At 40.5% G+C, this 243,632-nt stretch overlaps 3 protein-coding genes and 2 non-coding genes across 15 annotated transcripts; 2 read left to right on the forward strand and 3 right to left on the reverse strand.

The window, feature by feature from the left end:
• Positions 1-14,065: 14,065 nt before the first annotated feature.
• Positions 14,066-24,634, reverse strand: LOC132398014 (cytochrome c oxidase subunit 7B, mitochondrial). Its single transcript, XM_059976910.1, has 3 exons — positions 24,497-24,634; positions 17,910-18,034; positions 14,066-14,270 (listed from the first exon to the last, which is right to left on the reverse strand). Exons 1-3 carry the CDS (start codon positions 24,531-24,533, stop codon positions 14,193-14,195), a joined length of 240 nt encoding a protein of 79 aa, XP_059832893.1. The 5' UTR covers positions 24,534-24,634; the 3' UTR covers positions 14,066-14,192.
• A 486-nt stretch (positions 24,635-25,120) lies between these two features.
• Positions 25,121-25,234, forward strand: trnal-caa (transfer RNA leucine (anticodon CAA)). Its single transcript has 2 exons — positions 25,121-25,158; positions 25,189-25,234. It is a non-coding gene; the product is annotated as a tRNA-Leu (tRNA).
• A 718-nt stretch (positions 25,235-25,952) lies between these two features.
• On the reverse strand, positions 25,953-26,067 carry trnal-caa (transfer RNA leucine (anticodon CAA)). The gene is made up of 2 exons: positions 26,030-26,067; positions 25,953-25,998 (listed from the first exon to the last, which is right to left on the reverse strand). It is a non-coding gene; the product is annotated as a tRNA-Leu (tRNA).
• A 27,151-nt stretch (positions 26,068-53,218) lies between these two features.
• LOC132398011 (zinc finger MYM-type protein 3-like) lies at positions 53,219-166,307 on the forward strand. Of its 10 annotated transcripts, none has more exons than XM_059976896.1 (26): positions 53,299-53,927; positions 77,929-78,810; positions 99,620-99,693; positions 99,798-99,864; positions 102,785-103,097; positions 104,866-105,028; positions 111,328-111,540; positions 114,733-114,883; positions 115,788-115,903; positions 117,302-117,388; positions 117,949-118,099; positions 121,047-121,219; positions 123,622-123,787; positions 130,660-130,730; positions 132,437-132,550; positions 132,811-132,985; positions 134,997-135,112; positions 139,130-139,304; positions 140,707-140,853; positions 142,106-142,209; positions 142,578-142,746; positions 148,089-148,240; positions 156,778-156,892; positions 157,744-158,004; positions 161,447-161,564; positions 164,548-166,307. In XM_059976896.1, exons 1-26 carry the CDS (start codon positions 53,495-53,497, stop codon positions 164,747-164,749), a joined length of 4,908 nt encoding a protein of 1,635 aa, XP_059832879.1. In that variant the 5' UTR covers positions 53,299-53,494; the 3' UTR covers positions 164,750-166,307. The 10 variants fall into 10 exon arrangements, with proteins under 10 accessions (XP_059832887.1, XP_059832886.1, XP_059832881.1 ...); XM_059976897.1 differs by having other exon boundaries at positions 132,440-132,550; XM_059976898.1 differs by lacking the exons at positions 161,447-161,564; positions 164,548-166,307 and adding an exon at positions 160,853-161,431 and having other exon boundaries at positions 53,225-53,927.
• A 3,237-nt stretch (positions 166,308-169,544) lies between these two features.
• On the reverse strand, positions 169,545-210,277 carry LOC132398017 (gap junction alpha-3 protein-like). 2 transcript variants are annotated; one of them, XR_009513506.1, is made up of 3 exons: positions 210,013-210,277; positions 184,277-187,942; positions 169,545-170,255 (listed from the first exon to the last, which is right to left on the reverse strand). XR_009513506.1 is itself a non-coding variant. In XM_059976911.1 (2 exons), the coding sequence occupies exon 2, from the start codon at positions 187,923-187,925 to the stop codon at positions 186,867-186,869; it is 1,059 nt and encodes a 352-aa protein (XP_059832894.1). In that variant the 5' UTR covers positions 187,926-187,942; positions 210,013-210,277; the 3' UTR covers positions 180,787-186,866. The 2 variants fall into 2 exon arrangements, 1 of the variants encoding a protein (XP_059832894.1); XM_059976911.1 differs by lacking the exon at positions 169,545-170,255 and having other exon boundaries at positions 180,787-187,942.
• Between the last annotated feature and the right edge of the window lie 33,355 nt (positions 210,278-243,632).

Below are 243,632 nucleotides of genomic sequence, written 5' to 3' on the forward strand. Positions count from 1 at the left end.
TTTGTGATGTATTTTTGCAAGCAGTAATCAAGGAAAATCGGAAAATCCTCCTATAGTATGCGGCTAGTTGTAGCAATTAACAAACTTGGAGAACATTCAGTGGCAGAGTCAGCTGATTCAGTGTCAATAAAATTCAAACATTCATTCACATGATAAAGGTACAAAATTTATGAAAAGGGGATCATAATTACGATCAATACGAGCAAAATTCTAGTGCAGCAAGTCAGTAGGATGAATGAAGTTGGAGAGGAAAGAGAAACCCGAACATGAATAAAAATGAAAGAGCTTTAAATGACTTTTTCAAAATATCATAGAATGGTAACAGCTCGGAAAGATCACACCAGACTCATTTGAGGGAATATATCTATTTGATGATTGATACTTATAATGATAATCCATTGTGCGACTTGATTTTATTTTATTATTGATTTGATCCAACATGACTTGATTCTGTTCTTCTAGAAAAAGCAAGAAAAGTAAGAGAACATTTAAACTATATTCAGATGTTGTAACTGAAGATTTAGCTGCAGTTATCCACGATGCTTTGTATCAACCTATTGATAATTTCCTCTGATCTCAGAAACAAATAAACACCATAGGATTGTACTATTAACTTCAAGAGAGCAGTAAAAAACAAATATATTCATAAATATGTTTCTGTATACTGACTCAAGACACAGTATTTGCAAACATCAGAGTTGCTCCCTTAAATATTGTGCCAAAGGTTATATTGATGAGAATGTAGTTCTCTCTTTCTGTTAGTTTGCTGTTTATCCACCTGTATACGATGTCTGTAGCAGAGCAATGCAGTTTTGGGACTTTACACAAATCTGTTAGCCAGCGGCTTGTTGCTGTCTGAGAAACGGAATTAAATTTTTTATCACAAATGTATGACATGAAATTTGCTGTTTATTGGCAGAAGTACATTGCAAAGACATAAAAATCCAAAAAACTACAAAAATAATTGAAGTGCAAAGATGAGGACTGATGAGGTTGTGTTTATGGGTTCATAGACTATTCAGAAACGTAATGATAGCGGGGGAAGATGTTGTTCCTAAATAGTGAGCATGGGTATTCAAGTGGCTGCATCTCCTTACTGATGGTAGCAATGAGAAGAGGACATGTTCAAAGTTCAAAAGTTCAAAGTAAATTTATTATCAAGGTACATATATGTCACCATATACAACCCTGGGATTCATTTTCTTGTTACGTACTCAGTAAATCCATAATAGAATAATAACCATAATAGAATCATTTAAAGACCTCACCAACTTGGGCATTCAACCAGTGTGCAAAAGACAGCAAACTGTAAATACATAAATGGATAGATCGATAGATAGATAAAAAGTAAGCAATAAATATTGAGAATATTAGATGAAGAGTCTTTGAAAGTAAGTTCAGTGATAGGGCAAGTAAAGTTATGCCCTTTGGTTCAAGAGCCTGATGGCTGAGTGGTAATTACTCTTTGTGAACCTGGTGGTGTGAGTCTTGAAGCTCCAGTACCTTCTTCTCAGTGGCAGCAGCGAGAAGGGACCATGACCTGGGTGGTGGGGATCCCTAACAATGGATGTTGCTTTCCTGCGGTAACACTTTGTGTAGATGTGTTCAGTGGTGTGAAGGACTTTACCCATGATGGATTGAGCCATTCCGTTCAGGGGCATTGCAGTTTCTATACCAGGCTGCTGTGCAGCCAGTCAATATACTCTGTGCCGCACACCTATAGAAGTTTGTCAAAGTTTTAGATGTCTGCTGAATCTTCACCAACTCCTAAGGAAGTAGAGGCAGTGCCATGCTTTCTTCGTAATTACACTTATGTGCTGGGCCCAGGACAGTTCCTCTGAAAAGATAAACTGAGGAATTTAAAGTTGCTAATTTTCTCCAACACTGATCTTCTGATGTGGACTGGTTAATGGATCTCTGGCTTCCTCCTCGTGAAGTCAATAATCATTGAGTAAAAGGTTGTTGTTATGGCACCACTTAGCCAGATTTTTAGTCTCCCTCCTATATGTTGATTTATCACCACCTTTGATTCAGCCTACAGCTGTGGTGTGGTTAGAAACTTGTATATGGCATTGGAGCTCTGCTTAACCACACAACCACAGGTGTAAAGCAAGTAGAGCAGGGGCTAAATCCACAGCCTTGTGATGCACCTGTGCTGATGATTATTGTGGAGGAGACGTAGTTGCCAATCTGAGCTGACTGAGGTCTGCAAGGATATATTTATTGAGGCCAAGGTCTTGAAGCTCATTGATTAGTTTAAAGGAGATGATGGTATTGAATGACAAGCTGTAGAAAATGAAGAGCTTCCTAATGTTTGCATCTTTGCTATCCAGATGTTCCAGGGTTGAGTGAAGAGCCAATGAGACAGCATCTGCTGTGGTCCTGTTGCTCTGGTAGGCAAATTTGAGTATGTCAATTTAAAATATTACTGGGAGAGGCAGGAGTTGATATGTTTCATCACCAGCCTCTCAAAACACTTCATCACTGTGGATGTAAGTGCTACTGGATAATAGTCAATGAGGCAGGTTACCATGTTCTTCTTAGTCACCAGTGTAAGTGAAGTCTGCTTGAAGCAGGTGGGTACCTCAGACTGCCAAAGCGAGAGGTTAAAGATCTCAGTGACCACTCCAGTCAGCACAGGTCATAGTACTTGGCCAGGTAAGCTGTCTGGGCTGTATGCTTGCATGTCAGCCTCAGAGACTTAAATAATAGGATTATCATGGGTGGTGGGAGTTCATGATGGTTCCTCCATGTTTTGCCAGTCAAAGTGAGCATAGAAGGTATTGAGTTCATCTGGAAGTGAAGTCCTGTTGTCACCAATGTTGCTTGATTTAATATTATAAGAGGTGATGGAGTTCAAGCCCTGCCACAACTATCGGCCATCCTTCATTGATTCAAGTTTAGGCTGGAATTGCCACTTCACACATGAGATGGCCTTCCAGTGATCGTACCTAAATCTCTTGTAACTTTCTAGGTCACCAGACTTGAATGCTTCTGATAAGGCCCTCAGCAGTTTGTGAATCTCATGGTTCATCTAGAGCTTCTGGTTGGGGAAGACTGAATGATTTTGTGGGGAACACTGTGACAATCACAGCACCAACTCGAAACAATCCCATAGCCACTCCTCTGCCTCCCACAACCCACCTCTTTGTTGTCCTTATCTCTGGAGCTTTGCTCTTTAGCCTCTACCTGGATGCAGGTAGGAGAAGGACAGGCAAGTGAACAGATTTACTGAAATGCGGTCTGGGCATTCCTCATCTTAGTAGAACAGTGGTCTCATGTGTTGGGGCACCTGGTGCTACAGTTTATACCCTAATGGTAATTGGGTAGGTTTTCTTCAAACAAGCTTGGTTGAAGTCCCCAACTATGATTTGAAATGTGTCGGGATGGACTGTTTCTTGTTCAGAGATGGAATCTTGAGGTATCTCAAGTGCTTGATTGTAGTCTTCTGTTGGTGATACGTAAACTAGGATCAGGATTATGAAGTCCACAGTAATTTCCTTAGCCCAGCTAATGTTAAATTGAAATTGACTGTCAGATTATTTTCAGCAGTGAAGACAATTTTTCTCCATGCCAGTATCAACACTGTATATGACCCGCTGCATAATGCAGAAACTTTTGGATTCATCAATACAAATGTATCACACAAACACACACCAGATCATAACCACGACATTATGAGGGGGAGGGGAAATTGAAATAAACTGGGGAGAAACACTTGGCTGGTTAATAACTCTCCCAACACTTGGTCACTAATCTTGATGAGAAATATGAGTGTCTGTCTTTTCAAATGTCTCATCAAATGAGAGTTGGAATGCACCCAGTCAGTGAACAGGAGCACAAGAAGAAGCAGCAACTTCACTTAGGTCCATGGTTGAAGATTAAAAAGGCAGCACTTCACAGCAGTTTTCGGAGTTGGGACTGCACCCAATCAGTTAATGGATTCATTAGAAAGGGCAAATAAAAATAAGGCAGGGGCAAGTGGAGCAGCCATTGAAGTGGGCCAGTGTTGGAGTGGCTTTGGCTTATCAGGATTGGGTGAGGTAAGTATCTAGTAAGTTTCTTCTTTGCCACCTTTATTCTTCATTTCTCAGTTGTTGGAGCAGAATTAGTGCAGTGGAAATGGCTCCGGGGCTGTGCTTTGATCTCTGTGTGTGATGTAGGAATTCTGGGAGACCTCCAGCCTTCCTGATAGCTACTCTACACCAGATGCACTGAGCTGCAGCTACTCTGAGAACATGTTAACGAACTGGAGCTACAGCTCGATAACCTTTGGCTCATACAGGAGACTGAGGAAGTTATAGATAGGAGTTACAGGGAGATAGTCACTCCTAGATTGCAGGAGAAGGAAGAGAAGTGGGCAGCCAGTACAAAGTACCCTTGTGGCCATTGCCCTCAGAATTAAGTACTGTATACCACTTTGGACATGTTGAACGGGATGACCCAGCAGGGAGATCCACAGTGACTGGATCTCCAGCACTGAGTCTGATGCTGTGGCTCAGAAGAGAAGAGAGGTGCAAAGGACTGAATTAGTGATAGGAGATTCCATAGTTAAAGAAATAGAGACAAGATTCTGTGTATATGATAGAGACTCCCAGATGGCCTCCCATCTGCCAGAATCAGGGATATTCAGATCGGGTCCATGGTATTCTAAAGGTGGGGGTGGTGAGCAGCCAGAAGTCTTGGTACATATTGGCACCAGTGACATAGATATGAAAGGTGAGGAGATCCTGACTTTAGGGAGCAAGGTAGAAAGCTGAAAAGCAGGACCTCCAGGGTAGTCTGGAAACATTGCCAGTGAGGGTAAGGATCAGAGCATTTGGCAGATATATAGTATATGTGGGCTACACTGGAACCTGAGGGGGCCAGTACCCTTGTGGGTTAGCTAGGGCTGTTCAAGAGGTTTAAATTGATTTGGCAGAGTGATGGGAAGCAGGATGATAGGGGCTGAGGTTGGGGTAGTTGGTTGACAAACACAGGCAGTGTGTAATGTGACTACTAACAAGGATAGACTGATGATAGGATGAAATTACAATCAATGAGATGAGTTGCAATATAAAAGGGGGACAAAATCAAAAAAAGTGATAGATACAGGACTGAAGGTGTTATACAGTATTTGAATGCACACAGTATATGGAATAAGAGGGATGAACTTATGGCACAGTTGCAGATTGGCATGTATGTATGGGGTAGTAATGGGGGAACAGGAAATGATGAACAAACTGAAAATGTATTTTGCATCAGTGTTCACTGTGAAAGACATTAGCAGTATGCTGGACATTTGAGTGTCAGGGGACAGAAGTGAGTGAAATAGCCAATACTAGGAAGAAGGTTCCTGGGAAAATGAAAGGTCTGAAGGTAGGTAAGTCAACTGGACCAAATAGTACTGTATACACCACAGGTTTCTGAAAGAGGTGGTTGAAGAGATTGTAGAGGCATTCATTGTGATCTTTAACAAATCAATTGGTTCTGGCATGGTTCCACAGGAATGGAAAATTGAAAATGTCTCTCCACTCTTCAAGAATGGAGAGAGGCAGAAGAAAGGCCAGTTAGTCTGACCTCAGTGGCTGGGAAGATGTTGGAGTCAATTGTTAAGAATGTGGTTTTAGGGTACTTGGAAGCACGTGATAAAATAGGCAGAAGTCGGCATGGTTTCAGTAAGGGAAAATCTTGCCGGACAGATTTGTTGGAATTATTCAAAGAAATAACCAGCAGGATAGACAAAGGAGAATTGGTGGATGTTGTGTACTTGGATTTTCATGTCTCTGACAAGGTACTGAACATGAGGCTGCTGATGCACCATCAATAACTCTCGGAGACGTGAGGTGAGAGATAGGCTTTTATTAGCTGGAAGAAGGCACTGTCAGCAGCAAGAGACCATCACACAACATCCTGGAGACTGAGGGAGGAGCAGTGCCTCCAATTGCCTTTATACAGGGGTCTGTGGGAGGAGCCACAGGAGCAGTCAGCAGGGGGATGTGTCCAGACAGGTATATGTAGTTCACCACAGTCAGTGACAAGTTAAGAGTCCATATTATTACAGGAAATATAATAACATGGAAAGAGCATTGGCTGATTGGCAGGAGGCAAAGAGTAGGAATAAAGAGAACCTGTTCTGGTTGGCTGCAGTGACTAGTGGTGTTCCACAGGGATCTGTGTTGAGACTGATTCTTTTTACTTTATATTACAATGATTTGGATGATGGACTTGAAGGATTTGTGGCCAGATTTGCAGATGATATGAAGATAGGTGTAGGGGTAGGTAGTGTTGAGGAAGCAGAAGCTATAGAAGGACTTAGACAGGAGAATGGGCAAAGTAGTGGAGATGGAAGTGTTGGGAAATGCATGGTCATGCACTTTGGTAATAGAAATAAAACTGCAGGCTATCTTCTAAATGGAGATAAAATTCAAAAATCTGAGATGCAAAGGGACTTTAAAGTCCTTGTACAGGATTCCCAAAAGGCTAATTTTAGGCTAATTTACAGGATGAGTCAGTGATGAGGAAGGCAATGGATTCTTAGCATTCATTTTGAGAGGACTAGAATGTAAAAGTAAAACTGTAATATTGAGGCTTCATAAGGTACTGATGAGGCCTCACTTGGAGTATTGTGAGCAGTTTTCAGCCCCTTATCTTAGAAAGGATGTGCTGACATTGGAGAATTTTCAAAGATGGTTCACAAAAATGATTCTGGGATTGAAAGGTTTTTCATATGAGGACCGTTTCACTGGAATCCAGAAGAATGAGGGGTGACCTAATTGAAACCTATTGAATGTTGAAAGGCCTTACTAGAGTGGATGTGAAGAGGATGTTTTCTATGGTAGGGAAGCCCCAGCCTCAGAATAGAGGGATAACCATTTAGAACAGAAATTACGTAGAATCTGTGAAATTTGTTGCCACAGACAACTATGGAGGCGAAGTCTTTGTGCATATTTAACACAGAGGTTGATCGATTCTTAATTTGTCAGGGCATGAAGGGATACGGGGAGAAGGCAGGTGATTGGGGCTGAAAGGAAATAGATAAGCCATGGTGAAATGACCAGTACAATCAATGGGTCAAATGGCCTACATGCAGCTTATGGCAAGGTCTGCATTCCATTGCAGACTTCAGAGCTAAGCACAGTGGTGCTGCCAACATCACTGCCTCTCTCCCAGATGAGCTAAATCTTTTTTACACTCAGTTCGATGTCACCAACACTGAGGCCCCGAAGAGAGCCACCAAAGCGACCTGCACCTTGGTGATCTCTGAGGTTGAAGTACGCAGGTGTTTCCAATGAGCGGACGGCCACAAGGCTGGGGGACTGGATGGCATCCCAGGGTGGGTACTCAGGATGTGTACGGCACAACCGGCAGGTGTGTTTGCAGACATTTTTCATCTCTCCCTCTCCCAGTGTAGAGTGCCCTTCTGCTTCAAAACATCCACCATTGTCCCTGTACCTGAAAAGACCAAGGTAACATGTCTGAATGATTGGTGTCCTGTCGCACTCACTTCAATAATAAGCAAATGCTTTGAGAAGCTGGTCAAGGACTACATCTGCAGCTTGCTACCACCCAAACTGGACCCCCTACTATTTGTCTATTGACACAACCGATCGACAGATGACGCAATAACCACTGCTCCACACATTGGCCTCACACATCTGGAGAAGAAAGATGCTTATGTGAGAATGCTGTTCTTGGACTGCAGTTCAACATTTAACAGCATAATTCCCTCCAGGCTTGACAAGAAGCTCAGAAACCTCCGCCTTCATCCTGCTTTGTGCAGCTGGATACTGGACGTCCTGTCAGATCACCAGCAGGTGGTAAGAGTGGGCTCCCTCACCCTCAACACAGGAGCCGCTCAGGGCTGTGTCCTAAATATCCTCCTTTACTCTCTGTATACCCATGACTGTGTCACTACCCACAGTTCCAAACTGCAAATTAAAGTTGCTGACGATACTACATTGATTGGCCTAATCTCAAATAATAATGCAGCCTACAGAGAGGAAGTCATCACCCTGACACAGTGTCAAGAAAACAACCTCTCCCTCAATGTTGCAAAAACAAAAGAGCTGGTTGTGGAGTACAGGAGAAATGGAGACAGCTTGACATCAGTGGATCTGGGATTGAGAGGGTGAACAGCTTTAAATTCCTTGGCATACACATCACCAAGGATCTCACATGATCTGTACATACTGGCTGTGTGGTGAGAAAGCACAACAGCACCTCTTTCACCTCAGATGGTTGAAGAATTTTGGCATGAGTCCCCAAATCCTAATTACTTTTTACAGGGGCACAATTGAGAGCATCCTGATTGGCTGTATCATTGCCTGGTATGGGAACCCTATTTCCCTCAATTGTAGGACTCTGCAGAGAGTGGTGCGGACAGCCCAGTGCATCTGTAGATGTGAATTTACCACTATTCAGGACATTTACAGAGAAAGTTGCGTAAAAAGGGCCCAAATAGTCATTGGGGACCTGAGTCAGCCCAATCATAAATTGTTCCAGCTACTACCACCTGGGAACAGTAAGGTAGGTCGCATCCAGAATTATTTCCAGGGAGTGGACGATTTTCTTCTATGCCACTCTGGCGTATTGGGAAATTGCGTACTTTGCCATTGCCTTCCTCCGGGTGAGGTTTTTTTTAAAGAGAACACCAGCTCTTAATGGGAGCCGGCTGGATATGTCCAGTGCTGATGCCACTACTTCACCAGCTGGCAAACATTATCACAGCATAAAAACCAAGACCAACAGGCTCTGGGACAGCTTCTTCCACCAGGCCATCAGACTGATACAATTGTATTTCAATGCTATATTGACTGTCCCGTTATACATACTTATTACGAATTACTATAAATTGCACATTTAGACAGTCATAATGTAAAGATTTTTACTCCTCATGTATACGAAGGATGTAAGAAATAAAGTCAATTCAATTCATATATTATGGTCCTTTTTTTTAATGATTATTTAGAGATACAGCCTGGAATAGGTCCTGCCATGCCACCCAGCAACCCCCGATTTAACACTAGCCTAATCACTAGACAATTAACCTACCAACTGCTACGTCTTTGGAATGTGGGAGGAAACCAGAGGTCCCAGAGAAAACCCACCCATTCCATGGGCAGGACATACAGACGATGTCAGATCTGAAACTCAACACCCCAAGCTGTAATAGTGTAGCACTAATTGCTATGCTCTGATGGCGCCCATGAAATCCTTCCATTGTAGTACTTTTAATTCACAGAAAGTGATTAGAACCACTTTCGACAAACTTCAGTTAAACACACTAAATGCTGGAGGAACTTAGCAGGTCAGGCAACATCAATAGAAGTGAATAGACAGTCGACGTTTTGGGTTGAGACCCTTCATCAGGACTGGAAAGGAAGGGGGAATTTAAAATGTATCAGACCAATATTTTAAGTGATTCAAAGTGACTGAGGGATGAAAGCTTTTACAGGTTGACATGAAAATCGTAACAAAAACATCAATTCAACTACATCAATAATCATTTTGAAAATAGTTATTTGCTGATATAGATAGGAACAAAGGTTGTAAACTCTTAAGTTGAAGCATCCCATCAGCCCTAATAATCATGTGACTTATCCACAAAGATAACTAGCTGTACTATAGCCCCACCTCTCGAGTAAATGTCTAACTGCAAGATGAACTTCGCATTTAATGGTTGATGTGAAGAATAAAAGCCTCTTACATTCTTCCAAATATTTCAGACAACTGGGTTTGGAATGTAGTTACCCGCTGTACCCTAGGAAATGGAGTGGCCTATTTAAGCTTAGCATGTTACCCTAAAGTAATAAAGAACAAATAATCTCTCTGATATTGAACAAAATTTTTAGATAAGTATTACTCAGGAAACCAGGACTTAGTTCCATGTTTTCTTGTTTGGAATAATGGCTTATGATATTGTATATCCATCTGGGAATGCAAATAGACCTTCAATTCAAATGTACCAGCAATTATGTAGAGCTTCCTCATTATTGCTCTGAAGCATTAGTCATTTTTCTGGCCATTTCACTACTGTCAGATTTGAACCCATAATTCAGAGGGTGGTAAATAAGGCAAATAACCCAATAAGGCAAATGAAAGGTTTGATTTTCTGCACAAGGAATAATATTGTTTCCAATCAACTCACATTAGCTAAAACTTACATAATGACTTGTACTTAACAGCAGTTTTAGCATGACAAATAGCCTAGCCACAAAATAATTGCCAAACAAAACTGGACAGACACATAAGCCTCAGTCTAATTAAATATTTGAGTGCTTCTGAGAGGGTGAAGGGGTATAAAGGGATGTTGAAATACAGTAAGATTTAAGGTACAATTTTGAAGCTCTGAGACTTGACATTCAAAGCACACCTACCAAAAATGAAGGGATTAAAATCTGGGAATACTGAAATATTGAAGGTCAGAATTGCAGAAGTCCAAATGGTAATGGATGAGAACATATTGAGATTTAAATGCAGGAAGCAATTTCAAGCAATCTTAACCAGAAAAAACAGATCAACATGCACAAGAGCAATGGGACTTAACGTGGAGTGCAGAATTAAATCACACATCACAATGATGAAGTTCCAGAGAGGTAGAATAAGATCAGTTGATCATAAGTGGATTCAAACTATCATGTCCAGAGGCATAACAAAGAGTTTTGGCAGGTGAACTGAAGCAGAGCTCAAGTTTAGCATTGCTTCAAGCTTTAAAGGGCTTGATTACACAGCCCAAATTTGACATCAAAACATCTGGTTCAGTCAAAAGAATGCAAATACTGAAATCTCAAGCAACGCACAAAAAGCTGTTGAAACTCAGGTTAGGCAGTATTTATGAAGGGAACTGGACAGTCAGTATTTCAGGCTGAGATAAGGTCTCGGTCCAAAATATCAATTGTCCATTTATGCTATAACCATTTGGAATATAGCAATGGAATGATTAACTGGAGAACAAAAGGGTTTGAGGCAGGTGTTAAAATGATTAGCTTTGGTCTTTCCAAAGTAGAAAATTTATCCTCATCAGTTTCACGTACCAAACACAGTATAACAATTTAGAATTCAGAAATACAGCAAGGCTAAGATTATTAGCATCAGTGTATGTGCACAAACCATTTTTGTACAGATTTGCCAAGTATGTGGTTGAAAATGAGATTCCTGGATAGTATGCTTCCTCCCAGGTATCAGGGTCCAGGACATCTTAAATTGAGTCCTCAGCATTCCTAAGCAGGCAGATGAACAGCCAGAGGTCATGGTCCATACAGGTACCAATGACATGGATAGGATGAATGATGAGGTTCTGCTCAGGGAGTTAGGTGCTAAGTTAAAGGGCAGTACCTGCAGAGCTGTGATTTCAGGATTGCTACCCATGCCACATGCTAGTGAGGCCAGAACTAGGAAGATTATACAGTTTAACATATGGCTAAGGAGTTGGTGTGGGAGGGAGGACGTAAGATTTTTAGATCAGTGGACTCTCTTCCAGGGAAGGTGGGACCTGTACAGAGGGACGGCTTGCACCTAAACTGGTGGGGGACCAATATCCTAGTGGAAAATTTTGCTAATGCTGCATGGTGGGGTTCAAACTTGAGTTACATGGGAATAGGCACCAGAATGCTAGAACAGTTAGTGAAGAGGTCATAGAGGTAGATGTTGGTGAAACTCAGGAATCAAAAGGTTGAGCATGGTGTAACTAGTGTCCTGAGCGACGTATATTTCAATGCAAGAGTTCAGGGAATGGATCAACACCTGAAATTATGATATTTTAGCCACAGTGAGACTTGGTTGCATGAGGGGAAGGACTGGGAACTCAATATCCAGGAATCTGTTGTTTTAGACATGACCGAGAGGGATGGATTAAGGGAGGAGTATTGGCGTTACTAGTCAGGGAAAATGTCACGGCAGTGCTCCGTCAAGACAGACTGGAGAACTCGACTAGTGAGAAGTTATGGGTAGAACTGAGAGATAAGATTGAGAGAACATTTGATAGTACTGTATACAAAATTATGAGGGGTATAGATAAGGTAAATGCAAGCAGGCCTTTTCCACTGATGTTGGGTGGAACTACAACCAGAGGTCACGGCTTAAGAGTATAAGATGAGAAGTTTAAGGGGAACATGAGGGGAAACCTCTTCATTCAGAGGGTCATGAGAGAATGGAATGAACTGCCAGCACAAATGGTGCATATGAGCTCGATTTCAACTTTTAAGAGAAGTTTGGATATGTACATGGATAGTAGGGATATGGAGGGCTATGGTCCCCACGCAAGTCAATGGAAGTAGACAGTTCTGCATGGACTAGATGAGCTGAGGAGCTTGTTTCTGTGCTGTACTTCTCTATGTAGGTAACATCAGCAACAATGAGAATCCTTTTGAGCACTAAACATGAAGTGAATAGACAATTCTTACAGAAACAACTGAAACTAAGAGTCACACAAGCATATTGGGGGATGGTACAAAGGTTTAGTTTATCTGTCATATTATTTCTTACATCAAGGAACCATTTCTTTAATGGCATGATGGAAACCTGATTAAAAGATTCAAGATTGGAGCTTTGGAATGAATGGCAGAGATTTGAAATCAAATAGGATTTAAAATAAATGAGTGTGAACCAACCAGAAGTTAATTATACAATTTAAGATGATTACAGAATAATAATGATAATAGGAGCCAAAGTGGTGCAATCAATTTTTAAATGTACAGCAAAATTGGTAATTCACTATTCAGTAATCTTATGAAAAACCATCAATATGAAGTTTCAAATCTAATCACTTTTTGCAGATGTTGTTTGACTTGCTGGGTCCTGGATTGTTTCTTTTCAAATTGACAGCACCTGCAGGTTTGTATTTTTTTTAAATTTCCTTTATCCACTGTATTAGTTCAAATCTGTAGCCCTTGAACATAGGGAATAAAAATAAATGCTTTAGTAGTGATCTGGGCATCAGAAAGCAAAGACTCTCCAGATTACAAATCTTAGCACTAAATTTAATTGACATCTGGCAATAAGGATATATTTGGAGAGAAGCATAAAGATTGAAAGATGAGATGGGGTACAGATTACAATTAGCTCCCAAAATGAGGAAAAAATGTTTAAAATTCATGTTCTGAATGCTTTCGCTGAAGAGCAAGTGGAAGCAAATTATACATTATCTTCAAAGGCTTTGATTAAATGCACAACTTGCTAAAATCACAAGGCAATGAGGAAAAAGCAGAGGAGCAGGACCTATTGGATAACTCAACCAGGGTCAATAGTCTAACTGACCTCCTGTTCTAGGAACACCATGTTCCTGTGACCTAGTTTTTGAAATATTACAGCTGACATTAGTAGTGACAAATTAGCTTTGAGAATTATCATATAGGTCAATTAGGTTTAGGATTCTTATCAAAATCTGCTGTGTAGCATTTCTCCAGTTCCAAATACCTTCGAGTTAAAATTCTTCGTTCTGTACTCCTCCAAGAAGAGCATGTTGCTTTTCTCCTGCAATATACCCTTGTTCCTTTACTCCTGTACAACAAATGTTTGCTTTGTCTAAATTGGGTTTTAGGACAGAATAGCCTTTTCTGTCTCTGCAATTCCCCCAGTTTTCATTTGTATAGCATTTTTAGATATCTAATGTGAAGAGTAAAACTTAGCTGTACAGTATTAACTTAAGGAGATATGAAAATGCAGATGCTGGAAGGCGGAGGAAAACTGTCAATATTTCGGGCAAGTCCCTACATCAGGACTGTATTAATTTAATCTCTACTGATAACAAACCCAACTCCGGCATAGTGCCAAGCCCAGCTGCAAAAGGAGGAGGGATGGACATGGAGCAAGCAACCCCATCCCATAATAACCCAGTGGAAAAGAATTGCCAAAAGAAGCTCCCAGACATCCCTGGGAGAGGAAGGACCTTCACCTAGAAGACACATATAGAAGGGCTACACTTGGATTTGAAAGACTGATCCAGGACAGAGGACTCTGGCAAGCTGCTGTTGGCAACCTATGTCCCAGTAAGGGTGATGGGCTTAAGAGGAAGACTAAAACCACACAATCTTTTGCTTCATGCATAACATACCCAAAAGTAAATAAAAATTCCAAAAAAATACAATCTGTTTTATTAAATTTATTGATTTACTATTGATATTAAAGAGGGAAATTAGTACAGCACAAGCCACGAGGCCATAGGCAAGTTCAGCCTATCTGTATTCTTCATTGCAAACACTTGGTCCTTTTGTCTAATCTGATCTCCATTCTTTAGGAGTGATCTTGCCAATGGGTGACAAGTTCCACGTGATTCCAGCCTGTGTAGAAACCTACATGTAAACAAAGAATGAGAAAGCGTCTATTATTTTCACATTCTTGGAAAACAGAACTTTATATAGGGACTTCGTTTTCTCCAAAACAACTTCATTTCAGTATTCCAGCACAAAAGTTTGACTTCCTGACATGTTTGCTTGATTTTCTTAAATAACTTTTGCACACTGACAAAACCACAGCAAGGTACCCTTGAATTTATTTCAAAATAACCAACTTTAAAACATTAGATAATGCATGCAGGGTCCATAAAGATCACCATTCTTCCAACTGCATCACTTATGGAATTATAAAAATGATTGACCCAACACCAAGAACCATCTTTCTCAACCCAGACTGTTCTTAAGACATTCTTTATCAAAAAAAATTAAAAACCAAGTTCTTAACATTAAAAACTTCTGAAAAACAAAAAAAAACTCAGTTTTCACTGATACTTGCTAATAACACAATAAATGTTTAATGGGAGAATACAGGTTCCATACATAATCCTTTTGTACTTCATGGTAAATGATTTAGTGGCTCCCGATCCCACTTTCTTTAGAGAGAGGGGTGACTGGAAAAACTGTCAGTGAACACACATCTAGCCATCCTAAATTGAGTGACCTCTGCCGCAAAAAGTATGAAGATATTTTCTTTTAGAAAAAAAGTCCTCAGCAAAGAGAATCATAGCCTTAAACATAAAACTTGAAGCCCCAGAAATTTCTTCATCCAAAGGAACTGGAATGAAGTATATAAAGTATAGCCAGTTTTAGTTAATTCTCATATGGAGACCACGTTCAGTTCTGCATAATAAGTCATAATAATAGATGAAGCAAAGTCACTAGAATAATGCTCAAGCCTAAAACCTAGGATGGTTTGCCATGGCAACCATTTCACTTCCTTAAGTATCAAAGTAAGAACTGATATAATTAAGCCTCTTAAAGATCATATTAGAAGAATTTTATAGAAACCTTTTCTTCCTGAGGAGCCTAACAAGACCATATCTTTTAAGGTAAAACTCAAACACTCTGGGATGGTAAATCACTGTACACAAGTAGAAATCTGGAACTCTCACTCCAAACCCAATGAGGATTGACACAAAATCCCAATACCAGATCAACTGAAAAACTTTAAAATTTAAAGTAAATTTATTATCAAAGTTCATATATGGTCACCATGTACAACTATGACATTCAATTTCTTGTGGGCATACTCAGTAAATATAAGGAAACAATGAAAGACCACTCCCAACAGGATGGACAAACAATGTGCAAAAGACAACAAACTATGCAAATACAAAAAGGGAAATAAATAAATAAACAATAAATATCAAGAACATGAGATGAAAAGCCTTTGAAAGTGAGTCCACAGGTTGTGGGAACAGTTCAGTGATGGAACGAGTGAAGTTATACACACTGGTTCAGAAGCCTGATGGTTGAGGGGTAATAAGTGTTCCTAAACCTAGTGGTGCAAGTCCTGAGGCTCCTGTACCTTCCTCATAACGGCAACAGTGAGAAGAGAGTATGGCCTAGATGGCAGAGGTTCTTAATGACGGGTGCTTCTTCCTGTGACAGCACTCCATGTAGATGTGCTCAATGATGGGGAGTGATTTACCCATGATGGACTGGGCTTTATCCACTACTTTAGACTCTCCACCACACACCTATAGAAGTTGTCGAAGTTTTAGATGACATGCCAAATCTTCACAAATTTCTAAGCAAGTAGAGAAGTTGGTTTGCTTTCTTCATGACACTTGTGTACTGCACAGAGGACAGATCCTCTTAAGTAGCACTGAGAAATTAAAAGTTGCTGATTCCCCCCCCCCCATGAAAATAAGCTCATGGACCTCCAGTTTCCTCCTCCTGAAGTCAATAATCATTTCCTTGGTCTTACTGCTGTGGAGTCAGAGATTGTTGTTGTGGCTCCACTCAGCCAGATTTCCAATCTCCCTCCTATATGCAGATTTGTCACCTCTTTTGATTCGGCCAGTGACAGTGGCATTATCAGCAAATTTATATAAGGCACTGCAGCTGTGCTTAGCCTCACAATCATAAGTACTTAGAACAAATGTTGATGAAAATCTTATATTAAAATATCAGGTGCAAAACAAAGATGGGTAAAATAGATATTAACCAAAATCTAATCTGAATGACAGATTTTAATGACTGAACAGTTTCCTCCAGTTCCTATACTATTAACAAATCCCATAATAGCTTATTCTGAAAGGTTAAACTTCAAAACGTGTGTCTGCTTTATGGCAAATATCATATGAAAAGAATGTCTATTAAATTTAATGAAACAGAAAATACTGGAAATATTCTGCAGGTCAGGCAGCCAGCATTTGGGAATAGAGATAATACAATAGCAGCTCCTTTTGACCATTCATCAGAACAAGCTGCCAAGTATTTCCAACATTGTTCCCTCAGGTTTCTAGGATTTGCATGCATTTCATATCTCTATAAAAGTACTGTGAGGTTTATAGTCAGAATCACGGAAATGTAATCATAGAAAGAGCCCACCATATTCATGCCAATATTTTTAATCATCTACTCTAATCCAAATTGTCCACATCATGACTTTATCCTTCTATACCTTGCCTATCAAAGATGTCCAATTGTCTCCTAAATGTAGTAATCATATCCGATTCCTTCACCATTTCTGGCAGCAAGTTACAATCATCAATCACTGTGTAAAATGAAGCAACCCTCAGATCATATCACTTTAATTTCATGCCCTTGTCTTTGAAACCCCAACCGGAGAAGTAATGTTTTGACCATCAATGCCTCTCATTTCACATTCTTCTATTAAATCACCATTAACGTCCTTTTTTCTAGGGGGATAAATCAGCCTATTTAATCTCCAATGCAAGCAATATTATGGTGACTCTCTTTTGAGCCCCAGTACAATGTTCATCCTACATATATATTGGACTTATAATTTAACTCTAAAACTGAAATTCTCAGTTTTGGCAAAAAGTACAAAGATTCAAAGATCCATTTTAAGTATGAGTCACAAACATGCAGTTCTCTATTTTTGAAAATAATTGGCTTCATCAAAATTGAGAAAACTTGTAATATTGAAACTCCAATAAGGTAATATTTTGATGTTCAAGCTCTTCATTAATGGTTAAATAAAAATTATACAGGTTGCTTCAACACAATTTCAGAGCCTGCAGGCCTGCACTCCCGTCCATGCTGCTCTTCAGTGTTGACTCTCTGGAAGACAAAATTTTTGTCTGCAGCTGACCCAGTGCAAGATGAGGAACTGCTGTGTAATTATTCTTGTAGAATCAAAGCTCCAGGACAACATCCCGTATACCATCAATCTTTAGGTCGTGCCACTCAGGGACTTGTGCCAATATTACTTTGTAAGTATGTGTGCTGTGTGTGACTATACGTATTGTGTTTTGCACCTTCGCCCTGGAAGAAAGCCGTTTCATTTAGCTGTACACATGTGCATAGCTGAATTACAATTCAACTTGAACTTAAGCATAAAAAGTGTACACAGATTCCATTCATTGTCAACCAATGACTTAAAATAAGTTAAAGCAAATCAGTAGTTTACTGTAGTTATAAAGGCTAAGGAACCATTCTCAAAGAATGTGAGTTTCTGGAACTGGTTAACTTTCAAAATGCAGAATATTCATTCAAAATACTTACATAACTCCAAACTGCAACACAGAATACTATTCCTCCTGCCAGGATAGCGTTTCCATATTTATCATGGAAGTCAGGACCTGCTTTCTGATGAGCTCGTCTTGCTGCAATGTGGCGAATGCTCTGACCTGAATATTTTTTAAAGATATCCATAGTTAACATTTTTAAATTCAGTTCACTTCATGTTCCGACGCACAAAAAATTCTCAGAATTAAAAAAAGGCTCTAGTATTTCTCCAACCCTTCCTGTAACCATATCAGCCATTTTTCAATCCATTCTGATACAACCTCTTATATGCTTGAATGATATGAAAATCCATTCTGCATCCAAGAGTACTTTTTGGAAGTTCATTTACAATATTTACATCAATCCTCTGCCATTTAACCAGTAACATACAACTGTTTTTCTAAACAAATCCACGCAGGTCGCCAGTTATTGCTCACTGAACAGTTAATCAGAAATAAAGATTGAAAATAGTAATAGGAGTTGGAGAGTTCTGAAGAAGGACCTTGGCTTGAAACGTCAACTATTTCCCTCTATATTTGCTATTCGACATGCTGAGTTCCTCCAGCATTTTGTGTTGCTCAAGATTTCCAGCATCTGCAGAAGCTCGAGTTTATGGTAGGCCCTTAAGCCTGCCCATTCATTTAATATCATCATGGCTGATCATATGAATATCACATTCCAATTCTTCCCATGTTCTTCAATGCCTTAGTTTAGAAATGCATCTACAGGTGGCCCTGCTTTTCGAATGTTCGATTTACAACAACTCGCTGTTACAAAAGAATTACATTAGTACCTGTTTTCGCTAACCAAAGAGGATTTTCACTTTTACGAAGAAAAAATGCCCGCTTTATATGTGTGTTTACCCCGAGAAAGACTACAATGACCATGAAGCCTTGTGTGGGCAGTTGTTTGAGCATGCGTATACGTGCATATGCATGTACGTGCCGATTTTTTTTCTCCAAATTGATTTTGGTTCGCTGCTTTCCCGAGTTTGATAAATGAAACTACACTGTACCTACAATATTTCAACTTTATATAGGGTGTAAATTTATTATATCATTCCTGCTTTTACTAACTGTTAGTGTTATTTTAGGTTTTATGTGTTATATACTTTGATTTGGTAGGTTATTTTTTTGGGTCTGTGAACGCTCAAATAATTTTCCCATATAAATTAATGGTAATTGCTTCTTCACTTTACGACATTTCGGATTACAAACAGTTTCATAGGAACGCTCTACCTTCAGATTGCAGGTAGATCTGAATCTACATTCAGATTTACCTCCATTTCCATAAATTCAAAGTAAATTTATTATCGAAGTACATAAATGTCACCATATACAACCTTGAGATTCATTTTCTTGTGTGCATACTTAGCAAATCAAAGAACTATACTAGAATCAATGAAAGACTGAACTAAACAGGTTGGACAAACAACCAATGTACAAAAGACAACTATGCAAATACAAAAGAAAAAAGAAACAATAATAATAATAAATAATAAGTGTCCTGAGGTTGTGGGAATAGTTCAGTGATGGGACAAGTGAAGTTATCCCCATTGGTTCAAGAGCCCAATGGCTGAGGGGCAGTAACTGTTCCTGAACCTGGTGGTGCAAGTCATGAGGCTCCTGTACCTTCTAACTGATTGCAGCAGAAAGAAGAAAGCATGACCTGGGTGCTGGGGTCCCTGATGATGGATGCTGCTTTCCTGCAACAGTAATTCATGTACATGTGCTCAAAGGTGGGGAGAGCTTTATCCGTGTTGGACTGGACTATATCCACTACTTTTTCTAGGATTTTCTGTTCAAGGGCATTGAAGTTTCCATATGAGGATGTGATACAGCCAGTCAATATACTCTCCACCATACATCCAAAGGAGTTTGCCAAAGTTTTAGATGTCATGCCAAATCTTTGCAAACTTCCAAGGAAGTAGAGGCACTGCCGTGCTTTCATTATAATTGCACTTGTGTGCTGGGCCCAGGACAGATCCTCTGAAATGGTAACTCTTGAGGAATTTAAAGTTGCTGCCCCTCTCCACCTCTGATTCTCCGATGAGGACTGGCTCATTGACCTCTGGTTTCCTCCTCATGAAATCAATAATCATCCTCTTAGTCTTGCTCATATTGAGTAAGAGGTTGTCGTCGTGGCAGCACTCATCCGGATTTTCAATCTCCCTTCTATCTGCTGATTCATCATCCCCTTCGATTTGTCCGACAACAGTGGTATCATTGGCAAACTTAAATATGGCATTAGAGCTGTGCTTAACCACAGTCATAAGTGTAAAGCTACTAGTGTAGGGGACTAAGCATACAGCCTTCTGGTGCACCTCTGCTGATGGTGATTTTGGAGATGTTTGTTGCCAATCCAAACTGATTGGGGTCTGCAAGTGAGGAAATTGAGGATCCAAGTGCACAAGGAGGTACTGAGGCCTAGGTCTTAAAGCTTATTGAGCTGTGGTCAATAAAGAGCCTCCTGATGTATGCACCTTTGCTGTCCAAATGTTCAGGCTTGAGTGAAGAGCCAATAAAATGATACCTGCTGTGGACCTGTTATGCCAATAGGCAAACTGGAGCGGATCCAAATTGTTTCTGAGGTAGGAGTTGGTATGTTTCAGCATCATCCTCTCAAATCACTTCATCACAGTGAATGTAAGTGCTACTGGACTACAGTCTTTGAGGCAAGTTACCACGTTCTTCTTGGGCACTGGTATAATTGAAGCCTGCTTGAAGTAGGTGGATACCTCAGACTACCAAAGCGACAGGTTAATGATATCTGTGAACACTCCAGTCCATAAGATAGAGGACCAGTAGGCCATTCAGCCCATTGAGTCTGCTCCACCATTCAATCATGGGCCGATCCAATTCTTCAAGTCATCCCCACACCCCTGCTTTCACCCCATACCCTTTGATGCTCTGGCTAATCAAGAACCTATGTATGTCTGCCTTAAATACACCCAATGACTTGGCCTCCACAGCAGCTCATGGCAACAAATTCCACAGATTTACCACCCTCTGACTAAAGTAATTTCTCCGCATTTCTGTTATAAATGAACATTCTACAATCCTGAAGTCATGCCCCCTTATCCTAGACTCCCCTACCATGGGAAATAACTTTGCCACATCTAATCTGTTCAGTCCTTTTAACATTAGGAATGTTTCAATGAGATCCCCCTGCATTCTCCTGAAGTCCAGAGAATACAGCCCAAGAGCTGCCAGCTGTTCCTCACACAGTAACTCTTTCATTCCTGGAAACATTCTTGTGAATCTTCTCTGAACCCTCTCCAATGTCAGTATATCCTTTCTAAAATAAGGAGCCCAAAACTGCACACAAAACTCATAAGTGTGGTCTCACGAGTGCCTTATAGAGCCTCAACATCACATCCCTGCTCTTATATTCTATACCTCTAGAAATGAATGCCAACATTGCATTCACCTTCTTCACAACCGACTCAACCTACAGGTTAACCTTCAGGGTATCTTGTACATGGACCCCCAAGTTTCTTTGCATCTCTGCATTTTGAATTCTCTCCCCATCTAAACAATAGTCTGCCCATTTATTTCTTCCACCAAAGTGCATGACCACATACTTTCCAACATTGTATTTCATTTGCCACTTCTTTGCCCATTTCCCCTAAGCTCTCTGCAGGCTCTCCATTTCCTAAACACTACCCGCTCCTCCACCTATCTTTGCGTCATCGGCAAATTTAGCCACAAATTGCTTAATACCATAGTCCAAATCATTGACATACATTGTAAAAAGTTGTGGTCCCAACAGCGACCCCTGTGGAACTCCACTGGTAATCGGCAGCCAGCCAGTATAGGATCCCTTTATTCCCACTCTCTGTTTTCTGCCAATCAGCCAATGCTCCACCCATGCTAGTAACTTCCTTGTAATTCCATGGGCTCTTATCTTGCTAAGCCGCCTCATGTGCGGCACCTTGTCAAAGGCTTTCTGAAAATCCAAGTACACCAAGTCCACTGCATCTCCTTTGTCTACTCTACTTGTAATTTCCTCAAAGAATTGCAATAGGTTTGTCAGGCAGGGTTTTCCTTTCAGGAAACAACACTGGCTTTGGCCTAACTTGTCATATGCCTCCAGGTATGTCGTAATCTCATCCCTAATGATCAATTCCAACAACTTCCCAACCACTTATGTCAGGCTAATAGATCTATAGTTTCCTTTCTGCTGCCCCCCACCCTTCTTAAATAGCAGAGTAACATTTGCAATTTTCCAGTCAAGTGGTACAATGCCAAAATCTATCGATTCTTGAAAGATCATTGGTAACACCTCCGCAATCTCTCCAGCTACTTCCTTCAGAACCCAAGGGTGCATTCCATCAGGTTCAGGAGATTTGTCCACCCGCAAACCATTAAGCTTCCAGAGCACCTTCTCAGTCATAATTTTCACTGCACAAACCTCACTTCCCTGACACTCTTTGAATGTCCGGTAGACTGCAGCCCATTCCATGGGTTATCATCTTGCTAAGCAGCCTTGTGTGGCACCTTGTCAAAGGCCTTCTGAAAATCCAAGTACACCACATCTACTACAGTCAATTGTTCAGTTCAGGTCTTTAGTACCTGCCCACAGAAAGCATCAACCTCACCTAGGTGGAATGCTTTTTGTGCATTCAACCTCCTGAAGGGTGCTCTCGTGTCAGCCTCAGAAACTGGGATTATTTTAAAAAACTAAGATACAGCACAAAAAAGGCCCTTCGAACAATGCAGCCCAGCAACTCCCAATTTAATCCAAGCCTCATCATGAGGCAATTTACAATGACTAATTGACCTTCCAATCGGTAGGTCTTTGAAATACATAGCCCTCCATTTTTCTTTCATTCATTTTCCCATCTTAGATTTCCTTACATAAGCCTTTGCTGACTGGTTTGGTGCGGAGTATACAACTGTCAGGTCAGCAGAAAAGGTCACTGGCTGCAGTCTGCCATCACTGCAAGACTTTACGTGTCAAGGACAAGGAAGCAGGCAGAAGAAAGCAATGCTGACATGACCCACCCAGCAAACTGCTTTTTCCAAAATTTCCCTTCTGGAAAGCACTATAGTGCTTTAAATACAAACACAGCAAGCTATCTTAAAAAGTTTCTTCCCTCAGGCTGTTGATCTGATAAACCATTTCAGTTAGACCTGACCACCCCCATCTATACCCCATCACTGCATTGTAAACACTTTAAATCATGTTTTATTATGCTATAAATCATAAATACATGCTGGCATTTTAATCCTTAGCTGTACTTTAACCTCTAGCTTTATTTTTATATAATCATGTATAAATGTTGAATGTTGTTTCCCGTTGCTGACCAACACATCACAGCAAATTCCTAATACATGTAAATGTATACGCTGAATAAGGTTGATCCCTGATCGTTAAATGTATCTCCCTTCACCAGAACCCCTGGTGGGAGTTCTATGCACCCACCGTGTAAAAAAAGACTTATCCCTAACATCACCCTATACTAAAAATTATGCCACCTCAGAATTTAACCTCCTGTAAACATTTAGTGAAACAAACCAAATTGAACTAGTCTATCATCAAATAGCAGTCCAACCATCCCAAAGTCAAGAGGAGCATGGGTTTCAAATTCATTTCTCCCTTATACCAGCATTACCGTCTGCATCACCATCTAGTATGGAGGGTGGGGGGGGGGGGTCCTTCACAAGACTGAAGTAAGTTGCAGAAACCTGTAAAATCAGTCATCCCCATCATGGGTACTAGCCTCTCTGGTATCCAAGACATCTTCAAGAAGTGGCGCCTTAGGAAAGCGGCGTCCATTAAGGATCCGCAGCACCCAGGACATGCCCTCTTCATACTGTTACGGTCGAGGAGGAGGTACAGAAGCCTGAAGACACACACTCAGCAATTCAGGAATAGCTTCTTCCTCCCCAGCATCCAATTTCTAAATGAACATTGAACTCATGAACACTACCTTTTTATTTGATTTTTGCACTACATATTTAACTTAACTATTTTATATATACATACACAGTTTTTTTCTCTATATTCATTTATCATGTATTTCATTGTACTACTGCCATAAAGCTAACAAATTAAACCCGATTCTGATTATTACTCTGCTCCTATATCTTACGGACTTTAGGCCTCGCGGGTGATGCTTAAAATCACACAGCCATCTTGACAATCATGAAACTGTCCCTGATTTTATTTTCGCCTGGTGTACAAAGGTTAAGCCAACTGATCAGCAGTAACCGAGTTGATATCCACATACTGTCTTGAACAAAAATATAACATTTGCAATTTTCCGATTTCTATTGGGAGGTGCTTGAGGCCTCTGCAATTACCACCTTTGCTTCTGTAACATTCCCCCACTCAAAAAGGAACGTAAAAACAATATTTAGTCGTAAGATGGGAATAAAGAAAAAGTTATGTTTGTTAAAAATGAGTGTCTTAGCAATTCCGTTTCCTTCTTTTTAAACCTTCACAACGCAAGGTCAACTTGATGCCCTCAGCCGCCTTCTGCTGTCGCCAACGGGCTTGATACAGCACTTTAACAATTTTCACAAAGCCAGGAAGACACGTTTAGATAAAGCTGAGCCACCCCTGACAATTATATTTACCGGACAGAGACAGAAGTTTCCTGGTCAAAGGGATCATATCTACGCCGCTCGGTCACCGGCAAACACGCAAAATGGCCCCAGTTCCTTCTCCGCAACGTGCATGCGCCAACCGCTGGACGTCTTCAGGGAACCGAAGGGGAAGTAACATTATTTACGTCAGCAATCGCTGTATTTTTATTTTATATAGTTATTTGTAATCTGTAATAAAAAATGAAAACGGGATCTAAAACTTCGGCTTGAGAGGCGCATGCGCAGTTGGTATAAAAGCAAGATGAGGCCTTAAAACACCAGTTCCCAGAATGCTAGGCGGCTACCCGCTCCGTCAGTCTGTTCATAAATCTTAATAAATCAACCCCCTCTCGCTTGTATTATTCAGTTTATATTATATTGAAAATGGGATTAATTATTTGTTTAATCGAGATTGAGGAAGAGTTCAATTTCGAAATACTTAATGCTCTTCGACTCCGAAGAGAAGCCTGGAACCCGGTACTTTTCAACGGGGAGATTGTCGGCTTCCGAAATAAATGTTGTAGGAAAAATTAAATTAAATCATTGCTGAAAATAATGACCACACGACATTTCCTTTTTGGTTATGAAAGTTGGTGTCAAGTATTTAGTATAGATGTCAGGATGGCCGAGTGGTCTAAGGCGCCAGACTCAAGGAATAAACTCCTTCCGTAGTAGAACGGGTGTTCTGGTCTCCAAGTGGAGGCGTGGGTTCGAATCCCACTTCTGACATGTGTATTTTTTCCTACATTCCAATATTTTAACGATTTAAATAATAAATTAAGATCCGGTATAATCTAATATTATTTTCAAATCATTTAATGGGGTAGATTGGCAGTAGCGTTATACACCTGTTCCTATTTTTCTATCTAGTGAGTTTTGTAAGTGATTTTATGTTAGGTTACATATAATACTCTTCAACGCTCCATTTCATACTCCGGAGAAAAATAGTTCAAAGATTAATTATGAGGCTTCTTCGTTTCCTCGATCACGCAGGAGTTTAATTGCAGTTAGCACTATTATTGGCAATAGGGCCGAGAGAATGATATTGATTGCATTCTTAATGTATCCTAATTTCAGTCTTGTGGTTTAGTACTAACTATATGGAATATATTTGAATTTAGTCATGTTTCTGAAATTAATTGCACCCAAACAGATGAAGCCATTGACAAAAGAGATTTCTTCTTAAATCACTTTAAGTGCAAGATAACTACAGCATATAGTGCTGTATATGTCTTGTTAAGAAACTTTCACAAACTTGCTTGAATTAAGATCAATTCCCAAATATATTCATCTTGTTGACAGGATCCTACAACATAATCATAGATACAACATGGAAATGGACATTCTGTTTCAAATTCCATTACATTATAATCCCATTTTTATATTCTTCTCACATTACAATTTCTACCATCGCATCCGTTGTATCACTGCGCTGCCCAAAATTTCATGTCAGGAGTGGGATTTGAACCCACGCCTCCACTTGGAGACCAGAACACCCCTGTATATTACGGAAGGAGTTTATTCCTTGAGTCTGGCGCCTTAGACCACTCGGCCATCCTGACGTACTGAACAATAATGAATAAATTAAAACTGAGGAATGTTATCTTAGAATTTTAGGGTTCTAATTCATAGTGAAATTATTTCGGTATTAAAAAATGAAATACTTTTTCAATATCTGAAAAACACGTCTCAGCGAAGTAAAAGTGACAGTACAATTTATCAAATCTCTAATCAGACCACATTTGTAGTAGTTTCCCGCATCTCACCTTGGAAAGAACATCTACTTCTTTTAATGTAGATCTACAGAATTATACCTGAACTCCAAATTAAATTACAATGGGAGACCACTCAAAGTGGGGTTGTATCTCGTTGAATTTAATGATAAAGAATTGATGATTATTTGCTATAGAGGGAAAGCAAAATGCTAGAAAGAAACTAGTTCTGCTGGTGAGCAGATGAAAAACTTGGGGGTATGGGTGGGGGCACGCAAATGGATCATGAACAAAAAAATCAGAGCCAGGACTTCAGGGGTGGAGAGAGGTGTGCATGATATCAGAAACACTTTCACTAAGAGTAGAAATCTGCAAGCCTCACAGGCAAATGGGGATAGAGCTCTTATAGATAGTGGTGTCAAGGGATATGGGGAGAGGGCAGCAACGGGGTACTGATTGTGTATGATCAGCCATGATCACAGTGAATGGTGGTTCTGGCTAAAAGGGCTGAATGGCCTACTCCTGCACCTATTGTCTATTATTAATTTTAAATTAGAAATCAATAGACTTTTCTTATCCAAAGATTTTAAAGGGGTATATGGAGATATGCCATAGATTATGTATCTCATTAAATGAACAGAACATGTCCCAGAGACAAGTAATTTATTTCTGTTTTACTTTCGTGAGCCAGTAACAAACAATTTTGACATGCACAAATCAGAGTAGAGTGGATTCCGGTTAATTGGTTCATTGATTAATTGCGGCAGCCATTTATTTGGGACAACTTTTAAAGAACAAGGAATTCCATTCATTTATTTGGGACACTATGCATTTAATTGAGACAGGAGACCATTACCGAACAGTTTCTAACTAGCTTCAGACGCGTCCACTTGAGTGGCCTTGAGAGACAAAACCGTGCTTAGAGCAAACAGTTTTTAAATAGCGTCAGTGTGCTTGTGTTCAAAAATGAATGATTTTTTTCTCACTGATAGTTGGTGAGAAATAAACAGTAAGACAATTCAGAACTCTTTTGCTCACTTCAGTTTCAAGAATTCAGGCTTAGAAATGCAAGAATCTGCCAGGAGTGAAAACTAAACTATTTCACCTCTTCAACAAGTTAGAAACTACAAAGAATTTGAAGGTATCAACATTCATCTTGAATGTTACAATGAAAGTGAAGATTTGGAGGACAGGATCATCAATAGCATTGTATGAAGGCAGTCCTTTATCTACATGAGGTATCTGCGCTGATTTTGTTCATTTACTGTCAATCAAAAGAACGTGCCACCATACATCGGATGATTTCCTCCATCAACAAATATTAGGAATTAATACACAATTTTATAGTACTGTAGTATTATTGATAGTGTTCTAATTTGTTCTGAATTTCTTTTAAATATATAATTTGTTACTCAGTTAAATGGTAGTTTGTCTTGTTTCTACCATTTTAAATACTTCCATGAAACTTCAGCTAACTGGAGGAGCTGCTTAATTGGGCCAAAATGTTCTGGTCTCAATGTGTCCCATTTAACCAGAATCTACTGTATAACCAATATGGGGAATGAGTTTCTGCATAACAATTCAATCAGTTCTGTACAAATTGGTAAGGTCTTCCAGATTGGATTGCAAGCTTGCATTAAGAGAGGGCACTAAAATTGGGGAAGTGATGTAGAACTAGAAGAAAAGGGAATCAGTCATCTGTGATAGAATGTTGACTTTGTGAAAGCAGTGTATGAATGTGATCAATCCTGGTGCATCATCCTCTAAGGCTGAATATGTTCCATGACAATACATTCTCAAGAATAATTACTACAAGCATATCATTACAACTCAGACATAGACTTGGAAATAATTCTGCACTCCAAAAATTGATTATTCTGGATTTTTAATTACATCTGAAAATTGCAGAATATTTTACTTTGGAAAGGTAATAAAATTGTATACATAAGTTGTCAGATTTTTCAGAACAAGACAATAAACGTTAAACATATGCTATTTATTTTACACTAAATAATTACATAAAATGATTAACATAGAAATAGCAGTGGAAATAGTTTTATAATATGACAGATAATTGAGAGTTTTTGATAAAAGCCTCACAACTGTAAAATAACATAAAATATAAATAATAAAATGTTTCTCACTGACTGGGAAAATAAAAATGACAAAACAAAAAGATGAGAAGGACAAGCTGAAAAAGTTTTTTACTCTAAGACATATAGAGCATGGATTATTTTAACACAAATGGCAAATAAGATAAAAGGTAAAATACATAAGATATACTGTAAGAAGACTGGAATATTGAATCCAAGGATATAACTTCAATTAAAGTGTGCACTTGTACAAGTGAGTTAAGTGAGATGAATCTTCATTTTCTAGAATATGAAAGAATGATTTGTATAAAACGTAACTGAAATTACTGAATTAAAGATTATTACATAAGAATACTATATACAGAGAGAGAAAACAAACTGTCTAAAATAAACTGTTTTAGTGTAGTTGGATAGCTTGGGTGTTTCATTTACAAGACAATCTAAACAATATTTTCTAGTGCAGAGTGGAAATGAGCAACAGGTGTCAGCAAACTTCTGGGAAAGCCCACAATTCCTCTTGCAATATCATCCTATGAACTGCAAAAGGAATTTGCTTTAGATCATTGGTAATTAAGAATATTATCTATTTGGGAAAAGGTACGCAAATTATTCAAAATTGTGGACCAACACAATGGAGAATATAGGCTACCCAGTTTTTCCTCAAAAAGCAAATCCTTACGAGGAGAGGTTGAGTAGATGAAGACTGCATTACCTGGATAACGCACAAGTCATGTTGAAGGATATCCAATGAATGCTTGTTAGGCTAATTCTTGGAAGAGAGGTTTGTCTTATCTAGAGAAACTAAACAGTCTTGATCTGCACCTGGCTTTCGATCACCTGGAAAACAGCAACAGATTCATCAGGCTGCTGATCGTCGACTACGGCTCAGCATTCAACACCATCACTGTTTTGTTTTGTTTCTCCAAAACATAAAAATTAATTGAAAAGAAACCAAGGGAGCCAGGAATGTGAGTCTAACTTTAGTTTTTTTTTACTTTAAACATGGCAGCATAATGGAGTATGCCATTTACGTAGTTTTACATAAAACCCACAATGCCTCATGTAAATAACAAAGAGTGCTTAATCAAGCAATATATTTACAATATTACTCAAATAGTACCTAAAATATTAAATACACAACAATCATCCCCTCTCTGCTAATCAATAAGCTTCAAAACCTGGGCCTCTGTGATCCCTCTGCAATTAAATTCTTGACTTTCTCATCAGGGGGCCAGAGTCAGTCCTGATTGGTAATAATGTCTCCTCCTTGCTGACAATCAACATAGTCACACCTCAAGGATGCATGCTTAGCCCACTGCTCAACACCCTTTACACTCATAACTGTTTGGCAAGGCACAGTGCAAACACCATCAATAAATTTGCTGATGACATAACGGTTGTCAACAGTACCTCAGATGGTGATGAGGAAGCTTGTAGGAGCAAGACAGTTTGCCACAACAACAACTTTGCATTCAACATCAGCAAGATGAAGGACTTTGAAAGGGTAAGTTGGGAGAATGCACTCATTGAATGGTCAGCAGTGGAAAGGGGGAGCAACTTCAAGCTGCTGGGCACCAACTTCTTGAAAGATCTATCCTGAGTCCAAAGTTTTGATCCAATAGTGATGAAGGCATGCCAGCAGCTATACTTCATTAAGAGTTTGAGGATATTTTGTATGTCACCAATTTTGGACAAATATATTGTGGAGAACATTCTGACCGGTTGCATCACTACCTGGTATGGAAGCTCCAGTGCACAGGAACAAAAGAAGCTGCTGAGTATTTTAAAAATGGCCAGCTCCATCATGGGCACAAGTCTCTCCACCATCAAGTACTTCCTCAAGAAGATGGCGTCAATCATTTTGAATCCTCACCACCATGCCATAAGACATGAGACATAGTACTCTTCTCATTACTACATCAGCGGGGAAGTACAGGAGTTGAAAGACTCACATGCAACATTAAAGAAGAGATTCTTCCTCTCTGCCATCAGATTTCTGAACGGCCCATGAACAGTATCTCAGTATTTCTCTTTTGCACTACTTAATTATTTACATTTTTATTGTAATTTATATTAATTTTTATGTCTGAATTGTATTGCTGCCACAAAACAACAGATTCCACAATCCATGTCAGTGATTTCATTTTTAGAAACTTTTTATTGATATGTAATCTTCTACAGCTATAAAATGATATAAAACTTCAACAAGTTGATATTTATACAATTAATAAAGTTGAAGAAAAAAACATCAAAAAAGGATAATATATGATAATGAAAAAATATTTTTTATAAAGAAAAGAAGGAAAAAAGCAAATCCCAACTTACTTAAAAAAAAACCCCACTAACTACAAGAGAAGGAAAAAGAAAAAAGAAAAAAAAGAAAAGAAGAAGAAGAAAAAAAAAACAATTAGGAATCAACTCCTGGAGCAATACGTCTTGCCGTTATCTATATATATAAAGAAGAATCATTAACTGTCAATTCATGTTTATATAAAATAAAATTGGAAGGAAACCACATATGGCTGGCGCCATTCAATGTTTGTAGTGAGATGCTGAAGATATTCTATCGGTCAGTTGTGGAGAGCGCCCTCTTCTTTGTGGTGGTGTGCTGGGGAGGCAGCATTAAGAAGAGGGACGCCTCACATCTTAATAAGCTGGTAAGGAAGGCGGGCTCTGTTGTGGGCACAGAACTGGAGAGTATGACATCGGTGGCAGAGCGGAGGGCGCTGAGTAGGCTACGGTCAATCATGGAAAACCCTGAACATCCTCTGCACAGCACCATCCAGAGACAGGGAAGCAGCTTCAGTGGCAGGCTGCTGTCAATGCAATACTCCTCAGACAGGATGAAGAGATCATTACTCCCCAACGCCATTCAGCTCTACAATTCAACCACCAGGGGCAAGACATGTTAAAGTGCCAGGGTTAGGACTGAACTTAAGTTACCACTCAATGCACTTTAGTAAACTATTTAAGAACTTTTTAAAAGCTATTTATTAATGCTTTTTTGGAGGGTGATTTTAGATGCATATCATATATATACTGAGTTAAATACTGTATGTAATTAGTTTTGCTACAATAAGTGTATGGGACACTGGAAAAATGTTGAATTTCACCTTGGGGATGAATAAAGTATCTATCTATCTAAAATAATTCAAATTAAATGATAATATTTGGCAAAAGAGCCCCATCTTCTCTCAAAATCAAACTGAGGATCAAAAGTTCTACTTCTAATTTTTTCCAAACTAAGACATAATATTACTTGAGAAATCCGTTGAATTAATTTAGGGACAGAGGTATCTTTCCACTTTAATAAAATAGCCCTTCTTGCCAACAATGTAACAAATGCAATTACATGTTGGTCTGAAGATGAAATACCCTGAATATGATGCTGAACTATTCTAAATAGAACACTCGATGCATTAGTGTCAGAGATAATAAACACAATTCTGAATTGATTCTGATTTTGATAGTGGGAATTTATAGTGGCAATTGAGTGGAAACATTGGATTGAAGTAGGAAGTGGTTAAAGATGTCTGCAAATACCCCACCAATTGATCTGCATGAGATTAAAGGATACAGTCAGACACCATCCAAGCCAAATGCCTTTCATGGTTTCATTCTCTGGATCTGCAACTGTGACTCTAGGTTCAGGTGCATTGCAGGCTGTTGGGGCAGATGGTAAAATTACATTCCCTTTCTGTTCAAAATGTGCATAGAATACATTATCAGGAAGGGTGCACTGTTTTCAGTGATGCTGCCTGACTTTGTTTTGTAACCTGAAATGGCATATGAGCCCTGATACGAATGGCATCCAGTCTGGGACTTAATTGTCGACTGACATTGTCTTCTGCCTTGCTGAAAGCTTTGCTAAAGTTGTATCTTGATACCTGGCCAGTGTTACCAGATTTAAAAACTGCAGTCCTGGACTTCAATAAGGAGTGGATCTCCTGGTTCATCCATAGTTTCAGGTTTGAGAACACTTGGAGCGAACTTTATCATACTCTTTACACACTTGCTGATGACAATCCATGACGTTGGTGACATATTCATCTAGGTTGGCTGCTGAGTCTTTGAATTCTGAGTCTTTGTTGAGTCTATCAAATGAAAGCAGTCACATAGAAGCTCATCCATTTCCTCAGACCAACATTGTTTGACTTTCTGACTTGATCTTCACATTTCAGTTTCAGTGTACGTAGGGAGAAGGGACACTGCCTAGTGGTATGATTTACTAAAGTGTGAGTGGATTGGTAGGCATCTTTCATGGTCAAGGCTACTTGGCCCCTGGTGGAACAGGAGATACGCTGGTAATATTTTGCTAATGCACTTGCCAAGAGGTTGGAGCAACCTATTTAAATTTAAATGATTTAATGACACAGGCCCTTGTAATTATTATTTTCACCCATGAGGCAGAACATATTGGGGAGCATCAAGCTTGGCATCCGCACAAAGTTCCTTAGCAAATTGGAAAAAGTGCTTGGACATTCAGCTTATTTCCATCTTTGATATCTCTTTTTTCCCTTTTCAAGGTTCTTTTGAAGACCCTGACCTGGAGTTCCACTCTGAGTGTGGGAATGGGGAATGGGACCCACTCTCAGGGCCTCACAACCGGCCGCTTTTTGATATCCCGAAGATGCGGCCTGGAAGACGAGCACGCCTTCAGGGTGCCAGATTTTTGTGGCTCTAGAGACGTGCTGATTCTGGGCCGGTGCCCCTGACTGAGGTGTCACGGGAGAACATGGAACATAGGGAGCAGCGGGCTAGCTGCCGGAGGTTGTATTTCCGAGGAGCTGCGCCTTTTTGGGGCCGACTCTCTGGGCGCAGAGCTCGGAAAAAGTGGCGCAGCAGACTTTTAACATCATAACTCAGCTAGTTGTTTGTTATGTCTCTCCTCTCGCTGTGAAACAGGGACACCTCTTTTTCCCTTTTTAGGGAGAGAGAGAGCCTGTGGTTTGTCGAATTACTGGGTGAACGAGTAGTCTTTGGAGTACTGCAAGTCTATGCCTGTTGATAATTTGCTGCATGCTTGAGTGCTCTGTGGAGGGAGCTGACGCTTTTTGCTGGTGGGGGTGGTAGTGGCTCGTTGCCGCGCTGCTGCTTGTGTGTGGGAGGGGGAGCTGGGGGGGGGGCTTTGGGGTTCTAATGTTTAATTGTTACTTATTATTTAGGGAACCTCTCTGTTTTTGTGGAAGTTGGTGAAGAAAAAGAATTTCAGAATGTATATTCTATACATTTCTCTGACATTGAATGTATCCATTGAACTTATTGAACTCTTTATCCCTGCAGTACAGGGCTCAACGGTTCTTTGCTGGCAGAAAAAATATAGGGTGGGCAATAAAGGGGTTGTTGTATTGAAGTAGAGAGTCTGACTGAAGTCCTTCCTCTTCTCACCTGTGGTGCTCATTGGTCAGATTTTCAAACGAGGTCTCATGCCCTGTTGTTAAAATCAGTTTTTCCAGTCACTGGAGAAGCCCTCACTGGCTCCAAATTTCAGCCAGCAGCGAACGGCGGCTCAGATTGAAAACAGGAATCGGAGCGGTCTGCCTTGAACTCTGTTGAAGTGATAGTTAGAGGAAGAGGGATCCTGGTTGCACAATGGCATGCATACAGATATTTTATACTGTGTAAGAGAGGTGAGTTTTCACATTTGGCGTGAAATAAAAATAATTATCTGACTCAACTTTTTTGTGAGGAATAATACAGACTGTTTAATGGCAGAAGACTTACAATAGATAAATTTGGAGTCCATGGACCCACACTGAGTACAGTGCTCTGGAAAAGGAAGATATGGTTGTTTGCAGGTCCAACATGTGCTGGTAGAAGGGAAGAAGTGAAGGGGTATATCGATCTGGATGATCGACCGAGGCAATCTTGGAGACTAATTGACCTTTACTGTTCTGATGGAACCCTGAGTAAGTATAAAGTAATGAGTACTGCTCTAGGTCATTGCCAGCATCTTCCTGCTCCTGTTCCTTGTCTGAAGAGCTTGTGTTAACTCTGGTCTGTATGTACAACCCTTGCTGTTGTGCTCAACAGTAGACATAAAAAGAAGATCAGAGGCAGGAGAAGACCTTTGATCCCCAGGTGCCTTCTCTTCCTTTCAATAAGATCAGACTTGACCTCTCATTTCAGCCCCCTTTCTCTGAACTAACCCTCAAGCTCCATTATCTGAAAATCTGTCATTCACTATCTTGACATAAAAAATAGACATATTTTGAGACTGTCAACTCTGTTCTGAACCCCAGAACCAGGGAAAAGACCATTCTTGCATGTACCCTCTCGAAGCCCATAAGAATTCTGTAGTTCAGTAAGGTTTCCTTTTTAACTCTTTTAAACTCCAGACAGTTTAGAAGAGTTAAAGGAGCAGTCTGCTTAATTTTTCCTCATAACACAGTCACAGTCCACATCACCCCACCCCTTCACACATCATCCCAGGTATCAAACATGAACCTTCATTATACTCCCTCCATCACTCCCTAACATGCAGGAAATTTGTAGGTACAGTTTTACAGTTGGAGTATGATGATGTTAGTGTGAAAATTGAGCCCTCTTTCAAAAAAAAATTAATGTATCATTTGCTTTCCTATTTGCATGCTGCATCCACACATTAATTTTTAAAAACTGTATGCAAAGACATCCTGGTCCCTTTGAACCTTTTAATCCTTCATTTTTAAAAATACTATTCTGATCTATTTTTTTCTGTTAGAGCGGATGATACACATGATATTCCACCTGCCATGTTCCTACTCCATTTAATTGTGTTGTATATATCGCCCTGAAGTCCCTTTGCATTCTCCATGCAACTCACAGTTCCATCCAGCTTTGCATCAGCAGAAACCTGAATAAATTAAATGCAGTCCCTTTGTTCATATCATTTGTATAGATTATGAACTGTGAGCCTAGCAACAATCTCATGCAAATTTCAATAGCCTCCCAACAAGAAAGTTATACATTTAGTCCTCTCTTTGGTTTTTGTTCATCAATTAATCTTCAGTGCATGTCAATACATTATATTACCCCAATGTACAGTATGTGCTCAAATTCTGTTTAATAACCTCTTGCTGAAAATCAAAATATGCCATATACACTGGCTCCCTCTTATCTATTCTAACAGCTTTGTTGAACATGATCTTCTCTCAAAATTCTTCTGTTAAATTTATCAATATTATTAAGTAACAACCTCCTTCATCATATTTTAAGCAATTTTCCTATAAGTCAGGCTAGCTCACCTGAAGTTTGCTATTTTTTCTTTCTCTTCTCTTCTGAGTCTGATTACACTTGCCATCTTTCAATCTGTGGAAACTATTCAAAAATCTCTGAACAACCAATGGAATCACTACATCCATTGCCACTCCTTTGAGAAAAAACCTTAGGATGCCTGACTTCAAGTCACTGTTCAGTCCTATTTATTTTTCTGATACCAGTCTTTGCACAAATGCCAGTTTCTTTCAATTCCTCAATCAATCTCAAGTCTAGATTGATTCTAGACCCATACATAGGTCTCCACTGTTTCTGTGCTTTACTCTTACTCTGCAAAGACATGGGAAATATTTGTGCAATATTTCTGCAATTTCTTGATTGCCCTAAAATCAGTTCTTTTGTATCAGGTGGCAAGAGACCCATATTGACTTGCTTATCCTGTTTACATTTTGAAATATGTCTTTATACTGCGTTTACAGATCACCACCATTTCACTGTCCTGATTAGTGCATGTTGAAGAGCTTCTGCAGTGTGTTCAAGAAGTACAGAATCACTTTGATTATAATGCTCCTGTGCCTCATTGTTGCTTCAATGGATATCCTTTACCCTAAGTATCCCACCCTTAATCTATGAAGTTGAAAATACATCAGGAAGGTTTGAACGTCACAAGGACAGTGAATTATGGAAATGACTCAGCTATCTCATGATCACAACATGAAAGATCTGCCTGTGTCTGCAGACTATCTATGGAATGGAACCCCTTCTACTTAATTAACTTTCTGCACTGAATGGGCATGTTTGCATGCTGTCTATTCAACCTGGCAAATGTACAAGCTAGAAAAGCCGCAAACTTAAGAAGTTTTCTTTATTTTTAGTCCTGCCCAAAATGCCGACTGTATTCTTTTCCCGGATGCTGCCTGGCCTGCTGAGTTCCTCCAGCATTTTGTGTGTGTTGCTCGGATTTCCAGCATCTGCAGATTTTTTTCTCATTTCAGCTTTTTATTTTTCTTGTCTCTCTCTCTCTCTCTCTCTCTCTGGTGGTGAAATTGCACTAAATCCTGCCCTTCAACACTAGGGATCCATCATCTGTGCATTGTTTTTACGAGCAGCTTACTGTAGAATCACATATACGTGATTGGTAGAGCCCCTGGAAGTTCCTGAAGTATAACGTTTAAAGACAGTGCTCACTTTTAACCACCAGAGCAGTATTTCTGTCAGACCCTGCAGACAGCAGCTTCTGTCAAGTGGATGTATTGTCTGCCATCACACTGATCCTCTCTAAAAAGTGAACACTGTGCAACTGAAGCTTTGCTCTCCATGCAAGATTCACTCACCAGTCCGCCCTCCCCAGACTTCCAACTCTCTAATGGTCACATGTTGCTCTTCATCCTTCTTTTTGCCTGGGTCTTACACAATGACAGCATGAGCACTGAGAGGGCTTCACGTAGCCCGGCTAGGCACAAGAAGTAAGTGATCAGATCCGACAAGGCTCGAAACTGAGAAGCAGAGTTCACACATTCATCACATCCGCTTAAAAATCTGTCCAGAGCCTCTCAACTGACACACCTCCTGTGGAGGAGTTGATCACCTTGTCACTTGGTACAAGAGCTGTGAAGCTGCTTCATTATTGTTGGATGGGATCATCACATTGCCATGGTGTTTGTTGTCATGGTTTAATTAGTGACATTCGGGCCATTTGGGAAACTTGTGGAGTCTGTGTTAAATTTACCAGATGCCGTTAAACTTGCTTTTGATGAAGGGTTAATATATTTTAATTGCCTCTTGGGTTTTTTGAATTTCATCCAGGCCTGCTCAGGTAAAATCTGCAGGCAGTAGATTCCTTTTGGGTTTCTGGCCCACTGACTTACTCTTTTGCGGAGTTGACAAGAAACCAATTCATTCATTCAATGGGAATAAAATTCTCACCAAATTGTATATCAGGTTTTTATATAACTGAGAAAAAAACAGTCAGAAGAATAAATATGTCAATTGTTCTGAAAATTGTATTTGGAATGTGCATTTGATGTATGTACACTTGAATACACTTTGTTGTATTTTTCATTTGTAAGCATGAGGTAAAATAGTGGCTTAAATATGATTCATATAGGATGCTGAGAAGTTAGATTTCTGACTGCATTTCTTCCCTTTAAAATCAAATATGACAGGAGGAAAGGGTGGGGAACAATTAAATTCTGCAAAGGTTATCTGATTGCAGTTGGGTATCAAGAGATGTTGTGAAGTTTGAACAAATGGAAGTGCTGAAAAGTTGATTCAGGAGATTGGGGCTGAGGAGAGTTTGCAGCTGGTGAGTGGGAGGACAAAGATAGCAATGCAGTTAGCGAGCCAGAGTGCTCACAATAAAGAGAAATTTGAGAGAAATAAAAGTGAAAATGAAGAACAGCATGTACTTTAAAGAGCAAAATCAGAATGAGACTTAGGTTTAATATCACCGGCATATGTCATGAAATTTGTTAACGGCAGCAGAGCATTGAAATACATGATAAATAAATATAGAGAAAAAATTACAGTAAATGTATATATTTGTAAAATAGGTAAGTTAAAATAAGTAGTGCAAAAAAACAGAAATAAAAACGTAGTGAGGTAGTGTTCATGGGTTCAATGTCCATTCAGAAATCAAATGGCAGAGGGGAAGAAGCTGCTCCTGAATCGCTGAGTGTGTGCCTTCAGGCTTCTGTATGTCCTTCCCAATGGTAACAACGAGAAGAGGGCATGTCCTGGCTGGTGGGGTTCTTTAATGATGAACACCGTCTTCCTGAAGCACTGCTGCTTGAAGATGCCTTGGATACCACAGAGGCTAGGACCCACGGTGAAGCTGGCTAATTTTACGAGTTTCTGCAACTTTCTTCAATCCTGTGTAGTAGCCCTCCTTACCAGACAGTCATGCAGCCAGTCAGAATGCTCTCCACGGTACACTTATAGAGTGAGGTGCATATCACTTCTATCGAAGAACAGAGTATCTCAGAAAGCTGAACTGTTCATGTGAGCAAAACATAAATCCATGCTGGAAAGTTAATTAAGTATGATGGAAGATGTACAAAAATCTATAGAATTGGATCAAAAATAGAAAAAAATCAAAAAATACCACAAATAGAATTAGAAATGCAATGATAAATTCATTTACTTGTATTAGTTTGGAACATGGAACAAAAAAGTGAGAACAAAAACATTTGTTTAACATGGCGAAATAGCAGAAGTTAGATAGAACAATGCACCGACACTGAAAAACAAAAAAAGTGGAAGTAACACTAAACTGCACGTTCTTACTGGATGGTGCAATAGAAAAAGTGACAGATTCAGAGCAGAACTTAAAATCAGAAACATCAGCAGGCAAGGTTGAATAGCAACTGCTCAAAATAAGACAAAATTAATACAAGCATCGGTATTGGGTTTGAAGAAGAGATGACTAAAAGGAAAAGAGAACTAGAAGGCAAGGAACTTGAATAGAAGTGCAACAAAAGAATCAAAAACCAAAGAACAGCAGATATCTTTAAATCAGCTCCCAGTCTGAGTGGGCTCAGAGCTGTGAAATTCATGATGCAAGTCAAAAGTGACCTCAAAGCCCAAATACTCGGAAGAAAAGAAGTTGTAAATGTGGGCAGTCACGGAAGCCCAGATGGTGGTTTTACATGCATGGTGTGCTGAACTGCAGTTACAGGGTAGACTGCATACTTGCTTGCTGCACAGGAGCTTCAGAGAGCATCAAATGGACCAGAGTTTTACTTTCCAATTCTGACCATTGTAGATAGTTGCTCTTCTCAAACTCTTACACTTACAAACAGATTAATCATGTGATACTGTCAGCCATACTCAGATGTTCCCTCTGGATCAGTGTGTTGTGGGTACAAATCCCAATCCTGAAAATATAACACAAAATCTAGGATAATATTCCAGTGTTGTTCCAAGGGAAAAGTGCACTCCTGAAGATTTTCCATCTGATGAGCTGTTAAAACCAAAATGAGGTAGTGAAAAAAAAAACTCATAACCAAAAATGAAGTGCTAACCTACTAAACTACAACACGTGCACACAAAATATTATAAGTAACAAAACTAAAAGATCCCAGAATAAACAGATCTGTTCAAGATTTCAAATGCATCCGTTTGTGAATGATGGCAGTCATGGTATACAGCCACCAGGAGGAGAAGGTATAAAAACATTGCCTTTCTCACTGATGGTGGGATCCAGCACATGAATGCCAAAGGCAAGGCAGACTTATATTTTAAAAGTATTTAGCTGGAATTGCCAAGCATTTACTAGGATTTACTAGGATGTTACCTGGGTTTCAGCACTTAAGTTACAAAGAAAGGTTGAACAAGTTAGGTCTCTATTCATTGGAGCGTAGAAGGTTGAGGGGGGATTTGATCGAGGTATTTAAAATTTTGAGAGGGATAGATAGAGTTGACGTGAATAGGCTGTTTCCATTGAGAGTAGGGGAGATTCAAACGAGTGGACATGATTTGAGAGTTAGGGGGCAGAAGTTTAAGGGAAACATGAGGGGGTATTTCTTTACTCAGAGAGTGATAGCTGTGTGGAATGAGCTTCCTGTAGAAGTAGTAGAGGCCAGTTCAGTTGTGTCATTTAAGGTAAAATTGGATAGATATATGGACAGGAAAGGAGTGGAGGGTTATGGGCTGAGTGCGGGTAGGTGGGACTAGGTGAGATTAAGAGTTCGGCACGGACTAGGAGGGCCGAGATGGCCTGTTTCCGTGCTGTGATTGTTATATGGTTATATGGTTATTCAATCCAAAGAAGTCAGTCCTCAGCCAATTTGATCCAAGTGTTCTTAAGAAACGTCTGAACATATTTGATGCATCAAAGGTTATGGGATCCAATAACATTGCAGATACGGTCCTGAAAACTTGCATTTCTGAATTAGTTGTGACTTCAGCCAAGCTGTTCCGGTACAGGTTTCACACTGGGATCTACACAACATTGTGGAAAATTGTCCGGGTATCTCCACAAAAGCTAGGAGAAATCTAATCCAGCAGCCCCATCATCAACAAGTTGGAAAGTGTCACCAAGTGAGCTATGAAGCAGTGCCTTGTCGTCAATAAATTGTTCTCTGAGGTTTGGCTTAGATTTTGCTTGGTGCACAGCTTTGAACCAAAAATGGACAAAACAGCTGAATTGCAGTGGCTAGGTGTGAATGACTGCCCTTGATATTAATGAACTCTGGAAAAATTAATATCAGGAGAAATACTCCAGTGATCAGTCATAACCTGCACAGAAGAATATGGCAATGTTTGTTGAAGGTCACTCACCTGAGCCATAAAATACGCGTTTCCAACAGGCTGGAGGTGAACTGGGTGCCTCTGTCAGAGGTAATGTGGGCCGGTACCCCGAAGCGTGTTACCCAGGTTGCAATCAGTGCTCGGGCGCAGGAATCGGCAGATGTGTCGGTGAGCAGGACCGCCTCTGGCCACCTCGTGAACCGGTCTACCATAGTTAGGAGGTACCGCGCTCCTCAGGACACTGGTAGGGGGCCCACGATATCCACATGAATGTGGTCAAACCTCTGGTGGGTGGGTTCGAACTGCTGCGGCAAGGCTTTAGTGTGCCGCTGCACCTTGGCTGATTGGCACTGCGTGCACATTCTGGCCCATTCACTGACCTGTTTGCGAAGTCCGTGCCACACGAACTTGCTGGAGACCAGCCGGATGGTTGTCCTGATAGATGGGTGCGCCAAACAGTGTATGGAGTCGAAAACTCGCTGCCTCCAGGCTGCCGGGATGATGGGGCGAGTTTGGCCGGGAGCTACGTCGCACAGGAGGGTCCTATCACCTGGGCCTAAGAGAAAGTCCTGCAGCTGCAAATCCGAGACTGCGGTCCTGTAGCTGGGCATCTCATTGTCTGCCTGCTGTGCCTCCGCCAGTGCTGCATAGTCCACCCCCAGGGACAGGGCCTGGACAGCTGGTCTGGAGAGTGCATCCGCCACGACATTGTCCTTTCCCTTGGAGATGTAGGATAGATGTCACTGCTGGCAAGCCAACCAAGGATCAGACACCTTCGTGAACACGAAGGTCAACGGTTTGTGGTCCATGAACGGCCTGCCGTCTAAGAAGTACCTGAAATGCCAGATTGCCAGACACAGAGCTAACAGCTCCCGGTCGAAAGCACTGTACTTGAGTTCGGGTGGTCGTAGGTGCTTGCTGAAGAATGCCAGGGGTTGCCAAAGCCTCTCAATGAGCTGCTCCAGCACCCCACCGACTGCTGTGTCAGATGTGTCCACTGTGAGGACGGTCAGAACGTCCGTTCTGGGGTGCACCAGTATCGCAGCATCTGCTAAGGCTTCCTTGGCTTTAACGAAAGCGGCCGCGATTTCCTTGTCCCAAGTAATGTTCTTGCCTTTACCCGACATCAGGGTGTACAAAGGGCACATGATACGGGCTGCTGAGGGGAGGAAACGGTAGTAGAAGTTCACCATACCAACGAACTCCTGCTGGCCTTTGACCGTGTTGGGCCGGGCAAAGTGGCGGATCGCGTCTACCTTGGCGGGCAGAGGTGTTGCCCCGTCTTTGGTAATTCTGTGGCCCAGGAAGTCGATGGTATCGAGACCGAACTGGCATTTGGCCGGGTTGATTGTGAGGCTGAAATCACTCAGGTGGGAGTAGAGCTGGCGGAGGTGGGACAGATGCTCCTGACGACTACTGCTGGCTATAAGGATGTCGTCCAAATAGATGAACACAAAGTCCAGGTTGAGTCCCACTGCGTCCATTAGCCGCTGTTACGTCTGTGTGGCATTCTTCAGGCCGAACGGCATTCGGAGGAACTCGAACAGGCCGAACGGGGTGATGAGTGCTGTTTTGGGGATGTCTTCAGGGTGCACCAGGATTTGATGGTATCCCCGGACGAGGTCTAGTTTGGAAAAGATTCTTGCTCCATGCAGGTTTGCTGCAAAGTCCTGTATGTGCGGCACAGGGTAGTGGTCTGGAGTTGTAGCCTCGTTCAGTCTGCGGTAGTCTCCGCATGGTCACCAACCCCCGGCTGCTTTGGGCACCATGTGCAGGGGGGAGGCCCATGGGCTGTCAGACCTCAGTACGATCCCCAATTCCTCCATCTTCTTGAACTCCTCCTTCGCCAGACAGAGCTTTTCCGGGGGGAGCCTTCATGTGCGGGTGTGGAGGGGTGGTCCCTGGGTCGGGATGTGGTGCTGTACCCCGTGTCTGGGCATGGCTGCCGTGAACTGCGGTGCCAGAATCAATGGAAAGTCTGCCAGGATTCTGGTGAATTTGTTGTCCAACAGCATGATGGAGTCCAGGTGTGGGGCCGGCAACTTGGCTTCACCCAGGGAGAACGTCTGGAAAGTCTCGGCATGTACCAGTCTTTTCCCTTGCAAGTCGACGAGCAGGCTGTGAGCCCGCAAGAAGTCCGCCCCCAGGAGTGGTTGGGCCACCGCGGCCAGTGTGAAGTCCCACATGAACCGGCTGGCACCAAACTGCAGCTGCACTGTGCGGGTGCCGTAGGTCCGTATTGTGCTGCTGTTTGCGGCCCTCAGGGTGGGTCCTGGCTCCCTGTTGCGGGTGTTGTACCCCGTCGGGAGCAAGACGCTGATCTCTGCTTCGGTGTCGACCAAGAAGCGGCGTCCCGACTGTTTGTCCCAGAAGTACAAGAGGCTTTACTGGTGGCCAGCCGCCATAGTCATTAGCGGCAACTGGCCCTGGCCCTAGCCCTTGCAGGGCGGGCGACAACGGCGGGCTTTTGTGCCCCACCGCTGGTGGTAGAAACACCACTGTTCATTGGCTTCCTCAGTCCTGCCTCTGTGTTGTGTGCACTCCCCTGCTGGGCCTCGTCTGGTCCGTTGTTGGGCGCGTGGTCTGGTAAATTGACCAACAGATGCCACGCTCTCCCTCTTGGCTTTCCACAGCACGTCTGCCTGAGCCGCCACCTTCCGGGGGTCACTGAAATCTGCGTCGGCCAGCAGCAGATGTATGTCCTTGGGCAGTCGCTTTAGGATCGCTTGCTCGAACATGAGGCAGGGCTTGTGTCCGTCAGCCAGGGACAGCATGTTGTTCATCAATGCTGACGGCAGTCTATCTCCCAAACCGTCCAGGTGAAGCAGGCGGGCACCCCACTCACGCCGTGAGAGGCCAAAGGTCCCAATGAGCAGCGCTTTGAATGCTTCATATTTGCCTTCTTCCGGGGGCGACTGTATGAAATCCGCAGCCTGGGCAGCCGTCTCCTGGTCAAGGGCGCTCACCACTTGGTAGTAACGCGTGTAATCAGAGGATATCTGCCGAATCTGGAACTGGGCTTCTGCTTGGCTAAACCACACACGTGGTCGCAGTGTCCAGAAAGTCGGCAGTTTTAGCGAAACTGCGTGAACAGATGAAGAGTCGGTCATTTTTAGTCCAAATCCCGTTTGGACAGTCAGGGTCACCAGTGTAGCGATGTGCTACACACAGTGCTGAAATAATGACACGCTTGGAGACTAGTTTATTCAAACTTCGCGGCGCTGGCATTTAATACCTAGCGCCCGCCCTCTCTGGATGGAAAATGACATCAGACGTGCATTACCAAAGTCTCCCCCCCACGCGCTGGCTATTTGTGAGCTGGTTCGCCTACGCAGAAAGTGGGTTGCCACAGTTATATTATTTTTAATTTCATTCGTATTGCCTCAGAAACTTAGACACTCCGCACCTGTATGCAGCAAAGCTTTGGCAATGGTCAGACATACTGTGGATACAGAATTGACTCACCCACAGAAGGCTGAAGGTGGCAGTAGGTGGAATGTATTTGGCTTGGAGTTCAGTGACCGGAGTGTTCCACAGGGATCCATTCTGGGACACCTGCTCTTTGTGGATTTTGTAACTAACTTAGATGAGTAAGTGGAAAGGTGAGTTAAATAAATTTGCAAAAGACATGAAGGTTGGTAGTATTGTGTAGAAGGTTGTCGTAGGTTGCAATGGGACATTGACGGGATTCAGAGCTAAGCTGAAAAGTGGTAGATGGAGTTCAATCTGGGGAAGTATGAAGTGATTCACTTTGGAAGGTCAAACTTGAAGGCAGTGTACAAGGTTAACGGAAGGATTTTTAGCATTGTGGAGGAACAGAGGGGTTCACATCCATAGATCCTTTAAAGTTGCCAGACAAGCTGATAGGGTGGTGAAGAGGGAGTATGGTGTGTTGGACTTCTTTAGTTGGGGAATTGATTTCAAGAGCCATGAGGTAATGTTGCAGCTGTATAAAACTCTGGTTAGACCAGTGGTTCTCAAACTTTTTTTGCTCATGGCCCACTTGAGACTTTCATTTACCTCTGTGGCCCCCCCGCCCCCCCCACCCTCTACAGCTTCCATTAGTTGCTAAAGTCTTTTTGGTTAACTGCATTAATTCTGATAAACAGTCAATATTTAAGACTTAACAGGAAATAGGTATTATTAAATGTACAATTTACTATTACAGTTGGATATGAAAACTAAAACTATTTTAAAGCTTTGAATAGGACTCTTTATTTATAGTATAAACTTTTGGGCAAAAAGCATTTCCTCACTTGTCTGATCATCATTCAAAAACCAAACATCTGCCATCAGAAGGGCTTCATCATGATGGAGTGTGCTTTCATCTGTTTGCTGGGCAAACTTCTTAGCTTGCAACTGTGCAACTAGTTGCTTTTCCACATCATCAGACACCAATATGCCTTGATGCCGATGAGTTGTTCACAGAGATGTCTTGGATAGGTTCATACATGCTCTGATTCATAACAGTAGAACTTGCAACAGAAAGCAAAGGCAGAATCAATGATTCACCCTATATTATGTGGCTTGCCAGCTTTTGTAACTAAGTTTGAAATCTTATAGGATGCAAGTAAACCTTTATCTGTCTTAGCTGCATTTTCACTAGCTATTTGCTTTACTGTTGACCTTCATTGAAAATTATCATACAGGTTTTGAAGTAATCCGGCATCTTGTCTTTCTTGTCCTTATGCACTGTCTCCAAGTGCTTCTTCAGCTTACGTGGTGGCATGTTTTCACTGGAAAGTGTAGTTATACAAATTAGACAGAGTGACATAATTTTGTCCCATAAAGGTTTACATGCACCCTATAAGATTTCAAACTTAGTTACCATGAGCAAAATGCTCAATGGAATATTACCGACATATTTTCTTTGCTGCGGTGGCCATGAGTAATCTGAAATATAAAAAAAATAAAGAAAATTTATGTATGTATGTGAGAGGGCTCCATAGAAAATTAGTAAGTGTCAAATAATTTTAATAAGTATAATCTCATATGAAAAAGTATCAGTACTGAATATACATGTAAAAATAAAGCTGGCTTTTTAGGCAGTATTTTTAAAAAATAATTTTCAGGCAATTTTTTAAAAATGCTATTATATTTGTAAATTCGATGTGGCATTAAAGAGCTGGTACTCACCAAGAAAAGTGAATTGAACTTCCTTTCAAAATATGATAGGTATCAGGGAATTAACGGAAGTTATAGTGGTAGACAGTGATGCAGTGGTAGACCACGCATTCTCACCTCTTGCAGTTTAGCCATTTCTGGCAGATGACCCCTTTGCAGTAACTGCTGCTTTCGTGTCATGTTTTATAAGTATTATAACACGCATGAGTCAGTGGAAGGCAAATAGAACCAGCCTCCTGCTGCATACTCACCGATTAGCCTTGCACAGGCAGCCCAGCCCAATCTGCAGTTTTGATTTGGGGGTGGATATGGAGTAAGCGGGTTAGGCACACAGGCTAAACTGTTTTTGCAGCCTCATCAACTCCATTTAGCATATTTTCCTTTTCTCCCCAATCCTGATGGCCCAATCCTTGGCCCAAAACATTGACTGTTTTTTCTTTTCCATAGACGCTGCCTGGCCTGTTGAGTTCCTCCAGCATTATGTGTGTGTTGCTTGGATTTCCAGATCTGCAGATTTTCTCATTTTTGAGCATATTTTCCCACTCATTTCATTCAGAGTTCCAATTAGATAACATGTATTAGTTTCTCTTTTATTATATATTTTAGTAATATTTCATTAAAAGAGTAAACTTACCATGGACCTTTCAGAAACACCTGCGGCCCCCCAATTTCTTGATGTTTACTTGTGGCCCCTATGAAATCTGGCATGGTCAAACGTTGAGAACCATTGGATTAGACCACACATGAAGTGCCACATCATTTCTGGTTACCTCAAAACAGGAAGAATGTGAAAGCTTAGAGAGGATGCAGAGGAGATTTACCTGGGTGCTGCCTGGATTAGAGAGCATGTCTTATGGGGATAGGTTATGGTTGTTGGACTTATTGAGTATACTGGCAAGAAAATGAATCTCAGTGTTGTACTTAGAGACATATACATACTTTGATAATAAACTTACTTTGAACTTTGGAGGATGAGAAGTGACTTGATAAAGATGTATAAGATGACAAGTATTGTCACATGAACGTAATCAGCAAAGAGAAGTACTGGTAGACATGAAGTAATCTCTTCATTGGACAAAATGGGAGTCTGGAGGTATCATACTGAGACTCTTTCAGAGCAAGATGTCTGCCTGACCCAATGCTACATAACATTTTACGTGTTAAAGATCAAAGGGCAATTCCATATTTACAATGCATTCACAATGTTTTCTTTGAACTACACACAAACTCCACACCTCCCACTTCATACCAACACCACGGACATGTAAATGTATTTTAATCAGCTTCGTCTGGTCTGTGACTTACGGCTTTTAGGAACCCATTGTTCAGAGCTGCATTTTAAATTTAATCTACAATTTCTATTCAGATTAGAAGAATGGTGGCTGGAGCTATTTGTTATAGGTCCCATCCCAAAAAATGCCCCAACAATAAGAGGCATAGATGGAGTGGACAGTCAATGCTTTCTTCCCAAGGCAGCAATGGCTAGAATAGGAAGATATATTTTTAAAGTGATTGGAGGAAAGCATAAGAATGTTTCAGAGATAGTGTTTTTTACAGAGAGTGGTAAATGCATGGAACACATGGCCCAGGGCGGGTGATAGAGGCAGATACATAAGGGACATTTAAGAGACTCTTAGATGGGCACATGGATGAAAGAAATATTGAGGGCTATGTGGGAGGGAAGGGTCAGATTGATCTTGGAGCACAACTACATTGGCTGGCGGACCAGTACTGTGCTATACAGTACTGCTCTATGTTCTATTGGCTTACTCATGACAAGTAGCATTTGCATCATAAAAGTGCGAGGCAATGAATATCTCAGACAACAGAGACGCTAAGTACCCACATTTCGTGCTAAATGCTATTATTAACATCCTGGAGACCACTGAATATAACTTCAACTGAATCCATCACTTAAATGCTGTAGTTACAGGATCGCAACAGAGACTAGTTAACTTGTGGCGAGTACTCACTCTTTGATCCTTCAAAGCCTTTCCACCACCTCCAAGGCATAAATGAGGAGAGTGATCAAATACCCTCCACTTGCCTGGATGCATGCAACTTTGACCATTCAGAATACAGCAACCCATGATAATGGCAGCTAATTCACAATCCTAACATATACGCCTTCCACTAATAGCACACTGTGACAACACCTTGCGTTGTTTACAAAATGCACTACAGCTACTGTCATGGCTACTTTAGTGCAAAGCCTGTAATCTGTACACTAAAGGATAAAGGTAACAGCTACACAAGAACACCAACTCTACATAAGAAATAGGAGCAGGAGTAGGCCATCTGGTCCATCGAGCCTGCCCCACAATTCAATAAGATCATGGCTGATCTGTCCGTAAACTCAGCTCAATCTACCTGCCTTTACCCCATAACCCTTAATTCCCTTACTATGTAAAAACCTATGTAACGCCCAGGGCTATCGGCTTGTGTTTGTCTAGGGGAAAATTCGTCCACCCGCCAAACTGTGTCTCATTGGTACAAACTCGCACACACAATGTATGCTTACAGAGTGCACTTTATAAATATTACTGGAACTAGGTAATTAATAGTGATACAATATAAAAAAAGAAAAGAAAAAGGCGCCAAAACTTATCAGAGTTCAATTAATTCATGCACAATCGTTGGAGCTCAATTATTGAAGCCTTCAGTCCACCATTTGACCTTCTCTGACCTGCTGCCTGGGATCAACCTCGGTGGTTGACCAGAGTGCATCCATCATGTCCTTTCTCTTCGGTTCACCTCTGAAAAATCCCATGCACTCACTCCAAGTTCCCACACATACACATAGAACAACACTGCTTCCATTGGTTAGTTCCTCCGTTATCAATAATTTTAACCCAAACATTTCAACTGAACAGAGCATTACCTCATCAGTTACCCACAAAGAAGCCATTTCATTATAACGCTACAGAGAAGTCATTTTAGATATGCAGTTAACAGTTAACATTACAGTTAATAATCTGGGAATCCTGCACCTATCTAAATCAGTGAAGAAGCCTCAACTGCTTCCCTGGGCAGAGAATTCCACAGATTCACACTCTCTGGGAAAAACAGTTCCTCCTCATCTTCATCCTAAATCTTCTGCCCTGAATCTTGAGACAATGTCCCCTAGTTCTAATCTCACCTACCAATGGAAATTACTTTCCTATTTTTATCTTATCTATCCCTTTCAAAATTTTGTATGTTTCTATAAGATCCCCTCTCATTCTTCTGAACTCCAGAGAGTATAGTCCCAGGCGACTCAATCTCTCCTCACAGGTTAACCCCTTCATCCCTGGAATCAACCTGGTGAACCTCCTCTGCACTGCCTCCAAAGCCAGTATATCCTTCCTCAAGTTTGGAGAGCAGAACTGCACACAGTACTCCAGGTGCAGCCTCAGCAGTACCCTGTATAGTTGCAGCATGACCTCCCTGCTCTTGAATTCAATCCCTCTAGCAATGAAGACCAACATTCCATTTGCCTTCTTAATAACCTGTTGTACCTGCAAGCCAACTTTTTGCGATTTATGCACAAGCACTCCCAAGTCCCTCTGCACAACAGCATGCTGCAGTCTTTCACTATTTAAATAATAATCTGCTCTTCTATTATTCCTTCCAAAGTGGATGATCTTGCATTTACCAACATGGTATACCATCTGCCAGACCTTGGCCCACTCACTTAGCCTATCTATATGCCTCTGCAGACTCTCCACATCCTCTGTACAATTTGTTTTTCCACTCAGTTATTATTGCAAATCACACTCTAAGCCACACAGAACAAATTGATCTGGATGTACTTCCTGTTGCTAGAAGAATGTGGGGGGGGGGGGACGGGGGGAATCTCATTGAAACTTACCAAATGTTGATAGGACTAGATAAGGTGGATGTGGAAAGGATGCTTCCTATGGTAGAGGTGTTGAGAACTAGAGGGCACAGTGTCAAAATTGAGGGGTGACCCTTTAGAATGGAAGTAAAAAGTAATTTTTTTAGCCAGAGAGTAGTAAATCTGTGGAATGCACTGCCACAGACTGTGATGGAGGCCAAGTCCTTGTGTATATTTAGGGTGGAAGTTGATTGTTTCCTGATCGGTCAGAGCATCAAGGATTATGATGAGAAGCCAGGTACATGCGGTTGAAGGGGTCTGGGATCAGCCATGATGGAATGGTGGAGCAGACTCAATGGGCTGAATGGCCTAATTCTGCTCCTATGTCCAGGTACCACTTTGCCTCATCCTAGATGATCCTGTGTAATTCCCCTTCTCCAATGCACCTTCCTTTCAGCAACCCCTAGTCCAAGAACCCAGAGAAAGAACAAGTTCAAATAAATCAATGGTGGGAACTGACTGTTAAACCATAGCAGCAAACTCTGGGATAGAAACTTGTCTGTTAATTATACTGCAAGTCGAAGACTGTACTGTCTGACCACCTTTAGTCTGCCAAATTGTCAGTGGGCTTTACTGAGTAAGCATATAAGGTCTGTGCTAATCTCGGAGGCTTTATGTCAGTAGCCACGGCAAAACATATTGTTCATGACTGTCAGCTACATTCAGACCTGAAGAACTTCATGTGGCTGCTAAAGACTCTAGAATGTCGTTGAGTCATTGCACACACTATTTACACCATTTGAGTATGCAATTGATTATCCAATCATACGCTGACTCTTTAATAATATTTGTTTTCCCAGCTAGATAAATCTATCAAATAAAATACCTAGTATTTTAAGATCTTATATAACAATCCCAAAACTGGTGATAACATACTGAGCAGTCTCAGATAATCCTGTACATAGTTGGTGAAGATGATTCCACTGTTTATATCAAGCAGAGTTCAAGTTCAAGCTCAAGCTTATTGCCATCAGACTGTACATATACAGAACTGAGTGAAACAACGTTTCTCCGGAGCATGGTGTACCCACAAAACATATATCACACACAGCACATAGAGCAAAATATTACCATAAATAAGTTAATGCAATATAATTAAAAATGCTTGAAGTCTACAGCACAGGTAAACAGTAAACCGCTCACTGTCCTCGTGACAAAACGTCAGTGTGGCATGATATTCATTAGTCTCACCGCCTGAGGGAAGAAGCTGTTACACAGTCTGCCAGTCCAAGTCATGATAGTTTTGTAGCTTCTTTCTAATGGTAGTGGATGGATGGGTGGTATGGATTCCTAACTATGCTTTGGGCCCAGCTGCAGAGGTAGATGTTATTAAACTGGATTCAGTGAGTTGAAGGGAAGAAATAGAAACAGGAGAGATGTACAAATGTATTGAGCACAGCAATTCACGTGGATGGGTAAAAATCTTTATAGAAAATCAGTTTAAAATAATGTGCTCTTTCCTACTGAATGATTTATGTTACCCAAGTATTTTAAATGAAACAATTCCTTGTCTGATTACTGCCTTTCATTCCATTGTGGCTTTCTAAGAAGGTATATTGCACCTCAGCTTATGAAAATTTTGCTGTTAGATCTTTAATATGCATTTTCAATTTCTGAGGTAGACCGAAGTGTACTTGCATTCTTTGAGGCCCTCTGTTGGCCGGGGTCGACCGTGGATGTTGGATCCCGGCTCTCTACGTGATAAACAAGCCAATACGCAAGCTGTTGCCCATGCAGGAGCTTCCCCTTCTCCATGCAGCTGATGAACCCAAAGGAACGGCAGAGACCGATTCAGTTTGGCACCAGTGGTGTCGCAGGAGTTGCCAGTTATTTTTCCTTGGGGTTTACTCCCGAAGCCTTCCCCATGAGTGGGTATGGCTGCAAGGCAGCAGAAGTTTGAGATCAGTTTCCTTTCTCCCCGGTAAGCTGACAACCATGGCTAATGAGCTCTGTCTGCCCAAAGCAACTGGTTTTAAAGTGGCAGTATCCCGCCTTTGCCCCTTCTCCTGTCAGTAGAAAGGGTTCTGCCAGGCATAGCCACATGTGAAAGCCATTGAGGCGCACACCATTGAGAGCATTCAACAGGAAGTGGGAACTTATCCCCAATATCACCCCTGGCTATAACAACCTTAACAAACCTGTACATGCACAAATACTATCATATTCCACACTTGGTTGGAATTTAATGTATAATCAACTTTGTATGTTGGACTAATCTATTATAATGATAATGAATGTTTCAAATGGTTTGTTTTTAATTTTTACTTTATTGTCAGCAATATTTGTAAACTAAATTCCACACATTTGCCTGATGTTCTATTGTTTTGCATTTAATACAAATAAGATCAACATGTAATGGTAACAACTTGTAATTATTTTTAATAATAGGTTGTGAATTTCCATTACAAGATACTAATAAGAATTTTAAGATGAGAAACAGTAATGTTAGAAAGTGTTGACAGTTGTAATGAGGATAAAGCATTGCATGTTGTCATAGTGAAAACAGTATGATTGTGGATAAAACATAGATTATTAGTTAATAAATGATAGATTGGATTGCTCAAGAATATTATCAGTTTTGATAGAGTAGGAATAAGACACAGCAGAGTTTTTTTCTCACCTTTGTTCTGCTTGGCAGAGAGTTTTCCTGTCACTTTAAAGGACAGGAAATCACAAAATAGCAGTAACAGAAATAGGAAAGTCCCAAACCTGACAATTTAAAATTTATAAGTCCGAAGAAAATTAAGGTGCTCTTGTTTGACAGGATGCTGCAGTGGAAATCTGCAATGTACAGGCACATAAAATTGACACAGAAATTATTCCATGGCACCCCATACATACATTCCTGAGCAACATTCAATCTACCCTCTGTATTCCAATGTAAATTTTACTCAAACAAAACCTATTCTACAATATCCAAAATTCCCCTAGCTCTCTGCAACATTCACATTTATAGATTAGTCCACAATGCTTCCAACTCCTAATATATACATATAGACCATTAAAATTCGGGTACAGAGGACTTCAAACCACGCAATGTATGCAATGCCACACAAAATCAAATTAGATTAAAACCATTACAAAGGAATAGATTTTTGATACAAATTAATGACAAATTTGGTATTACTTTATTTCCGACAAATAATCTTCCAGAGGAAGTCAGTAAGTTGTGCAGCATCTGTGGGAAGAAAGGAGTCCTGTTGCAGGGTATCAGCCCGAAACATCGACACAGATCCTGCTCGACCTGTTCCTCGAACAGATTGTTTGTTGCTCTGGTTTCCAGCATCTGCTGTCTCTTGTGTCTATATTAGTATATTTACCTCTTTCCCAAATGATTTAGTGATTGATTTGAGTTTGGCACGACTCTAATATTATTTAAGGATTTGCTTTGTTCGAGGTTGGGCTGAACAATGGTCGTTCTGAGGTCTGAATTTGCTGGCTGCATATACTCAGTGGCGAGTCTCGGCGCTGCACTTGTTTTGGGGACAGTATTTGAGGGCTGGTTAGCATTGAAAAAGTGAGACCCAGGAATTAACTATACATTTGATTAAATCTTACCGTTCAACTGTGTTATTTTAAATTGACAACGTCTGCGAGCAGTTTCCACGGTGATGCACTGATGAATACACAGCTTTACGCGGACACATATATGCTTAAAAACTCTTTTAATGACGACCCACCAAAATGAACAAAAAAATTCTGCTGATAATGAAGGTATACGCTTTCCACACAATAAATGTTTGCTTTGCCCCCGAAAAGTTTGCTACAGTATAATATTTTACATTTTTTCCCCGTTGTGACCGACCGTCCGATATTTTTGTATCAAACATTCCCAGGTTATTTACCCCCCCCCCTCCCAAATCGGAGGGGCAAGGAAGGCCCCAACGAACGCGCGCGGAACCACTTCAATGGTTCCGGTGGGGGTCAAGGTACCGCCCCCTGGTTGTCAATCAGCCGCACCGACCCGCCTCCACCGCCTGGCCATGGGGGCGTAGCACCGCCCTCCCGTGCCCGGGCCATCAATCAAAGGCTGCGCCACGCCCCTTCCTCTGTCAATCAGGCGGGGCACCCGGCTTCGCAGCGGTTGTTGGAAAGCGAGGGTATCGGATCCGAGTGGAACCGCCGATATCTGGAGCTGGGTGGTGGTGTTCTTTGCAGCCGTGGCGCAGGTATCTTTGCACTTTTTCGCTTCAATTTATGTCATAAACGGCCTCCAGGAATTTAAAATTGACTTTTCTGTTTACGTCATTAATTCTAGTGGCAATTGAAATGTGGGGGATTGAAGATGATTTTCTGGCATTCTTTCTTCAGGGCTGTGACTGTGCGCCTCACGCTGGGGTGGCTGAATGTAATAATGGCGGACTCGGGCAAATCTGAGTGAACAAAAAAAATCCGCGAGGTGTGCTCCGGTCGAATCGAAGGGGGTTGGGGAGGGGGGAAGGAGTCAGTTTACTGTATTATTTTTAAGTAATTGTGGGACGCATTTCTGTAAAGATTTCCGTGCAACAAATGGCTCGTCTCCGGGAGTAATTGCACAAACTACTAACGATGTGTGATATTTTTTGCATGGTTTGGGATAGTGTTTTGTTTGATGGTAGGTCTGTTTTTATACCTGGTAGCTGTATTAAAATTAAAAAAAAACCCAACCTGCTGGATGGTCAAGGACATTCAGTCTGTTTGTCTATCATTTTGATACTTCTGTTCATGGCCATTGAAATTATTTTTCTTTCTCGTTTCATGCATCAAAGAACTGGGGAGGCTTTATTTTGGTGGGGGGATGGATGGGAGGCGGTGGTGGCAGCTTGGGGCCGTCTCGCCCAGTCAGACGGTGGTTTGTATGGGAGGGGGTGGAATCGGTGAGAGAGGGTGAACTCGTGCTCTGAGGGGTGTGTGTGTGTGTGTGGGGGGGGGGTAGGTTGGTTAGTGGTGGTGGTGGTGGTAGTGGTGGTGGAGGGAATGTTAGGAAGATCCGTTCCAGGTTGGGAGTCTGGCCCGGGATCGCGGACCGGCCCGCCGCGCGTTTTTTTCCCGGAGTGTCTGCTGAGCCCTGGTGGCTGCTGCATTCCAGCTCCCGCCGCCAATCACCGAGGGTCTGCCCTGCCTCTGCTCGGAGCGTGGGGGCTCCGCTCCGCTCCGCTCCCTGCAGCAAAAACAAGGCAGGGAGGCCGGCCGGACGGATGGACGGCCGCGCACGGGAGCAGGGATTGTTGCATTGACAGAGCAGAGGGGGAAATGCCTGCTTTCATCCCGTACTTGGACGCCCTGCTGCAGGCACGAATGTTTGGTTGCTCCGTGCTTTTCAGGCGCTGTCTTACCGCTGGTGTTGAATTGGGTTGGGGGGAGAGTGGTGGGATAGTTGAAGAAAGAAAGCTTTGCAGCCAAGCCCAGAAAGCGAGGGTTAGTCTATTCTATTCAGAAGCTTCAGGATTTGCTTCAAGGGAAAATAATGGGCAGCAGCGTTAAACGTTTATACAGTGGGTTGAGAGTAGTATAAATCGGGGTACTCCGATTATTCTTTACTGTATAGCACAATCTACACATTGCCATCATTTATTAACTAAAGCAAAGCGGGTAACTCTTCGTGATAAAAAAATAAAGGAAATCAACACCAGAGCCTTAAATGTGAAACAGTAAAGGTTGTAAGTGCTCTGGAGGATAAGCAGCATTCGAGAGAGAAACGAGTAACATTTTTCGTCAATTACTCCGTGTTTTTACTCCTGTCATGTTTTGTGTTTTCTCTCCCCTTCTCCCGCCATTATTTCTTTCATTCCCGAAGGCTGGCATGTACTCCTTATTTGGAATCCTTCCTACTTTACATATACAAATACTCCCATCTATCCTGGTTGGATTACTAGAACTGTGCAATGGAGTAAACATACTCTAGCTCAGTCAGACGGTTAACAATGAATTAAAATGTTTATACTTTTAAATTTTCAGCTTCTGTAGCATTTTGCTCCTGTTATGGTGCACTGTAGCTGCAGAAGGAAGGCAGGTGTACAAGATAGCTAATTTTTAAATTTTGGAATCTGATATACCATATTTGCCAGTTGTTTACATCATTGGTGGTGAGTCTTGGGGCACCTTGATGTGGTTTGCGAAGCATTCATCTGTGCAGACTGCAGATATTCCCTCATGTCTGAGTGAGAAGAAACCTTGCTCAAATGCCATATTACTTGATTGCATCTTGAGCATTTTAGTGACTGTTTTTACACTGTCTTTTCCAATATTATTGCTGAGTTTTTTGGGATGATAAAATAGTAATCATGAAGAATTTTATTTATTTGAAGTATGCAAAGTCTCAAGTGCTGCTTGATTTAGCTGCAGCCGAGAAAAGAATCTGAATCAGGTTTATTATCACTGAGATAGGTTGGGAAATTTGCTTTGCAGTAGCAGGACAGTGAAAGACAAAAATTACCATATATGAAACAAATGGTGCAAAAGACAAAATGAGGCTGTATTCATGGACAATTTAAATCTTGATGGTGGAGGGGAAGAATCTATACTTAAAACATTGAGTGGGTCTTCGGGCTCTTGTGTCTCAGTGGTATTAACATGAAGAAGGCATGTCTTAGATAATGGCCTTTTAATGATTTTCTGATTGAACACATAATCATTTTTATTAGCCATCCCATTGTCAATAACAGGTTTCATATATTGTCTCATTCATGGAATGTAACTGGTTTGAGCATTCATTGCTACATTTTGGACGACCAAACTTCTTTATGGACATGCTCTTGTCTTCAGATTATCCTGGAATCTTTATTTTCTCTGCTATTAGATCTCCATTATCTTCACTCTTGCATTCAATGATGGGTTCATTGACCAAATGGATTTTAATTTTGGTGTGGTGTTGCTGCCCCTGACCCCAGCCCTTGCACAGCTTGCAGTCTTTTCTAGTTTCTGTCCTCAATTTGTGAGACCTTACTCCTGCTCTGCTCCCACATTGCCAGTAAATTGTTGTCAATCCACTCTCTCCCCCCGATTCTCCTATTAGCTGGCAATGTTAAATGTTTCCCTAGTGACTATTTGTGCGTCTTCAAATATTAATCATTATTACTCAGAACCAGCCTGCTTCCCAAACTTCTACCTCTCATTTCAATGTCCTGAATCCATTATCCCCTCACAAATCCATGTTCATTTTTCCTGGAATTCCTTGAGTGAATCCACACATAAGATGTCATTTTCTTCCAAGTTGCTAAATGTGGGAAGAAGTAATCTCAAACTATGTTCTTTCCAATCTTTTTCTTTATATCCTTTCAACATAGTCTTTGTTGAAACCTTCATTGTCAGGCAACTGGATGAGATCGGACTCGGTTGTGTTCTCCTCTAGCCAATCAAGAAATTGGCTGTAATGGTTACTTTTTTGCCAATAAACTTAACCTTGGTGACTTGCCTGTGTAAAGATCTGTCCTTATTTTATTTCTCATCCATCCATTGAACCAGAGTAGATCATTAAATCTTCATGTGTTCACTACACTTTATACTACCTTGCCCTCTGCTAAATATTGGTAGGTCTGTAGACAGTTTTGTTAGGTCTTTGGTCTTCTCTTTTCTCTCTCTCCCTCCCCCCCCCAATCAGTTCCCAACTCCATCTTCTTCTCCAGATGCATCACATTTGACTTGGGATATGTAACTTTGCCTAGCTGGTTCCCCTTCTGTGGCTCTTGAGCCTAGCCATGCCTCAGAATGTGAAACTAAAGCCCCGAGTCGTGTCTGTGTTTCCTCTAGAGCAGGGATTCCCAGCTGAGGGTCCACGGTCCAGATGCGTAACGGTATTGGTCCATAGCATAAAAATTGGTTTGGAGTCTCTGCTCTAGACTTTTGCGAAACATGGATGTCTCTTGTTCTGCAATCTGTAAACATGAGGCCATGCAATGTATCATGCTAACTTCAAATGGCTCCCCATTAAGGGATGCCTCAATTTCATTTCAAGCCCCATATCCATCCTAGAAAATCAGTTTCAATTTTTGGCACTTCAAACTCCTTGAACCTAAATATTCCATCAGGGATGGCTCTACTTCCAGCTGTCAAATTACCTGCCTTGACTAGAGCATTTACTTCACTCATGGAGTGATTTTGAGGCAACTAGATAGTATTGGTGTGTCATGGGTGACTCTAGGATGTTACTTAATTTATTGTAAAGTTGTGTATATTCATATGGCTGGCAGTGTCTATAATGTATTCATTGTTTAGAATTGATTTGGATCAAAACACATTATCCTTTTAGTTTGATGTGAGGTTGTCACTGAGCACAACATTGTTTATGCAGTTAAAAGAGCCACGCAGTCTTAATTACAGATTGCAATAGATTGAAAGCATTTGATTTTAACATCTGTTAAAGAACAGAAACATTAGAATATCATTTTATCTGTGGTGGGGGCCAGGTTACTTGGAGCCAAAATAGTTGGGAGATGGGATCTAGAAACCCAGAGACAGAATTCATTGTAAAATGTTTAGAGTCGTAGAGAAGTACAGCACAGAAACAGGTCCTTTGGCCCATCTAGTTCATGCCAAAACAATTTAAACTGCCTACTCCCATTGACCTGCACCAGGATTGTTACCCTCAATATTCTTACTATATATGTATCTATCTGAACTTCTGTTAAATGTTGAAATCGAGCTCACGTGCACCACTTGTGCTGACAGCTCATTCCACACTCTCACGACAGAATGAAGAAGTTTCCCCTCATTTTAAACTTTTCACCCTTAACCCATGACCTCTGGTTGTAGTCCCACCCAACCTCAGTAGAAAAAGCCTGCTTGAATTTACCCACTCTACACCCCTCATTTTGCATATCTGTACCTCTCTCTATTTTGCATTCTAAGGAATGCAGTCCTAACACATTCAATCTTGTAACTCAGGTCCTCCAGACCCTACAACATTCTTGTAAATTTTCTCTGGACTCTTTCAACCTTGTTTACAACTTTCTTGTAGGTAGGTGACCAAAAACTGAACACAATACTCCAATTTAGACCTCACCGATATCTCCTACAACTTCAACATAATGTCCTATTTCCTGTACTCAGTGCATTGGTTTATAAAGGCCAGTGTGCCAAACACTTTCTTTATAACCTTATGTACCTGTGAGGCCACTTTAAATGAATTGTGTACTTGAATTCCCAGATCCTTTTGTTCTGCCACACTCCTCAAAGACCTACTATTCACTGTAAACCTACCGTGGTTGGTCATATCAAAGTGCAAAACCTCATACTTGTCTGCAGTAAATTATATCTGCCATTTTTTAGCTAATTTTTTCAGCTGATGCAGATCCTGCTGCAAGCCATGATGGCCATCCTCACCCCCGCCCCCAAAGTCTTGGTGGTATCGCAAATTTGCTGATCCAGTTAGCCACATTATCTTCCAGATCATTGATAAAAATGATAAACAGTTAAGGACCCAGCACTGATCCCTGTTGTACTCTGCTAGTCACAGGCCTCCAGACAGAGGCATCCATCTGCTACCACTCTCTGGCTTCTCCCACAAAGCCAATGTCTCATCCACTTTACCACTACATCCTGAATGCCGAGCGACTGAACCTTCCTGACCAACTTCCCATGAGGGAAGTGCATTACTGAAGTCCATGTAGACAGCATCCACTGCCTTGCCTTCATCCACTTTGCTGGTAACTTCCTTGAAAAGCTCTAAGATTGGTTAGCCATGATCTACCACACATGAAGCCATGCTGACTATCGTTAATCGGTCCATGTCTAACCAAATACTTATATCTGGTTTCTCAGAATTCCTTTCAATAACTTTACCACAACTGATATCAGGCACACTGGCTATATTTTCCTGTTCTCTGTGTAGAGCCTTTTTTAAGCAGCAGAACAACATTGGCTATCCTCTAATCCTCTAGTAATTCAGTCACTAACGATGTTTTAAGTATCTCTACTAGGGTCCTGGCAATTTCTGCACTTGCCTCTTGTAGGGTCTGAGGGTACACCTTATCCACCCTGATTTGCCTCAAGGTGGTAGTAAACATCTCTGTAATCTGTACAGGGTCTATGAAGCTGATGCTGCTTTGCCTCGCTTCTATAGATTCTGTATCCATCTTCCAGGTAAATACAGATGCAAAGAATGCATTTAAGATCTCCCCCATCTGTTTTGGCTCCACACATGGATTACCATTCTAGTTTTCCTGAGGTTCAGTTTTGTCCATTGTATTCCTTTTACTCTTAACATATCTGTAGAATCTCTGAGGATTCTCCTTTACCTCGTCTGCTTGAGCAGCTTCATGCCTTCTTGTAGCCATCCTGATTTCTTTCTTAAGTAGTCTCTAGGAAAACTGGAATGGTAATCTATGTGTGGAGCCAAAACAAATGGGGGAGATCTTAAATGAGTACAGGGCTACGGTGGGAAACTTTGTCACATGGTGTGAGCAGAATCATCTGCAGCTTAATGTGAAAAGGACTAAGGAGCTGGTGGTGGACCTGAGGAGGGCCAAGGCACCGGTGACCCCTGTTTCCATCCAAAGGGTCAGTGTGGACATGGTGGAGGATTACAAGTATCTGGGGTTACGAATTGACAATAAACTGGACTGGTCAAAGAACACTCAGGCTGTCTGCAAGAAGGGTCAGAGCCGTCTCTATTTCCTGAGGAAACTGAGGTCCTTTAACATCTGCCGGGCAATGCTGTTGTACGAGTCTGTGGTGGCCAGTGCTATCATGTTTGCTGTTGTGTGCTGGGGCAGCAGGCTGAAGGTAGCAGACACCAACAGAATCAACAAATTCATTCGTAAGGCCAGTGATGTTGTGGAGGTGGAACTGGACTCTCTGACGGTGGTGTCTGAAAAGAGGATGCTGTCCAAGTTGCATGCCATCTTGGACAATGTCTCCCATCCACTCCATAATGTACTGGTTAGGCACAGGAGTTCATTCAGCCAGAGACTCATTCCACTGAGATGCAACACTGAGCGTCATAAGAAGTCATTCCTGCCTGTGGCCATTAAACTTTACGACTCCTCCCTTGGAGTGTCAGACACTCTGAGCCAATAGTCTGGTCCTGGACTTATTTCCACTTGGCATAATTTGCTTATTATCATTTAATTATTTCTGGTTTTATTTTGCTATATTTCTACTCAATTCTTGGTGCAACTGTAACGAAACCCAATTTCCCTCAGGATCAATAAAGTATGTCTGTCTGTCTGTCTGTCTGTCATGCATCTCTTGTACTCAGTAAGCACCTTATTTGTTCCTACTTGCCTATACCTGCTATGCACTTCCTTTTTTTCTTTTAACCAGGGCCTCAAAGGTTCCCTACGCTTGTTATCTTTACCTTTTGTTCTGACAGGCACATACAAGCTTTGTAGTCTCAGAATTTTGGTTTTGAAGGCCTCCCACTTTCCAAGTATACTTTTGCCAGAAAAGTGTTTATCCCAATACACACTTGCTAGATCACTTCTGATTCAAAATTAGCCTTTCTCCAATTTAGAATCTCAACTGGTGGACCAGAGTCATCTTTTGCATATTTGCTTTAAATCTAATGGCCTTGTGGTTACTAGTTGCAAAGTGCTTTCCTACATAAACTTCTGTCACCTATCCTGTCCCGATTCCAAGTGTTGGTCCATGGCCTGAGCTTAGCAGCCTTTCCTAGGATACTTCTTGCATTGAAATATATGCAGCTCAGGACACTAGTTGCACTATGCCTAACCTTTTGATTCCTGACTTTGAGGTCTTGCAAACATCTGCCTTCACAACCTCTCTAGCTGTTCCGGCTGTCTGGTTCCTACCCCCCTGTAACTCTGGTTTAAGTTTACCATGCAGTATTAATAAACCTTCCTGCTGGGACATTCGTTTCCCACCAGTTCAGGTGCTAACTGTCCCTTCTGTACAGGTCCCATCTTCCCTGGAAGAGAGCCCAATGAACCAAAAATATGCCCACTCCCCTACACCAGCTTCTTAGCTATCGGTTAATCTGTATAACCTTCCTAGTTCTGGCCTCACTAGCATGTGGCAGGGGTAGCAATCCTACAATCATAACCCTGGAGATCCTGCTCTTTTAACTTGGCACCTAACTCCCTGAACTCCCTATGCAGAACCTCGTCATTCGTCCTTTCAATGTTTCTGGTACCTATATGGACCATGGCCTCCGGCTGTTTACCCTCCCACTTAAGAATGCTGAGGATTTGGTCCAAGCTGTCTCGAACCCTGGCATTGAGAGGAACATACCATCCGAGAATCTCTTTCTTACCCACAGAGCTTCTGTCTATTTGCCTAACAAATAAATACTCTATCAGCATGCCTCTTTGTGATAATTGTGAATTAATTTTGACATAATTTGTCAGAAACATGCACAGTGACCACTTTGGTATACATGTTCACCTCATTAATGCAAATATCTAATCAGTCAGGCATGTGGCTGCATGTCAGTCCACAAAAGAATGCAGACATGGTCAATAGGTTCAGTCAGGGTGGTTTGAATATCTCCAGAAACTGCTGATCACTTGGGATTTTCATGCACAACAGTCACTAGAGTTTACAGAGGATGGTGCAAAAAAAATCTATGAGCAGCAATTCTTTGGGCAAAAACACCTCGTTGAAGTGAGATATCCAAGGAGAATGGCCAGACTGGTTCAAGCTGGCAGGAAGGTAGTAACTCAACCACATGTTAAAACAGCAGTGTGTAGAAGAGCATTTCTGAACCCACAGCACATCAAACCTGAAGTGGATGGACTACAGCAGCAGCAGACCACAAATATATATTCAGTTACCACAAAGGTTGTTCCAGTGGATTGACTGGGAAGGATGCTGACTTGATTTTTTTTAAATTGATTGAGCCTTAGTTTTTGTCTCGAGCTGGCAAGTGCACCTGAAACATTTCAGAGTATTTAATAGGAATGGTATAGGAAGTAATTTGTGTGTGTGCAGTGGGATGCATTTGAGATGTTTATTGGTTTGATTAAAGTGTAATTTCCAGAGTTATATTGCGGCTGCTGCTGATTGCATTCATATGAGATGTTGTTCTGCCAAAGATTACTTGCAGGCCAAAATGTTGATTTTTTTTAAATTCCAAGATCGGCAGCAGACCAATGCTTTAATTCATAATGTATTTATTTGGGTGTCAGGCCAGCTTGTGCTTGTTGATATTAGACTGGTTGTCCATGAGCGATGCACTTAAGATTCATAGAGTTATGCAGCAAGAAAATAGACTTTTTGGCCCAGCTCGTCCATGCTGACCAAGATGTCTATGCTAATTCCATTTACATGCATTTGGCCAATCTCCCTCAATCTTCCTATCTATGTACCTATCCAAATGTCTTTTAAAGTTTCTAATAGTCCTGGCCTCTATTACTTCTTTTAAAGCTTGGTCCATAATACCCACCACCCTCTGTGTGTGGGGGGAGCAATTGTCCATGATTCATCCTGAGCAGCTGCATAATAGATGATCACAGCTGATTTATAGGCTGTCCATGATTCATCCTGAGCAGCTGCATAATAGATGATCACAGCTGATTTATAGGCTGTCCCAAGTATGTATGTACATGTGTACACATATGCACACTCACTACCACCACCATCTTGGACGATCAACCCAGTGGATGACTTGTGTTGGTCTGTTGGTCATGTTGGAGCATACTACAGCTTGATGCAGCCAATCCAACTGCTTTGTGGGGGAGATTCACAATCTAGGGTCTTTTCGCCATTGAAAAGCTGAGTTTACCAAGCAGTAGAGACAATGATGTTAAGTTTAAAAAGCTGTGCCAATACTACCATGTATAGACTTGAGCAATACTAAATGTATTGACCAGATAACACAATATAATGGGTTTTACATTGTATTCTTGAGTGCATTTTTTATTATGAATAAAGTTTACATTTGAATTTCATAAGTTCAATTTTCTTACATTTGGCCCATTTTCCTGTGAATCTTTCCCATACATCTTTTGCAGATGTTGTGATTGTAAGAGAATCTTGAATGGACATTTTGAACTCACAATCTATCACATTATGATTTTGCACTTTATCATTAACCTGCACTTCACTCATTTGGCTCTTTATTTGCATTGTTGTTACTTTACCTAATTCTAGTTCAATGCACTGTATAATCTGTGTAAAGGGTTTGCAAGACAAATTTTTCATTGTATCTTGGTACATGTGACAGCAATAAACAAATGCTAATAAATATACCTGCCACCGCTGCCTCTTTTATCAGCTATTTCCATATACCCACCCATTTCTCCTCTGATCTTAAACCTATGCTTTCTAGTCTTATAACATAAGACAGGTTTAGAATTTTACCATTTTTTGCTCCATTATGACAATTATCCCTCTCAACCCCATTCTCCTGCCTTCTCCCCATAACCTTCAACACCCTTACTAATCAAGAATGTATCAGTTTCCGCTTAAATATACTCAGTGAATTAGCCTCCGCAGCCCTTTATGGCAATATATTGCACAGATTCACTACCGTCTGTCTAAAGAAACACCTCCTAATCTCTGTTTTAAAGGGACATCCTTGTATTCTGAGGTGATGCCCTCTGGTCCAAGACTCCCCTGTGTTGGAAACATTCTCTTCACATCTGATTTAGGCTTTTAAATATATGATAAGTTTCATTAAGATCCCCTTTATTCTTCTGAACTCCAGTAAGTATAGACTCCACAGCCCTGGGAAATCAAGACCTATTGACCCTAATAGAATGTATGGCTTTTAGAGTGTATTGGAGCTTTTGGTTATATTATGATGTATGTTTTGGTTCTGGCAAAGTTGTTAGCCATATTAAGTTCTTATATTTTTGTCCTGTTATCTACAGACTTATTCAGTTATTCTGTGAGGTGCAAGTAAGCTGATTACTCATAGCTATAAGTTAGAAATGCCAAGATTGATTTTTTTTGCTGCTAAATTAAACAGCTAACTTAAATTTAAATGTCAACTTGCTGATAGCCTTCATTTATGAGAGCGGTTCTACAGCTAAATCCTGATCTGCCGTTTTCTCTACCTTCTCCTTTGAAATGTTAACCACTTCTCGGCAAATTCAGCCTTGCAGTGCTTTGCACTTTTGCTTAGAAATATAGGATTTTGTGTATTCACCTAGGTTATAAAGTTGCGAGTGCAAGCTTGTTTTACATCCGTATATCTCACTGAAGCACGTTTATATTTCTGTGCCACAAGCTCTGTTTCAGGAAATGGTTTAACTAGATCTCATTATATTGAATATAATCACAAGTTGCCTGCCCAAGCAACTCACCATACAGTGCTGAAAAATCATCTTTCTCTTGTCCATAATAATCCTTAAATCATTTGCATTCTGTCTCTCCTCCTGGATGTGCATGAATGTCAGGAATGTGTTGATTACTATGTCTTGGATCACCATTTTGACCTGTAACGGCTTTCATTTAGTTCTCTCTCTCTCTCCCCCCCCCCCCCCCAGTTAAGTTTCTTTTGCCATACTCTTAAAATGATTTTCTCCTTTATCACTGATTATACTTTAAGAAGGTTTCTTCCTCTTCCCTCAGTCTCATTCCCACTGAATGAACTAAGCCTTCTGGTAACATGCTAACTGATTGTTCTCTATATTTCCAAGTGGGTACCAGAACGGGCAAGGACAGGACCTTTTTGAGCCTGTTGTAACATTATCTGCCATTTCAATGCCAGATGCTAGCTCTCCTCGTGGTCACCTGATGATGTTTGTTTCTAGAAATCTATCTGTTATCTTAAATATAATCATTGACTTTGCCTCCACTCCTATGATATAAAACTCCAAGTTCACACTCTGAAGAAATTTCTTATCTCAGTTCTTATCCTTGTCCTGAAACTGACCCCCTTGTTCTTGCCCTCTGACCCAGACAGGAGCTTGTTATTTTATATTTCACTAATGAAGTTGCATCTCATTCTTCCATAGCACAATTGCATAGAGGCATGTTTGACCCTCCAAGTATCATATTGATTGATTTCTGCTCCTTGTGCTTTTCCACTTTTAGGATCTACCTTCCACTAATAAGGTGTTACCTCTTTGCTACTTTTGCCTTTCTATTCAGTATCTCAAACATAAGATCCTAAGACATACTGTAGGAGCAGAATTAAGCCATTTGGTTCATTGAGTCTGCTCTTCTATTCCATCATGCTTGATTTATTACCCTTCTCAACCCCATTCTCTTGCCTTCTCTCCGTAACCTTTGATGCCCTGATTGATCAAGATCTTGTCCATTTCTGCTGTAAGTATACTTGGATGACTTGGCCTCCATGGCTGTCTGTGACGATGAAGTACACAGACTCACCACCATTTGGCTAAATAAATTCCTCCTTATCTCAGTTCTAAATGGGCATCCCTCTATTCTGAGGCTGTGCACTCTGGTTGGAGACTCTCCCAGTATAGGAAATATCATCTCCACGTCCACTATATCTAGGCCTTTGAATATTCAGTGGTTTCAATCAGATCTCCCCTTGTTCTTCCAACTTCAGCATGTACAAGCCCTGAGCTATCAAATGCTCCTTATATTTTAACCCTTCCATTCATCGAACAGTACAGCACTGTACAGGCCATTCAGCATACAATGTTGTGCTGGCCTACACAGCCCATTACTCTTCATTTCTCTTCCACCCATCTGTCGATCTGAGAGTTTCTCAAATGCCCCAGTTGTATCGTCCTCTCCCACCACCCCAGCACCGAACGGTCTCTCTGTAAAGTAACCAGACTGAAATCTCACCGAAACTCTCCTTCACTCACCATCAACTGATGTCCTCAAATATTGGCCATGGCCACCCTGGGGAAAAGGCTCTAACTGTCCACTCTATCCATGACAGTCATAATTTATACCATACCTTCTTCTGACTGCTCTCTGTCCCTTTTCAGGATATTATTGGCGCATTCAGAAACATCTTGGACCCTGGCACCTGGGAGGCAATGTCCCATCCGTGTTTCTTTTTTGCGACCACAGAATTGTCTCTCTGTCCCCTTAAATACAGAGTCCCCGATCACTGCTACCACCTCCAGACCCTCTCCATTGCTAGCTAGCACGTCTTTTCTTGGATAAGGGGCCAAAAGTTGCTTACGATACTCCAAGCGTGGTCTGACAAATGCCTTATAAAACCCTCAGCATTATATCCTTGCTGTTATATTCTAGTCCTCTAGAAAAGTTTGCTAACATTGCATTTGCCTTCCTTGTCAATGACTTAACCTGCAAATTAACCTTTAGGGATTTCTGCACGAGGACTCCCAAGTCCCTTTGCACCTTTGATTTTTGAATTTTCTCCCTATTTATAAAATGGAGTACAGCTTTATCCAGTCTACCAAAGTGCATGACCATATACTTTGTTGCACTATATTCCATCTGCCACTTCTTTGCCGTTTTCCCAATCTAAGTCCTGTAGACACCCTGCTTTCTACCTGTCCCTCCACTGATCTTTGCATCGTCTGCAAACTTGGCCACAAAGCCATTGATTTCTTCATCCAAGTCAGTGACATAATGTGAAAATGATCCCTGCAGAACAACACCTTTAGCCACCAGCCGACAACCAGGATAGGCCCCGACTCTTCGCCTCCTGCCAATCTTCTATCCATGCTTGTACCTTCTGCAATATCAGCCTGATGTGCCGCACCTTATCAAAGCCTCCTGAAAATCTAAATAAACAACATCCATTGACTCCCCTTTGTCTGTCCTGCTTGTTATTTCCTCAAATAATTCCAACAGATTTGTCAGGCAAGATTTCCACCTTAAGGAAACCGTGATGACTGGCCCATTTTGTCATGAGCCTCTAAGTACCCAGAAATCTCATCCTTAATAATAGACTCCAGAATCTTTCCAACCATTGAACTCAGGCTATCTGGCCTATAATTTCTTTTTTTCTGCCTCCCTTCTGAAAGAGTGGAGTGATAATTGCAATTTTCCATTCCTCTTGAACCATTCCAGAATCTACTGATTCTTGAAAGATCATTATTAATTTGTCCAGTCTCTTCAGCTACTTATTTCAGATCCCTTGAGCACAGTCCATCTGGTCCAGGTGACTTATCTACCTCAAGACCTTTCAACTTCCCACAACCACCTTAGTAATAGCAACTAAACTCACTTCTCATCCTGACACTCTTGAATTTCTGGCATTCTGCTGGTGTCTTCCATAGTGAACACTGACACAAAATATTTATTAAGTTTCTCTGCCATTTCTTTGTCCCCATTACTACCTCTCCAATATCATTTTCCAGTGGTCCAATGTCCACTCTCAGCTCTTTTTATTTATCTGAAAGAAATTTGCTGTGTTGTCTTGGCTAGCTCACCTTCGTATTTCATCTTTTCTCTCTTTATAGCCTTTTTAAAAATTACTTTCTGTTGGTTTTTAAAAGCTTCCCAATCCTCTACCTTCTTGTTAATATTTTCTATATTATATGCCATCTCTTTTGCATTTATGCTTTCTCTGAGTTTCCTTGTTAGCCACTGTTGCCTCATTCTCTTTAGAATACTTCATCTTTGGGATATACGTTTCCTGCACCTTCCAAGATTGCTCCCATTCCTGGTTTGCAATCATCCCCGCTAGTGTCCCCTTCCAGTCAACATAGGCTAGCTTCTTCCTCATGCCTTTATAATTCCCTTTACTCCACTGTAATGCTGATATATCTGCTTTCATCTTTTCAAAAAGCAGGGTGAATTGCATCATGATTACGCCTCATAATGAATTTCTAATCAAGTCTATGTCTTTACGTAACACCCAATTCAGAATTGCTGTTCCCATAATGGGCTCAACCATGAAGCCATTTTACAGGCATTTTACAAATTCAATCTCTGGGATCTAGCCCCAACCTGATTTTCCCAATCTACCTGCATATTGAAATCCCTCATGACTATCACAGTATTGCCCTTTTCGCTTGCTTTTTCTATCTCCCTTTATAGTTGTAGCCCACATCCTGGCTACTGTTTGGAGGCCTGTATATAACTCCTATCTGTGTTTTAATATCCTTTAAATTACTTAACTTTACCCACAAGGATTCAAAATCTTTGGATCCTATGTCACCTCTTTTTGAGGATTTGATTTCAAGTTTTTTTTTTAACCAACAGAGTCACCCCAACCCTCTGACTATCTGCCTGTCCTTTTATGCTAGGCTCCTAACTATAATCTTCTTTCAGCCATGACTCAGTGATGCCCACAAGATCATACTTGCCAATCTCTAACTGTTCTATAAGATCAGCTACCTTATTCAGTAAATTTCAAACATTGAAATATAACTCATTCAGTCCTGAATTCATTGCCGTTTTTGATTTTTGGCCCCTGTTACATGTTGACTTCGTCTTATCATCTGCCTGTTGTTCCTCGACAAGCTGCATTTCGTTTTACACCAACTGCCCCATCCTTAACCCTATCACTCTGTTTCCCATGACCCTGCCAAATTAGCTTAAACCCTCCAGAACAGCTCTAGCAAACATGCCCACAATGGTTTGGTCTCCCTTGGGTTCAGATGTCTGCAGAACTCTGAAATCCTGGCCCCCCCCCCCCCCCCCGCGGCAACGTGTTGGCTCTGAATTCTTTTTTAAATATATCCTTATTTAGTTCAAATAATTTTAAACTGTGGCACCTATGATAATCAACAGTTTCAGTCTCATTCTGTTTTATCACTCTTAAAATAAGAACATACAAGGAATTTTTTTGTATGTGTACTTGATTTTGAACATTTAATATGTAAACAGTGTGTAGAGTTCAAATAGCTTTTTGTGTCCCTTCAGAAGTCTTCGATTTGTTGCATAGATGTTATGAGAAAGTAAGCTGTGTGGATTTAACTGATGGTTCCCATTATTTTGTTCTTCACTACTTTGTATTGGTTTTTGGAGAGTGACAGAGAATTGACCTCTCAGTGCTACTTTCTCCTGTTGAGCTTCTGCCAACTGGAGCAGCTCTCTGGAGGATGTAGTTGAGTATATGAAGCTGTTTCCTGCATAATAACAGTTTTCCACTTAATTTAGAAGCAGTTATATTGTTTGATGTCAAAAACACTGAAACAGCTCTTCATTTAGATTGAACTGGGAATTGGAGCTCAAATCCATAAAATGATGGGTGATTGGTGATGGACTAAGACAGGCATTATTTATATATTGCCAAAGGAAACAAGCAGTTAGATTATTGGCTATTTGCCATCTTCACCTCAGCATCATGTCTTTCACTAGTCTGGCAAGTGATAAACCTTGCAATGTTATATATTTTAGAATTCTAATGGAAATGTATTGGCATCTTTAATATAACGAGCTATTGCATGTAGTTAAGGGAACAGTGCTTCAGTGATTACCAAGGAAGTGAGGAATGATGCATAAAGAAATTAAAAGGAAGTTTTCAATTTTAGTTACAAATGTGTAGAAAAAGTAAGGGCTTTTATAAATCTGTGTCATGTGCATGATATGAACAAGTATTTGATGCAGAGTAATTAAGCCAACAGTTTTATCACAAGTCATGCTGTTCCCATTATTTTAGCACACAATCAATTATCATTTATATACAACCTCAAGCAAATAACTTGTAGTTATAAAATGAATTCCAGCTATTGTGAGCAGTGACTGAGAGAGCTCTGAACTGTAGGCCTTAGCTCAAGCAATCATAGAGTGACTATACCCAGTTTCAATGTGCATTTTGTTACAGATGTCCCAGTTTGAGAATGTGAGTAGTGAAAAGGGTCTCATGGGGATATAGACAACTTAAGTGAGTGAGAATGTGTCAAGTTTCCACCATGTTATGTTATGTTTGCCATTATCCACTTTGAAAGACACAAAAGCAGAATTTTTAAACTGGTTGAGAGTTCAGATCTACCGAGCTATGCTTGTCGATAAATCATTGAAAGCGAGTATGTAGGTGTACCAGATGATTTAGGAAGGGAAATGATACACGATTGAAGGTTGCATAGCTGGTAGGAATGCTCCATCACAACTCCATTGACTGCGTTCAATCCTGACGTGTGTTGCTGTCTGTGCAGTGTCCCTATCATCAGTTCATCAGGTCCTACGGTATAGTGCCTATAAAGAGTATTCAGCCTCCCCCCCCCCCCCCCCCCCAAGATGCTTTCATGTTGTATTGTTTTATAACATTGAATCACAGTGGTTTTAATTTGGATTTTTTTGACACTGGTCAACAGATAAGACTCATGTTAAAGTGAAATCAAATTTCTACAAATTGGTTTATTACAATTATTAAACACAAAATTTACTGCTTAATTACTCACCCCTTTCAAGTCAGTATTTAGTAGATGAACCTTTTGACAGCAATTACAGCTTTGAGTTTGTGTGGCTAGGTGCTTATCAGCTTTGCACATCTGGAAACTGCAGTTTTCCTCCATTCTTCTTGACAGAACTGCTCAAGCTCTTGTCAGGTTGCATGGGGATCGCCATTGAACTGCCTGCCCTTTTCAAGTCCAGCCACAAATTCTCAATTGGATTAAGGTCTGGACTCCGCAAAGACATTAACTTTGTTCTTAAGCCATTCCTGTGTAACTTTGGCTTTATGCTTGGGGTCTTTGTCTTACTGGAAAACAGATCTGCATTAGGTTTTCCCTGTGGATCTGCATGAGGATTTCCCTGTGGTTTGCTGCATTCATTTTACCCTCTACCTTCACAAGCCTTCCAGGGCCTGCTGCCGTGAAGCATCCCCACAGCGTGATGCAGTCACCACCAGGCTTCATGGATGGTGTTTTTTTTTGATGTGCGGTGTTCTGCTTGACACCAGACATAGCGTTTAGCTTGATGGCCAAAAAGCTCAACTTTAGTTTCATCAGATCATAAAATCCTCCTACTGACTTCAGAGTCTCCCACATGCCTTCTGACGAACTCTAGCCAAGATTTCATGGGAGTTTTTATCAATAGTGGCTTTCTCTTTGCTAGTCTCCCATAAAGCTGTGACTGGTGAAGCACCCGGACAACAGTTGTCGTATGCACAGTCTCTCCCATTTCAGCCACTGAAGCTTGTAACTCCTTCAAAGTTGTCGTAGGTCTCTTGGTGGCCTCCCTCACTAGTCCCCTTGCACAGTCACTCAATTTTTGAGGACTGCTTGTTGTAGGCAGATTTAGAGCTATGTCATATTCTTTCCATTTCTTGATGATTGACTTAACTGTACTCTAAGGGATAGTCAGTGATTTGAATATTTTTTTTTTGCATTCATCTCCTGACTTGTGCTTTTCAATAACCTTTTTGTGGAGTTGCTTTAAGTGTTCTTTTGTCATCTTGGTGTAGTTTTTGTCAGGATAGTGACTCACTAGTAGTTGGACCTTCCAGATACAGGCATGTTTTCAGTAGAATCAATTGAAACACCTTGACTGCACACAGGTCTCCAAAACAGATCTCCCTTTAACTAATTATGTGACTTCTAAAACAAATTGGCTGTACCAGTGATGATTTGGTGTGTTATATTAAAGGGTGGTGCATACTTGTGCAATCAATTATTTTGTTTTATATATGTAATTTATATCACTTTGTAGAGATCTGTTTTTACTTTGACACAAAATAATCTTTTTCTGTTGATCAGTGTCAAAAAAAGCTAAACTTTGATTCAGTGTTGTAAAGCAATAAAACATGAAAACTTCCGGGGGAGGGGGTGGGGGGGTGAATACTTTTTATAGGCATTAGTGTAAATGGAGGCTTGATGGTCAGCAGAGACTCAGTGGCTGAAAGATGTGTTTCCATGGTTTATCAGTCTACAAATCTGAAATGTGTCTTGTGGCTGTAAGTGTATTTTGACTGTCTCCTGGATATTTGATTATAACAAGCACGTCGTAATTAAACTTTTCACTTTGAAGCATTGGACTAATCTTCTGGAAATGGTATGGTCTGTTGAGGTATGTGCTTTCATAAGAGATTGAGTAGATTAATTCTCATTAGCCATGCAGTTCATTGCTGTGATTTTTTGTTTTCAAAATTGCTGTTACTGATTATGGGGATTTTGATTTTTGTTTTCTATTTGATGCAAACTTAAACCAAGTGCATGCACTTGTGCTTCCTCAGCAATCCTGTATTTACTACAAACTAAAGACCGATGATTCAGCCAAATTTAATTATTTCTCCCATACTATACATTAATTTCTTCCTACCCTTCCATTATTTTTTAAGTTCATGAAAGAAATTCTGTTAATTAGTTTGCATTTATTACCTATTGATGTTACTCCTGCATACATTGAATATTCTTCCTGCTAAAATTTACACCATTATTATAGTTGCATGTATCGTTTATTTGTTAATTACATGTCCATTCTAATGGCGATTTCTTGTAACTTGCTGCATCACCCCTAAAAAGTTTTATCTTCTTGGACTTAATTTCATTTTGAAACCCAAATTTGAAATTCCAAGATGTGAACCACAGTTTTTATTCAAAGTTCAATTTCCCAACTTTTATCTGAATGACCAGTAGCTTTTTTTGATCTGTTTTGTAGCTGACTTCCTTTACATTCTGCTGTTTGTGTGCTACTCCCAAGTGCTATGATCACTGTCGTACATCTGCTCTTGCAGTGCCATGTTGAAGTGCTTGAGAAAATCCAGGTTGTTCCTTTTTTTCTGAATGTTCCCCTGTTGAAGAGCTTGGGGAAGTTATGAAAGCTAATATATTTTTTTTAAAAACCTTTAATTTCTTGAAGGCTGCCTCAGTGCTAAATTTGACCAGCCATTTAGCCCAAGAAATCTTAAAGCAGATTGTGGTACATTACTCATAGAATTCCATCTTCCTTTTTCCTTCATAGCTTTATCCACCAGAATTACCAGAAATTAAGCAGTAACCTTTACATTTTAAGAAGGATTTTTGTTTCCTAAACCCAGTTGAAACCATCATTTTTGATCAGGTCATCCCATCTTTACTTCCTTCAAACAGTTTAATTTTGAGGAGGGTAAGTTATACTTTTATGCAAATCTGCCCTTGATTTGATCCTATAAGTAGTGGTAATCTGCTGTCTCCAAGACCTTTTTCTTTGGCTCGAAAACATATTTCATATTGAAAGCCTGAAATCTTAATAGTGAATATTTTCAGTTTTCTGAAACAATAATTGTTTTTTACATGGATACTTTAATCCTCTTGATCCTTCAGAGGTCATAGTCTTCCAGATTTGAGTGAACATTCTGATTTGTTTTTCTCAGATCTCCTTTTGCTTGCCCACATTGAATCTCATCTGCAATGGTCATGCCTTGCAACTTCCTCTCCTGCTTCAGAACTTTACTTTCCGTAATTGATATGATATTCCCTTTTATTCAAATAATTCTAGTAATACTGAAAACCTGAGGTCTCAAGAGTGTTTTTCTATCCTCAGTCTTACACTGTCACAGAATACATTCAAATCCTTGTGATTTAAATTTTCAGTGTGCACTTTTATCAATGGAGCAATTTATTACAGTAGAGAAGGAGGCTCTTCATCCATTCGATTCATGTTGGCTCCTGGTCAAGTAATTCCATCGCTTCAATTCCCATTCTTTTTCCCCTGTATTCTTGTACTTTAGTTTCTATTCCATATGCCCATCAATTCCTTTTTAATTTTTCTTACATTAACCTAGAAATTGGTAGAACTGCTGCCTCATGGCTCTGGTCATCTGACTTTAGGTGCAATCTATGTGAAGATATCTGAGATGAGCAATTATCCCTGCAACTGTATCCCAAAGACAGACAGTTAAATTGGTCTTTGTAAGGGGAAGTAGATTCCTGTGTTTATGGAGATACGCAAGAGGATAATTTTACAATTTCTCTGTGGGATGTGGGAGGAGACCAGAAAAATCATTGGAAAGCCAGTGTCATGGAGAGAACATTGATACCAAGGTCAGGATTGAACCCAGAGTACTATTTGCTGCACCATTAGTTACGATGTTCAGATAGGTGATGTGTATAAAATGAATGGGAAACAATCTGGGTTTTCTCACGTTTTCAGAATGTCTAAAGTGGGTTGGGACTTCATTAACTCATATATTGGATATAATGTACAAATTAAGGAATAAGGAGGCGGTCACCCAGTCACCAAACCTGCTCCTGCATTTTTAATAAGATCATAGCCGATTTGATTATAACTCCAGTTTCACATTTGTGTAACTCTGAAGTAACCATTCATCCCTTTGCTTATCAAATCATTTCTACCCGTTTCAAAAAAATTGAATGGCTGAACAGATTTGATGGGCAAGTACTGTAGCTTAATTCTGCTCTTATGTCTTAGGATCTTGTCTAAACATTTTTCCCATGCTCTGCTTCCATAACCCTTTGTAGTGTTCCATAAAACCTGTGACCTTCTGAAGGGGGCGGGAATCACTTTGTCTGTTGAGCTATTAGACATCTCTGGCATACATCGTTTTAAGTTGCTTTTTGCTCTCCCAAAGAAGTTTGTGCCTGTTACGCCACTGACTCCAGCCAGCATAGCTCTTCAAGTCATTGAGGCACATGAGCCTCCAAAATCAACAAGGTAGTGGTCTTCTTGGAGGTGATCTCCTAAGCTGTGGATAGAAGCTTAGTTTTTCTGTTGTTAAGATTGCCTGACCTTTCCAGCTGTCTTTTGAGGTAGCCTTTGAACTTTTGATGTCCATTCTTCCAGTATCCCAGATGTGCTCTCAACACTGTCCTAGATAACAAGTATAACCTTCCTACCTTGGAGTTCAGTTTCCCCAATTGAAAAAAAAGTTAGCGTTCTTAATTACAGGTAGTCCCCAAGTTACAAATGTCTGATTTACGAACAGCTTGTACTTACGAACTGAGGAAGGAGAACGCCGTCTGTTATTTTAAGTCGGATCGCGATGCTGTCCGATATTTTAAGTTGTTGCAATTAACACCGTGTTGAGTGTGTAACTTTGTGTTTGGCTTAAATTTTTCTTAGCAAGGTTCACCCTGACCTCCCCCCACGTTCTTCGGCTGGTGGCACAGTGAGATCAGCGCCGGGCTCGAGAACAGAGGTTCCTGAGTTGATCCAGTGACAGCTTGCTTCCAAGCGCGCTCTCCATCCGTGCTGGTTTGATGTCGAGCTCGCAATTCGACCTTGTAAAAAAAACACTACCACCTCCAGTTTAAGTTCACTTGTGGAGGATGACATACCCAAACCCAGCACAGCCCCTACTTGTCCCATTTAACCTGTCTCAGTGCGCTGGACTTTAGGACCTGGGGAATTTAGTGTGGTGGTCCTTAGGACCTTGTAGAGCTTGGGAGCCAGCAAAACTTTGGACCCACCACCCGCAGTGTTCCTGTTCCGTTGATGGGAAGCGATCACAATTCAAAATAAAGTGGAAATAACAAAGCGTTTGGAAAGAGGTGAAACGTCATCGGTCATTGGAAAAGTGTTAGGCTACAGTCAGTCAACGATTGGAACAATTTTAAAAGATAAAGTGAGAATAATGGAGCATGTGAAAGGCCCTGCACTGATGAAAGCTACAATTATTACTAAACAACGCAATGGCTTAATTATTGGAATACGTATGATTCTTAAGTGTTTTATATGCATAGAAAGGTAAAATATATATATATACTAAGACAAACATTTGACTAAGTGATGCTAAATAATACTGGATGTACTTGTTCCAACTTACGTACAAATCCGACTTAAAGATGGATTCAGGAACGGAACTCATTCGTAACTCGGGGACTACCTATAGTTCTAATATATACATTGAAGGCTTTTGTGAAACATTCAGGAGAAACCCTGTGCACCTTGGAGATGTGTTGTCTCGCACCATTTAAATACTGTATTTAAATTGTATTGAAGTTCAGTTGTCATTCAACCATGCATATGTATACAGCTAAAAAAAACATTGTTCCTCCGAGGGCATGGTGTGAAACACAGTTCTTAAGGTCACATACAGCATTTATAGTTGTTAGGATAGCACATACAGTCACAATTCCCTAAGTGGCATGACCAAGACATATTCTGGTCAAGATGGCCAATTTCCTTTCTCTCTCATAGTTTTCCCCTCCTTAAATCTTTGTCCACTCCACTTGTGTTTCTTTGAGATTGAAAATCAATTAAAAACTCACTGATTTAGGGAGTCTGATGTAAAAAAGAATAAAATAATGCAAATGCCCAGCAAATCAGATTTGGATTGTGATTCGGATTTATTTATCACATGCATATCGAAGCATAGAGTAAAATACATTGTTTATTATGAGAATCAACAAAACCTAAGGAAGTGGCTGGGGAGGGCCACAAGTGTCGTCAGACATTTCAGTGCCAATATAGCATGCCCATGACGCTCGGCAGAACAACACAGAACACAACAGCAAAACAAACTCCTTTCCTCCATCTCTCCCTTTGAAGAGAGGAAACCCAAAGTTAATAGCAGTGGATAATTTTGCAGCAGAGCCCGCTAGTTTTGAGCCAGAGGAAAGAGTGAATTAGCTGAAGCTGATGAATTTTGTTTCAATTCTTGAAGCTGCAATGAACCCAGACTAAAGATGCTGTTTTTTAAGCTAGTGTTGGGCCTCTTTATTCCTCTTTCTGCAGTATTTATTTCGTAATGTATTGTAGTTTTTGCTGTATTGTACTGCTGTTGCAAAGCAACACATTTCACATAATACAAGGCAGTGATAAGAAACTTGATGGTGAAATGTTTCAGGAAGCCACAGGTCTGCTTGGCATGGAGAATTAAAGTGCCAGACATTTGGAACTTCCATAGATAAGTATTTACCCATAAATGAGTAAGCCTTTCTCAGTATTTCTTCACTTCTTGCACAGAAAGAAACAGTCTTAAAATTTTTTAAAATCAGAAACTGCAAGTTCAAGTCATTGCTGTTGTGCGTTGTACTAAGAATTTGCAATCTTAATCTGATGTAAGTATTCGGAAGTGATTTGCAGTTATAGTAACTTGTAGTTGTGTTCTTGCTCATTTGGTAAAAGATGTGTGTGTTGTGTAAACCCTGGACTATTGAATGGCCTGATCTGATTAATTTCAGTCTGAATCATAAAACTGAAATTACTGGTCTGAGCCCAGAGATCCTTGCAAGAAATTAGACAAACACACAGTGTCAAGTTTGGCAATGATGTCTTCTTACTGTTGAACAGTGATGATCAGAAATCATCAATTGGCTGGAATATTGAGATGATGTTGAAGTAGTTCCATGCTCGTTAGTCATTATTGTTATTTTCAGCGAGAATGGGAGAAGGGATAACTTAATTTAGCTGTATCACTTGACTTAAATTTGCTATCACTTTTCAAGACTCTAATGAAGAATTGTCATCTATTTCTTGGTTGTACAGTGACTATTTAACTGTCTGTAGCAGTCTTTGCAAAGGACTTGTTTAACCAGTATTTCTCTCTGTATTTCCCTATAGTTTGTGTGCACTATCATAAAAAAATGGATGCTGGCAGTGTTACAGAATCTACCAAATGTCTTCCTAAAGAAAGTGCCCAAAATAACAGTAGTAGTCGGTCAACTGTGGTCATGGATATTTCATTCGATTCTGCAGAGCCTTGTTCAGAAAAGGCTCAAAATTCCACTACTGATGAAGGAAGTTCTCTTAAGCCACCCCCTGTTAATGAACAAGTCACAGTAAAACTGAATACAGATGGAGGCAATGAGGTGTGGATTAAACCAAAAAACTTCAGTGAAGGAAATGGTGAAAGAAGAGAACTCGGGGCATTTTATAATGACTCTCCTTTAGGGAAAGGACTCACTGGTCCTTCGTTATACAGACTGAATGATCCTTGCAGACCAGATGAAGAAGGAAGTGCTATGGATTATATGTTAGAATCAGTGGAAACTACATCCAACAAAGGGTCAACTGATATGAAAGAGATCTCTGAGAATGACCATGCTCTGCTTTCTTCTGAAAACCAACCTGAGCACATGGACACATTAGTGAAGGTAGATGGCCCAGAAGCACCTGAAACAGAAAGGCCTATGGACAATGCAGTCGTTAAAGGCAATGCAGAAATGGAGTCTAATTTGGAAGGGAATGATGACATGGTTGATGATGGTCAACATCCTCCCTCTGATGATAAAGAGGGCAGATCACTATTGCCTCAGGGTGAAGATGTGACTGAACCTACTCGTGTCAAGTCTGAGGAACCCAAGACCACAGAAGTAATTCCTGAAGTGGCTGATGCACAAGATAATACTTTGGAAGGGAAACAAAAATCTGGAAAAGAAACTAACACTTGTAAGTCTAGATCTAAACGATCTTCCAGTGCAGGATCTTCGACAATGATTGAAGGTGAGCATCTGTTATTTTCTGGAACTGGTTCTCTCAGCTTCCTGTTATAGATCAGTTGGTAAAAATATCATAGAACATAAAACAGTACAGCACATTACAGGACCTTGACCATGATGATGTGCTGACTTATATAAATGTGTTCCATGATTAACCTAACCCTCAACCATCAATTTTTCTTGTATCCATTGTCTGTCTAAATCACTTAAATGTCCCAATTGTATCAGCCTCTAACACCCACCCTCCAGTTCTGCATTCCAGGCACCCACCATTCTGTGTAGTTAAAAAAGCACTACCTCTGACATCTCTCCAAGCTTAACTTCCCTCAGTCGAAATGAGTGTTCTTTGGTATTGGCTGTTGCCCCCTGAGAAAAACATCTGACCACTCTATCTATTTGTCTCATAATTTTATACACCTGTCAAGTTGATAAAGGGGGTATTGAGGGTAGACACACCTATCCCCCTCTTCTGTAAAGAGAGAAGCTCTAGCTTGCTCAACCTATCCTCATACGATTGTGCATTTTTCTTCATTGCACCAACAACTTCTCCTCCTCCCAACTCCCCAAATGATAGTTCAACGAATCCCTAGTTGCATAAAAGTTGTACCTTGCATGAATTTATTCTAGTAGTTGCTGGTTCTTTACTTAAGTACATAAATAGAGGAAAAATATATTGGAACCACTTATATGGTCTGAGTTCTGAAGGCAGATAACCCCTCTATATTCTCCAGCTTTTCTATCAGATTTCTGTTCTATTTCCTCATAAAATCTCTTTAAAACCACAGCTGCAAATATCTCCCTGGAGAGTACAAGCTAACCTTCAGTCTCATTTTCAGTTTTTTCTGGCCTATACATTCATCTTCTAAACTTTATTCTGTAATTTAGTGGTTTTCATACAGAGAGTTCTCACCTCTAAAGTAAGTCAAAGTAAAAGCAGAAGAGAGGGCATACAAGGAAGCCAAAGCTAGTGGGAAGATGGAGGATTGGAAAGCTTTTAAAAACTTAGAAAGAAACTAAGAAGGTCATTAGGAAGGAAAAAATGAACTATGAAAGGAAGCTGGTGACCAATATTAAATAAGATACAAAAAGCTGTTTTTAAGTATATAAAGGGTAAAAGAGAGTTGAGGGTAGATATGACTAATAGAAACTGACGCTTGAGTTATTGTAATGAGGGATGCAGAGATGGTAGAGGAACTGAATGTATATTTTGCATGGCCTTAGAGTGGAAGACATCTGCAGTATACTGGACATTCAGGAGTGTCAGGGAAGTGAAGTATGTGCAGTGAAAATTATGACTGACAAGGTGCTCAGGAAGCTTAATGGTCTGAGGGTGGATAAATCTCCTGGACCTGATGGAATGCACCCTCGGGTTCTGAAGGAAGTAGCTGGAGAGATTGTGGAGGCATTACCGATGATCTTCCAAGAATCAATAGATTCTGGCATTGTACCGGATGATTGGAAAATTGCAAATGTTACCCTGCTATTTAAGAAGGGTGGGAGGCAGCAGAAAGGAAACTATAGATCTGTTAGCCTGACATTAGTGGTTGGGAAGTTGTTGGAATTGATCGTTAGGGATGAGATTATGGAGTACCTGGAGGCACATGACACAGATAGGCCAAAGCCAGCATGGTTTCCTGAAAGGAAAAATCCTGCCTGACTAATCTGCTGCTATTTTTTTTGAGGAAATTACAAGCAGGGTAGACAAAGGAGATGTAGTGTACTTGGATTTTCAGAAGGCCTTTGACAAGGTGCCACACGTGAGGATGCTTAGCAAGATGAGAGCCCATGGAATTACCGGGGAATTACTAGCCTGAGTGGAGCATTGGTTGATTGGCAGAAAACGGAGTGGGAGTAAAGGGATCCTATTCTGGCTGGCTGCCGGTTACCAGTGGAGATCCACAGGGGTCAGTGTTGGGACCATTGCTTATTACAATGTATGTCAATGATTTGAACTGTGGGATAAATGGACTTGTTGCTAAATTTGCTGATGATACAAAAATAGGTAGAGGAGCAGAGAGGCCGCAGAGAGACTTAAATAGTTTGGGGGAATGGACAAAGAGGTGGCAAATGAAATACAATGTTGGAAAGTGTATGGTCATGCACTTTGGTAGAAGAAATAAATGGGCAGACAATTATTCAGATGAGTAGAGAACTCAAAATGCAGAGGTGCAGAGGAACTTGGGAATCCTTGTGCATGATACCCTAAAGGTTAACCTCCAGGTTGAGTCGGCGGTGAAGAAGACGAATGCAATGTTGGCAGTCGTTTCTAGAGTAATAGAATATAAGAGCAGGGATGTGATGTTGATGCTCTATAAAGCACTCATAAGACCACACTTGGAGTACTGTGTGCAGTTTTGGACTCCTTATTGTAGAAATGATGTACTGACGTTGGAGAGTGTTCAGAGGAGATTCATGAGAATGATTCCAGGAATGAAAGGGTTACCGTATGAGGAATGTCTGGCAGCTCTTGGGCTGTATTCCTGGAATTCAGGAGAATGAATGGCGATCTCATAGAAACATTATGAATGTCAAAAGCCTGAACAGATTGGACATGGCACAGCTATTTTGAATGATAGGTGAGTCTAGGTCAAGGGGACATGGCTTCAGGATTGAAAGATTTCTGTTTAGAACAGAAATGCTGAGAAATTACTTTAGTCAGAGGGTGGTAAATCTGTGGAATTTGTTGCCATGAGTGGCTGTGGAGGCCAAGTCATTGGTGCATGTAAGGCATCTGTAGATAGGTTCTTGATCAACCAGGGCGTCAAAGGGTAGGGGGAGTGGGGATGACTGGAATAATTGGATCAGCAGATTGAATGGTGAAGACCTGATGGGCTGAATGGCCTACTTTGCTCCTTTATCTTATGGTCTTAAATAGTCCTTTTTGATTTAACTTGCTGACTTTTGTATATAAAGAAAAACCCTTGAGTTTTAAATTTAAGTAAAGCTTCCCCTCATAAAGTTGTCTGATAAGAGCTTGGTAATGCTCTGTACTTTCTCATCCATTTTCTGTAATATGGAGGTATTGCATTAAAGCAGAAGCCAATGAGCTGAGCCCCTATTGGGTTTGTAGCAGACATGATATTTAATCTGATTTATTTGATTGTTAATGGGACCCTCAAAAAAAAATTAATTCAACCTTTCCATATCAGTTCAGGTGCTGCCAGTCCTGATTCTCATTGGAAACGTGACATAGGATGGTGGAATATGGAGCAACAAACTGGAGGAACTCAGTGGGTCAAGAAGAATTAAAATGTTGGGAGAAGGATTTGTTGATGTTTAGACTTGAAACTTTGAATCATAACTAGAGCGGAAAGGGAAGATAGCCAGTATAAATTGGAGTGGGGATCGTGAGACAGTGGCTAGTAGATGATAGATGGATTTCAATAGGAGAAGGGTCGAGTTTGGAGAGAGGTGAGTAGATAAAGCAGGTGAAAAGGCTAGGAGAGAAACAAACAGTAACTTAAAGGCTACCTTAGTTGGAATCTGATAAGGAAGGAAGGATTCCCACAGATACCTCTGTAAGCCTCTGACCTTTTCCACAGCCAGGTTGAGGCCCAATGCAGATTATTCTATCTGGGTGGTCCACAACCTAATTGTATGAAGATTTTATATTTACTAATTCAGTTAACTCTCATCTCCTGTGATTTATTTCCCCTCCCCCCCCCACTTCTCTTTTGTAGGCTTCTCATTTTAATCTATTTTTCATCACCCTTCATTCCCCCTCCCCCCCCCCCGTTTCCATTCACCTACTACACATATATTTTACCCTACACATCCCCTCTTTCCCCCATAAAATTCCTGACCTTTCCCCTAAAGCAGGGGGGGCCAACGTTTTACATTCCATGCGTCAATTTTTTCATGCACAAGTTCAGATGCACCATACAACTCTTGTACCCCTATTCAATTCTTGTAAAAATGTGTTAATATAGACCTATTTAGCATTTTTACATGATAAATTGATTTAATACAAAAACACGATAAACATTACTTAATGAAACTATTAACGAATATATTTTGTCTTCTTTTGATTTCTTCCTTTTTCCTTTTTCTTATTCGCATATTCTTTCTGTAACTCAGACCCAAGCACTAGCTTCAGTTTTCCTTCTATTTCAGTCTGATGTTGTGTTTTATAGTGTCTATTAAGATCAAACCGTATTATGTGAGATATACAAACAATGCACAACAGTTTTCCTGACTGACCCGCTGTAAATACAAACTCATTTTCCCATTGTTCATTGAATTCACGCTTGCTATCACTTTCTGCATTTCTTTTGCACTGTGATGGGTAACTGAATGTAAAAGCAAGGCTTAATTTTTGAAAAAGTGCAAAACTGCAAATGTTCATAAAGGACGAACAAAGCTCAACTCCGTAGCACACGAGTGTCAGTTGTAAACTGACTGGCAAAAACCTGTGACGCACTGCTTCTGTAGACGCCTGGCGCCTCAGGGTCAAACAAGTATTAACCGTGTATTGAACAGTTGTGGAATGCTGCAGAACAAAAGTCCTTTCCTAGTTTGACTCATTGAACATTTATTTTAATCGAAAACAGATCTGAAAGAAGATAATGCGCCAAAAGTTGTGCATGAAATAATAAAATCGCTAAAAATAATTGCTAAGTTTTAGACTTATTTTCATTAAAACCTATTTTCTAGCTTTAAGCTCCTTGAATGCCTGTTACAGATTTTTTTTCTACAAATTGGTTTTTGGTTAATACTTATTGCATGGGTGGCTTACTTTATTATTATCACTGGGGTGCAATGTACCACTTCTAATCAACCAATGCACCACTTTTGTTATATGTGCCATAGGTTGGCCATCTCTGCCCTAAAGGTTCCCAATACCACCAGCTCACCAGATTCTAGTGTTCCTACTTTACTATCTTCCCAGTTGTCTCCTCCCTTCCATCCACCCTCTCCATCTGTTTTTTTCTTTGCTTCCACTTTTCATTCACTTGGCTCTGTCTTCCAATTTAACTCTTCCCCAATTCGCTCCATCTGTCTATCATCCTTTAAATCTCCTTCAATGCACCAGTCAGCTTCTGGCCTCAGTCTCACCAATCCCCGTTGTGGACTGGCCATTTTCCTTCTCAACTCTTAGTTCATCTGCAGTGTCGATAGTCTCTTCACCCTCACCTTTACCGTAAAAATGCAGCTCTGCCCCTGATACTGATTTCATTACTGCTCCTGTCTTAAATCTGTCCTGTCCTGATTTCTACTGACTTTACTGGAAAACTGCTGTTTGTTTTTATACAAATAATAGTTTGTATAAAAGCTGCTGATGTTTGTTTTGAAAGTTTGATCTTGCATGTTAGCAATAATTATTCTAGCCTAGCTTAACTTTCTGAAGAATAATATAGGAATTTTGATCATTTTCCGATTTACCTTTTTGGAATAGAAAAACCATAATTTAAGAATAAAGCAAGATATTGGAATTGACCTTTTGCTTGATAAGAAGGAGTTGAAACCAATTTAATCTGTATTTCCCACAAAAGCTGGAAATTAGTCCTCTTCAATTAGGGTTTTTAGTTTGGATATCAGTTCCTGTGCTTTCCATGTGGTATTTTCTAGATTTCAGTAGTCCCATGTGGTGGTGGGGAGTTGTGTATAATCTGGGATTAAAATAATTCTCACTTTCCCTTTTGTTTTTTTAATTTCATACTGAAATTTTTGGCTGCTGACTCACTGGGGAAATTTATCCTAACTAGTGTATTTTATCAAAATTAGATGACACTTTTTAATTCTTGAAATGGTGCTATCTGATTATACTCTCTCTCCATGTTGGTACTTACAGAATATATACATGTAAATAAAATTGATATTTTGATAAAGATAAAATATGCTCTATATTTACTGCTTTGCTAAGCTCTATGTCATCCACAGACTTTGGAATTATATTTGCAATAACTACGTCAAAGAACAAAAGATCCAGGTTTTTATGCTTCCTGGAGGCACTAAATGTATATCTTTCACAAGGTTTTTTGTTCATTAGAACAAAACTTACTTTCTGACATAATTGAAAATATCAGGTGGCATTTGTCTTTTGAAGTCTACATTCAGATTTTCAACAGGTACTTCATCAAAGTACTTGAAAATACATGTCAAGTGCAATTTTATTTGCTTTTTATTTTTCCTTTATTAGCGCAGACTTAATCATCCTCCCAGAACTAGCAGGCTGGTTAGCAGTTTTACACCTGTGCATTTTTTATGAATGGGTTTTTATGAACAGACAATCCCCCTGTTCTTTGGTACCTTGTTCATATCCATGAAGTATTGAAAGATTTGAGTTACATCATCCTTTATCAATTTGTCCTAATAATTATTTCTGCAACATTATCTGCCCTCATGAGGAAAAGATGCCAAGGTCTCATTGGGAACCTCAGTCACGTACTCTATACAAGAAGTTTTTTTTGTCTGTAATTGTCATGCTGTTTTTAAACTGTACTGTTCCTATTTGTAATTTTTTGGGTTCTCTTATGCTTTCTATTTTTTTTCCCTTGGCTCTTTGTGTTTTCTTTATTTAAAATTCTCCTCTAACTGAGTGCATTCTTGGTTCTCAGCTTGTATACTAAACTTGATATTTGTCAGGTACCGTAAATAACTTTATCTGCCAGGGATATTTAGTTTTGAATGTTCTGCCTTTACATTTCGTGGGAATGTTTCTCTTTTTGCTCAACTACAGCTTTCTTGGGAAATCTCACCTGTGTCGTCCCCCCCCCCCCCCAATTTAGATGGCTAAATCCCTTCATAAATCATTCAAATAGACTCCCAACCGGGTCTATTCACTGATGTTTTTTTGATAGCTTCCATAACTTGGTGAAACGTCATAAGCTTATGGTCATGTTTACATGTAGCATCAATATGTGTAATTCATGTATCACACGTCATTCCTTTAATATATAATTAAGCCTGGTTCTCTTATCGAAAACCCAATGTGAAAATGGTACTGCAGGATAACACAATTTGTGTGCTGACAGGGATTTGTTTTTTTAGTAACTGCTGAATTCCATGGAATCCAGTGGATGATAATTTGGATGTGTTTCAATAGCCTCCAATCTGCAAAGAAAGATCTAGGTGATTCTTTGCCTATTTCTCCACCTTCCCAATTTCTCTCATCCTAATTTTGTTTCTCTTTTAGTATCTCTTTGGGTTAGGAGCATTCTTGTCTCCTGTTGGGAGTACCTCCTAAATTGCAGCACTGTTGTTTGGTGAACTTAATGAGAATTGATCAGTCTGTTATTTTACCGTGCCAGTGAATGAATAAGAATGACAGCTGCTTGGGTGCTGATATTTAAAAAATCTGATGTGTTCTTTCTAAGTTACTAAAGGTTGGAATGCTTTCCCTGTCATTCAAGGGTGAAGTCAGTGATCAAACAGTGGATATTTTAGTATGGCTTGATATAGTAATTGCTTAAGATTATGGCAACAAAAAGAGCAGCTGACTTGCTGCTTTTAAACAAAATGAGACCTGTTAGTTTTATCCACACTAATAAGCTACAGCAAATTTTTGGGCATTCTTTGTCCTCTAGAAGCCCTTCTAAGGCTTATCAGGAGACTATAGCATTATTCTTTGAAAGTTTTGTGTTTCTTGGTTTTGGGAAGCAAACTAAACCTCATCTTTCCTATATTGGTGACCCATGAAGTACATTAATCCTCATTGTTAACAGTTTGCTAACTTAAAATGGCAGCCATTTTGGCACCCTTTGGCACAAATGTGTACACTAATATTCTGATACAATGCTGAAAAAAGGAAAAGCAAAAGTAAAATTATTTTACAAGGCTTGGTCAGTTGTTTGCTCAAATGGATGTAAATGTCTATTTGTATATATGCATTTGTGCAATTAGGAGTGAACACCTGTAAAACAGGAAAGATACAAGTATGAATAGAAGATCGGCTGACTGGTAGTGTGGGAATGAAAGGCTGCCGAAGAATAGTGCTGTTCTGCAGGGGTCGGTTTTGGGACCCCCTTCTCTAAATGTTGTACATCACTGATTTGGATAATGAAATTGGCCTTGTGACCAAGTTTGCTGATGGTACAAAGATAGGTTGAGGGTCAGGTGGTGTTGAGGAAGCAGGGAGTTTGCTGAAAGACAGATTAGGAGAATGGGCAAAGGAGTGGCAGATGGAATACAGTGCAGGGAATGTACGGTCATTCACTTTGGTGGAAGGAATAGAGGCATAGACTATTTTGTAAATGGTGCAAAGGGACTTGGGACTCCTGCAGAATTCCCTAAGGATTAACTTCCAAGTTAAGTCAGTGGTAAGGAAGGCAAATGCAATGTTGGCATTTGTTTGAGAAGGCTGGAACATAAAAGCAAGTTTGTAATGTTCAGGCTTAATAAGGCATTGGTCAGACTGCCCTTGGAGTATTGTGAGCAGTTTTGGACCCCTTATCTAAGAAAGGGTGTGCTGGGCATTGGTGAGGGTTCAGAGAAGGTTCAAGAGAATGATTCCAGGAATGGAAAAGTTAATGTGCGAGGAGTATTTGATGGCACTGGGCCTGTACTTGCTGGAGTTCAGAGAAGAATGGGGAGGGGCAAGATCTCATTGAAATCAATTGAATAGTCAAATGCTTAGATGGGGGTGAGGGACATGGAGAGGATGTTTTCTGTAGTGGATGAGTCTAGGAATATACAGCATGGTCTCTGAATATAAGGATGTTCCCATTAGCATAGAAATGAGGAAGAATTTCTTTAGCCAAGGGGTGGTAAGTCTGTGGGATTCTTTGCTGCAAATGGCTGGGGAGACCAAGTCATTGGGTGTATTGAAAATGGAGGTTGAAAGTTTCTTGATTAGTAAGGGCATCACAGGTTACAGGGAGAAGGCAAGAGATTGGTGTTGAAAGGAAAAATAAATCAGCCATGATGGAATGGCAAAGCAGACCTGATGGGCTGAATGGCCTAATAATTCTGCTTCTATGTCTTATGGTCTTAAGCCACGTCTGCACTTTTAATCAATAAATGCAGAAAGGGGTTCTGATTGTTTACGGATAATGGTGACTGACTGTGGTGAACAATGAATGGAATGGCACATTAGAGTAGCAGTACCTTCAAACTGATGTGCTGTAGCGGTGTGCTACACGCAGCGCTAAAATTACAACACGGAGTCGGTAACTGCAGTCGAAGGAAAAAACTTTATTCGAAAACTTCAGCCTCACTTTTAAGCCTCCCTCAACCGGCCCCCCATGGCGCAGAGGCTCCAAAGCTCTGTGCTCGCAAACCCCCATAGGCTATCTAATTGTGAGTCGGTTCGGATGCGCCAGGAAATGGGTCGCCACATAACCCCCCCCCAGAACCGGCGATACACCCCCTAATGTCCACAGTCTGGGCCAGAACCTGCTTGGGAGGTCGGCCTCTGCGTCGAGGCGCCGGAAACTCAGCCGGTTGCGCCAGGTCCACATGGGCCGGTTTGAGGCGGTCCACCGTGAAAACCTCCTCTTTCCCCCCAACGTCCAGCACGAACGTGGACCCGTTGTTCCGGAGCACCATAAACGGCCGCTCGTATGGCCGATGCAGCGGCGGCCGATGCCCGCCCCTTCGTACAAACACAAACTTACAGTTCTGTAGGTCTTTGGGTACGCAGGTCGGGTGCCGCCAGTGCTGTGAAGTGGGTATGGGGGCCAGGTTACCGAGCTTCTCGCGTAGTCTGCCCAGGACTGCTGCGGGTTCTTCCTCTTGCCCCTTTGGGGCTGGTAGGAACTCCCCAGGGACGACCAGGGGCGTGCCGTATACCAACTCGGCCGATGAGGCGTGCAGGTCGTCCTTGGGCGCTGTGCGGATGCCGAGTAGGACCCAGGGAAGCTCGTCCGCCCAGTTGGCTCCTCGCAGGCGGGCCATGAGGGCCGACTTCAGGTGACGGTGGAAACGCTCCACTAGCCCGTTCGACTGTGGGTGGTAGGCAGTTGTGTGGTGCAGCTGAGTCCCCAAAAGGCTGGCCATAGCTGACCACAGGCTGGAGGTGAACTTGGCGCCTCTGTCGGAGGTAATGTGGGCTGGTACACCAAAGCGAGATATCCAGGTGGTGATCAGGGCTCGGGCGCAAGATTCGGAGGTGGTGTCGGTGAGCGGGACCGCCTCTGGCCATCTTGTGAACCGGTCCACGATAGTCAGGAGTTGCCGTGCTCTGCGCGACACTGGCAGGGGGCCCACGATATCCACATGAATGTGGTCGAAACGCCGGTGGGCGGGATGGAACTGCTGTGGTGGGGCTTTGGTGTGCCGCTGCACCTTGGCCGTCTGGCAGTGCATGCACGTTTTGGCCCATTCACTGACCTGTTTGCGGAGTCCGTGCCAAACGAACCTGCTGGAAACCATCCGGACAGTTGTCCGGATGGAGGGATGCGCCAAGTTATGAATGGAGTCGAAAACGCGGCGCCGCCATGCTGTCGGGACGACTGGACGGGGCTGGCCGGTGGCGACGTCGCAGAGTAGGGTCCTCTCACCTGGGCCCACGGGGAGGTCCTGGAGCTGCAAACCGGAGACTGCGGTTCTGTAACTCGGAATCTCCTCATCCGTCTGCTGCGCCTCTGCCAGTGCCTCAAAGTCTACCCCTTGGGGAAGGGCATGAACGGTAGGGCGAGAGAGCGCATCCGCCACGACATTGTCCTTACCTGAGACGTGCCGGACATCCGTCGTGTATTCAGAGATGTAGGACAGGTGGCGTTGCTGGCGGGACGACCAGGGGTCGGACGCTTTCGTAAACGCAAAGGTAAGCGGTTTGTGGTCCGTGAACGCGGTGAAGGGCCGACCTTCTAGGAAGTACCTGAAATGCCAGATTGCCAGGTAGAGCGCCAACAGTTCCCGGTCGAAAGCACTGTACTTAAGCTCGGGTGGTCGCAGGTGTTTGCTGAAAAACGCCAGGGGTTGCCAGCGACCTGCGATGAGTTGCTCCAGCACCCCACCGACTGCCGTGTTTGATGCGTCCACTGTGAGGGCGGTAGGGGCGTCCATTCTGGGATGTACTAGCATTGCGGCGTCCGCCAAAGCTTCCTTCGTTTGAACGAAAGCGGCGGCGGACTCCTCATCCCAGGTAATGTCCTTGCTTGGACCCGACATCAGGGCGAACAGGGGGCGCATGATCCAGGCAGCTGAAGGGAGGAGGCGGCGGTAGAAATTGACCATACCTACGAATTCCTGAAGGCCTTTGATCGTGGTGGGTCGGGGAAAGAGGCGGACCGCATCTACCTTAGCGGGCAGAGGGGTTGCCCCGTCTTTAGTAATCCTGTGGCCCAGGAAGTCAATGGTATCGAGTCCGAACTGGCATTTGGCGGGGTTGATTGTAAGACCGTACTCACTCAGTTGGGCGCAGAGTTGACGGAGGTGGGACAGATGCTCCTGACGACTGCTGCTGGCTATGAGGATGTCATCCAAATAGATGAACGCGAAGTCCAGGCCCCATCCCACCGCGTCCATTAACCGCTGGAACGTCTGTGCGGCATTCTTCAGGCCGAACGGCATGCGGAGGAACTCGAAAAGGCCGAAAGGGGTGATGAGAGCCGTTTTGGGGACGTCGTCAGGATGCATCGGGATTTGATGGTACCCTCGGACGAGATCTACCTTGGAGAAGATCCGTGCGCCGTGCAGGTTTGCTGCAAAGTCCTGAATGTGCGGCACAGGGTAGCGGTCCGGTGTGGTAGCCTCGTTCAGCCTGCGGTAGTCGCTGCACGGTCTCCAGCCCCCCGTCGCTTTGGGCACCATGTGCAGGGGGGAGGCCCATGGGCTGTCGGACCGCCGGACGATCCCCAATTCCTCCATCCTCTGGAACTCCTCCTTCGCCAGTCGGAGCTTGTCCGGGGGAAGCCGCCGAGCGTGGGCGTGGAGGGGTGGTCCCTGGGTCGGGATGTGGTGCTGTACGCCGTGCCTGGGCATGGCCGCTGTGAACTGCGGTGCCAGAACCGATGGGAACTCCGCCAGGACCCTGGTGAAGTCGTTGTCGGACAGCGTGATGGAGCCGAGGTGAGGGGCTGGCAACTGGGCTGCACCCAGGGAGAACGTCTGAAAGGTCTCAGCGTGTACCAGTCTCTTCCTGGGCAGGTCGACCAGTAGGCTGTGAGCCCGCAAAAAATCCGCACCCAGAAGCGGTTGGGCTATGGCGGCCAGTGTGAAGTCCCACGTGAACTGGCTGGAGCCGAACTGTAGCTGCACCTGATGGGTGCCATAGGTCCTTACTGTGCTGCCATTCACGGCCCTCAGGGGGGGACCCGGTGCCCTGCTGCGGGTGTCGTAACTCGTCGGAGGTAAAACGCTGTTCTCAGCCCCAGTATCGACCAAAAACCGGCGTCCCGACCTTCTATCCCACACATACAGGAGGCTATCCCGATGGCCAGCCACCGTAGCCATCAGCGGCGGCTGGCCCTGGCGTTTCCCGGGAACTTGCAGGGCGGGCGACAACGGCGGGCTTCTGCGCCCCACCGCTGGTGGTAGAAGCACCAGTGTTCATTGGGCCGGGGGTTGGCGGGCTCTGCGGCCGGGCCTGGACTGGTTTGCTGCTGGGAGCGTGGCTGGGAGATCTGTGCGATGGACGCCGCGCTCACCTTTTTGGCGTTCCACAGCAAGTCCACCCGGGCTGCCACCTTCCGGGGGTCACTGAAATCCGCGTCGGATAGCAGCAGGCGTATGTCCTCGGGCAGCTGCTCCAGGAATGCCTGCTCAAACATGAGGCATGTGTGTCCATCGGCCAGAGACAACATCTCATTCATTAAAGCCGATGGAGGTCTGTCTCCCAAGCCATCCAGGTGCAGTAAACGGGCAGCCCGCTCGCGCCGTGAGAGTCCGAAAGTCCTGAGGAGCAGGGCTTTGAATTCTGTGTACTTGCCGTCTGCCGGGGGCGACTGTATGAACTCTGCAACCTGGGCCGCTGTGTCCTGGTCGAGGGAGCTCACCACGTAGTAGTAGCGGGTGTCTTCTGAGGTGATCTGGCGAATGTGGAATTGGGCTTCGGCTTGCTGGAACCATAGGTCCGGGCGCAGTGTCCAGAAACCCGGCAGTTTCAACGAAACCGCATGAACAGAGGCGGCGTCGGTCATTTCTGGTCCAAAAATCGTCTGGACCGTCGGGGTCACCAATTGTAGCGGAGTGCTACACGCAGCGCTAAAATTACGACACGGAGTCGGTAACTGCAGTCGAAGGAAAAAACTTTATTGGAAAACTTCAGCCTCACTTTTAAGCCTCCCTCAACCGGCCCCCCATGGCGCAGAGGCTCCAAAGCTCTGTGCTCGCAAACCCCCGTAGGCTATCTAATTGTGAGTCGGTTCGGATGCGCCAGGAAATGGGTCGCCACAGTGCCTTTATTTTCTGTTTCTGTTCAAACTGTCATGCATCATTGATAATTCCAGTTGATATAGTTGTAAGGTGACTTGTGTTGAAAACCAGCAGCTCTAACTTCACACCAGCTGTTGTTGTCTTGTGAGGAAAGTGCCGTTAGAAGGCAACCAAGGTCAAACCAACTTTGGCAAGGGGTTACAAGAAAACCTCACACAGGGTTGAAATTTGCATCTGGCTGTTTGTTAGCACTCCATTTTTAGCTAACTCTCCATCACCCCCACGTGTACTTTCCAACCCTCAACTCAAAATGGGCTTCTAGAGTTTTATCATCAGGCTGCTTGAAATCTGATGAAAAGTAAAATGCCATCTGCGTTGTTTCAAGGATCTTTAGCGTTGAATACTAATAAATATTTATTGCACAACATTTGTTACTCTTCCTTTGTCTCAAAGTGGCTGCCCCAATTAGCCGAAGTTTTGTGGAAATAGTTAAAAAGGTAACTTTTTTTTAAAAAGACAAGCTGAGTAACTAATTACTTATCTAAATGAAATACAGAACAAATTAGAACACTATCAATAGTACTACAGTATAAAATTATATTTGTTCCTAATACTTACAGAGGAACTCATGCAGTGTACGCAATGGAAAAAATTAGTGTGGATACCTAGTGCCTTCATACAAAGGTGTCTCCAAATCTTCCATTTTCATTGTAACATTCATGATGATTGTCGATAGAAAGCTTCAAATTCTTTGTAGTTCCTCACTTGTAGTAGTTAAACTTTTGGTCGTTTCTGGCACCTCCAAGCCCAAATGCTTGAAACAACAGTGAGCAAAATAGTTGTGAGCTGTTTTATTGTTCATTTCTTACCAACTATCAGTGACAAAAATCACTGGTTTTTGAACACACAAACAAGCGCGTGCAACTGACAATAGTTAGAACCTGTTCAGCAAGTCTCCTGCTCCAATTAAGTGGCTTAGTGTCCTAAATAAATAAAAAGAATCCCAGCAATTTTCTCGATTTGACTTTGTTCCTTGAGAATTTTTCCAGCTAAGCTGCTGTCGCAATTAACTGGAATCTGCTGTATCCACAAAGATCTTAGAGTTTGGGTGCAGCTAAGTAAACAAAAACAGAAAATATTGTTTCTTAGGGTGTCTTGATTGTTATTATGAAATGGTGCTTCTAAATTTAGTGAGCTAAGGGAACATAAATAGAAGGCCATTTGGCTCCTTGTGTCTTGTGAAATCATTGAGATCATATCTGATTTTGTTACTTTTGTGCATTTATTGGATATCCCTTGTATATAAGAATCTATTGTCTGTCGAATTAAGTCGTTTAAATTATGATTTGATTCTCAACAATTGTTGGATTGCTGAGGATGTCTGTTTTCACAACTCTTATGATTCAATGGCCAGTATAATATTTAAATAAGTTATTGACAGTATTTAAAATTCACAGCTGCCACGGTAGGATTTGAGTTTTGGGTTTTGTCCAGGCCTTAATTTAATCGTTACACCACTGTTACACTCTGGGACACCCACCACAGGGGATAAGCGATGCATCAGTGTAATTTTTGGGAACAGTGCGAGGTTATACCAGTTGCAGATCTCAGATGTTAAAGATAAATTGTGTTTCTACCCTCTGTGCCCTATTTGACATGTATCCTACATGTAGCGGCCTCAGATTTGTTATACTTGCATGTTGGGCCCTCAGCTCAAACATATGGTTGTTTATGCGTCAAGGGTATGTATTTGATCCTTCATTAGCAACTGACAAACAAATTGGCAATTTTGAAGTAATGGAACTTTAGTTTTATTCTTTGGAGTGAATAGTGACTATCTGGCTGAGATCAAAAAGATGTTTGCGGATATGTATTGGAGGATATGGGGATTGTGCAGATAAGCAAACAACAAATTTAATGACAGTTGACAGTGATATTAAACCCAATTCTGAAAGTGTATTTGACGGACAGAATTGGCCATTGTATTGATGCTGCTGGCTTTTGGATCCAAATGGTCGACTCCTGTTTCTTCTTTTTACCTTGTGTTATTACTGTATTAAGGAAAAATGTGTGACGTGATTACAGTTCCCGTTTGCACCTTTTTGGTTCCTCTTATTAACTGTACATGTGGTAAGCTACTTAATTCAGTACTTGACTGACAATGCCATTCTAGTTGGGTGTGAACTTTGTTGCATCAAAGCCAGTACAGTAATCGTTGCAATCATATTGTCTTCTGCAGATGGTTACAATTTCATCATTATCTAGTTGCAAGAAGAAGTTTGTGAACACTTTGCAATTACCTGAGTTTCTGCATTAGTTACTCAAAGTGTGGTCTGATCTTTTAGGTCACAATAATAGACAAATACAATCTGCCTAAACTAGTAACACACACATACTTTTCGCATCTTTATTGAACACATTGCTTAATCATTCACAGTCCAGGTTGGAAAAAAGTATGTGAACCCTTGTATTTATTAACATAGTCTGACCAGCAACTACATTTCCTGTAGCTCAATTGGGTTAAGGTCTGGACTATGATTTGGCAATTCCAAAACATGTATTTTCTTCTTTTTAAACCATTCTATTGTTGACTTGCTCTTGTTTTTCGGATCACTGTCTTATTGCATCATCCAACTTCTATTAAGCTTCAGGTGGTAGACTGCTACCCTGACATTCTCTTGTAAAATTTCTTGATACAATTTTGAATTCATTCTTCCCTCAATGACTGCAAGCTGTTTAGGCCCTGAGAGTGCAAAACAGCCACAAACCATGATGTTCCTTCCACCATGCTTCACAGTTGCATGAGGTTTTGGTGTTGGTGTGTAATGCCTTTTTCCTCCAAACATAGTGGTGTGCAGTTCTCCCAAAAAATGTTCAACTTTTGTCTCAACTGGTTCAACAATATTGTCCCAGAAGCATTGTGAAACATCCGGGTGGTCTTTTGCAAACTTGAGACGTGCAGCAAAGTTTTTTTTGAGAGCAGTGGTCTCCTCCGTGGATCCGTTCCATGAACACCAGTGTTTTCCTGATAGTGGACATGTGAACAGAGACTTGAGCAAGTCCTAGAGATTTCTTCAGGTCTTTTGCTGTTAACCATGGGTTCTTTTACACCTCTTTTTATACATAGGACAGGGCACCTCTACAACCCACACCTCCAATCTCATCTCATTGATTGGAACACCTGTCTCCAAATAGCTTTTGTAGGAAGCATTACCCCAGTGGTTCACATTCTTTTTTGAAGTTACACTGTGATTGTTTAAATGGTGTACTTAGTATTGATGGGAAGACATACAATAGTATTAGTTTTGGCAGATTGTGTTTGTCTCTTACTATGATTTAATTGAAGATCAGACCACAATTTATGAGTAATTAATACAGAAAACCCAGTAACTGCGAAGAGTTCACAAACTTTTCTTACCACTCTATACCAACAGGACCATCTTGACATTTCAGCATTCTGTTGTCAACATTGAACCTTTACCTTTGCATTTACACCCAAACTGTTTCAGAGGTTAAAAAGGTTGTTGATTTTTATCTTGCCTTGGAGATTAAAATGCTTCAGTTAGGCAATAGTTAGTGTTAATTTCACGTTTATTGCCCTTGCCCTCTATTGTGGACATGTCTCACAGTAAATGGACAAGGCAGATATGTTAGTTCAATCTACATTCTCTTGAAGGAATTAGCCTATTGTATCAGTAGGGTTGGCTCAAGAAATCAACCATGGCTGTCCCTGACCTTTTAAATTCAGGTGATTTGGATAATGGGGTTTATTGAGATGATTGATGAATGTCATGAGGAATTAACATTTTACTTGACACTGGTACCTAATTCTGGTCTAAGTTAATAAAATACCTGAAGGAAAACTATTGAAGGAATATATAGATAGAGAGACAGATATATATATAGGCAGAGGAATAGGAATAATGGTATAGCTCTTTCAAAGACACTCTACAAGCACAGTGAAACAACTATCTTCTTGTGCTGTTCAGTGAGCAGTGATTCTGCATTTGATTTCACTGTAGTTTCTGTGGTGTGGAGAAATCCATGCAAACTGAAGCAATAATTTACAAAAAAGAAACCAATCTATAAAGTTAGGCAGCATTAGCACCATTCAAAGTCTGATGGTGCAAAATTTCTGTTGTGAACAAAAGAGAGTGCCAGTCTTTTTCACAACAAGTACACCAAAAAAAAAGAGCCACATTCACAATTTCTTTGAAAAGGCAGCAGATGAATCTTATCTTATGCCAAGATATCAAGAACATAGTGTCAGTAAGCGTGTGGTTTTGGTATGATGAAAGATATGGATTTATGTATTAAAAGAGTATGTAGCGTGGAAGATGAATTTCCACTGCAGTGATGGGAAATTCATCGTCTGTTTACACTTATGGAGTTTGAGGTTGTTGGGGGGAAAAGCACTTAATAGTTCCTATCTGTTGGCTTCAATGCCCCCTCACTGGGGAGATGGGTACTGTGGTAATATTACTTTTCAAACCTATGACCACCGACAGCTAGATGGTTAACAGCAATAAAAGTTGGGGATGCCTTTATCCTCCAAGTCCTTGTCAGTCAAATCATCTCAACCTAGTTGTAACTGTTTAAAATCGTTTTACTCATGGTGTAGTATTTTTGAGAAAGTTCAAGAAGTAGCTTATTGCCATATTTGTTGAGGCAATCTGTGAATGGATATTAAAACTGCAAGAAGAAATTCATTGGAGCATTTTCCGTCCTGTATCTGTTAAGGGGTGCATTTCTTTTATTCATGCAGTTTAGTAGGCAACAATAGGGAGCAATAAAGCAGTGTGTGGGCATTTTTGAGACACCTAGGAAGAAAGTAGGAGGCATTGAATAAAATTCACCGTGCTGATGGAATTTTACAGGTCATTACTGTTAAATCCAGCACAAAGGGTCAGATCTTACTGACTTTGTGCATCTGTCCATGAAAGCATGGGCAGGATCAGCTTTGCCAGGTCCTTATGGACAGAAAATCCTATCTTCACACCATAAGTTGAAGTATTATGTCCTTACCATCCTGCTAAATGGGCATAATTCTGCAAAGACAAGCAGCATGACACTGGCTCTCCGAGAGCTGCTGTAGATTATTAGCGTAAGCTGAATTGTGTAGCAGGACAATATGTACATTTAAAGTACCTAGTAATTTATCACTTTATTACTGATGAGGAGTCGCATGTGGTTTATGAGGAGTGTAAAAGAGTGTTCCAGGAATAGCGTCAAGAGTTACCTAATGATAAGATGCTAACAATAGTGGAGTGAACATCTGGAAAAAAACACAACAGAGCTTGAATCATTTACAGCTGTCTTTGTAATGAAAAGGTCAAACGGTGATTCATTTTCTGAGTCTTGGCAACGCTGAAGGCTTCTTCGCCCAATTTGGTTTGCTTCATAATATTAAGGAATAGTTGAATGAATTAAATACAGCAAGTCTTCTGTGCCAGTATTTAGTAGCACTCCATGCCAACATTTTTAGATAATGCTACAATAGAATTATTTACCTGGTGTGTAGTAAATTATCCTGGTATGTCACATATATAAAAAGCCAGAAAAATTCAATTTGGCCAGTTATCACTCCATGAGCCTGCCTTCACAAGCATCAGCAAGGTGACAGTTTTTTTTGGGGCACCATGTCATCAAGTGTAACTGATTTATCAGCTTGGGTTTTGTCAGGGCCACTTGGTTCCAGATTTCACGAACCTGGGTCTGAGCTTGGAAATCAAAGCTGAATTCCAGAAGTTCTTTGCTAACCGGAAATGGAGGGGCACCTAGTCACCAGTGACCAGAAACTTAACAGGATGAGGCATATGAAAGGGAAAAGAAGTTCCCAAGGCATTTGATTTCTCATTATGTCCCATTACCTAATAAGACATAAGATAGGAATATGTTGGAAAAGTTTTCCTTTTACCAACGTAGCAATGCCCATAGCCACGTACTTTTAGATAAGTAGTAAAGACGTACTCAATAGAAGAGGTGGTTCAACTCCGACAGTATCTGACTACTTATCCTTCTTTCTAGACGTATATAACTTGGTATCCTTTAAAAGGGAGCACAGGGTGCTGGAAATCACCATTTAGAGACTAGAGTTCATCTTGAGCAGGAAAGGAGATTTTTCAAATTTAAAACAGCAGTTGATTTAACTATCTTGAAACTTTACAAGCAAATTGCACAAAATGTGAGAGCTCAGTGAAAGCTAAAGAGTAAGAAAATGGGAATGCAGTAATTCAAGAAGGAGCAAAATGCTGGAAGAACTCAGCAGGCCAGGCAGCATATGGAAAAGAGTGAACATTTGGCGTTTTGGGCCAAGACCCATCTTCAGGACCGGAAAGGAAGGGGGGTGCGAGGGTATTAGTGGAGGAGAGGGGAGGAAAAAGTACATGGTGATAGGTGAAACTGGGAGAGAGGGAGGAGGTGAAGTAAAGAGCTGGGAAGCTGATTGGTGAGAGATAAAGAGCTGGAGGAGTGGGGGGGATCTGATGGGAGAGGATAAAAGACCATGGAAGATGGGGGAGAAGATCAGCAGAGGGAGGTGAGAAAGGATAACAGCAATGGGGAGTGTGAAAGTGAGGGGGGGGGGGTGTTGGTGGTGGCAGTTACCAGAAGGTTGAGAAATCAATGTTCATGCCATCAGGTTGGAGGCTACCAATATATGGATAGTCCAAGCCTATGTTGGTTATCGCACCCCAACTCTTCCTATGCGGCACCAGTGACTGCATTGGTGCTGATTCCTGCACCCATGCTGAACTCATTGATTTAATCAATTTTGCTTCCAACTTCCATCCTGCTTCTTTCTCGATCTCTCTGTATTAATTTCTGGAGACAGTCCATCTACTGATATCTTTTAATATATCTATTGTTTATTACAGCTACCTGGGCTATACCTCTTCCCACCCTGTCATTTGTAAAAATGCCTCAGTTCTTCCATCTCTGTTGCATCTGCTCTTGGGGTGAGCCTTTTCATTCCAGAACTAATGAGATGTCGTCTTTCTTCAAAGAAAGGGGCTTTTTTTCCAGTCCTGATGATGGATCTCAGCCCAAAATATCAACTCTTTATTTATTTCCATAGATGCTCCCTGACCTGCTTGAATTCTTCTAGCATTTTGTGTGTGTTGCTCTTGACTTCCAGCATGTGCAGAATTTCTTGAGTTTATGGGTAGGGAGATAGTTTGTTGGAAAGCTGAATGTCACCCCTGTTCATTTCTCTTGACCCTACATTCTGAACCATAAATATATACTCTTTAAGGCATTAATTTTAATAAAAAATTAAGCAAAGTTAATAAAAAAAACTTGTTGAAAGCTAAAAATAAAACAGTTCATTACTTGTTATCTTTTTTGTGCAATATATTCTGGCCTCCCAGTTTTTGAAATTTTAATTGTTTTTCATGACATAGAAATTAAGGCTGAGTTCTGGTTGTTTTGGTTGGCAGTTTTGCCATATCTAGTGGCATTGAATTAAATGCCTTTTGATTCTGTACCATGTCGAACTGTCAGAAGCTTGTTTTATGTTCTAAGATAATTGCCTGATAACTTTTTTTTTACTTTATTAGTTAAAGTGGGAAAAACATCTTCATGCGAAACTGAATCTGCAAGTGAAGATGTTGCGAAAGCTGAAAAGGATACGGTATTTATATTCTGTACTAATTCTTACTGTGAAGTTAAAGCAATTCCTATTGATTACCATTGTGAGTAATGATAATTCAGAAGACACTGTGGTGTATTTTTCAGGAAAGTAAGGAAAAAGTCCAAAAGCCCTTGAAAACGGAAAATTGTTCATCCTCTAGGAAAACAAGTGGTAAGAGAAGTCGTTGATCATACTTCGGTGCATATGTAAAGAATACCAGCCATATTTTATAAAGAGAAGTGTTTTTTGGGTCTATCAAGCTGAAACAGTGACACAGTCAAGGAACAATTTAAAGATGTGAGCAGGGCAATAATGAGGGCTTAAAGTAAATTTCAGAAGTTTGTCAAAAAGATTGATAGAAAAGTGTACTTGATGACACGAAGGAAAGCAACTTGTGAGTTTGCAGAATGGTTTATATATGGTGTTCAGAAAGCTTATTCTCAAGTTGATGATTGACCTAAGAGCTTAAACAAAAATGAAAGAAATTATAAATGGAGCTCTTGGAATTGATGGGATGTGTGGAGGCCCTCCATTGGTCGGTATCATCCATGCATATTGTGTTCTAGCTGTCCTTGTGATATGCAAGCCAGGGCATTACAATATGAAGAGCACGCTGTTGCCCACGCAGCAGGCTCCCCCTCTCCATGCAACTGATGAATTCGTAGGAATGGCAGTAACTGGTACAGTTTGGCACCAGTGGTGTTGCAGAAGTTGCCGGTCAGCGTTGAACTCAACGTAGGACTGCTTTAGGGACTTAAGCTCTGGATTTTTCCTTGGGATTTACTCCTGAAGCTTCCCTCGTGAGTGGGTATAGCTGCTATGCAAAAGGGGTTTGAGACCAGAGTTTTCCTTCTAGATGAGGTGCCAGTAAGAAAAGGTGCCTTTGTCCCCTTTTCTATTAGTAGAAATTGTTTTCCTGTCATAGTAGCTAAACCACACATAGAGGCCAGGAGGTGAACCTGGTTTTCAGAGGCTATTTGAGATGCACACCATTGGGAGCACTTAATAAGTAATTTGAGCTTATCCCCACTGCCTCCCCCGGCTACGTCAACCTTAGGAATTCAAGATGTGTAGATTAGTTATATGATACAAAAGCGGCTTGTGGCGAGAACATTAAATAACTTGACTCTTGAAAATATTGAACTGGAATTGATAATGAAATAAAAGACTGAAGTGCAGATATTGATTCAGTGACTCTTTTGTCAGTAATCCAAGTGAGACAGTAAATTCTACTGTGGCCCAACAGGTTGATGTATAATTAGCATGAATATGATTGCAAAGAGTTGATCGAGTTGGGGCTTAAATTCAGACACTTCAAATGCATAATGTCAGATGGAAAATGTTCTTGCAGTTCTTGAAGATAATCAGTGGATAAGAAAACAAAACTAGATGCAGGGTCATACAACTGATAATGATGGGAGCAATGTCTTTTGGTTCAGAATAGAAACTGGTTATTTGTAAGTTTGAGTCCAAATTTCTGTGTTCCGCTAAATTACTTGGATATTACTCCCTCCAGTATTGATGCTACTCTCACCCACATCTTATTTCCCAAGCATCCATGCTCGCCACCAGATGTACTCGCCACTTGTGCCTTAACTGTGATAGAGTTCCTCTTGTCCTTACTTGCCACCCCATCAGCCTCCACTGTCTCCAAAGGGACCCTACCACTAAACATCCCTGCAAGCATCCTATGTGCTACATCTGCCCATCCACCACCTCCTCCTCCTCCATTCAGCACCCCAAGCTGTCTTTCCAGGTGAGGCAGCACTTCACCTGCGAGTCTGCTGGGGTCCTCTATTGGATCCGATGCTCTCGATGTGGCCGTCTCTACATTGGTGAGACCCGTCATAAATTGGGGGGGGGGGGGCTGCTTTTTGAGCACCTCTGCTCCATCTGCCACAAATGGAACTTTACGGTGGCCAAACATTTTAATTCCCATTCCCATTCCCATTCCAATGTGTCTTTCTATGGCTTCCTCTTGTGCTAAGATGAGACCACCCTCAGGGTAGAGGAACACACTTTATATCCTATCTGGGTAGCCTCCAAACCGATGGCATGAAACGTGATTTCTTCTTGCAGTAAAAAATAATCTATTCCCCTGCCCTCTTCCTCCATTCCCTACTCTGACATTTTACCTCTTCTCACCTGCCTATTACTTACTCTTGGGTCCCCTCCTTTCTTTTCTCCAATGGTCCACATTCCTCTCCTGTTAAAGTCCTTCCTCTTTAACTTGACCTTTGCCACACACCTGGCTTCACCTATCACCTTCCAGCTAGCCTCCTTCCCTTCCTTCCACCTTTATATTCTGGCATCTCTCCCCTTCTGTCTCAGTCCTGAAGAAGGGTCTCTGGGCAAAATGTCGACTGTTTATTCATTTACATAGGTGCTGCCTGACCTGCTGAGGTCCTCCAGCAGTTTGTGTGTGTCGCTTTGGATTTCCAGCAGCTATGGACTTACTCGTGTTTACGACGAACAGTGCTGTTGTGCAGATTCTTTCTAATTGTCAGTACTTTAGTTAACTTCCCAGATTTGCACTTTGGATCTTTCCATAAAACCTGTGAACTTAACCATGTGCCATACCTTCTGTAAATTCAGTGGCTTTAGATAAATTGAAATTGCTATAAATTTGAAACTCTCTATTCAGTACTCGAGCAACTCGTCCTGAAAGTACAGCCCAAAATTCCAAAAAGAAGCAGCAAAATAAAGCTTTAATAATGGTCAAGAGTGTGATGTATTGATGGGATGAAGTCTGCAGCCGCCTAACCTGATATCAGGTTAGAATTACAGAGAATGGCTCCTGCCGTTTCCCCTGTTCTTGTCATGTCCACATTTTGCATATGTGAAGTATAGATTTTTACATTGAATTTGTACACTGGCTGATTGAAAATTAATTAGCTCAGACACTAATTTGGGAACTGAAGAAACATTCTGTCAGAAGGATCTTAATCTGTAGAAATGGCATATTTGAAAAAATGCTGTCAACCAGACTCCTGAATGGGGTTTTGTTGTACTTGCATTGCTTGAAGATGCATTAAAAGGAAATACTTTGTGCTGTAGTATTTTAGCTTTCTTTGTCTTCCTGTCTTTCCAGCAAAGGATAACTCCACCATGACAAATAATATAAAGCAGGAAGACGACTATGTTTCACGACGGCCAAGACGCACCACGAGGTTATCACTACAAGTAGCTCAGGCTCAAGCTGAAGCCCAGGCTCCATCTACTCGGCCTCAAAGGTCTTCACGATCCCTGGTTAAAGTAACGTGTGCTAATTGCAAAAAGCCCCTGCAAAAGGGGCAAACTGCATACCAGAGAAAAGGAGCACCTCAGCTCTTCTGCTCTTCTTCATGCCTCACAGCCTTTTCTCAGAAACCATCATCTCCCAAGATCTGCACATTCTGTAACAAGTGAGTATTTTTCTTGTCTCTGGTTTTGATCAAAGCTAGACGTGATTACATTAGACCACAATACTTTAAAAAAAACTTGGTACCACCTTTAGACTCGCACGGGTCTTTGATTTGTACTAGTCTGTTTATCCCTTCAGACGTTACAGTATTAAGAGAGATTGGTTTTGTTTCCCATGGTCCAAAGATTCTAACACAAAAGGGAATTTATTATTATATCTATTTCTTCTGGTTATTGAGGCTAAGCATGTCAGATGGGAGCTAAAATTCCAATGGAGAGGCACACCTGGAGGTTAAAATGCTTTGTCTGAACTGCATTGTAACTGTCTGGCAATATATGTCGCTTGTTCCTTCCTGTTATTTTTTTCAGCTTGGTTTGGCAGAACAAATGAAACTATTTTTACAGTCCAACTATCATTTGTGCAGAACAGAATACCATTTAATTGGTTTCTTTACAAATTTAGAAATACTTCTGAAGTTTTGTTAAATCTGGCAGCCATGTTGGGACCTTTGTGACTTAAGACAAACTATTGTGATTAATTTTGTTTTAGCAATGTAATACATTCATTAGCTGTTTGGAATATTTTAATAATTACACTAAGATGTTTAACGTAATAAAACGTATATGTTTAAATTTAAAGCAGTGAATAAAGAATCAGCTGAATGAGTGGCAATAATGTTTTGTGGAATAATGATAAGGTGGATATTAATGTGGTGAAATGATGTGTAGTGCCTTAGAAATTACCTAGATTCATAAACTCAGTGTAGACTACATAAATGATAAACTGGGAGTGAGTACTTGATGCTGCCAGTTAACTGCAACATAGTGGATTCTATATGTTGACTCAAATCAATTTAATAACTGAACAGTTCAAGCTATTATCTAGTGATAGTCTGAAGAGGTTGGTGTGACTTTTGAAAAAAAAGTTGTATCCTGATGTCCAGTCATGGAAAAGTGATTGCTGTGGCCACACGAACAGGATTCAGTTTGGAGGCCACCATGATGGATTCTTTCAGTTCTTTAATGAGGAAGCAGATTTTAGTCTGGTTCGTAGAGTGGAAACTGCTCAAGTTTTCCAGCCAGTGTAGAAATGGACTTGGCAACTTCGTATTTCTCGTGTTGTCTCTGTGTTCTCGCTACACTGTTTTATATCTGAGCTGTTTTCTTGTACATTTGTTGTCTTTATTTAGCATTGTCAACTTCCTATGTGATGTTTTTGTAGAGCTGATGTGCAAATTTTTTCTGTTGATTTAACTGGGCAATGTTCCTTCATATCCTTCTCATTGTGTTTTTTTTTTCCTCATTGTGTGGAATTTCAACATATAACTCATCGTTTTTCTCTGTTAGGGAAATATTGTTCCCAATCACATTAATGTCTCTTTCTGACCAAAAAAATGATACTTTTCTGGTTGTTGATGGGGTTCTGAGTCTGCAATGTTATTCTGTATATACATAATACTGAAGCATGATTTCAGTATCTTTAGTGTTCATTGTTTTTATTTTTTCCGTCTCATCTGTTTTTATATTTTGATTCGTTGGCTTCTCTTGTTCTTTGGTATATTTTCTTATTGTGATTTGGATAAGCTTTCTACTTGGTGATAATGCTGGCCCTCTTCTGTCTGAAAACTAGACTTTCTCAGTCTATTGAAAATGCTGTGGGAATAATTCATTCTCATCCTCCTGCAATTTAAGATTAACGTTTTTCAGGATTTAGGGGAAGGCATTAAAATTTCAAAAACTCTTTGAATGTACTGTTTTGCTTAATTGCAGAGATATTGTGAATACAAAGGAATTGGTTGTGTCACAAGCCGGGTCAAGTCAGGCTTTCCAGGAATTCTGCAATGCTACATGTCTGTCACTTTATGAGGCCAAACTGCTTAAGCCAGCTTCATCAGATGAGTCAAGATGCAGTATCTGCAATAAAAAAGGAAAGGTGGGTATTGACATTTATTTAAAATGTGTGCTTTACTTGTTTCTGGTGCATATGGCTATGACAGGTGAGCAAATTCTATCTTGCTTAAATGAACAACGTTCTGTTTGTGATCTGCTGAAGTTCCATATTATTTCAAATGGAAGGAGAAAATTGTTTAGAATCTTCAGAAGGAAATAAACTATTCATGTCTGCATTGGAATTCTGTAGGCAGTGTACTGTGCAAGAGATTTTTTTTAAATATGGTTTTAGAGCTCTGATCTCAAATACATTGAGACTGTCTGAGATTATCTGGAGAAAGAGAAGCAAGTGAGACGGCCAAAGACCGCAGGAGAACTGTAGCAAGTTCTCCAAGATGCTTGGAACGACCTACCAACTGACTTATAAAACTGCACAACTGCATCTCTTAGATACAGTTTTAAAAGCAAAGTGTGGTCACTCAAAGTATTTGATTTAGTTTTTTTTTTACTATTTATTGCTCTTTATAGGATTTTTTTAATATTTAAAAACTTGTTTTTCTTTCATTATTTTGAAACTATCTTCAGTTTATGTATTTTTTACCTGTGCCTAAGGTTCACAGTCCTTTCAAGTAAATCACTTTTACAGGTTAGATGCAAGTGGACCTCATTGCATTGACCTCTCTGCACCAAAGTTCTTTTTTTCAATTCTTATGTCTTGAAATTCCTATGGGTGAAATGAGGCTAGAGGAATTTTCAGAAATTATTTGTCCTTCATTGGCTACTCGTGAGCTTCAACATAAATGTTATTCATAACTTCATAGTTAAGTTGCATTGTAGCCTATATGACTGTGGTATAAAGACTGCTGTTTAATAATATCCCAGCAAAAATGATGATAGTGTTTCTCCTCCAAATCATTCCTCAGTGAGGTGCTAAGTATAATACTTAACACATACGACATTAAATCGCTACCTTGTAGCGGTGTGCTATACGCAGCGCTAAAATACGACATGGAGTCGGTAAACTGCAGTTAAAGAAAGATTTTATTCGAACTTCACAGCCTTGCTTTAAAGCCTCCCTGATCCCGCCCTCCCAGGGTGCGGATGCTGTAGGGGCACGTACTCACAATCCCCCGCAGGCTTTCCCTTTGTTGGTGAAGCAGACCTGGCGCCCTTTTGGGACTGGCCTTTGTGCCGGCGCACTGGCTATTTGTGAGCCGGTTCGAGTGCGCTAGGAAGTGGGTTGCCACATAACCCCCCCCCCCCCCCCCCCCCCCCCCGAACCGGCAATACACCCCCCCAATGTCCACAGTCTGGGTCGGACCCTGTTTGGGAGGTCGGCCTCTGTGCCGCAGTGCCGGAAACTCGACCGGTTCCACCAAGTCCACATGGGCCGGTTTGAGTCGGTCCACCGTGAAAACCTCCTTTCTCCCCCCCCCCCCCCCCAACGTCCAGCACGAACGTGGACCTGTTGTTCCTGAGCTCCGTAAACGGCCCCTCGTAGGGCTGTTGCAGTGGTGGCCGATGCCCGCCTCTTCGTACAAACACAAACTTACAGTCCTGCAGGTCTTGGGGTATGCAGGTCAGGTTCTGCCCATGCTGCGAAGTGGGTATGGGGGCTAGGTCACCAAGCCTCTCGCGTAGTCTGCCCAGGACTGCTGCGGATTCTTCCTCTTGCCCCCTTGGGGCTGGTATGAACTCCCCGGGGACGACCAGGGGTGCGCTGTACACCAACTCGGCCGACGAGGTGTGCAGATTGTCTTTGGGCGCCGTGCGGATGCTGAGTAGGACCCAGGGAAGCTCGTCCACCCAGTTAGCTCCTCTCAGGCGGGCCATGAGAGCCGACTTTAGGTGACGGTGGAAATGCTCCACCAGGCCGTTCGACTGTGGATGGTAGGCAGTGGTGTGGTGCAGTTGTGTCCCCAAGAGGCTGGCCATAGCTGACCACAGGCTGGAGGTGAACTGGGCGCCTCTGTCGGAGGTAATGTGGGCCGGTACACCAAAGCGGGACACCCAGGTGGCGATCAGTGCCCGGGCGCAAGATTCGGAGGTGGTGTCGATGAGCGGGATCGCCTCTGGCCATCTTGTGAACCGGTCCACGATAGGAGTTGCCGCGCTCTGCGCGACACTGGCAGGGAGCCCACAATATCCACATGAATGTGGTTGAAACACCGGTGGGTGGGGTGGAACTGCTGCGGCAGAGCTTTGGTGTGCTGCTGCACCTTGGCCGTCTGGCAGTGCATGCACGTTCTGGCCCATTCACTGACCTGCTTGCGGAGTCCATGCCAAACGATGCTGTTGGAGACCTGATGGAGGGGTGTGCTAAGTTATGAATGGAGTTGAAAACGCGTCGACGACGGGCCGGGGCTGGCTGGTGATGTCTCAGAGTAGGGTCCTCTCACCTGGGTCTTCGGGGAGGTCCTGGAGCTGCAAACCGGAGACTGCGGTTCTGTAACTCGGGATCTCCTCGTCTGCCTGCTGTGCCTCTGCCAGCGCCTCAAAGTCTACCCCTTGGGAAAGAGCATGAATGTTAGGGTGAGAGAGCACGTCCGCTGCGACTTTGTCCTTACCCGAGACGTGCCGGACATCCGTCGTGTATTCAGAGATGTAGGACAGATGGCGCTGCTGGTGGGACGACCAGGGATCGGACACCTTCATGAACATAAAGGTAAGCGGCTTGTGGTCCGTGAATGCGGTGAAGGGCCTACCTTCTAAGAAATACCTGAAATGCCGGATTGCCAGTTCCTGGTCGAAAGCACTGTATTTGAGCTCGGGAGGCCGCAGGTGTTTGCTGAAAAACGCCAGGGGTTGCCAGCGACCCGCGGTGAGTTGCTCCAGTACCCCACCGACTGCCGTGTTAGAGGCATCCACTGTGAGGGCGGTAGGGACGTCCATTCTGGGGTGCACTAGCATCGCGGCGTTTGCCAAGGCTTCTTTCGTTTTAATGAAAGCGACGGCGGACTCCTCATCCCAGGTAATGTCCTTGCCCGGACCTGACATCAGGGCGAACAGGGGACGCATGATTTGGGCAGCTGAAGGGAGGAAACAGTGGTAGAAATTGACCATACCTAAGAACTCCTGAAGGCCTTTGATCGTGGTGGGTTGGGGGAAATGGCGGACCGCGTCTACCTTAGCGGGCAGAGGGGTCGCCCTGTCTCTAGTAATCCTGTGGCCCAGGAAGTCAATGGTGTCGAGCCCGAACTGGCATTTGGCCGGGTTGATTGTTAGACCGTACTCACTTAGTCGGGCGTAGAGTTGACGGAGGTGGGACAGATGCTCCTGACGACTGCTGCTGGCTATGAGGATGTCGTCCAAGTGGGTGAAAGCGAAGTCCAGGTCGCGTTCCACCGCGTCCATTAACCGCTGGAACGTCTGTGCGGCATTCTTCAGGCTGAACGGCATGCGGAGGAACTCGAAAAGGCCGAACGGGGTGATGAGAGCCGTTTTGGGGACGTCATTCGGATGCTTCGGGATTTGATGGTATCCCCGGACGAGGTCTACCTTGGAGAAGATCCGTGCAGGTTTGCTGCAAAGTCCTGAATGTGCGGCACAGGGTAGCGGTCTGGTGTGGTAGCCTCGTTCAGCCTGCGGTAGTCGCTGCACGGTCTCCAGCCCCCTGTCACTTTGGGCACCATGTGCATGGGGGAGGCCCATGGGCCGTTGGACCACCGGATGATCCTCAATTCCTCCATCCTCTTGAACTCCTCCTTCGCCAGTCGGAGCTTGTCCGGGGGAAGCCGCCGAGCACGGGCGTGGAGGGGTGGTCCCTGGGTCGGGATGTGGTGCTGTACGCCGTGTCGGGGCATGGCTGCCGTGAACTGCGGTGCCAGAACCGATGGGAAATCCGCCAGTACTCTGGTGAAGTCATTGTCGGACAGCGTGATGGAGTTGAGGTGTGGGACTGGCAACTGGGCTTCTCCCAGGGAGAACGTCTGAAAGGTCTCGGCGTGGACCAGTCTTTGCCTCGGCAGGTCGACCAGCAGGCTGTGAGCCCGCAAAAAATTGGCACCCAGAAGCGGTTCGGCTACGGTGGCCAGTGTGAAGTCCCACGTGAACCTGCTGGAGCCAAACTGTAGCTGCACCATACAGGTGCCATAGGCCCTTACCGTGCTGCCGTTCGTGGCCCTCGGGGAGACCCGGTGCCCTGTTGCGGGTGTCGTAACTCGTCGGAGGTAAGACGCTGATCTTGGCACTGGTGTCGACCAAAAAACGGCGTCCCGACCTCTTGTCCCACACATACAGGAGGCTATCCCAATGGCCAGCCGCCGTAGACATCAGCGGCGGCTGGCCCTGGCTTTTCCTGGGAACTTGCAGGGCGGGCTACAGTGACGGGCTTCTGCACCCCACTGCTGGTGGTAGAAGCACCATTGTTCGTTGGTCTCCTCTGGGGTTAGCGGGCTCTGCTGCTGGGAGCATGGCCTGGTGATCTGTGCGACGGGCGCCTCAATCTCCTCCTTGGCATTCCACAGCAAGTCCGCCCGGGCTGCCACCTTCCGGGGGTTGCTGAAATCCGCGCCGGACAGCAGCAGGCGTATGTCCTCGGGCAGCTGCTCCAGGAATGCCTGCTCAAACATGAGGCAGGGTTTGTGTCTGCTGGCCAGAGACAACATCTCATTCATTAAAGCCGATGGAGGTCTGTCTCCCAAGCCATCCAGGTGCAGTAAACGAGCAGCCCGCTCGCGCCGTGAGAGTCCGAAAGTCCTTATGAGCAGGGCGTTGAATTCAGTGTACTTGCCGTCCGCTGGGGGAGACTGTACGAACTCCTCAACCTGGGCCGCTGTGTCCTGGTCAAGGGAGCTCACCACGCAGTAGTAATGTGTGTCCTCCGAGGTTATCTGCGTGGAATTGGGCTTCTGCTTGCTGGAACCATAGGTGAGGTTGCAGCGTCCAGAAAGCTTGGCAGTTTCAACGAAACCGCATGAACAGATGCGGCGTCATTCATCTCCGGTCCAAAAATCGTTTGGACCGTCGGGGTCACCAATTGTAGCGGTGTGCTACGTACAGCGCTAAAATAACGACATGGAGTTGGTAAACTGCAGTTAAAGAAAGATTTTATTCGAACTTCACAGCCTTGCTTTAAAGCCTCCCTGATCCTGCCCTCCCAGGGTGCGGATGCTGTAGGGGCACGTACTCACAATCCCCCGCAGGCTTTCCCTTTGTTGGTGAAGCAGACCTGGCGCCCTTTTGGGACTGGCCTTTGTGCCGGCGCACTGGCTATTTGTGAGCCGGTTCAAGTGCGCTAAGAAGTGGGTCACCACAACCTGTTATTTTTATTGTCATTGATATTCAGCGCCATCAGTAGGAAGTAACTTTGTGTGCTTTATCGTGCAAGCTTGTTAAAATGAGCTGGGATCTAAATTGCTCTTCTACAGTTTTAACATCTTTCTACCACTTATTCTACAGATTTTGTATTCTTTTTTGTTAAATCCTCAAGATCTGTGCAAAATGTTGATGCATTTGATTATCTTTAAAACTGCAAAGGCATTATAAAGAATCTAATAACGTATCTAATTGCAAAATTTAGTGTATTTTGCTTGAATTTGACATCATTGATGCTCATAAATCAGACTGTCTTGGTTCTGGTTATTTCGGTACCTGCCTGGCATTTGTGGTAACAATCTTTCAAATTAAACAGAAAAAGTTACCACAGTATCCTTGATAATTGGACTGTAATACATATTACTTGATTCAGATCTGTATTGTTCTTCCAACAGTGATGAGCTGAGGAGATAAATTTGTTTTATGTTTATTAAGTAATAAATAGTTAAGAGGATGTGAGAACGCAGTTCTCAGAGATACCGTTACAAGATCTTTATTATCCCTTGGTGATAGAAGATACGTTTGCAATTACAGTGTCACTAATTGACTTCAGCTACCACATGAAATATGTGGTATTTTATTTTATTTGTTGTTTCCCAGTAGTATAATGAATTGAACATGCTGTAATTTTTTTTGAGTGGTATAAACATAAACTTTCTACATTCAACTAAATTATGTAACTTGGGTCTTTCATGGATCTGCTTCTTTCTTTTAACCTAGTTTAGTAAATTTAAACTAGTTTAGTAAATTTTAGTAAATTTGTTTTCTGAAGTGTGAATATTTAGTAGTGTAGAACATTTGTCCTATTATTCACATTGTTAAACAATGTCAACACTTGTTAACAAAAGTAAAATTCTCTGGAATCTTTAGTTAGTGGCAAAGTGATCCCTAGTGCTCAGACCCCAAGGCGCAACTGGTAAGTGCTGCCAAAAGCAATGAGTAATGAGAAGCTTTGCTCTCAGGATTGTCATATACAAACCCTATGACATTTTCATGTTGCCTTAACCTGCATGCTATTGTTTTTAGATTCTACATGAAGTCAGTAATGGAAATGTGGTACATCGGCTGTGCAGCAATGCATGTTTCAGCAAGTTCAGAGCAAGTAATGGCTTGAAAACAAACTGTTGTGATAACTGTGGAGTTTACTTTTATAACCGAGGATTTATGCTTCAGTACCTATATCATGAAGGCCAACAAAGGAGGTTCTGCAACACAGGCTGTTTGAATATGTATAAAAAGGTAATCTTGTTATTTTCTTTGTTATGTTATCAACATTGTTTTTACTTCTCCCAAAAAAGATGTATACTTATTTCTTTCTGTACTAAGTTATTTACCAACATGACAGAAGAGAAAAATTGCATTAATGTAGCAATTTTTTCATGAGCTTTTCAAAACATTTCACTGAGGAGTGAATCATGAAATAATTAATTTCTGTTAAGGTCTGTTTTCATATTGATAATTGAGACAACAATGCTAGCATGGGCATGATAGAGTTACCTATTTTTGAAATAATATTGCAGCAGGAATATGAATGATAGGTTATTGTTTTTAATCCTGAACTCTGATTCTGTTCCAGCTACCTTCCCCTATTGCTTTCGTCCAGATTTTACGCTTGCGTTTTGATATGTTACATGCACAGTATTTTAACTGATGGTTTGGGGCCTGATTTTTCGTATTTTTCTTTCATTTCTCGCTACCTTGTTGAACCAATGTAAATGGTAGAAATGTAAAATCCTATTGATGGAAAAAAATCAGCATTTGTAAAGAGGAAAAAGATTGTGTATAATTGGAGCTTTAGCATTGTATTAAAAGCAGATGGCACAAATAGCTGTGTAGATTCCAAGATAATGTAATCTCTCATTGTTCAGTTATGTGTAAGTAGATTGTTCATTAGCAATACCACTATCTGATGATGAGTGTTTCTGATGTATTTTGCGCCCTTGGCACGTTTGGTACAGTCTTGAGTATATGTAGATTTTCCCCAGTGTTTTAGTATTATGTAGCACAAGTTTGAAAATTATTCTCATTTGTATTGATTTTCCCAGTACTGGTCATATTTTCGGAAGATACTGAAGCACCAGACAAAAAAAACCTGGTAAAATCTGAAGCAAGCTGTTACTGTAATTGTAAAGGATGCATGTGTCCTGATTCCATTTGTATTGACCTCTATGAGGAAGAACTACTTTCATACAATAAAGTGTTACAAGTTTGGGCAATGATGCTCACTGACCGTAATGCTTTGCCTCTATTAAAATAAAATTACAATTTTTTGCGACTCTTCACAGAACCTGTCTTGCTACGTGTTCTTCAAATGCATCACATCTTTTACAGTGTATTATCTGTAATGATTGGTGTACCACTCTGCCCTTCCATTCAGTGACACTCATCTGGTCAAATTGAATTTCACTACTCCAGTACCTGTCTCAGATAATCAATAGTCTTTTGCTTTCCTACTTTGCATTTGTCTGAATCATTTTAATATGGTGAAGAGCCTACTCTCCATCTTTGATACGTTTCTGAAGCCATCTTGATAACATCAGTTTTATCCACCCTCTTCTCACAGTGAGAAGCCTTCAAAGTATTTTGTTCTTGGCCTTTGCCTCAACAGTTCTGTTGTTTCCTTCATTCATAGTTTTTTGTCTCTCTTGTGATTGGTTTTCTATCTTACACCTTCCTGAATTTAACTATTCAAGATACTTTATCCCTGGCACTACATCTTCATAAATTACAACTCCATGCTTGTTTATCCCGCCTGGGTCCAAATTCATTAAAGCCTTGATTTGCTACTTCACTTTCCTCTTTGGCTGGGCCTCACTTATCCATCTCTTGATCTTCCTGTAGTCTTAATCCCAGCAGCATTTCTACTTCTTAATTATTCTGTTTTTCTGTCTTCCTGGTACGTATGCAGAAACTATTTTGTGTCATGGAAGGTGTTTAATTAGTTGTGTATCTCTCTTATCTATGGATTAGTTTGGGCAGCAATCTGTAACCAGGTTGCCCATTTCCACTTTTGAAATTGATTATCAGCCGTCTAGTTTGTTACCCCATCCTCTCAGGAATAGGTGTTTGTGTCAGCTTTATTGCTGTTTAATGGTGGACTAAAGAGTAATTGCAAAAATAGAGATCTTGAATCCTGTACTAAATGATGCAATTCTTTTCAGTAAAATGTTATTCGGACCACACTTGGAGTGTTGTGAGCAGCTTTAGGCCTGTTATTTAACAAGGAAAGTGCTGGCATTGACAGGGTCCAGAGGAGGTTCATGAGAATGATCCTGGGAGTGAATGGGTTAATGAATGTATGAGGAGTGTTTGATGGGTCTGGGCCTGTACACGCTGGAATGTCGAAGATGAGGAGGGGATCTCATGAAGCCTTTTGAATATTCAAAGGTCTCGATAGAGTGGATATGGAGAAGATGTTTTGGAGAGTGTAGGACCAGAGGGCACAGCCTCAGAATACAAGGACGTCACTTTGGAACAGACATGAGAAGGAATTTCTTTAGCTAGAGGGTTGTGGTTGCCAAATAATTGGGTATATTTAAACTAGAAGTTGATGGGTTCTTGTTTAGTAAGAGTGTCAAAGGTTATGAGGAGAAGGCAGGAGAATGGGGTTGAAAGCGATAGTAAATCAGCCATAATGGAATGATGGAGAGACTCCATGGGCTGAATGGTCTGTTTTTATGGTCTTAAAATAGGTATTTTATAAATTCCTCCAGAAATCTTTTTCATTTGTCTTTTATATGTGTGTATTTTTAATTGTTGTTCCAATTAGTGAGATAGGTGATCTCGGAATGGCGCAGCAGTTAAAGGAAACAATTTGCTCATTGTATACTACTTCCTGGAATCGGCCTTTCCCTTGGTTCCACTACCCTACTCGTTTGCACTACTTGCAGGATTTATACTTTGGATGTGTATCTAGTTCCCATTAAATGTTGTTGTTAAGTCTGCTTTTATCCCAATCTTTCTTGTGCAGACATCTATAGAATTAAACAGTTGTTTTCTGGGCAGCGCCTACAGTACCCATTATCTGTTGTAGGATGTTTAATGTTCATTCCAGTGAAACCAGGAAATTATATTAAAACTTTTTGTGGTAGCAGCATAAGTAGAATCATGCAACATGGAAATATCCTCAGGGAGACTGCTAAAAACAAATCACCTATGTTCAGCCAATCCTACATGAATTCTATTTGAATATTTCCTGCAAATTCTACCACTTGCCTATGCACTCAGGACAGTGTAGAACAGTTAAATAATCATATCAACATGCATGTCATTGGGATGTTGGAGGAAGTCCAAATGACCACCCAGCTCCTCAGTGGCATATTTTTTTGCTGTTGTATAACAGTTAAACAATGATTAATGTCTCAGTTCATTTTGTAATTATTTCTGAAAACTCAATTATTTATAATATGTTTCTATCTCTCCACTACTCAGAAAAACACTAAAGTACTTCCTTGTGCTTGGTGCAAGACTTTGGGTAAGAACTTCGATATGATAGCAAATGTGGATACCACTGGGAAGATGGGCTTCTTTTGTTCACTGTGCTGTATCACCTCATACAAAGTGAAACAATCTGGAACAATAGGTATGAATGGTTTAAAATTTCTGTCTTGTACTCTGCCACTTGCTATTAAGTGAAATGGCTTTCTAACTTTGTGTTGCATTGACCATTGTAGGATATGAAAAAGAGGTAAGCTTGTTTGACTGAAACAAAGGATGGATAGATGTAGCCCATTGAGATACAAGAGATAATGTCATGAATAGGTTAGTATCAACAACTGTGCAGTCAGAATCCTTGATAAACAAGAAACCCAGTCAACCCTTTATGCCGTTTTAGAAATGTGTATCAGAAATTTAGTTCGCCTTTATGAACAGCTTGTGGGGATAATGTCCACTAGCTGAGTGCAGGGATTGGTGTGAAATTAGGAAGGCTTTTTGTTTGCTATTATAAACCAGTGATTCTGGTAAATGCATTCTGTTCAGAATGCTGAATTGTCTTTAGCTGGCTCATTTCTGTTTGGTATGGAACATCTCTTAACAGCTAATATTAAGTGATGGTTCGTAAACTTTTTGTGCGGCAGAATGAAAGTTATTGTATTAATCACCCTCTAGTGCTTTCTCTGTTGGCACTAAGCTTGTTTATACAAGAGTGCTGCTGGTTGAGGCAGTCTGGCTGAGAGTAAGTGGCTTTTATATTCTTTAACTGAGATATACATGGGCATGTCTGGTAGTTGTTCATCTACATTTAGAAGTATAACACTGAGATTACAAAGACAGTTAAATGGAGATATTCACAGTAAATTGTTCATATTTTAATACTGTCCAGTGTTGTCTACTTAAATGTACACTTAAATGGATGATGAGCAACCATGAGCTATTTATACTTGATCTCACATTTGAACCTACACTTTTTGAATTAACTGAGCAGTTTCTTTTAACTGTCGAATGGTGAGCAAATGTATTCAGTGGATGTTTCATTTTATTGACAGGACCCAAGACAAAGTGCAGATTTTGTAAGAAGAATCTTCCAGAGCAGGTTTATTACAACATGACTGACCGAGTTGTGCATCAGTTTTGCAGCCCCAACTGTTGGACTAATTTTCAGGTAAGTTTTCTATAAATGATTTTTTTTTTGTTTTATCTAATGTGTAATTATTAATCAGACTGAAGTTTGCCTTGCAAGTGATGTGGGGTAAGTAATCTTAGTTAAACTTTAATAGCAATAATTTATTGTTCCTTTTATTTCAACTGACACCAGGAGCAGGCAGCTAGTTGTACAGACTTTAAAATTTCTTCCACAAGCTTCCTCCTAGAGAAAATACATTGTAAGCCATTGAAAAGATTGAAGTGCTGTTTAGTAAGGGTTCCATAAGATCTTGAGATGTAGGAGCGGAATAAGGCCATTTGGCTCATCGAGTCTTCGTTGGTTATCAATTTTCCCTCTCAGCCACAAACTCCCGCCTTTTCCCTGTATCCCTTCATGCCCTGACTGATCAAGAATCTATCAACATCTGCCTTAAATATACATAAAGACTTGGCCTCCACAGTTGCCTCTGGCAATGAATTCCACAGATTCACCACTCTCTGGCTAAAGAAATTCCTCCTCATTTCTATTCTAAAAGGACATCCCTCTATTCTGAGGCTATATCCTCTGGTCGTAGAGTCTCCCATCATAGGAAGCATACTCTCCACATCCACTCTATCGAGGCCTTTCAACATTCAGTAAGTTTCAATTAGGTCACCCCTCATTCTTCTGAATTCCAGGCCCAGAGCCATCATGCGCTCTTCATATGACGAGCCTTTCAATTCTGGAATCATTCTCGTGAACCTCCTTTGAACCCTCTCCAATGTCAGCACATCCCTTCTAAGATAAGGGGCCCAAGTATTTTCAGTACTCAAGTGAGGTCTCACCAGTGCTTTATAAAACCTCAACATTACATCCTTGCTTTTATATTCTAGTCCTCTTGAAATGAATGCTAACATCACATTTGCCTTGGGACTGGAAGAGGTTGAGCAACTATAGACTGGTGTACGAATAGAGAGCAGAGTACTGGTAGCTCAGGACAGTCAATGTTGACAGAGCACATTTACTCTGCAAAGTAGTCATCTAGTCTACACCTGGTCTCGCTGATGTAGAAAAGGCTATCTTGAGAACACAAAGTGCAATTGAAGAGGGTGGATCTCTTCCTTATCTGCAAGGGCTGTTTGGGTCCTCAGATGGTGGTGAGAAAGAACAGGTTCCAGGATAAAGTGGGGATGGAGAGGAGTGAACAAACCAAGGAATCACAGAAACAGGTGGAAAGGCATTGCTGACAGATGTGGGATTGTACTGCAGCTGGTAGAAATATTGAAGTAATTGTTTATGGTTGTGATTGATCTTGAGGGATGAGTTTCAGATATGTTTTAACCCTTGAATTGAGCAGCTGCACATGGATCTTGGACTCCATCCCTAAGAGTACCTACCCACTATTTTTCAGTTAATTTTGAAATCTTATTCTTGTAGCAATCAAGTCCTGAAGGCAGCATCCAACTTAGTTGCACCTATTGTCACAATATTTTCAGTGGGAAACCAGAAATACTGGACTGGCAGGTAAGGCATTGTGAAATGATTACTCATTCCATGAACATGTAGAGTAGGGGGAAAAAAAAACTAATAGATTTATCATCTGTTTATGGTTTGTTAGCGGCATTCCAATTAGCCAAGTTTCATTTTGCCAAATACTTCAGTCGTGGTGGAAAGCGTTTTGATTCAGAAAGCTGAGGTTTGGTTGAAGTATTCTGGTGATGATTATATAAAGTGTAAAAGTGAATTTTGTGGAGGAGAGGATAATGTTAAGCTGAGGAAATGGGAATTATGTAAGAGCATGCATGATGAGACTGACAATCAGAATGTTCTGTAGGTATTAAAAAAGCTTTTAATGCAAATTTTATAATACTTAATAGAAAATAACAGAGGGCATTTTTGCAATCCTGTGGTTCTGTATTTGGCTCCCACTCTTGGAATTTACTGCTTGTTAGTTCTCTTTGATTGTTGGCTACTATAGAAAAATCATTCAGGAATCTAATTTTACTAGCTTTTAACATTTTAATTGTCAGCTGCTTAACAGAGAAGGATTTTAAAAACATTGATATTTGGGCACTTCTTTCTAGGGGAGTGTTCGTCAGTTTTGTTGCAAAGTATGCTGTGAAGATTACAAGAGACTACATGGTGTTGTTTCGGTCTGTGAATATTGCAAACAGGAGAAGATTCTGCATGAGAAGATTAAATTTTCAGGAGTAGAGAAGAATTTCTGTAGTGAAGGTATGAACCTAAAGTAACAAAGCAGATCTGTTGCAGATGCAGGATTATTGGATCTGTTGTGACACAAGAGGTGAAGCCTCCAAAAACCACAAATAAGATGGTGTTATTAATAATTTTATGCATTATGGATCCCCTTCTTTATTCTTGAGTGTCTATATTCCCACTATATCTCTTACTTTTGCTGTCAATTGGAGTGATTATTGCTCAAAGCTCTGAATACCCTAATACTTCATGTTAATAAGTCCCAAATAATAAGAAAGCCATTGTAATGAAACCCGTCCTAGAACTTAACTTCCATTGCTGCATGTTATTCTGCCTTTTAAGATAATTTTGTATCTTTTAAATATTGCTGTCATTAAAAAATATTTTGCAGAATGGATTTCCTGGAACGTAATCCCCCATAACGTGGTATTATTGTATACTAAGTTTCGTTGTGGAGAATTTCATTTTTTGTTGGCCCAAACACGCTTGCAGAACAAGCACATGTTAGTGAATGACTGATAGCTGTCTTAAATCAATGTATTCAATATTAAGTATGATGACCTCATTGTAATTTGGAAACAATTGTCTAGAGGCCTTTACCTCAAGGTTCTCTTCCTCTTCACCTCCACCTCACTGCCCCGATCCATCTTTAGTCTATAGTTTCCCGCTATTTTCGCTCTATTTTGCTCTCAACTCAGGTTCTGTCCATTAGAATTACTTCAGTTTCCATGACCCTCCACTCTGATCTAAATATACAATGACACCTTCAAAGGCTCAGTTCTAGATGAATTGAAAGAAAGCTCCCTTTCTTCAGCCACTAACTCTTTAAAAATAACTGTCATTACCTCAATCCAAAACACACTACTCACACCTAGTAATGAACCTGCAACCTTTTTGCTGCCCAAGGCATTTAAATTTCAGAGTTGTATCCTACCTGAAAATTTTTCGGTCTTAATGTAGTCCACTTTTTATTCCCTTTATAATTACCATTCATTATTTCCTTTTGGGCATTTACTAAGGCATTTAATATGACTAATCATGCTGCTCTTACCCATTTCCTCTGCTTCACTGGCCAGGTCCTCCACAGTAATGTTAAGTCTGTTTTTCCTAGGTGCCCAGTGTTGTGATTCAGAGCATATATATTTACCTACAGTAAGATTTTGCATGTCCGTTCCTGCCCAAAGTGACCCAGCAGAAAACCCATCCACCTCTTTTGTTACCTCCATATCTGTTATTTCACCGGTTTTTCAAGTGCATTACTTCTAGCTTTCTGAACTTAATTGCCAAAATTGTACAGCAAACCAAGTCTTCCCTAATTTTCACAGTGCTTATTTGTATGGATGCAATGCAGAATAATATTTTTGAATGTATCTCAGTACATATGACAACCTATGCCAGTTAACTATACTAAACTAGAATGGCAAATGAATGTTTTTTAACTAAGTATGGTGTTGCACCTGTGATAACTTTTAAAGATTTTTGCTTTTTAAAAAAGTTTCCTTTATTTTATTCCTTTATATTTTTTGAAGGCATTGGTCCCCGGCTGATTCCCTCCCCCCAACTCTAAAGTCCATTCAGATTTTGATGAATAAATTTACAGTTTGTTCATGGTGGAATCCTCTTCTGCTATCTCAACACATTGCACTGATGGGTGCGGGAGTTTGAGTTGATAAGAAGTTCTGGTTTCTGTTAGTGAATTAATATTGGATAGTCTCTTAGAAAATGGAAGTTGATGTTCCTCCACTTGTGGATGAGAGTAATTTGTAAATTAGCCAACATGGTTTATTTTTATTTTGCTGAGTTTCTGTGTGAACTTATTTTGGATACAAAAGATAAGCTGTACTTTTATCAACTTTAACAGCCCTCCTCTCCCAGAGAAAGCAATTTTTGTATTGCTATTGCTGGAAGAGATCAGCACAAATAAAATCTGGAGCCTTTTAAAGTTTATATCACACTTTCGTGCATGAGGCTTCTTTAGTTTTTTGATGAACAATCTTCAATGGCACTTAAATACAACAAAACTAACAATCTGAAGTTGGTTCAAATATATGGCTTTTAAAACTAATAATACGTTTAAGTTAAAGAAACATACAATTTCAAGATGAACCGCAATGGGCTAGAAATCTTTTTGCTCATCTTGGTGTGAAAAATCAGATACATACGATGTAGTAGTTGCTTAATAAAAAATGTGTGGTCAGTAATTTCAGTGTCATAATGAAATCCTACACTTCATGCAAGAAAAATTGCTGTGGTATTTGAAATAGTCCAGTGCATGCTTAAGCAATGTTTGGGTTTTGGGAAACTAGGTATGACCCTTTGCTAGAAAATGCCATTATCATGATACAAATAGGTAGTATTGAATACCATAAGATGTGACAGGGCCTGTATTAAATGATAGAAAGCACCCATTATTCATACAAAGATATGCAAATATTAATAGTTGTAGCAAAATTTTGATAGAAAAGCTCATAGAATATAGTAGCTGCCTTTTAGTTTGGCAATTGGATGTGCTCCTACCAGCTGGGTAAATTAGTTTTTGCTTGTACCAGTGGATATAGTTCCCATCCTAACTGCCATGTTGTCTTGTCTGCAGAGTACTCTGCTGATATTATTTGTATGAAAGCACACATTGTTCTAGAGCTAAGTGTTCCATTATGGTGCAGGTGGCATCTCTGTGTGCAACTATTGTAATTCAACCATTGCCTGGGTTCACCTTTTGCTTTGCAATTGCTGTATGTTCTTATTTGCATTCTAATTTTCAGCTCTGTGGTGCCTTTGGGAGCGGGCTTTCTAGGCTTTGCAAAGGTGATACTTCAAGAGGGTATAGTTGGGAAGTAACAGGTTAACTTTGAGGAAGGGCTGTATCTTTGCCAACACTGGGTGCTTGGTTCTATAGGTATTAGTAGGTTTGCTGCAGCCTTCTTGACATGCTTTAATTTTCTTTCTTCGTGTGCATTGTCTGCAGGTTGTGTGCTTCTTTATAAGCAGGACTTTACCAAAAACCTGGGCTTGTGCTGCATCACGTGTGCTTACTGTTCCCAGACCTGTCAGAGGGGAGTGACCAAAGAGCTGGATGGAAATACATGGGATTTCTGTGGGGAGGAATGCAAAAGCAAATACCTACTGTGGTACTTCAAGGTCAGTAGGAAGTTGCATATCATTAGTTTTCTGGCTCTTGCATTCACCCTCACATTCTTTTTTTACCTCTCCCTTTCTTGGGCAAAGGATCTTGAAGATTTTATACCGATAGATTAGTGGTACATGATCATTGTTTGAGTATCAATGTGAGATTGTAGTGGATAACAATTTATTTCCACCTTTCTAGCCTTGTATTGCCACGTTCAAATGTAGTACACATGTAACTTCCCCAGGAAAAAACAACATGCTTACCTTAAACTGTAGGTTTTCTATGGTACCTTCATCTTTTGTGTGGCTTATACCTCAGAAGGCATTGCTGACTGCTGGAACTGATAAGGTATGAAGTTTGAAGAGTGATTGAAGCCAGAGAAGTTAACCAAGCATGTTTAGTTTTTAAAATATTTTTAAAAAAATACAATGTGGTTGAAATTAGGATGTTTACACTGACTTAATCTTTTGTTATCTGTTTTTTAGTAAATGAAAAGTACTTTCATCTGTCTAAACAACTCTATTTTCTGCACCCTGTTATTTAGGTAAAGTTATGGTAGTTGTATATGTTTTTTTTCCTTTAGACCAAAATGTTAAGCAAGTTTTGCATGGCTAGTATGCAAGATTTCATCTTCCCATCTCCCAATAAGTTGATTATTGTTCAGTATGGTGCAGTTGAATTGCATCCTAGACTACCGAGGGAGTCTCAGGAAACAGTTCTGATCTGTATTCCAAAGATCTCTGGCATTGAAATGAACTAGATACCCTGAAGAAGGGTCTCAGCCCGAAACGTTGGCTGTTTATTCTTTTCCATAGATGCTTCCCGACCCGAGTTCATCCAGCGTTTTGTGTGTGTTTAGATGTATTGAAGGCTCTTGATGTTAAAGCAAATTTCAGCATGGAAAATAAGTTAAAGGATGTGGAAATAGAACTGTCACTGATGTTTTCTTTTGACTGTGGTCAGACCAGTCTCCAAATTATATGTACAAATATTAATTAATCCAACATTTGAAATCTATAAACATTGGAATTACAATATTTAGGGTGATTAGATGATATAAAATTACAGACCCTTTAAACAGAAGGAGAAAATTATTTTGTTTTCTCTATTTGAGGGGCATTTAGGTTAAGAAAAAGACTTCAATTTTGAGGAGAGACTAAGGAAAAATGTATAATTATGCTCATTAGATGTCTGTGATAAAATAAGCAATGTTGATTGGATTTAGAATTTAGAACAGGAATAGGAATTTATGACTAGAAAACAACGGCAAATTTTAGGTCAGTGCTTGCAAAGAGGATTGAATGTAGAGCATTTCTGAAAATAGAAGTGAATAGCTATTAAAAAGGGAGATAAATTACTGGCAAATATGGTGAAATATCAGGAAACTATCTTATGGAAAATGGGCTTTAAAATGTTGGGCTGATGGGCCTCTGAGTTATAAAGGCATTTTCATAATTGACGAGGTAAGTTCCTTCTTGGCTACTGAAGAGGCTAGTGGTTAGTAGAGATGCACTTACCCTGAGTTTTGGTTCTGGGAACTTCAGGACTGGGGGAGAAAAATCAGAAGATTAAAGGTGATTAGGTAATGATTTTGATGATTTACCTTTATGCCGTCATGGTCTATGACTAGTGCCTATATATATTTTATATGAGAATTAAAATAGAAAAATTTATCATTGTACTCCATTCAAATGAAATCTGTTCTTTAATATTACATATCCCAACATTAGTTATCTTGGCAGTTTTTAAAAAAAAATGTTTCTTTCACTGTTTCTCCACAGGCATATTGTGAACGTGGATTATGTAGCCACTGTTAAGCAGAAGCACGGACGTTTTCTTACAGATCATTTGTTGTATTTAGGACATTAAATTTTGCCATATTGTCATTCAGCTTTGGAAACAAATTTTACCTTTCTCCCCTTCCTCACAGAGTATTGGATCTGTGGAACAAACTCCTAGCAAAAGCAGTTAATGATGTCGATTAACTCCATTAAAAAAATGTGGCTGGATAAGTATCTGGCTAGAAATACGATCTATGGTAGAGATAGGTGCAGACACAGATCATCAAATGCTTCATGGAACACTGGTTCCTGTGCTCCTGGGACCATGGAATTGTCAACTGCGAAGAACAACTGGCCAGGTTTGACTGATTGTGGATAGATTTTGTGGAGACATTGTTATTCTTGAGGGTGCGAAGAAATTTTGCAGAACTTTCCCTCCGGTCACTGAGCGTACTTGGTAGAGCCCTTGAGAGGGCAGGTTGTACACGGTCTTTGGAAGGAACAGGCTTGATGGACTGAACGGCCCTTTTCTCGTTCCATGCTTCATGTTAACAGCTGTGACCTGCCTTGTGCAACATGTTTGTTTGGGTGCGGAAGTTGACTGCTTCCTAATTGTTCACTGTGTCCTTCAGGTAGCCAGATGCCATGCCTGCAAACGTCAGGGCAAGCTTCTGGAAACGGTACACTGGCGCGGGGAAATTAAACACTTCTGCAACCAGCAGTGCCTCTTGCGCTTCTACAGTCAGCAAAACCAGCCCAATCTAGCGACGCAGAAGGGACCTGAAAGTCTGCTTAACAGTAAGTGGGGAGAGAAAGCCGCATGTTGTAGGCAGTGGACGTGATAAAGTAGTAGAGCAAGTTGCACTGCAGTACCAAGCAGTGCTTTGCTAACCACAGATTTAATAGCTGTTGATCTATTAGCCATTTCGCGGCAACCATTGAGGTGCGACGGCTTGACCGTTCTTTGCTGGGAGACCTGATCTTCACTGTATCTGTGCATCTCTGTACACTTGTCACTGTAGGTAATTCATTTACACTGTCCATAGAGGCCCATCAGTGATATGCGCATTGTCTCTCAGCATTTTCACTACTGAATGCGAGATGAAAGTCAAACCTGAACTGAGTAATTTAATGATAAACCTGACAGTGTACATTCACTTTCAAGAGATTTCACTGTCGTGATTGCAGCTAGTAATTGTGTGTTCATCATCTCATGAATTGTTGCAGCTTTGCTTTTACTATTTTGATCAAAATCTCTCAGGTTATTGCTATCTTAATTACATCCCCCCCACACATTTATCCCTGCTGCACTCTTGTTCTGAGGAAAGGTTAGCTTGGCCACTACTTGCTCATTTCAGTTCTACACCTGCCTCTTCAGAAATATCCACTGCATATCCATTTGAGTAAAAATGGTTTGTTTTATCATTGCTTATTAAGAATTGCTTTCCTGTCTTCTTTTAGTTAGGAACTCGTGCGCATTGGTTGTGGTGGGTGGGGGGAGGTGATTAAATATTTTATTTTGAGTGCTGAGAGATGCTAGGGTGGTTCCATGATGACACTTATTCATATTCGACAGTGCAACAGACCTTTGGTTTACTTTGCATTTGTGGTAGTTTGATGGTTGACAACTTGATTTGAAATTCAGGTATAAATAGTAATGCTGATAATTATATAAAATGTATCCTTCTCCAGCACTCATCTTGGCATTTTGTAAAAAAAGCCTATTTTTAAAGAGGATCTTTCATGGAATTGCTGTTTTTCGTTTGGTAACTAACAAGTCCACAAATGTGTTTAACAAAAGCTGGTTGTGGTTAATTATAGGGCTTCATGATAGAATTTGCTTACCTGTCATATGGTGTCAAAGGATCTTTGTTGCGGCAAGTCAGTGTTTCATCCAAAATGCGGAATACAGCATTCATTGACTGAAGCATCATCCTTGATTATATACTCGTGTTGTGAAGCATGAATTCTTCTGACTTTGGTGACAGTGTTATCAGTGATGCAAGCTCACTGGCGGGTTTTGCAGTGTTGATTACACACACTTTTGGTGAGTTTTGCAATTTCAGCTTGTCTTAGGACATCATGAAATGCAAATGTATAAACTTTTTTATGTGGAGGTACTAAAAAAAATATTTGAAGTCAGTTAGGTTCTCTAAGATAGCTGCCCCAACCCAACTTTGATTATTCTTCCATGATGATTTCGAAGTCTCATAGTTGAACAGGTTTAAATAAAATTAAATAGTTTTATTTCGTAATCAAGAATTTAGATCTTGTGTCTATGGTTGGTGTTCCAATTTCCTTAATTGTTTCATTTCACAGTAATAGCACAAGTGTATATATTTTTTAATACTTTTCAACTGTTAAAGAAGACAATGATTTTATTAGATTTTTTAATATTTTTAAAAATGTAGTTCAAGGGACTTGCTGAGTTAAAAAAAAATCATTGCTTGTAATGGTAATTAACTTTTGAGAAATGGTAAGTTTGTTTAGATTATTGGTGAGGCAGGTTTTGATTATTGTTTCACTACTACTTGGTCATCATAGATAAACCTTTTTAGTATGACTTTCGCTTTGAGCTGTGTGTTGTACAGAATTATGTTTTATTTTTCGGCTCTTTCCCTTTTGTCTTAAGACACCACCACCAACGCCACAACATATTTTTGCCCCAGCCCTTTTTGCAAGGAGTAGGAACTCATGGTTGTTACTGTACAACAGTGGAAATTTTGTCTCTGATTTGCCTTGGTGGTTGAGGGTTGTAAAAAGTAATAAGTTCTTGTAATAAATAGGAATAGGCCATTTGGCCTCTCAAGTCTGCCACGTTATTCAATAAGATGTCTAAAATGTCAAAAATGCTCTATTTAGCCATTTAAATTTTATTTGTTTTCAAAAATAGCTTTAGTGAAAAGCCAGTTACATGAACTGTCTCCTGAAAACCTCCAATGAAAGGTGCAGAGCATCGTGATGAACCATGCTATTTAATTTATAATTTAGCATTATGCATTTCTGTTGTGTGGTTCATTAAATACATTATATTGGCTTGCTGGGCTATTTGCTCCTGGAATTTGGATCAATATAAGGTGAATTAAAGCAACTGCCATATTAGGGCTTTGCTTTGGCTTCGGCATAATTAACTGAGATTAAAGTGAATTGTTGCATTGGGCATCTGAAATTTCATATAATGCCAAGTCATTTGTGAAAAATAATCAGTTTCCATCTTGAAGTTCAGTCATTCAGAGTTGGATAAAGTTAAGAAAGCATTGATCTGTAAAACTACTAAGGTGAAATACTGCTAGGTGTTTTATTTATACATAGCTTGCACACATTGCTAGCACAGGCCATCATTTATTGCTCTTGTGATTGGTGGTTTACCATTGCAGATAATATACTCATGGAATCGGTCTGTTAATGAATTTTGAGTATCGGAAGAATGTGCTTTCTAACGGTGAAGTATATTGGCTTAAGAGTCATTTTCTTGTAATTTCCTTCCTTGCTGGTGCATTATTGACTATACATTAAAGGGGTGAAGTGGCAGTAATCCCAAATACAATGTGTATTCTTCAAATCCAGTTGCACTGAATTGAGGTGTAAAATATTTTATAAGTGGGGAATGAATGTGATAGTACTTTGATTTAAGTCATGTTATTTTTGCCCCTTTATTGAGACCTGGGATTTGTACTAGTGTTCCGTCAGAGCATTGCATTTGGATAACTGCTGTTGTATGGTTCATCAACAGTGTTGCAATTCAAAGCAGTCAGTGAAATCGTTATACTGCAGCTGACACTTTGATCTTGTTGAAGGACTACATTGCTTAAGGTAGATTTCTACATCTGTCAAGTGGATTGTTTAGTTAATGTTATTGATACTATTTTCTTCACTCCAGAGCTCTTTAAAATAAATTCAAATGTATTTAAATTCCCTAGTTGATGTGATGTGATTAGCAGTGTCTCTGGGATACTAATGCAGTAAAATATCTAGCTTGCACATGGAAGCAAATATAATCAACCATTTGCACTGGCGTCACAAAACTGCTGGCCACACACATATTTAATCATTTGGTTTGTATGATACTGTAATTCACTTCCGTTGTTCAGGGTAGCACTAGAAATCTCTCAGAGAAATGCTTCTTTGTAGCACACACCAACCTGCTCCAGTCTATGTTTTGAAATAAAGCAGTGCAAGGTGATGTTTGCCCAACATTGTTCATGACTGAAGTCCTGATGATAGATGGATAAAGTTATGGGTAAGGAGAGGAGGAGTGGTGAAGCGGGTAAGTGGAGGCATTAGCAATGATCTTTCAAGAATCAGTAGTTTCTGGAATGGTTCTGGAGGACTGGAAAATTCAAATGTCACCCTCTTTAAGAAGAGAGGGAGGCAGAAGAAAGGAAGGTTATAGGCCAGTTACCCTGACTTCCGTGGTTGTGAAGGTGTTGTTAAAGATGAGGTTTCGGGGTGCTTGGACAAAGTCAGCATGGTTTCCTTAAGGAGAAATCATGCCTGACAAATCAATTGAAATTCTTCGAGGAAGTAACAAGTGGGATAGACAAAGGAGAGTTGGTGGATGCTGTTTATTTGGATTTTCAGAAGACCTTTGACAAGGTGCTGCACATGAAGTTACGAGCCCATGATATTATAGGAAAGATCAGCGTTGTTAGAAGATTGGGTGACTGGCAGAAGGCAAAGTGTCAGAATAAGCGGGACCTATTCTGGTTGGCTACTGTTAACTAGTGGTGTTTTGTAGAGATTGGTGTTGGGACCACTTCTTTTCATGTTGTATGTCAGTGATTTGGATGATAGCTTTGGTGGCTTTGTGGCCAGATTTGCAGACAATACAAATATAAGTGGAGGGACAGGCAGTATTGAGGAAGAAGAGTGTCTGCAGAAGGATTTAGATGTACTGGAAAAATGGACAGATGGAATACAGGAAGTATATGGTCAGATACTTTCGTAGAAGAAATAAAGGCATAGGTTATTTAATAAATGGGGAAAAAATTCAAAAATCAGAGGTGCAAAAGAATTTTGAGATCCTCATGCAGGATTTCCTAAAGATTAAATCGGTGATGAAGAAGACAAACGCAATGTTAGCATTCATTTTGAGAGAACTAGAATTTAAGAGGAAGGATGTGATGCTGAGGCTTTGTAAGGCACTGGGTACACTGCACCTGGAGTATTGTGTGCAGTTTTGACCCCTTTAAGAAAAGATGTGCTGTCTTTGGAGAGGGTCCAGAGAAGGTCACAAGAATGATTCCAGGAATGAGGAATGTTTGATGGCTCTGGGCCTGTACTTGCTAGAGTTTGGATGAGTCAGGGAATTTCATTGAAGCATTTTGAATACTAAAAGGCCTAGGTAGAATGGATGTGAAGGGAACGTTTCCTATAGTGCAGGTTTCCCAGCCTTTTTTATTCCTTGGAGCCTCACCAATAACCAGGGGTGCATGAACCCAAGGTTGGGAACCATACTCGTAGTTGAGTTGATGGCCAGAGGACACAGCCTCAGAATAGTGGTTCTCTATTTAGAACAGAGATGAAAAGGAATTTCTTTAGCCCGAGGGTGGCGTTTCTGTGGAATCCATTGCCACATCCATTGGCCTCCAACGAGTGGAGGACAAGTCGTTGAATGTATTTAGTGGTGGTTGATAGGTTCTTAGTGAGTTAGGGCATCAAAGGTTATGAAGTAAAGGCAGCAGACTCATTGGGAGCAAGTGGCCTAATTCTACTCTTGTGACTTATAATCTTATGGTATGGGTGCATGTCCTGTTCTGCAAATATTTTTGTCAGGTGTTTTGTTCCTAGGACTGTCAATAATTTGAAAAGTGAGGAATGTGGTATTACAAGTAATTTTTTTTCTATAGCTTGGGATATTTGGAAACGTGAAAGATGATTGGACTGCACATCATTTGATTTACATTTCATTATTTTCTGAAAGAACTAATTGGCTTAATGTTGCATTTAAGGCTCTAAAGCTAAAATTTTCTCGTGCCTTACTTTTAAAGCATTCTGCTCCAAGATATTGTGCCTCGATTGTGTGCTGAAACACACTGACTAAGGTTGGTAAGACCTTGGAGTTCAGGCTATGAAAATTACACGGTTTCCTGATCCTCCTGTGGGTTAACTGTACTAGAACTTTGTGGAGGCAGCCTCATATTGCTGTGGATAAGGTGGTTTGATGAAGTAGACTGACATGGCTCTATTGTACAATGCGATTGGTTTGTGGTAGATCTCCTGGTGAGGATCTGGTTTTGCAAACATCCTGGGACAAAAGGAGGATAATATTTTTGAAGCTGGCCAAGTCTGAGGAGGAACCTCCATAATCTCTCCTGGTTGATAGAATGGAGTGTTTTCTTGGGTGAAGGGCCATGAACTGTGATTGATGCCCGTATCTGGTTTCCTCCCATGTTAGTTTGCTATTATACACCAGCTGCCATGTGGGCCTGATCCATTTCAAGTCCTGGTCCATTGGCAAGGTGAACTAAGTTTGGCTTACAGCAATTAAAGGTGCTTTAATAGGATATTTTTCATCTGAAACTGACTCAAAGGAACCCATTCATGTCTACATATGTCCTTCTGTTAAGATAAAATTTGAGGAAGGGGTACAAAAATTTATTTTTCTGCCTCAATAATTACATCCATTCTTGGTGAATTATCAGTGACAAAGCAAATTTACTAATATCTTATTCAGAAGGTTCAGTTTTAGATTCTGCAAAGGATTTGCAGACTTGCAGCCTGATAAATAACCCAACATAGTAAATGATTTAAAAACACCTTTGTGTCTTTGGTCATTGAGAACATTTCAATTGGCTTTTTTTAAAGCAAATATTCATATAATGACTTCACTTTGTTTTCTGTGTCTCGGAAATATCCTTCCTTTAGAACAATGAACACTTTCTGCCTTGATTTGTAATGCAGAAATTTGAAATTGGTAGTTAATAGCTAAATGTTTTCATTGAATTTGATTCTATTCTGTGTGAACAGTAGAATTGTGTTTCAACCTGGAAGTGAAGTTCAGTTTTATTGTTGTTCAGATGAAGTTTCTTTTATGTGTAACATCTGCATTGAGTGAATGCAGTTTTCCTAGATCCAGATTTAGTCACATTTTACTTTACCTCATTTAGATCTCAATTGGAGTTAACTTGGTATGGATTGTAGTTTTGTGCAGTGGGCTAATGCCTGGTAGATGCTTGTTTGAACCCCTCTGGATTTATTTTACATTTCAAGTAGTGCAGAGGTATGACCCGTTGGCCAAGCCGTAATCCATGCCCAAATCCCAGATGTCAGAATGTGTGCCTTGAGTCCTCTCGAGCCCATTCATTCAGTTGCCAACATTTCAAAAATGTTTTTGTTTCATTTAGTCATGAAAACAAATGCATTAAACATGTATGAAATTCCCTAAAATGAAAAAAATAATTTCATTAATTGTATTTTGTCCCAGAACCTCTGGCTTGTAATTTGCCGTGCACATGTTGCACGACTAGCACAGACGAGTGCAATTACAGAGATGTGCAGTGGTGACCTCAAGTGACTTCCACGTTATGTGGGTGATTTTTTTTTTGCAAGTTGACAGCTTACTGAGGTTTTGTAAACATGCACACCCAGAATTGTGCGCAAATTCGAATGTGCACAGTCACAAACATCGGCTCAGTTTGTTTCAAACAATCTGTGTCTTTTGTTTGCAGATGAGGCGCAGGAGTCTAAGAATGCGACGTCTCCAACTCCCTCTCCGACTCCCTCTCCCACGAAATTTGAAGTAAGTAAAGTTTTTTTTGTTTTGAATGATCTTCCACCTACCATAGGAGTGGATTGAAATGTTTTTTTTTGCCATTTTAACTCCACATTCAGTATGCTTCCTCCCATGCCCCGGGTACTAGCTGAACAGTTGAGGGATTGAACTCTGAATGTCCGAGGTATGTGCATCCATATTCCATTCATAGCTTTTTGAAACAAGGTAGTTGGTTCCAATCACAGAAAGGTTCCCATGGAAATGGATGCACTCTGTACAATTCAGGCATGTTGCACATGTTGATCATGTCAGGAAGCAGCAGTATTATTTTAAACCACTTAAGTCTTAAACTCTTTTTGTGTTATTCTGCAGAATATGAGAGTTTGTTTCTGAATTTGCGTACTGCTGCCTAAACGTAATGGATACACAAATGTAAGCCTGAACAAAGATGCTATAGCTTATCAAGCTCACTTTCTTAACAGACCGTGCGCAATCTGTCCTGTGATGGATTCCTTGCCACCAGTGTAATCATAAGAAGGAAAGTTCTGCAAAATAAGTGGTCTCCAGTAATCAAAACTCCAGTTTTTTATCTTGTATTTGTATTACTCGCTCAAAACTAGACAGCTGCCCTCCACAATCCCAGCATTGCCAGAATTGCACTGTTCCATGGAGCATTTGATTTATCTTTGTGCTTATCCTACCTTCAAATCCATTATTAACCATTTACTTTATATAACTTTTATTTATTAAGGAGTTAATCAGCAAAGCATTGGTAAAAAGCAGTGTGAATGCTGAATATCTGAAATAAAAACAAAAAAATGCTGGAAACGTACAGGCCATTCAACATCTGAAAGAGAAAAATAGGTAAAGTTTCAGATTTGACTCTTCATCAGAATTGTGTATTTAAGCATATTTTGTTTGTATTTCAGTTTGTAAAGCATTAACTGCTTTTATTGCGAGTTGCTTGCACAGTTGCACGACCCCTGGAAGGGGGAGGTGGCATTGCACTGAAAATCTTCAATATTATTTGTGTCCAGAAAGATTGTTTTCAATCAAATGGAGGGTAATTCTGTGCATATATGATCAGAGTTCCTTCCCTTCATCTGCTTGATTGTAAATTTTATTTGAAAAAAAACTTGTGTTAAGATATTTAAAAAAAAGATTTCTTGGAAATTCAATACAATTGTGACTGCAGACAGGGGAGGGGGTTTCTGGTCCTCTTCTGTCTGCTGGGTTATTGTTTATGGTCATATTTTGATTTTAATATTTAAGATTCTGTTCATTAGATGAGAAGGCTCAGGAGCCTTAACTGTAATAATTCATCTCCACAGCTGTAGAATACAAAAAATTAGTGCATGCTATATTATGAATGGCAGCACCCTCAAATAGTAAATAATCATTAAAACGCCACTAAAAAGAAGCTGTATTTTGTTGGGGATCCGAGATGGGGAAAATACAATGTACTGTTTATTGCAGTGACCTGAAGATAGGAGTTCTTGTATTCAAAGAATAAAATCAAATTTTGTATTAAAAGTTTGGAGAAATTCTGGGATTTGGAATGTTGTGTTTTCAGTTATCACATTGTTTTCATAACATTTAGTTACATTCCATATATTCTTTGACAAATTATCAATGATTTTTTTTCATTTTCCCCCCTCCCCTCCCCCTCCACTCCCCCACCCTCCCCATTTTAACCCTACTAACCCATTCTGGGGTTCATTTGTGATTACAAGCAGCACTCTGGTACCTCACCCAGTGGCCATTCTTCACGTGCAAGCTTGGGCAGTGAATGTGAGGGAGACAGCACAGCTCAACCTGATTCTGTCGTCTCTTCAATGACCACACAGGTACACTTGAGCAGGCATCTCCAGATAGTAACTTGGAACAGAAACATGCTGTGATTTGTGTGGAGGGAGGCCTCATGTTTTAGTCCTACTACCCCCATGACTGAAATTAGCTGACTGTCTCAGACAAAAAATTCAGCCTGGAAATTTCCTTGTCTTTACAGTTTGATGTGTGATATATCAATTTGGGGTAAAATTGCTTGTTCATTTTTCTAATAATTTAACTATCCTGTATATTTCTAATTAAATTTTTTTTTTATTAGGCATCTGTACAGACTCGATCGTCAAAACAACCACCGCCACCTCCACCTCCACCACCTTCACCACCATCTCCACCTCCTGTGACACTGAAGAACAAGGCAATACTGTGCAAACCCTTGACTCAAAATAAGGGTATCTCCTGTAAACCTGAAATGAAGTCCAAAGGATGTCAAACAGGTAAATGAGGAAAGTAAAGATTAAATCTGTATAGTAGATTGTAGAAGAACATAGCTATTTATTGTTAAGTGAACACAGAACATTACCATACAATTCAGGCCCTATAGCCCACAATGCTGTGCTGAACATGTACTTACTTCAGAAATTACCTCTGGTTACCCATAGCCCTCTATTTTTCTAAGCTCCATGTACCTATCCAGGAGTCTCTTAAAAGACCCTATGGTATCTGCCTCCAACACCATCGCTGGCAGCCCATTCCACGCACTCACCACTCTGTTTTTTAAAAGAAACTTAACCTTGACATCTCCTCTGTACCTATTTCCAAGCACCTTAAAACTGTGCCCGATCGTGTTAGCCATCTCAGCCCTGGGAAAAAGCCTCTGACTATCCACACGATCAGTGTCTCTCAGCATCTTGTACACCTCTATCAGGTCACCTGTCATCCTCCGTCGCTCCATTATTCTCAACCTATTCTCATAAGGCATGCTCCCCAATCCAGGTTAGATCCTTGTAAATCTCTGCACCTTTCCTATGGTTTCCACATCCTTCCCGTAGGGAGGTGACCAGAACTGAACACAGTACTCCAAGTGGGTTCTGACCAGGGTCCTATATAGCTGTAACATTACTGCTCAGCTCTTGATCTCAATCTCACATTTGATGAAGGGCAATACACCATATGCCACTTTAACCACAGAGTCAACCTGCGCAGCTGCTTTGAGCGTCCTATGGACTGGGACCCCAAGATCCCTCTGATCCTCCTCACTGCCAAGAGTCTTACCATTAATACTATATTCTACCATCATATTTGACCTACCAAAATGAACCACTTCACACTTAATCTGGGTTGAACTCCATCTGCCAGTTGATGTCCTGCTGTAACCTCTGACAGCCCTCCACACTATCCACAACACCCCCAACCTTTGTGTCATCAGCAAACTTACTAACCCATCCCTCCACTTCCTCATCCAGGTCATTTATAAAAACCACGAAGAGAAGGGGTCCCTGAGGCACACCATTGATCACCAACCTCCCTGCAGAATGTGACCCGTCTTCAACCACTCTTTGCCTGCCAATTTGCCAATTCTGGATCCACAAAGTGAGGTCCCCTTGGATCCCATGCCTCCTTACTTTCTCAATGTTGTGCCCATCTTTGATTTACTCTAAATCAATCTAACCTTTCCCTCCACTCAATTTATTCCTCTTATCATCTTGCACACAAGTGGAAGATGAATTAAATTCTTTGCATATTCTTTTAATTTTGTAATATTGACTGTACAAAGTAAATAGGTGATGTTCCCAGACAAATAATCCAGGTTACAGAGACCATGAGTTCCCATTCCAAGGACAGTAGAAAAAAAGGCATGATCGTTTGTCTTGGGGCTTCCCTTAATTTTGTTCTTCAGTTATTTTAAATTTGAGAATCCTGAAGTATACTTTTGTTTTTCTATAATCTTAAAACTTCCTTCCATCAAGAGGTGGGGGGTTGGTAGAAATGAAAGCACGTCACCTGGATTGGTCTGATTTTTGTTTCAATCTTGACATTGTCCATCATTATTTGTCCTGTTCTTCTGGTAGTATTTGTAAATATCATATTCAGAAGCTGTCTGCCAATCTCACTGCCTATCTACATGCAAATACTGTGCGTATTCTAGGATTGACAGTTATTGTACATTGCTCAACACGTTAAATATTGGGATGCCTCAGCTTGGAAGAGTACTTTTAGTCAGATGTTCACCATGCCTTGTTTTATTCCCCATTGTGGCCCTTACTTATACAACACAGATCTGTAAGTCTTGGATTATCAGATCATTTGTCACTATTTTTAAAGAAGTTGTTCTCATTAATGACAGAATGTGTTTGTTATTGCTTGGGGAAGAATTGGTGGAATTTGAAGTTCCATACTGCTTACAAAAAGCAGTTAAAATTTACTAAGATTAAATCAGTAATTTTGAGTCAGCATGGAAATTAAGCATTCCAACACACTTTTGAAAATTTTTGATTTCTGTTTCAGAAGAGGAATGGAAGCCACATTTGATTGTGGTACCCATCCCTGTGCCAGTCTTCATACCAGTGCCTATGCATATGTATTGTCAAAATACCCCAGTGCCTTTCTCTATGCCAATCCCGGTAAGTTTTACAGGTCATATTTCAAAGCCTTTTGAGTAAAATGTGCTTATTTACTTGGTAGCCATTGTCAATCAAGATGAATTTATTTTTCCTGTTTAGGATCACAGTTTAAATGTATGATTGATTGAAAGTCATGAGAATGATTAAAGCATCAAACTCTGCTGCTGCAAAAGAGTTTTGATTGGCTTTTAAATTTACTATGCAGTCGGCCCTCCTAATCCGCAGGGGATTAGTTCCGGGACCCCTCACGGATACCAGATTTCGCGGATGCTCAGGTCCCTTATTCAATCTGTGTCAATGCGGTGGACCTTAAGACCCAGCGGAATCCCAGACCTTATTTAACCTGTCTGAGTGCGGTGGACATTAGGACCCGGTGCCAGAGATCCAAATGCGCAGTAATTCTGTTCACGAAAATAGTCACGATCACGATTGAAAATAAAGTGGAAATAATAAAGCCATCGAAAAGGGGTGGAACACCATCATCGGTCATTGTAAAAGCTACGTCGATTAATGATCAGAACAATTTTAAAGGACAAAGTGAGAAAGGCTCTGCTCCGATGAAAGCTACAATTATTACTAAGCAACACAGTGGTTTAATTATTGGGTTTTGGAGTTTTGAGTTTTTGATCTTCCACATCATCCCGGCACGGTGGAGAGTGCACTCGGGAGCGATCTGTCCCGAGTCCCAAGAACTTCTGTTCCCGGGCCCGGCGCTGAAACATACATTCTTAAGTGTTTTATATCCATAGAAAGGTAAAATATATACTATATTACTAAGACAAACATTTGACTAACTGACGCTAAATAATACCAGATGTACCTGTTCCGACTTACTTAGTAAGAGAACTTCCGATTTTTTTCGATCCCGATGCACGATAACCCACACACATCCGCCCGTATACTTTAAATCATCTCTAGATTACTTATCATACCTAATACAATGTAAATGCTATGTAAAATGGTTGTTATACTACATTGTTTAGGGAATAATGATGAAAAAAAAGCCCATACATGCTCGTACAAGAAGTGCTGGAAGAGCACTTCCGGGTTTTCATGATTCGTGGTTGGTTGAATTTGCGCATGCGGAATCTGCGGATAAGGAGGGCCGACTGTAATTTTTGTCTGTTAAAGCTAATAGAGTAATTATAACACAGTGGGAAATAGTGACATTTCTATAGAAGGGTCTCGGACCAAAACATGGACTGTTTATTCCCCCTTCTGCCTGACTTCCTTCAGCAATTTGTGTGGGTTGCTCAAGATTTCCAGCATCTGCAGAATCTTGAGTTTAGGATGTGCATGTATGTGTGTATGTCTTTTTTCAGTGCCTACATTCCCCCCCCCCCCCCCCCCCAACCTAATTTTTTTTACTCTGTTCATCTGACATGAGGGCTATTCTGTATTAGTATTTCTGAGAACTGTAGTTTGTGCCTGCTGGTTGTTTTTTTACACGGTAAATGTTTGAAACCTACTGCCAGGTGAGTGGTAGGAGCGAATACACTAGCAATGTTTGAGAAGCATTTAGACAGACAAACTGTATGAACAGGCGAAGAATGGAAGGGTATGGACCATATGGGATTTGTTAGATTGGCATTGTTGTTGGCATAGACATTGTGGGCTGTAAGGCAGGTGACTCAAGAGACTAAAGATACTGAAATATGGAGCAACAATCAATCTGCTGGTAGAACTCAGCAGTTCAACCTACTGAGTTCCTTTAGTAGATTGTTTCTCTAGTGCTGTATTGTCCTTTAGTGCTTCTGATACCTGATTGGTTGTTTGATGCTTCAAATCACTTATGAATCACATGGACTATTCCTCTTCTCACCCAGTCTCTTGCAAAAATGCTGTCCCCTTCTCACAATTCCTCCATCTCCGCCACATCTACTCTCAGGATGAGGCTTTTCATTCCAGGACGAAGGAGATGTCTTTCTTCCTTCCTTCCAAAGGGGCTTCCCTTCTTCCACCATCAACTCTGCTCTCAAATGCATCTCTCCCATTTCCCACACATCTGCCCTCACCCCATCTGCCCACCACCCCACTCAGGTTAGGGTTCCCCTTGTCTTCACCTACCACCCCACCAGCCTCCGGATCCAACGTATAATTCTCGGTAACTACCGCCACATCTAACAAGATCCCACTACCAAGCACGTCTTTCCCTCTCCCCCCCCCCCGCTTTCCGCAGGGATCACTCCCTACGCGACTCCCTTGTCCATTCATCCCCCCATCCCTTCCCACCGATCTTTTCTCTCCTGGTACTTATCCTTGCAAGCTTAACAAGTGGTACACCTGCCCTTACTCTTCCTCCCTCACCACCATTCATGGCCCCAAACAATCCTTCCAGGTGAGGCGACACTTCACCTGTGAGTCAGCTGGTGTGGTATCCTGCGTCCGGTGCTCTCGGTGTGGCCTTTTATATATTGGTGAGACCAGATCCAGACTGGGAGACCATTTCGCTGAACACCTATGCTCTGTCCGCCAGAGAAAGCAGGATCTCCCAGTGGTCACACATTTTAATTCCACGTCCCATTCCCATTCTGATATGTCTATCCATGGCCTCCTCTACTGTCAAGATGAAGCCACACTCAGGGTGGAGGAACAACACCTTGTATATCGGCTGGGTAGCCTCCAACCTGATGCCATGAACATTGACTTCTCTAACTTCCGTTAATGCCCCTCCCCTTCTTGCCCCATCCCTTATATATTTAGTTTTTTTTCTCTCTCTGCCCATCTCTCTGTGTGTTCTCCATCACCCTCTGGTGCTCCCTTCCCCCTTTCTTTCTCCCTAGGCCTCCCGTCCCAGGATCCATTCCCTTCTCTAGCTCTGTATCCCTTTTGCCAATCACCTGTCTGGCTCTCAGCTTCACCCCACCCCCTCCAGTCTTCTATCATTTTGCATTTTCCCCTCCCCCTCCTACTTTCAAATCTCTTACTATCTTTTCTTTCAGTTAGTCCTGACGAAGGGTCTCAGCCCAAAACATCAACGGCGCTTCTCCCTATAGATGTTGCCTGGCCTGCTGGGGTTCCACCAGCATTTTGTGTGTGTTGCATGAATCTGCTGTATTTGGTTATTCAGTTTCATTTTGGGGTATGATAGAACTTCTGATAATTCTGTCATAAGCTGATGAAATTATTATATGTTGAATGGTTTAATCAATTTTAGGCACAGCAGGAAACTATACTGACTTTTGTAAAGGTGAGAGGGCTTTGTGGAAGGCAGCAGTTACTCTGCATTATTACTGAGGATATTGCATTAAAAATGCTTGGTTTGTTGTAACATTGAATCAGGTTTTTAGGTCTAGCAAGTGAGACACAAAACACTGACTGTGAATAAGAATATTCATTATTTATTTATTTGCAAACGTTTTAAAAATCAGCCAAGCATTCATGTTTCCCCAAAGTACAGACAGTACAAAGCTGAATATTCAACAACTACCCTTGGCTAAAAGCTCGTGCAGAGCGTACCTTCCCAGTGATGTTGGTATTCCCAAATGCCTGAAAGGAAGAGAGAACAAGCCTCTTCCACATGTTGTTATTTTAGACCCGAGATATTTGAAACTGGACTCTTGATGGCTAACCAATGAGAAAGCCAGCTGCAGTTTGTAAACTAACCATTCACGGCAAAGCGACTTTCAACAAGCAGAATAACCCCCCCCCACACACACACACACACACACACACAAATGTTTGCAGAGTTTTCAGAGGATTAGACTGGTCTTGAGAACAAATGTTGTTATTTTAATGGGAAGACTAGAATTGTTGAGTAAAAATATTTTGTAATATCTATGTTTGTTGAGGAGGAGTATAAGATACCTATGTTTTGCAGAAATGTTGATTATTGAGTTGGTTGATAGCAAGTTCTTGAAGTGTTTTCAATTGTGGGCAGTAATTTGGGGAATAGGTTTAATTACATTCACACATAAAGAAAAGTGGAACAAAATGTACAAGTATAGAAATGTTTGATAATTTTGTTAGTGGATCTCCTATATTTGTTAACAAGCTGTTGTGTGGTTTGTAAACCAGGTCCCTATTCCGATGTTCCTTCCTACCACTTTAGACAGTGCTGATAAAATAGTAGAGACGATAGAGGAACTGAAAGTTAAAATCCCTTCAAACCCATTTGAAGCTGACATACTCGCTATGGCAGAGATGATAGCAGAAGCTGAGGAAATGGAGAAAGCTTCATCAGACCTTTGTGGTAAGTGTAATTTTCATTTTATGATACCCTTCTCTTTGTTCCAAAGCCTTAACTGCAATGTGAATCTTTTTTGAGGCTTTATGAATTCAAAGTATTACACCCATTCTTCCTTGCTACCTAAAATTTTCTCGCGGTGAGTTGCCCTAAAATGTGCACCTGCTCTGTAACTTTCTGATCATAGTGCATCATGTAGTTTCCAAAGGCTTCCAAAGTTCATCTTTGAATCAGAAACTTTCCTTGATTTTAATATTTTGGACGACTTGTTCTAGGTCCAGCAGATAAGTACAATTCCAAAAGAACACTGCACCTTGGAGTTTGCGACAATTCGGCATGACATCTAAAACTTTGACAAACATCTGTAGATGTGTATTGGAGAGCATATTGACTGGCTGCATGGTATGGAAACACCAATGCCCTTGAACGAAAATCCTACAGAACATTGTGTATATGGCTCGGCCCATCATAGATAAAGCCCTTCTAAGCATTGCACATCTACAAGAAAAGTTATCGCAGGAAAGCAGCATCCTTCATCAGGTACCCCCACCACTCAGGACATGCTCTCTTCTTGCTGCTGCCATCCGGAAGAAGGTACAGGAGCCTCAGGTCTCACACCAGCAGGTTCAGGAACAGTTATTGTTATTCAGGCTCTTGAACCAAAGGGGATAACTTCACTCACCTTCACTTGCCCCCTTCATTGAATTGCTCCTACAACCTGTGGACTCACTTTCAAAGACTCCTCATGTCATGCTCTCGAAATTTATTGCTTATTTTATTTTATAATTTCTTTCTTTTCTAGTTGCACAGTTTGTTGTCTTTTACACACAGGTTGAACTCCAATGCTGGTGTGGTCTTTCATTGATTCTATTATAGATTTATTGAGTATGCCACATGAAAATGAATCTCAGGGTTCTATATGGTGACACATATGTACTTTAATAATAAATTTACTTTGAATGCTTAACTTGTTACTTAAAAATGAGTACTCATTAAGTGTCAGTACTCTTACTTGTTTGGTCTTTATGTGTAGCATCCTTAAATGATCATACGTTAACTGAGAACATGAATGAAAAGCAAAGCAGCTTAAGTAAGAGTTAAAAAATGATGTCCAATTTTACTTGTAAGTTTACATGTCTTTTGGTTAGGTTTACATGTTTTGATGTATTTTGGCATCATATAAACTGCCTTTAATGCAAGGAATAGGTATTTAGCATCTGTCTCTCATTCTCTCATCGAAATTCCTCGTGTATAGATAAGATATTGCTATTACTGGCAAAATCAGTGTTCATTGCCTATGATGAACCACCTTCAAGGTGGTAAGAGAGCATCGGCAAAGAAGATAGGTGAGTGCCAATCAAGCAGACTACGCAGTAAAATGTAATTGCAATTTCTTTATCTGGCCCAGATCTTGCTAGCAATCAGAGTGCTGATGGCCTCCTAGAAGACTGTGACTTATTTGGACCTGCCAGAGATGATGTCTTGGCCATGGCAGTTAAAATGGCTAATGTCTTGGATGAACCAGGACAGGATTTGGAAGCAGACTTTCCCAAAAGTAAGTATGAGCAATTGTTGTACTACTTTAAACTAATCAAAGTTAGGTTTGTGCAACATCCTGCAAATCAGTTTAACTTTTTTTTCATACTGTAATTTAGACCTTTATAAATTTCAATATACTGCTAATCTGAATCATGAAATTGAACGACTGCTTTTCTTTATTAGACTGTTACAAAAGGTGGCCATTTAGCCCTTTGTGTCCGAGTCAATGCCCAGAAAAGCAATCCTATTAGTCCCAATTCTTCCCTTCTTATTTCCCTGTAATCTAGTTACTTTATTCTCCTTTGATCTCTTTGCTACCCACGTACACCAAAGGCAAATTAACATACTGGCGTGTCTTTAGGATATGGGAGAAAACCAGAGTACTAACTTTAAACTGATATGGTCACATGGAAACTATACAAAGTACACTGCAGAAAATTAGGGTCAAACCTGAATTCTAGAAGCTGTGAGATCGTGTAGCACTAACTTTTACCAGCACGTTTCCCAGTTTGATGCAAGCAGTGGAATAGACATTTCACAAGTAACTTTTGTTATGATGGATGCAACATCATAAGGCTTATTACCACTTTGCAAAAGGTCTTACAATTAGATGAAAGATTGACATGGAACTCTTTAGCATTTTCATAGCCTGGAACTACCCCCAGTGCGTATTCCAGACATTTCATATTTTGGTCTGTTGTCACTATAGTAACAAATGATTTATTAGCTGATTTGGGAAACACCCGAAAGCAGTAGTATGATAATGATTAGTGCCTGCTTTAATAAAAGGATTAATATTGGCCAGAGCACCAGTGATCATGTTTCTGATCTTTGAAATATTACCTTATGATCTTAGCCCTTACTGGAGAGAGCAAGCAGAATCGTGGTCCAGTCTCTTACCCAAAAGACAGCTGCTTTGAATTTCAAAAGCATGTACAGAAATGCATTAGTTGGGCACACTACTGATTATTTTCATTGTGGAATTTACAGCTCCAGCATGATCCATTAAAAGTAGAACTTGTTCAAGTTTGCATAGTAATGTGAAACAAGGACATGTTTATAATTACACACCATTCTGGAAACATTGATATTTCAGATGTAATTTGGAAATGCAGCCTATGTGGTCTTACTTGGTGTCCAATACTTCTACCTCATCACTGAGCTAAAGATATATAATTATTATCAGTTTGCCAACATTGCTAATTCCACACCAATGTTGTTGAAATCTGTAATCACTTAAACATAGAATTTTGTACTTTATATTTCAGCTCCATTGGAACTTAATACGGGTGTTGATTTCCTTTTTGACTGTGGGCTTGTAACAACAGATGAGGAGCAACCAGAATCTGAAATACCACGGGCCGTAAGAAGGGTAAGATTTCTTTAAGAATTTGTATATTCAAAAGAGGTGTGACTATCACGGCAGTCAGTGAATTTGTGTTGTGGTATTTTAGCCCAAAACAAACTGGTATAATTAAGATGTCATTGAACCATGGAGGCTGGCATTTGGCTCAATTTTTCTATATCAGTTCCTAGTAGGCAGACCAATTTCATCCGTCACATTTCCCCACTAATTTTTCCATAAACTTGCAAATTGTTTCTTTTCAGTTACCTGTCCACAAAATATCTGCCGATTTACCCTGTCTGTTCAAGTTATGATTTTTATGTGAAAATGGCAGATTCTCTTTAGTCTGTCTTGAGTAGTTTTTGATGTTCATTTTATTTCTTTTTCCCTTATAGGGCCAAAAGCGGCTAATGCTTTCAGAAAGCTGTTCTCATGATTCTCTTGCTAGCCAACAATGTTGTACAGGATTAAATTACTCATACGGGGTAAATGCTTGGAAGTCTTGGGTCCAGGCTAAATATGCCAGTGGAGATGGCAGTAAAAGTGAAGAGCTCAAGTTTGGACGTAAGTACATAGTATCTCCATTTTTGAAAAAGAAGAAAAATGAAGCTGTAAAAACACAAAATGCTGGCAGAACTCAGCAGGCCAGACAGCATCTATGGGAGGAGGTAGTGATGACGTTTCAGGTTGAAACCCTTCATTCAGGAGTGAAGCGACATGGGATGGTCGAGGGGGGATAAGAAGTGGGGGGAGGGATGAAGTAGAGAGCTGGGAAGTGATAGGCTGAAGGGAAATGGGCTAGGGGGAAGGTGGAGAATTATGGGAAATAAAAGAAAGAATGGTAGGGCTGGGGGGAGATTATAGTGAGGGGAGAAAAAGAGAGAGAAAGAGAACCAGACTAAAATTATAGATAGGGATGGGGTAAGGGGGGGGCAGGGGTATCAACGGAGGTCTGTGAGTTGAATGTTCATGCCGGCAGGTAGGAGGCTACTTAGGCAGGAGATAAGGTGTGTGTGGCCTCATCTTGATGGTAGAGGAGGCCATGGACAGACGTATTGGAGTGGGTGGTCTGTGGAATTGAAGTGTGTGGCCACAGGGAGATCCTGTGTATGGCCACTGCTGGAGGACTAAGCGCCGGTGTTTGGTGAAACGGTCTCCCAGTCTGCGGCTGGTCTCCCCAATGAATAAATGGCCACATCGGAAGCACTGGATGTAGTATATCACCCCAGCTGACTCGCAGGTGAAGTGGTGCCTCACCTGAAAGGACTGTCTGGGGCCTAGGATGGTGGTGAGGGAAGAAGTGTTGCAGGTGTCGCACTTCTTCCATTTGCAGGGATAAGTGCCTGGAGGGAGGTCGGTGGGGAGGGATGGGGGAGATGAATGGACAAGGGAGTCACGTAGGGAGCGATCCCTGCGGAAAGCTGCGAGTGGGAGGAGGGGAAGATGTGGCTGGTGGTGGGATCCCGTAGGAGGTGGAGTAAGTTACGGAGGATTATACGTTGGATCTGTAGGCTGATAGGGTGATAGGTGAGGACCGGGGGGACTCTATCCCTGGTGGGCAAGCGGGGGGATGGGGTGAGGGCAGAGGTGTGTGAAATATGGGAGACGCAATGGAGGGCAGAGTTGATAGTGGACGAAGGGAAGCCCCTTTCTTTAAAAAAAGAAGACATCTCCTTTGTCCTAGAATGAAAGGCCTCGTCCTGAGAGCAGATGCGGCGAAGGTGGAGGAATTGAGAGAAAAGGATAGCATTTTTGCAGGAGGCAGGGTGGGAGGAGGAATAGTCTAGGTAGCTGTGAGAGTCTGTAGGTTTGTAGTAGACATCGGTGGATAAGCTGTCTCCAGAGATAGAAACAGAAAGATCTAGAAAGGGGAGGGAGTGTGGGAAATAGATCAGGTGAATTTGAGGGCGGGGTGAAAGTTGGAGGCGAAGTTAATGAAGTCGACGAGCTCAGCATGTGTGCAGGAAGCAGCGCCGATGCAGTCATCGATATAACGTAAGAAAAGAGGAGGACAGATACCGGTGTAGGCTTGGAAATATAGATTGCTCCACGTGGCTGACAAAAAGGCAGTCATAGCTAGGACCCATGCGGGTGCCCATGGCTACACCTTTAATTTGGAGGAAGTGGGAGGAGCTAAAGGAGACATTGTTGAGGGTGAGGACTAATCCCGCAAGGCGGAGAAGAGTAATGGTAGAGGGTGACTGGCTGGGTCTGGAATCCAGGAAGAAACGGAGAGCTTGGAGACCTTCCTGGTGGGGAATAGAGGAAAATAGGGACTGGACGTCCATGGTGAAAATAAGGTGGTGGGGGGCCAGGGAACTTGAAATCTTTGAAGAGATGTAAAGCATGGGAAGTATCACAGACATAGGTGGGAAGGGATTGAACAAGGGGAGATAAAACGGAGTCGAGATAGGCAGAAATGAGTTCAGTGGGGCAGGAGCAAGCAGAGACAATAGGTCTGCCTGGACAGGCAGGTTTGTGAATCTTAGGTAGGAGGTAGAAATGGGAAGTGCGGGGTGTGGGAACTATAAGCTTGGTGACCGTGGATGGGAGATCTCCCGAGCTGATGAGATTGGAAATGGTTGGGAGACAATGGATTGGTGCTCCCTAGTGGGGTCGTGGTCCGGGGTAATCAGCGAGTTGTCGACGTGCCTCTGCTATGTACAGGTCAGTGCACCAGACAACAACAGCACCCCCCTTATCAGCGGGTTTGATGGTAAGATTGGAATTGTTGTGGAGGGAATGGAGAGCAGAGCATTCAGAGGGGTAAGGTTGGAATTGGAGCAAGGGGTGGTGAAGTTAAGACGGTTAATGTCCCGAATGAAGTTATGTCCTTTCATGTTCCTTGTCCACTGTTTGACTAAAATTGCTAAAACAGTGATGAAGTAGACCTGAATGAAATTGCACTATTTTTAAACCTGCAGGTTGCAAGTACAAACCTCATTTCCAGAAAAGTTGGGATATTTTCCAAAATGCAATAAAAACAAAAATCTGTGATATGTTAATTCACGTGAACCCTTATTTAACTGACAAAAGTACAAAGAAAAGATTTTCAATAGTTTTACTGACCAACTTAATTGTATTTTGTAAATATACACAAATTTAGAATTTGATGGCTACAATACACTCAACAAGAGTTGGGACAGAGACATGTTTACCATTGTGTTACACCACCTTTCCTTTTAATAACACTTTTTAATCGTTTTGGGACTGAAGATACTAATTGTAGTAGATTTGCAATTGGAAATTTTGTCCATTCTTGCTTGATATAAGACTTCAGCTTCTCGACAATCCGTGGTCTCCGTTGTCTGATTCTCCTCTTCATGATGCGCCAAACATTTTCAATAGGAGATCGATCTGGACTGGCAGCAGGCCAGTCAAGCACATGCACTCTGTGTCTACAAAGCCACGCTGTTGTAGCCCGTGCAGGATGTGGTCTGGCATTGTCCTGCTGAATTAAGCATGAATGTCCCAGGAAGAGACATCGCTTTGTTGGCAACATATGTCTCTCTCAAATCCTAATATATGCCTCAGAGTCAATGGTACCTTCACATACATGCAACTCACCCATGCCGTGGGCACTGATGCACCCCCATACCATCACAGATGCTGGCTTTTGCACCTTTCACTGATAACAATCAGGAAAGTCGTTTTTATCTTTGGCATGGAGAACTCGACGCCTGTTTTTTCTGAAAACTAGCTGAAATGTGGACTCATCTGACCACAGCACATGGTTCCACAGTCTTCTCGGGCCCAGAGAACTCGTCGGCGTTTCTGCATAGAGTTGATGTATGGCTTCCTCCTTGCGTAGTACAGTTTCAAGTTGCATTTCTGGATGCAGCGATGGACTATGTTAAGTGACAATGGTTTTCCGAAGTACTCCCGAGCCCAGGTGGCTATAATTGTCACAGTAGCATGACGGTTTCTCAGGCAGTGCCGCCTGAGGGCTGGAAGATCACACGCATTCAACAGTGGTTTCTGACCTTGCCCTTTACACACTGAGATGTCTCTGAATCTTTTCACAATATTATGTACTGTAGATATTGAAAGACCTAAATTCTCTGCAATCTTGCATTGGGAAATGTTCCTTTTGAACTGACTAACAATTCTCTCATGAATTTTGGCACAAAGGGGTGAGCCATCCTTGCTTGCAAAGACTGAGCCTTTGATGGACTCTACTTTTATACCCAGTCATGATACTTCGCCTGCTACCAATTAACCTGCTTAATGTGGAGTCTTCCAAACCGGTGTTACTTGAATATTCTGTGCACTTTTCAATCTTATTTTAACTCTGCCCCAACTTTTGTTGAGTGTGTTACAGCCATCAAATTCTAAATCTGTGTGTATTTACAAAATACAATTAAGTTGGTCAGTAAAACTATTGAAAATCTTTGTACTTTCGTCAGTTAAATAAAGGTTCACGTGAATTAACATACCACAAATTTTTGTTTTTATTGCATTTTGGAAAATATCCCAACTTTTCTGGAAATGGGGTTTGTAAATGTAGTGCTCCAATCTTGCATTTGTTGGCATTGAATGTGAAATTTCTCTGGCTGCCACAGGACACTTTTAAATGGTAATGGGATAGAGCTATAGAATACTTAGAGCATGTAAGGTGTTCCAGAGTTCTTATTCAGTATACAGTACGTATGAGTAATCCAACCAGTATTTCTTTGCATTATTCTCATGTGACTGCAGTTACTTACTCTCAGCATTTACCCATTTTAAATTTGAATTCTTTTGTTGAATCTGCCTCCCACAAGTGTGGTGGCAGTTCATTCTAAATCCTAGCTGCTTGGAGTGGAAAGTGGAAAAACGTTTTCTCTTGTCACCTGCCATTGTTTGTTGTCCCCTCATCTTTGACCCTTCTGCCAAATGGAACAGTTTCTAATTCTGCCTTAATGATTTTACTGACCTCTCAGATTTTCTTGCTAATTTCATTTTCAAAGGAGAACAACCCCCCAGGTGCTTGAATCTGCCCTGTAAACTAAACTCCTTCCTTGAATTATTCCATTTGGTTTTATCTGCCCCCTTGCATTTGTCCTGAAGTGTAGCACCCATAACTGGAAGCAGAACTCCAGTTTTTAGCTGAGCTAATGTTTCATAAAAGGTCATCTTAATTCGTATTGAATGGTGAGGCAAGCTTTGAGGACTGAGGTGTCCTAGCCTTTCATTTTCTTGTGTTATTTCGTTTGGGCTATTGTCATTTGGTGTTGCTCCATTTCTAGTGAATGGACTTCTCATGGTTCCATAGAACGTGAATACTAAAGATGCAGCATGGCAACAGGCTCATCAAGTCCACACCAATCATCAAATACCAACTTATATTGATCTTGCATTAACCCTCCTTTTTATTTTCCCTATTTTCCTATCAACTCCCTCCATCATGACTTGGTATTCCTGGAAGGGTAACTTACAGTGGCCAAACAAGCCCCACATTTTTGGAATGTAACAGGAAACAGAAGTATGTGGAGGAAACCCACATAGTTCCAGAGAAAACCTGCAAGCTCCACACAGCCCCTGGTCAGGGTTGCCTTGGATCTCTAGTACTGTTAGGCAGCAGCTTTACTTGATGTGCAAGTAAGCATGTCACTGGTCTACTGATTTTAAAGTAGAATTATAATTCCATTTTAATTAATTCATAATAGGACTGAAAGAGATTTTTATTTTGGGTAATTTGGGATTTTTTTAGAAAACTTTTTTTGCGTATGTTGTGGATTTGGGATGGGTTCTGGGATTGTATTCCATTTTGAAAATCCTTTTCTTATCATATAGCAGTAACCGTTCTGAAATTTTAGTCCAGTAAAGGGTTAATGTCTATAGCGAGAATATCAGCTGTATGCTATCTTGTTATTCTTGTGAAACTACTTAGCCTATTTTCTCCTCTTCTTCTTCTTCCCCATCAGCTAAACCAATGAGAATTAAAGAAGATATTTTATCCTGCAGTGCTGCAGAACTAAATTATGGTCTAGCCCAATTTGTTAAGGAAGTACAGAGGCCAAATGGAGAACGATACGAGCCGGATAGTGTGTACTATTTATGTCTTGGAATTCAGCAGGTGTGGTTTACGAGTTTAAATTCGTGTGCATTATTTCAGCATGTTGATATTTTTCTTTTACACCAAAAATCACAGGGTTACAGTTCTTTGTCCAGGAAACCTGTACAGGCAACTCAATAATCAAGATTGTTACAAATGGAGGGCACAAAAGGCTTATGACTTGTTTTTCTCAGCAAAGGAGAAGGTTATTGAAGCCATTTCTACAGAGCATATACTTCATTTCAATAGAATGTCTTGATTCTTGCAGTATGTGCTTTTAGGAGTTGTGATCAAGCTACAAAAGGGAATGTATAGTGTACTGGTTGCAATGTCCTCACAGCATTCACCATCTTCTAGTATGCTACTCCTACTTTTTCCATGTCTATAAAGCTGCCAACTTCCATCAAGGTCAACTCATTATTATCTCTAACCTATTCCAATTATTTTGTGGCCAGCTTTTACTCTACATAAAACCTCTCATTCGTCAATCTTTTTTTTTGTATTATATTGGTTAGTCCACAGATATTGCCTCAGTTTTAAAAGCCTTGTCCCTTCATGGCCTCAGTTACCCAGCCCCACTGTTGTATTTGGAGAAAAGAAATTTAGTTTGTCAATTATTTTATTAAGAAGTTTTTCAATTTATCATGGTTCCAATACAAATTTCTTTGAACCTTCTTTAGATTTGGATCTGCCTTGTAGGTGCTCTTCCACTAGGTGGTGCAAGTGGCCAAAAAAACTGTTTGCTTCCATTGGCTATTCACCATTCATTGACATGAACTTAATAGGATGTAGTTATGCTTGGACATTCACAACTTTTAATTCAAACAGCTTTCATCCTGAGTTCCGAATTTAGTGATTTTCATATAGTTTTGCCACTGCATTATCAGTAAGAATGACTATTAACTGGTATTGAAGTATTGTGGTAGTTTAATTAACAGAAACTTGCACCTATGGAAATCCTAAATCACTCCCAAAAAAATCCCAGACATGGAGTGTAAATTTGCTCTTGTGAAATTTGTGTGGAGATAAAAAACAAACACAATTCAGCTCTCTTTTTTTAACTTGTATGCAGGTGATGAGGCTTTGAATTGCAGAAAACCACAAAGTTGTTTTTCTTGTTTTAGAGTAATACTTTTGGTTTTACTGTCTTGGGATTTGCTATACTTACAATCAGACTGCTTGACCAATTGCGTCTAAACTGAAATGTTACTCCTACAGTTAAACTGGTATGGCTGAAGCCCTGGCCTTTGACTCATTTGCAGGTTTTATACCCAAGGCTAATTCACAATAGATTGTTGACCCCAAGTTGATGATTCTTCCCATATACCTTTTGTGGCAAAAACTACAACTGCATGCTTTCCACTCCGGACCCTACTGAATACAGAAATAAGTTTACTGCCAACCACAGGGCTTCATTGGTCAGTGCACTATGTAGTACAGTGCTAAGTTATGTGAATTTGAAGATCTTGGGTTCTATGTACCTAGCTCTGTTAGATTCTGTGACCAGAGCAAGGTATTGGTTTGCATTTTGGTCTCTTCCATCTCTCGTGATTTTGGAAAATCTAACTGGAAGATCTTCTGGGTGTTGTCTTTTATTTACCTGTGGGTGTTTTCTGAATGTGGACAAATTGGATATGAAGGTTTGGATATCCAAAATGTTTGATTAGACATAGCTGGAGTGTCATTCTTCAATATCTTGTGATGTACAAGAATAGATCAGTAAATATCCTTTTTTTTCTTTTTCAATCTTTTTATTGAATTTCATATATAAAGAAAACATAACATTATAGTGAATAGGTTATAAGTGCAATAGACTTGAGATTACATTAATAATAAGATAACAATATCCTATTAAATATCAACAACAAAAAAAGTATAATAATCAATCAAGTCTATAATAATTATATATGAAAAAAATAAAAATAATCATCAAAAGAAGAAAAAAAAATTTAAAAATACAAGAAAAAATATATAGAGAAAAAAACACTAAACTAAACTAACATGGGCAATAATAACAGTTTATATGTATATGATAGTGTCAAGAACTCCGGAACTCCATACCTGAACAAGAATAAGCAGAGAGAAGGTCTGGAAGAGGTCAAATTAATTCATATGAAAATGTCAAATGAACGGTCCCCAAGTTTCTTCAAATTTAATTGATGAGTCAAAAATAGTGCTTCTAATTTTTTCCAAGCTCAGATAAGAAGTAGTTTGAGAGAACCACTGAAACGTGGTAGGAGGATTTACTTCTTTCCAATTTTGTAATATAGACCTTTTGGCCATTAATGTTACAAAAGCAATCATTCGTCTAATTGAAGGGGAAAACTGATTACCATCCTCATTTGGTATACCAAAAATTGCAGTAATAAAATGAGGTTGTAAATCGATATTCCAAATTGAGGAAATGGTAGCAAATATGTCCTTCCAATAGTTATGTAAAGCGGGACATGACCAAAACATATGGGTCAATGAAGCCACATCTGAATGACATCTGTCACATTGAGGGTTAATATGAGAATAGAATCGAGCAAGCTTATCTTTAGACATATGAGCTCTATGTACAATTTTAAATTGTATTAAAGCATGTTTAGCACATATAGAAGAATTAACCATTTGTAAAAGTTTTTCCCATTTTTCTGTTGATATATTATATTGAAGTTCTTTTTCCCATTCTTGTTTAATTCTACCTGATATTTCTGGTTGTATCTTCATAATCGTATTATAAATAAAAGCCACTAATCCCTTCTGACAAGGATTTAAGGTAAATATCAAATCTGAGAAATCCATTGAAGTTGAATTGGGGAAAGATGGTAGAACTTCATGTAGAAAATTTCTGATTTGTAAATATCTAAAAAAAATTAGATTTAGGTAACTTAAATTTGTTGGAAAGTTGGTCGAAAGACATCAAACTACCTTCAAAAAAAAGATCACAAAAACATTTTATACCTTTCCTTTTCCATATGCTAAAAGCTTGATCTGTCAAAGAAGGTTTGAAAAAAAAATTAAGTAAGATAGGGCTATCAAGAACAAAGTTTTTCAGAGTAAAAAACTTACGAAATTGAAACCAAATTCGTAATGTATGTTTGACAACAGGATTAGATATCTGTTTATTGAATTTAACTAAATCAGTAGGAAGAGAAGAACCAAGAACGGAGAATAGAGAATATCCCTGTACCTCATTGCATTCTAAATTTACCCACTGTGGGCACAATGGTGAATCCAAATCTAATTTCCAATATATTAGGTTACGAATATTATTCGCCCAATAGTAAAATCTAAAGTTAGGTAAAGCTAAACCACCATCTTTTTTAGATTTTTGTAATTGCCTTTTACTTAACCTGGGGTTTTTATTTTGCCACACAAATGAGGAAATTTTTGAATCAATATTATCAAAAAAAGATTTAGGAATAAAAATTGGTAAAGCTTGAAATAAATATAAAAATTTCGGTAAAATCATCATTTTAATAGCATTAATCCGACCAACTAATGATAAGGATAGGGGAGACCATCTTGTAGTAAGTTGTTGAATTTGATGGAGCATAGGTAAAAAATTCAGTCTAAATAAATCTTTATATTTCTTGGTAATTTTTATACCTAAATAGATAAAGTTATCAGTAACAACTTTAAATGGTATCCTATCATTCAATAAAGTTTGTGCGTTTAAAGGGAATAAATCACTCTTATCCAAGTTTAGTTTATAACCAGAAAAACTACCAAATTGAGCCAACAAGGATAAAATAGCGGGAATAGACCTGTCAGGATCAGAAATATATAACAACAAGTCATCAGCATAAAGTGATAACTTGTATACCTTCTCATTACGGGTAATACCAAAAATATTAGGAGATTCACGAATAGCAATGGCTAGAGGTTCTAATGCGATATTAAATAATAAAGGACTTAAGGGACAACCTTGTCTCGTACCACGAGATAATTGAAAAAAAGGATCTGTAATTATTTGTAAGAACAGAAGCAACAGGTTTATAATATATTAGTTTGATCCATGATATAAAATTAGGACTAAAATTAAAATATCTCAAAGCGTTAAATAAGTATGTCCATTCAACTCTATCAAAAGCTTTTTCAGCATCTAATGAAATAACACATTCTGGAATTATGGGTGATGAAGTATAAATTATATTAATCAATTTTCTAACATTAAAAAAGGAATACCGATTCCTAATAAACCAGTTTGGTCTTCTGAAATAATCTGTGATAGTACCTTTTCTAACCTAATGGCTAATTTTTGTAAGAATCTTAGAGTCTACATTTAATTGTGATATAGGGCGATAAGATGCACATAAAGTAGGATCCTTATCTTTTTTAAGAATTAGAGAGATAGTAGCTTCATAAAAAGATTGAGGTAATCTCTTCTTAGCAAATGCATCATTAAAAATTTCACATAACCAAGGGGAAAGCGAAGAAGAAAAAGTTTTAAAAAATTCTATAATATAACCATGAGGACCAGGAGCTTTCCCTGAATTCATTAATGAGATAGCCTCTCCTATTTCGGCCATAGAGATAGGAGCATCAAACAAGCTACGATCTTCATGTCAGTTTGGGAATATTCAAATTGTTAAAAAAATTATCCATCATGGACAGATCGCCATCAAATTCTGATTGATATAAAGATTTATAAAAATCTTGAAAAGTGTTATTGATTTCTTTATGATCAGTAGTTAGATTACCGTCTTGTTTACGAATTTTAATAATTTGTCGCTTAGTCGAAATAGCTTTTAATTGATTAGCTAACAGTTTACCAGTTCGATCACTATGGATATAAAATTGAGCCATGGTCCTAATTAATTGATTCTCAATTGAAGAAGATAATAATAAGCTATGCTCCATTTGAAGCTCAACTCTCTTCTTATAAAGTTCTTTGGTAGGAGTCACGGAATAAATCTTATCAATTTCTTTAATTTTATCCGCTAAAAAGCAATATCTAAATATCTTTGTTTTCTTTTACCAACGGAATATGAGATAATTTGTCCACGGATAAAAGCCTTAAAAGAGTCCCAAAGTATTCCTCTGTCAATCTCTTCAGTATAGTTTGTTGAGAAAAACAAGTCAATTTGCTGTTTTATGTAGGTGATAAATTCTGGGTCTTGAAGCAAAGTAGCGTTAAGTCTCCAAGATCTAGTATTATTGGAAAAGTCCGAAATCTTGATAGATAACTTCAAAGGTGCATGATCCGAAATAGTAATAGAATCATATTTACAATCAGTAACATCTGTTAATAAACGATGATCAATAAGGAAATAATCAATTCTAGAATAACTGTGATATACATGTGAAAAAAATGAAAATTCTTTATCTTTAGGGTTCAAAAACCGCCATATTTCAGTAATTCCCAAATCAACCATAAAAGAATTAATAAGTAAGGCTGATCTATTCAGAAGAATTCGGATAGGTTTAGATCTATCCATCGAAGGATTCAAACAACAATTGAAATCTCCACCCATTATCAACATATATTCATTTAGATTAGGAAGGGAAGTAAATAAACGTTTAAAAAATTCAGGGCAGTCAAAGTTTGGAGCATAAATATTAACTAGAACCACTTTTTGATTAAAAAGTGAACCAGTTATCAACAAAAATCTGCCCTGTGGATCAGAAATAATTTCATGATGTGTAAACGAAATTGAGGGGTCTATAAAAATAGACACACCCCTAATTTTGGCGGTACAATTCGAGTGAAATTGTTGACCCTTCCAGAACCTAAAAAAACGTTGATTATCCTCCCTCCTAATATGGGTCTCCTGTGCAAAAATAATATTAGCGTTTAGTCTATGGAATAATTTAAATATTTTTTTACGTTTAATCGGATGATTTAAACCATTAGTATTCCAAGAGATAAAGTTAATAGACTTATCCATCATGCCAGTATTAGTTGTGTATATCATAAAAGGTTAAAAAGACACATAACCCATAATTCAGGAAGAAGGAAAAATGATTCAGGAACAACCGGAGAACATGACACCTCAATAATATTAATAATTTAAAGTCGGCCCATAAACTAAAAGCAAAAAAATAAAAAGCAAAAGCATGAAAAAAGATCCCTACCCCCTCCCCCAACCCCTTGAAAAAGAGCCAAGCGGCAGGCGCACAAACTAATACTAATATTACCCCCATTTTCAAGATGGCAACTTCATGAAAAGAAAGAAAATAGAAACTATATAACACCCAGATATAAATACAGGGTTGTAAAAAAAAAGAATACATATCAATCAAAATGAAAAAATAATATAAAAAAGCAAAAAATCATTAATAAAAAAAAGGATAACCATTGAAATTTAAAGTAATGTAATATGCCTTTTAAAAAAAAGATTCCATATTCAAATATAAAAAAATGACGTTTCAAAAACAGAGACTTATGGGAAGAAGAAACAACATTTTGAAAGTACCATATTACAGAATATAAATGTAAATTCGCCAATCTTTTTTTTTAAAAAAATGTCATCAAAATAAGATTAAAAAAGGATTCAATAACCACTACAATATATATAAAAAAAAGGTCCAAAGATTCAAGACATTCGTCCCATTCTCAAATACAGGCAAATAAACGCTTACGGAAAGCAAAGTCTTATTGGAAAAAGAAACGACTTCTTAAAAAATAAATCATTATTACAAAATCTTAACGTGTATATCTAATCCAGAGGGGAAAAAAAACTTAATTTAAAAAAAACATAGTAAAATTAAAAGAGCATCTGTAAATCATGATAATAAAAAAAAAACCCAGGTCTACAGACCAAAGTAAAAAGCTATACCGCAGCTTCATAAGTTAAAGCCTAAAAGCGGAATGGCGTCTTCTCTCCAAAAATTCTTCTTCAACATAAAGCATAGTTCAACTTGTACTAGAAGATCGATATTCTTCAACGAATTTCTTCGCTTCTTCCGGGGTATTAAAGAAGCGCTGACTGTCATCACTCAACGTAATTCTGAGATTCGCTGGGTGTCTTAAAGCTTGTTTCAGTCCAATCGAATTAATCTCTGCCATCACCGGTTTAAAAGCGATTCTCGCCCTCATTACCTCAAATGAATAGTCCTCCACAATATGAAACTTGTTGTTTTTGTGAGAAATCATACCTTTCTGACGAGCTAATCGAATTAGAAGCTCTTTCTCCCGAGGATAATGGAGACGGACAATCACAGCTCGTGGCTTGTCTCTCGCAGCCGAAAATCTCGGAACTCTGTGGGCACGGTCAATAGTAGGTTTAACCCGCAAAGTGTCCTTGCCAAAAATTTCCCACAATAAGTTAGAGAAATATTCAGTTAAGTCACCAGACTCAACATTTTCGGGAAATCCAATAATACGCAAGTTCTGTCTGCGAGATCGGTTTTCAAGATCGGTGATTTTAAACTTATTCTGCTCCACTATTTTAGCGGTCGATCGTACCTTCTCCTCCAAAGTTTCGATTGTACGTATCTTTTCACAAATTATCTTGTCAAGAGCCGCAAACTTTTCTTCATGCTGTTCAATATCTGCTGCCAGCGATTGAAGCTTGGTATCAAATGATCTAACGACATCTTCAAGCTCAGACATTTTCGCAGTAAGTTTATATTCCAGACTTGCAAGTTTAGTATCCAGTTTAGTATCCAGAAGACTGGAGATTGCATCGAGAGATATAGGGTCTTTAGACGATTTCTTAGGTACAGACATTTTAAGTTTGAAAAAATTAAATCAAGTATTATTTTAAAAAAGAAATAAATCATAAATATCAACCCATGTAGTTAGGTACGAAAAGATTTGATTAAAGGGTGATTATAGCTTAAAACATGAAGAGCGCCTAAAAGGCAGATGTCTACGTCGCCATCTTGAAACTCCACCCCCCAGATCAGTAAATATCCTACCGCCTGCTAAGTTAGAGCCATAAAAGGAATTTGTTTGCTTTGGGAAATGTCTGTACAATCAAAATCCGATCATATCGATGCACCTCAAATTTTTTTTAATGCAAAGGACATAATTTATCACACCATCATATTCTCTGGTAGTGGAAGGTGACAATTCCTTCACACTGTCCCTAATTCATGTGTTGTTCACTTGTGCTTCAAATTAACAAACTTCTCCAATAGAGACTTAATTATATGTTGTCTCCCCAACATTCAGTGTTTAGCTCTTAACTGACAGTTAATAATGTGATTGGTTCCAATAAAATGACTTAAGCTGGAACAAAAGTGAATGCAGCAAGTATTTAAACAGAAAGATTCAATTCAAGCAACACACACAAAATGCTGGTGGAACACAGCAGGCCAGGCAGCATCTATAAGGAGAAGCACTCCCGACATTTCGGGCCAAGACCTGACGAAGGGTCTTGGCCGGAAACGTCGACGGTGCTTCTCCTTATAGATGCTGCCTGGCCTGCTGTGTTCCACCAGCATTTTGTGTGTGTTGCTTGAATTTCCAGCATCTGCAGATTTCCTCGTGTTTGAAGTTTCAATTAAACTACCTATGGCTAAAAGTACTCTTCTTTCCCCCCCCCCCCCCATATGAACACCTTAAACAGTGTTTAGTTATTGCACTATATATCAATTTCCAATTCTAATCTGTTTTATTACAGTTTTTGCTTGAAAATAACAGAATGGTGAACATATTCACTGACCTTTATTACCTTACATTTGTCCAAGAATTAAATAAAATGTTACAAGGCTGGCAACCAAGTTTGCTTCCAAATGGTAAGTGCTGCAGATCTATCAATTTTTATTAAAAACTATTGCCCAAATATTCATGGTCAGTAATTGATCAACAAACGTATCTTCAAAGTCTTTAAAGCAGGAGTTCTAACCAAAATATTAATGTTTCACTTTTTTGATGCTGCCTGATCTATGTATTTATAGTATCTCCTAGTTTTTCAAAAATGTCTGGTGTTTGAAATATTATTCTTAATGATCATGTAAATGCTGTATTCCACTGTGTTTCTGGGTCTTTTAGTATTTCCTAATTGTAGTATACCGTTCATATTTCCCTGTTTGTATCAAATCATGAAGTATTTTATACATATGTTTCTCAACTTTTCCCGGTGCAAAACTGTGATCAACTAACTTGAGTTATATTTCCCATTCCTTCTCTCATCATTTCCAGTTGGGTGTACTTGTCCAGACTTTTAAAAAGTTTGGCTACTGATCAGCGGCTATTTATACTAACCTTTTCCCTTGCTTGATTCTTGAAACCTCTTGGGGTTTTTTTTTCTACCAAAGTGGGAAGAGGTTATCAAGCTGTATCTGGGAATGGAATCCCATTGAAGGTGACAGAAATTAAGGATAGTGATCCATTGAATGTGTTGGGGTGAAAGGAGTGAATCAGGGGAGGCCTGTCCTTCCTTGTTTTGGCCTGCGCTTGATATTTAAAATACTGGCACTCTGATTCCAGTCCAATTCATGTGAAGCCCTTATTTTATCCCCTCTATTACACGTCTCCCCCAGCCACAGCACCACTATATTTTGAGACTATTGTCACACATACTATGTTTCATAATATCCTACATTACAAGTGTGAATTTGATTAACACGGTGAATTCTTTTGTTAGGTTTAATATTCTCCCGGGTGGAAGAAGAGCATCTCTGGGAATGTAAACAACTGGGGGTATATTCGCCCTTTGTTTTACTAAATACACTCATGTTCTTTAACACAAAGTACTTTGGGTTGAAGTGTGTGGAAGAACACATGCGGCTGTCCTTCACCAGTGTTGTTCGGCAATCCAGGAAATGCACAACACCAAGAGGGACCACAAAAGTGGTCAGCATTCGCTATTACATGCCAGCTCATTACAAAAAGGCAAGAGACCAAGGTGGGTCTTCCGCATATGGAAGAAGTAGTGGATAATTTATTAGAAGAATAAAGTTAAGGACATATAGACCGAAGAGAGTAGCTTTAGTCTTATTATCCTGTAATATTCTGTTTGTCTGTTGTAGTTGAAGTTGGATTGGAGTTTTATTTTTCCAGAGCTTAAAAACAAATAGCAACGGCCAGTCATTAATTACCTTTGCTCAGATATTTAAAGTGATGGCCAGAACAGGTGTTGGTATTTCTGTAAATCTATAAGAGTCAAAAATGTTTGGGACCAAATCATTGAACTGACCCTGGTCGTTTGCCATATACTGACATGTGGATAAGTATGGAAGGGACACTAAATCAGCACTTGTCATTTCTTGACTGCTTCCAACCAGAAAAATAACTAAGTTCATTTCTGTTTATGGTCCATGTCAGAATTGATTTAACCTGCAGTAATTATTATTTTTCTCGTCCAGAGATTTAAATTTTTCTCTTCCGTTGAGTTCTACTAATTTTGCTTCATTCTCAGGCTAAACAGATCTCTTAATCCCCTCCCATCCCCCATTTTTGACCACCTATTTTTAAATCTGCTTTTCTATTTATATCCTGAGTGTACTTTAAGACTGAACGCTCTCCTCAGTGAAGCAGACATAATGCCTTTGTAGAAGATGTGCAGTTTGTGGTCATGATCCTCTCATTTGCATTCAGTTCCACTTTGGATATATGACTCTTTTCATATCCTAATGCAAATGTATGCAAGGTAATTGGATTAACTGATGGAGTAAAAAAAGATAACATAACCATCATTTTGCTTGCTGACTGTGCTAGGTTTACTCATTTCTGCTTCCTCATAATTGGCTTTCTTTCCTGGGTCAGGAAGGAAAGTTAAGGAGGGGTTTCATCTCTTAACCTGATAGTAACCTATGTAGTTATCCATAAAGTATGAAGACTGGTTTATCTGTAGACCTCCTATGATCAGATGCTTTGTGTAACGCCTGCTGAAAATATCTACCGTGCCATGGTTTAGTTGTTGCATTTTTGCCTTGACCCTTGGTTCAGAGTGCAAATGACATGACCGGACTCAATGCAGCAGTAGCGTCTAGAGAATGTGCATCTGCTGAGTTACAGGATTAGAATCAGCTAAATGTACTTCACAAAAGAATAGTACATTAATGTCAACTCTGACTCAGTGTCTGGGTTATAAAGATTGCAGGTTCAATTTCACAGGAAATGTTATGGGAAAAGTCTCTCCACCTGTCTCTACCCTGTCCAGTATAGCCTGAGGAACTGCTACATTGTTTAGGAGTGCTATCTTTTTGAGCAGGGGTTCTGAACATTTTTTTATGCTGTGGACCCTTCCATTAACCAAGGGGGTCACTGGGTCCCAGTTTGGGAAACCCTGATTTTGGACGAACCTTTATATGGCCTTTTGAGGTACATGTTGTATATCCTCTCAAAATATTTTTAAAAGCACATAGGTGTAGACCAGTGCATTCTTGGACATTATTAATAGTCAGTATTGTTTAAGCATCAATAATTGTGGGATTTTGCTGAGTTCAAAAATAGGTTCTGTGGTTTTAGACCATAAGTCATAGGAGCAGAATTATGCAATTGGACCTGTTGAGTCTTCTACGCCATTCTGTTATGGCTGATTTATTATCTTTCTCAACCCCATTCTCCTGCTTTCTTCCAGTAACCTTTGACGCCCTTACCAATCAACAACCTATCAACGTCTACTTTAAGTATACACTATGATTTCGCCTCCACAGCTGTCTATGTATTGAATTCCACAGTTTCACTACCCTCTGGATAAAGAAATCCCTCCTCATCTCTCTTCCAAAGGGATGTCCTTGTATTCTGAAGCTGTGCCCTTGTGGTCTGAGATTTCTCCAGTGTAGAGCATATTGTGGTTCAGACCACAATTTTGTACCAAACCAATTAAGTTAGTAATCAAATGGCCAATAACTCATTTCTTCTGCCTACACAATGTCCGTATCAATTCATTTATCTCACATTCATGTACCTATCTAACTGTCACTTGGAAGTCTTCATGTATCTGCGTTTACCACCACCACCCCAGGCAGCACATTTCAACCACCCACCACTCTGTTTATATAAAAAAGAACAACTTGCCCCTCACACCTCCTTTGAAATTACTCCCTCTCAGTTTAAATGCATGCCCTCTGGTATTAGATATTTCAATCCTGGGTGTAAAAAAGATACTGCCTTTCTACTCTGTCTTTGTCTGTTTTAATCTTATAAAACTCTGTCAGATCTCCCTCCAGCTTCTGCCACTCGAGAGAAGAAAACCTAAGTTTGTCTAACCTCTCGTTATAGCACAATCCCTGTAATCTAGGCAGGATCTTCTGCATACTCTCAAAGCTTTGACGTCCCTCATATTATGGGGTGACTAGAACTTCATGCAATACTGCCGGTGCAGCTTAACTAGAGTTTTATAATATTGCGACTTCCTGACTTTTGAACTCAGTATCTCGACTAATAAGTGCAAACATGCCATGTCAACACACACACAATGTTGGAAGAACTCAGCAGGTCAGGCTGCATCTATGGAGATGAATCGAAATTTTGGTCTGAGGCTTATCTTCAGGACTGAAATGGAAGGGGAATAAAAAGGAGGAGGAGGCAGCTAGCTAGAAGGTGATATGTGAAATTGAGTGGGTGGAAAAGGTAAAGGGCTGGAGAAGGAGGAATCTGATAGGGTCAAAAATCATGCCATATGCCTTCTTAAACCACCTTAAAACTTGTGAAAGGAGAATCCTATAGAAAACATTCTCCCCACATCCAGTCAATCTAAGCTTTTCAATATCTGATAGGCTTCAGTGAGATTTCCCTCATTCTTCCAGACTCCAGTATAGGGCCAAAGTCATCAAATGCTCCTACACAAGGAAATCTGCAGATGCTGGAAGTTCAAGCAACACATACAAAATGCTGGTGGAACACAGCAGGTCAGGCACCATCTATAAGGAGGAGTACTGTCGACGTTTTGGGCCGAAACCCTTCGTCAGGACTAACTGAAAGGAAAGATAGTAAGAGATAGTAATGCTCCTACATCAGTGCTTCATTTTCTGTAGATCCATTGACAATTTTGACAATCCATTTGCATTTTAGTATATTCTGGGAGGCTGTTAATGGAATGAATGCATGGTAGACAGTGGGCAATAACTGAATGGCTCCTCGTGTCCATGAGTCAATGCCCTGACGTGAATGTACAAAATTAGTTTTTTAAATTGAATTTATATAATCAATTTGGATCCTAACATCCTCCAGCACTAACATCAAAAGTAAATTGTTAAGCTATTCACATTTATTGGTGGCTTACTCAAATGACATGAAATACTAAGATGTAAGTAAAGTTTAGTCAGAAAAGAATGAATTGAAATCTTATGAAGACCATTTTTCCTGTTGATAGTGACTTAGCTTTACTGTTCTGTTCATAGGCAGCACTGTAGGAAAGAGGAAACGTGAGGAGGAAGTTGCTGTTTTTGAACAGAGGGAAAACAGAATGAATCCATTAAGATGCCCTGTGAAATTTTATGAGTTCTACCTCTCAAAATGGTAATGTATCTAGTTATTTCCCTTGTAGATAAAATTGATGTTTTTATGTGGGGTGCATTTCTGTGGTCAAGTTTGAGAATGCAAACACTACGAATGGAATAATTTACATTTGGGTTCCCATTGTTGTTAAGGATAAGTCAAAATCAATTTCAAAATACTCAACATCAATTTGGTTGCATAGAATTCCCTATTTTGTACAATTTGCAGTAATGAAACAGCATCATGCACTTGGTATTGGTGGGCAGCTAAACCTTATGGTCAGTTATTGCCAATGAACAGAATTGGTCATAGAGTAACACAGCAGGGAAACAGATCCTTCAGCCCAATTAGTCTATGCCGATCACAGCATCCTCCCTGCAAGTCCCATTTGCCCATGTTTGGCCCGAAAACCCTCTTTTCATGCAGGTATTCAAATCCCTCTTAAATAATGCATTTGTACCCACATTAGCCACTTCTGGCAGCTCATTCCAGATATTTACTGGTCTCTGTGAAAAGAAGTTGCCTCTCAGGTCTCTTAAATCTCTCCTCTCCAGCTTGATGTCTATGCTGTAGCAGGGTGTTGAAAATGTACTCAATACTCCATGACAGGTCTCGCTAGTGACTTTGATATATGCAACATAATGTCCCTTCTCCTAAACTCGAGGCCAGCATGCTAAAAGCTTTTTTTAAAACAGGATGGTCACCTCCAGTGAACTCTGCACGCATTCTCCCAGGTCCCTCTCCTCCGTAACACATAGTCAGTGTCCTGCTTTTCACTGGTCTCTCCGAGTTTGATTGTCGATAATCTATTACTTCACACTTGTCCAAGTTGAAATCTATTTGCCATTCCTCAGTCCATCTCCCTAACTGATCAAACTTTGTAATTCAACGAAAATTAATCCAATTGATAATTTTCAAAAAAATTTGACTGCTGTAGTAGAAGAGAATATGTTTATTAAAAGTTAACATGTCTAATGAATGAGTCTCTGCCAAACATTTCCATCTGGCACTGCTATTTGTAAAGCTGCAAATCAGTGAAGGGACATTGTTGCCAGAGAGATTATTTTGTGACAAAATGCACATCCTCTCCTCCTGCCAGAAAATAATCTCTCTGGCAACAATGTCTCAAAAACAGTCACTGAAAGCATTGATTGTTATTGTTAAGACTTCATGCCTTTTAATACTTCACTGTTTATCATATGAAGTAAGTCAACAGACATTATCACCAAGAATGGTGCATTCAGTCTGATAAATCCATTGAAATCAATTTGTCTGCCGTCAAGGTAGGGATGAAGGGATGAGCAGAGCTTCAGGCAAAGTGTATTTTACAGAGAAGTGATTTATTTATTTATTTAGAGATCCAGCTCAAAGTATACCCTTTTGAGTCTTCGAGTTACACCATCCTTCAAACCCAAACAACCCTGATTTAATCCTAACCTAAGTACAAGGCAGTAGTGCTGTGGGAGGTAACCAGAGCACCCAGATAAAACCCATGCATTCCACAGGGAGAACACAGAGACTCCTGCAGATGATGCTGGAATTGGACTCCCAACTCTTGGCGCCCCAAGCTGTAATAGTGTTATGCTAACTGCTACACTACTGGCAAAAGTTTTTATCCAGAATCTGTTTAAAATTGGTTTCTACAATCCGCAGTGATAGTTCTTATGATATAATCCTCTTAGAATTTCTCTGATTGCTGATTTTATTTGAGTGAGTTTTATCGAGAAGATAATTGAACTCATGTAAAACAATTTCCGGTCCATAGACCATAAGACAAAGGAGCAGAAGTCAGCCATTTGGCCCATTGAGTCTGCTCCGGCATTTTATCATGAGCTGATCCATTCGTCCATTTAGTCCCACTCCCCCGCCTTCTCACCATAACCTTTGTTGCCCTGACTACTCAGATACCTATCAATCTCTGCCTTAAATACACCCAATGACTTGGCCTCCACTGCCGCCCGTGACAAAAAATTCCGCAGATTCACCACCCTCTGGCTAAAAAAATTCCTTTGCATTTCTGTTCTGAATGGGCGCCCTTCAATCCTTAAGTCATGGCCTCTCGTACTGGACTCCCCCACCTTGGGAAACAACTTTGCCACATCCATGCCTTTCAACATTCGAAATGTTTCTATGAGGTCCCCCCTCATTCTTCTAAACTCCAAGGAGTACAGTCCAAGAGTGGTCAAACGTTCCTCATATGTTAACCCTCTCATTCCAGGAATCATTCTAGTGAATCTTCACTGAACCCTCTCCAACGTCAGCACATCCTTTCTTAAATAAGGAGCCCAAAACTGCACACAGTACTCCAAGTGAGGTCTTACCAGTGCCTTATAGTGCCTCAACATCAAGTCCCTGCTTCTATACTCTATTCCTCTAGAAATAAATGCCAACATTGCATTCGCCTTCTTCACCACTGACTCAACCTCCAGGTTAACCATAAAGGTATACTGCATGAGGACTCCCAAGAACTTTGAATTCTCTCCCCATTTAAATAATAGTCTGCCTGTTTATTTCTTTTACCAAAGTGCATGACCATACACTTTCCAACATTGTATTTCATTTGCCACTTTGCCCATTCTCCCAATCTATCCAGTCTCTCTGCAGACTTGTTTCCTCAGTCATCTAACAGTGATGCATTCCTTTAGCATGACTGATAGGTAAACGATCCAATCAACACCATTCTTTCTAAGAAGAATATAGTCAACTGTGTCACTATTTTTAGTTCCAAGATTGCAAGCAAATTTCACTATCGAGTCCAATGAAAGCTCTAGCTTTCTAACAGAACTTGCTAATTATGTACTGTGTCATACTGTTGTTGGGAATCATCTTCTTAGTTATGTCAGAAGAAAAGGAGTTAAGAGCAAGGTATTCTTAACTTCTGCAATACTTAGAAAACAATTTGGCATGTATTTGTTTCCAGAGTGCATTACTACAGTAGACAAGAACAACAAATATTAATACTGATCAATTATGTATTTTTTTTCTTGTTTTTGTGTTTCTGTAGCCCTGAGAGTATGAAGAGCAGGAATGATGTTTTCTACTTGCAGCCAGAGCGCTCTTGTGTGGCAGAAAGCCCTTTGTGGTACTCTGTTATTCCCATGGATCGGAGTATGTTGGAGAGCATGCTGAACCGAATCATGGCTGTGAAAGAAATCTATGATGACTATTCGAAGGATTCACTAGAAGATGACGACGTTGAAGGATGATGTGTAGTAGATGTTGTACAAAGTTCTGTAACTTTTTATTTAGAAAAACAATGGGTCATTATAGGCTGGCCTACTTGGTGCTGCGGAAAAAAATTACTACACACGTACTTGCAGAGTCATGTGGCCTGTTTGTGAGAGCAGAGATGGTTAGACTATCACCATTGTTTGGAGACAGTATCCCTTTTAGCTTGAGTGCACTTGCTGACAATCGGGTGTACATTACATTCTCTAGAGACCAAAAAAAATTGCTTTGAACCTAAAGCTCTTGCAGTCAATAAGCAAGCAGCTTTGTACTTGCTCTAAATGGAAAAGTTGACATGGTTAGCAGTGTACATGCTGATGCAGTGGGAGAATCCTTCATTCAATTGCAGTTCTTGGGATTTTAACATTGCTTTAAAAAATGGTCCAGCAAAGTGGGATCTCATATGCTGCCTTCTAGAACATTCCACTTATTGCCGCCATTTTATTTTTAGATGAAGAAGAACACAATAGCAGAAGCATAGGGTAATCTCAAGTCTGTGACTGAGTTTAACTGTTACTGGAAATTAGTTTCACTGCTCATCAGTAGAAGGAAGATTTGAAGGCAAATGGTAGAAGCATATGCTTCCAGAGTCATATGTCAAACTAACCCTTATCTGGAATATCCTTGAATTCAGCTTTTACATTAAAAGTTTATTTTCAACTGTCTCCCTGAGAAAAATGCAGGAGGAATGGACAAGGAGAATTCTAACCAGAGTACAAGATTAGTATTTTTTAAACATTCTTTTGTAAGTGATTTGAAAGGTGAAACAACTACTGCCAGTAAAAGGCACATGTTCCTAAAGGGGACTTTTTGTAGAACAGTTTGCTAGGTCTTAGCTCAATTTAAAGAGTAAATAAATATTTTGAGGAAACTTCTGCTGGAAATGAAGACTGGAACTTGAGTATAACAAATTGTCCTTTCCTATACTCTGTTGAAATGTTTGCTGATGTTTGAAATTATAAAAATATTTGATTCTATTTTGTGTATTTTTAATTATAACCAAAAAAGGCTGTGAACATTTATAGTTAATACCATAAATAATAGCACAGTGGACTTTGCAATAGAGGGTGAGAAAAAGTTTTTCATGTGGATAGTGTTTTGTTTCCTATAATTTTTGACTCCAGGTTTTTAATTTCTGTTGAAATAGTACTTTGTCATTCCCGTGTGTCGTACAGTGGGAACATTAACCTGTGCAATAATGTTTTCATCACTTGATCTGTAAGATTGTCCAGCTAAATCCTCTTAAGAATGCAAATAGCAAATTAGAATTTTGAAGTAATACACTTTTTTAAAAAAAATGTAAAAGGACTACATCTTTTGCTAGTGACTAATAGATTGAGCTGTTTGCCTCTGGTTTGATTTTTGTTGAGCAGGAATACTTACTGTATCAATGTGCTACCAGGCCGGTCAGCTGACCTGTTAAGAAATTCAGTATTTGAAGGAACCCAGGAGGAAAGGGGATCAAAAAAAAGGGGATACTGTCTCTTGTGTGTTTTTCTGTATTATATTATCAAATAAAGCTGTTTCATTGAGTTAGATCAGTGTAAACAATGTTTTAAAATGGTAGACATCTGCACAGTATTCATTTGGTAACCTGAAGGTTTGCCAAAATGACACGCATTTTTTTTTAAATTAAGGCTGTTTATGCAAACTGAATGGACCTGATGCTGCAGGTTTATAAACTGCTGTACCACAATCATAAATTCCTATCACAGTAGATCAAAGCAGTTAAGTTTCACTTGATCATTTCAAAAATTGTACTTTTTGGATGTGATGTAAAATTTAGGAAAAAATTACATGTCCACAGTGAATCAATTTTAGGGTATTTAGTGTAGGGACACTATAATGACCCTTTTTTTTAATATCATGTTGAATTGTAATCTGTAAAGAAGTGTGTCTCCTCCACTTAAAAGAAATTCCTGGTAGATGGGTTGGATGAAATGCTAACTTGACCTACATTGATTGGTTTAATGGTTTTGAAATACTATCTTTTGCCTTTAAATTAAATATAGAAAAGGTGGTCTGAGTTTGTTAAATGAAATCTGCTTGTGGAAATGCAATCGTTCACTCTTTTGGACTCTTCTAATAAACAATGTGTCCACCATTGCATTGTATTGGGATTCAGTTAGGGTGTGTTAAATTGCACTCTCACCCACCTCGGTCATGGGCATTGGTTATCTTTGTTGTCTCTAAGATTAACCACACTGATATGTGTCACTGTTTAAATTGTTGACCAAAGTTGAACTGTCATTTTATTGGGGAAAAAATGTGGAAAAGTGACTGGAAAACATAAAGATAATTTGTATTCTCCCTTTACAATTTTGTGTTTTGTATATTTGCTGGTCCTTAACATTCTGTAAAGAATACTCAAACTTTCTTGCTCAACTTGGCTGTGATAAAAATGATTCCAAATAGTATACATCTTTTATGTTTGAAGATATTAGTAAGTCTCAAGACCCTTTTTTGCTGTAAGAGTCTGAAGTATTGCTAAATCATTACAGTTTTATGCTTGGGATATTGCACAGCTCTGTTGTCTAACCCTCTTCCATTGAACATTTATTACTTTTCACAGCACAGTGCATTCTTTCAGCTACCCCAAGCTCACTAAGATAATAATGATGGAACTTGTCAAAGAAGTTCGACTGATTGCAGGTGCTCTGTTTTAGAAGGAGTAATGGTTACCTTTGATAGTTTGCCATGCCTGTGCTGAACTGAACAGTTTTTGCCAGTTTAGACTTGTTTAGCAGAGGTGGACCTCTTTGATTACCATTTGTACATAATGCTGATTGGCTTTTGTGTAGTGAAATTTCCAATCATCACTCAACCTACTCCCCCACCAGAAAAAAAAATCAGAATTAACATTCCATTCTCTGTTAAAAGTGTGATACGTGACTGAGATTTTGCAATCCTTGTGTCCAAAAAGTGGAATGGAGTGAGGTAAAGTCTCAGAAAAGGGCTAATCAGTCTTCAGAGCTCCCAACTCTCATCTTGTATTTTCTGTACACATGTGTTCAAAGACCTTGTAATATTGGCAGGTTGCTTTGTGAGAATAGCTGTACGAGTTCTGTAGCCATGGCATTTGAATGTGCCCTTTTCATCATGAAAGACTGGACGTTGCTTCAGAAGACTTTTTTATGTGCTTGGAAGAGTTTGGGCAAATGGTCACACATTCCTTGCTCCAGATAAGATTATTTGATGTGGCATGAATTAAGCATCAGGCAGGGTTGTTTCAGGACAGCTATCCCTTTGTTTCCACGTCTGCTGTGTCATCCAATGAGCTCTCCTAGCAATGTTTTGCTTCAGGTTGCACATCTGCCATGTCCAATGTTTGAGGGCACCTTGGTGAATGCACAGCCAGCATGTGAACAATAAAGAGTAACAAAGTGGAAATAAGAGCTAATGTCATTGTGATGAGATAATAATAGGAACTCAGACCATGTCAAATTTTGAGTTTGTCAACCCTTGTACCAGCTTTCTTGTCTATACAATTTCTACTTATGATGCACACACAATTCTGCTAAATATTTACACTGCTAAAAGAGTTCCAACCCTATTTGGAAAAGTATTCAGTGTAGTTTGAGCTCAGAGTGATTACATTTTTAAATGTGTCCTTGCTTTTCAATAAATTTATAATAGTTTTTCATTGAACAGCACTGGTTTCACCTTTTTCTATAAACTGGCCCTTTTATTAACTGCTCTTAATGTTTCCTTTTGCTTCTGTGATTCTTTGGCTAGACTGGGTAATAACCTCTTGTTCTTTTAGTTCTTTTATGAACAAGGTTGCATGACTAAGAGCAAGTTTTTATAGCCTTGTTCAGAAGATATTGAAATTCAGACCTAATGCCATTTGTAATGCACATGTGAAAATTGATTCAATTCTAACAGAGTTGTTGCTATTCTATTTTTAGAGCAATATATAGATATAAAACCTCTGTCCTCATCTTTCTCTTTTTTATTCTCACTGAATTCTCACCCCCTTTGCTGTTGGAAAACATGCTTCACTGTAAATGTAGGTGATGAGAAAATGTACTGTAGGGTAATATGCAAGCACATGTCTAAATGGAAGGCTAATCTTCGTCTTGTCAGTCAATGAATGCTGAGAATATTATCTTTACTCACATCAGTTTTCACTAATTGAGTATTCCCAGTATTTTTATTGTCACTTTGGATTACCAAAGGCTGGAGTATTTTGTGTTTTTAATTTGTTTCCTTTTTAATTTAATTATTGAGATACGGCATGGAGTAAGCTGCACCATGCAGCAATCCCAGATTTAACCCTAGCCTTATAGGACAATTTACAATGCCTTTTGACTAGGAGAAGACCTATGTGGTCACGGCGAAGACGTAGAAACTCCTTACAGAAACTGCAGAAATCTTTAGTTGTGTTGTTCCTGTTGTGTTCTTGAGTTTAGATATTAAAATACCGGATTTTACAGTAGATTTTAGTTGCAAAAGATACTTTGATTGGACTGAGCCTGTAATTAAGTAAGTTGTTAAATTAACCACTGTTGGTTTGAATAAAAGTTACTATTTAAGTATCAATTTAAAAGACCCTTGTGTTTGCAGTAATTCATTGTAATAAGGCTTTTGCCCCTAAGCACCTTGCAAATGTTATTGTAAGTAATTCAACTTGGTGATTTTTGCAAATTCATTAAGCATAGTCACCAGAGACATTACCAATTTGCTCAATATAGGCTAAGGTAGCACAGTGGTTAATGAACTGAAGTATCTGGGGTTCAACATCTTTCACCTCCAAAAATCCAAGCTGGAGAATTTAAATGCAATTAAATAGTATTCACAATTATAGGTCTGTAAAATCCATTGGTTAGCTTGTGTACTTTTGAGGAAGGAAATTCATGGCTCTTGCCCAATCTACATCTCAGTCTAGGACCAATATAGTTGGCTGTCGGGTGCCTTCTGACTTGCTTTAAGTTCTGGGCAATTCGGGATGTGCGATAAATGCTCATTTTACCAAAAACACTCATTCCCTGCGCACAGTTAAAAGACCTACTCAAAGTTTGTTGCAATTAGATTTCTAATGCATTTGATAACTTAGATTCATGTACTGTCATTGCTATATTACATGAGAGATCTGGGTGAGAAATTATTCACTGCAGTTTTGCTTGTACATCCAAATGTTGATGCTAATTAGGATACAAGAACTAACCAGAATGATATAAATTCAGTGAATGCAATGCATTGTGTTTAATAGCATTGGAGCTTGGGTTTAAGTGAAATGCATTACAATGCTTTGTGTAATTGGTTCACATGCCCATCCACTAAGTTACAAGGAAGAGAATAGCATTTATTTAACATAAGTAAAAGGTATTTGTCTTACCACTGCAAATGCATCCCAACGCCTACCATACAAAACCAATACCGTTTAAACTGGAGTGAGTTCTCTCAATCTGTTAACTCCTGGCAACATAATCATTTGCCATTCCATAAAAACTGTGAGGAATACTCCAGGGGTCAAGGCAACATCTGTGGAGAGAGAAACAGTTAATATTGTGAGTTTGCTGAAACTGAATAGAGAATTTATTCTGCAGCCAACGTTTAATAGGATATAATTTGATGTTTACTAGACACAGTACTAACATAAATGATACAAATTTAACCTCTTTATTTTTATTTTCCAGCTAGTTAACTTGTGAATCTGGTTAGTTTACCTGAACAAATGAGAAAATGATTTCTTTCGACATGTTATTGTGAAGCAAATGGTTTGATGTTAGTTTTGTTTAACTCTTTTAATCATCATGTTTCCTTGGTTGGTGGAAGTGATAATTACGTGGATTATTTAACTGCCAGTTGTGTTTCTGCTATCCACTTCCATCACCCCACTCCAACAGCTATCACCTTGAAAGACTTGCCCAACTGGATATTCATTGTGTGACCAAGAGTCAAGGTGATTGACAATCTCTTGTATTCTGTGGTTATCACATTTAATTACCTGTTCCTTTTTCATATCATATGAAGGGGCAGGTTGTGCTTCACGAGACTGAGTTCTTTGAGGATATGACATCATATTGATAGAGCAGTGGATGTGTATATGGATCTTAGTAAGGAATTTGACAAGGTTCCTCCTGGTACGCACATACTGAAAGTCGGGTGGTATGGGATCCATAGACACTTGGCCAAAAGGATTCGGAATTGGCTTGCCCACAGAAGGTGGATCATAATTTGCCGGAAATCAGTGCTCAGTGATGTTCTGCATCATCTATTCTGTAATTCCTGCTCTTCGAGATTTTTATAAATGCTTGGATGAAGAAGTGGCCGATTTACGTTTACAGCTGACACAAAGGGTGGTGTGGATAGTGTAGAAGTTGGTAATAAGTTAATTAATAGGATGTACAGCTGGGCTGAGAAGTAGAGGTGGAGTTCAATCCAGAAAAGTATGAAGCGATACATTTGGAAGGTTGAATTTGAAGACAAAATACAGAGTGAACGGCAGGGTTCTCAACAGTGTGGAGGAACAGAGGGATCTTAGGATTCCTCGAAGTCCTACAACAGAACTCGGATCCACAGCACCGACTACATCATATGCCAATCAGTGTCCAATTGCCTAAAATCGAGGAAAAGCTTCGCTACAGTGGAGCAACTACCGCGTGGAATATCCCCCCAAACATACAGGATTGACCTCTGGCAACAAACAGAAGCCAGAACCCCACCAAACAATACAGTGCAAGGCCCCACAGAAATGTTGACAGACGGAAGTGGTGCACTCTCAACAGAGCGAGAGCGGGTTTGTAGGACGGGAGACAATATGGTGAATGGGGTTTAAAGACCAGCGAATCCTGTGAGTGTGGTGAAAGGGTGCAGAACATTGAAAACGTTCTGCGCGACTGCCCAGTCTCGCCTGATTTAGCTGACACTGACCTGCTCAACATCAAACGGCACGAGAGTGGCTGGCTGTCTTTTGTGACAAGCTATGACGATGATTAACGTTGATACGGTAGTTAAGGCACAGCTCGAACCACATCATCAAGTTCGCAGATGACACGACCCTGGTGCCAGCATCAGCAAGAATGACGAGTCAGCTTATAGAGAGGAGGTGCAGCGGCTAACAGACTGGTGCAGAGCCAACAACCTGTCTCTTAATGTGAACAAAAGAGATGGTTGTTGACTTCAGGAGGGCACGGAGTGACCACTCCCCTGAACATCGACGGATCCTCGGTAGAGATCGTAAAGAGCACCAAATTTCTTGGTGTTCACCTGACGGAGAATCTCACCTGGTCCCTCAACACCAGCACCATAGCAAACAAAGCCCAGCCGTGTCTCTACTTTCTGCGAAGGCCGAGGAAAGTCCATCTCCCACCCCACCCATCCTCACCGCATTCTACTGAGGATGTATTGAGAGTATCCTGAGCAGCTGCATCACTGCCTGGTTCGGAACTTGCTCCATCTCAGATCGCAAGACCCTGCAGCGGATAGTGAGGTCAGCTGAGAAGATAATCGGGGTCTCTCTTCCCGCCATTGTGGACATTTACACCACATGCTGCATCCATAATGCAAACAGTATTATGAAGGACCCCATGCACCCCTCATACAAACTCTTCTCCCTCCTGCCGTCTGGGAAAAGGCTCCGAAGCATTCGGGCTCTCACGACCAGACTATGTAACAGTTTCTTCCCCCAAGCTATCAGACTGCTCAATACCTAGAGCCTGGACTGACACCTTACTGCCCTATTGTCTTGTTTATTATTTATTGTAATGCCTGCACTGTTTTGTGCACTTTATGCAGTCCTGGCTAGGTCTGTAGTCCAGTGCAGTTTTTTCTGTGTTTTTTTTGTGTAGTTCAGTCTAGTTTTTGTACTGTGTCATGTAACACCATAGTCCTGAAAAACATTGTCTCATTTTTGCTATGTACTGTACCAGCAGTTATGGTGGAAATGACAATAAAAAGTGACGACTTGATGTGCTGACCTTTTTATTAGAAGATTGAGTTCAAGAGCTGTGAGGTAATGTGGGGGAGGGATTCAACAAAACCCAGGTTAGACCATACTTGGCGTATCATGTGCAGTGCTGGTCATCTCATAGGAAGGATATCGAAGTTTTAGAAAGGGTGCAAAGGAGATTTATCAGGATGATGCCTGGATTAGAAAGCATATCTTATTCTCTTTGAAGTGAGGGAGGATGAGATATTACCAGATAGTGGTGTACAGGATGATATGAGGCATAGATCGAGTGGATAAGCAGATACTTTTTCCCAGAGCAGAAATGCTTAATAAAAGGGTCATGACTTTAAGGTATTAAGAGGAAAATATTGTGTGGGGGGGGGGTACATATATTGGGGACATTTAAGATACTTGGGCACATGGATGTACAAAAAAATGAGGTTTATGTTGGAGGGAAGGGTTAGATTGATCTCAGAGTAGGTTATAGTGTCGGCACAGCATTGTGAGCAGAGGGGTCTACTGTGCTGTAATGTTTTGTGGTCCTTTCTAAAAGGACAACACAAAAAATGCCCATGATTGGCATGGTTGCAGTGGAATAAATAGTGACTGAATCTAAGGGTGCTGGCTTGTAATGCTTTGTGTCACATTTATTTTCACACAATGTTACCAAGAGCTTCTAGAAGTTCATACATTTGTAGTGTTATGAGTGATGAACAGACCTGACGGTCAATGGGGTGCAGAGTTAACCATTCCCAACCCCCCTACTGAGAACTATGAACTATTGCTGTTGCTATGCTGCTCATGAGAGAGAGAGAGAGAGAGATGAAACACAGGCAAGAACATCTGCTACAGATAAGAGGGGGAGAGAGACTGTCGATTTATTGTATTTTGACTCTTCCTGGATTATTTACCTTCCACTACAAGGACTTTACTTTGCTCATTAACATTCCTCGGGAAATAGCAGGAGTGGCCTGATTTGATGGACACGGTCATTCAGAGTTGATGGATAGCTGAGACCCCGTGAGTGGGGATAAAAAGACAGGTCTGGAGAGACACCCTTCAGACACAACCAGTGGACACTGACTGAGTGTTGGGAACCCACAGAAAGGTGGGGGCTTTGGAGACCGAACCAGGTGATCAGTCAGTAAAGCTCACAGTGTTACAGTAGGGTTGGTGGGGACTTGTGTGTGTGTCCACTCATGCCAGAGTGACGAGTCCACCACAGAAGAACGGTCTAGCTGAAGAACGGAGGGGTCATATCTGAATGACCACAATGACACAACGGATTAAGAAAGCCACAAAAGGTTTGCCTGCCGCAGCTGTTGCTGTTACATCTCGCTGGCTTTCTCTCTCTCCCTCCAACGATTTCAACACAACAACCATAACTACCTCAGCATTTATGAACTGAACTCTATACTTTCCTATGACAATTTATTTACCCCTAGACATCGATAGAGCTTGTTTATTATTGATTATTATTATTCCTACACTTCTAGGTTTATTACTGCTAACTTGTTTTATATGTATATTTGCATTTTTGATATTGTATTGTGTAGTTTACTAATAAACACCTTTAGTTTGGTACCACCAGATTCCAATGGATTCTTCTTTCTTTGCTGGTCTGACACCCAGTTACGGGGTACGTAACAGTAGTTTCATTATAATTTTTCAGTTTAAAATTCTTTTTACTTGATTGTTAATTTGAATGGGAAAAGTGTTCTTGAGGCATAAGATAATGGGCAAAATATTTTTTTTTTTAATTTGCTTGTAGCTTCTGTCACCCATCATTACAAGTGAACTATGATCAATCTGCACGGAAAAATGTTGAAGTGCTGGGGGAAGGTATAAATTAATTCAAAATGACTTAGTACTGCCACAAATCAGCATCCCAGTGTTAATTAGTTTTAATTAATGAATACATTGCATATCTTCTGATGATTTATCTGATATGTTAACTTAATCTATTCAACCATTAGATGGTGGTGTTCCCTTCAGTAATCTGCAATCTTATTCAATCATATATTAACATGAATTTGGATCTTAATTCTAATGCACTAATTGTCAGGTAGTAAACTTTAGTATCTTTAAAACTGTGAGTAGAAGATGCATCTGCAGTTTATCACCAAAATGCAGACTGTAAAACATAATTATGAGTGACGGCACAGGGAAATGAGAACAAAAGTAGGTCACATGGCGTCTCGAGCGTACCCCACCATTCAATATGATCGTGGCTGATCTATATTGGTCAGAACTCCAATATTAGTTCAGGAGAACTTTCAACAGATTTTTAAAACTTAAATATTGTAATTATGTTAAAAAACTGATTGGAATTGACATTCTGCGTGTTATTTTTTTTTAACTTGTGATCTTTGTTAGCAGGAGTGAGTTCCTACTTGGGCAGCATTGAGACTATTGTCATAAACTGTTGTCGTAACTTTAAAAAAATCATAAAGTTACAAAATGCAAGGTCGTGATAGATTTGGTTGTTGACTCAGTGCCATCTGTTTTCACCCACTCTGGTAGTTTTATGGTTGTCATGACGGCAATGAGCTTTTTTTTCCAAATGTTATTTATATAATGAGTTGAATTCAAAGTTCACAGCAGCCATGTTGAGATTCACATTTTATCTCCGTTAAATGCCAGCTGCAGGTCCAGTTAGCAGTACACTTCCTTCCCCATCATTGCTGGTGTTCATTACATAATATCACAGTCATACCACATTTGACCTATTTCCGTAACATTTTTCAAACCAAATAACTTGTACAAACTTTCATTCGTAATTCCACGTATATCCCTAGCGGCCTTTCTTTTCTAGGCTGGGCTTCAGTGAGGGGTGTTGTTAGTAATACCCAAATTTTATATTAAAGAAGAATTGTGACCAAGATGCAATTGTGAACTTGTAAATCGGAGGTGAAGTACCCTGAGTTCATTTTAGAAGTCGCTGTTTAATATTATTGAAGAAGTCTAATATTTAGCACAACCTTCCTTTTCTACCTATGGTTTTCAAATACAGTGTGATGTTAAGTTAGACCAAATCATCTAGCGGCTTCGGTTGAAACACCATTTTGGTTCTATTTTATCCCCTCTACCACGACAAACATGGTCAATTTCTGATGAGAATCCCTTATGGTGGTCTGTAGAATCAGAAAGGAATTCAGGCATAACTTGATCCATTTTATCCACATCAACCCAAAAGGGACTTGGTAGTTTCACATCCCTATTCCTTACGACTTAGTTGCGATGACGATTTCTTCTATGCCCATTTCAGGCAGTAAGGTGTAGCTACCCAAGGTTCAGTAAATGAGCTTTGCTTACCTCAAGTTGTTCCAGCAGATTGTTTCAGACTGCAACATCTGTCATTTCTGGTGTTTCTGTCTAATCTTTCAACCAATTAATTTAAATCTATGCCCCTAACCCCAGGACTGAACCTCCACTTATTTTTTTAAAAAAAGGGCTTCTTGTCACGACCCCTCATCGTGGCATGATTTCTTGAGGTATACAAAACAATGCGTGGCATTGAAAAGCCCTCGGTTGGTCGGATTCGCACTTGCTGTCTTACGCGAGCCAGGGCGATACAATCTGGATGGAGAGCATCTGTCGCTTTGTAGCAGGCTCCCTCCCCCACGCAGCTGAGAAATCCTAAGGAACGGCAGAGACCAGTTTGGCGCCAGCGGCGGCGTCGCAGAAGTTGCCGGTCAGTGTTGAACTCAACCTGGGACTGCCTTGGGGACTCTAGCTCTATATCTTTCCTCGGGGTTTACTCCCGAAGCCTTCCCCATGAGTGGATATCGCCGCAAGGCAGCGGAGGCTTGAGATCGGAGTTTTCCTTCCCCAAGATGAGCCCCATCTGCCCTAAACGATTGGTTTTATGGTGCCAGTAACCTTCTCCTGTCAGTTGAACCAATTCTGGTGGGTTTGGCAGGCAAGCCACACCTAAAGGCAAAGGGATTAATTTGGTTGTCAGAGGTTATTCCAGACGCTCGCCTTTGGGAACATATAAATGGAAGTTTTGGATATTTTTATAAATCTCACTTGAGCTTCCCCATTTAAAGAAGAATTTCTACAGCTTTTGAAACTATCCTTAAGTCTTAAGCAGCAAAATGGGGAGGGGGGTTTGGGGGTATGAAATAATACTTACAGCATGTCAGGAATGTTATATAACAATAAAATTCTAAGCCAATCTTAACATTCAAATTATTGCTTACTGTTCAAAGAGCCAAAAGAAAACGTCTTGTAAACACACAAAAAACCCCACTAATGAAATAGAAAAGACAAATTCACAATTTCAAAGGTTCACTGTTGGGACTTGTATTTTCTGAAGTTCTAACTGGCCTGCCACTTTTTCAGGTAGAAATTGCTTCAGATAGTCTTGATGTCCCACAAAAAGAAAACCCCACAATAAGGCCTGAAGAAAAGAAAATCTCAATGATTATAAAGGCATTGATTGGAGAAGGGTAAGTGCTCAAATGGAAAATGTCAAACAAAACATTTAAAAAAAGGAATGGACGTGTTTAATATTTCAGTCTCTATTGCCTAATTTTTTTGGCACAGTCTACATTTTTATAACATGTCCTTAATTCAATATTTGTGTCTGTGTTGTTGTTCTGTCTAACAAGCAAAAGTGGATAAATTAATAATTATAAATATTGTGCTTACTGCAAAATGCACTTCTGGGCATGAAAGAAACCTTCTGCCATTTTCTTGGGTCTGAAGATTTTTAGAACTTTTTTTTTCAGTGGTTCTACTTTTGTCCCTTTTCCTCGATCTTTTTGTGGTTTAGTGGGCGGTGAGGTGTTCTGATAGGTTGCTATTCTAGTAGCAGGCTGCTGGGAGTCATTGTGGCTCAGGTTTTATCTTCTTTCTCTGGTACATCTATCCACTTTAATACACCTCAGTCTCTGCTAATCACCTCCAAGTGGCTGAAAGAACCGAAAGATGCAGGGTTTGTGTCTGTCCTACACATGGAGGCAGGAGCAGACCACTCTGCCAATTGTTCCTTGTCAGCCAATCAATTAGTCCATTGCAGATTGCCACCTTAATATCATTCAGTTCCTTTGGTTTATATTCCCCCACCTGACAAAGATGTGCCATTTCATCTCTGAAGATTATGGAAAGTAGTCAGGATGTTTTCCTCCCCGTGAATGAAAAACATTCATACTGAAATAACCCATTGATAGGTATTCAAAATGGTCGCAAGCTTGATTTATTACTTAAAGCAGGGGTTCCCAACCTTTTCTTTTATGCCATGGACCAAAACCATTAATCAAGGTGTCTGTGGACCCTAGGTTGGGAGACCCTGATTTAAAGTCTGTGATATTAACAGGGTGCATTCAGCTTAGATAGCAAATTGACTGAGATATGTAGAGTAAAGGCGAACAGTTGCCTATCAAATGAGAGAAGTATGCAGCAGACACGCAGACTACTCCACTTAGTCCTGCAGGAATGACTTGTTTGATTATAGACAGTAACATTTAACATTTGGGAGGATGGTGTCAAAGCTTGGGAGAGCATCGACTCATTAATTGGGCAAGGAGTAAGGCAGGTGAAATTCCTCGTGTCAAAGTCTGTGATAACGCTCATCGGCATCCGGATTGAGAGAGAACAGGCAATATGATCTTGGGAAACTTGGTAATCAAGTGACATGGATTAATTTCCAGAATAGCGGGGAATAAGGAGAATTGTTAACGTGCCTAAACAACTGATGGGAAAAGTTCATTACTAATTTTTAAAATGAAATTTGGGACATTCAGTACAAGAAATGCATAAGGATTACAGACAAAATGGCAGAATACCTGGATTAACATGATTTTTTTCCAGAAAAGCCAACACAAGTGAGGTGAACAAATTGACCTCTTTCTCTACAGATTCATTCTAAAGATTATTTTGGCTAAAGTTGCTTGATAGTCAATTGAATAATCTATATCTTCATTAAATGTACTTTGGCTATGGAATTAGTAGTTTAAAATTTACTCTTTTACTTAATTTGTGATTAGTCTTCAATTTTTTATTTAGATACTATGTTTAGAATAATGTTCAGGCCATAAAATGTTCTAAGGGAAATTGTGTAATTTAATAAATAATGCCACATAAAACAGGACATGGATTCATATTGTGATTTGTAACCTCAAGCACACCACCTAATGGAAAAGGTTGTCTTTAAAATGAAAAATAATTCATTTTCTGTCACTGGCACTCACAAATGGTAATACTTTGAACTGCAGCCAGCGGTTAACAGCATCATAAATGAGCTGCTAGCTCATTACAGGTCTAAGACTAGTATTCCACAAAAGGGATGGAATATTTCTCTATCAAAATAAAAGCAACATAATATTCCTTGAAGGTACTATGTTCTTTCTTTTTAAGAAATAACAATAAAAAGGCCTTAAAACACAAAAGGACAAAATTGAATATTACTTGCGATGTGCAACAGTTGCTCAAGGTTCTTAAAATGGTTGCAATCATCAAATGAAATGGATATTGTTTTAAATCTATGCTGATATATGTGCCACATGACACTGCTCAAACTCCTTTCACAAATCATTTCATTGTGCCTCAGGTTCCTCATGCTGTAAAGAAATTATTAACATCTGATTTACAGTTGGTTCTTTAGTTATGGTACAGTTATATCTTTTTGTCCCCCTGAACAACATTGGTGGGGCAATTGTCTGTTCGCTGAGAGAGTCTTTTTTTTAGGTAATTGTTCTATTATTGAATTCTTTGAGATTGCATTCATAGTTGCAGAAAGATACAGCTGAGCACATTGTTTCTTTTTTGATATTTTGACTGTTGGAATACATTTTATAAACTGTGCTCTTAATCTTAGCCATGGTCCTGTGGTGCAAGGCATTAGTTGCAATTTAAACAATTTTCATACACAAGCTGATGGTGGCATCTAAACAAGAATGGTGTTAGTGGAAATGTGGGAATAGGGCAGAAGGTAGTGTGAATGGTGAAGGTCTGAGGTGAAGAATAGATTGGTATTGTGTACTTTGCAGAAGAGGGATCTCAATCAGCACTTCAACTGATGTGGGGATACCATCTATTCCTGTCCTCCCAAATGGGTCTTCACAACTGCATGGCACGTGCAGGCAAAGGCATGCTCCAAATTTATTAAAGAAAGCTGGAAATTCAAAGAAAATTCAACATCTTCACTTCAGGATTAGATGATAAGACAGTCACAAAGGGTTATTATAGAATAGAACAATACAGCATAGTACAGGCCCTTCTGCCCACAATGTTGTGCTGACCCTTAAACCCTGCCTCCCATATAACCCTCCACTTTAATTTCCTCCATATACCTGTCTAGTGGTCTCTTAAATTTCACTGGTGTATCTGCCTCCACCATTGTCTCAGGCAGTGCATTCCACACACCAACCACTCTCTGAGTAAAAAACCTTCCTCTAATATCCCCCTTGAACTTTTCTCCCCTTACCTTAAAGCCACGTCCTCTTGTACTGAGCAGTGGTGCCCTGGGGAAGAGGTGCTGGCTGTCCACTCTATCTATTCCTCTTAATATCTTGTTTCCCTCTATCATGTCTCCTCTCATCCTCCCCTCCAGAGAGTAAAGCCCTAGCTCCCTTAATCTCTGATCATAATGCTCTCTAAACCAGGCAGCATCCTGGTAAATCTCCTCTACCCTTTCCAATGCTTCCACATCCTTCTTATAGTGAAGCGACCAGAACTGGACACAGTACTCCAAGTGTGGCCTAACCAAAGTTTTATAGAGCTGCATCATTACCCCACAACTCTTAAACTCTCTCCCTTGACTTATGAAAGCTAACACTCCATAAGCTTTCCTAACTAACCCATCTACCTGTGAGGTAACTTTCAGGGATCTGTGGACGTGTACCCCCGCATCCCTCTGCTCCTCCATACTCCCAAGTATCCTGCCATTTACTTTGTACTCTGCCTTGGAGTTTGTCCTTCCAAAGTGTACCACCTCACACTTCTCTGGGTTGAACTCCATCTGCTACTTCTCAGCCCACTTCTGCATCCTATCAATGTCTCTCTGTAATTAAATGGAGCAACTAAACTTGTCTAATTTCCAGAAGCAATAAATAAAGTAAAATGTCATGTTTTAAAACAGAGATGAGAGACTGCAAGGCAATTTCAGTGTATACATTTAATATTCTCATAGGTTTCAGTACATGGGTTTGATAAAACTTAGCAGTGTTTGAGTTGATTTTTAGGAGTATGCATATAACTGGGCAAGACCAGCATCGGGTTTGAACGCTCAATTTCCTTTGCAAAGTGTGGTGGTGAGGCACCTTCTGAAATTGCTGCAGATGGCTTGTATCCCTTGAAACGTACGGCCAGTGTTGAATATAATTACCAAGATAAGTGGTTTGAGTTGGTGAGAGTTTTGCAAGGATATTAATAAAATGAAGCATACAAAGTCAAGTCTTTTTACATCTCGCAGTTCAGAAACAAATCTCTTGCTGATTGCGTCACTGCAATTCCTTCTCTGTTCACAGCTGCGTACCATAATGTAAGGAAGTGTGCTGAGCAAATGTCCTGAGGCAAAGAGATCAAGTATCAATCGGTGAACTGCTACAGGATAACGGCTTCACTGCTGTAGCACTCGCGTTGAATATTCCATTTGCAGGGTGAAGGAAGAGAAAAGTAAGCATGGTTTCCTGTTCCTGATTCCTCTTCAGTGTTTTGCGAGTCTCTAACGCAGTTGAGCATGACTGTGCTGGGAAGTTCAAACTATTTCTCAGTAACCCACAAGGACTTCACCTTACCTCAAACTATTGATGAGAGGTGGGCTTACTGACAGCTACACAGCTGTGGCCCCACTTTTTTTAAAAAACAAAAATATCTTTAATTCAAAAGAAGACAGGTCAGTGCTTTCACATTCCAGTCAATCCACTGAAGCAAATAGCAATACCCCAGGATGGTGAAGCTTTTTTTCCCTAAGGCTCCAGAGGTTCTACATTTATGCTCAGGCTTTTAAATGTAGAAAGCCACAAGCATGTCATAGAATCCTTTTTTTTGTACAAGAAAAGTGTGTCATTGTTTAAGTGTGTTTTCCAGTGCTTCACTTCATTCCTCTTATACTCACCAACAGCTTTTACTGTTAACTGATTCTGACACATAACTTTGAAAGCCTTGCGTCCCCTGAGAACCATGTTCTAGAAACTGTTGTGAATTTCTGCAGTTCTGTAGGATTCTGTTACAAGTGTTGGAAAAACAGCCAAAAGAAAGAGGAGAATATTAAGAAAACCAATATCTCAGAAGTAAAGTGGCAATGAGTGCATCTATTAGCCCTGATGGATGCACAAATAGTAACTTCTGAAGTGAAAGATACCAGCATAACATGACGAAGTAATGCTGGGTGACGACATTGGGTTGGAGGTTGCAGGAAGTTTTTTTGAGTTGCAATGAGGTATCATCAAATTTGAGATTCACACATCTGGATGCAGAATCTCCAACGCCATTGGCAGTTGTCTGATGTTTGCAATGGTGCTCAAGTTTCAGACTGTTGCTGGAATTTAGCAGTAGTGTATGAGGTACATCATTGCTCAATCAGTGCTGGGACATCCCAGCACAGGGACAGTAGCTCCATCGATTTGAATGGAAAGTAATGGTTGTGAAATAACTACCTGTGCCTTGTGTTTTCTTCTGTTTAGTTTAATTAACTATTTGAGATTTTAGTTTTGTATTTTTAAATTAAAGATAACGTTGAATAACTTTCATAGATTCGTGTTTCCAAACATTAGTGGATGGAAGTGAAAGTTCTGAGGAGGGGTCTTTAATCTGAGATATTAACACTTTTTACTTCCACAATTGCTGCCTGACTGGTTGAATGCTTTCAACATTTTCTGGTTTATTTCATATTTCAAGCATTTGCGATGGTTTAGGTCTCATTACTCTCTCTGATCCCTCCAATGTGACATGATTCACACCTGAGAGCTCCTGTAGCTTTGCAAAGCCTTGATATTAAGGTCACAGGTGGCATTGTGCAGGAAGATACTGGGAGGAGATCCCCACTCGCCAAGTACAGGGTTTTGTAGATTAGTGACTTGATGATGGCCACAATATCCAGGTTATGGTTAACTTTAAGGCAGTGCAAGTTTGCAGAAAAGTGGAATATAGAGGTACATCAATTGTAGGCCATATCTTGGGTAATGATGAGTACAGAGAGGAAATTAAGAACCTGATGGCATGGAGCGAAGACAATAACCTATTTCTCAATGTCAGCAAGACGAAGGAATTGGTTGTTGACTTCAGAAGGAGTAGCAGACCGCACGACCCCATCTACATTGGTGGTGCGCAGGTGGAACAGGTCAAAAGCTCCTCGGGGTGAATATCACAAATGACCTGACTTGGTCTAACCAAGAAGTCCACTGCCAAGAAGGCCCACCAGTGCCTTTACTTCCTGAGAAAGCTGAAGAAATTTGGCCTGTCCCCTAAAGCCCTCACTAATTTTTATAGGTGCACCATAGAAAGCATTCTTTTAGGGTGCATCACAACCTGGTATGGAAATTGTCCTGTCCAAGACTGGAAGAAGCTGCAGAAGATCGTGAACACAGCCCAGTACATCACACAAACCAATCTTTCATCCTTGGACTCACTTTACACCACACGCTGTCGGAGCAGTGCTGACAGGATAATCAAGGGCACGACCCACCCAGCCAACACACTTTTTGTCCCACTTCCCTCCAGGAGAAGGTTCAGGAGCATGAAGATTCATACGGCCAGATTTGGGAACAACTTCTTTCCAACTGTGATAAGACTGCTGTACAGATCCTGACCTGGATAGCTGACTTGCACTACCTTACTTTCCCTTTTCTATTTTAAATTATGATTTATAATTTAAATTTTTATTACATTTAATTTGATTTGTACTACAGGGAGTGCGAAGCGCAGAATCAAATATCACTGTGATGATTGTACACTCTAATATCAATTGTTTGGTGACAATAAAGTAAAGTACATCTTCCAAAATCAATCCAGGTAGGTAGGAAGTGTACACATACCTAGAACAATATTTCATGCATATTTATTGATGAAATGAGCTATGCTTTATGTCACCACATTTTGTATGGTTATAATCATGCTTAGAATCAAATCAGGGTAGTTACAGGAATACAAAAAGTGAAATTCAAGATGAATCTGTTGACACATGTAGAATAAATTGCCATTGAAAACAACATCATGTAGACAGTGTAAATGGCCTTGGGATATTGCCCAGGAATTTGCAGTGAGAGTTGTACTGGAGTTAATAGTGTTGCTATTCTTAAAGTTTAATTGGCATAACTTCCAGTGTTCATATAGTTCTGGTTAAATGTGGAAATAATGAATATGGTGTCAGGGCTTCCTGTTGTTTCCAAAAGCTTTACTATAGGGGCATCTTCTGAAAAATCTGAAACTAAAAGATGCAACTGTAGATGCTGCACTTGCATGATAGTACCTGAACATTGACAGGGAAGTTTGGGGCTTGTCCATTCTATTGAAGGTGATTTTACAATGGAATGTAACATCCTAATCTACGCTACCTCTTTAAAAGGGAAAATTAATTTTTGTGTGTGAGATCTAATTCCTTCAGATTTAAATTACAAAAAAGTTAATTCTTATCAATGTTTTCTTTTACCTAATCTTTACTTACCTCTTTGTACATGAAGGGCATTTGATGGTTCAGTCTCCATGTGCCTCATGTTTCTACAGCATTGTTTGTTGAGAAGAATTCTCTGTTCACACAGAGCTCTGCACCAAAATAGCACTCTAACCACAGTTTCCAGCACAAAAAGAAATAGAATATCCATGGGCAACTGCAAAGGTGATGAATGACTGGACTCATTTTTGCTTCTGACTGCAAAATCCTGGTCAATAAAGAGAAAGGGATGTGCGAAGTTGGGCAGATCGGGCTGAGGCGACATAAAAAAAAATGGTTAATCAAGTCAGATGACCTTAACGGTTCCTGAGCATTGTTATCAAGCATCACAAAAGAACAATTGCCGTAAGAAAGGCTTGTACCAAATAATTTTACTTGCCTGTCAACAGATAACACAAACAGGGAAATCATGCCAAATCACGGCATTGTATTAAGATTTCTTTCTAATAAAGAGTGACAAAACCAATTTTGCCCACTTCAACAGGAAATTCTTGTTTTCCTGAACACTTTCATAAAGACAATAATTCTATAAGCCCTCTAGTATTTGAGGGATTGTAAAAGTATCTAAAGCTTGGGCTCAATTTTTTTTCAGTTTTAAAAATATGAGTAGGCTAGATATCTCAACTTATCATATGATAGGAACATATAATTTTGAAACATGGCACTTTTGAAAATGCATTGCTGTTTAAAAAGAGGAATTTTGTTCTTTAAGTCATAGTAGACAGAGGAGGCTGGAGATGCTGGAATCTGGAGTAATACTGGAGAAAATCAGCAGGTCAGGCTGCACCTATTGATGGAAGTGCATAGTCAACGTTTCAGGTTGACATGATTATCTGGAGAGAGAGTGACCTTTTCTGTAAAGCTTGGTGCTTGTTCTGTCTGGGGTGGTCTTGCTTCCTCTTTAGTTCTGTGAACTTCGAAGGCGAGCAACGAGTTCTGCTGTGGGTAGGATTAGAAATACTTTATTGAGCGTCTTTTCTTTGCTTACTCCTCCTGCTGTCTTTGCATGTTCTTCATGTTCTCCCACTGCAGAGAGTTGGTGTGTTTGTTTATGACATGTTTCTTCATTTTCCCGAGTCAGAAGATGTTTAGTTTTTTTTTCAGGAAGGTTCTGAAAATATCATTAAAGTGTCTTCTCTGTCCTCCTGAAGATCTCTTGACAAGTGTTGGGCAGCAGATAATGTGGCCTGGTCGCTGAAGCGGGCAGTTTAAAACCTCTGTTGAAGCAGTGCACCCAGGAATAAATACTGATCTTTGAATGCCTCTGGAGAACTGTCTAGAGGCACCATTGGTGATATTTTCCCATTGAAGTTCTTTGAGGAGTCTCCTGTACAATGCCCATGTTTCTGAAGGATGCATGTGGGCAGCACCATTTCTCAAAGACCACAGTCTTACTGCCAGGTTTAAGATCTTTGTGTGCTTTTTCTCATTTGGCTAAAAGTCATGCTGGCACACTGTTGGGAATGTAGACACTAAGAGGTAGTTCATAAGATACTAGAAGTAATTCACTTTGACCATTTATTATAGATATTGTTTGACAGCGAAGAGTTTTTGTGTGGGTTAAGTTTGATGAAGACTACCTTCTAGTTGATTAATGTAAAGCCCATTTTATTCCAGACTTCAAGAATCAACAATAATTCATAGCATGGATATAAATGTTGCTTACATTGATGACTGAGATCAGAGTAATCTTGATTTTAGAATGGAAGCAATAAATATTGAACGTTTCCTCATTTATCCTGTAGATTAACTCTGCTGTTGTTAGAGAGCACTACAGTACATAAACAGACCCTTCAGCACATCTAGTCTGTGCTGAATTATTATTCGCCTGGTCCCATTGACCCACAGTGTGGAAATTGTTAAAGGTGAGCTGAGGTATTGCAATGAGGAAGATTGACAAGATGTCCAATATGATGTCATAGCTTTGCTTGGTCCGGGTATGCACTGGGGCTAGATTTGTGGAGAACCCAGTGATTGGCATCATATTATGTAGTCTGTGTGCAGTAATGAAAAATATATGAAGACATTCACATTTGACAAGGAATATCCATAAATCTGAAGAAGTTGGCAGAGTTGAAGGCTTTGGTGAGATGTATCAAGGTGTGCATTTGATTAGCTCCATGAAGTGAGGGCATTTATGGGATGCATCTAAAGTTGTCTTAGAGAAGCAGATGGAGATTGTCTCTGGGATTTGCCCTATTCACTTACAGACTGTGATCTGGGACCTGCCCTGAATGGTTGGGGAGCAGCCTTGTGGCTTGAGCAAATGGTGGCCGATCAGAGAGATGGGGAGACCAAACAAGGGAGCAAAAAAAGGAAGAATGGGTTGAAAAGGGAAGTATCAGAATTGAGGGACCCGAAGGAGAGAGAGGCGGTAGGGAAGGGGCTGGGGAGCCGGCTGAGGGCAAAACATGCCCACAACAAATACAAGCCAAAATGATTGAAGCAATTATTGCGAAGAAAGTGATTTTGTTTTCATGTTGGCCGTATCTCTGTGGAGGTTTCATTGAATTCTTTGGATTTTCTCAAAGTTCAAATGGAATGATTTCTCAAGAATTCTGCTCCATGCCCCCAGGCCCGGGACTCAAATTGTCAAATCATCCGATTTAGTGCGGCTGCTTTCTTTGCTTCTTTCACTGTTCCGTCTCTGATCGGTGACTGAGATGTGCTTGCTGGGGAGTGAGATTTGATCCTCCTGACTCCCACCCCTGTCATCCATTATGGCAAAGTTCTCTCGGTTTTGCTTAGTGGAAACGTTGCCTTTGTAAGAGTGGCACACTGGATCAGGTCCTGTCAGTGGGGGGATACTGTAAAGCTGCGGTCGAGTGTGGTTCGCAAAGTACTGGTAACTTGGGGCGCAGGGTCCCGTTCTCTCACTCAACAGTGTGCCGTTCTGCTTACAGGCAGCTTGTGCGACACGATTGTCCTTGGTGGACCTTCTACATTTCTTGATTCCCAGATGACATATTTCAATGACGTTCAAAAGTAGGGACAGGCAAGCCATGGCCAGCATGAATATAATGAAAATCGTCTTCTCAGTCGGACGGGAAATGTAACAGTCAACAATGTTAGGGCAAGGCGAGTAGTCACATTTGTAAAGAGGTTTCAGCTCGAAGCCATAGAGATAATACTGGGCCAGTATAAAACCAATTTCGAAGAGAGTTTTAAAAATTATATTAAACAAATAAGTTCGTAGAATAGCTCCTTGCAATCTAATTTTCCCCTGGTCATGTAGCGAAGGGCACTTGATGTTACTGGCATTTTGCATCAATGCTTCCTCTTCTCCAGGGGGGTATCTGCTCAGTTTGCCTTTCTCCTTCTGTTTCTGCTTCTCCTCCATCCGTACCAGAAGGAAGATGTGGCCCAGGTAGACCAGTGTGGGAGTAGACACAAAGATGATCTGCAGCACCCAGAACCGGATGTGGGAAATGGGGAAGATCCTGTCATAGCAGACGTTCTGGCAACCAGGTTGCTTGGTGTCACAGGTAAAGAAGGATTGCTCGTCCCCCCAAACTTTCTCGGTGGCTGTCCCCAACACCAGGATGCGGAAAACAAACAGTGATGTCAGCCATACCTTCCCTACCACGGTGGAGTGCTCCTGAGCAGTTTCTAGTAAGTTGCCCAACAAACTCCAGTCACCCATTCTTTCCCGTTTTTAGCCTGTTGGGAAGAACAGGAGACCAGAAGTCAGTATGATTCACATTCCAAGTCCACTTGGTTGATTACAGTTCCATAGATAGGATCAGTCTACATACTGCCCATTACTCTCCAAACCCAACCATCAGCAATCTCAATCTCATCTAGCTCAAGATAAAAATTAAACCACGAAAGGTCTCAAAGTAAAACTAAGTTCTAAGTAGATGTAATGAAAACCTAAACTATTAATTATGTTTCTTTACACAGATGCTGCATTATCTGAGTTTATGAAAAACATTCTCTACTTTTACTTAACAGTTATTTCTGTAATAACTGACTCTCAACTGTGCAATACAGATGAGAACAAGTGAGAACAATGGTCAGTTACCAAGAATAACATTTAAGGAAAAATTGGGAACTTTTTTTTACTGCGGTGCTTTTGAGGGGATGGAAGTGATGAAGGTAAGGGTTTGGATGAAACATGTAATCTCTGCAATTAGACCAGAAGAACAAAATGGAGTTTCCTTCAAAGGACTGTTTTGGGATCCAAGAATATGTTTGTTTTGTGCTACCAGTGTCTGAATGTGCACCCAATGCCTGGTCAGGAAGACTGATGAATTGGGATTGAACAAGACAGCTATACTGTTGTTCTTACTTTGTTTTAATTTGCTAATGCTTTAAAAGTAAGCGTTTTGAATTAAGGCCAAAATGATAAAGGCTGAAGAGTCCAAATGATTTGTTTCTTTTAGCCAACTGGTGTCACAGAAAAGGGCAATAATTTAACTCTATCATTGTATTTTGGCTCTAATAGCTTATATTAACAAATCCTGGTGATCTGGTCTAAAATATATCCACCAGTCGAGCTAAAGAACAAGGAAGAGATTATTTCAGATCTTCAGGTTCATGAAATTTAAATGCAGTACAACAGTACATAAATTTTCAAGCACAGCTAAAAATGAGCAACTGTATTTTGAAGCAAATTGCCACCATTCAAAAGGTGAGAAATGATGTATAAGGTGCAGTTTGTACTGCTCTACCCTTGGGCAAGGCAAAAATACTAAAGTCTTAAACAGTTTTGAAGATGTGTCTGTGAAAATTATTTATCTGCTTTCTGTGTCCAACTTGAAAATGAAATGTTTGGATTTATTTAATACACAAGGTCAACAAATGTAAATCAAATATTAATAATGAATGAACTCTACACAACTCTGAATTTGTTTTTGGACAGTTTTATGACTCACATACTCATTAGACAAAGCGGACATAAGATGGATTTTTCCCGTTTTACATATAATGTTGACATGCCTATACTTTTCTTTTAATACATGGTAGAAAGGAAAAACTTGAAATGTCTATATTTATGTAAAATGGGACATGTGAAAGCTCAAATGTAGGCAAGAACCAAATTCCTTGGCCGCTCTACAGATTAATTTTGGTTGGGCCTTTTGCTTCTCTTTTGTCTTGCTGAAAATGGCACAAAATTTACAATATTAAAATCAATCTACTCTGTGGTATGACACTCATGGAAAAATGGTGGAGGCAAATAGCCTCTGGTATAGAGAGATAACAGACTGTCTCAAAACCAGATGACAGCAAAATTCATTCTGTTTACAATCAGAAAAATCCATCTTAAGTGATTCGAAACAGAAACACCGTGGTCAGATAGATGGGCTAAAAGCTTTCATTAATGACCTGCCCTACCAATGTTTGGTTAATTTCATATTTTTGGACTGCAAATTAAAAATGACAAAAGGAAAAACATGTCAGTTTATTTGCAGATTACTATTCCCAGATAGGAAGTGGTCAGTATTTGGCTTCTATGTTGTAGTTCACTGGTAATTGCAAAAGAAAGCACCTTTTATGAGAAGCAGATTCTGCAAAGCCTATCACATGCCAGAGAGCTCCAAAGTACTTGACAACAGCCCTCAGCACCATTGACCACACCTACAAGGAGCACTGCCACAAGAACGCAGCATACATCATCAAGGACCCCACCGCCCAGGCCACCCTCTCTTCTTGGTGCTGCCATCTGGAAAGAGGCACAGGAGCCTTGGGTCCCACATCACCTGATTTAGGAGTAATTATTACTCTTCAACCATCACTCACCCCAACACTAAACTGATTCCACAATCTATGGACTCACTGTAAATTACTCTTTAACTCATGTTCACAGTTTTGTTTTTTAAAAAATTTGCACAGTTTGTATTCTTTTGGTTGTTTATCTGTCTTTCATAGTTTTTAATTCATTCTACTGTATTTCTGTTTTACTGTGAATACCTGCAAGAAAAAGAATCTCAAGGTGACATATGCATACTTTGATAATAAATTTTCTTTGAACTTTGAAGAGTCAGCACTATTCCAACAGGCCTTATTGAGGGTCTTTAGAGACTCCCACTGAGCTATGATGTGCGATACAAGTGTGCCTGATGAAGATATCTTTCTCACTTCTCTCCGGAAATTACAAAGAGTCATTTTTCTGAATAGTTCTCATCTCCTGACAACTGATCACCTACCTGCTCTCTACTTGAGCACAGGGAGCCCATGGCAAGGAAACTAAAGCAAGGCACCAAAAAACTGAAGGTTCTTTGAAATATTTTTGAAGAGTATATCTAGCATTCTGGATCACTTAACAAATTTATCCAGTTAGCATAGCAATTCGGAAGCACCCAAGCTCCAGTCCCATGTGTGATTAGTTGACTGCAAAATAGCAATAAATACAGTTGATCTGAGCGTTTCTGAGTGAGATTTGGACGTAAGTAATATAATAATTAAGATATTATACAACAATATGGCACCCTAGACTAATTATCTAGAGATACAAGTTCATACTGCAACAGACAACTTTTTTCATTACTCTCATTAAACAGACTAGAATTAAAAGGCTAATATCAGTTTTGTTATTTAAATTATAATTGATCAAAGGATACCAGATGATTTGGCAGATACAGATTTGCGGGCGGGGGAAAGAAACACTATTCTTTTTGGACACTGAATATTACAGTAAGTTGAAACTGTTCCTTAAAGAGATTAAGAGAACATTTGGACTATTGAGCTTGAGCTGAAGTATCAATAAGTAACAAAACTGTTTGTATATAAGTAATCAAAAATGCAACAAAGAGCAAATTATGATGCCAGGCATCACATGGACCATCGTGACTCAGTCACAATGTTCTACTTTGAGCATTCAGATCTTTTTCATTTGAGCTGCCACAAGTACAGCATTCATTTCCTTCATAACTCTACAAATCTTTATTGTTAATATCTCATTTCTTTTGTGCTTTATGGGGCACATGACGGGGTGGGGGAACCAAGCACCAATAAATGATTAATTTTATCAACTTCCAGTGGTTCTGATCTGACACTGTTGGATTCTTGGCTTTCTTCATTAACCACAGGATTTATTTAATGCTACGTTTGTACAATTTTGATGCTTGCGAATTAATAATTAGGGGAGGAATTCAGTCTCTCATGCTTGTGGACCATGTGGCTCACCACTGAGCTGGGGACCACAAATTTCAGCCTTAAATTTATTGTACTGAACTTAACTTTCTTTGACGTATTATTTCACAGATTTTCATACAATTGGGCAAAGTGATGAGAATGCTGCAACTCAATATCAAGGCAGGTTTTGAATATGCATGTACATCAGTTATTAGGACATGCCAAAGTATCTCCCATTCACCACAGTGCCTTTGACTATCAAGCCAGGGGGTGTAAAAATGTTCGAGGCCATTTGCATTTTATTAATCTTAATCAATTCATCAATTAATCAATTCACTTTTTGAAAATGGATATAAAGCTGAGCACAGAGCTTTCCAGATGCAAAATAAATCATAAGATTCATTTCAAAGTATTGAAATAAATTTCATCTATTTTCACTACTGTTCAGTAATTTTGTTTCACACTTTAAAAGTGCCAATTGAGTAACATTTAGCACAGAGTTATGGCTAAATTCCACACTTTATGTTCTTTGAAGTGAAAGGAGGAATTAATTTATAAGTAGATCAATAGGGAATGGAAAGGGACATCTGATGTGGAAATAACACTGAACAGAATAAAAGTTTGAGTATTATCTGTGATTGAGAATGGTATCTGAACAATTCTGCGGATTGAATGCGTGATAGGGAAGTGGGTGGAGGATGAGAGATGGTAGATGCTCAATAATGGAGCTTCCTTCACACACATCCTCTTTAAGTCACTCAATTCTTTTCATAGATTTCCGGCTATGGGATGGTAACAAACAGTCTCCTTGTGATACTCGCTGACTTCTTTCACAGCAGCTTGTGCTGGTTAAAGCCTTTCCTTTGAACAATAGTCAGGAAAAAACATTTTCAGTTTACACCCTTGGGAATGCTCAATTATGTCAACACCTAGACAATAGGGCTGGTGTGTCTGTTTCTCTCCTATATTTGTCACACTATTCCTAACATCATTAAATACTGAGAAAATCAGTATGATCATCTCTTTTAGTAAGTATGGACTTAAAACAAATTTATTCCTTAGTCATTAATAGTTTTATTTTTGAGGAAGCTTTCAATCAAATTTGTATCCTGGAACAGCTGTGAAGTATCCAGCTATTAAAAGAAAACATACAGCTATTCCATAATGTTGAATGCACTGCCAAATGCGTCATACAACAGATGTGCAATCTATTGTTACCCACCTGGCTCCCCACAACCCCAGTTGAACTGAGATAAAAATAAAAGGTCACAAATCGAAGAGGCAAAACTTCAAGTAATCTGAGTCAGCTATCAAAAACAATTTCACACCCCATGTTAGCGTTAAATATGTGAAAATGTTTTGTGTTTACAATGGTAACACTGGTCTTTAATAACTATACTGCTCCCATAAAGGTTTAGTTGTTTGGTATGCAGTTTTCTGGCAGGACAGGAGGAGAAATATAATTAACCTCAGCATCCTTGGATTAGGAACTAAAAACAAATTATTAACGGCCCTTATGATCGCTATCTTAGAGTTCCAGCTTTGCTATTATGTCATAATGCTGAGCGCGACCATAACTCCCTCTTAAGAATGAGTAGCAGTGGGCTGGCTCGCTATTGCAGAATGGCTTCCTGATCAAGATACCATCCATAATTCACTACCTGTGCACCTGTATCTTAACAGCAGCCTAGACTTTCTATTTTGAATTCACAGTGGCCAACTCCTGTACTTATTTCCGTCCTTCATATGTTCTTAATCTAATCAGTTTTGCCTTTCAAAGTTTGATTTAGCAATCTAACAACGTTTAGGGACTACTTTTGGCATGTCAGTGTCAACTCATTACTGATATATACTTTAACTTGAAAACAGAAAGAAAATTCATTTGTGCCTTGTATTTTTTAGGTGGACCTATATTTTTTTTTATCAAGATGATATCTGATGAATTTAGTACCTAGCAAGTCTTCCTTTTTGTATTCCTATTAAAATGCTGTAAAACCAGAAAATATCAGCTGCCAATGAAACAGGATTTAAGCAAATTTAACTTTGTTAGTCCAATCAACAGAAAGTTACAGTGTTCTATTCCCAGTTAATGGCCTTTCGCAGTTAGAAAAGCGAAATATTTCCTGAACTTTTTCTTCTTCATTTCTTTCCTCCTTTTTGACGCAGTAATTAATGCTGGACATAATGCCATGAGCACTAGAAGCTTATAGATATCTAAGTAACTTTCTTCATGAACCCAGGCAATCAGAGACCTGTCTTTCTGCATCTTAAGATGTGAAGTTGAGGTCTGACCTAATGATTTTTATTGCAGATGGCTTTGGTCAATATTCTTTTCTCCCTACCCAGGGTGCTGAAGACAGCTGGCTTCATGTTACCCAGTGATACTCCGCAAAGTTCTGATTTCAGGCCTGCAAGAAGAAGTTGATATGCTGGTGACTTAGTTCTTTCAATAATCATTTTTTCAAAAAAATTCCTAAACAATGTGTACTGCAGTTGGAAGCAATGCTGAATTGGCTTGGATATATGAATGAAGCCAGCCAAATAGATGGAGGATATGGAGTTTATCTGGACTGGTGCCATTGTTTATTCCATTGAGTATGGCTGAACTTACTGCATTATAAATGGCTAAAAAGCAAATGGTAGATGTAATAAATATTGTTCTTAAATGAGTGTTGAAAAAAAATTAAAGATTTTTGCATCCCAACAGGGATCCATGTTTTTATTATTGGTCTCTATACAGACATGTTTTTATTGCCCTCCTGATTTGTGTATAGTTTTAGTCTTGGCACAGACTTGCATCCTCACAGGATTCAACGTCTATCGTCTTGGTCTGTATGCGGATGCACTAGATTGATTCCTGAAACGTCCAGTAAACAAGCACCAGGGCTGGTTGATACTCATTTAAATTCAGAAGAGAGATAATCTCATTGAGCCATGCAAAATTCCAAAAGGGTTTGAAAGGCTGCATGTCAAAATGCTGTTTCTTATCATCTTAAGATTTAGGACAAGGGGATACTGTCTCAGGAAAAAGGATGGGTATTTAACATTGAGATGAGAGGATTTTTTTTTGTTATGCAGTAATTTTCAAGTCTTTGAAATTCTCTCTTCCATGGGTAAAGAATATTCAGCTGTCCAGAGTACTCAAGGTAGATCATAGGTTTTTTTTTGGTCTGAGGTAAGGAGGTAACAAGCACGAGAGTGGAGATGCCGGTTCAGCAATACTTCAAATGAATGGTTGCAGCAGACTCTATGAGCCATATGACCTACTTAGGATTCTTTATCTTTTGTTCTTATAGCATTATTTTCAGAATCAGAATTAGGTTTTATATCGCTGACTAATGTCATGGAATTTGTTTTGTGGCAGCAGTACATTGCAATACATGAAAATCTGTAAATTACAGTAAGAAATATATACAGTACTCTGCAAAAGTCTTACTGTATTGCGTAAAAAAAAGTTCTGAAAGGTGAAGATGCTTTTAAAAATAATGAAATGAGAAGTTTCTAAATACCAAGAAATTTGTTATAAAGAACAGTAAACGGCAAACAACTAAATTGAATCAATATTTACTGCGACTACCCTTTGCCTTTAAAATTACATCCATTCTCTTAGGTACACAGTTGTGCAGTTTAATAAGAAAATCAGCTTATAGGTTGTTTCAGGTATCTTGGAGAACTTGCCACAGTTCATCTGCTGAATTTGCTTTTGTCTCTCTGGGTAATCCCAGATGGCCTCGTTGATTTTGAGGGCTCTGTGGAGGCCGTTCCTTCTGAAACCATATAAAAATCAAGGGCACCTAAGACTTTGCCATAGTGTGTGTCTGTTTTGGTGAAAAGAAAGCTTGTCCTATGTGATGGGTGTCAATAATGATAGATGCTGCCTTTTTAAGCTATTGCTTTTTGAAGATGTTCTCGTTTTTTTTTTGCGTATAGCTCAGCACCGTTTTTGAAACATGAATATTATCTGTGAGTTATAAGTGGACTGGTAATAATCTGACTGAAAAAACATAATGGTAGAAATTGGTAATTGTATTTCTATCCCTATCTGCCCTTGAGAAGGTGGATTGGTGGGCAGCCTTCAGCCTTCTTCTGAAGGTGTTCCCTGGAATGGTGTTGGACAAGGTGATCCATCAGTTGCAAAGTGAAGCACCGTGATGCATTCCAAATCAGGATCAAATCATAATCAACATTGAGGAAAACCCACTGGAGGTGATGTCCCTATGCTCTTGCTGCCCTGACCTTCTTGGTAGCAGAGTTTGTTGGTTTGTCTCGCTAAAGTAGCCTAGCTAAGTAACTGCAGTGCATCTTGTAGATGCTACATACCACAGTCATTAGGGAACTTAGGTTCTGGGCGATAGATAATATTTCAGTCAAGTGAACTGCTTTAGTCTGGATGGTGTTGAGCATCTTGGATGCTATTGGAATTCCACTCAAGGAGGCAAGTGGTGAGTTTTCCATTTGATTCCTGACATGCATTTAAAAATAGTGGAGAGGCCTTGGTTTGCCATGAGGAGAGTCACACATCACAGGATAACCAGCCACTGTTCCGCTCTCATAGCCGTGGGTGGTCCAACTGATCAACATTGAACTCTGGGTGAGAAATTCAGGCAAGATAATGCCCTTTAATCTCAAGGGTAGGTTGTTATTCTCTCCCTCTTTTTGGGGGGTAGTCATTGTCTGCCACCTTTGGTGGCATAAATATAACTTGTCACTTACCAGCAGCTTCCTGAATGTTATGGCATAGACTACTTCTCTTGTCAATGCTTCTCTCAGTAGTAGTTTATTTTGTTGAATCCACTACTGCATTGCTATTAAATACTAAGAGTGTTCTGAAGGTTTAGGAAGGTGGCATTGGAACTGCTTGAGTGTAAATAGTTGTAACTGTGTAGCAAGAGCTCTTGAAACATCAATGTTGATTCACATCTCTTTCAGATGTGTGCAAGAAGAGTTTTCCTCCTGTCACTGACTGCAATACGTACTTCTAAAGGACCACACTTACAGATTGTACCAGTTGAACATTTGCACCACTGTATGTTAGCTTTTGAGGAAACCCATAATGTGTTCTTCAGAGCAAAATACAAAATGCTGGAGGAACTCAGCAGGTCAGGCAGCATCTAATAAAGGGAATAAATATTGATAATAAATAAAGGGCATTCATCAGGACTGGAAAGTAAAGGGGAAGAATCCAGAGTAATGACTTCTTTCACATATTTTAATTTTTGGGGACATTTGGTGTCATTGGTAAGAACAGCATTGATTGTACTCCCCAGAACTCCCCAGCATGAAAGTGCAATTGTGAAGAAAAGTAAGGCAGCACCTGTACTTCCTTAGGAGTTCGTGACATCTAAAACTTTGACAAACTTCTATAGATGTGTAGTGAAGAGTATATAGATTGACTGCATCACAGACTGGTATGGAAACACCAATGCCCATGAATGGAAAATCCTCCAATAGGTAATGGATACGGCCCAGTTCATCACGGGTAAAACCCTCCCCACCATTGAGCACATCTACACGAAATGCTGTGGCGGGAAAGCAGCATCTATCATCGGCAACCTCCAGTGCTCAGGACATGCTGTTTGCTTCCTGCTGTCATCAGGAAGAATGCACAGGAGCCTCAGGGCTCACACCATCAGGTCCTGGAACAGTTATTACCCCTCAACCAACTTGCTCTTGAACCAAAGGGGATAACTTCACTTGTCCCATCACTGGAATGTTTCCACAACCTATGGGCTCACTCTTCATCTAATATTCTTGATACTTGTTGCTCACTTATTTATTATTATTATTTATTATTGTATTTGCAAAGTTTGTTGTCTTATGCACACTGGTTGAACACCCAAGTTGGCATGGTCTTTCATTGATTATGTTATAGCTATTATTCTATGGATTTATTGAGTATGCCCACAAGACAATGAATCTCAGGGCTACATAGGGTGGGATCTATATGATAATAAATTTACTTTGAATATTAGAAAGTTTTGGTGAACCACCTTCTTGAATTATTATAGTCTATTGAAAATATTGTTGTTAGATATGGAGTTTCTGGTTTACATCCAGAAACGTTGAAGGAAAACGTATTACGTATCTGGGCTGATGGACACCCGCAAGGAATGTGGACATAGCAACTGTCCTCATCCTTCTTGAAGGTAAAGCTTACCTGATTTAGTAGCTGATTCACACTGAAGCTGCGTTGTGCCTGTGATGGAGTCAACCATTGATTACAAGAGTAGCAAAAAATAAACAAGGAAATAACAGAATACAAAGTGGAAAGAGATGAGATCAATCAAATTGGATTCAAGGAATAGTGTTCTTCTGAGGAGTGAATGATTGAAAGCTGTTGGCTTTGAGAGGGACTGGGTACTTGCAAGTATAACAGTAGTTGGGAAGGCAAACAGGATGTTGGTCTTTATTGCAAGCCATTTGAGGAAAGGAATGGAGATGGTTTGCTCCATCTATAGAGAACCTCGATGAAACCATGCTGGAATACTGTATACAAATCTTGTCTCCTTACCCAAGGAAAGATATACTTACCATAAAGGTTTATCAGATTGATTTCCGGGATGGAGGGGCATCCTATGAGAAGATGTTAAGCCGACTGTAATAGTCCTATGTTATCTTGCGCTTGAGAATTTTTTGAGACCTGCCATTCCATGGACATTGTGTCCCAGCTGTCCACATAATATACAAGCTAGTATACAAATAAACCAGGGCAGTATGATATGGCAAGCAAGCTATTGCCTATGCAACAGGCTCCCCCTCTCCATGCAGCTGATGAATTCAAAGGAATAGCAGAGACCACCACAGTTTGGCAGTGCAATAGTTGCCAGTCAACATTTAACTCAACATAGGACTGCCTTAGGGACTCCAGCTCTGGATTTTTCCTTGGAGTTTACTCCCAAAGCCTTTATCATGAATGAGTATAATTTGAGATCAGAGTTTGAGATTCTTGTTATGTACCCCTAGGGTTCATATTTTCTGTGCACTATCACTTTAAAATGTGAGGAGAATGAGACTGGCTTTTGGACACTGTTTGAGCTGTTACAAAGAGAGAGAGGGAGGTGTCCAAGGGAGAGGGGGAGGGGGAGAGAGATTGATGTTACGTTTCTCTACGAGCTTGTTTACCTTTCCACAAGGACACTTGCCCGCTTGTAAAGTTCTTACAGAGAGAGGAGGATGGAGCAGGTTGATGGACATGTTGGTGTCCAACATGTGGAGATAAATGCCAAGTCCGCTGTTACACAGACACACACACAGTTTCAGACACTGAACAAGCTTTGATGCACCCACAGGAAGGTGGGGTTTTTGGAGGATCGATTCAGGGAAATCAATCAGTGGCCCACAGTGTGAAAAGGTGTGACCGGTGGGGAATTATTTGTGTGTCCACCCTAGCCTGGGTGATAATTCCACCACTGAAGAACGGTCGTACATATTACGGTCATAGTCGGTGACTTCAACAGAATTTCAGAAGACAACAGGAAGATCGATGGAATCAGTCTCTCTCTCTCTCTCTCTCTCTCTCCATTCCCCCCCCCCACCCAGCATTACTCAACTAACCACCTTGAAATGAACTGAACTCTCTTCATCATCATAAGACTGTATCCATTTACCCCTAGGTTTGAAAGAACCTAGTTTTGTTCCTATTTCCACACTTAAGTGTGTGTGTATATACACCTCATGGGGTATGTGACACCGTTCACCTGGATGAGCTGTCAACATGGCTGATGAGCCCCATCTGCCCAAAGTAACTGGCTTTAAGGTGACTGTAACACGTTTTTGCCCCTACTCCTCCCAGTAGAAATGGTTCCACCAGGATTAGTAGCTAAGCCACATGTGAAGGGCAGGAGCTGAACTTGGTTGTCAGAAGCGATAGTCGGGGGAGATGGTGGGGATAAGCTCCCACTGCCTATTAAATGCTCCCAAATGACATGCATTTCAAACCAAGCCCCATGGCTATAACAACCTTCAGGAACCATTAAACTGAAAAATTCAAATATTTAGAAATATTGAAATTCAAAAATTCAAATAACCCATGAGAATTAATTATTATTTGAAAAATTCTCAGTGATTAGTAGTGCAAAACAGTGGAGCTGGGGTACGAGATCAATCATGATCTTACTCAGAGGAACAAGGAACGGATTGGTTCTGTTTCAGTAAGAAACATCCTCTCGTGTCTCTCCTCCATTGTCCTTCCCAATGGATCGGCTTTATGCTGCATAGACAGGCTTTTGCTTGCTAGATTATTTCCAATAGTGATTTCTCTTTATTACTCCATCCTTTTGTTCTTCACATATAAGTTGCACTTGGTGACAGCTTCAGCACACGTGGGTCATCTTCTACACGAGACAAGTAAGGCCCAGCTCTACATTGCCCCTGCCTCCACTGCACCTATAATGTCACTTGTTTGTCCAACATCCAGTCCTGGATAAGGCACTGGAAAGATTGATCTTTGCAGGTGGTCCAAAGGCTCCAGACTCTTATTACCAATTCCATTCCCATCTCAGCCAGTTCAGACTGGAACTTTAATATTCGCTGTCTTTGATTTTAATTTGATCCTGACTTGAAGTTCCAACTTCAGATTCTTCCCATTCTAACCATTGCCGACCTCCACATTTCACTGTTTTCAACCTCTCTGTCTATGATGGTTCATCAATATGAAACTTGTTGTTTCTGCTTCATTGCGTTCAGTTCTCTTCTGACCAATCTCCTGTACTTTCTTTGTAAACAACAGCTCACTGAAAGCTCCATTGTGACTAGTCTATCCTACAATGTCTTCAAAACATATATGCCCAAGTAAAACCAGACAAACCTCTTAGAACGATAATAATTTACTCATAGAGTTGTATAATAATAGCTCATGAAAACAGGTCCTTTGGCCCAAGTCATCCCTGCTGACTCTGATGAACTACTCTCCATAAATGATTGTAGCTCAGTGCCAGGGAGCCTTTAAGTCTTTGCAACACATTCTGAATCCTGTTGTTTTTCATATAATCTATCCCAGACCTCAAGTTGTATTCCATATATTTCTTCCCTCAAGTTGTGTGAAATTTGCTCTCAAACCTTTGCTATTCTCTGTATAACACACCACCAGGCATCTGGTATTCTTTATTCAACTCATTCCCATCTATGTGAAAGCTTATTTGTGAACAAGAAAATGCAGATTCTTAGTAACACTGGGGTATAATTTAAGCAATTGCTTATATTTATACCTTGCGGTAATGGTTTGGATGTAAAACAACATAAGGTTTTAGTTTAAATTTCTTGTATTTGGAAAGAAGGCTTTATTCTATTCTTAGCGAACTACATTGCAAATTAAGGTCATTTATCCAAAATCTGACCACTTAGTTATCTACTAGCACTTATTACATCCAACTCTGAATTTACTTTGAAACACTCCAAAAAAGACTTGTATTCATATAACATCTTTCCTGTCCTTTTCTGCATGCTCCACGTACACTCAATAACCACTTTATTGAGGCTGTTCTGCACACCACTGATCTAATGTGCAGCTATCTGAGTTACTGTCACCTTCCTGTCAGTATGAACACAATTGGCCATTCTCCTCTGACCTCTTTAACAAGGTGTTTTTGAAAATTGCCACTCATAGGATTTTTTTTTTGCTTTTCTGAACCATTCTCTATGAACTGTAGAGACTGTTGTGTGTGTAAAAAAAAATTTAAAAAATCCCAGATCAGCGGTTTCTGAGATACTTAGACCACCCCATCTAGTAGCAACAATGATACCACAGTTAAAGTCACTTAGATCGTATTTCTTCCCATTCCAATGTTTGGTTTGAACAACTGAACCTCTTGACCATGTCTGAATGCTTTTATGCGTTGAATCGCTGCCACATGATTGGCTGATTAGATATTTGTATTAATGAGTGGGTGTATCTAATAAAGTGGCCATTGAGTGTGGTTCACAAAAAAAGTTAATCTCAAGTTTAGTCGTGTATAAAACACAACAGTAAATTAAAGCATAGCAAGATCACATATACATCAATATAATAAATCATATATTTTTGAAATATTATTTGGCTGATAACAATTGGCCAGCATATTGATGATAGTTATTTTGCTCTTTTTCAAGATGGTGCCATTTGCTTCACGAGGACAGCTGACAAAGTTTCAATTTACAGTACTGTGCAAACATCCTAGGCACCCTAGATTTATTTATATATATATATATACACACGTGTGTGCCTAAGACATTTGCACAGTACTGTAAATCTGTTGGGAGCAAAGGATGTTGGGAATGGCAAGGGTAGAGTGGGAAGGGTGAGGGATAGGTGGCAGAGAAGGAGTGCTAGGGGTGGGGGGGAGGGGTGTTTGATGTGGGTTCAGACTCCTAGCCCTGAGACTCTAGGCAAGTTCCTTTTATTCCAAACAATTGGGTTATTGATCATTACAGAATGTCCCTCCGGTGCTTCCTGCTCCCTCCCCTCTCCTTTCCTAGTTTACCAACCGTAACTCCCCTCTCCCTCTCCCATTCCCACTCTCAGTCCACAATAGGAACCCATATCAGAATCAGGTTTATCATCACTCACATATGTCATGAAATTACTACAGTACTGTGCAAAAGTCTTAGGCACCCCAACTATACCACATGTGTGGAAGATATTTGCACAGTACTGTATATTTCATCTCAAAGCATCTCTGACAGTGCAGCACTCCCTCAGTAAAGGACTAGATTGTCAATTCAGATTATATGTGCTCGAACCATTGGCTATAATTGCCGAACAATTTAATTTAATGCACAAAATAATTCCCTCATCATCATTTTTTTTGCTTGTCATATAGCAAACTTAATTCAATAACTAGATGACATTGAGCTAAGAAGATGGCTTGTACTTTGTGTTTGCTTTGTCACTGCTGTAGTGAAAATTCAGAGCCTTCTCACATTAACCTTCAGTGGAATTTTCTATTTATTGAGTTGTGATGACAAGACTGAAATGTTAACTATTTCCACTGTCTGAACTGATAATCATTTCCACTATTTTTTATTCTGTTTACTATTTCACTACCTAGATGGACAAGATTCTGCAGCAATATACACAAAATGTTGGAGGAACTCAGCGAGTCCATCTACAGTGCTTATAAAAAGTATTCATCACCTTTGGATTCCCTTTGGACGTTTTCATGTTTTATTGTTTCACAACATTGAGTCACAGTGGATTTAATTTGGATTTTTTTGATACTGATCAACAGAAAAACTCTTTTGTGCCAAAGTAGAAACAGATCTCTACAAAGTGATTTAAATTCATTACGAATATAAAACACAAAATAATTGATTGCATAAATATTCACCCCCTTTAAGTCTTTACAAAAATGCTCAAGCTCTGTCAGATTGCATGTGGATCGTGAGTGGACAGACCTTTTCAAGTACAGACACAAATTCTCAATTGGATTGAGGTCTAGACTCTTGACTTGGCCATTCCTGGACATTAACTTTATTGTTTTTATCTATTCCTGTGTAGCTTTGGTTTTATGCTTGGGGTCATTGTCTTGCTGGAAAACAAATCTTCTCTCAAGACACAGTTCTCTTGAAGACTGCATTTTGCTTCATTCACTTTACCCTCTACCTTCACAAGCCTTCCAGGGCCTACTGCAGTGAAACATCCTCACAGCATGATGCAGTCACCACTGTGCTTCATGTGTTTTTGATGATGTCTTTTTGTTTGGCTTATGCTAAACATAGTGTTGAGTTTGATGACCAAAAAGCTCAATTTTGGTTTCATCAAACCATAGAACCTTCTTCCAGCTGACTTCAGAATCTTCCACATGCCTTCTGGCAAACTCCAACCAAGATTTCATGTGAGATTTTTTCAACAGTGTCTTTCTCTTTGCCACTCTCCCATAAAGCTGCGACTGGTGAAACACCCGGGCAACAATTGTTGTATGAGCATTCTCTCCCATTTTAGCTACTGAATCTTGTAACTCCTCCAGAGTTGTCATAGGTCTCTTGGTGGCCTCTCTCCCATGTCCCCTTGCATAGTCACACAGGTTTTGAGGATGGCCTGCTCTAGGCAGACTTACAGCTGTGCCCTGTTCTTTCCATATCTTGATGATTGACTTAATTGTACTACAAGGGATATTTAGTGACTTGGAAATTTTCTTCTATCCATCTCCTGACTTGTGCTTTTTAATAACCTTTTTGCAGAGTTGCTTGGAGTGTTCTTTTGTCTTCATGGTGTAGAGTTTTCCAGGATACTGACTCACCAGCAGCTGGACCTTCCAGATACAGGTGTATTTTTACTAAAATCAATTGGAACTCCTTGACTGCACACAGGTCTTCAAAAACAAATCTCCATTTAAATAATTATGTGACTTATAAAGGCATTTGGCTCCACCAGTGATAATTTGGTGTGTCATATTAAAGAGGGTGGGGAATGAATACTTATGCAATTATTTACTGTCTTATATTTCTAACTAATTTAGATCACCTTGCAGAGATCTGTTTTCACTTTGACACCACAGTCAGTTGATCAGTGTCATAAAAGGGAAATTAAATCCTCTTTGATTCCATGTTGTAAAACAATAAAACATGAAAATTTCCAAAGGGGGTGAATACTTATTGCAAGCATTGAATGCAGGGGAATAAATCAGGTGAAGGGTCTCTTCTTGAAACGTTGACTGTTTATTTTCCTCCATACATATTGCCCGACTGGCCAAGTTCCTCCTGCATGTGGTGTGTGATGCTCGTCTTCCACTACTTGTATTTTTGTCTAGGTTATTTATGCTGGTCTTGACGAGGTCTTAACTATTTTTAATATCTCACTCATTTTTAAATAGCAGCGATCTTCAAAGTAGTCCTGTCAGCCTTTCCTCTTTTATTTTGGTCACCTAATAAACGATAGGCTAAAGCCCTAATTTAGGGATATGAGCCCTAACTTAGTTTTGTTCTTAAGTGCAGTACTGAGGGAGCACCACAAAATGGGTTTAGCTGTTTTGGTGAAACCACTTATCTAGACCCAGTCTGCCCTCTAGAAAGCTGTCCTGATAAATACTAATCCTCAACCAATGTCCAAACACTTACTTTATATTTGTTGTAGGAACTTACTATGTTCAAATTTATTTTGACAGTTCCTACTTGCAATGATTATACTTTAATATTACTTATCCAGCTGTAAGATGCTTTGAGTCAATTTGGGGTGTGAAAGGTGCTGTATAATGCAGTCCTTTTACTTCTTTATTTCTTTGTATCAGTAATAGAATCGATTTCATCATGTGCTGTACATACATGATTTCTGATCATTATTCTATTGTTATTTTAAATGGGGAATATAACCTTGGTCCTGCCCCGTGAATAACTGTTCACTGGTGAGAGTGTATTGATATTGTTGGTCACACTGTGTTAGCAAAACATCATTAACTGTATTTTATGGAGCAAGTTAATATTTTCGGAGAGATGCAAGTGATTAGCAAGATGGCATCAGAGCATGTCAACTTGATTTGCAAACTGCTCCATACACATTCACTCACTACTTCCATTACAAACATTCTACCCTTTTAAATCTAAACTCTGTTTCTAAGAACTACCACACCTTATTCAGTTTTCCATTATTCTAACTGTTATAAAGAAATTTAATGGTTCCCTTGTACAATAAGATGGACTCTTGACCTCACAGTCTACCTTGTTATGACCTATTGTCTACCTGCACTGTATCTTCTCTGTGCTTTTTGCACTTTATTCTGCACTGTTATTCTTTTACCTTGTTCTACTTCAATGCACTGTATAATGCGTTGATCTGTATAAACAGTATGTGAGAAGAGCTTTTCATTGTACCAATGCCAATACCAATTACTGTATAGATCCTGGAACTTAGAGCAAAAAATGAGCTGCTGGAGGAACTTGGTAGGCCAGGCAGCATCTGCAGTGGCAAAGGATGGTCAATGTCTCAGGTCGAGACTTTGCATCAGGACTGAGTGTTTCGAGTAGACCACTCCCTCTAATATAGCCTTAATGACTACGGTATATTGAATAGCCATAAATTCCTCCTCACTTGGATCCATCTATTGCTTGCTTGCTCCTACCTAGTCCCTCAGTAGGGGTGAGGCTGGAGCAGGTAAGTGATTGGTGGATCCAGATGAGGAGGGATTGATAGACAGATTGAAGTTTGTAGGGAAGGAAGGGTGAGAGATAGCAATAGAGGTTAGATTGTAATAGTAGAGACAGTGAAGGGCAGCATATTCTGGAATCTGATAAGAAAAGAATATTTTTGGATGCACTCTGTTATATTTGAATGGATTATTGCTCAATCTGAAATGGTACTGAGCTACACATGTCCATGTGCCATCTCCAGTCGCTTCTAATTTAGGAGTAATGACAGCAACAGCGGCTTTGCTCAGGCTACTCGTTGCTCTGGACCAGATAAATTGATCTGGATTTCAAAATATGGTCTTTAGTGTCATCACCTGTGTACCTGAAAGTTCCTGAAAATAAGTTTCATTTAACAGTCTGTTCTTATGCCATGGTAATCTATCATGGGATCTCTCACTATCAAAACTAACCAATGAAAAGACAGGGAGACGTATAAGGAATTGAGGCAATTGTGAAAATAGGAAAACAAATTAAAATTAATAGTGATATATTACAACAAACCTGTACTGATACTCTGCAGGCCGCTCCAAGCAAACCTCAGAATTACCACAAGTCTTACTGATATCACCCAGCCTAATAACATTTCATATCCTTACAATCAGCAAATCGTTCATAACCTTCACATCCACAATTTGAAGATCTCTTTCTAGATTATTTACTTAACTCAGCTGGAGGGGAATAAACAGTCGACGTTTTCGGCCTGAAGTATTCACCAATTCTTTTAGCAGTGTGATAATCTCCTTTCCAAGTATAGCCTCAAACTGAAGCCGGCAATTCATGCCCACGTCATACTTGATCAGAGGTCCTAATCTCTTATCTTACTCATCACAGAGGCTTCCATCTCCATGACATCATCAGATCTTTCCCCACTTCAGCCAATGAAATACATGTGATTTGTCACTTTGCATGCTCCTATTTCCTTTAGTTTTCCCAGAGCCTTGCTGGCCACTGTAAGCTCAATTCACCCAGTCATCATTCCCATCCTTCTGAGCTAAATTCTTCTCACAGTTCGGCAATTCAAAGTAAAAATATTGCCTTGTCGTTGTCACTCTATGGTCTAACCCGCTTCATAGCTCTTTAACGTCCTTCAGATCAATATGAATGAAATTGATATTTTGCAATGAAATTGCTGCTTTCTGATTCAGTCAGCTGGGTGCCCCTCACAATTGACAGCTCACAATTATCATCCCTGAATGAGAAACGTACAACTTCATACCTCATGCTAATGAGTATCGTATGCACAACCAATGTTCACAATTTGTCTTCTTCTGCACTTTGGCTGTTTGCCAGTCTTAGTTTATGTATAGTGTTTCAGAAATTCAATTACATTGTGAGAAAATTAATCTCAAGTACATACTTCAATATAAATTTACTTTGACTTTGTCTTGACTTTGCCTAACAGGCAGAGAATTTCAATTGTACCACATTTGTATTAGTCCTATGGATTTTGCTGTCAGGACCTTGGTGGAATTAACTATATGATAGTTTACATTTGTTCATTTAAATGTTTTCCATTTAATTTTTAAAAAAAATAGTTACATATCAGATTTGGAAGATATAACTGGGTTTCTCAATGTTCACAACAAACATTCCTATTACTGCTATGTCCAATTCATAGTTGCATTCCCAGACTGACGTGCATGTCCATAGTCTCCTGCCAGAATGAGGCCAGACTCAGATTGGAGGAGCAACACCTCAAATTCTTCTCAGGTAGTTTCCAACCTGATGGAATGAACATCAATCTGCTAATTCCTCTGCCCTCCCTCCTCTCTTTTTTTCCCATTATTCATTCCATTTACCCTCTTACTCCTTGCGTTCTCCTCCCCCGCACTCATAATCTGCCTATCACCTCCCTCTGGTTCCCCTGCTCTTTCCCTTTATTTCAAGGTCCATTGTCTTCTCCTGTCAGATTTCTCCTTCTTCAGCCCTTTACCTCTTCCATCTATCCCCTCCCTGCATTTTACCTCATTACCTGCCTCCCCACCATCCTACCTTCCTCCTCACCTGGTCTCATCTGTCACTTGCTGGCTTATCCTCCTGACCCTCCCACCAACCTCTTATTCTGGCTTCTACCCCCTTCCTCTGTTTTTCTCCCTCCAAGAATCTCCATGAATCATCCTTGTAAATAACTTCATAAAGTTGGCAATTCACTGGTGATTGTTCATTCAAAGTTTTGTGCCATGAGCTCATGTTTATTAAAATCTGCCTTTAATTTTCTTGTTTGTGATGGGGTTCTGGGAGAAATCTCTGACCCTCAGTTTTAGAGAGAGACTTGGTTTGATACCTTGTAAAAAGACATGATTGCCCCGAGGGCAGCAAAGTGGCACAGCTGGTAGAACCACTGACCCACAGGGCTAGAGACCCAGGGTGGTTTTAGATTTGCACTATAAATTGTCCCAAGAATGCAGATGTGATCAATTCTGGGGACAATTAATGAGTATGAGGGGCGGATAAAAGAAAAATAGGATTGGCCTCACTCTGCTGAAGAGCCTGTTTCCATGCTATGTGTCTCTATGACTCTATTAATATAAATGGGTGTTTTACAGTCATCATGGATTTGATGGGCCAAAGGGCCATTTTGTGCTGTCTGACTCAATGACCATATCTCATTGGACATTGACTGCATATAGGGGATGGAGTGGTTTGGATTCTAATGGTATCTGCCCATTGAAGGGTGAGTGTAGCTTTTGTAAAATGGCGGGGGGATAGATGTTCTCTCTTTGCATTTCCCTACTTAATTCCCTTTGAGAAGACCTGCTGTTCTCTACATGATTTTATCACAGTGCATCTTTTGCTCACTGTGACTGAGCTGCAGTCAGAGCTCAGCCCTCCCTGGATCAGGACCATCTACGGACATGTGCCTTTTGAAGCTGACTGTGATGGATACTTTGTCCCACTGGGCACCAGAGACCTTCCCATGTTACCCATAATGATCTGCATTTTTGCCATCCCACCAGACCTGCTTTCTGAAGTGAATGAAATGCCTGTTAATTAAGTGCCAGACTTACAGAGCCACGGTCTGGATCTCAGTCCTGGTATCTGTGGTTGCTGCCTTTTCCTTTCTCATGCTTTCAGAGAAACAGAAAATAGTCGTGGAGTTGTACAACGTGGTAATGAGTCCTTTTGCTCAATTTGTCTATGCTGAGCTAATAGTCTATCCTGGTCCCATTCACCTGTGGCCAAAATTCCTCAAGGGTTCCAACCTTTTTTATGACATGGACCCTTACCATTAATCAAGAGGTCCATTTGGGAACCCCTGCACCCAAACCTCCTTGTCATTGGACCTTTCCTACACGTGTGTAAATGTCTTATAAGCATTTTAATTGTACCTGTCTTTCCAGTTTCCTTTAGCATCACATCTTGTGTAGAAATGTTTCCCCTCAGGTCCCTTTTAAATCATTCCCCTCTCACCTTAAAAGTACCACCTCGAGCTTTGGACACCCTCACACTGGGAAAAGACTGACCATTCACTTTATTATGAGTGTATCAATATCTATAAGGTCATCTTTCAGCGTTGCATACAAAGGGAAAGGGAAATAGAAATGGCCAAACAGAAGAGGAAGAGGAAAGCATCTGTGAGAAAGGAAATAGGAGAGAAATTGGGTAACTTCGGGAACAGCAACATACTGTGGAAGCTGGAGGTGGTGTTACACGATTGAAATAGATGTGCACACAGTGGCATGGTTCACTGTGCTTGAAAATCAGACTAACGGGAGAGACAGAGTCAGCTCTGGTTTACAGTCGAGTTCCAGGAATCAAACCACAAGAACATAAAACCACAAGACAGGAACAGAATTAGGCCATTTGGCTCATCGAGTCTGCTCCGCCGTTCAATCATGGCTGATCCTTTTTTTTTCTATCCCCTCCTCAACCCCAGTTCCCGGCCTCCCCCCCCCCCACCCCCCGCAGCCTTTGATGCCATGCCCAATCAAGAACCTATCAATCTCTGCCTGAAATACACCCAGCGACCTGGCCTCCACAGCTGTACGTGGCAGCAAATTCCACACATTCATCACCCTCTGGTTAAAGTAACTTCTCTGCATCTGTCTATCCAGAGGCTGTGCCCTCTCGTCCTAGACTCTCCCACCGTGGGAAACATCCTTTCCACATCTACTTTGTCTAAGCCTGCCAACATTCGAAAGGTTTCAATGAGATCCCCCCTCATCATTCTGAACTGCAGTGAGTACAGACAGACCGACAGCCAGCGTTGTTCTCCTCCCCGCGGTGGAAGTATAATCAGCTTTGTCTCATAAACCGCAGCGGCGGGGGAAATATTTTCCAAACATCTAGCAAAATTCCAGGACTTTTGTTCCCACGCAGTAGTTTTAAGATCTTATGGGTAATATTGTTAGATAGATTACTCCAATAAGCTAATTAACTCAGTGTAAAGATATTCTGTTGTAACTTTTTTGTTCAGAAACGGCGCGTTTTTCTTTAAAAGGCCAGAGCTGACTTCTCGTCAAACTCTATATGTAAAAAAAATACGTTCTTCGTCTTATATTCTGAGCAGAATGATAATGAAAAAGTATTTCAAATGGCCAAACTATCACAATTACCTGACTGCCAGGAGATTACATCATCAGAGCAGTTGTACCTCAGCAGGCTCCTCTCTGGGGTACTCCTGGACCTTTCGCCTGGCCGCTACAGAATCATTTTCCGAACCTCGTTGATCCTCTGCCCGTGAACATCAAGAAAATAAAACAGCAAAATAAAACAAAAATCTTTTTAGATGGTGTCTGAAACTGATCCGAACTGAGGGGAAACCGCTTTCGCATGTGATCTCTGTCGTTAGTTTAGTTCACGCACAGTGTCGTTTCGAGTCCCACTGCTCGATGACTCCGTATTTGAATGAATTCTTGACTGGAAAGTTGGGACAAGGATGAGTGACGGTACCACCAACCAATGACACCTCCGCACAGCTCGGAAACCCGTTCTAAAAATAAACACGGTTGCGCTAGTTTTGGGGTGGGACTTGTTTTTATCAATCCCACGCTGGAATTTGGATGGGTAAATTGTCTGCCTGACTGCCCGTCTGGCTGCGACCGAGAGTTGCGAGCACAGCGCTGTCCTTATCCTGTGCCCACTGGGTTCAGTACAGTTAGTTCGGTACTCGCGAAATAATGAACTTGTACGAATTAATAGTTAGTGATTCCCAGGAAGCAGAGTCAGGACTTGGTCAATGGATGAATACATTTCACTTTAAACCACAAAAACACTTTGAAAGTGGACCATACTGTGGAGTGTTGCTGCCTTAACACCATAAATTCACATGCGCCCTTCTGCCCAATATTTAATCTATTTAAAATAGGAACGTTGCATCGTGGCGATAAATAACGCCGTTTAAATCGAGGTTAGAGACAGAATTAACTACAGTAGGCAGTAGTTTCTTGAAATGATACATATAACACACAACCTTAAACCCCAGCATTTCATAAACGTTTAATCGACGAGAAAGGCTGATAAATGCAGAAGATCATAGAGGGAGAATGACAGAAACTTTTACAAACTATATTTAGAGTTTCGGCGTGTAATATTTACTGGAAGCAGGCTGTATAGCCCAGAATGATTTTTGCCGTTTTGACTGATGGAATGTGTCAGGTTGCCGTCTGACGGGTATATTCCTGCAGGTCAGCTGTGGCTTGGCGGCGCACCCTGGCCCCTGAGACACAAGTCCCAGCACTACCCCCACCCCCTCCGTAGGGACTTCAACAATCACCCAAGCCGACACAGATCTGAGGCAACCAAGTATTGCCGGACGTAAGCCGATCGACGGAGACGTTAAACTGAGACATCCTGTCGGATATACGAATAAGATCTCTTTGTGGTATCCAGTCATTGCCCTCGTCAACATTTGTACCTCAACCAACAGCCAGGATGCCAAACTTAGTTGGAAAATCTCCATGAAACGCCTCTGGATTATTCAACGTCATTGAGTTGTACAGCACAGAAGCGGCCCCTCGGCCCACCATTCCGTGCTGACCATTTTACCGATCTACACATTAGGCTTGTATCCTTCTCTGCCTTGCCAACTTAAGTATCTGTCTAAATACCTCTTAGAGGTAGAGGTTGTATCTGATTCCATCACAACCCCTGGCAGAGAGTTCCAGATATCAACTACTCTTGGTGTATATGTATAAAAAAAACCTTCCTCCTCAGATCCACTATAAAACTCCTTCCTCTCACCTTAAGCCTGTCGCCTCTCGGTTTTAATCCCTGTGCCACGGTAAGAAGATTCGGTCATCCACCCCGTCCGTGCCTCTCATAATCTTATGTACTTATGCCAGGTCCCCCAGCCTCCGCAGCTTCACGGAAAACAAGCCCAGATTATCCAGTTTTTAAAAGCTGCAATGCAAATCATTTATGTTATAAAGGTTTATGATTAAAAGCAGACTATATGTCAATGACCTCAACACAAGTCCATGTTGAATATACAATTGTTTTCTTCATTTCTTACATTACTACAGTGACTACACTTCATAAATAAACTAAAAACATCTTTTATATCACAGTGACTAACGTCGAGTTCCGTCTATCCATTCTAACGGCTACGGAACTTTATTGACCCTTGGTTAAACAACACTCAATGTTAAAATATTTTTATGAATTTCTCAATGGCTACACTCTCTTTATCACTGCAATCTCCCTCCCCCCCCATTCCAAAATTCAATTTTTTAAATTTATTTATGGAGATATAGCGCGATACGGGCCCTTCCGGCCTATTGAGCCGCACTACCCAATAACCCACCAATTTAACCCCTAGCCTAATCACAAGACAATTTACAACTGCCAGTTAACCTTCTAACTAGTCAGCCTTTGGCTTGTGGGTGGAAACCGGTGTACCCGGAGGAAATACACGTGGTTTATGGGAAGAACATACAAACTCCTAACAGACAGCGCCGGAACTGATCTCCATACTCCGCAACTCCCGGAGCTGTAATAGCGTTGCGCTATCGTGATAGGATTCTTGTGTTTCTTTCATTTTGTTGCCTTCCGAATTGAGATTGTTTTATTATTGTCACGTGTATCAAAATACAGTGAAGACCTTGACTTACATACTGTACCTACAGATTAAATTATTACATTGCATTGAAGTAGAGCAGGGTAAAAGAATAATGCAGAATGAAGTGCAACTGTAACAGAGAAAAGTGCAGTGCAGTAAAACAATAAACGAGCAAGATCAAAGGAAGGCAGATTGTGAGGTCAAGAGTCCATCTTATTTTACTGGGGAACCATCTAATCGTCATATAACAGCAGGGTAGAAGCTGTTCTTGAACCTGGCAGTATATGCTTTCGGTTTTGCTTACATATAATACACCAAATACCCCAACTATGACGTATAATTAAATAAGAAATGTGATAAATCAGTGAAAGCAATAGCATGCTAATAGACTCGGATATTTCCTCACTTGCCTATCAGCTCTCATTGGTGTCCCTCCTTTCTCCCATGGTCCCCTCTCCTATTTTTCAGCCCGTTGCCTTTTCCACCTATTACTTACCAGCCTCTCACTTCATCAGCCCCTCCCTCAACACCTAGCTTCACCTACTACCTTGCAGCTTGGACTCCTTCCCCTCTCCTTAACTGCTTATTGTGGCGTCTTCTCCCTTCCTTTCCAGTCCGGAGTCGACGTCCTTTTCACAGAGGCTGCATGACCTGCTGAGCAATCAACAGCACTCTGTGTTTTCTGTCAGAAACTTCTGGATGGTTTTGGAGAGCAAAATATATTCACTGGAAACATTTCACGTCAATTAAACATTAAACATGCAACAAAACACTGGAATATTTTATTATTTCATATCTGTATTATCAAACAGATACAATTATTAATAACCCATAGATACCTAAGTTGTTTGCTAGAAGTGTAACAACTTTCCCCCGGTGAATCTCTCCTCTCTCATATCATTATATATTATTTACAGAACAACCTGTATAATAATTTGCATGTGTTGTATAGACTGAAAAAAACAATGCAGTGGGTGTGTATTGTAAAGTTCGCGTCTATATCTGTTCATATAAGACACTGGGGTTATTGTTTGCAAACTTCTGCATTTATTGCTATGTCTTCTCTTTTTCTTGGAAAGTTCAATCTTCTCATCTGACGAAGGGTCTCGGCCCGAAACGTCGACAGTCCTTCTCACTATAGATGCTGCCTGGCCTGCTGTGTTCGACCAGCATTTTGTGTGTGTTGTTGTTTGAATTTCGAGCATCTGCAGATTTCCTCGTGTTTGCTGTTTTCATCTGTTCTTGGTTTCCAAAACCTTCTGTTGCAGGAGGGTGGAATGACTCAGGGAAGGGTGAAACCATTCCATTGGCGATGTTTTGTGAGATGTTCTTATTCTGTGTGTGCAAGTTCTTGGCCAATGCTCTGCACTCACTCTGACACTGCGGAGACCACTGTGGCGGAGGGGGAATGTGATGGTCAGTTTTCCCTTTGCGGTTCCTCTCCATCTGGCACCTGATACTATTGACTCGTGCCAACCATGAGCTTCTGGACCTCTATAGAATGTGAAAACAAACAATACGTTTCCAGACCGTGCAGCTATCCTTGTTTCTATTGGAACATCACTGCATTAATCTTCTGCCCTCAATGGCCTCGATAAGGATGTGCCGAGTTGGATGTGTATGAGGTCGCTGAGTTTGTACTAGGACAAAAACGTATGCATTCCAGCAGCCCAACGACTTTTTCTACTTATTCCGTACTTACAGCATGTCACATCATCCAAAGGTGTGTTATCAAAAACATTTTGACAGTAAGCCGCATAAGGAGATAAGAGGCCGGCAAGAGGGTGGTTTTGAGGGACAGCATAAAAGAGGAAATTACAAGCTGTCTCCGACACCAGCACTGACCTCATCATCTCTGGAGAACTCCCACCTACTGTCACCAAACCCATAGTTCACTTACCCCTACCCAAGATCCACAAACCTGATTGTCTGGCTAGACCCATTGTCTCTGCTTGCTCCTGCCCCACTGGTGTCCTCATACCTCGACTCCATTCTATCCTCCTTGGTTCAGTCTCTTCCCACCTACATCCGCGAAACTTCTCACGCTCTCGATCTTTTCAATTCCCTGACCCTGGCCGCCACATTTTCACCATGGATGGCCAGTCCCCTTGCACTTCTATTCCCCATCAAGAAGGCCTCAGCTCTCCGCTTCTTTCTCAATAAAATAACCAAACAGATCCTCTTCACCAACCCCCTCCTCCGTCTGGCAGAACAAGTCCCTCACCTTCGGTAATTTTTCGTTCGGCTCCTCCTGCTTTCTCCAGACTCGAGGCGTAGCCATGATCCCCAGCAATGCCCGCCTTTTCGTTGGTTACACAGAATAGTCTATGTTCCAAGCTCTCCATGGTAATGCTCTCCAACTCTTCCTCCGCTACCTTGAGGACTGCGTTGGTGCTGCTTCATGCGCCCGTGCGAAGCTCTTCCATTTCATCAACTTTGCCTTCAACGTCCACTCTGCCCATAAATTCACTTGGTCCATTTCTTACACCTCCCTCCACTTTCCTTTCCAGGACATCTCAAGAAAACCGGGATTTGCCTTCTTCCACCATTGATGCTGTCCTCATCCGCATCTCCCCCATCTCCCAATATCCGCGCTCTCCCCATCTTTCCACCTGCTTAACAGTCATAGAGTACTTCTTGTTCTGTTCTTACCTACCAGCCTATGAGCCTTCGCATCCAACTCATCATTCGCGCAACTTCCGCCATCTTCAAACGGATCCTACCACCAAACATATCATTACGTCCCTCCCTTTGTCTGCTTTCCGCGGGGGATCGCTCCCTCCATAATTCCCTGTCCATTCGTCCCTCCTCATTGATTTCTCTCCCGGCACTTATCCCTGCAAGTGGACAAAGTGGCCACTCGTCTCCTCCCTCACCTCCATTCACGACCCGAAACAGTCCTTCCAGGTGAGGCTACACTTCACCTGCGAATCTGCTTGGTTCGTCTATAGTGCCCGCTCCCCCCTCCCGCCACCCCCTCCGGGGCCCCCTCTTCTGCACTGGTGAGACCCGTCGAAAACTGGGAGACCGCTTCGGCTCCACCTCCGCTCATTCACCAAAATCGGAACTTCCTGGTAGCCATCTATTTTAATTCCAGTTCTGATTCCAGTTCCGACATGTCGGTCCATGGCTTCCTCTTGTACCACAATGAGGCCATCTTCAGGATGGACACCTTATTTTTATCTTTATTATTATCTTATTTTTATTTTTATATTTATCGACACCGTCGATTTCTCCTTCTGTTACAAAATTGCCCCTCTCTACCCTCTTCTTCTATTCTCTACTCTGGGCTCTTACCTCTTTGCCCCACTTGCCTATAAATTCCCCTTGGATCCGTTCCTCCTTCCCTTTCTCTAATGTTCCACTCTCTTCTCTAGTCAGATTCTTTCCTTTCCAGCCCTTGACCTTACCCATAGATGCTTACGCACCCACCTGGCTTCACCAATCATCTTCCAGCTATCTTCCTGCCCTCAAATCTACGTGGTCCATTTCCGATTCATCCACTTCGTCTCCAACTTTCACCCTGCCCTCTATTGACCCGGTCCATTTCCGACACTGCCCTCCCCTTTCTCGATCTCACTGTCTCTATCTCCGGAGACAGCTTATCCACTGACTCTCACAGCTATACCTCTTCCCACCCTGTTACTTGTAAAACCCCACCCCCTTATCTCAATTTCCCCCTCTCCACCGCATCTGCTCTCAGGATCAGACTTTTCCAGAACAAAGGAGATATCCTCCTTTCTCAAAGAAATGGGCTTCCCTTCCTCAACCTCATCGCTTCCATTTCACGCGCGTCTGTTCTTATCCAAATCTCCCGCCTCCCTATCAGGGATAGGGTGCCTCTTGTCCTTTCCTACTACCCCACACGCCTTCGCGTCCAGACATAATTCTCCGAAACTTCCGCCATCTCCAAAGGGATCCCACCACCAAGCACATCTTCCCTCCACCCCTCAACTTTCTGCTTTCCACAGGGATCGCTCCCGACGCGACTCCCTTGTCCGTTCCACCCTCCCCACTGATCTCCCTTCTGGCACTTATCCTTGCAGACGGAACAAGTGCAACACCTGCCCCTACAACCCTTCCTCACTACCTAAACTGTCTCTCCAGGTGAGGCGACACTTCACATGTGAGTCTGTTGGGACTGTATACTGTATGTACTGTGTTCGGTGCTCCGGGTGTGGCCTCTCGTCTATCGGTGAGACCCGACGTAGATTGGGAGACCGCTTCGCCGAGCACCGTTAGAAAAAGAGGGATCTCCCAGTGACCACCCATTTTAATTCCACTTCCCATTCCCGTTCCGATATATCCATCCATGGCTTCCTTCACTGTTGTGGTGAGGCTGCACTTAGGTTGGAGGAACAGCAACCTATATTCCGTTTGGGTAGCCTCCAACCTTTTGGCATGAACATCAATTTCTCGAACTTCCGGTATATCTTCTCACCCCGCACCGCCTTCACCATTTCCCTCCCCCTTTTCCTTTTCTCACCTCGATCTTCTTGCCCGCCCACCGCCTCCCTCAGGTGCTCCTCCCTCCTTCCATAGCCTTCTGGCTCTTCCCCGCTCTTTACTTCATCTCTCCCCTTTCCGGTTTCACCTGTCACCTTGTGTTTCTCTCTCCTCTTCCCCACCTTTTAAATCTGCTTTCCTTCTCTTCAGTCCAGCGGAAGGGTTTCTGCCGGAAACGTCGACTGTTTACTCCTTTCCTAGATGCCCCTGGTCTGCCGAGTTCCTTCAGCAATTTGTGCGTGTTGATCGGATTTCCAGCATCTGCGTCTTTTCCTCTTTTTTTATTCACCCTTCCCTTCTCCCACTTTTAAATTATGACGTCTTCCCCCTTCCTTTCCAGTCCTGAAGAAGGGTCTCAGCCCAAGATCTCGACGGCTTATTCATTTCCATAAATGCTGCCGGACCTGCCGAGTTGCTCCAGCATTTTGTGCGTGTCGTTATAAAGGAGGAAAGAAAGGCAGATTGCAGTGAAATTCAGTAAGATGTTCAAGAGCCCGAGGATCTCGGCAGGCAGAACGTTGACTAAAATCAGGAAATGCACGAGAGTAACATTAGAGGAAAATAGTATATCCGAGGAATGTGGGGATGCATTGATAACGAAGAATGAAGTCTTTGAGGGATTTGCAAATAAGCATTTTAACACTGAGCGATACTTATAGAATAGATGGAACGCATCCCTTCTCCCTCGCGGATAGCGGAGCTGTTCACGTCTATTAACACTCCAACACTATCACACATCTCGGCTGCACTCCTACCTATTCATCTATGGTAGGCACGTCACGAATCGCAAAACACTGTCTCAGCAAACAAACAGGAGACATCTTCAAAAGGCGATGCCTCATTAAGGCCCCCCAACACCCAATAAATGCCCTCTTCGCACTTCTACCATCAGATAGGACGTATCGGACGTGAAGGCGCACATACAACCTTTTAGGAAAAGCTTCTTCCCCTCTTCTGTCAGATTTCTGAAGGAACCCATGAACACTAACTCACTACTTCTGCACTACTTATTCTATTTTCAATATATTTCTTATCTTAATTTATGAATTGCTCTGTACCGCTGCCGCAAAACAACAATTTTCAGGACATAAGTTAGTGATAATAAACCTGACCCTGATTCTGAACTCCTCAACTTGTCCACGCCAAACCAATTCATTCTATTGTTGATCTGGTAGACAGCTTGGTAGTTTGAGGATGATGTTGCCGTCATATATAATTATTCTTTATTTCACATCCCTCTCATGCCAAATCTTTTCTGGCTTATAAGATTCAGATAGTTACTACGTGATTCTATCACCTCTCACAAAGAATCCCGCTAGCACGGGGCCAGTAGATAACTCACCAGCACCCGAGAAGAAAACCGCCTTTTCTCCATCTATCATTTTGTGACCACAGGGTATTCATTCTAGAGGCCAGTGGGCCGCAGCCATTCCGGGTGATTGAGATGGGGGTGAGAGTGGGAGGTGCCAGCTCTGTACAGGATGTCTTCTGGGTTCCGCTTCTCAGAACTCGGCGAATCGGGAAGGCCGTCTGTAGACGAGAGTGAAATGCAGGTTACTTAGGGCACCCCCACTCGCACCCGGGAACCCGCAGAAAGTATGCGGGAACTCTGCGGGAACCCGGCATCAATTCTGTAGTCCTTCTTGAACGTTGAGGTGGTCGTCTCTACCCACCTGCCCATGGATCAGCCAGGGCGCGGGACCGTGCATACTGCAAGGCCGGATCTGATTTCTAGTAAGTTCCCAGAGCTGCCATCAATACCCTCAATGAGCGGAGCTTTGAGGGTACTTTGGCACTGCAGTATTTTGTCTTTCCAGCAGATTACTGGCATCGTAGGTGCTTGAATCCCGATGTGTGACAGCAGCTAACTAGAATACTAATCTGCTCTTCACTTTCAAGACGACAACATTTCATCTCTTCACTATCACCTTGCCATGCCTTTACTGCCAGCTGGGTCACCTATTGCAACTGATCAGTGTCCAAATAACTTGATTTTAATTGCATGAGTTGAGTGCATGGTCCTTATAATCTCGTCCTCTGAATCCGCCTTTCCATCTCGCCTAGACTGAAATATGGCTACCTCCAAATGAATAGACTCGCTGATGCGGGTGTTCAGACAACGGTCACACATTCAAAGACCCAACGGCATTTCCTGTAAGTGAACGATTCACGCCCATGGGCCGAGTCTGTCAGAATTTAAGATCTTGGGAAGACCACAGTTTGGGCAAATTCCACGCAGAAGGGGGTCAACACAACATCCTAATTGCACTAGATCTGAACCCCCTTCCACCCGCAGGGACGGGGGTCTGGCTGGAGTCTTCCCGCTCGGAGGGCTCAGACATCGCTCATCTTGCTTTGAAATGTTTAGACCAAATGACCAAATGACCTCGGAGTAGAATTTACCGAGTCTGCTGCGCCATTCCTCATGTTTGATTTATTATCACTCTCAACCCCATTCTGCAGCCTACTCCCCGTAACCTTCGGAGCCCTTACTAATCAAGAATCTACTAACCCCTGCTTTAAATATACCCAATGACTTGGTCTCCACGACTGATTAATTCCAAGATTCATCACCCTCTGACAATAGAAATTCCTTCTCATCGCCGTTTTAAATGGAAGTCCGTGTACTCTGAGGTTCTGCCCTCAGCCCCAGACATTCCCCACTGCAGGAAGCATCCTGGAATATGGCCCTCTTTAGACCCGTTGTTCCAGAAGGTTCTTGGGGATTAGTCTATGTGGCAGAAGCTCCTCCCGTCATCTTTCTCTGGCGAGGAGGTTTTGTTTCCAGCCTCTCCCTTCCACTCGTTTTGTCTGACAACGCGGGGAGATCAGTCTTGCTTAAGACAACCAACTCACTTCTGGACTAAAGCAACGGTCGGTGATTCTGCATTCCCTAAAGGGGCTTTGGTGCAGAAATGTCCAGATTTAGTTTCCGGTGGGTGCTTTTCTGGTTATACTTGCACAGTCCCAAGTGGGGGGGGGGGTGGGGGTGGGGAGAAGGGAATAAACTCACGTTACCTCCACACGAGAAACGCCGCCATCGCGCTATACTCGGCGACCATCGTGTGTGCGTGGACTCGCGCGTCTCCAAGCTCTTAGTGACATTAGGTTTGCTTTTTTTTTTGCAATTTTGAATAGCGCAAATGCAGGGACCCGCAATGCACAAACCAAACGTTCATTGGGTGAGCAAATCCTCTTGACACTACTATATCATTTCTACGTCACGTAAGGATAAGAGGAATTAAATCTGTCCGCCAATTTGGAATTAAAAATCAGTGTCAGTTATGGTGTATATGCAAGGATTGAATTGTTGTAAACACACATGGTTCTTCAAGGTTTTATTGGGAGAGAGGGACATGCCATTCTACCCTGATCTGGCTTACGTGGGTCACGCTGTCTGCGCACAGTTCGTACGTTCTATGCATCACTGGATGGGCTGTCTTCTTGATGTTCTCGTTTCATCTCATATCGCCTGGATGTAGACGTGGGTTAAACTGGCCAATAGAAATTTCTCCTTAATGGAAATTAATGGCCAAAACAATCAGTGGGGGGATGGGCATATATGAGAGAGAATAAATTTAAGAATAAATAGAGTGGGATTGCGTGAGTTCCTTAGGCTGTCATTGTGGGAATCCACATGGATGACTCTGAAACGACCTTTCGCCCAGCAAGCAACTGAACTGTGGGAACATTCAGAAGATGAAGAATCCTGTGTTTAACATATCACATGAACGAATTAACAGGAAACTTTTTGCTGGGTTCTCCTTTTGACTTTTAATCTCTAAACCTCACATTCACATGGAGCAGTTTAGTTCCCTTCATTACTGAATCATGTTTATACAGTAAATAACCACCAAAATAACCCCATTAAGTAAATATTTACATGCAAAATCAAATTCAGACTACATGTGGAATCGTGTGGTGTAGATCATGAGCAAAATAATAACCCAGGAGCAAGCTGTTCAATTGCATAGTTTATGTCAAAGCAAGAGCTTAAAATAAAAAAAAAACACACCTTTCACTATCTGCTAATGTGATTCCCTCCCGGGCAGTGCTGAGGAACATTAGGAAATCAGGGTTCCAGGTCTGATCTGCTGCATGGTCGTGATCTCCATGTTGCCCAGTGTTGTAGCAGTTCAGTTAATGCTACTACACCTCAGGGCATTGGAGTCTGGAGTTCAATTCGGGCACTGTCTGTATGCTATGTTTTCCCTGTGATTGAGTGGGTTTCCTCCAGGTGCTCTGGTTTCCTCCCAGTGTCCTAGGACACACTGATTAGGAGGCTAATTAGTCATTGTAAATTGTCCTGTGAATAGGTTAGTGATAAATAGGTGGTTTGTTGGGCAGTGTGGCAGAAGTGCCTGTTTAAAGCTGTACCTCTAAATAATAAATAATATTACAATGATTACTACTGTATGGAAATAGAAAATGAAAAAAAAATAGAGAATGCTGGAGATTCTCAGGAGCTAATGATACTTGTGGAGGGAGAAGCAAAAGAAATAATCTTGGTCAACAAAATTCACAATTTTCAGGGGTTTCTCCTGTCAGGTTTGCAGCATCTGCAGGATTTTATTTTTCATGCACTGTAACTCTGTATGGGAAAGTCAATATTTCAAAATCACCAATGTGCCACAGCTAAAAGTGTTTGGGTGACAGTGGAAAGAGATGCTAAGTTTCAAATCTTGAACCCCTTGTTAGTACTGACAAAGGCTTTCCAAACTGAAACGTGTCTCCATCTGTGAATGTTCTGCTGAGTGTTCCCAGCATTTTAGAGTCTGAGTCACTTTCTGCTTTCATTTCGGAAAAGGATGAATGCTGGTGGTTGAGCTGAGATCGTGTGGCTGTGTTGGTGGAGAAAAGATGGGCAATGAAAGCATCCAGATGGTGTGTGGGGCTGGGGAGAGGTGATGGGGAAGTTTGTTCAGGATTGGGACTGTAGTACATGGTAGGAGGGAGAGACCGATGCAAGTATTCAGTTTTGTGAAAGACTTGGTTGCAGAGGTTCAAAATACTTTTTATAAATATATAAATAAACTATAAAAGCAATGGTACCAGTTGGTGGTAAGTCCACCTTCAAAATGATTCTGTTACTTTCTGTATTGAATAATGCTTCCATGGTAAAAAGTTAAAAGTTTATTTTTACGAAGTTATAATTAGTTGGGTTACTCAATGTACCAAAAGAAAGGAAAAATTATGACCTTCAGCAATTGGATATGATGCATAACATTAATCAAGTTCATTGTCGTTTCACTATATACATGTGTACTGTCAAACAGGACAATGTTTTTCTGGACCAGGGTGTAAAGCACAGTCATACACGTAATACACAATAACTTAGGATAGTAAGATTTAAATCTGCAAACAAATTTGGAGTTAATAAAATGCATACATTAAATATTGTAGGTAACAGAACAGATTAACTGGTGTCACTTTGAATGCGATGTGGCAGGAAGTTCAGAAGCCTATTGGCCTGAGGGAAGAAGCTGTTACTCATCCTGACTGTTCTTGTCCTTATGCATTGGATAGTCAAAGAAGATGCTGGATGGATGGGTGGGATCCTTGATGATACTAAGGATCCTGTGTATGCAGCGCTCCTGAAATTTGTCTCCAATGGATGGTAGGGAGACCCTTATGATCCTCTCGGCTGTTCTCACAGTTCTTTGTAGGGATTTCTGGTCTAGTGCTCAGTTGGAAATGTAGCCTTTCAGGATGTTCTCAATGGTTCTCCTGCAAATTTCAGTTAAGGTGGTGGGGGTGAGAGAAGAGCTTCTCTTGCCTCAATCTCCTCAGGAAGAGGAAGTCCTGCTGTGCCTTCTTATCCAAGGTGGTGATCCAATTACAATTCCAAAATTAGCTAAATATATCTAAATGAAAATAAAGGAAATGTTGGCATTCTAGGGTGGTCAGGGCTGGGTTACACAATGTGGCACTGTTAGTGTGCAACCTAATTTCAACAGAAGCTTCTTCCCTGCCACCATCAGATTCTTGAACCAACATAAATAAAATCACAACACGGCCTTGGACTATATATTTCTCACATCAACTTCCACTAATGCTGTTATATTTATTTTTCTTTATTTTGTCATGTAACTTATATTTAATTATGTGTATTTATATATACAATAACATGTCTATAATGTTTGTAATCCACTGTGCTGCTGCAAAATGCTAATTTCCACACATCTATACCCTGCGCACACATGCCTGTGACAATAAGTTGAGCTTGAACGTGAATTTCCATCAGAGAAATGGTGAAGGCTTGAGATGTGAAATATGCCATGTCCAACCAGCAAATATCATGTTACAATTCAGTAGTTCATAACAATTGATCAGATCCATACTCAACCGTTTCAGAACAATATCTTCCCACTTTTGAATGGTCCATGGATACTACCTCACTATTTCTTGTTTGCACTATATTTTTTTATTGCAACTTATAGTACACTGTACTGATCCCACAAAACAACAAATTTTATATACCAATGACAATAATTCTGATTCTGATCAATTACACAGGGGTTAAAGACACCAAACTAATACATCACTTCAAAGAACTTTACCTTTTGTGGTCCTCCTTCCCTTATAGCCTCCAACCCGCAATTGCCCACTCTAAATGTAAACTTCAAATGAAAGTTATTTGTTCCACAAGAGTTTTTATTTTACAGATACTGGTGGATGAGTGGAACACACTACTAGGGGTGGCGATGGAGGCAGATACATTAGGGACATTCAAAAAAACTTTTAGACAGGCACATTACTGATAGAAATATGGAAGGCTATGAAAGAGGGAAGATTTAGATGGATCTGAGAGGAGGTTGAGAGACTGGCACAACATCATGGGCTGAGGGGCTTGTGCTGTGCTGTGAAGTTCTACGTTTTATGCTCTCTCTACCAATCTCTGACTGGTGGCATTCCCTCCTGCATTCAGAGGTCGCAAACTCAGCTTGAAATCCTTGGCACAAATTCAATTGCTGTACCATTCCCCACTCAAAGCGAACAATTCAATTAGCAGAAAATAATCAGATGGTCTTGCCTCAGAAACGGAAACGTGGTCAGAATTACAGGGACAGGGCAGGCAGAGCCATTGTGGCTTACAGTACAATCATTTGCTGTGTTTGATCAGGGCCAGAATCAGCAATAGGTTCATCAACTGCCAAGCGCAAAGGCAGGCAGGAATACCATACAATGGGTCATAATAATAACTTAGAGACAGAATTATTAATTCCTCAGTCCTCTATATAAGGAGCAAAGGGAAACTTGTTAAGATAAATACTTGTTACAGTGTTTGAATTTTCTGGGCTCATTGAGGTTAAATACAAAAATAATAAACAATTTTATTTTGTTGCATAAAGAAAATAGTACACATAGACAGAAGCAACTCTTCTCCTTATCACTCTACTACTCTTAACAGTTTGGTGATGAAAATGATTAGCATTATACCTAAAAGGCAATGCAGAATGCCTAACACTGGATTGTTAATTTAAGAAAACCCATTTCATTCATTAATATCTTTCAGAGAGGGAGATCTGAGGTAATTATCTGAGTTAACTTCCACATGACTCCAGACCAACAAATATGGATGATTTTTAACTGACTTGAAAACGACTCAAGGGACAGTTGGGAATGGAAATTTCTGACTGCGAGTCCCTGCAAAGGATTGCAAGGATCACTGGGGCCTCTCTTCCACCCACAGGGGGTATTTATCCAGAGATTTGCGTATGCAGGGCCTTTGGCATCATTAATCATCCCTCCCATCTGTCCAACAGGCAGGAGGTACTGTGGTATAAGACAAGAAATGTTAGGATGGGAAAGAGCTTCTACCCCCATTACTGAACTCCCTTCTATCACCCAGGTCTCATCATGTATGAAGCACCAAAAGCGTTACACTGTTTACTGTTACACTGTTACACTGTTTACTGTAAATGCACCTTACTATTTGTTCACTTATTTGTGTATAATACTACTTTAAGTGTTGTGTGTGTGAGTTATATGCACTGTGTTGTGCACCTTGGTCCAGAGAAATGTTGTTTCGTTTGGTGGTATACTTGTGTATGGCTGACAATAGTAAATTGAGCTTGAACTCGAAATGATTGCCAGCCTTGTTAATGATACCCATGTCCACAGAAAGGAAAAACTTCCAATAATGGTCTTTCTCCAACATCATAAGCCCGGACATAGAGACTACAGTTTTAAAATTGTATCATACAGATTTAAAAGTAATTCACTCATCAATTGAATTGTTCATATATACCATCCTAAAGTAAAGGTAATACTTACGTCCTTTCCATTTACTTGGACTGTTCTCAGCTCAGTAAGTTACCTTAAATGTAGTTAACAAGAGTATTTGTTGATTCTTCTGTTGAATATCTGTTGAAATGGTGAAGAAGCCTTTCTTTACCACCCGGGTTGTAGAGTAGGTGACATTTGAAATTGAACTTTGCTGTCTCTTAAAATAGAAAACAAATTTATTCAATTGTGTAAATAAATAAAAGCAGATGATAAGCCCATGTTTGGACCATTTTCACAGACATTTTATATTTCTACATCTTGTTGAGAGTTTCAGCAAGTTATTAAGACTGATTCATCTACTGCCAAATACAAAAACAAAGACGTGCAATGCTTTGTTCTTGCTAATCCTATATCAGCTAAAGAATGATTTACTAGAAAGCTTACAAGAATAAGATGGCTCATTTGATGAAGTTAAGTAATGTCTTTGATAGGTGATGGTCCTTTGTTTTATCTTAAGGTAAGATTCTCCCTTTACATCAGATTTTTGGCCTTATTAAGAATGTAAGTGCAACAATAGATATTAAATCACCCTATCTCATTGTTAGCCTGTGTTAATATGTTTACATGTGGTTCCAGAACAACCATTCTCTGAATATTTTCTTTGCTGGGGAGTGCTTTTTTGTTTCATGTCTTCTGACCTTGCTGAAGTTGAGATTGGAAGGTTAGTTAAGCAGGAAATTAAATAAACCTTCCAGAAAAATTTGCTATCTAAAACTTCACATCTATCTACCAGTGCTCTTTTAAGTAAAGACACCCTAAAACTCTCTCCTACATGTAGAGTACAGGGAAAGATTAGAATTAGTAGAACTTACAACCATTTGATTTCAATATCTTCTTCAGGAATTTCTTGTTGATGTGAGGACAGGGAGTATTCTCCTGTCTGGATCTTTGTGTCCTGGTGGCAGTTTTGATGCATGTCTATAGTATAACTGGTCTAAATTGGGAATCTTTTCATACACTCAGTGGCTATGTTATCATGTACACCTGTATACCCTCTCTTCAATGCAAGTATCTGATCAGCCTATCAAGTGGCAGCGACTCAATGTATAAAAGCATGCAGACATGGTCAGTTGTATTTCAGGCCAAACATCACAATGGGGAAGAAACATGATCTAAGTGACTTTGACCATGGAATGACTGTTGGTGCCCGATGGAGTGGTTTGAGTATCCCAGAAAATGCTGATCTTCTGGGATTTTTGTGCACAGTTGTCTCTATAGACTTTACAGAGAATTGTGCAGGAAACAAAAACCATCCAGTGAGAAGCAGTTCTATTGGTGAAAATGCCTTATTAATGAGATAGGTCAGAGTAGAAAGGTCAGCTGATTCAAATCATAAGATCATAAGCCAAATGGACAGAATTAGGCTATTAATCCATCGCGTCTGCTCTGCTATTTCGTCATGGCTGATCCTTTTCCCTCTCAACCTCACCCTTCTTCACATAATCTTTCATATCCTGGCTCATCAAAAATATATTAACCTTCACCTTAAATACACCTAATGACCTGGCCTCCACAGCCACCTGTGGCAATGAATTCCACAGATTCACCATTACCTTGGTTAAAGAAGTTCCTCCTAATCTCCATTCTATGGTGATGTCCTTCTATTCTGAGACTATGCCCTCTGGTCCTATTCTCCCCCACCAAAGGAAGCATCCTCTTCACATCCACCCTATCTAAGCCTTTCAACATTTGATAGGTTTCAGTGAGATCCCCCCTCATTTTTCTAAATCCCAGTGAGCACAGGCCCAGAGTGATCAATCGCTCCACATACCATAAATTTTTCATTCCCGGAATCATTCTCATGAACATCCTCTGAGATTTCACCAATGTCAACACATCCATTCTTAATAAGGGGCTTAAAACTGCTCACAAAATACCATGGGAGGCCTCACCAGTCCCTTATAAAGCCTCAGCATTACATCTTTGCTTTTATATTCTAGTCCTCTTGAAATGAATGCTAACATTTCATTTGCCTTCCTCACTACCGACTAAACCCACAAACTAATCTTTAGGAAATCCTGCACAAGGATTTCCAACTCTCTTTGCACCTTGGATTTTTGAATTTTCTCCCCATTTAGAAAATAGTCTATGATTTTATTCTTTCTAACAAAACCATAATCATACACTTCCTGACTCTGTATTCAATCTCCATTTATTCCCAGTCTTTGCCTCCTACCAGACAGTCAATGCTCTATCCATTTTGTATCTTTCCTGTAATACAATGAGCTCTTAACTTGTTAAGCAGCCTCCCATGTGGCACCTTGTCAGAGGTGTTATGAAAATCCAAGTACACAATCCACCGATTCTCGTTTGTCTATCCTCCTTGCTATTTCTTCAAATAATTCCAACAGATTTGGCAGGCAAGATTTTCCATTAAGGAAACCATGCCGACTTCAGCCTATTTTATCATCTACTTCCAAGAACCCTGAAACCAAATCCTTAACAATCAACTCTGACATCTTCCCAACCACTGAGGTCGGGCTAACGGACTTTAGTTTCTTTTCTTCTGCCTCTCTTCCTTTTTGAAGAGTGGAGTGACATTCGTAATTTTGCAGTCCCCCAGAACCATTCCAGAATCTAGTGATTCTTGAAAGATCATTACTAAGTCCTCCACAATCTTGTCAGCTACCTCTTTCAGAATCTTAGGGCATAGTCCATCTGGTCTGGGTGACCTACCTACCTTCAGACCTTTCAGTTTCCTAAGCACCTTCTCCCTGGTAATAGCAATACACTCACTTCTGCCCCCAACACTCTTGAACTACTGACAGGAAGGTGACAGTAACTCAAATTACCACATGTTACAACATTGGTGTGCAGAAGAGCATCACTGAATGGACAACGCATCAAACCTTGTGCGGGTGGCCTACAGCAGCAGAATTCCATGTATGTACCCTCACTGGTCACTTTACCAGGTACAGGAGGTATCTGATACAATGGCCATTGAATGCATATGCCCTAGGTAGGGCAGCATACTGTTACTGCAGTCAGTGCTACTGCCACACAGTTCAAGTGGTGCAGTTTCAATTCTGAGACCCCACACTGCCTACTTCCAATTTGCCTGTTCTCCCTGTGGCCATATGGGGATTTCCCTGGGTGCTCCCATTCCCTCTCACATCATAGTGATGTGCTGGTAGGTCAATTGGCTGTAAATCACCTCATAGTGAATGCAAATGCCAGGAGAGTTGGGTGGGGGTTGCAAAGTGGGAACCACCTACGAGAAAAGAAGTGATAGGAATAGGACTGAAGGGGAATAATCTTGGAGGAAACATACATTTGATGGGTTGAATGCTCTCATGCTATGCTGCTTCTATCATTAAAGGCACAGACTTGTGCCAAGCTTTAAACTGGCCACTAGTAGTACATGACTGTGGTGTCACCATCATTTGCTTTACTAATGATCCAGTAATGATCTTATACATGGAGTTGGAAATACAATTAGTGGGAAGCCAAAGTGGTGGGTGAAAATATTGCTCAATGAAATTACTGATGGTGATTTGGCACTTCTGAACCATTAAGTGAATATTTCAGGAATCCTGCATTACACCCAACTTGTTAACTATCAACTAGGTTGATAGTTGAAATCAACTAGGTTGTATAGTTAATTTGGTTACTATTAAAGGATGGGGATATATTTTCCAGGTTGTCAACTTCTAGTTGCTATTCAATGATAATACAGATGTCACTAAAACATCCAGACTTTGCTTGTTTTGGACTGCCCACTTTATTTCAAAAAGATCATAAGGATGATGGAATAAAGAAATCAAAGTTTGGAGAGTTTCTGAAGTTAGGGTACATTTCTGGGTTGTGAGGCAACTTTAGCAAAGAATTTTCCTGGACTGAAAAATACATGAAGGTATTCCAAACTTCAGCTTCGGGTGAGAATGAATATTTTTGTAAAAAATATGATTTAACATCCAGACTGTATTTGATGGAGTCCATTGCACAATTTATCTCATGACCTAGTATTCAATACTTCCTGACTTTTCACAATCTTTTTCATAAAAATTCGGGACAGGTTTCAGAATCTGTATCTTTTCACCTCTGGCCTTTTTGTTCCTTCAAGGCATTCTTGTGCTGTGCCAATAAACTGTCTTCATGAAGTGTCTCTTTGTTCCATGTCTGTGGACATGGAAATGTAACTGAGAAATCTTAATATTGAACCGTGAATTCAAACATAATGGTATCTTTTAAATAAGAAAGTAGATAAGAATCAAGGAACAGTTAAGCATTGTTACTGATGTTAATTTCCAAATGGAGTAACAATGAATCGCCTTCTATTATAGAGCCCTAAATGTTAAATGCAAGAAATACGTTGCAGATTATTTTTCTTCCATGAACATTTTAAACTCTCTTAGCCCCCTTGAACAGCCAAATAAAATTATATTCAACTCTTCACAATATGGTGGGTAACCATTTTATAGGAACATAGAAAATAGGTGCGGGAGTAGGGCATTCGGCCCTTTGAGCCTGCACCACCATTCAGTATGATCACGGCTGATCATCCAACTCAGAACCCTGAACCTGCTTTCTCTCCATACCCACTGATCCCTTTAGCCACAAGGGCCATATCTAACTTAAGTACCAAACTAAATGTAGAAAATAAAATGTAAAAAAAACAACAGTGGAATCTGGAACAAAGGCAGCAAATGCTACATAAACACAGCAGTCATTTAGCTTTGGTGGATGGAATGGATAATTAGTGTCTTTCCACTAAACATAGAAAGCTCTTCTGAGGTTTATTTTGTAAGTTTTGAGTTGGAACTCAGTACATTAAGTTACAACTGGGACAAGCCTGGATCCCTTAATATCTTAAAGCTTTGCAGCAGAAATGGAAGGACCTTCAACATTTTAATAATTGGACAACAATCCAATAAATATAATGTATGAAGGTTTGCAAGCGATGTATAAAAATTATGAAAACTACTAAAACTGAGTTTTTTTTCATTTTTATATACTTAAGGATGGTCTTCTTGTTTTATTTCTTTAACTATTGCATGATAGTGCTGGCCCTATAGTTTTTGAATATTTTTCTTTTATTGTTATTGTATTAATGAAAAATGTTATGATTATTGTTGTCCAGCTGTTTTTTTACATTCTGGCGTACATTCCAGTCAGAGAGTAATGCAGTATGTATACAGGCCCTTTGTCCCAAACAGTCCATGCCAACCACAATGCCCTTCCAGTTGGTCCCATCTTCCTGCTTTTGGACCAGGGCCCTCTACGTACCGATCCAAGTGTTTCTTAAATTATACTATTGCAGCTGCTCCTCTGGCAGTTCATTCTATATTCACACCATCCTCTGTATGAAAATGCTGCCTCTCAAGTCTGTTTTAAATCTTGTCCTTCTCAGTCTAAACCTTGTTTTGCTCTACCTACCCTGGGGAAAAGACTGCTGATATCCATCCTAGCTATACCTTTCATTATTTTAACATTTCTTTCAGGCTACCCCTGAATTTCCCATGTTCCAAGGAAAAAAGACCTTGGATTTTGATTTACATAGTGGTTTACCCTGATTTTTCTCCTTTAGACGATGGAAGACTTCATTCTGCATTTCTCTCTCATCACAGAATCAAACATGAAAAAAAACCTAATCTTGACAAGTCACGGCTTATGGTCACCTAATAGACTCCATGTATCTGCCTACCTGTTTAAAGACTATTGAATAGTCTTTAAAGATAGACTCTTAAACCTTACAATCTACTTTGTTATGATCTTGCACCTTATTGTTTATCTACAGTATATTTTCTCAGTTGCTGTTACACTTTATTCTGCATTCTCTTATTATTTTACCTTGTTCTACCTCAATATACTGTGTAACTAATTGGTCTGTATAAGCAGTATGCAAGAAAAGTTTTAAAAATTGTATCTCAGTACATGTAACCAATTCTAGTCCCAATTCTATCTTTACTGCTATCAATGCAGCCAACAATGGACACATTACAGATGTCGAGTTTTATAAATATCAAATGGAAGTTTGATAAATATAAGTAAGAAGAGACTCAAGAGAATTCCGATGGAGAAATCTGGAGCAACAACAATTTTCTGGAGGAAAATTCCACGGGTCGAGCTGTATCTGTGCAGAGTGGGGAGGGATTGTCAAAGTTTTGAGTCAACACCCTGTGTAAGAAAAAGTGCTCAGAATTAAAATGAACAAATTTCCTTCAAATTTCGCTTGAGGTTGTGCATTTACAGAAAATTTTGTACAGCATATAGATAGAACATAAAACATAGAACATTTTACATTAGGTTTTATCTTCTTGCAGTGGGATTATTTATGAATATAAGAAATGCGTACGCTCTTTAAAGTTTGTTGAAACAGTCATTGGCTGCCATTTAGACTTGAACTTTAAGAGGACATTGCTTTTGAATAAGCGATATTCAACAGAATTGTGAGAACTCGGATTGGTCACATGGCCTCCACAATTTGGACCACATGGTCTTCTCAGAAGCACAGATGTGCAACATCCCCATCCTGTGGTCATTTTGAGAACAGTTGTGAGTTCAATACCACTGACAAACTGTTGACATTTGTTTCTAAACAAAAGGAGCAATGTTCACTACCAGGATGTAAATTCTATGAAGATGTCACGGGACTTTGTTCAATTCTACAATGTATGGACTCGTCATCATGTAAATGGATTGGTTTGTTACCGTCAGATAGATTCAAGGCCATCTGAATCAGTGGCACAATTGACTGGATTGTGCCAATGCACTAAGTGACTGACAGCTGTGTTTGATTTCCCCTCATTCTCTACACTGCTGACTTTCCAATGTCAGGATGTGTCAGAAAGGAACAGCAAGTATCCATGAAAAGGAGCTGGCCCTGAATCCGTCAAGCACAAAAATGGTAAAAATGTTCTTTGTCCGTTGCTCATCTTTTTAGTGGGCATTTTGTTCTCATAAGAAAGATACTTGTTCAAATGCTTCCTTCCGTTCTTTTGTAGAAAAGGATAGTCATCATAGATAATCAAGAGTTGTTAGGCATTTAATCTAAAATATCTCCAATACAAACATATATCCTGTTATGCATCAAATTAGAGTTTGTGATGAAGTTTGGTGTTATTGCAGTGAAATGTTTTGTAAGCAATTGGCAGCGAGGGCATTGCCTTTGGCAGGATACAGACACACCCACAGTCTGTATTCACAGTGGAGAGTATCCTGACTGGTTGCATGATGGTTTGGTATGGAAGCACCAACACCCAAGAATGGAAAAGTCTAGAATAAGTGGTGGATAAAGCCCGGTCCATCACAGGCAAAGTCCTCCACACTACTGAATACATCTACAAGGAGCACAGCCACAAGAAAGCAGCATCCATCATCAGGGATCCCTACAATCCAGGCCATGCTTTCTTCTCTCTACCATCTTTGGGAAGGAGGCACAGAAGCCTTTCTTTGTTTACTGTGAATGCCTGCAAGGAAATGAATTTTAAGGTAGTACTGTATATGGTGAAATGTACCTACTTTGAGAATAAATTTACATTGAACTTTGAACTTAAGTACTGAATGAAGGCAAACTTTCCACTTCAGCTATGTATAATTATGATAAAGCCAGACTGCAACTCATTTTAATCTGCTCCAATTTTGTCAGATAATCATCTGTCATGATGATGGCAGAGTATTTATTTACATATCCAGACATTTCCCCATCTGTGGTCTATCCGAGCTAGGCAATTAAACATAGGAGCAGAATTAGGCCATTCAGCCAATCTGGGCATCATCAATAAACAAAAAGCTTCATAAAATTAAAAATGTCAAATTACTTCACAATTTCATTGAAACAGTCTCATGGAATCTGAAATTCATTTTATTGATTTAGATGAAAAAATGATATTATACAACACTTAACTTGTCCAGCCAAACAATATTCAAGTAGTTTTGAATGAAACTTTTAACTTGCATTGAATAAAGGTACCACCTTTCACACATACATATGTATGAGTGTGGTTAGTTTATTCAGTTAATGGTTAGTACAAATATCACATTAAAAGTTTGAAATGCATGAACGTGGTATTTCCATTTCATTTAACATAAAGCAGGGCAGAGCAAACAATATTTCAATATTTACACAAAACCGAACAAAGAAAATATTGCAGTTATCAAATCAAGAATCGTTGAGCAGAATTAAATTGGCCACAAAATATTCATTCTAATGAACGTTTAAACTTCTGCTGCTCATTGCTAATTATCCTTGAACAAAACTACAACATTACAAAGATGGTACGACTTTAAAGAAAATAAAGTTTCTCGTTACAATATAGGGATTCAGACACTTCCAGGAGAATGTACGTTTTGTTTTTTCACCATTGTATAGTAATCATAAGTTTAAGTTATTCAATCAGATCTTAAAGATTACTATTTCCGATTGAGATCTCAAAATGTATATTTTATATAAATGTATTGTTTTAAGAACATTTTAAATCAATGTACACATTTCGAAATAAATAAAGAGTTGCATTGCTTCAAGTAACAAGTCTGAACAGAAATACGCAGCAATGTCAGATAGCAAAACAGCGGAGGACACGTCTAACTGTATCATACACCGATCAGTGTTTTTAATGCAAACATCCCCAGCGGGGCTGGTGTACAACACACAATAGCCAACATGAAATCAGAATCCCCATCTCTCTGCCGTGTCGCTGTGTAATGGGTCGCGGTTAATTTTCATCCCCCGGAGGAGATTCTTTGCTACAAAGTGTAAAGATTAATAGCAGATGTTCTCCTCTATTACGTAAAAACAGATTCATCTTGTTGCCATAAAGCACTGTGCTGTGCATTTAATTTGAGTGTCTAGTGGGCCCCGTTTTTAACTCCGCGCCCTCGCATTTCCGTCTTGGAATGTCAATTCAGAGTAGTCCAACATGAAGAGATTTAGGTCCAATGGAACTATAGATTCGCCCAATGAACACTGTGTTGAAAACGGAGCCCTGATCCCTTGAAATTCCAGGAGATCATAAAACACAGCATTTACACAGAAATGGAGGTTTGCTTTCTTTTATTGGAAGTGTAGGAGAGGAACAATTAAGTGTCCCTGCCTGTTCCCCGCCCCGGTATATCTCCGTGAAGAGTACCAGCATCCTCGTCAACTGCCGGGAACACCCGATTCCTTTTCATAGTGAAAAAGCAGCATTCAGGATGGAATTAAGAGCCGTTTTCCCCCTCGGGTCTATATATCGAAGCGAACAATTGTCCCGGTTAAGGAACACACCATCCCACAACCTAACCAGCTGCCCGCCCGTCAGCCACAATCTGCCCCATCTATGGAAAAAGTCTGCCCTTTACCCACTGGCCTCATTAGCCTCCCAAGAACCCACAGAACTAAACTACTAAGTTCCTCGTTCTCAAGGGATCTTCATCACAGACTGTGTAAAGAAACGTGAAATTCTGAGTTGGCAAGATTCACTCTGATTATAGGCATACACATGTGCACATAGATGGTACATTTATCTGAAAGTGTGCGTATGAGTAATATTAGAATCAAAATAATAAATGTCTTACGCTTAAAATAAATCCCAGCAGATGATTGCTCATTTGAGTGAATGACCAGGAACAAAGTTCACCTCCCTAAATTAATGAAGAAAGGTCAAATGTCTTCCTCCCCGCTTGTAAAAGGTAAATCAAGCAAGATTCCAGACCATTGTCGATTAGGTTACATTATTCATTGGATGGCCACAGTTGCATCTCGCGCTAAAATCCATTAGTTTTGTAAGACCATGGTATAAGGCAGACCGTACGCCAGTGATATTAAACCTGATTTTGATTCGGAGACCGTAAGGCACAGAAGCAGAATTAGGCCATTCGGCCCATCGCGTCCTTTCCGCCATTCGACTATGGTTGATTTATTATTCCTTCTAACCCCTTTCTCATGTTTCCCCCCCTGTAACCTTAGATGCTCTTACTAATCAAGAACTTATCAATCACCACTTTAAATATATACCCAATGGCTTAGCTTCCACAGCCTTCTGTGGCAATGAATTGCACAGATTCACCACTCTCTGGCTAAAGAAATTCCGCCTCATCTTTGTTCTAAAGGGGCGTCCTTGTATTCCGTTTCAAAACTACCATTTCCGTTCCACATATAATTTTCAAAAATCTTTGCATGACGAATATTCCTGCTGTATTACTGATATCAAATCTGCTCACGCTACTGCCCAAAGTCAACCGGACACACATCACCGAAGGGACATTAAATATGCGCGAAAACTACTGTGGGTGTATCGACTGTGAATGCCCACAAGAAAATGAATCTCAGGGCAGCATATGGTGACGTACATATACTTTGATGATAAATTTACTTTGATCTTTGAAACTATGTGCCACAGGTAAATGAAAATATTTTGTTTTCTTTTGATCTACAAACCTATAGAGAATTTTCATGTTTTAGCCTTTTATCGCACGAAATATCCATAAGCAGCTTTAGTAGAATGGGTTGTGGCTTAAAAGGAAAACCACTCAATCGCTCTCCACACACAAAGTTCAGAAGTGAAAGTAAGACTTTTTTTTATAATCTCAAGAATCCAAATGAATTTAGCCTAGGTATATGTAGAGATTGCCACTGGGCAGTGATAGTCTAGGGCTGTACCTTACCTAGCGAGATTCTGAATTCCTCCCAAACTGAAGGCGCTCACAGCAAATGCTACCCCCGAGCTGCTGCTTAGTTGAACACCGTTGAGCGATGTTCAACTAAGGATAGAAATCTACTCGCCTGCGAGGGAAATGATACCCGGAAGTGGGAAAGATGAAGGGGAAAAGGAAGTGAAAGTGATAAATTTGGATTGTAAGAAAAAACATTTTCAGGATAGGCCACAGTACTCACCACATCCAACTAACAGGGGACCTTTCACTGCCCCAACATTAGAGTAAATATGGTCAAAAATAAAGGCCATTGTTTGCTGAAAACTGACACTCCCTTCAGCTGTGTGAGCATTTAGTTTCTTCGAAATAATCCAAATATATTGCAAAGTATAATGGAACAAAGTATTTTAAATGTGAGCTCCATGTCCAATCACGTTACAGTCACTTTAAAAGATGGGGCACTTTATTGTTACTCAATATCTAACTCTGATGGTAGAGACAGATTTAAAGCTACCTGCCCATTCATTCTTACCGTTCGTTCAGTAGCAGCAGATTTGTGTAAAACTCTTTGTGTCAGAACAGACGATGAATAAATATTAATGTAAGTTTTAAACGTTGCATATTAATAACATTAGTTAGTATAGAAAATAGCATTAACGACTGAATTATGAATGATCTAAACTTCAATGAATTCATTAAGCTGAAAAACTTAAATTCATATTCTGTTGAACAGCGAAATCAGCATGAATCCCACGGGTTTCCTTATTGTCGTGTTGAACCCAAATTCAGATAGGTTTGCACCTTAAATTTAGATCATTACTCTACAATTTAGAGTAACGGTAGGAAACAGCATAATCTTAATCCAGTTTTTGTTTGAGATTCATGCAACAATGAGAAATTATTAGAATGAAATGTCTTTCAGCGAAAATCAGAAATGATATATGGTCCATGGAATTCCAAAGTCATGAAGTCAGCGCTCGATTCCCTGGATAGCGTGAAATAATAAACTTTGATGACATTAGTTTATGTGAACATAATCCGAGAATTCACGAAAGTCTGGTGGGTGAAACTTTGAACACTGGCGTGGAGAATCTCAGTGTTAATTTTAAAACAATCTGGATTTCTGACGAGGAAATCTCGCGGCCTTGGTCCGTTATGAAGGTTGGGCGTCAATCTGAGGAACACATTGTGTTCGATGAAGGAAATTGTAAATGGCAATCAAATAATCCCAGAGTGGCTCATGTGAGCGGGATTCGAGCGCCCAGTAATGTCTGTGCGAAGGTCCTGGCGTCACCAATGGGAAATTCTGAGCTATCGTCTCGAATCCCGGGGTATCCAGTAGTGCGTGTAGAATCAGTTCTCGGACTCGGAAGGAGTCTTCAGGCATCTGTAATAGCAGGAGACTTTTATTCTTTAGAGATTAATGCGGGATGGTTGGACGAATGGAGGTTAGTCTTTCGCTGGATTAGTTGTTTTGATGTGTGCTGCTATAACACCTATTTACACCACATATACATTAATTATTGTGGCAGATAGACTGCTTTGGAACAAGTTACCTCGATGCTGATTCAAAGTATTGTCGGGAGGACTCATCAAACCTGACAAACTAAAATGGCAATATTGGACTTACAGTACTCAATTTATAGCACTTCGGGAAAATTATCATCTAATCGAATTGAGCGAGACCCCACGGACTCTTCTCTCCCCGGCGTATGGGAGATCAAAGCGAGGACAGCTCATCGTGGTCTGACCACGGCGAAAAAAGAGAAATGGATTAGATCAAAAGTTTGCGAGAAAAAGAACATACAGTTTCTAAAATAATCTGTTAATCATAAACACGATTAAGTCTGCAGATGCTGGAAATGAATAAACGGCCGACGTTTCGGGGTGGGGGGAGCCCCTTCATCAGTACTGAGAAGGAAGGGGGAAGACGCCAAAACAAGAAAGTGCGGGGTGAGGAGGGAAGGCTAACTCGAAGGTGAAGGACAAGGAATCTGTTAATCTTTAATCAGGTCTATTACAGACCAATGTTTGGTCGGGATAACATAGGTGATATTTTTCTAATGTCTTACAGACAACTGCAGGCTGAGCTGGCGCCACATAGGTAATAATATCTTCACAATAAAGGTATAGATTGAATAGAAAACCGCAATATAAAGTTACTCTCCACCTCGTTGACATGTTAAGTATAGTTCACGGTCGTACACAATCACACTTCCTTTTCCGGTTTCTGAAGCGGACAAGTGGAGTTTGCTTTCATTTACCTGCAGGTTTTAGAACGGGTTTATTTATACTGTTTTTATTAAATGAATTATTGATTCACTACGTCAAATTCCAAAGAAGCAAAGGGCGTGAAGTGAAAAAAAAACTGCTAGTTTATTTAAAGCGGAATGGCTTAATGACTATTTCAAACAACTTTAATAACATATGAAAATATTGATATTATTACATGCTGGAGCATAGTATATGAGAAATAAGAATCATTGATGTTAATATTTTATTGATTTTAAACAATAGCAACAAACTGGACTTGGGTAGTTTATTATCCTTAGAATAGCTCCAGGTTTACTTCCACTTTAAAAATCAGTGCGCACATGTTGTTGTCACTGGACAAAAAATTGCACAGCACAAGATTTTTGTGCAGACTAGTCATTACAAATCAGAGGGAACATTAGTTAAGAATGGGCGGTTAGATTAATTCCAATACTTCCTTCATGTTTTCTCAATAATGAACTCCATCTAAGGAGAATGCACCAAAGTAACATGCCTTTTCACCTGTGAAGAGACATTGCCAATTGCTGCTATATAATAATATTGTTTCACTATGGTTTAACAGAAATGTTCACTGTGATTGTCCTTACTTATTACAGCCAATGAAACGTTAATTCTATTATCATCCTGAAGAGGGGTCTTGGCCCAAAATGTCAACTGTTTATTCATTTCCATAGCTGCTGCCTAACCTGCTGAATTCCTCTGGCATTATGTGAGTTTTCCTCTGGACTTTCTGCAACTGCAGAATGTCTTGTGTTTACCATTATCAGAATGCTTTGAAAGAGCCAATTTCCACCTGGGCAACACACACACACAATGCTGAAGTAACTATCATTTTGTTTTCCTTTACACTTGTGTATTGAAGAATGACAATAAACAATCCTGGATGTTCAATAATACAGCTAACATTCATCTATTAATCTTTGTTATTGTTACTCAAGGTTTTGTTAATGCACTATTGCAATAAACAAAGTCATCTTGAAAATGCAAGTTGCATTTTTCTAGAAATTAATTAATATGCTTTTATTTTATCAAAATTCATTAATGTACACTTGAGTGTTAAGTAGGCTGGAGAAAATTATGCCCAGTTCTTCCACAGATTGAATGTTTGGACAATACTTGTGACCTGATAAATAATTATCTAATATCATCATTAACAAGTGGCACTCTTACCTTTTGGGTTAATCAAGTCAGTTGAAAACTAATGTCTTCTCCTCAGACTCAGAATAAAATTCCTTACTCCAGCAATGAGATTACTGTTCTATTTCTAAAACTAATCAACCAGTCTTAATAATTATGATAAAATATTTAAACTATTTACACGTATCTTCCATAACATTGCATCATTGTTATTTTCTGTAGTTATTAAAATATAAGCAAGAAAACAAACTTGTAATATGTTTTAACTGGATTGTTCTATAGATAACTGAAAGTCTTGATGGTTTAAGTAGCCTCTTTCTGTGCTATAACAATTCAATAATTCTACGTAAAATATGTGTGCTATACTTCTGGAAAATAAATGAAATAAGAAAATAGAATTTTTAATTTAGAATTTATCTATAACTTTACTTAGAATACATTTATCAGTTTAACTGATTATGCACAATGGTCTACAAGTTTTGGAGTTCAATTTAAAGGGATGTTCAAATCTTATCAGATCTACCTTTTTCAAAAGAAAATGCAGGGATTAGTATAATTTAGCCCATCATCAATATTGCTTTTCTGCTAGCCTGGTATATATTCATGAGCTTTTCTTTAAACACAGCACTTTCTTTTCATAATGCATGTTTGTCAAACACTCCCAAAATATATATTTTTAAAATTTCATTTCTTCCTTCCTTCAATTTCTGTTAGAAAAGGAATTTCTCAAATTTCTGGAATCTTCACTATTAAGATACTTTGTAATAAACTTTCAAAATATCTCTGATACTTTCTAACTTTGGATCGACAGCAAAATATTGTCCTCACTTTTACTCACTCATCTCTACTGTTCCCACTAAGCTGTTCAGATGCACATCCACTGCTGTGCAGCAAGACCTTTCTTTTATATAATGTTAATATAATTTTGAAATCTATGTTAAAATATGTAATTGTGAAATACAATTAATTGTGTAATTAATTATGCATTAATGAACATATTCCATAGAATTTCCATACAATAAACATACCACAGCCTTTACGTTGAAACATTTCAGAGTTTCAACATATTTCCATTGCCAGTGTAAAATTACAACATTGTTAAAAATTGTAACAACAAACACAGAGTGAAAGTCGGTAGCTCACTGTTAATAAACTGTCGACTGCTGAATGCTGAGACATATTTCAAAAAACATTTAAAGTGCTGCACAGTTTTCAGGCTCAGAGCAATGGTTGGTCTGCGCAGATGTTGAAAAAAAGTAGGAATCTTGCTTACATCCCCATGACCTTACCTTTGTTTTGACAGGTCATATTGCCTCCCTCTCTCCACATTCTTACAACTCTTCTGTCTAACCTGCTAGAAATGCATGTTCCAAAATTCTGATGAACGTCTATAGATGTATAGTGTACAGTATATTGACTGGCTGCATCACAGCCTGGTATGGAAACACCAATGTCCTTTAACAGAAAAGCCTACAAAAAGTAATGGACTTGGTTCATCATGGATAAAGACCTTTCCACCATTGAGCACATCTACATGAAACATTGTCACAGGAAAGTAGTATCCATCATTAGGGAAGCACCACCCACGACATACTCTCTTCTCACTGTTGCCATCAGGAAGGTGGTACAGGAGCCTTAGGACTCCCACCACCAGGTTCAGGAATAGTTATTACCTCTCAACCATCAGACTCTTGAACCAAAGGGGAAAACTTCATTCAATTTCACTTGCCCCATCATTGAAATTTTCCCACAACCTATGATCTCACTTTCAGGACTCTTCAACTCATGTTCTCCATATTTATTGCTTTTTTAATTATTATTATTATTATTATTATTATTATTATTATTATTATTATTTATTTCTTTTTGTAGTTGCTCAGTTTATTCTCTTTTGTACACTGGTTGAATCTCCAAGTTGGTGAGGCCTTTCAGTGGTTCTATTTTGGTAATTATTCTGCTAAGGATTTATTGAATATGCCCGCAAGATAAAGAATTTTAGATTTGTATATGTGACATATATGTACATTGACAATAAATTTATTTTGAACTTTGAACTTTCAGCTTTCTAGATTCCAGTTCATCAGTATTTGGATGTAGGCTAACTAGGTCCTTCTCTCTGTCCCTACATTAAGTACATGAGCAATATGAGGTTACTTTCATCTATAGACCTTATTCATTTTGGAGGCTAGCGAGAAAATGAAAATATTTTTCCTTGAGTTGCAAGCTCCTTCATGCAGTTTAGTAGTGACTACACTTCTAAAGTATTTTGCTAGCTGTAGGGCATTTTGTAAGGGTTATAAAACCATGCAACTTACGCTTTAGTTTTATTGAGCATTGGTGTGATCCTATCTGAAATAGTGTGAACAATATTGTTCTCCTTCTTTAACAAAGGAAGTTAATGAAATGTAAGAAACAGCAAACTGCTAGAGGAACTCAAAAGCTCAGGCAGGATTTGGGAGACAAAGTGATAGAGGACATTTCAGGCTGAGATCTGCTATTAGGACTGACTGTGTTGGGGAGAAAGTCAAAATGAAAAAAATGAAATGTAGGCAAAGGCTCTGGCAGCTGAGGGTGGAACTAGGTGAAGTGGAGAGGGAATGATAGGGAATGGAGTGAGGTGGGGTGGAGTCAAGAGGCATCAGTTGGTTGGTGATGATTAATAGAAACGGATAAGGAGAGAGAGAAAAACAGCTGCCAAGTTGGTGGGGGGCGGGGGTGAGGTGGTGGTAGAGACAAAAGGCTGCTGCTGTTGGGATCTGAAAAGTAAGGAAGGTGAATGTGAAACCAGAGAAGGGAGGGATGATGGGCAGATAGAACCAGCTGGGGGAGGGAAAGGAGACACAGTAGATAAAGTTTGTCGATAACAGCAGATGGAATCTGGTAGGGGAGAGGAACAAAATTTGGTGATTGATTTTTGTGGAGTGAAATTGGAAAGTGGTTGAGGCTTAAGGGTTGCTAAACTACCTAGATGGAATAAGAGGTGTTATTCTTCTAGCTTATGTGTGACCCTATTCTGGCAGTGGAGAAGGTCAAGGGCAAACATGTCAGACTACAAACAGGAAAGGGAGTTGAAATGGCAACTGGGAGCTGAAGATAGCTAATGCAGACAGAGCACAGTTGCACTACTAAACGGTTGTATTAGTCTGTGCTTGGCCTCATTGATGTAGACGAGGTAACACTGAGACTACTGAATGACGAACGAGATTGGAGGCTTTGCTGGAGGTGCTGTTTCGGTGCCTGGACGCTGGTGAAAGAGGGGATACAGGGATGGGTGTTGCTTCTCCTGCTGTTGCAGGAGATAAGTGTCAGGGAATGGGTAGGTAGATAGCCAGAGAGTCGTAGAGCACAGAAACAGGCCAGAATGGTCCATGCCCATCTAAGATAGTGCTGTTTCTCCACTGTTGGCCTATATCCCTCTAAAACTTTCATATTGATGTACCCATCAAGATGTCTTTTAAATGTTTTTAATGTACCTTCCTCAACCACCTCCTCTGGAGGCTCATTCCATATATGGACCACCCCCGGGTGAAAAAGTTGCCTCTCAGTTTTCTATGAGAATGGTCCATATAGAAAACAGAAATGGGTGGGGGGGGGGCAGGGAGAGCAGAGGTGAGGGGAAAGATGTGAGTTGTGGTAGGGTCCTTTTGTTGCTGGTGGAAATAATGAAGAAGAATTCAGACACAGGTAGGGTGAAAGGTGGGACTATAAAACATAGAAAACCTACAGCACAATACAGGCCAGTCCACAAAGCTGTGCCGAGCATGTCCTTTCCTTAGAAATTACCTAGGGTTACCCATAGCCCTCTATTTTTCTAAGCTCCATGTACCTATCCAGGAGTCTCTTAAAAGACCCTATCGTATCCACCTCCACCACCACTGCTGGCAGCCCATTCCACGTAGTCACAACTCTTCTGGGTGAAGAACTTACCCCTGACATCTCCTCTGAACCTACTTCCAAGCATTTTAAAACTATGCCCTCTTGTGCTAGCCATTTCAGCCCTGGGAAAAAGCCTCTGACTATCCACACGATCAATGCCTCTCATCATCTTATAAACCTCTATCAGGTCACCTCTCATTTTCTGTCGCTCCAAGGAGAAAAGGCCAAGTTCACTCAACCTATTCTCATAAGGCATGCTCCCCAATCCAGGCAACATCTTTGGAAATCTCCTCTGCACCCTTTCTATGGTTTCCATATCCTTCCTGTAGTGAGGCGACCAGAATTGAGCACAGTACTCCAAGTGAGGTCTAGGGGAACTCTATTTCTGTTCTCTCTAGGGTTGAGTAGGATAAAGTAGAAGTCACAGTTCTCGAAGGAGGACATTTCAGATGTACACTACAGAAATTGGAAATGCTCATCTTGAGAACAGAAGGGACAGAGGCGAAGAAACTGAGAAGAAGG

Source organism: Hypanus sabinus, chromosome 8, assembly GCF_030144855.1.
Source record: "Hypanus sabinus isolate sHypSab1 chromosome 8, sHypSab1.hap1, whole genome shotgun sequence".
Classification (NCBI taxonomy): Eukaryota; Metazoa; Chordata; class Chondrichthyes; order Myliobatiformes; family Dasyatidae; genus Hypanus; species Hypanus sabinus.

Coding starts and splice junctions, on each gene's coding strand:
- LOC132398014 (XM_059976910.1), bottom strand. CDS start 24,533: ATGATCCCTTTGACCAGGAAACTTCTGTCTCTGTCCG. Junction 18,035..24,496: donor GAAACTTCTGTCTCTGTCCG/GTAAATATAATT, acceptor AAAAATATTCAG/GTCAGAGCATTCGCCACATT. Junction 14,271..17,909: donor GTGTTGCAGTTTGGAGTTAT/GTAAGTATTTTG, acceptor GTTTACATGTAG/GTTTCTACACAGGCTGGAAT.
- LOC132398011 (XM_059976896.1), top strand. CDS start 53,495: ATGTTTGCTTTGCCCCCGAAAAGTTTGCTACAGTATAATATTTTACAT. Junction 117,389..117,948: donor CAGAAATACTGGACTGGCAG/GTAAGGCATTGT, acceptor ACTTCTTTCTAG/GGGAGTGTTCGTCAGTTTTG. Junction 156,893..157,743: donor ACCAAGTTTGCTTCCAAATG/GTAAGTGCTGCA, acceptor TTCTTTTGTTAG/GTTTAATATTCTCCCGGGTG.
- LOC132398017 (XM_059976911.1), bottom strand. CDS start 187,925: ATGGGTGACTGGAGTTTGTTGGGCAACTTACTAGAAACTGCTCAGGAG.